Source organism: Schistocerca gregaria, chromosome 4 (assembly GCF_023897955.1).
Source record: "Schistocerca gregaria isolate iqSchGreg1 chromosome 4, iqSchGreg1.2, whole genome shotgun sequence".
NCBI classification, from domain to species: Eukaryota; Metazoa; Arthropoda; class Insecta; order Orthoptera; family Acrididae; genus Schistocerca; species Schistocerca gregaria.
In genome coordinates this window covers 391,574,930-391,863,287 of record NC_064923.1, presented here as the reverse complement: position 1 = coordinate 391,863,287, position 288,358 = coordinate 391,574,930, and the positions used below count along the sequence as shown (strand labels likewise).

Below are 288,358 nucleotides of genomic sequence, written 5' to 3'. Positions count from 1 at the left end.
AAAATACAACCTTATGCTGCCCTTTTCTTCCTACACATTAACAAGATTGCTTGTTAACTAACGTCCCATGTTTCGCTTTTCTGCCATTCATATTACTATGAATAATCTTTAACGACTATTATATCCACTACTGTATTTTCTATTTATTTTTGACGTGTCACATCGATAGAAGACGCCGTCTTTACGACAACCCTTAACGTCTACATACCGGGTGATCAATAAGTCAGTATAAATTGGAAAACTTAATAAACCACGGAATAATGCAGATATAGAAGTAAAAATTGACACACATGCTTGGAATGACATGGGGTTTTATTAGAACCAAAAAAAAAACACCCCATATTGCTAGACGCGTGACAGATCTCTTGCGTGCGTCGTTTGGTGATGATCGTGTGCTCAGCCGCCACTTTCGACCCAGACCTCAGTCCGTGCGATTATTGTCTTTGGGGTTACCTGAAGTCGCAAGTGTATCGTGATCGACCGACATCTCTAGGGATGCTAAAAAACAACATCCGACGCCAATGCCTCACCATAACTCCGGACATGCTTTACAGTGTTGTTCACAACACTATTCCTCGACTACAGCTATTGGTGAGGAATGATGGTAGACATATTGAGCATTTCCCGTAAAGAACATCATCTTTGCTTTGTCTTACTTTGTTATGCTAATTATTGCTATTCTGATCAGATGAAGCGCCATCTGTCGGACACTTTTTGAACGTTTGTATTTTTTTGGTTCTAATAAACCCCCATGTCATTCCAAGAATGTGTGTCAATTTGTATCTCTCTATCTGCATGATTCCGTGATTTATTCAGATTTCAAATTTATACTGACTTTTTTTTTCAGAATGTCGCATCGATGGAGGATGCCGTTTCCACGGCAACCTTCAACGTGTATATAAATTATCTTTGCTTATAGCTTCTCTCTATTGCTACTGCAACCTTTGATGGCTATTCCATATATCTTTGCCAACAGCACGATTTTACGGAACGGATAACATAGGGCAGCCTAGACTAGTTTATTTTAAGCTAATTATTAACTACAGTTTATATTTTCCGACGAATAGCTATTCAGCGTCGTGGGTCGGCGCAGCTTGCTCCATGGAAGTCCACCTGCCGTTCTGGTTATATGTGGTTTGTAATTGTATTTCAGTGTATATACGTTACTGTAAGGATCGCTCTATCTGTACGTATGTTATTTCAGAGTCTGCAGATGATCCTTCAGAATTGAAACGGTCACTCAGATTAAAAGAAATTTGCGATCAAGACTGTTTTTAATTTATCACAAAACTTCATTGGATTGTTCTTTCTCAGTCACCCTACAGCCAGAATATGTAGCTTCCGACTTCCATCTGTTTGACCCAATGAACTATGCACTCCGCGGGAAGCAGTACGTGGGTGATGGGGAGGCCACTGATGCAGCAAGGCGTTGGCTCCGACGTCGAGCAGCTGAGTGGTACCACGTGGCCATGCAGGCCCTGCCAGTAAGGTGCCATAAGGACACGACATTGAAAAGTAGGGTTTTGTAGCCAAAAGAGTGGAATAATGTGATGTACAGGAATTCCGGATAAAACCAACTTGCCTTGAGAAAAAAAAGGTGCATTACTTATTGGACGCCAATCTCACAATGCTGTGAATGATGATGCTGCGGAGGTACGCGACAAATTACTGAAACATGTGCGGATGAAAATCCTACGCCAAGCTGGCAAATTTTCTTTAATCATTACCAGGTTCACTGACAAGCCATCTCCAGATGTCAAATACAGAAAATTGCATATAGAAAGTGAACAATACCAAACACACTCAATATCTGAATTTCCATTATGCAATAGATACCAAGCTAAAATATTGTTCAGTGTGCGACAGTCATTACACATAGTCATATTCTTAGAGTAGGAAGAAGATGCTGTGATATGCTAATGATTAGCTTCTCAGAGCATTCGCACAAGGTTGGCGCCGGTGGCGGCACCTACAACGTGCTGACATGAGGAAAGTTTCCAACCGATTTCTTAGACACAAACAGCAGCTGACCGGCGTTGCCTGGTGAAACGTTGTTGTGATGCCTAGTGTAAGGAGGAGAAATGCGTACCATCACGTTTCGAACTTTGATAAAGGTCGGATTGTAGCGTATCACGATTGCGGTTTATGGTATCGCGACATTGCTGCTCGCGTTGGTCGAGAACCAATGATTGTTAGCAGAATATAGAATCGGTGGGTTCAGGAGGGTAATACGGACAACCGTGCTGGATCCCAACGTCCCCGTATCACTTGCAGCCGAGATGACAGGCATCTTGTCCGCACGGTTGTAACGCATCGTGCAGCCACGTCGCGATCCCTGAGTCAACGGATGGGGACGTTTGCAAGACAACAACCATCTGCACGAACAGTTCGGCGGCGTTTGCAGCAGCATGGACTATCAGCTCGGAGACCGTGGCTGCGCTTACCCTTGACGCTGCATCACAGACAGGAGCAGCTGCTATGGTGTACCCAACGACGAATCTGGGTGCACGAATGGCAAAACGTCGTTTTTTTCGGATGAATCTAGGTTCTGTCGCATCCGTGAACGCACATTGGATGCGTGTATTCGTCATCGCCATACTGGCGTATCACCTGGCGTGATGGTATGGGATGGCATTGGTTACACGTCTCGGTAACCTCTTGTTCGCATTGACGGCACTTTGAACAGTGGACGTTACATTTCACATGTGTTACGACCCGTGGCTCTGCCCCTCATTGGATCCCTGCGAAACCCTACATTTCAGCAGGATAAAGCACGACCGCATGTTGCAGGTCCTGTACGGGCCTTTCTCGATACAGAAAATGTTCGACTGTTGCCCTGGCCAGCACATTCTCCAGATCTCTCACCAACTGAAAACGTCTAATCAATGGTGGCTGAGCAACTGGCTCGTCACAATAGGCCAGTCACTACTCTTGATGAACTGTGGTATCGTGTTGAAGCTGCATGGGCAGCTGTACCTGTACACGCCATGCAAGCTCTGTTTGACTCAATGCACAGGCGTATCAAGGCCGTTATTACGACCACAGGTGGTTATTATGAGTACTGATTTCTCAGGATCTATGCACCGAAATTCCGTGAAAATGTAATCACATGTCAGTTCTAGTGTAATATATCTGTCCAATGAATACCCGTTTATCATCTGCCTTTCTTCTTGGTGTTGCAATTGTAATGTCCAGTAGTGTAGATCTGCCTAAACCGGTGATTAATAAAGGAAATTTGCGTTTATGACGATGGAATTTTATCTGCACGTTTTTCAAATGAACAGTGCCAAAGGGTGAATTACTGATCTGCCACCAGATGGCAGTCGAGGAGTCGAGTTGGTGTCGGTGGAGAGGTGTCAGTGGGCGCCACGGCAGGCGGGCAACGGGAGCGGCGATGCGCGAAGCGTCTGTCCTGGCGCGGCACCCCGGGGTTGTCGTTCGTCCTCGACCTTGCGGCGCGGCGGCCGGCATGCGCGATGAGCAGGGGTAGCGCGAGGAATGCCCGCGGCCGCGACCCGGCCGGCCACGCACGACCGCCGTCCTTGGCTCGGCCGCCGCGGCCGTCGCCTGGCACGCGCGCTACCAGGAAGTCCGCGCCTGGGGGCAAGGCCCCGCCTACGTCGCGCGCGCTCCGCCACCGGCCTGCGGGATGCCACGCACTTCCGGAAGACGCGCGCCGCGCCGCTAGCGCCGCCGCGGCCGCCGCCGCCGCCGCCGCGCAGAAATGCAAGCCACACACACACGTACTCGGCTGGCTCTTCTGCTGAACGCGTAATCCGATCTTGGCGGGGTGCAGGCTCAAGAATCGCGTCTGAATCCTAATCTCTTGTGGCGGTTCTGCTTTCGAGCCGCCTGTACGGATTCTCGTCACCTGCCACTGGTGGTCCGCGATGCCGACACCGGCGCCAGGAAGCAGAGCTGCCGAAGTGGAAAGGTCAGCTCCAGTCGGAGCGAGAACTGAATGTTTTACAGTTACATGGTGAATTGCTGTGTGTGGAAACTTGGACATTTTGAAGGATGAAATTTCCTGGCAGATAAAAGCCGTTAATCAGGCTGGGACCTAGCACGTTTGCCTTCTGGGGACAACTGCTGAGCTAACTAAGCAATACTCAAGACCCGCCCACACAGATCAATTTCCACTTATACCTCTTCTTCTACCTGCCAAACCCCAGACTATATTTTAAAACAAAATTTAACGAGATTTTACATCACGACCCAGGTTTTATTACTGTCTACAGGTATGTGTCTAAGGAGTCCGCCCCCGGTAGCTGAGTGATGCCGGCACGGTAACTCAGCGCCTTCGGTCAGAGGGTTAGCTGCCCTCGGTAATAAAAAAACGGAGTTAAAGGAACAACGACGAACTGAAATGGGTGTCAAGCGACGTCCGCCCCGAGCAGATACAACGAACGAAAACAAACAAGATGAGATTTTTAAAAAAGTGGTCAGCGCTACAGACTGTCAATCCTAAGGGCCGGGCTCGAATCCTGGCTCGGTCGGAGATTTTCTCTGCTCAGGGACTGGGTGATGTGTTGTCCTAATCATCATCATTTCATCCTCATCGGCGCGCAAGTCGCCGAAGTGGCGTCAAATCGAAAGACTTGCAAAAGGCGAGCGGTCTACCCGACGGGAGGCCCTCGTCACACGACATTTTTTTTTTGTCTAAGGAGGGAGATTTTATCGGTGGCTCTGTCATTTTCCCCGACAATGTCCACTGTGTGGTGCTCCAAGAAGAGCTTTCAATTCATTACGCGGCATTATTTGCTATCCTTTGGGCAGTGGAGCAGGTGAGACGACGTCATGACGAGAAATTCCTCATCTAGAATGAAATTTTCACTCTACAGCGGAGTGTGAGCTAATATGAAACTTCCTAGCAGATTAAAATTGTGTCCCGGAGCGAGACTCGAACTCGGGACCTTTGCATTTCGCGAGCAAGTGCTCAGCATCTGAGCTACCCAAGTACGACTCACGCCCCGTCCTCACAGTTTCAATTCCGCCAGTACCTCGTCTCCTACCTTCCAAACTTCACAGAAGCTCTCCTGCGAACCCTCGAAAGGCAAACGTCCCGAGTTCGAGTCTCGGTCCGGCACACAGTTTTAATCTGCCAGTAAGTTTCAATTGCTCATCTGTTTCGATTCTCAAAGAGCCCTTCTCACTATTGGTCAGATGTACTCATTGGATCGGATGGTGCAGTAAGTGCAAGATGCTATCCTTTTCTTGCAAAGACAAGGCAAGGAAATGATTTTCTGCACGTAGCTATGTGGGGTGACCGATGTGGCTGCCACAGAAACTTGCTCCCTTCCATCTCCTGTCCGCTGCTGAGTCCCACTCCACGTTTTCACCTCATTTGTGTCCAAGAAGACCGTGTGTTGGTGGGAGGCTCAGTGACTGGATGTGAGAAATAATAAAGTACGTTCCGTAAAATCTTCAGTGCGACCATGGCTTTTCTCCTTTCGACCGCTAAAGAGATACCCCTTTCTCGGCTTACAGTGGGACATTCCCCGTTGACACATGGCTTTCTCTTACGTCGCAAGAAGCCCCCAGTGCGTCACAAATGTGGAACACAGCTGTCTATACGGCGCATTTAAAATGAATGTGTTTCATGTGACAACCTGAGATTGATCTGGGCTTCTCACAGGAGGTGGTCTCTATTCTGATAATGAGGCGAGTGTGGTTCACGTTTTAAGAGTTTGTGAGATGACTGGAATTCTTCCCAAAATACTGTATGTGAAATTTTAATTCGTTACAGAGTGGGTCGGTCACTCACAATGCCCAAGCAAATCATCCACCCACTGTCCGCCCCCAGTAGCTGAGTGATGCCGGCACGGTAGCTCAGCGTGTTCGGTCAGAGGGGTAGCTGCCCTCTGTGATAAAAAAAAAAACTGAGTTAATCGATTAACAACGAACTTAAAAGGGTGTCTTATGACCTCCATCCCGAGCAGATGCGACGAACAAAAGCGAACAAAATGAGCTTTAAAAAAAAAAGTGGTCATCGCGACAGAATGTCAATCCTAAGTGCCTGGGTTCGATTCCCGACTGGGTAGGAGATTTTCTCCGCTCAGAGACTGGGTGTTGTGTTGTCCTAATCATCATCATTTTATCCCCCTCGACGCGCTAGTCGCCGAAGTGGCGTCAAATCGAAAAAACGTGCACCCGGCGAACGATCTACCCGATGGGAGGCCCTAGTCACACGATATTTACATTTATCCAGCCACTCTCATCAGACTCCTTTTAACCTTATCTGTACTGCTATATTATCCTTGATTTTATTTAGGTATGCTGCTCCATTTATTTGGGATTTTATTAAGGGCTTTTCTGATGCTCACCTTATCGGGATTTCCTTTCCGTTCTTGTGGGAAAATGCAACTTTATTTTTAATACATTTTCACCACGCACTTCTATATATCGTTCATGCAAGGGCGCTGATGATCTTACTGTTGAGCGCCCTACCCATAAATCATCATCACTAGTTCCAAATGTGACAGAAGTTGTTTTGCATTCCATACGGAACTCACACACCAGGAAGAAAATAGATTTCGGAGAAATAGCTTACAATGGGAAGACCTCAGACACGGCCAACCCTTCTGCTCATACCCGTCAGGTTGCTTGTGTACAACACAAAATGAAAGACTCTGAGGTATTCTGGCTCAATAACGACCCGTTTTTGAGAAAACCACCCCTAAAGTTTACGGCGTGCAGTAGACTCAAAATTTAAGAAATCGACAGACAATTAGAAGTTGAGCATTTTTTGTGATTTGCAAACGCATATTCTCCAAGACATAGAGGGAGAAACTTCTACTACTCAAGTTCATGTAGCCGTAAGGTAACCGCTGTGCAACGACAGCACAACTACACAACGACCCAGGAATCTGGCTGGGGAACAGCGAATCTGTTTTCGAGCCCCGAGCGCATTGTGCAGGTCTTTTTGTTTCATTTGTATTTTTTCATATTATAACAATTTTTTTAACTGCAATCACATATACAAAAATTTTGATATAGTTATAGTTTAATAATTTTTTACCGACAAGTCCAGTCCACCACTTTAATACGACTTCCACGAAACTGTGATAAAGTCAGTTTTTGTGACGTGAGGCTGTAGCCCGTGTGGGGCGTCAAGTTATTTCGGTACCAACTGTGTGGAAACCGTGTGCCAGAGAAAACCAGCACAAATCACAAAAAAATTGTCTCCTCTAAATGGTTAACTTATTCACATCACATGGACACGAACCATAAGAGCCACGTTTCGAAAACAGATGTGGAGCTGTCTGTTGTGCTGGAAGATCAGAACGAGGCACAAAGAACAATATTTGTATAAGGTGTGCTCAAAATTATAGACATTTTTTTAAATTTCTCTTACTGTATTAGACTCGCAAAATTTTACGTTGGTGTGTTGTTAAGTATATCTGAAAAGTATTTGTCCGGTGTTAGCGATATTGATCAGCTAGACAACAGCATCACAGAGGAATTATCCGAATGGGAAGGAAATCGGTAGATGTGAGAAATAAAATGTCGTGTGACTAGGGCCTTCCGTCAGGTAGACCGTTCGTCCGGTGCCAGTCTTTCGATTTGACGCCACTTCAGCGACTTGTGCGTCGATACGTATGAAAAATTAATGATTAGGAGAACACAACACCCAGTTCCTGAGCGGAGAAAATCTCCGACCCAGCCGGGAATCGAAAACGGCCCCTTAGGATTTACATTCTGTCGCTGTGACTACTTTTTTTTTAAATCTCATTTTGTTCGTTTTCGTTTGTTGCATCTGCTCGTGGCGGACGTCGCAAGACACCCGTTTTAGTTTGTCGTTGATCCATTACCCTCTAACCGAACACGCTGAGATATCGTGCCGGCAGCCACTCAGCTACCGGGGGTGGACGGTAGATGTGATGTACACGTACAGACACACGTATGATTACCGTTGAAAGGTCTCTGTTGGATTCCTTTCATGTTAATTTTTTAAAACTGTTGTCATTTACGGCATACATTCCACTTCTAAATTTACTGTGATGTTTCTGACTATCTGGGAGGAGACTGAGTAGTGGAACGTGTTACTTTTACACATAATCAAGAACAATCGGTCACACTACTACACTTTAAAACACAGTTTATATGTAATTCATGTCACACAGTCTCATACGGAACCTACATCCGCTTTCTTTTATATACTATATATGATAAGATACTGTCATCGCCCTTCCCTTCTGTGTGAGAGGATGAATGAGCAATTGTATTTCTAGTTGCATGCTTGATGGTAGCAGACAAGCCTGTCTGCTAGAGAACGGTAGGACCAACGTCGGAACAGGTAGCTACGCTTTCTAAAAGCAGAGAGGTTTCTATTCTTAGTATGGTCCTGTCCGTCCCTTGTTGTGTTAGTATAGGAAGCTGCCCCTCTGGTCACTTCCGTTTGTATCTGTTAAGCACCCTCGGTAGGGCCCAGGCCAGTCTGTCCATGGCGAGCGTCTGAAGTGGTAAGATCTCCGGCTAAGCGCATCTCTGCTAAGTCCGTAGGACAATGGATTACTTAAGTTCAGCCTAACTGAAAATTTAATCACCTTTATTTCAGGTTTAGCTCTAAAATATCTAATGTTTTCTTAAATTGCAACGCAGTGTAATTCGAGTGTGAAGTTCAGAATATCTTCCAGTAGTTGCTTTGTCACTACTTTGTGAGTAAAGTGGAACCACGTGTTGATGATACGTAACTCTAACTAAGATCATCAATCTTAATTGCGAATGTGCGGGAGATTATAACGTCTCCTCTTGACAATTTTTTCAATATAGCAACTTAACCCATGTGGGGCGTACTTTGTGAGACCAGTACCACGTGCTTATACAATTGTTTGACCCATCAGGTTAATAGAAAGACGATAGTAACCAGTTCAACGTTTTTCTTTTGTAAATTGTGTTTCGATGTAGTTTATTTTAATTACCAAAATTATTGTGGAGTTACACTCTTTGTGTAAACCAAGTTGACCACGTGAAGCATGTGGTGTAATCTTCAAAGCAGCCCTCAGGTATTCTTTTCGGGAAGATTTTACCGAGAGTTAGTATGAATTTAGTATATCAGTGTGCGGTAATTTCATGACGGACAGGATTGCGCTACGAACGTAACTTCTTTGGGTGAAAATCGAATCGGTTGGTTGTGGTTAATTTCCTCGTGCATATGTTTCAACGTTCTTCGTGTGTTATTTTATGAATGCAGTGTTGTACGCAGTCTCCCAATCTTGGCTCCATATTTGATACGTTCCGTAAGATTAGAAACTCACATTTTCACAATCCTAAATAAGGCACCAGTTTAGTTATGAATCAAGTTTAATATGCTGAACTTTTAACGGAACAATGATCAATGTTAAAATAAATGTCCAAATATAAACTGATTTATTTCTTTTTATTTAAATTCTCTTTATATATATATATATATATATATATATATATATATATATATATATATATATATATATATATATATATATATATATCACCGGTTGTCGTAAGATGACTATTAAAAGATTATGATTAATGTTCACAAAAAACTTAATGATTCATTCAAGAAAAAGAGCTTCACAAATTGAGCAAGTCAGTAACGCGTTGGTCCACCTCTGACACTAACGAACAGTCATTCAGCTGAACATTGATTGATACAGTCTTTGGATGTCCTCCTCAGAGATATCGTGCCAAATTCTGTCCAATTGGTACCTTAGATCGTCAAAATCCCGAGCTGATTGGAGGGCCCTGCCCATAATACTCGAAATGTTCTTAATTGGGGACAGGTCCGGTGACATCTTTGGCCAGGGTAGGGTATGACATGCACGAAGACTAACAGTAGAAACTCTCGCTGTGTGCGGGCGGGCATTACCTTGCCGAAATGTAAGCCCAGGATGGCTTGCTATGAAGATGAACAAAACGGGGAGATGAATATCGTCGACGTACCGCTGTGCTGAAAGAGTGCCACGGATGACAACCAAAGAAGTCCTGTTATGAAAATAAATGACACCCCTCACCATGACTCCTGATTGTCAGGCTATACGGCGGGCGACAGTCAGATTGGTAGCCCACCGTTGTCTGAGGCGTCTCCAGTCACGCCTTCGGACTAGAATCATTTTGGCTAGAGTAGAATTGCCTTCAGTCCCTCTTCCAACTGAGCCCCGATGTCTAACGAAGACTTATCTGGAGACACCCCGGACAGTGGTGGGTTACCACTGTCACTCTTGCCCGCCATACGGCCCTATAACTAGGAGTGATGGGCTTGGTGTAACACCGAAAATGCAGGATGCATGGCACGTGCTACCGATATATAAATGTTTTTGCGGAATTGTACGTAAATATTTGTAATTTAAATGCTTCCTTTTAATAAGTAAGCACATTGTTTCACTGTATGTGTAAACTTAGGTAGAAGTCTGTTGACATTTCATCGTATTTATCTGTGTCTTCCTATGAAAAAGGCGAAGGAATTGTTATTTGCATCGACTAGCAACGATAATACTAGTGCTTGTGCGTTGTAAAATCTTTGGGTAAGTGGTTGTTGCGCAGAGCGCACGGAGAGAGGGAGACGAGTTCTAGCACTTGTAGTGTGCGTAAGTGTGGTGTTAACGCTCTCGCAATAGAGAGAACCATTTCGGCGCCATCATGTACGCGCGCCGGCCCGATGTCTTGTAGCCGGAGTAAGGTCAGTGGACGGGCGGAAGTGGCTGTATGAAGTACGATTGCCCGTTCCTGTAATGAGCCGTGCTCCACAAGATGCTACCGTTTTCAACAACAGTAGAAGTTCCAGCAACACAGATTCGTCGTCGAATTTGAGTTCGTTGTATGCACGGCACTGAAGTAAGACTATTCATTGATAGAAAGTAGTAACGGCCAACACAGCAGCACAACTGAATGCGATTTGATTGATTAATTTTTTTAAAAATAATAGTCAGTTGAACTCGGGACGATTGTGTCCTCATTGTCCTCAGACATTTTTACCAAGCAGGGTCCTTGTTCCTTTTCTCTCTCTCTCTTTTTGTTAATCGAGTGTCATAAGAAAAGAATAGCTACAGTCAGTTTATTATGAATAATTTCACTTTTAAGAATTTTAGCCTCAGTCTACTTTCAATTAACTGTTGTACAACAGAGGTTTCAGTATATGAGCAAAGTAGAGCAATTTCATTTTTCAAGTTTGAGAATCAATCGCTGGAAAAAATCCAAATCTAAAGAAAAGTAAAAATTAACAGTGCCAAGTTTTATTTATTTTACATGTAGCTTGGAGCACATGGCTGTTTGGTTAGGTATGTATTCTATTATTTATTTCTGGTCAAGTCAGTAAAAAAAAAAAAAAAAGGCTCAGTTGTTCAGACAATAATTTGAAATCCAATTTGCAAAATAAATAACTGCAAAGTAAAAAGTGCTTGCATTTTTTCTAAATTTCTCTGATGACATTACTTTGAGGTCAGTGAAAGTCATTTTTCACGTAACGAAGTTCAATACTAGCATACAGTTTAATTGCATACTTTCAAATCATTACTCGATTTTTTTTAATTTAATGACAAACGTAACGTAAGAGTAACTTCTCAGTTTTCTTACTCACTTAAAATTAGTGTTATAAAAAAAGTGACAACCTTCAGTTGCCACGCCAGTGTTAAACAGCACATGTTTTTCTTTCCCATCATATTGTACAGGATTTTGGATGTAAATTGCCCTAGTGGGCTGGCGACCGTTAATTATTTCCTTTTCGTTCATTGGTGTAACTTTGGGATTCATGGTCAATGGTACCCGTTTCTGTCCAGTGTTGTTTTGTGAGTGAATGCAGAAAATAACTTTCATTTTTCCAAATTATAACCCTGGTTGGTTTAATTACTTTTTAATTTTAGTAGACTTTTTATCAGAAGGATCTGTCGTACACTTTCTTCCTATTACTCGGTGTTATTTCTTCGCGAAAGTTAGCCTTATCTGATTAGTAAAAATCCATTAGGTATACACCCGATCCACGGTCATATTTTATATCGCAAGCAGGATAGGCCGATTAGTAAGAGGGAGGAAAAATGAGGTGCCATTTCTTTTCATAGCACGGTCTCTTTTATTGTCAACCGCGGCCCCCTTACAGCGCAGCGGTACGTCGATGATATTATACTCCCCGTTTTGTTGCCTTCATAGTAAGCCAACCTCGGGTTACATTTTAGCAAGATAATGCCCGCCCACACACAGCAGGAATTTCTACTCCTTGTCTTTGTGCTTGCCCAACCCTACCTTTTCCAGCAAAGCCGACGAATCTCTCCGTACTTGACAGCATTGTGGGACGATCTAACTCGTCAATTGGACAATATTTGGCGCACTATCCCTCGGGAAGACACCCAATAAGTCTTTCAATCAATGCTAATCCGAATAACGCCTGCATCAGGGTCAGAGGTGTGCCATCGCGTTATTGACTTGCTCTGTTTGTGAAGCTCTTTCCCTTGAATAAAGCATCCAATTTTTCTTCAAATGGTTCAAATGGCTCTGAGCACTATGGCACTTCTGAGGTCATCAGTCCCTTAGAACTTAGAACTACTTGTACCTAAATAACTTAAGGACATCACACACATCCATGCTCGAGGCAAGATTCGAACCCGGGACCGTAGCGGTCGCGCAGTTCCAGAGTGAAGCGCCTAGAACCGCTCGGCCACACCGGCCGGCCCGATTTTTCTGAAATTTTTATCACTTGTTTCTCTATTGATGTTCAACTCATCTACCTATTTCCGTCACACTTGGATAATTCCATTATCATGCGGCTTTTTCCTTGTGTTTAGAATTTGTATTAAATTGTGCACCAAAGTTTGTATATATAATTTATTACCGATGCGCATGACAAGTCGTCTAGTCGTCAGCAGCTCTAGTCATGCGAAGACGGTTAAGTTCATGAGTTACAAATTGGAGTCCCCCCACAGTATTTTTCTGTCTATATGTGAAAGCTGATCTCACGAATGATGTAAGAGTTTTGGTTTGTTTTTCGCTCGTGGGTAGACTGATTCACGAGAAGATCTCTACATATGATTTATAATTAGAATAGTGATGAGTGTATAATATATGTATTGTTATCTGTTCCTTTTTAATAGGAGTTTGGAGTGGTATCTTCTGGTAATGATGGTAACTATGGACTAGACAGCTCTAGTCAGCTTGAGAGGAGGCAACATTTGGCGGGAGAAGCAGTGAAGTTAACAGCCACCGCAATTTCAGAGAGCAGCGAAGCGTGACGAGAATCTGTACGACTGCACATACTATAAATTAAATTTCCTCCCTCTCACTTCGAGTTTTTCTGTCTGTATGTGAAGGTTATCCCAGGAACAACCTTAGAGAGTTCGGAACAGCTTTCACTGATTGATAGGCCGATTCACGAGGCAGGTTTGTGTGTACAGTTCATTACCGTTATGTCAGACAAGTCTGGCTGTAGTCAGGGGCGGGGCGCTAGTTCACAAATAAAAGAGAGTACACAAGTGGACGTTTTTTTGTTTACAGTATTACCATAAGATAGTCCAACGACGATTCTTTCCTGCCTATAAACAGTATCGTCACCAAGCAATCTGATAATTGTTGACCCTATCTGTCAAATCGTTTATGTGCAACGCGACCAAAAGAGGTCCTATTACGTCTCCTTGAGGCACACAGGTGCTTCTTTCATTTACGTGTAACATACTGGGTTTTATTAGTTGAAAGCTAACCTCAAATCTGTGAAGATACTTTGTATGGTCGTATCTTGACTGGTAGTCAACATTGTAGCATAGTACCCATCACCTTGCATTCAATGTAAACAGAATTAAATTTGTTTACATTCTGCAACATGCACATGCAACAGAGCTTGATATCGCTATGACAATCTCCAGACTGCGTGTCCCCATCAAATTCGCTGGTGACACAAATTGCATGCTATTACAGCTCTCAGTTACCAATACAAGCATTAGTGCATGAATTCCATGCAACAGATTCTTGGAGACTGAAGTACCCACGTAAGTTAGCGTATTCATTTGTATCAACTGCGGGCTGGCACTATGGCCTAGACATTTATGTCACGAATCTAGATCCGCTAGGACTCACTTACGTAATGTATTTTGCATTGTTAAAAGCTCCTATTGTATCGACGTACGGACCGATTCTCCACCTTTTTGGAGATGTTTGAGGTTTGTGTTACGACAGTGGATCGCTTTGGAAAGTGAGGAAGCTACAAGCTCTGGGAAAATTCAGGTTTTTTTCTTAGTTGTTTTGGAGATAATTTTTCAATTTTTGTGGAGCCTTGGTCTTATGTTTCGGTCTAGTGTTGCAAGCCGACAGTGTGTCCACATGAAACTGCAGTATATACGGTATATAATGTACTATACAGCTTTATTCAACTTAGTATGTCAATTCTCTAATTCTGTGCAGTGTGGGTGACCTGTCGATCAAAAGCTGCTAGTAGTATCATACAGTAAGTTTTCAGGATATGTACACAGACACCTTAAGGAACGCAAATTTTATTTTTCCAAGCGTGTTTCTCGGCACTTAAGCTGCTTCTTAATGAATATAAATTCATTTATTCAGCTGTAAGCAGACTAGTATCAAAATTAACTAGACAATAATTTTCTTTTCTTTCTTTAGCGGGCCCACTAACACATACATTAAAATTTTCAACGAAAGAATTTAAAGATTGCGTATATTTACAGACGAGGAGAGAAGAAATATTTAAATATTCTAATTTTCATACATTACTAAAACAAACGCAAAAACAAAACAACTAACAAGCTGAGTATGTTTTTACGGAAATAACGTTGTAGAAAGACACCAAGTGCGAACCAGCAGCGTTGTAATCAGCTTACGTCATCTGTACGTAAAAGGAAAGTGGATATTTTATATGAGCATGGCAGTTACTGCTGTAAAATGTCCTTTGCTTGTCGGCTAGCCTTTCTAAAACGACTACAGCAAAGCGTGACAGCTACTGCGGACCACGAGATCTTGTTGGAGAACCTTGTTGCATACATCGACAGTGTTACTACCGGAAAAATTCCTGAAGATACGTAACTCAGATAATTCACTGTCATTGATTTCGGGACAGTTGTAGGTTTAATGTCTAAATATTTCGTCAGATGACATGACGTTTTCCACTGGAGGCCATGGGCGACGCTTTTCCCTGTCCTTGCTAGTTACCGGTATATATCTCCATAATCTACCTAAGATACAGAAATTTCTTGTGCTGTGTACAATTATTATTATTATTATTGTTTTCATTGTTGTTGTTCTTTTATTGTTAGTAATCGTAATTGCTGTTTGTTTCATTATTCGACGTTATATTATTCTTTTTTGTTAACTGAGAAAGAATATTGAATATACTTGATGAAAGGAGAAAATATAAAAATGCAGTAAATGAAGCAGGCAAAAAGAAATACAAACGTCTCAAAAATGAGATCGACAGGAAGTGTAAAATGGCTAAGCAGGGATGGCTAGAGGACAAATGTAAGGATGTAGAGGCTTATCTCACTAGGCGTACGATAGATACTGCCTACAGAAAAATTAAAGAGACCTTTGGAGAGAAAAAAACCACTTGTATGAATATCAAGAGCTCAGATGGCAACCCAGTTCTTAGCAAAGTAGGGAAGGCAGAAAGGTGGAAGGAGTATATAGAGGGACTACACAAGGGCGATGTACTTGAGGGCACTATTATGGAAATGGAAGAGGATGTAGCTGAAGATGAAATGGGAGATATGATACTGCGTAAAGAGTTTGACAGAGCACTGAAATACCTCAGTCGTAACAAGGCATCGGGAGTAGACAACATTCCATTAGAACTACTGACGGCGATGAGAGAGCCAGTCCTGACAAAACTCTATCTTCTGGTGAGCAAAATGTATGAGACAGGCAAAATACCCTCAGACTTCAAGAAGAATATAATAATTCCAATCCCAAAGAAAGCAGGTGCTGACAGATGTGAAAATTACCGAACTATCAGTTTAATAAGTCACAGCTGCAAAATACTAACGCGAATTCTTTATAGACGAAAGGAAAAACTGGTAGAAGCCGACTTCGGGGAAGATCAGTTTGGATTCCGTAGAAACAGTGGAACACGTGAGGAAATACTGACCTTACGACTTATCTTAGAAGAAAGATTAAGGAAAGGCAATTCTACGTTTCTAGCATTTGTAGACTTAGAGAAAGCTTTTGACAATGTTGATTGGAATACTCTCTTTCAAATTCTAAAGGTGGCAGGGGTAAAATACAGGGAGCGAAAGGCTATTTACAATTTGTACAGAAACCAGATGGCAGTTATAAGAGTCGAGGGCCATGAAAGGGAAGCAGTGGTTGGGAAGGGAGTGTGACAGGGTTGTAGCCTCTCCCCGATGTTATTCCATCTGTATATTGAGCAAGCAGTAAAGGAAACAAAAATTCGGAATAGGTAATAAAATTCATGGAGAAGAAATAAAAACTTTGAGGTTCGCTGATGACATTGTAATTCTGTCAAAGACAGCAAAGGACTTGGAAGAGCAGCTGAACAGAATGGATAGTGTCTTGAAAGGAGGATATAATATGAACATCAACAAAAGGAAAACGAGGATAATGGAATGTAGCCGATTTAAGTCGCGTGATGCTGAGGGAATTAGATTAGGAAATGAGACACTTAAAGTAGTAAAGGAGTTTTGCTATTTGGGGAGCAAAATAACTGATGAAGGTCGAAATAGAGAGGATATAAAATGTAGACTGGTAATGGCAAGGAAAGCGTTTCTGAAGAAGAGAAATTTGTTAACATCGAGTATATATTTAAATGTCAGGACGTCGTTTCTGAAAGTATATGTATCGAGTGTAGTCATGTATGGAAGTGAACGATGAACGACAAATAGTTTGGTCAAGAAGAGAATAGAATCTTTCGAAATGTGGTGCTACAGAAGAATGCTGAAGATTAGATGGGTAGATCACATAACTAAAGAGAAGGTATTGAATAGAATTGGGGAGAAGAGAAGTTTGTGGCACAACTTGACAAGAAGAAGGGATCGGTTGGTAGGACATGTTCTGAGGCATCACGGGATCAGCAATTTGGTATTGGAGGGCAGCGTGGAGGGTAAAAATCGTAGAGGGAGACCAAGAGATGAATACACTAAGCAGATTCAGAAGGATGTAGTTTGCAGTAGGTACGGGAAGATGAAGAAGCTTGCACAAGATTGAGTAGCATGGAGAGCTGCATCAAACCAGTCTCGGGTCTGAAGACCACAACAACAACAGCATTAACTCAGAGGATGTATTTAATTAAAATAAAACAAAGTTAGCAAATAAAATATGATGAGTCAACATATCGCCTATGTACCAATCAAAGCCGTCACTGACGATTACGACTGATTACAAATGTTGTTATACGATTGTTCTAAACAGACGTACAAGTGAATGAAGGAAGACTGTAGTCGAGATCGTTAGAGGCGCGTTACAGATTAGTATGGTGAAAGAATGGGGAAAAATAGAGAGCTTGTCCTTGTCTGTGGACTCATACTGACATTTGCCTGACGTAAATTAGGAAAACCACGGAAAACTTAAATCACGATCGCGGGGTTGTACCGGAATTCGCGCACCATTGTTCCCGAATACAAGTCCACTGCGATACCTCGGTCTTCAGTCGCCGATCGAGAGCACCGAACACTGTGGAGGGGTGGTAAAAAGTAATGCGGAGCAGCCCATGTAAAAATGAGATCACGCAACAACTTGCTTTTGCGATAACTTTCTGTTTACATAAGTCAGTCTGGATGTTGCTAACAAAACACTTAAGTACTCCTTCCTACAACATTACGCAAGTGTATGTCACTCGTACCAAATAGCACTAACGAGGGATAATGATTGCACACAAAGAAGGGCAGCACGAATTGTCACAGCTTTTTTGACCTACTGGAGAGCGCTATAGAGATGCTGAGACACCTGAACAGGCAGACGCTTCAAGAAAGTTTCCAGTTAGCCTGAAAAAGCCTACTTACAATCGAAACTATAAATACATTAGTCTCTGGCTGCTAGGATGGTTTTTCAATTTTTTTTATTCCATTATCTTCAGATGCGTCTCATGAATACACATCTAATCGATGTTGGATATAATTTCCTCGGGTCTGAGCTTGCTGTCGACACCGATCAACAACACATGCAACAGACTTGTGTCTGCTACACCAAAAGGAAATGCCACCTCATCACACGTCTCCGTTCGCGCCTCCCATCACAATGGAACATTTAAGCATCGAAAATTACATGCCGTTTCGTAGAGAGGACGTTTATATCTTCATATAGTTAGCTGGTTTAGTGCAGGGGTCGCATGACTGGAAGAGGTGGAAATAAAACTTAATATCTTGTGCACCAACTACTCCTCCTATAAAAAACATGTGAGTGTTTGACAGTCGACAGTAATTATCACTTCTGCATCTCTTAGAGTTTTAACATAGTGCTTGGCCAGTGCAACCAAACGAAAGTCGTCACAGTGAAACAAACATCCTAGAAACGTAAATAGTAATTTTCGTCATCTGAGCGTCGCATAACCATAGGGAAGTTGTAGGGTGTATGGGATCTCAAAACGTACGTCAGATGAAGAATACAAAACCTTCATTCAATCCAGTCAAGTGAAAAATTGACAGTGAGTAGTATACAGCAATGTTCTGAAAACTGTTGCAAACTAAAAGGAAATAACTCTCAATTTTGGTACTCGCATTTAACTGAAAAGACTGCAGGAAGTAAAATAAGTAAGAATTGCACATCTGGACAGCTTGTAGCAGCAAGATAAAGTAGAAAAATCTATACACATACTAAAAACTGATGTACGTGTGTGTGCGCGCGCGCGCGCGCGCGCGCGCGCGTGTGTGTGTGTGTGTGTGTGTGTGTGTGTATTCCATATCTCCTGCTAGTACATTCGAAGGATTTCAACCATCTTCCTACAGATATCCTTTATTTCCAGGCAACCATAGCTGTGGGGTTAGGAACCACTTACCCATCATGGTTAAGGATATGTGACGTCATAAACAATGAGATGCGTGAAAAACTGCCGCATCGTGCGTGACGTTAAATGTATTACTTCCACGATACTAATTGCAACTGCGTTCCCAATAAATTACGCAGACAGCATCCACATATGCCGCCAAATGGTCTTATAAATGTATATCATGCTACCACACATAGTACAGGATATATGGCACCATAAACGCTGAGATGCATGAAAAACTGCGGATAAATTCTAGTGTCCGATACAACCTACCGGCTTTGATCAATGACGTCAAAAGTAAGGCAGATATGCCGCAATGGACAATATATGAATGGAACGGATCATACTCGTAAACAAACGATTGTAGTATGAAGTAAAATAATACATTTAACGCGACTATTATTTACGCGCGAATTTCAGTTAAACGAATTGAAGATGACAGAAATAAATAAGAACACGGGAGCAATTACGAGTGCGTATATTATATTATATTTTCCACACGTACTGCAAAAACGACCTAAATAATGTACCGTGTAATAGCTGGAATCGGTAACTAGAAGCAACCTATGTAGGCAGTCATTTCCAGTTACCGATTGCAATATTACTGTTTGTTGTGCAAAAATCTTACATCAGAAACGTGCTTAAAATGATCTTGTTAGCGAACTACAGAATACGACTGTTGTTGTTGTTGTGGTCTTCAGTCCTCAGACTGGTTTGATGCAGCTCTCCAAACTACTCTATCCTGTGCAAGCTTCTTCATCTCCCACTACGTACTGCAGCCTACATCCTTCTGAATCTGTTTATTATATTCATCTCTTAGTTTCCCTCTACGATTTTACCCTCCACGCTGCCTTCCAATACTAAATTGGTGATCCCTTGATGCCTCAGAACATGTCCTACCAACCGATCCCTTCTTCTTGTCAAGTTATGCCACAAACTCCTATTCTCCCCAATCCTATTCATTATTTCCTCATTAGATACGCGATCTACCCATCTAATCATCAGCATTCTTCTGTAGCACCACATTTCAGAGGCTTCTATTCTCTTCTTGTCCAAACTATTTATTGTCAATGTTTCACTTCCATACGTGGCTACACTCCATACAAATACTTTCAGAAACAACTTTGCCGGCCGCGGTGGTCTAGCGGTTCTAGGCACGCAGTCCGGAACCGCGAGACTGCTACGGTCGCAGGTTCGAATCCTGCCTCGGGCATGGATGTGTGTGATGTCCTTAGGTTAGTTAGGTTTAAGTAGTTCTAAGTTCTAGGGGACTGATGACCACAGATGTTAAGTCCCATAGTGCTCACAGCCATTTGAACCATTTGAGAAACAACTTCCTGACATTTAAAGCTATACTCGATGTTAACAAATTCCTCTTCTTCAGAAACGCTTTCCTTGCCATTGACAGTCTACATTTTATATCCTCTCTACTTCGACCATCATCAGTTATTTTGCTCCCCAAATAGCAAAACTCCTTTACTTCTTTAAGTGTTTCATTTCCTAATCTAATTCCCTCAGCATCACCCGACTTAATTCGACTACATTCCATTATTCTCGTTTTGCTTTTGTTGATGTTCATCTTATATCCTCCCTTGAAGACACTGTCCATTCCGTTCAACTGCTCTTCCAAGTCCTCTGACAGAATTACAATGTCATCGGCGAACCTTAAAGTTTTTATTTCTTCTCCGTGGATTTTAATACCTACTCCGAATTTTTCTTTTGTTTCCTTTTCTGCTTGCTCAATATACAGATGGAATAACGTCGGGGAGAGGCTACAGCCCTGTCTCACTCCCTTCCCAACCACTGCTTCCCTTTCATGGCCCTCGACTCTTATAACTGCCATCTGGTTTCTGTACAAATTGTAAATAGCCTTTCGCTCCCTATATTTTACCCCTGCCACCTTTAGAATTTGTAAGACATTATGCAGTCAACATTGTCAAAAGCTGTCTCTAAGTCTACAAATGCTAGAAATGTAGGTTTGCCTTTTCTTAATCTAGCTTCTAAGATAAGTCGTAGGGTCAGTATTACCTCACGTGTTCCCATATTTCTACGGAATCCAAACTGATCTTCCCCGAGGTCGGCTTCTACCAGTCTTTCCATTCGTCTGTACAGAATTCGCGTTAGTATTTTGCAGTTGTGACTTATTAAACTGACAGTTCGGTCATTTTCACATCTGTCAACGCCTGCTTTCTTTGGGATTGGAATTATTGTATTCTTCTTGAAGTCTGAGGGTATTTCGCCTGTCTCATACATTTTGCTCACCAGGTGGTAGAAATTTGCCAGGACAGGCTCCCCCAAGGCTGTCAGTAGTTCTAATGGAATATTGTCTAGTCCCGGGGCCATGTTTCGACTTAGTTCTTTCAGTGCTCTATCAAATTCTTCACGCAGTATCATATCTCCCATTTCACCTTCATCTACGTCCTCTTCCATTTCCATAATCTGGTCCTCAAGAACATCGCCCTTGTATAGTCCCTCTATATACTCCTTCCACCTTTCTGCTTTACCTTCTTTGCTTAGGACTGGGTTTCCATCTGAGCCCTTGATATTCATACAAGTGGTTCTCTTTCCTCCAAAGGTCTCTTTCATTTCCCTGTAGGCAGTATCTATTTTATCCCTAGTGAGGTAAGCCTCTACATCCTTACATTTGTCCTCTAGCCATGCCTGCTTAGCCATTTTGCACTTCCTGTCGATCTCATTTTTGAGACGTTTGTATTCCTTTTTACCTGCTTCATTTACTGCATTTTTATATTTTCTCCTTTCATCAATTAAATTCAGTATTTCTTCTGTCACCCAAGGATTTCTACTATCCCTTGTCTTTTTACTTACTTGATCCTCTTCTGCATTCACCACTTCATCCCTCAAATCTATCCATTCTTCTTCTACTGTATTTCTTTCCCCCATTATTGTCAATTGCTCCTTTATGCTCTTCCTGAAATTCTCTACAACCTCTGGTTCCTTCAGTTTATCCATGTCCCATCTCCTCAAATTCCCACCTTTTTGCAGTTTCTTCAGTTTTAATCTGCAGTTCATAACCAATAGATTGTGGTCAGAGTCCACATCTGCCCTTGGAAATATCTTACAATTTAAAACCTCGTTCCTAAATCTCTGTCTTACCATTATATAATCTATCTGATATCTTCTAGTATCTCCAGGGTTCTTCCATGTATACAACCTTCTTTCATGATTCTTGAACCAAGTATTAGCTATGATTAAGTTATGCTCTGAGCAAAATTTTACCAGGCGGCTTCCTCTTTCATTTCTTATCCCCAATCCATATTCACCTACTATGTTTCCTTCTCTCCCTTTTCCTACTCTCGAATTCCAATCACCCATGACTATTAAATTTTCGCCTCCCTTCACTACCTGAATAATTTCTTTTATCTCATCATACATTTCTTCAATTTCTTCGTCATCTGCAGAGCTAGTTGGCATATAAACTTGTTCTACTGTTGTAGGTATGGGCTTCGTGTCTATCGTGGCCACAATAATGCGTTCACTATGTTGTTTGTAGTAGCTTACCCGAACTCCAATTTTTTTATTCATTATTAAACCTACTCCTGCATTACCCCTATATGATTTTGTATTTATGATCCTGTATTCGCCTGACCAAAAATCTTGTTCCTCCTGCCACCGAACTTCACTAATTCCCACTATATCTAACTTTAACCTATCCATTTCCCTTTTTAAATTTTCTAACCTACCTGCCCGATTAAGGGATCTGACATTCCACGCTCCGAGCCGTAGAACGCCAGTTTTCTTTCTCAGAATACGACTAGACTTCCAAAAAATGATAATGTGTACACACATTACTGCACACGCAAAGAAATAAAACGCAAAAAGGACCAGACCTTGCAACCGATGACTATACTACACAAATGTCACACCAGCTACAGTAGCTCCAAATAACACTCAGTAAAATCGATACACCAGGAGTGGTGGAGGCTGACAAGAACGAAAGGACATAACAAGAAATAATAATGTTAGAAGGTTAAACTGTAACGAAAAAAGAAAAATCCAGAATTACTCATGAAAAAAAAAATAAGAAACACAAACTACCAGGCACTAATGAGGTACCACTGAAATCATTTTTTCCCTACCACCCGCCCTCAATCAGACGCAAAATTTTAAAATAATAATAAAAAATGTAACCACGAGTCAATCACATAAGCCCTCCGGCAAAGACATAGCAATACCCCTCGGCCCACCATTGTAACCAGAAAATATTTAAATGACAGTAGGAGAAAACGATAGCCGTCTGTAGAGCTATAAAGAGACGTTGCCATAGAGACGTTTACAAAATCACGTTGTAGACACGCGAAGCCTCTGCACCAGTGTACAGTAACAGACCGGGATCACTTTCCTTAATTTGGTTACTGATCTTATAACTTTGAACATTAAGCATATTTCTTTGTACGACTGTGTCATAATTACATAGTGTTTTCATGAATACGTAGAAATGAAATTTTTTCGATACTTTATTACAAACACAGTTCATTTTTTGTTTTCGTTTCTAATAGAAAATTGGCGAAATGAATATCTGTGCAGTGCCGGGTTTGTCAGCTAGTATTTAATGTAGATAATTGAGCATTCGAGATACATAAGAAAATGTGTTAAATGTGAGCTGCTCAGAAGTCGGATTAAGCTACTGCATCTTCAAGTACAACGAGAGGGTGCCCGTCAGCACCAAACTAGAACCAGGAAGCAAATGCAATCTTAATAACTAAGTTCTCTCCACAGCCCCCACAATTCCAAGGCTCCATTTGGAGGGTAAACATCCCACCAATCTGAAAAACGAGTATGTTCCCTCTTCTACGTAAAAACAGGGGAAAGCAACGTCCCACTCAGACCTTACAAAAAGCATCATTAGAATTCAACAGGTTGATATTGGTTTTGAACAGTCTAGCTACGGTGGTCAGTATCATCTGCACCGCATCCGAAGGAGGAGGGCGTTACTTGGGATCGGACCGTCAGTCATTTTGTAGGGGAGCAACGAACTTTCCCGCACCAGGGAAGCGCCGGTAGGCGGCTCCTCTGTGATGTCCGGACTGAGGTAAGTCTCACCCTCTGGCCCCCGCAGGGAGGAGCTGTGGCGACCGGCGGCACAGTGCGGGTGGCAAGCGGATTAGCGCCAGGAAGTCCCACAGTAAGCGTTTTGGGAAGCAGGGCCATTTCCGCGAAAACTGGCTGCCACGCAGCAGGCGCTCGTCCCCAGCTATTGAGACACCGTGGAAAGCCTTCTGCCAACCTAGCGGGACTGTCCAGCTCTGCGAACCCACTCCCTTCTGACGAAAAACCCAGCACTTGCCATTCCTAGAAAAAAAATAAATAAAAACACTAAGCTCACAAATTAATTATCACGTAATTGTAACAGAGCTGAAACAAAATCACAAAACTATATGTGTACAGCAATGCTATTATACACCTACTTACAAGTGAGGAATCTAAGGTCGCGCGGGATTAGCCGAGCGGTCGGGGCCGTTGCCGTCATGGACTGTGCGGCTGAACCCGGCGGAGGTTCGAGTCCTCCCTCGGGCATGGGTGTGTGTGTCTGTCCTTAGGATAATTTAGGTTGAGTAGTATGTAAGCTTAGGGACTGATGACCTTAGCAGTTAATTCCCATAAGATTTCACACACATTTGATTTTTTTTTTTTTTTTTTTTTTTTTGAGGAATCTAAGAATATATTATAAACACCCTTTACTTGAACTAAAGAAACAAGCAGCTAAAATTGGTCTTCACATCTCCTTTGAAAAAACTGAGATATTGACAAACATCAAGCACTCATGTAAATACCTCAAAATTCAAGAACAGAAGATTGAAATAGTAAAAGAATTCAAATATCTCGGAGAATGGATTAGGTGCTGGGGAAAGCAAAGCAATGGAATCCAGAAAAAATAAACTTGAATTGGCCTTCCAACTAACAAAAAATACATACAACAAAAAATCCCTTTTATGGCGGTTCAAAATTACAGATTACCAGACAGTGATTAAGCCATAAGCACCGTATGCAGCAGAAACACTTAACATGAATTTCAAAGGCCAAATAGGGAAACTTGAGCTAAAGGAAAGGAAAATTTTAAGAAAAATCATTGGGCCAAAATTTCAAGACAATAAGATTATATACATCAAAAATGAAACTCTCCACAAGAAAATTGAAAAACTTTCAGATTCTATGCTAAAAAGGTGAATAAATTTTTGTGGTCATCGTCTCAGAATTAATTCCAACAGATTAACTAAACAAATCTTTGACTTCTTCCGTAACCTAAAAACGAAGCCCAACTGGTTTAAAGAAACTGAGAAAGACCTAGTGGAATTAAAGATTTCAGAAAATTCACTTATTGATCGAACTGATAAATTAATTACTAAAGATGAAAACGTAAGGTTCCAAGACAAATCCAAACAAAAGTCCAAACCCTTCATGTCGGAAGAAAAGATCAGAAGAAGATCAGAAAGAATTAAAAAAATACTGGGCCCTAAGAAAAGAACAACGCACAAAGAAATGATTGATCCAGCGTACCCCAAAGAGGGTGAAACGAAAGAAGAAGAAAAAAAACACCCTTCACTTCACTCTCTTAGGGACCACGAAGACTCTATTAAACCACAGGATGTGGCAAATAAAAGAGGCCCAGACGATTGGATACCACTGGAATGAATGTATGCATATAACTGAACTCTGTGGCGCGCATATCACGTGTACGCCCGCCACATGATCCACACCGGTTTAGAGCATAATGCGGGAAGTGTCAAAGTGATTGGAGCAGTGGCAAGGGGACGATGGTACTTACAGTGGAGCAGTGGGAGCTCGTTACGGAAAGTTACGTGACAATGAAGACGCGTAAACGGTGCGGTAAGTAGTTTGCTGAGAAGATTAATGGTGTCTAAGTGCCAGAGAAGAGTGCCATGCAACGCTTAGTCTGAAAATGGCGTGAGGTGGGGTTTTTTTTTTTTAACAAGTCAAAAAACACCCCGAAAAGTGCTTACAGAGCAGAAAATGTGGCTGCAGCTCACCAGAACTTGCTTCAGAGTCCTAACGAGTCAATCCGACGACTGTCGCAAGAGACCGACATATCGCCCTGCAGACGAATACTGCACCTGGCTATGCACGTACATCCCTACCGAATGTCCGTTGTTCATGCACTAAAACCAGCAAATGCTCCTCAACGCCTCCAGTTTCGTGAGTAGCTGTTCACCGAGATAACAGTAGATGGCTTGGACATGGATCTGTTCTTTATGTCTGATGAAGCCTGGTTTCACCTGAATGGTTATGTCAACTCACAGAGTATCAGGTTGTGGGCAGCGGAGAATCCGCATAACTTCAGCGAAACACCATTGCACGATCAGAAGGTTGGGTTTGGTGTGCAGTGTCTGCACGCCGCATTATTGGTCCCATCTTCTTTCATCAAACTTTGATTCGGCGCGTTACATTGCCAACATTTAGGAAATATTTTTGGCACATTAACGGGGGAGGAAAAAACCTACAGTTACATCTAATGGCATGGAGCAACAGCCCATACAACCAGCCGAAACTTGGAGCACACTTACTTCACGCCCGACAGAGTTGCTAGCAGAGGTCAGTCAGTCTTGGCCCTGGCTGGCCACACAGGTCAATGATCTATCAGTGTCCGATTACTTTGTATGGGGAGTCCTAAGGTGTATCGCAACAACCCTCATGGTCTCCAAGAACTGCAGCAGAACATTTCGGACGAGACAGCACCAATTCCAGCAGTCCAGCTTCGATCCGCCTTCAGCAGTTTGCGATCATGGCCCAGAAGTACCAAGAGACGAATGGTGGTCACTTTCAACATCTGCTATAATCACGTTAGTACTGTGTTTTCTTCCCTCTGCTGAGCTTTTTTGTGCCCTGGAAGTCTTGTTCTCCGGGCCACTTTTATTTGCCTGACAATGCGCACAGAGTCACTTAAATATTCATTCTTGCCGTGCTCCATACGCGAACGGAAGAAACCTTAATATCTGCTACAGCGAGAAGTACCGTGCGCTTCACAATAATTTGCAGGGTATAGATAAAGTTTCAGTTGAGAATATATGGCCGGAAACGCGTTGTGAGAGATGAGTTGCATACAGTCATACGCATACTCGCCGTCAGCTGGAAGGAACTGAAAGTTTGTTAGTCTTCGGCGGTCGACACTCCCAGTGTGGTTCGGTTAAGAGATCTCCATATCTCTGCACTCTGCACTCTGAAAGTAATGATAATAGAGTGAGACTTCTTAGCTGTGCAAGTGCAGACAACCTAGGGATTAGGAGCACATGACGTACTTTCCTCAGAAGGACATTCATATGGCAAAGCAGATGCTAGAACAAAAAATCAAATTGAATATGTTCCGGTATACCAAAGGCACAAAAGTTAGTGTAACAACCTCGACACTGAAGGCCAGTGGGAAATGAGAAAAGCAATTGTGGAACCAGCAGCAGTAGAAGCGTGTGGAAAAAGAAAAAGAATGAAGAAAAATGCACGATTCTCTGAAGAACGTGAGTAAAAAGTCTTTCTTTGAAAAGAAGAGCAGCAAAGGAAAAACACCTACAGAAAGATTCTTACAGAAGCAAAGAAGCATATGAAAATGCTAACAAGGAAATCAAACTTCTCAGAAGGAAGAAGACAGAGCATATCTAAAGTCTAGTTAAGGGCATAAAATTGCAGAGAAGGTAAGAAATTTTCACAGATCAGTTAGGTTATTCGTAAAAGGATATAAACCACGGATATATGGTATTAAACATAACAGTGGCAATACAGTTTTGAAAAGAAAAAAAAGGTATGAAATTTCGAATGAAAATTTGAAGAGCTTTAAAACGTTGAACATGGAAGTACAGAAATGGATGAACAACATACATATCAAAACGTAGAGCTCTTAGTCACACCTCTGACACTAAAAGTGTCACAGTATTCAGAAACAAGAAAACTCCAGGGAGCGCTGGAATAATAGCTGAACTATTTAAGAAGGGAGGAGATACAATTGCGAAACAAGTACAAAAAATCGTGAGCAACATTTGAAATGAAGAAAGAATGCAATCTTGAGTGGGAAGAAGCGGTCATAGTACCAATTCATAAAAATGGCGATAATCAAGACCGCAGAAATTATAGAGGCAGCTCTTTAATTAGTAAAGCCTACAAAGTGTTCTCGAAGACTCTCCAGGAAAACCTGGAACGATGTTTAAAAGAGATAATAAATGAGAACAAGCGTGATTTATGGAGAACTGAACCACCACGGATTATATATTCGTACTGAAATAAGCCATATCAAAATATTGGGAGCATAACAAAACAGTGGCAATATTGTTAGTTTATTTTATGCTGTAGCTCAAACAGAGAAAAGTTGTGAAAGAAAATACAGAGGTTTGGAATACGAAAGTAGATAAACTGGAAGGCTCAAAAGGGACGGTTGAAGTGGATGGAGCATATTCCACGGCTTTTGACATAAAAACAGGAGCCAGGCAAGAACATGGAATTCACCACTTTTGTTCCATGTAGTAATACAGGAAGGACTGGTGGAACAAGAAAAGTAAATGATGGAATTATCGTAGGAATAAAAATGAATATACTGACTGTTCATAAGGTAGCATTAATTGCTGGTAACCTAGATGACCTGAAAATACGGGCAAGAAAGCTGTTTCAAAAATCAATGGGAGTTGGATTAGAGGTAAATGAAAAGAAAACAAAATTCACGAGAGTAGAAAGTTATTACAAGACAAAAAGGCCGGAAACCATACAGATTGATGACCACGTGTCGGGGGCTGGAGTAAATAACAGAATTCATCTGAAACAAGAAATAGAAGAGAGGATAAAAGCGGCATCCAGTGCATCATACTCACTCAACAAACTACTGTCATCTAAAATATTATCAAGAAGGACCAAAGCAAGAATATAAAAAACTATAATCAGACCATTATTAATATATGGGCAGAAATATGGAGAGTAGACAACTATACAGAGAGAAAGATAAAGGTTTCCGAAAATAAAATCTTGCGGAAGATACTTAGACCAATTTGTGAGGAAGGAAAATGACGAAGATGAAAAAAAGAGGGAGCTCAGGGAGGTATGTAATGAATCAGACACTGTGACGGAAGCCAAGACAAGGAGGTTGAGATGAGCCGGGCATGTCTGTAGAAGACAGGAGGGATCAAGGTTGAGAGAAATGTCGGAGGGGAAACCCGAAGGGCAAAGATCTTCAGGCAGATCTACAATAAGATGTGGAGACCAGATGGTCAAGAATCCTCAGATACCTGGAGCGAGGGAAGAAGATGCCAAGAACAGAAAGCTGTGGAGGAAGCTGCTTGACGAGGCCAAAAACCAACTGCGGTTTGTGGGGCCAAAAGAGTGAGGGTAAGAGTAAGTTTATTATACGACGGTCTGTCTGTCCGTACGTTAACACCCGTTTTTCTCAGGAACGGGTAGATGTATCAAGCTGAAATTTGTCACATAGTAAGGTCTATGGTCCCTTGCAGTGTAAAAAATTGAAGCTTCTGCATCAATGCAATCAGAAGATATAGACTTTTTGTCATGTATTTTCATATCTTGCCAATATCTATATAGATAACAGGTAAAATCGTCGAAATTCTCCATTCTCAGGATGGATGAACTATCTATATAGATAATTACGTTTGTACAGAACAATTGGTACGCGAGCCCTAATAACACTTTGAGGTGTGACACGCTTTTGTATATGCCACAACTGTTGCCGCGACCTCTGTGCGTTTATGAGGCGGCACTATGCTAGTAGTATGTCTGTCGTGGGAGGACTTCCTTTTCTTCACTTTCTGCTTCTGTTTATCGATGTGGGATCCGAGAAGAGGTGTACAGCAGTCCCACCCGGCGTCCACATCCGGTCATACAGTTGCCCGTGTCCCGCCACGCAGAGGGGGGCCTTTACTCATTTCTCTGTCTCTGTTTTGTTTCTTTCTTTGTTTTATTTTTACCACCTTTGTAAATTTTGATGTAACATGAGCTGCGAAAGTAAATATAAAAATCGTTGTATTAATTCTAAGAAAAAGCAAAATGACAGATAGGGAAGAAATCGAGATGTGAGACCCGCCACCTACATGTCTGAGTGTGGACATCTTGCTTGTTAGTAGTAAGGGTGATATTACAGTACATTAAATTAATTATTGTGTCTACACACATAAGAGTATTTACAAGTTTATAGTGCCCCTTGTCGTTGGCGATTTGTGACAACACGCCGCCACCTTTAAAGGGGGGGGGAGGGGCGGGGGGTAGGACATCAAACGGGCTGACTTGTAGCAGGAGAGGCACCACAGGACATTTTATTTTCTACTGTCTATACTTTTGCAAATTAATTCATAAAACCTTGTCAGCATGACCAGGAAGGATTCGGGATTCATACTCAAAGCAGTGGAAGTACAAAAACATAACAATATAATTTTTTTTACATGTGAAATTTCATCATTTTTCCGCTTACTACTGGCTGCATTTGTTGCTATAGGTACATTTTTCTTCACAAGTTAGAGAGATTTTTTGATGAATTTTGCACAGCATACGAACCATACTTACATGTGTATGAAACTCTGGAATTATCCAAATCTATTAAAAACTGTGGTAAAATTGATATAATTAACTACAAAATTTGATTTTTTCCTAAACATAAAGTTTAAAACGTAACAGCTCATTGATTTTTTCATAAATTAAATAGATTCTAGAGTTTCAGACACCTGTAAGTATGGTTTGTATGCTGTGCAAAATTCATCGAACAGTCTCTCTTACTTATGAAGAAAAGTGTACCTATAGCAACAAATGCAGCCAGTAGTAAGCGGAAAAATGATGAAATTTCACATGTAAAAAAAAAATTTTGTTATGTTTTCGAACTTCCGCTGCTACGAGTGTGAATCCTAAATCCTTCCAGGTCATGCTGGCAAAGTTTTATGAATTTACTTGTAAAAGTATAGACAGTGGGAATTAAAATGTCCTGTGGTGCCTCTCCTGCTCTAAGTCGGCCCGTTTGACGTCCTACCCCCCTTAAGAGTAATTACGCTAAATACCTCTGATTATTCTATTTAGTTACTATTTAAAGGTTTATAGTGCCCATTTATCAATTTTCGGCAATTTTCCGGAAATTTACTAGCTACTTTAGCCTAATATGTGCACTTCTTAAGCGACCATGATCGCATATAAATGATACAACTAAAAGTACTTTTGTATTACTTACCAGGTATTGTGTTACCGTCTGTATTGTCTTCCGTATCGTCATCCACACTATGGAGTCCGTTATCTTGCTGCGTGTAGATCTGCCTTCTGTATGGCCGTGTGCGAAAGTACTCCTCCTGATTTGCATTTGAATTTAGGTCTGTTAGTGGGTTTAATTGTGTCCATTCAGATTCGTTTCTACGGGCGTCTTGGCGTCTTGTACTTCGGGTTTCGTTTACGTGTCATGCCCCTAGGTTGTGTCCCTTATGTGACGCGGCACAAGTGCATGGGATAAGGCCCGAGTCCAGTTAAGAAAAGCTCTATACGGCTGCTAGGATCGGCATGTTTCATTCTTAACCGTTACGATAAGTCAGGAAAGAATGTGTGGTCCCTTCAGTCCTTGTTACATGTGCCCCACTCTTCCTGCCAGGTTCCCATTAGCCAGAGTTTAAGCTGGCATTGGTAGTTTCAAGGCACACCGGTTATTTGGCTAGCTCGGTCTAGTCTACCCATCTTCAACCAGTAAAGTGCAGCCCAATATCTGAAGGTAACATCAATCGGAACATCAATCGAATAGATTTCGGGGCACCAAAGATAATGAGTCCACCGACGTGGTTCCGAAAGCTCCCGATAGTCTAAGGAGGACACTTCTCTGCCCTTGACTAACGCTCGCAAGCGACAGAACGGCATGTACTTGCTGCAAAACTGAGTACCGATTCTAAGAGTGCACAGTGGTGTGTTTTCTTACTACAGACTACGGTTATCTGTATCGTTCTGAGTTTAGCCTCGCCAATTTGTGTAGTATTTTTTGTGGCATCTATAGTTATCCCAATGCATTATTTACAAATGTGTATCCTATCACCCCATACGTTCATTAGAATATTGTATAAAAATCTCACGTAAATGTCTCTAGAACTTTTCGAGATTTTTGGTAACAACGACTTATCTTTATGTAGTAGTATAGGATATTGGTCTGTATGATTTGGGACCACTGCATTTGAGGTTTTGCAAATTATAGGCACCCGACCTAGCCTTAAGGGGCTAGGAGTGGTCTGTGGTGCTAGTCTTTCCAAATGGACAACATCTGACACCAGCGCTTTTTTTTTTCCTTTCGTTACCGTACTTCTTCTTCAGCAAATGGACAGGTGACCGCATTTGTATCGTATGATACATATGGTCTGTTGTGGTGTAGCTGTCTGTGTTAATGACGTCCTTGGGGAGGATTTTTTTCAATTGTCCTCCATATGGTCATTTCGCTGTCATCCTGTCCTAACGTACCTAGTATTAGTGGGGTATAACTTACATATGTTGTTGGGGCGATCTCTGTATAAAGGTCTTAAAATCAAGCGATCTGAGCTGTCACATATATATAGTGGGGCATTAATTTTATCTGTGCGTATTTTGTATCGTCCCCCCTCCCCCCCCCCCCCCAACCTTCTGTTGTGTGTGTTGCTATGAATTAATTGTTCCCAGTTATACTCTCTAGTTTGTAGTAACGTATGTTTGAAAATGTGTTTGGCTCGTCTAAATGCAGCAAGTCGTGTTTGTTTTTGCTCTATAAATTCCTGCTTGCTGACGGAGTTAACGTTTGTTCTTCTTGTCTCGGTTCAGTCTCGCTTATCCGTCTGTCCGGGATGAAGTCCTCTGTTTTGTGTTTGAAGCCTTTACTATGGGTTGTTGCTGTGCTTGTTCTATTATCCGCGTGAATCTGTGACTCTTGTAATATATGATTTCTCTAATATTATGTAGGTCGTGATCTTGTACTGTTGTAGCTTGCCTCAGTCTACTGGTTTCTGGGATTAAAGGGACCAGACTGCTACGGTCATCGGTCCTCAGTCTACTCTCCAGAATATGTAACGTTTTGTTGTCCTCTCCAACGTGCGGTTAGTATTTTGTGTTAATTCGAAAGTTATTGTGTTGTGATAGCTTACCGACATGTTGTCATGTTCTGTCCAGTTAGTGACATGTGTGAGTTATTTATTGTTTGCTAGAGTGTTCCTACGTTGGTGCCTGATCCGTCACATTCTGCATATGTATGTATTTGTCCTTCCATGCTTAATATATGTAGTTGCTCTTCGTGTAGCCGGCGGCCGTGCGGTTCTAGGCGCTTCAGTCTGGTTCAAATGGTTCAAATGGCTCTGAGCACTATGGGACTCGACTGCTGTGGTCATCAGTCCCCTAGAACTTAGAACTAATTAAACCTAACTAACCTAAGGACATCACACACATCCATGCCCGAGGCAGGATTCGAACCTGCGACCGCAGCAGTCGCACGGTTCCTGACTGCGCGCCTAGAACCGCGAGACCACCGCGGCCGGCATCTGCTTCAGTCTGGAACCGCGTGACCGCTACGGTCGCAAGTTCGAATCCTGCCTCGGGCATGGATGTGTGTGATGTCCTTAGGTTAGTTAGGTTTAAGTAGTTCTAAGTTCTAGGGGACTGATGACCACAGATGTTAAGTCCCATAGTGCTCAGAGCCATCTGAAGCTTTTCGTGTATCGTGTCGTTTATTTTGCGTCCTGTGTTGCCCGTTCTGTCTGAGGTGGATCTCGAGTTAATTTCGGCATGTATGATTAGGTTCTTATTCCAAGAGTAGTTTGGTAAGTCCTTAATCGTATTAGTGTAAGGCTCAATTGTATGGCTGTATTGTGCGTACGGTGAGGCAGTTGTCAAAGTTTCCCTTCAATAGCTGATTTCTATTGTTACTAATTGCCTGTTGCACAGCTATTTTAACATCGTTCAGTATGGTGACGAGAACTGCAAGCGCCACTTTGCAGTCCTGCCTATCAGCTAATTGCGATAGCCGTCTAAGTGTAAGTTAGTCAGTTTCCCGAATCTAGCATATGGCTCCTTCAGGCATAAGATATCAGTTTGGAGGACCAGATTGTCAGAATGCAGCAGGTACACTTATTTGCCACGTCCAGAGTGGTTCCCGAACAGCCTTGGCGTATTCTGCCGTTGAATAATAAAGCTACAGTGGAAGAGAGACCGAATGTAGCAGGGAAGGGTTTGCGCTCCATGTTACGCATCCTAACTTTTTCTTTTTTAAGGGATGTTACGAGTGACGACATTTTGTCACAAGGTAAAGGGACACGTTTTCAAACACGGTCAAATCTACACTCCTGGAAATGCAAAAAAGAACACATTGACACCGGTGTGTCAGACCCACCATACTTGCTCCGGACACTGCGAGAGGGCTGTACAAGCAATGATCACACGCATGGCACAGCGGACACACCAGGAACCGCGGTGTTGGCCGTCGAATGGCGCTAGCTGCGCAGCATTTGTGCACCGCTGCCGTCAGTGTCCGCCAGTTTGCCGTGGCATACGGAGCTCCATCGCAGTCTTTAACACTGGTAGCATGCCGCGACAACGTGGACGTGAACCGTATGTGCAGTTGACGGACTTTGAGCGAGGGCGTATAGTGGGCATGCGGGAGGCCGGGTGGACGTACCGCCGAATTGCTCAACACGTGGGGCGTGAGGTCTCCACAGTACATCGATGTTGTCGCCAGTGGTCGGCGGAAGGTGCACGTGCCCGTCGACCTGGGACCGGACCGCAGCGACGCACAGATGCACGCCAAGACCGTAGGATCCTACGCAGTGCCGTAGGGGGCCGCACCGCCACTTCCCAACAAATTAGGGACACTGTTGCTCCTGGGGTATCGGCGAGGACCATTCGCAACCGTCTCCATGAAGCTGGGCTACGGTCCCGCACACCGTTAGGCCGTCTTCCGCTCACGCCCCAACATCGTGCAGCCCGCCTCCAGTGGTGTCGCGACAGGCGTGAATGGAGGGACGAATGGAGACGTGTCGTCTTCAGCGATGAGAGTCGCTTCTGCCTTGGTGCCAATGATGGTCGTATGCGTGTTTGGCGCCGTGCAGGTGAGCGCCACAATCAGGACTGCATACAACCGAGGCACACAGGGCCAACACCCGGCATCATGGTGTGGGGAGCGATCTCCTACACTGGCCGTACACCTCTGGTGATCGTCGAGGGGACACTGAATAGTGCACGGTACATCCAAACCGTCATCGAACCCATCGTTCTACCATTCCTAGACCGGCAAGGGAACTTGCTGTTCCAACAGGACAATGCACGTCCGCATGTATCCCGTGCCACCCAACGTGCTCTAGAAGGTGTAAGTCAACTACCCTGGCCAGCAAGATCTCCGGATCTGTCCCCCATTGAGCATGTTTGGGACTGGATGAAGCGTCGTCTCACGCGGTCTGCACGTCCAGCACGAACGCTAATCCAACTGAGGCGCCAGGTGGAAATGGCATGGCAAGCCGTTCCACAGGACTACATCCAGCATCTCTACGATCGTCTCCATGGGAGAATAGCAGCCTGCATTGCTGCGAAAGGTGGTTATACACTGTACTAGTGCCGACATTGTGCATGCTCTGTTGCCTGTGTCTATGTGCCTGTGGTTCTGTCAGTGTGATCATGTGATGTATCTGACCCCAGGAATGTGTCAATAAAGTTTCCCCTTCCTGGGACAATGAATTCACGGTGTTCTTATTTCAATTTCCAGGAGTGTATTTAGAAACAGAGCCTGTTCTCTCTCTTAATCGTACCCCACCCAGGCCTGATCGTTTCAAACTTATATAAAACAAGGAAGATCGGGAGTTTACAGCAGAAGAAGCACCTCGTCTGCGCCACCATTTTCATTGGCGCAGGACCGCGCGGGGTAGCCACGCGGTCTCTTGCGCCTGGACACGGTTCGCGCTGCTCCCCCGTCGGAGTTTCGAGTCCTCCCTCGGGCATGGGTGTGTGTGCTGTCCTCAGCGTAAGCCAGTTTAAGTTAGGTCAAGTAGTGTGTAAGCCTAGGGACCGATGACCTCAGCAGTTTGGTCCCATAGGAGCTTAGCACAAGTTTACAAAATTTACTGGCGTCAGACAGGAGCGACAATTCTCGGTATCTGTGAGTCACCATCGATAGAACCGTGTCTTTCAAATTACATTGTCATAACAGTGCACAGAAATCGTCACACGTAACATCCCTCTAGAAAAGGAAAAAGTTAGGATGCGTAACATGGAGCGCAAATGCTTCCATGCTACATTCGGTCGGTCGCATGGTTAAATAAGATCAGTGGCTTGCTTGGGCACCAGCGGAGGTGTTCGTTTAAAGTACCATCCAAACATGGAACCGATTGTCCACGCTTCCGCAGGAGGATCCGCTGAAATTCCGTCGTGGAAGCAAGTTGAGGGGCAGATAGGGGTGTCTGAAAGCGGCAACGGCCGCTAGAATATCGTGTTCATCTTGTAGTTCATCAGGCGTGAGGTCCTAGATGAGTAACTGGTTTTGGGCCTCAAATGCTTTGGCCAGAGTTTCTACCACACGGAGGGCATCATAAGTTAAGCCATCAACAGTGCGGATGGGATGGTTGGTCTCTATTGCGGAGCACCCCAGTCCTCGGACAAAAGCCCATTCGGATTTATGTTGGAGGAGGAAGGCGGACATCTTGTCCTCCCATTGTTCCGTGTTCTAATCGACGAGCCGGTGGCAGAATTCACGATGGAGACGCTTCATGCGATGCTTATCCCGAGGATCACGAAACTGCTTCCACCGACGGAGGTAGAGGTTCTTCTGGATTTTGAGTTTTTCGCAAGAGGGGAGACAAGTCATCGAGTGGGGTTAAAGCCCTTGGGACAATGGAAGTAGAGGCCTTCATCGCCTTTTGGATTTTTGTGGTGAGGTAATCAACAGTACTAACCAGAGTGGCAGGCGTTGTTAGGTCGAGATGTTGCCGAGTGGTTTTATTAGGGATCCTGGAAAATTTGTCCCAGTCCATGATGATGGCTGAGACTCTTCGTACAAGTGCGTACAAGTGCCGCTCCTGCCGTGGCGTCGTCCTAGTCAGTGTTCTATTGGCTGACGTCGTTTCTCAGCCTTCTCTGCTGTATCATTCTCTCAGCCCTACATATGATGTTACAATACGTTTACAGTTCTGCTATGTTATACGCCGACATCGACGCACGAGGAATTTATCTCGTTCTACACCCAAGCTAAACAATAATACGCTCTTAGTAATACTGAAATGCATTCTACTGAAAAGTGAAAAAATAACTTCTGCATACAGTGGAAGATACTGGTGATTGGTTTTCCAATTCAGGCGTCTATAAACTGACCTGTAATAATTGCCAATGCTGTTGGCAATGGACCAAGAGCACCTACTAGGAAAGAGGGGAGTGAATTTACATAATCCTATAGTTTCCGAACACTTACTTGCCATCCATACCCTGAAAAATTTTGAAGATACAGTTATTTTGCACATAGAGGTGAATGGGAGCAAGTTGGATCTTCGGGAACAATTAGAGATCTTTTAACATCTAGAGCTCAGGGGCCGAAATTTACTGTCTGAGCAGCTGCATCTTTCTTCCAGACAATTTTTTGAAGGCTTCAAACCCGTCCTTTGCACAAAAAAATAAATAAATAAATAAATAAATAAAAATAAAAATAAATCTTCATGCGGTTGGCGGTAGCCTTTCCGAGTGCTGAATCTTCATAATTATAATATACACTCCTGGAAATTGAAATAAGAAAATCGTGAATTCATTGTCCCAGGAAGGGGAAACTTTATTGACACATTCCTGGGGTCAGATACATCACATGATCACACTGACAGAACCACAGGCACATACACACAGGCAACAGAGCATACACAATGTCGGCACTAGTACAGTGTATATCCACCTTTCGCAGAAATGCAGGCTGCTATTCTCCCATGGAGACGATCGTAGAGATGCTGGATGTAGTCCTGTGGAACGGCTTGCCATGCCATTTCCACCTGGCGCCTCAGTTGGATTAGCGTTCGTGCTGGACGTGCAGACCGCGTGAGACGACGCTTCAACCAGTCCCAAACATGCTCAATGGGGGACAGATCAGGAGATCTTGCTGGCCAGGGTAGTTGACTTACACCTTCTAGAGCACGTTGGGTGGCACGGGATACGTGCGGACGTGCATTGTCCTGTTGGAACAGCAAGTTCCCTTGCCGGTCTAGGAATGGTAGAACGATGGGTTCGATGACGGTTTGGATGTACCGTGCACTATTCAGTGTCCCCTCGACGATTACCAGAGGTGTACGGCCAGTGTAGGAGATCGCTCCCCACACCATGATGCCGGGTGTTGGCCCTTTGTGCCTCGGTCGTATGCAGTCCTGATTGTGGCGCTCACCTGCACGGCGCCAAACACGCATACGACCATCATTGGCACCAAGGCAGAAGCGACTCTCATCGCTGAAGACGACACGTCTCCATTCGTCCCTCCATTACCGCCTGTCGCGACACCACTGGAGGCGGGCTGCACGATGTTGGGGCGTGAGCGGAAGACGGCCTAACGGTGTGCGGGACCGTAGCCCAGCTTCATGGAGACGGTTGCGAATGGTCCTCGCCGATACCCCAGGAGCAACAGTGTCCCTAATTTGTTGGGAAGTGGCGGTGCGGCCCCCTACGGCACTGCGTAGGATCCTACGGTCTTGGCGTGCATCCGTGCGTCGCTGCGGTCCGGTCCCAGGTCGACGGGCACGTGCATCTTCCGCCGACCACTGGCGACAACATCGATGTACTGTGGAGACCTCACGCCCCACGTGTTGAGCAATTCGGCGGTACGTCCACCCGGCCTCCCGCATGCCCACTATACGCCCTCGCTCAAAGTCCGTCAGCTGCACATACGGTTCACGTCCACGCGGCATGCTACCAGTGTTAAAGACTGCGATGGAGCTCCGTATGCCACGGCAAACTGGCTGACAGTGACGGCGGCGGTGCACAAATGCTGCGCAGCTAGCGCCATTCGACGGCCAACACCGCGGTTCCTGGTGTGTCCGCTGTGCCGTGCGTGTGATCATTGCTTGTACAGCCCTCTCGCAGTGTCCGGAGCAAGTATGGTGGGTCTGACACACCGGTGTCAATGTGTTCTTTTTTCCATTTACAGGAGTGTATATTATTTGTGCATACTTGTTCGTTTCTCCCGTTTTATATTTTGTGAAGCCATTTATTTTACCCACTCTCGTTACAATATGTTTTTCACTATACTAATCTCGTTCAGTGTCGTGGACGTTCATCACAGCGTCTTTAAGCATTAACTTCATTACTGTTCATACGATAATGTACTTCTGGTCTTGTATGGGTTTTAAAGAAAGTTAGCAAGTCTTGCGTTACAATGGCGTCCTTTAACATTCTTTATTTCTCACTGGTGCATTCTTAGTTCTGCGCAACCTCCCAGAACTTCCACTTATTGGCCGTTTATGCCGCAAGCGTACTTTGATCTCGTCGCTCGCGCCTCCCAGCGTGTTTTCCTGGTGTTCACGTTCTCCGTTCCCTTCCTGTCGGCGTTCATAACGTGAAATGCCATTTTATTTGATTGGTTTTATTTCTGGATTGATTAATTCTTGCTGACATGCGCTAATAATAGAGGCCAGCACAGTTAATAATGTGTACAATGATGTGCATTGACAACGTATTTTCATTGGATTCACGTTACATCACTTCGTTTTTTCCAATGTGAAATTTTTGTAAGTAGTAGTTTTATTCTTTTGTTTACGTTTTATGATACATGTGATGTTTCTGCCACTTAGTGGGGCTCTAGTCTCTGTATGCGGAGTACTTTTGGATACATATGTACCCGGAATTGTAGTTATTGCTGTTACATTGGCTTCGGGTTATATGTACTTCTGAAGAAGACAGGTTTACATCCGTTGAAACCATGGTCAAAGGTTAAATAAAACCGCCTTCAGTTGCAACTGGTTGGCCGAATCCGAAGACTTCGAACCTATGCTGTACGAAAAGTAAAACGTGTGCATTCGGCTTGCATTGGATGTCTTATACGAGACGTGGCTAAGGCAGGAATTGATAATGTAAACAGCAGCGTGTGCTGATGAACAAAAATAAATAAAAATTGTATTCTTACTTCAAACGTCCCTTAATGAAATGTCATTCTACCAAAACATTGCATCCCGGTGGAGGTTCGAGTCCTCCCTCAGGCATGGGTGTGTGTTTTGTCCTTAGGATAATTTAGGTTAAGTAGTGTGTAAGATCAGGGACTGATGACCTTAGCAGTTAAGTCCCATAAGATTTCACACACAACACAAAACATTGCATACTTCTGGTACCATGAAGCGTACTGATCAAACTTAAAAAAGTTCATGAAAGTTCTGTACAAATCATCAGTAGCTAAAAGCCAAAGGATGATCGCCAACCGGGTTGCAACTGGTCTGCAGTCTCTCATATTTGTATTGAATTAGGAATTTTCGGACCCATTGTTTGTATGATATATTCGAAATAGTGTTTCGACATTCTGGTAAAACCCTGGAACAGGTATGTATCCAGCATCAGTTCACTAGATAAATTTTCAGAAGCATTCCACTTAAGAACACATTCATAAAGCCCACTTTGAGCGCCCGTAAGCAAGTGCCCCCCCCCCCCCCCCATTAAGTCCGATTTCTCTTGTTCTTTCTAACTTGACTCCTTGTGTGACGTATAGACAGTACAGACACACTCACTTCCACTGTCTGGTGTTCGTCAGTTTGTGGTAATACGCTGAGGAGCCAAAGAAATTGGTACACTTGTGTAATATCGTGTAGAGCCCCCGAGAGCACGCATATCTGCCGGAACACGACGTGGCATGGACTAGACTAAAGTCTGTAGTAGTGCTGGAGGGAATTGAACCATGAATCCTGCAGGGTTGTCCATAAGTCCGTAAGAGTACGAGGGGCTGGAGATCTCTTCTGAACAGCACGTTGCAAGGCATCTAAGACATGCTCAATAATGTTTATGTCTGGGGAGTTTGGTGGCCATCGAAAGGGTTTAAACTCAGTAGATTGCTTCTGGAGCCACTCTGTAGAAATTCTGGACGCGTGGGGTGTCCCATTGTCCTGCTGGAATTGCTCAAGTTCGTTGGATTGCACAGTGGACATGAATACATGCAGGTGATCAGACAGGACGCTTACGTGTCTGCTATCAGAGTCGTATCTATACGTAGCAGGAGTCCCATATCACTCCAACTGCACACGCCACAAACCATTACAGAGCCTCCACCAGCTTCAACAGTACCCTGCTGACATGCAGGATCCATGGATTCATGAGGTTGTCTCCATACCCGTACACTGGAATGAGACTCGTCCGACCAGGCTACATATTTCCAATCAACATCAGTCCAATGTAGGTGCTGACGGGCCCAGGCGAAGCGTAAAGCTTTGCTTCGTGCAGTCATCAAGGGTACACGAGTGGGCCTCGGCTCCGAAAGCCCATATCAATGATGTTTCGTTGGATGGTTCACACGCTGACACTAGGCCCAGCATTGAAATCTGCAGCAATTTGCAGAACGATTGCGCTTCTGTCGTGTTGAACGATTCTCTTCAGTCATCGTTGGTCTCGTTCCTGCAGGATCTTTTTCCGGCCGCAGCGATGTCGGAGATCTGATGTTTTACCGGATTCCTGATATTCACGGTGTACTCGTGAAATGCTCGTACGGGAAAATCCCCACTTCATCGCTATCTCGGAAATGCTGTGTCACATCGCTCGTGCACCGACAATAACACCACGTTCAAACTTACTTAAATCTTGATAACCTGCCATTTTAGCACCAATAACTAATAACTGCGCCAGACACTTGTTTTCTTATATACGCTTGCAGACGGCAGCGCCGAATTCTACCTGTTTACAAATCTCTGTATACTGCCTATACCAGTTTCTTTGGCACTTCAGTGTAGTGTGGTCCATTGTATAAACTTCTGGCCTGGAAACGCGTTGCCGCAATGGTCCGTAATGTTGTCGTACATGTGGCTGCAGCCTGTGTGGCCGCAATGTTGCTGAACAGCACTGTCAGGATATACAGGGCGGTCCATTGATCGTGACCGGGCCAAATATCTCAGAAATAAGCGTCAAACGCAAAAATTACAAAGAACGAAACTTGTCTAGCTTGAAGGAAGAAAGCAGATTTCGCTATGGTTGGCCCGATAGATGGCGCTGCCATAGGTCAAACGGATATCAACTGCTTTTTTTAAAAATAGGAACCCCCATTTTTATTACATATTCGTGTAGTACGCAAAGAAATATGAATCTTTTAGTTGGACCACTTTTTTCGCTTTGTGATGGATGGCGCTGTAATAGTCACAAACATGTAAGTACGTGGTATCACGTAACATTCCGCCAGTGCGGATGGCATTTGCTTCGTGATACATTACCCGTGTTAAAACAGACCGTTTACCAATTGCGGAAAAGGCCGATATCGTGTCGATGTATGGCTATTGTGATCAAAATGCCCAACGGGCGAGGCCTATGTATCCTGGACGACATCATCCAAGTGTCCCGACCGTTCGCCGGATAGTTACGTTATTTAAGGAAGCAGGAAGTGTTCAGCCACATATGAAACGTCAGCCACGACCTGCAACAAATGGTGATGCCCAAGTAGGTGTTTTAGCTGCTGTCGCGGCTAATCTGCACATCAGTAGCAGACAAATTGCGCGAGAATCGGGAATCTCAAAAACGGCGGTGTTGAGAATGCTACAGCAACATTGATTGCACCTGTACCGTATTTCTATGCACCAGGAATTGCATGGCGACGACTTTGAACGTCGTGTACAGTTCTGCCACTGGGCACAAGAGAAATTACGGGACATGTCAGATTTTTTGTACGCGTTCTATTTAGCAACGAATCGTCATTCACCAACAGTGGTAACGTAAACCGGCATAATATGCACTATTGGGCAACGGAAAATGCACGATGACTGCGACAAGTGGAACATCAGCGACCTTGCCGTGTTAATGTATGGTGCGGCATTATGGGAGGAAGGATAATTGGTCCCCCAGTTTATCGATGGCAATCTAAATGGTGCAATGTATGCTGACTTCCTACGTAATGTTCTACCGATGTTACTACAAGATGTTTCACTGCATGACAGAATGGCGATGTACTTCCAGCATGATGGATGTCCTGCACATACCTCGCATGCGGTTGAAGCGGTATAGAATAGCATATTTCATGACAGGTGGGTTGGTCGTCGAAGCATCATACCATGGCCCACACGTTCAACGGATCTGACGTCCCGGGATTTCTTTCTGCGGGGAAAGGATATTTGCTATCGTGATCCACCGACAACGCCTGACAACATGCGTCAATGCATGTGCGCACATTACGGAAGGCGAATTACTCTCTGTTGAGAGGAATGTCGTTACACGTATTGCCAAATGCATTGAGATTGACGGACATCAATTTGAGCATTTCTAGCATTAATGTGGTATTTACAGATAATCACGCTGTAACAGCATGCGTTCTCAGAAATAAGTTCACAACAGTAAATGTATCACATTGGAACAACCGAATTAACGTGCCTACGTTCTGTATTTTAATTTAAAGAAACCTACCTGTTACCAACTGTTCGTCTAAAATTGTGAGCCATCTGTTTGTGACTATTACAGCGCCAACTATCACAAAACGAAAAAAGTGGTGTAACTAAAATATTCATATTTCTTTACGTACTACACGAATATGTAATAAAAAATGGGGGTTCCTGTTTTTAAAAAACGCAGTTGATATCCGTTTGATCTATGGCAGCACCATGTAGCGGGCCAACCATAGCGAAGTCTGGTTTCCGCCTTCAAGCTAGACAAGTTTCGTTCTTTAGTTTTTTTCGTTTGACCCTTATTTCGTGAGATATTTGGTCCAGTCACGATCAGTGGACCACCATGTATTGCCAGCAATGTGCAGTTTTATGGCCCTTGTAAAAGTACCTTAAAGTGTAAGATTCACTGCGTCACACCATTACAGATAGTAGCACACCATCCACTGCTCCTTGTTGTGCATGGCGTCTGCGATGCGCAGTGGGGCGGTGTGTGGGCGCTGGCGAGCGTCGGCGTTCCCGTAAGGAATGCGCCAGCCGTGGCTGTCCGCCACGCGCGCCTCCGGCAGGGCCGTCGCAGACTGTCACCACGGACGTGTCCTCAGGACGGCGCTGCACTCATCTCCTCGCATGTCACACATAATCACGCTGGACAATAAAAAAAAAAGAGTTACCTCCAAGAGACCATACGACGGTCTCTGACCTTGATGATAACTTAAGTCGGGCGCGTGGAGCATGTCCACAAGTTTCTTTAGGTGTGCGATATCCCAATGAAGCCACTCATCGATGATTAGATCCTAAGACGTACCAAACTGTATGGGTGTCGGCCGCTAGGAAAACTATCCCAAACATCACAGTCTTCAATAACACACCTCACAAACTGTGGGTGACACGCCTCATTTGGCTTTTCCGTATGGTTCCAGACATTTTCTGTGGAATTAATCTCGGGTGACTGAGGCTCACAATCGAGGTGCGATTAGTTCCCTGAGTGTTCGTCAAACCAGCAAAGTTTGCGTGCAACCTAGTACATACAGCTGTTGTCATCTTGGGAGACGAGATTGTTGACACAGCACTCGTCATGAAAATTTAGAAGAAGTGGCAACATTTGGTCAACGAGGATATTGAAATAAATATCATAGTTCATGGTTATGGTAATCTTAATGAGGATGAGCTAAACTGTGATTTTCCGATGACAGCAATTTCCGTTAATGACACTTTTAGAGAACTGGTATTTTTAATTGTCATTTGTCACAGATCTAAATCACACTTTACGAATTCACAAGTCGTATCCCTCCGCACTCCACCAAAGTGTAAATGTTTCTGCTGTTAGCATCACCATATCTGTTTCACTGTGATTAGCAACTAACAGACACCGGCAAGTATGTCTGCTGTCTGGGATACCCGGGCCAAGCGAACTGTAACAACGCAGTTAATCAGTGAGCCATGGTAGGAAAACTATCCCAAACATCACAGTCCTCAATAACACGCCTCACAAACTGTGGGTGAAACGCCTCATTTGGCTCTCGGTGCACTCGATACTTTGCGTCATTTGAGTGGCAAAATCGTGACTCGTGGGACAACAATACACGGCTCCGGTCAGCCAGTGTTCAGATCCTGTTTTGTTTTGCCCATTGAGGACTTTTAGCTCCATTTTCTGCTGCGAGTAGCGGGCTTTTGCGAGGTACTGATTTCAGATACCCATTGCACGCAGTTGCCTCCACAACGTTCGCTGGGAAACTCGTTGACCTGAACCTGGGTTAACTGACAGCCCCTGTTCCTGTAGGGTTTTAAATCGATTGACACAAGACGTCACCCTCGACTGTGGTCTCTATCTATTAGGATCGTTCTTCGATCACTTCTTGTCCTATTACACGGCTGTGAATGGCTCACTATTCCTTGTACATACGTTGGACATTGAGTGTTAAAATACCAACTTGCCTATGCTCACCATGATGCAGCCAATGGGACGTCGAAACACGATATCTCCTTTCTGCTATTCTGAACGCTTCACTTCCGGTCATGTTCATCTATCCTCTCAGCTTCTGTGGCGTCGCGCTAAGTCAACCTCTCGGTTACTCTTTTCCAAAGAAAACAGTACATTTTGGACGCTTTTCTCCGAATCTTAAATCTTTTTGAATCATACAAAAGACGAACATTACTGTACGTTTTTGCAGTCCAGCCGCATCAAAAACTTCTGATGCTGACGGAAGGCTGTCAGCTCGATCAACCTACTCGAACTTCCCAAGATCCCCGTTGGAATTTGAAGACTCGAAGCGAAAAGATGCGAAAATGACGCCTCCGAAATATCGATGCGTGATTGACACTAGTGGGAACACTGTGAAAGACTAAAGTCCTACTGCATGTACTGGTCCAGGTCATAAAGTCAGTAGGCTCTAAGGATACGCGTCGTATGTGCCCGCCTGTTTCGAGACGGTCCGCATAACGGGGGTAGCGCCGCCGACGGGTGGGTAACGGCAGTTAGAACACCGCAAGGCCGCCGCGGGCAACTTTAGATGGCGGTCACGGCAGGGCAGGCGCGAAAGTGCTGGACAGGTTCGCGGATTCCTGCGCCCCTGGAATCAATGGCACGCCGGGCCAACGCGGAAACCAGTACCACCACTACCACCAGCTCGGCACTTCGGGCGCGCTCTTCCAATGGCCTGCCATGCAACGACGTTATTTACGTAACAGTCCTCGGAGTCTTCATACAACACAGTAGCGTGAAATTATGCTTTATTATTGTTGTTCTCTGTGCAGTGAAGAATGGTTTGATGCAGCTCTTTCCGCTAGTCTGTCCTATCCAAACAGCTTCAGCGCTTCATTACTACTACAACCTACATGCATTTGAGTCTGCTTGCTGTAGTCAAGTCTCGGTCCCCCCCCCCCTCTATAGTTTTCACCCCCACCTACTCATTCGCTTCTTTCCGCCAAAAAATTGACGATTTCTTGATTTCTCAGGATTTGTTTCATCGATTGACTTTTTTTAAGCCAAATTGTGTCATTTTTTTCTCCAGTTCGGTTCAGTACCTGCTCATTAATTGTCAAATCTGCTCTTCTAGCCGGCCGCTGTGACCGAGCGGTTCTAGGCGCTTGAGTCCTGCCTCGGGCATGGATGTGTGTGATGTCCTTAGGTTAGTTAGGTTTAAGTAGTTTTAAGTTCTAGGGGACTGATGACCACAGATGTTAAGTCCCATAGTGCTCAGAACCATTTGAACCATTTTGAACCTTCTCTAGTTGTTCGATTTGCTTATGGTCAACATTTTACTGCTGTATGAGGACACTCTGCAGACAAATACTTACAGAAAAGATTCATAGCACTTAAATTTATATTCGATTTTAAGAAATTTCTCTTTTTCAAAAATGCTTTCCTGAGTATTTCCAGAGTGCGTTTTATATCCTCCCTATTTATTTTGTTGCCCAAACAGTTAAGCTCCTCTACTACTGTCAGTGTCTCATTCAATAATCTAATTCCATTAGCATCACTGTTTTACCGCTCGGTAAACAGTTACTCGAAATGTGCGTCTTTTAGGATTCAGCCTAACAACCAGAGATTCTTTTCTCAGAAACACAAGAAGCAAAAGTAGACTCTTGAGCATTTGAATTACGAAGGCTATTTGAAAGTAAGGTCCAAACGGGTGCGAACTCGTAGAAACACTAAGTTAATGGCAAGTTGTAGTAATCCCTTTCGTCGAGATGGGGATGACGCGTCGTGGCATTCGCTCCGTAAAATAGAGAAAGCGCTGCAGAGTCATCCTGGTGGTGCCCGCAACTCAGGGGAATTGGGTGGAACAAGACGCCCGCATCTCGTTCTATGGCGCGCTAGTAGTTGACGTTAAGTTACCTCAGGCACTGAGGAGGAGGGTGGGGTGGGAGAAACACTCTCGTGCCCATGGAATGTTCCTCAAACAATTTTCGCATATTTCTGGAGCGACAGGGACATGCAGTACACACCAAAAAATATTACAAAACATTCTCAGTTTCTTTGTATACTTTTGGTTCAGTTATGTGAATTCGTAGATTCTAAAAGTTTTATCTTAAGTTCGAGAGAAAAATCTGCTTGTGTTTCTGTAGGGGATGAAACAACGCTTACACCTTCCTACCGACAGCAGTTGCTTGCTCACTACAGACTAAGTGATGGCCTAGAATTATGTTGAAGTTCTTTGTAGAAGGAGAAAAAGTTATTTCTGTGCCGTTTAGGGTTAAGCCTGGAACAGATTCTATGAACTGACAGGTCCTAAATCTTTTGTGAGCGACCATTTTTCACTTCTTTTAAATATTTTACAAGAAAATAACAAGATTAAAGTCAGGAAAAAATGTCCCTTCTCTTTCTTACTACATTCCATTCTTGGGATCAGATGTTGGAAAGTACATAGCAGAATCCTTATGATACTGAGGCAGAAATGCCAACATCGTATGCAGGTCTTTCTGTTTTGCAACTGATAGACAGGGGTGGTTTTTCAGATCAAATACGACATGGCATACATCAGCACTGATCTTTCCTCTGTTGAATGCATTGACATTTTTCCGTTCGTCTGTTCCAGAGCAAGAATTTTTAATAGCTATTGAGATGCATGAGTACGAAACACTGCAATCATACTGCCTTTGGAGATCATACACGGCTGCATTAATAACAGGGTTTCAGCAGCACCTTCAAAATCAAAGAAGTCAGTTGTATACATTGGAATTACATGAAATGGGCTCATATCTTTAGCGGACTCTAGAATTTTGCGTAAATCTTGTCAAACAAAGGTCTTGCCTACCTTTCTATTTTTCTGTATAATTGCAAAATTTCTGCAGCAGATCAGAATCTTGTGTCCACTCGCAAAGACTTTTGTGTTATTCTCTTGGAACCATATTAAGCTTACCAGAAACACCATCAAAACTAAATGAAAGAGACCTAGAGGGTGGCACTTGGAACTCCAGGGAGGAGCATTGCTTGCCAAAAAGGCCGTGCTCAATCTAGTAACGAATGTTTGAAACATTTTCTTCGTGGGTTGGCACTTGGAACGCTTATAGGGACATGTAAAAGAGTATCTAGAATAAAACATCGCTGTCATTGCGTTTTTTGAAAAAAATGGCACCTAGGAAGTTTGACATTTCCATTCTTTAGATAGTGATAAAAATAAGGGACACAACACAGATCTTTGTGGGACTTTTCAAACTACATCCCTCCATTGTGAGCTTTTTATTCCGATCATTTAACACTTTTGGTAGGATTTAAGGTATAAGTGATGTAGTGCAGGACAAAAAACATTTGATACATTCGCTTTGGTACTGTAGTGGGTCCTGGCAAGCCTAGATTTACTTCTGGAGGAGGTCAAGCAGATACTACAACACACACAAAATATTAAATCATTTGACTGATCCTTAAACAAACTGAAATACTTAACTTGGAAGCAATTCGCATTCACTAAAAACTAAAGAACACTCCTCCCGAACAAGCCATGAAGGCCCAACGGTAACGACCGGCCGCCGTGTCATCCTCAGTCCACAGGCGTCACTGGGTGCGGATATAGAGGAGCATGTGGTCAACACATCGCTCTCACGGCCGTGTGTCAGTTTACAAGACTAGAGCCCCTACTTCTCAATCAAGCAGCTTCTCAGTTTGCCTCATAAGGGCTGAGTGCACCCCGCTTGCCAACGGCGCTCGGCAGACTGGATGGTCACCCATCCAAGTGCTAGCCAAGCCCGGCAGCACTTAATTTCGGTGATCTGACGGATGCCGGTGTTGCCACTGCGACAAAGCCGTTGGCCAATCCATGTTCACAGGAGTGTCAAAATATATTTGTTAATGTCACTGAACACCATAACTTATGGCTTGATACAAACAGAATGACAGTCATATCTCAATGTGCAATTGACCATAAATTTCGATACACAGTTGTGGCTTCGAATACAACTTGAGCTGCTGGATTTGAAGCGGAAACGATATTGCGTTAGGGGATGATTAGAGAGTCGTCGGCATAACCATGCCCTCAAGATGTTTCGTATTCCGCTGCTGCCGGAACAATACTTTTGTTAGAGCGCAGCGCAGCTCAGCTCCACTCTGGAAACATCGTTAACGACGGCAGAGTCGTCTTGCTTCAGATCCAGCAGCTCAAGTTGTATTAGAAGCAAGAACTGTGCATCGAAAATTATACGCAATCATACATTGAGATATGGCTCTCTTTCTGTATTGTATCAAGTGATAAAAGTCACAGTGTTCAGCGACAGTAACAAATACACTACTGGCCATTCAAATTACTACACCACGAAGATGACTTGATACAGACGCGAAATTTAACCGACAGGAAGCAGGTGCTGTGATATGCAAATGATTAGCTTTTCAGACATTCATACAAGGTTGGCGCCGGTGGCGACACCTACAACGTGCTGACATGAGGAAAGTTTCCAACCGATTTCACATACACAAACAGCAGTTGACCAGTGTTGCCTGGTGGAACGTTGTTGTGATGCTTCGTGTAAGGAGGTGAAATGCGTGCCATCACGTTCCCGTCTTTGATAAAGGTCGGATTGTAGCCTATCGCGATTGCGGTTTATCGTATCGCGACATTGCTGCTCGCGTTGGTCGAGATCCAATGACTGTTAGCAGAATATGGAATCGCTGGGTTCAGGAGGGTAATACGGAACGCCGTACTAGATCCCAACGGCCTCATATCACTAGCAGTCGAGATGACAGGCACCTTATCCGCATGGCTGTAACGGATCTTGCAGACACGTCTCGATTACTGAGTCAACAACCATCTGCACGAACAGTTCGACGACGTTTACAGCAGCATGGACTATCAACTCGGAGACCATGACTGCAGTTACCCTTGACGCTGCATCACAGACAGGAGCGCCTGCGATGGTGTACTCAACGACGAACCTGGGTGCACGAATGGCAAAATGTTATTTTTTTCGGATGAATCCATGTTCTGTTTACAGCATCACGATGGTCGCATCCGTATTTGGCGACATCGCGGTAAACGCACATTGGAAGGGTGTATTAGTCATATCCATCCTGGCGTATCCCCCTCCGTGATGGTATGGGGTGCCATTGGTTACAAGTCTCGGTCACCTCTTATTCGCATTGACGGCACTTTGAACAGTGGACGTCACATTTCAGATGTATTACGACCCGTGGCTCTACCCTTTATTCGATCTCTGCGAAATCCTACATTTCAGCAGGATAATGCACGACCGCATGTTGCAGGTCCTGTACGGACCTTTCTGGACACAGAAAATGTTCGACTGCTGCCCTGGCCAGCACATTCTCCAGATCTCTTACCAATTTAAATCGTCTGGTCAATGGTGGTCGACCAACAGGCTCGTCACAATACGCCAGTCACTACTCTTGATGAACTGTGGTATCGTGTTGAAGCTGCATGTGGAGCTGTACCTGTACACGCCATCCAAGCTCTGTTTGACTCAATGCCCAGGCGTATCAAGGCCGTTATTACGGCCAGAGGTGGCTGTTCTGGGTACTGATTTCTCAGGATCTATGCATCCAAATTGCGTGAAAATGTAATCACATGTCTGTTCTAGTGTAATATATTTGTCCAATGAATACCCGTTTATCATCTGCATTTTTTCTTGGTGTAGCAATTTTAATAGCCAGTAGAGTACATCCTGGCACTCCTGTGGACAGGAATTTTTGTTTCCAAATTGAGTATTCTATCTCGTTAAAGTTTTATAAAGTGATAATGTATTTATTGTGTGTTTTAGTATCCGCTCGACCTTCTCTAGAAGCAAATCTAGTCTTGCTAGGACCCACTACAGTATCGACGCGGAATGTCTCAAGTGATTTTTTCGTCCGCCATTACGTGTGGAACCATTGTACAACACACGAAGAAAGATTTTGTCATAAGAATGTAGCAAGTAGAATGTCAGTGTAGACAGTGTCGAAAGCTTTGCCGAAGTACAAAAAACACACAATAGTCTGTTGTTGTCTGCCCATTGCTTGTTTCAAGTCCTCAAGCACCTATGCGAGGGGAGCTCGCTAAGTAACGCAACAATTTTTTTCTCGGCCAATTTCTCTTGAAAAAGTGCGCAGTTTATTGTGGGTCATCGCGGAGTATTCCCGCTTGGCCCCTATAGTTTAATGAATCTCCGATAGATTACGCCCCTCGTACATAGCCTTCAAAATGGAGTCTGTAACGCAGATGCGTTCCAAGCACAGAGCTGTCATTGATTTCCTTTTGGTGGAAAACGAGAGTATCGTAGATATTCATAGGCGCTTGCGAATGTGTACGGAGACCTGGCAGAGAAGGAGAGAACAGTGAGTCGCTGGGCGAGGCGTCTGTCATCAATCGCAACAAACCCGCCCGGTCTCCCAAGTGCCGGCAGCTCGCACACGGTTGTGACTCCTGCAGTGTTGGAACGTGCGGACACTCTCATTCGAAGTGATAGACGGGTCACAATCAAACACTTCGCTGCTCAACTGGATGTCTATGTTGGTAGCGCTGGCACACTGGTCCACCAGTGCTCAAATGTGTGTGACCACTGGATTTCCTGCCGCCTAACAAAAGATCATAAAAAGCAACGAAGGATCATTTGTGTGGAACTGCTTTCGCATTACGAGGCTGACTGTGAGAGTACTTTGTCGAACATCGTCACTAGCGTTGAAAAGTGGGTTTATCACTTGCAACCTGAAACAAAACGGCAATCCATGGAGTGGTGCCACACCATCTTTCGTACGAAGAAAAAGTTCAAAGCCGCATCCTCGCCGGTAAAGTCATTACGAAGGTTTACTGGGACTCTGAAGGTGTCACCCTGTTTGATTTCCTCCCTCATGGTGCAGCGATCATCGGAAGTGTATTTTACTACCCTCAAGAAACTAAAGAAAGGGCTTCAGAGTGTTCGACGTCACATAATTGCAAACAAAGTTCTCCTTCTCTATGACAAGGTAGAGCCTCACCCAAGTCTGCGCATCCGAGAAGAGTTCACAAAACTTCATTGGACTGTTCTTCCCACTTCCAACTGTTCCACCCAATGAAGGATGCACTCTGCTGGAAGCAATATGTGGCTCATGGGGAGGTTATTGCGAGACGTTGGCTGCCACGTTGACCTGTAGAGTTGTTCCAAGTGGGCATACAGGCCCTCACAGTAAGGTGGCGCAAAGCCATCGCATTGATCGGAGATTGTGTTGAGAAACAGGGTTTTGTAGCCAACAGACTGGGGAACAATACATTGGTTGGAATCCGGAACAAAATCAACTTGCTTTCAGAAAGAAACGTCCCTCGTACCTTTAGTATGGAGAACCCTCCACCAGGCACTGCACAGTGATTTGCGGAATACCAGTGTATCGTGTCGGAGTGACAAACTGTGAACTGCTGCCCTCCCCTGGACGCTGCGAAACGGGGTATAAATAAGTCAGTGGCGAGGGCCGAGTACCGTTGCGTGGGAGTGAGCCGCCAAGCGGGGGCGGCGTTGGCGGCGGCGGCGGCGGCCGGGGTGAACGGCCCCTGGCCCCTGGTGGCGCTGCCGGTGGCCGCAAGGCCGGCCCGCGGCCTTCATGGGGCTGGTGCCAGGATCGGCTTCCCCGCTGGCTCGCCTGTGGGAACGCCAGTTCCCGCGTGCGTGCCGCGACTGCCGCCGCCACCGACACAACGGCCGGATTCAATTCTGGACGCGACACCACACCGCTTGCTGTCTCGCCTTGCTCCTTCCTTTGCCTTTCCTCTCCTCTCCTTTCTGATCACGCTGTCCACTTTCCAGGTAGCAAAACCTCTGCGGGGCTGCGCTCTCTACGAAGGTGCAGATGGTCGTGGTCGTCAGGCATTAAGGAAGCTGAATCCCAAAGCAGCACTGGGCAACGAGTAGAGCTGGCCCATCTTGGACGGTACTGCACCCTCTGACCTTCTGTTTTGTATTAAGCGTAAAGTTTATCAGCCGAAAAAGGTTGCTACTGGAGCACGTAAATGATGATATACACCTGTTTAAAAGACTCTGAAAAGTGAAGTACCAGCTGCCCGGAAGTGTCAAGTACTTGGGAAGTGTGATAGAGGAAAATGGAAGAACCGGGGAAGAGATCAATGACCGTGGCAACAGGTAGAAGCGTTCCTGCGAAATGTTACTAGCCTGTTTTGGAGCAAACACGTCCCACTTGGTCATTATGACTCGTTCAGCCCAGCTCATTGTCATCGTCTCTTTGTGTCTCTCTAACGGTCCTGCCTCCAGTATCACAGCCACAGTCTCCTGCGTTATGTCCTACTACTACAGTCTCCTCTCTCTGTCACTGTCTCTTTTGCTCTCTCTTACTGCTACTATCTCTTTCACTCTTTCACACTGCTGCTCTCTCTTCCTCGCTATATTCTTCATAGATTCTATTTTTCATTGTCACTTCCGTTTTCTCTTTGACTTCACTTCTCTCCCACTGGCACTGTCTCCCCCACTCTTTTCCTAGCACGGCTCAGTCACTGTTATCTATGTTCTATTACCACTGTGTCCCTCTCTTACACTCACACTGCCACTGTCTCTTTCGTTCTTCCTATATCTCAAACACTATTCACAATCTTCCAGTATTTATTACTTTTCTGTATCTTTCCCACAGCCACTCCAATTTCCTGTCTCAGCAAAAAAAAAGAGCGAATATGCTCGCATCTCAAATTTTTTGTGAAAATTTGTAAAGGTGCTGAGGAAGCTAAACAGAGCCAACTGGTGCAGCCAGAGTCATTTAAACAGGAGCAAATTCGCCTTTCCCGTAAAATTTCCAAGGTTGTTGTAGATAGGGATATAAGGATTATATCGTAAGAATTTCAGCCATTTTCTGTGCGTAGTCGTCTAGGAATCCTCGGTTCAGTTTTGGTACCCTAAAATCATATTATTGGGGTGTTCCTCGCTAATGGACGAAGATTTTTGAAACTAGGAAGATGGCATTTCTAGATAAATGGCTAGAGTATACTGTTAACATTTTGGCAATTTTCTTCTGTTAGGTATTTAGTTATCCGTTGCTGACGCCAAAAAAATATGAAAAACACTTTTCTTTGTTTTTCTCGGGAGCCACCCTTGAACTAATGATACTTCCACAAGCCCCTTATGGCGCACTGCAGGTAACGTCTAAAGCAAAAAGCACCAAACGATCTGCTACGTTTGCCTAAGCTGGTGGAACGATGTAGTATTCGAGTTTCGAGCAGTACTGTAGGACAGTTACAGTAAGGTGATCCTTCTATTGGGGGTACAAATGGTCCCTAGAGTAAGGGCTATCCAAAACACTTCACCCCACCTTTCTATGACCAACAGAACCCGAGCCCCGGAAAAGTTCCTATTTAATGCGCGGCATTTCGGAACATAATTGATAACGAATGCTGTCGCATTCAGTAATGTTAAGCAAATCTCATTGGAGCAGTGGTGTGGTTCGCTCAAATAATTCTCAATACCTTCAGATACAAAAGAGACGTAATTAATAATTTCTTGATAGAAATAGTCTCAGAACTTGTAATACAATAGTTTTTTTACATATCCCATTTTCTTCGCCATAGTTTAAGTGATGTTTCTCACTGGTTTAACGTGTCTCGCGGTGTATTTCCTTTTTTAGGAAGAAAAATCCATGGTCGTGTTTGTTGAACATTTTCAATAACTTCTTTTGAAGAACGGTTCAATATACAGGTTGAAGGAAATTCCTCATATTTGGACTTCTCAACACGATTCCTCACATACTGGGAATAAAAAAATGTTTGTCATAAAATTTCGTCCTGCGCATTTTTCGGGCAGTAAATAGACGTTAAAGACTGGTAATCTGGCAACACTGTAATCACATAAACGATAACTATCTCTGTCAGCAGATACACCAGCGCTGTGCAGTTGGAGCAGTGGATAACGTTTTAGGTTAGCATGTAGGAGGTCGAAAGTTTGAGTCCGGGTCGAGACTTGTTTTTTTTTTTTTTTTTTTTTTTTTTTGTCAGAAGTAGTCTCCGTGGTACTGCATCTGGCGTCTTAATCTTCATACGAAGAGCACAGTAAGTCTTCTACAAAACATTGGTGGTAACGCACTACGAACACAGAAATGGAAATGCAATTGTATTCATTGGCCAGCTTTTAAAGAAAGCTTTCGCACGTCGTGCACGTGAATTCTTTCGCACCACTCCGCCTATTAGATGCCAAACTTGTTTTATGTGCGCCCTGCCCTAGTGGTCCCGTCGATTAATACCAGGTATTATTCTTCCCACGTTCAGATCCATTACATTTCGTTAGATCGTTAAGTCCAGCAGGGCTAGCAAACTGCTTTGCAAATAATTTCGATGGAACCACTGGGGAGAGTACACAGAAAACATGTTTGCAGTCTAGCAGATGGAGTGGAGTGAAAGAATTCGAGGCCACGGCGTGCAAAAGGCTTCTTTAAAAGCTGACAAATGAAAACGATTCTACTTCCATTTCTGTGTTCGTAGTACGTAATTGGAAGTGTTTTGTAGAAGACCCACTGTACTCTCTGTATGACGATTAAGTAGCCAGATACCACACCACACAGACTACTTTTAGCAAATAAAAACAAACAAGCCTCACCACAGAATCGAACCCTCGACTTCCTGCATGCTTACCGAAAACGCTACCCGCTGTACCAACTCGACATCAGTACTCTGCTTACTGTTAGGGGGTAGTTTCCGTTTATGTGATTACAGTGGTGCCAGGTTGCCAATCTTTAACGTCTGTTTACTGCCAGAGACACGGGAATGCTCGCCAAGCACACGTTCCACACTCGTGACGCTTTCCGCAAGCTGTACTCGATGACATCAGCCTTCTGGGGGCAGCGGCGAGACCAGGCCAAGTTATGAGGAAGTTTCTGTTCTGTTCCTTCGAAATAAGTCATAAAAATGAATCTTATTGTTTAACACGTACGTAGGCCTCGCTATTACTCGACCGAAACACCTCGACGCTGACCTGTGGCTCTATTAACCGCCACAGTCTCAGAATAGCGGAAGTGTGACCTTCCAGTCGTTTGCACGGCTATTACAACGACTCCCCTCCAATCCGCCATAGGCCGACCACCCATCTTGAAATTGACAACTCGACGCCATTTATTCGGCTATTTATTCTCACCAGTGCAGCGCCTGCCTCCTCTCAAACGTGCAGCTGAGCAGCATAGAGATAGAGCTTAGTGGCGCAGTGGTTAGCACACTGGGCCTTCACTCGGCAGGACAGCGTTTCAAATCCTCACCCAGCCATTCATATTTAGGTTTTACTATTTCCGTACATGCAGATGCGACTGCCGTATTCCCTGTTTTGAAGAGGACCTGGGATTTCCTTCCACGAGCTTGTGCTCCGGTTCTATTGACCCTGTCGTCGGGAGGAGTTTAACTGAATCGTCCTTGCTTTGTTCAGTATTAACGGTGCATATACGGGTGATACGGACTGCGCGCAAACCCGAAATTTTTCCTATCCTGAAGTGCTCATCTGCGCGAGTGGTCACTTTTAGCAAAAGGTCAACTACACGTGGTAGTCAATTTTTGTATGAAGTCAGCTGCGCGCTGAGGAAAACACAAGTTGGCACTACAGAATTTTACTACTTCCCATTTTCAGAGGCTAGGGACTCTCTATGACCGCTCAGCTAGACCAGTTATAGGCACTGTACAAAATGCGTCATAAAATAGTCATGTCCATAATCGGTTAATCGCCAAGGTATTTAAAAGGACACGGAAACTGTTAGCATTTCTTATCATAATAATAAGAAACGCTTTTAAAAATTCTAAGGTGTCATAGTTCTGAACTTTAAAATCAAGCTCTGTAAATGCTTCACATGTGTTTCACGTTTATTTCTAGATCACTAAGGCCTATCTGTATCAGTCGTTTTAATGTAAGTGGGTGAATGAGTTTGAAGAATAGCGTCAAGAAAGTTATATATATATATATATATATATATATATATATATATATATATATATATATGGGGGGGGTGGGAGGGTGGATGTATCGGTGGGTGTGAATGTGCACTCTGAAAATTAAGCCCGAAACCCTGTGAAATGCCTCATAAGCAATGGTTGTTCTTTCACAACGTAAAGTATGCGAAGCCCTAATCTCTAATTTTTTCGGTAATAAAGGCAAAATAGACCATCTCACTCGAACAACATTTTTTTAATGATAGTAACATCTTGGCTTGAAATATCGAGTTCATTGGCTCCAACTTCTTTACGAGTTAATTGTGAAGGTCTCTCACATAATTCAGTAATAGATTTCCTTTATACACTATTGGAAGTTATTTGTCTGTTTAAGTTGTCAATGACTTCATGATTACGACCGACTTCATAACCGAGCAAAATGTGGGTTGAAGAATCAATTAAGTAAATACGTGACATACACGTCTTTTCTGTGCACCGCCACGCTACTCCGCGTTGTGTTTCTCTATCTTTCCGAAATTTATTTCTTCCAAAAACGATCAATTTATTACCTGCCTCACTCGTCAAATTTTCCACAAGAACGCTACGCTTAAGTTCTATCTTGCTAGTCACATACGAGGAGTAGGAACTGGCACACACACACAATAATTTATTATATGTTTTCACTAATTATTTTGTTTATTCACTTTTGCCTCTATTTATAAAGCGAAACAAAGTTATTTTCTTTGGAAAAACATAAATATATAATGCAATCTCTTATTCGCAATAGAGCTTTGGAGGGTATTTGGTGATTCCATTTTATTTCCTACTCAACATTTTAGTCGAAATCATTTACAGTTGTTCTCCTTACGCCTTCAAATTACGTGTTAAATGTCTGAATTGGAGCTCACGACAGGGCAGTCTTTAGCACGTGTCCAGTTATTACGGACAAAATTTCTGTTTGACGTGATGAATGGCAGCTTCCTCTAAATGTAGAAAACTGTAAGTAAATGCAGATGAGTAGGAAAAACAATCCCGTAATGTTCGGATACAGGTACAGTATTAGTTTTGTGCCTCTTCATACAGTCACCTCCATTAAATACCTAGGCGTAACGTTGAAAAGCGATGTGAAGTGGAGTTAGCGCGTAAGGTCTGTAGGAGGGAAGGCGAATGGTCGACTTCGGTTTATTCGGAAATTTATATGAAAGTTTAGCTCATCTATAAAGGAGGTCGTACATAGGACACTAGTGTCATCCATTCTTAAGTACTGCTCGAGTTTTGGGATCCCTGCCTGGTCGGATTTAAGGAAGACATCGATGAAATTCAGAGGCGTGCTGTGTGATTTATTACCAGTAATTTCAATCAATATGGTAATATTATGGAGATGCTTCGGGAACTCAAATGGCAATCCTTGGACGGAAGACGAGGTTCTTTTCGCGAAACGCTATTGAGATAATTTACAGAACTGGCATTTGAAGCTGACTGCAGAGCGAGTCTACTTTGGCCAACGTAGGACCAGAAGGTATGATAAGAAAAATTAGGTCTCGTACGAAGGCACACAGACAGTCATTTTTCCCTCACTCTGTTTTCTAGTGGGAGAGGAAAGGAAATGACTAGTAGCGGTATAAGACAACCTCCGCCATGCACCATCCGGTGTCTTGCGGAGTATGTATATAGATGAAGATGTACATGTACGAGATTTTATAGGGCTCATTTTTCCCGTTTTATGAATGAGTTTACTATGAAAAGAAGTCATAGTTCTGATCTTTAAAATCAAGTTCTGTAAATGCTTCACATGTGTTTCACGTTTATTCCTAGATCGCTAAGGCCTATCTGTATCAGTCGTTTTAACGTAAGTGGGTGCATGAGTTTGAAGGATAGCGTCAAAAAAGTTATATTATATATATGGGTGGGTGGGTGGGTGGATGTATCGGTGGGTGTGAATGTGCACTCTGAAAATTAAGCCCGAAACCCTGTGAAATGCCTCATAAGCAATGGTTGTTCTTTCACAACGTACAGTATTCGAAGCCCTAATCTCTAATTTTTTCGGTAATAAAGGCAAAATAGACCATCTCACTCGAACAACATTTTTTTAATGATAGTAACATCTTGGCTTGAAATATCGAGTTCATTGGCTCCAACTTCTTTACGAGTTAATTGTGAAGGTCTCTCACATAATTCAGTAATAGATTTCCTTTATACACTATTGGAAGTTATTTGTCTGTTTAAGTTGTCAATGACTTCATGATTACGACCGACTTCATAACCGAGCAAAAAGTGGGTTGAAGAATCAATTAAGTAAATACGTGACATACACGTCTTTTCTGTGCACCGCCACGCTACTCCGCGTTGTGTTTCTCTATCTTTCCGAAATTTATTTCTTCCAAAAACGATCAATTTATTACCTGCCTCACTCGTCAAATTTTCCACAAGAACGCTACGCTTAAGTTCTATCTTGCTAGTCACATACGAGGAGTAGGAACTGGCACACACACACAATAATTTATTATATGTTTTCACTAATTATTTTGTTTATTCACTTTTGCCTCTATTTATAAAGCGAAACAAAGTTATTTTCTTTGGAAAAACATAAATATATAATGCAATCTCTTATTCGCAATAGAGCTTTGGAGGGTATTTGGTGATTCCATTTTATTTCCTACTCAACATTTTAGTCGAAATCATTTACAGTTGTTCTCCTTACGCCTTCAAATTAAGTGTTAAATGTCTGAATTGGAGCTCACGACAGGGCAGTCTTTAGCACGTGTCCAGTTATTACGGACAAAATTTCTGTTTGACGTGATGAATGGCAGCTTCCTCTAAATGTAGAAAACCGTAAGTAAATGCAGATGAGTAGGAAAAACAATCCCGTAATGTTCGGATACAGGTACAGTATTAGTTTTGTGCCTCTTCATACAGTCACCTCCATTAAATACCTAGGCGTAACGTTGAAAAGCGATGTGAAGTGGAGTTAGCGCGGAAGGTCGGTAGGAGGGAAGGCGAATGGTCGACTTCGGTTTATTCGGAAATTTCTATGAAAGTTTAGCTCATCTATAAAGGAGGTCGTACATAGGACGAAACGCTATTGAGATAATTTACAGAACTGGCATTTGAAGCTGACTGCAGAGCGAGTCTACTTTGGCCAACGTAGGACCAGAAGATATGATAAGAAAAATTAGGTCTCGTACGAAGGCACACAGACAGTCATTTTTCCCTCACTCTGTTTTCTAGTGGGAGAGGAAAGGAAATGACTAGTAGCGGTATAAGACAACCTCCGCCATGCACCATCCGGTGTCTTGCGGAGTATGTATATAGATGAAGATGTACATGTACGAGATTTTATAGGGCTCATTTTTCCCGTTTTATGAATGAGTTTACTATGAAAAGAAGGAAAGCGTCTGCGAGGTGCCTGGGCTAGCAGTGTATTTAACACTAAATTCTTCTAGAATCTGCATATGGAAATGATGGTCTAAGCCCCCCCTTTTCTAACTCCAACTTTTGTTGTTGCACATGGATTAAGAATAAACGCGAACTGACTGTAATCGAACCTGCAAGTGGAGTAGAAAAGAGTTTTGCACCTACAATAATTTAATTGGATAGAAATTAATTAGATAAAGGAAAGTTTCATTAACATAGTGAGAAATGAAAGGGTTGTTCTACCGATTAACAGAATGAAAATTCTGTCCAAAACAACAATTTGATTTATTATGACTAATCTCAAAATAATAAATATAAACATGAAACATTTACAATACGTCAAATTGGATACTCAAATAAATGCTGTGAAAGTGATGTCCGTAAACTAGCTTGTGACGTTTATGACCAAGTGGTATGTGGAGCCAGTTCCTTGCAACTCAAATCTTAAGAGAAACACCCAGCCAACCCAACATTAATTGCTGCTACAGTAGTGAGAACTCAGACAATGAACATCCAAGACAGAACCACGTAAGAAAAGACGGGAACAGGCGCGCTCTGCTGAGCTCTGACTATCACAGAGCAAAATTCCCTAACCTGCTGGTGCTGCGGACATACATTACCAAGCTGTCTTCTTAACTGTAGGGACACGATCTGGCGTATCGGAAGCGATGGTTGGTTGCTTCGACGTCCCGTCGTGGTGATGATAATGTCGCGAGTATAGCCCGAAACAAATTATCCTGCTCTGGTTGTTCCAGACTGAAGACTTCCTAGCAATACAAATGCGCCTCTGAGGGAGACGAAGTCACACAGTAACTCCGATACAGTTAACTTTAGCCAAAACTGCTCAAGACAGACAACATAGGCCGCTTGTACGCAGAACGCTCAATTGCCAACTGTAGTCGGAAAGTTACGTTGAAGTCGAAATTTCAGCACCTTCGTCAAACAGTTACAATTAAATGAAAGTATATTAGACAGCCAATGGAAGGCAGGCTGTCCAGAGCAGCGAGAGCTCAGTCTTGTAACCTACTCCGACCGAAAGGCGAGAGCCGACTCCCCTCAAGAGCACCCGTACAAGCCAAACATAGAACATTCCCACCCCCACGACAGTGGCCGTGGTTAAACGTTCCAATCAGCAACTCGAAAACTAGCGGAAAATTCCACTCTATTGCCGAAGCACTACTATTCCACCAATGGAGATACTTGGCGCCAATTTCTGCGCCGATTTTCCTACGTCACGGAGATATCCCCTGAGCAAGCCAATCACAGTTACGATTTTGCAGAAAACGCGGGAATTTGCCAGCCAAGACTTCCAGGGAACACAAGTGACTCCCACGCCTCGCTAGTAGCCCGCCAGAAAGTGTTTTCACTAAGTTTCTGTGAAGTAATGGAATCTCTAGCCCAGCCACTCCGTCAGACCCCTGTGGGTATGTTGCTCCCGCTCTTATGACAATCTCGGCGTCTGGAAAGTATCCACTCGACTCCCTCACACCCGTTAGCTTAACCCTTTCAAGTTCAGCAGAACCCGCCTGTCACCGGACCACCCGGGTGACGAGAGACGCTGCGTGGGAAGTCCATGTGTGAAGGAATAACGACTTTTCACAGCATGCAATTAGAGAGGAAAATCGAATTACTCAGAGTAAGACAGAAATATGAGAGGGGGCTCATGCTACCTCTCATGCCTAACACAGTTCCTCATTAAAGTTTACTTACTTCAAGAGAACCTTCACGATCCATTTCCGACGGCGAGATCGTACCTCATTTTTTTACTCTTAGTTCATAAGATGCTGTGCAGGAGTTTTGGTTCCAACACAAGACACTGTAATCAGTAATTGAAAGTCAGCTGCTCTCCAATGTGTTGTTTTCATTGTTTTTGTAGTAGTGGTATTGGTATTAGTGATAGTGGCGATGGTGGTGGTGGTGGTGGTGGTGGTGGTGGTGGTGGTGGTGGTGGTGGTGGTCGCCATCAGTCCGACGACTTGTTTGATACAGCTCTCCACTCTAGTCTGTTCTGTGCAAGCCTCTTCATCTCTGAATAACTACTGCAACCCGCAACCACTTCCAAGTCTCCTTCTACATTTTTAACTACCCTGTCCCCAATCCAACCACTTTCCCACGTTACCAAATCATCGACTCATTGATGGTGCAGGAAGCGTCTTGTCAACTGACACCTTTTTTAGTTATTTCGAGCAATAAATTTATTTTCAATTAAGTACTTTCTAATTAATAAGCCGATATATCCGCCTAATCTTCAGCATTCAAAAGCTTTTATTCTCTTCTTGTGTGAACTGTTTATCTTTCACGTTTCACCTTTATACAAGGGGGCACTTCAGTCAAACACATACAAAAAAACTTAATATTGGATGTTAACAAATTTTTCTTTTTCATAAATCGTTTTGTTGGTAATGCCAGTCTCAACTTAGGTAATCGTCAGTTATTTCGCGGCACAAATCGCAAAAGTCATGTATTACTTTTACTGTTCAATTTCTTAATTTTTATTTCTTATCACTAAACTTTAATTCAGCTTCCGAATTTCTACTTGCTTTCCTTTACTGTTTGCTCATTGAAAAGATTGAATAGTATGGGTGACAACCACGTCTCACTCCATTCTAATTTCCTGCTAGGCTTTTATATAATTCCACTCCTCTTGATTTCTGTACAAGTTGTCATTCCTATTCAGGCTGGCTAAATTCTGGCTATGAATATTCTACTGCCGCCGGCTTTCGAACCGACTAAACCTTTGCCAACGTTCACTGCAATAGCGAATCGACTACAGTGACAGTTCGATAACGTCATAGGTATGTTAACTAACATTAATAATCTAGACCAGAATGAAAAATGCTCCTATCATAGCACAAACAAGGAGAACTGTCTCGGGCAGAGTTAGGAATGTAAAAGAAGGAGACTAGCTTTTCGACTTATCTGGCATTTTAATACGCTTTTAAATCAAAACATGTTGACATAGTCACATTTTTTTCTTGTTAATATTAATACCCGTGTCACGTAATACAGTGAATAGTGCATCGTATCACCTAAACTAACATGATATGTGATGTCATCCCCCTCCGCCAGGAACAGACACACCCACACAAATTTTATCCTCCCGTAAAACCTTTTTTAGCTTTTACATGTATACTCTTCAGCCATATGATATTAAAAATTGTTTGCTATGACTAGCGAATCTTCTGTATTTTGGGCACAGCCTGTAAATTGCCGACACCTTGCAACTAAAAGAGCTCACTGCGCTTGAAAAGCACGGTTAGCCCGTAAAAAAGTACAAATATGTCAAGGCGTTTTGACTTAAATACTCTGACGCTACCAGATAAGTCGAAAGGATAGTTCCCTTCTTTTAGAGCCGTATCTCTGCCCAGGACATATTAACTTTTTATATGCTACGATAGGAGCATTTCTGACCCTGGTTCCCAACTTTTACCCTACCGTAATTTTGACGTAGGCCGCCATAGCTTGGCAACCGGTGTAGATTTTTGTTGATTCGGGCATCGAGAGATCCGGTATATGACATTTCTTATATTCTTTCGGACCATGTTGCTTACATCGTCATAACACATAAATCTTTCACAGTATAACAGAACTACCATTAAACATATACATGGTGCACGAAAAAGAAATAGCTTACAAAAAACGTGTGGTTTGCATGTAAAATCCGAATGGTGCTAGATTTTTGACAAAGTTTCAATTTTATCATAAGAATACACTTTTTATTTATCTGAATTACTTTAAACCGTTTCCGGGCGTTCAATCCACTTAAGAATGATTTTTATGTGCTACATTTACCTTGGCTTTAAACCATTGTATCTCGACAACGGATAAAAATTATAGAAGAAAGAAATTTCATTTTGACTTGATCCATTTATCTGACTTCGTGCAAAGTTGAACTGATTCTTACAAGTTTAAAGTACAGAAGTGGCGCGTTTCAAAAACCTCCCCGAAAAACACGTTTTTTGCGCGTATTTGCACGTAAAATACGAACGAAGCACATACAAGTGGTACTATCAGCTGTAAATTAATTTCAGCCCAATTAAAGTCTTTCGTAAAAGAGGTTGATCGACTCACACAATTTGCTTGAACGCTCCTCCGGTTCGTCGTTCCAACCTTGCTTAATATACTATAGGAAATAGTTACAGTAAGACAGACGATCGACTATATAAATGGCTGCTGGTCCGCGCTAAACCAAAAACTTTTTACTCCATGTTTCTAGTTAAAATAGGAACATAGCACTAAGACCCCTCCCCTCCCCCCTTCCCTAAACCGCTTTTCTGCGGGCAGCATTCTCAAACATATTTGGTACAGCGCTTACGCGCAGTAAGGCTCTTGCTGCGACTATCAAGCAGAAAAAATCATTTTCCGAGCTATACTTCGTCTCTGCTGGTCATGATGTAAATGCGACGTTAAACTTCCGTTTTCCGCAACATTCCCGTTGCTTTTCCAGCCGCCCAGCTGTCTGGCGTGTCAGGCACCTGGAGCTGGAGGCTGGTGACTCCATCGAGCATAAATCATGTACGCCGGCGCTCTCTGACAGTTATCAGGAAATGCCTATATTCATCGCGGCCGTATATCGTCTGAATAAGGCAGGGAGGAGCGCGCCAGAATGTTAATGTGGCTCGCGTCGGCAGCGGGACCGGCCGCCTAATAAGGACGAGTCGCAGGACTCAGCGGCTGGCCATCCGCCCCGTCAGCTGAGCGTCCGTACTCGCTCTACAGGCGACCTCCCTCGCGAGTACGGCGCGCGCAACAAATACAGGTCTCAAGGAATTGAACAGTCTGGCGGAGTAAGGCGGTGTCCCTCAGTCCGGTGGAAACAGAACTAGGTGCATACTACAGGGTGGCGCACGAAATGTGTTACGAATTGTTTCTTTCACAATTTACGACACACATTAGATATCCCGCTAGGATCTCTACAGCAGTACCAGCAAAGCTTAGAAAAAAAAATTAGTTACGAAATGACGTGTAATTCACGATACTGCCGCCAGGAGACTAGTAAGCAGCAATGGCTGACAGTGGAAGACTGAAGACACAGCAACGATCGGCAATTGTGTTACTTTTTCATGAAACGAAAAGTCTTGTTGTGACTCAGAGGCGTTTTCGACAACAGTTTAACACACGATGGGTCCCTTTTAAGATGACCATCCACAGGCTGTACGATAAATTTGTACAGGAAGGAACAGTATTGGAAGCAAAGCGACCTCGGCCTAAGCCTGCTTGTTCGCCGGAGAATACTGAAGCGGTACGAGTTGCTGTAGAGAGTATTCCCGGGAAATCGTGTAGAAAGGGAGCAGTGCAACTGGGAATATCCAGACGCTTCGTTCAACGCATTCTTAAAAGTGACCACATCTACCCATACAAGATGACCTGCGCACAGGAGCTCACTGAAGCACACAAGCAGCAGAGACTACTGTTTGCTTAGTGGGCGGAGGATATGGAAGAAACTCTCAACAACGTTTTGTTTTCAGACGCGGCGCATTTTCATTTAGACGGTGTGGTTAACAAACAAAATGTACGCTTTTGGGCCACTGAAAACCCACAAGTGCTTCATGAATGACAACCTTATGCTCCGAGAATTACAGCGCGGGCAGCAATTTCCAGTCACGGACTTATTGGACCCTTTTTCTTTGAAGAAACTGCTAACAGTGGGCGTTATTTGAGCATTCTTCGCAACAGCTTCATTCCACAGCTTCTTGCTACTGCCTTGCCCTTCAACACGCAGAGGTTCATGCAAGGTGGAGCAAGGTCACACACTACAAACACTGTGTTGGAGTTTTTACACGAGCATTTCGAGATACGGATTATTTCACTCAGGTTTCCAGGTCCATTCAATGACGGACAAAATTGCCCCCCACCCCCAATAGTCAAAGGAAGTGAAATTACGGAAGACATGTGCCGTAGGCTAATCACTAACTTCAGTGTTAATTTGAAGGAAGTTAGAAAACAAAATGGTGAATATATTGAGCATGTGCTGCGTTAGAACAAATCTCCATGCACGGCTCATCATTGTAGTATATGTTCCTTTCAGATTGCATTGACAATAAACTTTATATTGAAAAACAAAATGGTAACACATTTCGTACGCCACCCTGTATGTGAGCTGGATCCATCTGGCGTCAGTTCATTGAACTACTAGCTGTGTGCCCGGCGTTGCCCGCATATTTTTCCAGTCTTCTATTAGTCCATCGCCTTCTTCTCACTCTCTCTTTCCATCTCTCCTCCTGCCTCTCTGTCTGCCCATGTCCTCCTCCCCCTTATCTCTTACAATCTGCTCCTTCTCGCTCTGTTCATCCACTCCTCTCTTTGTCAATCTCCTCCTCCTCTCTCTATTTCCTCCTCCCTCTCTGATTGTTCATCTCCTCCTCTGCCTCTCTCTGCCTGTCTCTTACTCCCCATGTCTGTGTCCATCTCCTCCTCTCCCTCTCTCCGTCCATTTCTCTCTCTCCTATCTTTGTCCATTTCCTCTTCCTTCCATCTACGTCCATCTCCCTTCCCCCCTCGCTGTCTGTCCACCTCCCTGTGATCTCTTCTTTCTCCACATTATCACGCCCAACCCAATAGGAGCTGATTTTTCTTACGCCCTACAGAATTTCTTTCCAGATTGTACCTAATATGTATACCAAATTCTAAATCGTTCGAGGGGGTTAAGAACGTGCTTTTTACTCATGTCTTCGCCCGCAGACGCACACGTCAAATGTATTTCACATATATGTAACATATTTTAAGCGTTTTTGTATTGATTTTTCACGTCTATGTCTAGCGAATTTCTCACCGCAGATTCATTTTCACGCAGCTCAATTTCTATGGCGTCGTATCTTGTGAACTCTGTGCTGTACAATGATGCAATTTTCCAGGTACATCCGGTGGTACAGGTGCCTCCTGTCTGCGAAATGTGTTGTGATTAGAGTTAGTAGTAAAGAAGTAACAAATTAATACGTCACGCATGATGCATCAGTTTCTCACATATCCCACTCTTTATAACGTCATATCCCCCGAGCTATAAATAGAAAATAATATTTTTTTGTAGGCACATTCAGCTGCCGGCTGCTGTGACCAAGCGGTTCTAGGCGCTACAGTCTGGAACCGCGCGACCGCTACGGTTACAGGTTCGAATCCTGCCTCGGGCCTGGATGTGTGTGATGTCCTTAGGTTAGTTAGGTTTAAGTAGTTCTAAGTTGTAGGGGACTGATAACCAAAAAAGTTAAGTCCCGTAGTGCTCAGAGAAAACATTCAGCGGCAGACAGGGACACTGTCTGCTAAATGTGTTACGAATGTAGTTAGTAGAAACGAAGCGAAAAATTTAAATGTCTTGTATAATACGCTGGTTTTTAACGCACCTAAGTGCTTATGACGGCATATCTCCTGAACTAAGCATCCCACAAGGATGTAATATTACTGGTAAATTCATTGGTAGACGTGAATGCTGCAAGCAAAATGTTTCAGGAATACAATTTGTTGTAAATAAGTAATAAATTAAAACGTCATGCTTTATGCGGCAGTTTTACTGCACGAAGAGCAAAAACGTAATTTTGTGCGGGTCGTCAGAGAGAAAAAGATTCTTCAGGGTTTGAAATCATGTGTAAGATTTTCCGCAAGGCTCCAACAGCTTCCATTTACAAATACTGGATGACTAAGGTATGGGTTTTCTGGAGTCATGGGCTACACTGCTTTTTCACCACCACCCCCAACATTTTGATGGGCGGGTGATTCTTATACCCACAGTGATTCTTTCCAGACAGTAATTGATATGTGTACCAAGACTGGTTCAAATCGATTCAGTGGTGTAGGAGGAGATGTGGAACATAAATATGTACATCCATTTTTATGGAAAATTTGGAAATTTTTGATGAGATCCTATGGGACCAAACTGCTGATGTCATCGGTCCCTAAGCTTACACACTATTTAATCTAACTTAAACTAACTCACGCTAAGGACAACACACACACCCACTCCCAAGGGTGGACTCGAACCTCCGACAGGAGGAGCCGTGCGACCCTGGCAAGACGCCATAGACCGCGCGGCTCATTTTTATGATTTGTGTGGATTAGAGTGTGAGATAGCTCCATGTCAGTACTAATACGAATAAGGTAACAGGTTTTACAAAGTAGTTTCAAACTTCTGAGCAGGACAAGGCAGTACCCCGTATCTCTGTGATAACTGTGTTCTGACTGGCTAACTGATGACCTAATCGCCCAATGGGTGCCCAGCTTTAGACCTTGGATTTATGATCAACATGGCTGACTCAGAAAGAGATGGTTTTGAGACAGATTAGTTATAAATAATGAAAATACTGAAAATACCAATTTGCCCTTTGTGATTCAGATTATGGCATCATTCAGAAGTTAAAGCGACATACACAATACATTTACACCCTTCAAGAATGGGCAAAGCAGATCCGAAATTCAACGAAAGGCCTTCTCTATAATGGAAGTACAGAAAAAGGATTTTGTTAGTTTGCTTCAGTTTTTAAAACAGCAAACAAAAAGAAACAATCATGGACTTGCGAAAGACATCTGCTCTAAGACTAATTTTGGGGGGGGGGGGGGGGGGAGGGCATATACTCCGTCTACAGTTCATGTGTGATGACTTAGGCCACTATACTACCATTAAGTCTGCAGAAGGGAAAAGGTAAGCCGCAATAAATAAATGACACTTTTCTGAAATCTAACTATCCCAGCGGTAAGTCCATCAAAGCTGCTTAACTGTCTGATATAATGCCGATGATGAATTCTATACCTCCTGTTCACCATGACTTTTATCAAAATTCGAACTCTTGAAATGGAAATGAAACAGAAGAAAATAAAGAACATGTTATTTAGCCTATTTAATGAAAACTATGTTTGTTATCTTTTTCTATCGTATTTGAACATATAACGTGCAAATTTTACTTACGGTCAGCCTCGGAAACTGCAAGGTCAGCTCGGGGATTGCCAAGTGAAGGGGACCGAGTTCGATTCCCAGCTAGGATAGAGATTTTCTCCGCTCGGAAACTGCTTGTTGTGTTGCCTTTAGATTTGTATCGTCATCGTTGACATTCCGCTATTGAGGTGGCTGAAAGTCGAAAGCCAATAAACTGTACAAAAAGGAAATCTTTCTAGTCTCTTGGCAGACCGGGGTGGCCGACCGGTTCTAGGCCCTACAGTCTGGAACCGCGCGACCGCTACGGTCGCAGGTTCGAATCCTGCCTCGGTCATGGGTGTGTGTGATGTCCTAAGGTTAGATAGGTTTAAGTAGTTCTAAGTTCTAGGGCACTGATGACCTCAGATGTTAAGTCCCATAGTGCTCAGCACCATTTGAACCATTTTGAACCTATTCTCTTACCGACTATGTGCAAACTGTTACGCCTACGGAAAAAAATGAATGGGACTTTTTCGTAGGAAATTTAATGTAGTTAAATTCTGTACGAGGATATGTTTTCGCTAGAGTCCATAGTTTCCGAATTATTCAAGAAAAACGTACGAAACTGACATTCAATCTGGTTTTTCTTGATTAACTCGAAAACTGTGACCTCCAGCGGAAACGTATCCCAGAACAAAATTTAACTACATTAAATTTCCTAAAATAAGGTCCTGTTCACTTTTTTTGTAGGACTAATAGTCTGGCCCTGGCGAGCGAGATTATATGAAAAATCTCGGGCGTGGTTTTTGAAGACGTTGTAGGTTGCACAAAAGCCATAGGTAGCAGCAGCTGAATCACCCTGTATACGTCATCTGTCAGCAAAAGTTTTTACAGTAATAATCGACGTAGTCTGGCTCACATTTGCAGGAACTTACTACAGTACCTGTGTAACCGAATACACATAACATTTCTGATTGTTATTCCTTTGATTAAGTTACAGGTAATCTGTTAAAATGCTAAATATAATAAGGAACTTTTTGTGGGATACCACCATATTCCGCTAAGCCCTTCAATTATAGGTTTGCAAATACCCTCTGGAACACACTATGCCTTCCGTACCCATTTATACTTCCTAAAGAACAAGACCCCGTAAAAAAATTAAAGAAAATAAAAAAATTGTGGACGTAAGTCCTGACAAGGTACACAAATTTGTGAAACATATTTTTTACGGTAAATGATAACAGCCCAGCAGTTGCAGAATAAACCCTTGACCACGGTTTCGGTATACCTAAATATACCTTCATCAGAAGCAAACATTCACCTGAACAGGAAGACACCTTCATTAGCAAAAAAATTAGCAACATAACTGAGATAGAGGAAAAAACACTTATAGCTTTAGGTAACAATGAACATTTCCAAAGTAATACAAGCATAAAAACTTTCAGTCACTTACTAAAATCGCATCCTGCAGTGGAAATTCATAAAACAATCTTGCCAATGGCGTCGTCAGCAGTTAAAATTAAAATATCACCTCCATCTGTACAGCATAATTATAAAGAGATGGTCGATGCGAACACGGCATACTATCAGTACTTAGCCTGTGAACTAACGTGAAGAGGGTGTGGAAGCACTGAGGCAGACAGTTTCAGAGACAGGGCACCTGTGGTATGCGCGAGACACTAGCGCACATTAACACACCGGGATGCATACTCATGCGCATCAAAATTTTAAAGGTTGTGCTAATTTAAACCCTCTGTCTTAATAAATAAAACATATCAGAACCATTTAAAGCACCCGTATACAGGAGAAAATATGAACACCAGTTTGCCTGTGTCCTAGTGTCAAGCAGGTGAAGCTTGCGCTAAGAAACATGTTTGTTACATATTCACTGCTGTAGCATCTAAGTAGTATACTACAACAAATAACTGACGTAACAGGAAAGTCCTTTCAATAGACAGGCGAAATCGGCTTTTATAAAGGGAGACTGTCGCTTCAAGCAGCGCTTAGTAGCAACGAACTAGATGATTACGTGAATCTGAGTACTGGGATGATGTATACACTTTTTTCCGCTCCATCCAGATTTGGCCCACTGACTATACCTATTACAGTCCACTGTTCAATGATCACTCACATCATTCATTAATCGTCAGTTATAATAACTTTTCTTATGTCTTGACCACAGTTTTATTTTTTTAATAAGCTTACGCGTTTCGACTTTCCGTCATTTTCAAAGGCTACAACATGCAATAAATGTAATTTGTCTCTTATCAGTGGTGAAATTATCATATTTTCATATCTTCCGATGTCAGTTTTGTGTTGCATTTTGTAGGCTTTGAAAGTGGCGAAAAATCGATACGCATAACCTTGTTGAAAAAAGAAAAGTGTGATCAAGGCATAAGAAAAGTTATTAGAAGTGTATCCAACTGGCCGCTCCGTTTCAAAGCATTTTCATGCAAATTGCATTCATCTTCACATTGCGAAATACGCTTGATACACACAGTATGATCAAAAGTATATGGACACCTATTAACGAGTTTGTCCACCTTTCACCTTTATGATGGCTGAGCTCTACTGAGTACACTTTTAATCAGGTGTCTCAATGTCTGTGGAGGAATTGCAGCCCTTCCTTCCTCGAGACCCGCGACCAGAGAAGACAGTGATGTCGGACGCTGGGGTCTGGAGCGAAGACGACATTCTAATGCACCCCAAAGGTGTTCCATTTGTGACGGTCCGCTAACGGTGCGATCGTACCAATTTTTTTTTCGTCCATTTCAGGCATGTTACTGTTCGCAAACCACAGCTCTATACATCTGTTTTATGGCAGGGTGCCTTGGTAAGCTGATGCAAGTAATCACCATCTCCCAACAGTCGAACAGTTCCTGTTCTGAAAGCAGCATACAGTGCCGTAAAATGTGTTCATATCCTTTCACATTTAATATTTATTAAGCGTAATAAGGGGACCATACCATACCATAAAACCATCACCTCCGTACTTCCCGACAGGCATTAAACATGGTGCAAAGTAACGTTCATCAGGCATTTGCCAAACCCAAGATTTAAATGGTTCATATGGCTCTGAACACTATGGGACTTAACTTCTGAGGTCACCAGTCCCCTAGAACTTAGAACTACTTAAACCTAACTAACCTAAGGACAGCACACACATCAATGCCCGAGGCAGGATTCGAACCTGCGACCGTAGCGGTAGCGCGGTTCCAGGTTGTAGCGCCTAGAACCGCTCGACCACCTCGGCCGGCAAACCCAAGAGCTGCCATCTTCACTATGAGGACGAAAATCAGATTTCGTTTGAATGCACGTTGTAACGGTCATGGGCGTCAGTTACCTTTTAGACTGGGCGTGTTAAGTTGATGGTAGTCAAGAATGCTTTCAAGGTGACAAAGACGGCATTATTTGAACAAAGTCATATGAGAGCGCTACGAGAAGTTTGAGGATACTTCTGCTATAATGCACAACGACATGGCAGAAATCTAGCTACTGTACATGATTATTGGCAGCGGTGATCACGAAGAAGAGCGCTGTCCGGACGGGCATGTGGCACTACGTAGAAGGAAGACCATTGTGTTCGGTCTATGGTTCTGACTTTTCGCACTGCGTCTAAAGCAGCAATGTGAGTTGAGGTCGGCGCCACAGCGACATAACGAACTTTGCATATCGGAGCCGGCCGTGGTGGCCGAGCGGTTCTAGGAGCTTTTGTCTGGAACCGCGATACCGCTATGGTCGCAGGTTCGTGTCCTGCCTCGGGCATGGATGTGTGTGATGTCGTTAGGTTGGTTAGGTTTAAGTAGTTCTAACTTCTAGGGGACTGATGACCTCAGACATTAAGTCTCATAGTGCTCAGAGGCATTTGAACCATTCTTTTTGAAAATCGGTTACTTCAAGGATAGGTCCGAGCCAGATGCCTTGTAGTGCATTCCACTGACACCAAACTATAGCCATTTGCGACTTCAGTGATGTCAAGCGAGAGCTCATTGGAGGACACGGTGGCAGACTGTTGTGTTTTCTGATGAAAGATGGTCCTGCCTCGGGGACAGCAATGGCCGTGTATAGGTTAGAAAGAGGCCAGTGGAGGACCTGCAACCAACTTGTCTGCATGCTAGACAACCTGGATCTATACCTGGAGTTATGGTCTCGGTTGCGTTTTAGTATGACAGTAGGAGCACTCCCTTGATTATCTCACGCACCCTGAGTGCAAAACTATACGTCAATCTGGTGATTCGCCTGTTGTGCTGACATACATGAATAACATTCCAGGAGGTGTTTCCAACAGGAAAATGCTCGCCCACGTACCGCTATTGTAATCTAATATGCTCTACAGAGAGTCGACATGTTTCCTTGACATACTCGATTACCAGACTTGTTTCCAATCGATCACATACTGTAATCATCGGACGACAGCTACAGATCATCCACAAACAGTATTAACCGTCCATGTATTGACGGACCAAGTGCAACAGCCATGGAACTCCATCCCACAAACTGACCTCCGACACCAGTACAATATAATACATGCACGTTGGTACGCTTGCATTCAACATTCTGGCGGCTACATCGGTTATTAATGTACCAGCACTTCACATTTGAAATGGCTTATCTCGCGCTTGCATCAACCTGTGATCTTGCAATGCTAATCACTTACTTACGTTACCTAGACAAATGTATTCCCGAAACTCTATTATCCATATTAATTATTTTTTGGTGTCGTGATTTTTTCCATCAATGCGTATATTGTTCATAGTAATGGTCCTACAACACTCGCTTGTGGCACGCCCGAAGTTACTTTTAGGTATAAAGACTTCTCTCCGTTCAAAATGAGCTGCTGTATTTATTTGCAAGAAGCTCTTCAGCCAGTCACAGTTGACCCGATATTCTGTGCACTTGTATTTTGTTCGTTAGGCGGCAGTGTGGGACTGTATCGAACGCCTCCCGGAAATCAAAGAACAAGGATCTACCTGAGCGCCTGTATCTACTGCTTTCTGGGTCTCGTGGATGAACAGAGCGGGCTGGGTTTCAGACGATCATTGTTTTTGGAACCCACGTTGATTCGTACTTAGGACATCTTCGGTTTAGAGGAATGTCACAATACCCGAGCATAAAACATGTTCTACAGGAGGACGACTTTAGAGATATACACTTGGGTCACAAAAGTCACGGCCGCGCGGAGTGGCCCCATGTCACGAATCGGGCGGCCACTCCCGCCGGAGGTTCGAGTCCTCCCTCGGGCATGGGTGTGTGTGTTGTCTCTAGCGTAAGTTATTTAAGTAGTGTGTAAGTCTAGTGAGCGATGACCTCAGAAGTTTGGTCCATAGGTATTCCCGCACATTTTAACATTTGGAACAAAAGTTACGGGGTGTCTCATAATATCATGTCGCCGTCCTTTTGCCGGGCGTAGTGCAGCAACTCGATCTGCAGCAAGTCGCCGGAGGTCCCCTGCAGAAATACTGAGCCATGCTGCCTCTATAGCTGTACATAATTGCGAAAGTGTTGCCGGTGCACGATTTCGAGCAGGAGTTGACCTCTCGATTATGTCCCATAAATGAGATTCATGTCGGGCGATCTGGGTGGCCAAATCATTTGATCGAACTGTCCAGAATTTTCGACGTGGCGCCCTGTCATCCACAAAAATGCCATCGTTGTTTGGGAACGTGAAGTCCATGAATGACTGCAGGTGGTCTCCAAGTAGCCGACCAGAACCATTTCCAGTCAACGATCCGTTCAGTTGGACCAGAGGAGCCAGTCCATTCCGTGTAAATAGAGCCCACTGCACTGTTGACAACTTAGGTTCAAAATGGCTCTGAGCACTATGGGACTTAACATCTTAGATCATCAGTCCCCTAGAAGTTAGAACTACTTAAACCTAACTAACCCAAGGACATCACACACATCCATGCCCGAGGCAGGATTCACACCTGCGACCGTAGCAGTCCCGCGGTTCCGTACTGTAGCACCTAGAGCCGCACGGTCACCGCGGCCGGCTGACAACTTGGGTCCATGGCTTCGTGGGGCCTCCACCACCCTCGAACCCTACCATCAGCTGTTACCAGCTGAAATTTGGACTCAGCTGTCCTGGCCACCGTTTTTCAGTTGTTCATGATTCCACCGATATGGTCACGAGACGAAGAGAGGTACTGCAGGCGATGTCGTGCTATTAGCAAAGGCACTCGCGTCGGTTGTCTGTTGCCATACCTCATTAACGCCAAATTTCACCATACTATCCAAATGGGTAAGATTGTCTTACGTCCCACATTGATTTCTGCGGTTGTTTCGCGCACTTTTGCTGGTCTGCTAGCACCGAGAACCGTATGCAAACGCCGCTGCTGTCGGTCGTTAAATGAATGCCGTCGGCCACTGTGCTGTCCACGGTTAGAGGTAATGCTTGAAAACTGGTATTCCCAGCACACTCTTGACACTGTGGATCTTGGAATACTAAAATCAGTGATGAGCAGCTGCAACTATCATTCCGCTTTCAAAGTCTGTTAATTCTCGTCGTGAGGCCACAATCACGTCGGAAACATTTTTCACACGAATCACCGAAGTACAAATGACAGCACAGCCAATGCACTGCCCCTTTATACCTCGTGTACGCGATACAACCGCCAGATGTATATGTGCAGATCGCTGTCGCGTGATTTTTGTCACCGCAGTGTAGAGACAGTTATAACAACTTCCCTCTAGTTCGGTTCAGGCCGTCTTCTTTAGTTTGGATGGAGACGAGAATGCAGGGTATCGCCCCGCTACAAGAGCGGCAGCGGCAGTGGCCGGAGTCTGCAGCGGGGGCCAGCAGCAGCCGCGTGTGGCGGCCGGTGGTCGTGGTCCGGCTAACGGCGAGATTTTGGCCGGCCTGCGCTCGAGGCGAGTGACCTTGCGGCCGGGCCCATTCGTATTCGGCGCGCGACGCCCAATGCCGGCCCATCCTCTCCGCGGTTTCGGTAAACAGCCGCGCCGGGCCCGCGGCAGGCGAGCATTCCGGGGCCCGCGCCGTCTCCGGCCAGCGAAGCACGCCGTGCCTCTCTGGGGCCCTGTCCTTCCTTCTCCCTCAACGCCGTCCATTTATCCGGTCTCATATCGTCTCTCCCCCCCCCCCCCCCTTTCTGAAATAAAACCAATCCGTTTGTTAAGATTATTCTCATTTATTGTTCCGTCTCACAAGGGCAGGCCGCGACGTTTGGAACGCGGATTTACTGCAAACGTCGTACACTCGTAGTACTCCATGAGGACAACAAAATGTGTAAGCAGTAGCGCCTACTTCGCATGCGTTATTGAGAAGATCGCAAGATAATTTCGGCCGTCAAATATATACATGTGCGTGGCCATTTTTACTATGAAGCGGCAGCAGTCGAGTGGATGCCGGCACGGTAACTCAGCGTGTTCCGTCAGAGGGTTAGCTGCCCTCTGTAATAAAAAACTGAGTTAATGGATCAACGACGAACTGAAACGAGTGTCTTGGGACGTCCGCCCCGAGAAGATAAACAAACAAAAACGGACAAAAAGAGATCAACTAAAAAAAATGTGATTAGCGTTCAAGCCCCGTAATCGTTGGATCTCTCGATCGAGTCCCGTTTGTCAGTTTTTTTTAATTTTCAACACAGTCATTTTCTTTACTATTTATATTACAACTGATATAATGGAAAAAATACGTGTAATCGGATGAACTTTTATTAAATTTACAATGTTATTTGGCAGTCTACGCATTTTTATTATCACAAATAATATAATATTCATAACTGTGGAGTAGTAAACGACCAAACGCATAAAGTAATACTCAAAACGTATGCTTGTCCGTGATTTGAGAAATCCCTAGCCGGCCGGAGTGGCCGAGCGGTTCTAGGCGTTACAGTCTGGAGTCGCGTGACCGCTACGGTCGCAAGCTCGAATGCTGCCTCGGGCATGGATGTGTGTGATGTCCTTAGGTTAGTTAACTTTAAGTAGTTCTAAGTTCTAGGGGACTGATGACCTCAGAATTTAAGTCCTATAGTGTTCAGAGCCATTTGAACCATTTTTTTTTTCTTTTGAGAAATCCCTCATACCTGGAAGGAGCCCGTAGCGAGTTGTTACCTCCAAGTTTATGAGCGGCACAGACGGCTTACGAAAGATGTACAATTAATCGTCGCTTTCGACGTTACGAGTACAAGTTGCAGGATGGTATTTTTCGTAAAAACGTGGAAAACATAAAGTTAAACGGCACCAGCTGCATTGAATAAATGCTATGTTTCCTGATACGTGGGGAAACAAACCTCGTTAACATTTTCAAAAACCTCTCTTTCAGACGATAATTTGTAAGCAAACCATGCATAACGGAGCATTTCCTTAAATATCGGCGCTGCTAATTGGTCATGCAGTATCGACTGTATTTGCATTAAATACGAACAGTTTCGAAGACACGGACAAACATACATTTTCAGTATCACTTTATGCGTTTGGTCGTTTACTAGTCGATAGTAAATTATATTATTTGTGATAATAAAAATTTGTAGACTGCCAAATAACATTGCAAATTTAATAAATGTTCATCCAATTACACGTATTTTTCCCATTATATCAACTGTAATATAAATAGTAAAGAAAATGACTGTGTTGAAAATTTAAAAAAAAAACCTGACGAACGGGACTCGATCCGGCGATCCAATGGTTACGGGGCTTGAGCGCTAATCAGTCGGCTGCCGCCGGTACATGATATCTTGCGATTTTCTCAATAATGCTTGAGCATTACGCGCTACTGATTAAACATTTTGTTGTCCTAATGGAGTACTACGAGTGTACGGAGATTGCAGTAAATCCGCGTTCCAAACGTCGTGGCCTCCCCTTGTCAGTTGCACATTTTTAATTAGATGTTTCGATCACTGTGGCTCATCTTCGGTGCTAAGTAGTTGCTTCAGCAACCCGTTTTGTCGGCTCAGAACCACATGACAGAATTCAGTGTTATGTGGTTCTCACTAGATTAGACGGACTGCTGAAGCAACTACTAAGATCTGAAGATCATTTGCATTCTGGGTCTCTTGAACGAACAGAACGATCTGTACTCTATTTTGTGGTTCCAAGTAGACAAGACAGGTTGTTGATACAATTGCATATATATCTAAAGGTGATACCGAGTGATCAAAGCATGTAATATAATTAAAAACGTGCAACTAAAAATGAACAATAAATGAGAATTATCTTAATTATCTGAACTGTTGCCGAATCTTTCAAAACTAATATGTCGACTACAGTATGCAAACACTCTGAAAACGTGTCTATTGAGAGTTTGTTATTTGCATTTCTGGAATTTGTACTTTCTTTAGATGACTCAAACGCCAAGCGATGATTTTGAATCGCTTATCATTCGCGCGCAGTCTTTGGTCAGAATAGCTGTGTCGATGGAAAATGTGTGTGTTTTTGTTATTGCTGCTTGGCAGCGAGGAGCGTGCGAGTTCTATCGTCAGAAGGGTAGCGAAACAGAGGCCGAGCAGAGGACTCGTGACAATGTAGACGTAAAGTTAAGTGCATCTGTGTTTAAGTAAAATTATTTGTGTTTGAATATTGTGTAACGAAAGAGAAAGATTTGATTAGTGATTTAGAATTATATGAGATGTAATGAGATTAGAAAAATGTATGAAGAGGAATGAAGGCAGTAATTTTATTTAGTGGCACTGCAGTCGCGCGTAGTTTAGAACCATTGTTGAATGAACATCCATATCAGGGAACTTTAGATTTTTCATTAAAGAGTCAGTAATTTTCACTGTGAGGTATTTTTCATGTTTATTGATGATTCGTCTAACGTTTGCGAGAGACTTTGGTACCAATGTTACCCTTTGTCAATGTTAATCAGTGTTGTAATATGAATTGCATACAAGTAATAATATAAGGTGTACAACTTTGCTTCTGCAGTTTGCCGATAGGTGGCGACAACGGTAAATAGCGGCCGAAAGAAACAGATATCAGACGTCAGGAAGATAGCTTGGACCTCGGTCCGCATAACCTCATTCAAACATTGGTCGATTTGTGTCTGCATCATAAAGTTGCTCCTGATTGAAAACGTCAGTTTAAGAGCTTGATTCTCGTCATTTGCGAGAAATGTTACTGTTTTGTTTCAATATGAAGAAATCAGCAGCCGCGCGGTATTAGCCGAGCGATCTAAGGCGCTGCAGTCATGGACTGCGGCTGGTCCCGGCGGAGGTTCGAATCCTCCCTCGGGCATGGGTGTGTGTGTTTGTCCTTAGGATACTTTACGTTAAGTAGTGTGTAAGTTTAGGGACTGATGACCTTAGCAGTTATGTCCCATAAGATTTCACACACATTTGTTTGTTTGAACACAGCAGCTGAGTCCTATCGAATGCTCTCAAGTACGTAAGGTAAGAACGCTGTTAGTGAAACAACGTGTCGTGAGTGGTTTCAACGCTTCAAGAACGGTGATTTTAACGTCGTATACCAGCATAGTGGTGGAAGAGAGAATGTTTTCGGAGATGCAGAATTGGAGACATTGCTGAGTGAAGACCTGCGTCAATCTCCAGAAGAATTGGCACGATTAGTGGGAGTGACACAGCAAGCCATTTAAAAACGCCTCAAGGCTATGGGCATGATTCAGGAAAAATGAACTTGGATCCCGTGTGAGCTGAAACCAAGAGACGCTGAACGGCGTTTGTGTATTTGTGAACAGTTGGCTAAATGGCTCTGAGCACTATGGGACTTAACATCTGAGGTCATCAGTCCCCTAGAACTTAGAACTACTTAATCCTAACGAACCTAAGGACATCACACACATCCATGCCCGAGGCAGGCTTCGAACCTGCGACCGTAGCGGTCGCGCGGTTCCAGACTGTAGCGCCTGGAACCGCTCGGCCACCTCGGCCGGCTGTGAACAGTTGCTTCAGAGGCAAAAACGGAAGGGATTTCTGTGACCGAGGACGAAAAAAGGGTTGATTACGATAGACCTAAACGCAAAAAATCATGGGGGATATCTCGGCCATGCTTACAAGTCGACGGCCAAACCGAATATTCACGGTTCCAAAATCATGCCCTGCATTTAGTGAGACCAGCTTGGCGTCGTGTACTATGAGGTGTTAAAACCAAGTGAAACAATCACAGGTGCTCGTTATTGAACGCAATTACAGCGTTTTAGCAGATCATTAAAAGACAAACGTCCGCAATACAGCCACATGGACAATAAAGTGATTTTGCAGCATGACAACACTCGACCCCACGTTGCAAAAGAGGTCAAAACGTTCTTGGAAACGTTAAAATGGGAAGTCCTGCCCCACCCGCCGTATTCTCCAGACATTGCTCCCTCTGACTATCACCTGTTTAGATCAAAGGCGCATGGCCTGGCTGACCAACACTTCCGATCTCATGAAGAAGTCACAAATTAAATCGATTCGTGGATCGCTTCAAAAGATAAACAATTTTGTCGACGCGAGATTCGTACACTGCCAGAAAGATGGGAGAAAGTAGTAGCCAGCGATGGAAAATACTTTGAATGATACATGTGTAACCAATTTGTTTCATTAATGCCTCAAATGTTGGGGGGAAAACGGCGGAAGCAAAGTTGTACACCTTGTATATCAGATAATTTAAAAGCAGTTTGTTAAAGAAATATTTCACCTAAGAGCATCGTCCACATCCTCGATTCAAGCCGATTTTATTTCAAGAGGGTCTCACTGAGCGATATGTATAAAGTATTTTACTTGTTGTCGGGAGCATTTGCAGCTGGCGCGCAGGGAGCAGCAAGCACCGCATTTCCTAGCAATTACGTTACGAGGTAGGATATTTTCATTTCAGGATCAGTTTGATAACGGAAATTGTTGTAGTGTATCTACATATATAGCCTATTAATGTGTGTGTTTCATTATTTTATTTTATTTTATTTATATTTTATTTTTATTTTTATTTGATTTTGGGTTCCACTGCAAAGATATGCGAAGGCACGGATCGTTCTTATATTTTACTGACATAAAAATGTTGCGTGGAATCCCGAATAATTATTGAAATTACTTAGACGAATCTGTGCTCAAAAACAGTTAATCATTATAGGCTATGTACACATACAAAAAAGCATTTCACCATTTTCAATAAGTAAGGACCTACGTGTGATATAATTACGTCTTAGTGCACGCCAAGTCTGTGTCCTATTGCACGTAACATAAATCGTCTGAATAAATCGTTAAGTACTTTGCAAATGTCAGTTTCCTACAGATCATGGATGCAAGCTGAAATTCTTTTTAAAATGATGGAACAAGCAAACGGCATATGTGGTGCAGGTTACAGTTAAAATTAACAACAGCAACACTTTATACGTATATTGGAGCTCACTGCTCAAATAATAAAATATTTACACACCTTATCATATAGATTGCGCACAATGGAGCCCTATCCGAGCAAGAACAAGCAAGAGAGTCCAGGAGACGAGGTACTGGCAGAAGTAAATCTGTGAGTACCGGCCGTGAGTCGTGCTTCGGTAGCTCTGATGGTAGAGCACTTGCCCGCGAAAGGCAAAGGTCCCGAGTTCGAGTCTCGGTCGGGCACACAGTTTTAATCTGCCAGGAAGTTTCAAGCAAGAGAGTGTCTGGCGCTTTTTATTTCACGCCGATACCAAAAATAACAAAGATAATAATACTTGTGTTACAGATAATAGTTTTTCTTTGTAATCGCATTATTCTTTGACTTTCTTTACATATAACAAATATAATTGCTCAGTATCGTGGAAAAATATTTAAGAATTTATGGTTTGCCTAATCTGGGCCATGGGACGTCATATTATCAACGCACAGGGACCATTATTAGGCAAATCATTACTGCACAGGGACCACTTTCTTTAATTACAGAGATTGATGGTAATGTCAGGATTTAATCAGTTTGCACATTTTTTAGAAAGATTATAAAGCAGGTCCAAATTCATGGTCTATTCTCGCAGGCAGATATATTTCGTTTCTTTCGCAGTTGGAAATGCACAAAATCGCCCAAAGCTAAACAACTACAGAGTTACAACCAACCAACCAAACCAGAACGCGTTCAAAATCAGTTCAAACCAAAAAATTTTAAAGGAAACTTTCATCTCTAAATTATCAGTCACCTGTGTTCCACATGTAGGGTGTCCATAAATTCCAACATTCATTTACAAAGTATTACAAAATTTTAAAACATAAAAACTCATGTGGGATCTATGGAATTTCAAAGAGATTTCTGAGAAGTTGTTCCAACATAATAAGCAATGTCCTTAGTGATACAAGTAATGCTTCACTGGCACAGGGATTTTTTCCAGGAAGGTTAAAATATGCAATTGTTAAACTACTTCATAACAAAGGTGACAAGACAGACTCAAACAATTATTATCCAATGTAGGCTGATTCTTACAAAGAAGAAGATAGCAACCAACCACAATTAAAAATGTTATTTATTAAAGTAAATAGCACCGTAACAGGTTTCGAACTGACAAATTGATCATCAGATGCTCTTTAGATAATCATCAGTTTTCGATTTTTATTCTCCCACTGTAGCGAAATATTCTTAGTGTGTTGGTGCCATCGAAAATTCCGCGAAATTTTGTTGCGAAGTTGCAGGATCGTGTTTCTGAAATACTGCAAAGTATATACAGCTCCTATAAGATTTACATCTTTACACAAAGACTGTCAGCTTCACATGTGGCAAATACTTTTTGGCGAGTGTGTGTGTGTGTGTGTGTGTGTGTGTGTGTGTGTGTGTGTGTGTGTGTGTGTGTGTGGTGATATGCCAACCATATAAGCGCTGCATATACTTTGCAATATTTCAAAAATACAATCCTGCAACTTCGCAACAAAATTTCGCGGAATTTTCGATAGCACCAACACACCAAGAATATTTCGATACAGTGGGAGAATAAAAATAGAAAACTGACCATTATGTAAAGTGCATCTTGCGAATCTTGTGAACAGCTCTCGGATGATGAACTTGTCAGTTCGAAATGGTTACGGCGCTATTTACTTTAATAAATAGCATTATTAATAGTGGTTGGTTGCTGTCTTCTTCTTTGTAAGAATCAACCTACATTAACTGTACACAGCCATGGCCTCACCATGTCAATTTTAGGCACAATAGAATTATTATCCAGCTTCCTCACTGACATCTCTTTCCAAAATATTCGAAAAAGTAGTGTGGACAAGAGTAACCGCACACTTTAAGTGGAAGCAATTTACTTAGTATATCACAATTTGGATTTCAGGAGGGTTGCTAAGAATGCTATTTATGCATCCACTCGCCAAATAATAAACGCCTCAAATAATAATATATCGCAAGTTGGTATTTTTCGTGATCTTTGCAAGGCGTTTGGTTAGGTATATCACGTTACTCACTTAGGAAAACTAAAGTTTTATCGAACGCATAATTTTACACATATCTGTTTTGATCATACTTAACAACCTTAATAAAAAAAGGGCCCTGCTGAATAATTCACACACTGTCGAAAAAGTAGAGAACTGAGGTGACTGGGGAAAGGTCACAAAGACTGCCCCACAGGGTTCAATTTTTGGTCCATTCGTATTCCTCGTATATGTGAATGACTTTCCATTTAACATTCAACAGCCAAAACTGGTACAATACTGATGTTATAATAAATCTCGTTAGAGAGAAAGCAATAGAAGAGTTGATAAATAATATTTTCAAAAGAATTATTAAGTGGTTCTCTGATAATAGACGCCTCCTAAATTTTGAAAAAAACGCACTACATTCAATGCTGTACAACAAATAATCATACCAACAACTGATGGGGTGCATGGACAGGAGTCAGTAAATGGGGCAGACTGCTCCAATTTTTGGGTGTGCACATTGATGAAAACTTGAACTGGAGAAAAAGAATTACTGAGCTCCTCAAACAATTAAGCTGGTCGTAGGTTGTGTTCCAAAAATGAAAAGTATAGAGACAGAAGTGATGACACTTCAGCAGTACCTGATCATGGTTTTGCAGGACAATGCTCAAGCACGTACAGTGCAAGCTGTTACTGATTTGTTTGACTGATGGGGTTGCTAAGTGCTATACCACCTGCTGCACTGTCCTGACTTAAGCCCTCGTAAGTTCAACTCGACTTCTAACCTGAAGAGAACACTTTACAGCATTCGCCTCAGAACTGCTACAAATTCGTCGGGCAATAGACCGCGCCGCTCGAACTGTCAACATAATTGGCGCTGCCAAGAGTATCCTACGACTTCCACATCGCTGGCAACGGCTTATACACAATGCAGGTGACTAGTTTGACGGTCAGTGAAACTTTGAAAGACGTATCTACTTTGTACGAACTGTAAATAAATAGTTGCCACTACAAAAGTTCCAACCCTCGTACATACACAAAACCAAGCACAAAGTTAGACCTGGTGCTATGCTCTTTAAGACTGAGGGCCAACCTTTCTCTTTTACGGAAACGCAGATTATACTCATATATGTTAATTGTAATTAGACAAAAATGAAAATAAAATGAATTTAAGGAGACAGATGGATAAACAAGAGATGAAGTAAAGAGATCACAGCTTGCTTTCGTCACAAGGACCGCCTGGTCCTGGTTTAGTTATGGTTGTTCCTTCGCAATTGCATTCACAATCACATCACCAACAGTCGACTTCGGCAGCTTTCGAGGGATTTAAGTATCATCGATGTATTTGTTTCTCAGGGGACATCTAATGACTAGTCCACGTTGTAATTCATAGGGTTCTCCCACTCGATCCAGTCTGCTGATACTCCTTGTCTAACGATAATACAGTACTCCCCGCCTCCTTTCATACCGACTGTTGCCCCCCTCGTGACATCTATAAGTCAGTTCCGTATTAGATGAGGATGTCCGCATACTTTTGATCAGGCATTGTAGAAATCAGCAATTTCAGCTGGACTCTTTATCTACTTACAGGTGTACCGTCCATTTCAACGGTGGGTCGTTAAGTTATTGCCCAGAGTTCCATAACTGGATTGAAGCCGGTGGTTCTGAATTTACATAACAAATGCCAGTTTCACACAAGGAGTGCGCTAATTAACTTTTATGACTTGGGCTTGCTGCCTTATGTCAGAGGAAAACTGTTTCGCCTACGAAGCTAGGCGGACGTTAAGTATTCTTAAAATACACCATATTGCTTTAGCCGGACCTGTGACAGCACATAAATTGTACATGCAGTACAAGCTCGTTGTAAGTCCTTTTTATGTGCTCTTTATATTTCATCGTCTCGTAGTAATTAATTGTTGTTCTTAGTTCATAAGCACGATCCTATTTTGCACGTCGTTAAATAAAGTGTTTCCTTCACTATTTGGAAAATTCAGAACAAGCTTGTCGATACGAATATTACAGTGCTATTATTATTACTAGTATATAACTAATTTCTTTAAAGGAACATTTGGGAAAGGGAAATTTGGGTTTAATATTGCGTCGATGATGAGGTTATTACAGATAGACTAGTTTCTTTGTTTGTGGCTTGTGCTGTAAACACAAAATTCTACAGATCGTATGTACAAGCTGTTCAGCAGTCACAAAGTACTAAAACTAGGGTAAAAAAAATGGGGTACGCGCTCAGGTAGTACAAGTAATACTGCCAGTGTATGGAGCACACCACCGAAAATTGGTGTAAGAAGTATTGTGCAATTCATGCGAACGATTTTCTGACCGGAGTCCATGAAAATAATATTCTTGGACGTAGGGAAAGAACTGTTTGCACGACTCACGCAGTAACGGAAGTAACAGTCGTACTCGCTTCGGCTTCTTTCACTACGTGTTGCCTAGTCCAGCATTGCCCCTCCCCACACCTACCCTATTCCTCCCTTCTCCTCTCCCCGCCCCTCATCCTACAAACCAACGTCATCTCTAAAAAGAGATACATTCGTTTCTAAACATAATTTTTCTTGCTGCTCTGAGTGTGGCTGATTACCAGTATCTTCAGCTGTTTGACCCTCTCTGTATTGATTTCTTCATAAATCTTCTTTATTTCTGAAATAAATTTCTGAAGTATTTCTGAGTTTATAATGTATTATTAAGTTGAAACATAAATTCGTAAAGGTATTTTGGTTGTGCTAACGGTTTTTGTCCTTTGAAACGAATAATAGACGAAAATTAATGAACAGCATATTATCTACGTCTCAGTCCCAAGTCTAGTGAAAATCACTGATTCGATGCCTCAAAAAATTGGCTGTTTGGGAATTGAAGAAGCTGTCAAGTTCTGCCTAAAATGAATCCACTTCATGGCAGGCGTTCCCTCATGGATAATGGACTAAAAAAAAGGAAATTTATAAGGAAGAAAGATCAGGAAATTTTATATTATGTGAAATCACTCGCTAAGCAAGTTCATTGAGAGTTGCTTTCGTCATGTTAATAGCGTATGCGTTATCGTATTTATAACACTCCTGATCAACTGTCTATTTTCTGGTGTCATAATAAGCGTCGCTAGGGTTACTGTTATTACAAAAAAGTTAAGTGGTCAAGTCAGTCAATACTAATTAGTCCTTGATGACCTGGATTATGATTACCAAACCTATATACTTCAAAAGCGAGCACAATTTTAGCTTAGGCATGACGATTTACAAGGTGTACAACTTTGGTTCCGCCGTTTGCCGATAGGCGGCGACAACTGTAAGTAGCGGTTGAAAGAAAGATCGCAGACGTCAGGCAGTTAGCTTCGACCTCGATCAACATAACCTCATTCAAACATTAGTCGATTTGTGTCTGCATCATAAAGTTGTTCTTGATTGAAAATGTCAGTTTACGGGCCTAATTCTCGTCACCTGCGGGGGCCTTTACTGTTTTGTTTCAATATGAAGAAAACAGCGACTGAGTCTCATTGAATGCTCTCAAGTACGTATGGTAAGGACGCTATTAGTGAAATAACGTGTCGTGAGTGGTTGCAATGCTTCAAGAACGGTGATTTTAATGTCGTAGACGGCATAGTGGTGGAAGACAGAATGTTTTCGAAGACGCAGAATTGGAGACATTGCTGAGTGAAGACTCGCGTCAAACTCAAGAAGAATTGGCACGATTAGTGGGAGTGACACCGCAGGCCATTTCAAAACGTCTCAAGGCTATGAGCATGATTCAGAAAGAAGGAACTTGGGTCCCGTGTGAGCCGAAACCAAGAGACGTTGAACGGCGTTTGTGAACAGTTGCTTCAGAGGCAAAATCGGAAGGGATTTCTGTATCGCGTTGTGACCGAGGACGAAAAAAGGGTTGATTACGATAGACCTAAACGCAAAAAATCATGGGGATATCTCGGCTATGCTTACACGTCGACGGTCAAACCGAATATTCACGGTTCCAAAATCATGCCCTGCATTTGGTGGGACCAGCTTGGCGTCGTGTACTATGAGGTATTAAAACCAAGTGAAACAATCACAGGTGCTCGTTATTGAACGCAATTACAGAGTTTTAGCAGAGCATTAAAAGACAAACGTCCGCAATACAGCCACATGGACAATAAAGTGATTTTGCAGCATGACAACACTCGACCCCACGTTGCAAAAGAGGTCAAAACGTTCTTGGAAACGTTAAAATGGGAAGTCCTGCCCCACCCGCCGTATTCTCCAGACATTGCTCCCTCTGACTATCACCTGTTTAGATCAAAGGCGCATGGCCTGGCTGACCAACACTTCCGATCTCATGAAGAAGTCACAAATTAAATCGATTCGTGGATCGCTTCAAAAGATAAACAATTTTGTCGACGCGAGATTCGTACACTGCCAGAAAGATGGGAGAAAGAAGTGGCCAGCGATGGAAAATACTTTGAATGATATATGTGTAACCAATTTGTTTCATTAAAGCCTCAAATGTTGGGGAGAAAACGGCGGAAGCAAAGTTGTACACGTTTTATAAAACGACGAACTTCAACAAAATTCACTTCGACCAAAAAAGCACACATACACACACACAAATGAGGATATTGTGGCCATACTGCACTGTTCAGCCACGTTAATGTGACCACCTTTAAAAAGCCTGAATAACCACCCTTTGCAGCGCGATACGTGCAGGAAGGGAGTCAATGAGGTTGTGGGAGGTACGGAGAGCGATTTAAGCCATGCCCATTCAGTACCGTAGCCAGCTGCACTAGGTTCCTCAGTTGAGGATCCATGGCCTGAAAAACCCGATCGAGGTGGCCCCACAGATTATCTTCTGCATTTAAATCCGGGGAGTGTGGTGGCCAGGGGAGTATGGTAAACTCATCCTTGTGCTCTTCGAACCAAGCATGTACACTGGGCCTGCTTGTGTGGCCGTGCGGTTCTAGGCGCTTCAATCTGGAACCGCGTGACCGCTACGGTCGCACGTTCGAATCCAGCCTCGGGCATGGACGTGTGTGATGTCCTTAGGTTAGTTAGGTTTAAGTTGTTCTAAGTTCTAGGGGACTGATGACCACGGATGTTAAGTCCCACAGTGCTCAGAGCCATTTGAACCATTTTTTGATGTACACTGGGAGCTGTGTGACACGGTGCATTGTCCTGCTGGTAGATGCCAGCGAGTGGGGGGAAAGCGAACTGCATGGAGGTGTAAGCACGGTCCCCAAGAAGAGACGCATACATGTGTTGGTCCACTGTGTCTTCCAGAACGACAAGATGACCCTGTATCCCTCTGACGATTGTTGCAAAGTGTTTGCTGTCAGATGTTTCACACACGCCAACGGCCATCTGTCCGATGAAGCGTAAAACGTGACCCATCTAAAAAGAACACCTGTCGCCATTCAGTGAACGTCCACTTGAGGTACTAGCGAGCAGTTTCCAGTCTTCGTCGCCGATGAACAGCAGTCAGTATAGGTGCAAGAACCAGGCGCCTGCTGTAGAGGCCCATAGGCAGCAAAGTTCGCTGAATGGTCTTGGGCAGACACTGTTGATAGCCCTTGCTTCATCTTGGCAGTCAGCTGCTCAACAGTTACACATCTCCGCAGTCGTCGTCCACCCCTTCACCTGTGATCCGTGGCGGATCACAGCTGCATCGGCGCCGATTTTGTATAGCGTCATTTTGCCATGTACGACATACTTTAAGCACGGCGGCATGCGAATATTTTACAAATGCTTCCACCCTTGGTCCGAAAGCAAATGATGATGCCCTTTTGGACGTCTGATAAATCGCTCCGTTTCTGCATTACAACAGCGACTGCACTCTCCTCCGCGTCACCCTAACACACTTTATATTCCGTCCACTGACAGTGCTGCTACCTGCCGTCCGTGAGTGGTCATTGCACGTTGACGCAGAACATGGGCGGTTCTCACATTACTGCGACTGGACCTTGTGTAACTGATTAATCTCCCTGACTAAAACAAGATGTAAAATACAAGTTTGATCAGTTTAATATCCAAAAATCTTCCCCGTGTGTGGGAGCGATCCTAGCCGAGCCAGACGCGTTGGCTTGACACCAACAAGCACTTTACAGTTCTGCGCTAGCGCACACCCTGCTCAAAAAAATGGTTCAAATGGCTCTGAGCACTGTGGGACTTAACTTCTGAGGTCATCAGTCCCCTAGAACTTAGAACTACTTAAACCTAACTAACCTAAGGACATCACACACATCCATGCCCGAGGCAGGATTCGAACCTGCGACCGTAGCAGTCGCGCGGTTCCGGACTGAGCGCCTAGAACCGCATGGCCACCGCGGCCGGCACACCCTGCCCAGCCAGCATTAACAGTACAAGGAGTTCATAATGTAAGCAGCGACTACTGGTTTCGCTGGCATGCTGCTGCTGTGGAATATTTTGCCTGCCGACGTTAAAAGGCGTACATGAATAACTAAATCAAACTAATTAATAAAAGATGTAAACAAAACAACAAATAAATGCTGTCATGAGCATGATATGCTCAAATGTTACATCCACTTTTGTTGCTGCTTCCTCTCTCTCTCTTTCCTTTTTTTTAAAAAAATTACAAGGTGCCTGACTTAATAGTAATAAATATCAGCGTATAAGATTAATTTCTGAGAATCATTTTGTACAACAGAGGATCGGCAAAATAATGTGAACACCTGTACTTACTTGGGAATCGTTTAGTAATAAGGGTTTGGAACCCCATTTACCCTTAATAAAGCTGCGATTCTTCTTGGAATACCGGCATATTATAATAGTATATTCTCCAGTGGAATTTCAAGATTTTAAACATGGCTGAAACAGCAACTCTTGAAATTCTTCACGGTAAATGATAACAGGCAAACAGTTTTTGTGCTTATAATACTCTGGTAATTTTACAGTTACTTAAGCTATAGTGTTTTTCTGTCTCAGTTTCGATGCATGGTTTTTGCTAATGAAGGTGTCTTCCTGTTCAGGTGTATTTTACTTCTGATGAAGGTATATTTAGATACACCAAAATGTGGTCAAGAATTTTTATAAATCTTTATCCTGCAACTGTTTGGCTGTTACCATTTACTCCAGTGGAATGTTATGCCACTCTTCGATCCGAACCTCTTCTACGTGTTCTAGTGACGAGGGAGACGGAAATCTGCTCCGGAGTCTGGGCTACAATACCTCCCACAAGGATTCGGCAATGCTAAGACCCGGGGACTTTACTGGCCAAGGAAGACGCTGCAGTTCAGTTCCACGCTTTTCATACCACGAGTGTACTGTCCTGGGTGTGTGAAGGTGTACATTACCGCCCTGAAATATAGCATCATTGTCGGGGAACAACATTTGAGTCAAGGGGTGCACCTGATCACCTAAAAGTGCACATAATCGTTGGCTATAATACGACCTTTGAGATTAACGATGGGACCAGCAGAACACTATGATATGGCTGCCCACACCATCACACTTCCACCTCCATGCTTAACCGTTGGAATCAAGCAATCAGGATTGTAGGTTTCTTTTGGCGCTCTCCAGACGCAAACCAGACACTGTGTTGGAAATAAGGAAAACGTTGACTCGTCGCACCATATGACGTGTTCCGATGATCAGCCGTCCAGGATTTATGCTCCTGACACCATGTTTTACGCTTTTTTGCCTCGGTTGTCGTCACTGATGGTTTCGGTATCGCAGATCGTTGATGAATATTCGCTTTATGGACTTCTCGGCGGATAGTATCGAAACATACAGGTCTCGAAAATGGCTACTGAGCTCTGCAGCCACTGTCATTTAATTTCGATTTTCGCCTGCTATTACGTTTACACGATAATGTCTTTCCGTGTTTTGTGTAGGCTGTCATGACTGTTGAAACAGTTGCTCTTCAAATATTCAATAAGATGGTTGTCTTGCCTACTGATGCTCCAACCAATCGGGCCCCCACAATCTGCCCTCTTTGGAACTCTGTTAGGTCTTTCATTGCGCGTCTATCTGGCCTCTGAATGCAAATATGAAGTGTGCACTACTCGTAAACAACTTGCACTGATGCCTAGCCCGTACTGAACACGCACAGTCCAGCGTGACACGTGCCTTACGTGCGTTGTTGACTGTCAAACACAATCATCCAATTACTACCACGGTTCACATTATTTTGCCTATGCCCTGTACGTTCATCATCCGCTTATCAACAAAGATTTTAGTACTCAAGGATTCCTCGATCACTCCTTCACGTTATTTGGCATCACTGGCTCACATTTCGTCTTTGATACACTCCTGGAAATTGAAATAAGAACACCGTGAATTCATTGTCCCAGGAAGGGGGAACTTTATTGACACATTCCTGGGGTCAGATACATCACATGATCACACTGACAGAACCACAGGCACATAGACACAGGCAACAGAGCATGCAAAATGACGGCACTAGTACAGTGCATATCCACCTTTCGCAGCAATGCAGGCTGCTATTCTCCCATGGAGACGATCGTAGAGATGCTGGATGTAGTCCTGTGGAACGGCTTGCCATGCCATTTCCACCTGGCGCCTCAGTTGGACCAGCGTTCGTGCTGGACGTGCAGACCGCGCGAGACGACGCTTCATCCAGTCCCAAACATGCTCAATGGGGGACAGATCCGGAGATCTTGCTGGCCAGGGTAGTTGACTTACACCTTCTACAGCACGTTGGGTGGCACGGGACACATGCGGACGTGCATTGTCCTGTTGGAACAGCAAGTTCCCTTGCCGGTCTAGGAATGGTAGAACGATGGGTTCGATGACGGTTTGGATGTACTGTGCACTATTAAGTGTCCCCTCGACGGTCACCAGAGGTGTACGGCCAGTGTAGGAGATCGCTCCCTACACCATGATGCCGGGTGTTGGCCCTGTGTGCCTCGGTCGTATGCAGTCCTGATTGTGGCGCTCACCTGCACGGCGCCAAACACGCATACGACCGTCATTGGCACCAAGGCAGAAGCGACTCTCATCGCTGAAGACGATACGTCTCCATTCGTCCCTCCATTCACGCCTGTCGCGACACCACTGGAGGCGGGCTGCACGATGTTGGGGCGTGAGCGGAAGACGGCCTAACGGTGTGCGGGACCGTAGCCCAGCTTCATGGAGACTGTTGCGAATGGTCCTCGCCGATACCCCAGGAGCAACAGTGTCCCTAATTTGCTGGGAAGTGGCGGTGCGGTCCCCTACGGCACTGCGTAGGATGCTACGGTCTTGGCGTGCATCCGTGCGTCGCTGCGATCCGGTCCCAGGTCGACGGGCACGTGCACCTTCCGCCGACCACTGGCGACAACATCGATGTACTGTGGAGACCTCACGCCCCACGTGTTGAGCAATTCGGCGGTACGTCCACCCGGCCTCCCGCATGCCCACTATACTCCTTCGCTCAAAGTCCGTCAACTGCACATACGGTTCACGTCCACGCTGTCGCGGCATGCTACCAGTGTTAAAGACTGCGATGGAGCTCCGTATGCCACGGCAAACTGGCTGACACTGACGGCGGCGGTGCACAAATGCTGCGCAGCTAGCGCCATTCGACGGCCAACACCGCGGTTCCTGGTGTGTCCGCTGTGCCGTGCGTGTGATCATTGCTTGTACAGCCCTCTCGCAGTGTCCGGAGCAAGTATGGTGGGTCTAACACACCGGTGTCAATGTGTTCTTCTTTCCATTTCCAGGAGTGTATATTGATGTATGTTGCCCACATACGAACCTACAACAAGCAAGCAACAGCGCAAAAATGATTACACATTTATTTGCGTCGTTGGCCTTTCAGAGTATGAAAGACCCATATCTCTAGTCTATTAACTGTGTCTGTGGAGTGAAAATCTCCTCGTATGAGTGACCAATGGAAGTTCGTCATGCATCGACAGTAGCGCTATCTGTCATTGATCATCGCTGATTTAAGTATTCAGGAAGTTATTATCAAATCTCTGTGATCTCCCTGAACTTGGAACTGACTCATACCAAAGTGACCCTCTTTTTAAATAGCAAAACACTTTTCTAGTAATACATTCTCTACGCGCGCCGCTCAGAAGTTTTAAAACTCCTATTTTTTAAAATTGAGATAAATAATACTTTGAGAGCGAATTTTTTTCAGATTGTACTCAATATTCTGTCAACTTTAGCTTGAAAATAGCAGTAGCTCTGCTAAATATGCTCACTACAACTCGCAGCTGCAACTAGAACATCATATGGTAGTCGGTAAATTATGTACTAGCTCATCGTTATTGAACAAAATTAAAACTTTATAAACTTACGCTTCAAACTATCGGTTTTAAAGCATTCTAGTCCAATATAACGTGCTTCCTAAATCTACTCTTCGGTCAACGCTGCTACTTTTTCATCCATAACAGACCCTTTAATGTGTGTTTTCACACATTCATCAATTTTAACAACTGTCGCTCAACTCAAACAAACCTTTCCCTTTTCTTTGATGGCGGAATACGAAATATCCCGTCCTTGTCCGTCGGCTAAGACTGCTATAACATTATTGGTTCGAGTTTACGAATTAAAACAAAAAGCAGACACGCATGAGGACCAATCGCTTAGCTTACGTAATTTGGAAAGTAATAATTTCTTGTTCTAAAAAATGGCTACTTCCAATCACTTAACATCTCCCACGAAAGTACACACATCAAATAAGTTTTGCATCACCTCGGTTCCGAGAGTTCCGGAACCTGTACAGAAAATTGGAATAGAGATCAACATAAACATCTTTTCCGCCCTTTTTATTGCTCTTGAAAACTACACATTGCATGTTGCACCCCCATACCGCGAGACCTTCAGAGGTGGTGGTCCAGATTGCTGTACACGCCGGTATCTCTAATACCCAGTAGCACGTTCTCTTGCTTTGATACATGCCTGTATTCGTCGTGGCATACTATCCACAAGTTCATCAAGGCACTGTTGGTCCAGATTGTCCCAATCGTCAACGGCGATACGGCGAAGATCACTCAGAGTGGTTGGTGGGTCACGTTGTCCATTAACAGCCCTTTTCAATCTATCCGATGCATGTTCGATAGCGTTTGTGTCTGGTGAACATGCTGGCCACTCTAGTCGAGCGATGTCGTTGTCCTGAAGGAAGTCATTCACCAGATGTGCACGATGGGGGCGCGAATTGTCGTCCATGAAGACGAATGGCTCGCCAATATGCTGCCGATATGGTTGCACTATCGGTCGAAGGATAGCATTGACGTATCTTACAGCCGTTATGCGCCTTCCATCACCGCCAGCGGCATACGTCGCCCCCACATAATGCCACCGCAAAACAGTAGGCAACCTCTACCTTGCTGCACTCGCTGGACAGTGTGTCTAAGGCGTTCAGCCTGACTGGGTTGCCTCCAAACACGATTTCTGCTTGAAGGCATATGTGTCACTCATCGGTGAAGAGAACGTGATGCTAATCCTGAGCGGTCCATGCGACGTGTTGTTGGGCCCAACTGTACCGCGCTTCATGGTGTCGTGGTTGCAAAGATGGACTTCGCTATGGACGTCGGGAGTGAAGATGCGCATCATACAGCCTACTGCGCACAGCTTGAGTCGTAACACCATGTCCTTTGGCTGCACGAAAAGCATTATTCAACGTGATGGCGTTGCTGTCAATGTTCCTCCGAGCTATAATCCGTAGGTAGTGGTCATCCACTGCAGTAGTAACAATTGGGCGGCCTCTGAGGCATGTCATCGACAGTTCCTTCTCTCTGTCTCTCCTCCATGTCGGAACAACATCGTTTTGGTTCACTCCGAGACACCTGGACACTGCCCATGTTGAGAGCCCTTCCTGGCACAAAGTAACAATGCGGAAGCGATTGAACCGCGGTATTGACCGTCTAGGCATGGTTGAACTACAGACAACACGAACCGTGTACCTCTTTCCTGGTGGAATGACTGGTACTGATAGCCTGTCCGACCCCCTCCGTCTAATAGGCACTGCTCATGCATGGTTGTTTACATCTTTGGCCGGGTTTAGTGACATGTCTGAACGGTCAAAGGGACCGTGTCTGTGATACAATAGCCACAGTCAACGTCTATCTTCAGTAGTTCTGGGAATCAGAACGGGTTCCGTTTCTACCAATTTCTCGTCTCTCAAGTGAGAATATATATACAGGGTGAACATTAATAAAACCGACAAACTGCAGGGACGGATTCGTGAGTGAAAATTGTGGAAAGAAGGTCCTATGAACATGCGTCCGGAAGTGGACGGTGAGCGTGCAACGACAACAAGCGTCCCAGAACACAGCACAGAGCCGCATCCACATCACAACACATGTTCGAAGTGGCCTCCGCAGGTGACAGAGATAGTAACGGTTGTCATGCAGGATACACATAATCGTACTTTGGCTTACATCATGTTGGCGGTCCACTTGCCTGAAACTTGTGGTAGGGTTCGTCTCAATATCCTGTAGAACCCGTTCCTCCAAACCTGGTGTATGCACAGTCCGCGCTGCACATTCGTATCTCTGAAAGAACCCATGATCAAAGAAACGTCCAAAAAGAGCTTGAACTGTTGTGTGTAGTGGTTGGTGCTTGTGAGGGTACTTGTCTTGGTATAGCTGCGCTGCTTCTCGATCCTTTCCATCTGCTTAGCCTTATACAAACAGAATCTCGGCTTCTTCCCGACGTGAACACCAGACCATACTGCTGCTTACAGTACGCTGCGTCAATCACACAGTCTGCACACACAGGGAACACACGCCATGTGGTCAGAGGAACTGTCATTCGTCAGCGCCACCTACCGTGGCAGCAGTGCATTTCCGGACACATGTTCACATGACCTATTTCCGTCGATTTCCAGTCAGGAATCCGTTCCTGCAATTTGTCGGTTTTATTAATGTTCCATCTGCTCCTAAGGGACATCAGGCGCATTTTCTCTGCTGTTTCCGCTGATATCTGCAGTTTCGTTTTTTCTGTGTGTAGCTGGAGTCATTCCAAATAAATACTGCTCATCATTTCTTTCATGTGACTCCCAGTGTCGACAAAAGGATCCATTTGTTTCCTATTACAAACAAAATGAGTTTTGAAGCGTAATTTTACGTCCCCATTCGATAGACCGGGCCCAAATGAGTCTAGTACGATATTATTGCTATCGATCTAAAAGCAATCACTCCGTCTTCAGGCCACGAGTAGCCTACCGGAACCATCCGACCGCCGTGTCATCCTCGGTGGAGGATGCGGATAGGAGGGGGGTGGGGTCAGCACACCGCTCTCCCGGTCGTTATGATGGTATTCTTGACCTAAGCCGCTACTATTCGGTCGAGTAGCTCCTCAATTGGTATCACGAGGCTGAGTGCACCCCGAAAAATGGCAACAGCGCATGGCGGCCTGGATGGTCATCCATCCAAGTGCCGACCACATCCGACAGCGCTTAACTTCGGTGATCTCATGGGAACTGGTGATCTGCATTAAGAGACACAGTAAATAGCCATTACTCCAGCAACGACGGCACTGTGCTTGCCCGCGCTGACTGCTACCGCCATGCAGTACCATTGCTGCTCAGTCAATGGTTATTCCTCGTGTTTTACTGTCCCCGTTAATACGTATCGGTAACACGAATATCGCATTAGACTAATGTGGGACTGCTCTATCGAACCGACAAGTAAAATTCCACTTTAAAAATCATTTTGTTTTTTAACGGGAAACAAACCGACGCTTTCCGTCCACACTGGTCGTCGCATGAAACACATGATGAGCAGCGTTTGTCTGGGCTCACTCCAGCTAAACACTGAGAAAACTAAACTGCAAATTTCTGCCGAAACACCAAAAAATACGCCTGACGACTCTTAAGAGAGACATTCTGTAAATCAGTCCCTGTTTCGAGTAGGTAGAACTAAATATCAACAAGCGGGGGCTCGCTAGCATACGCGGTTTAGCGACCCTGAAAGGCGATGTTATCAGCGATGTGTATGTACGGCCGAACAACTTGTCTGGCGTAGTGGCCATAAATTATACACACAAATCTTCCAGTAAATCAGTCTATTATCGAAAACCGTATCAAAACTACTACTGTAGTTCCTGAGATTAGCCTTCACACACCGACAGAAAAACTCGCCGACGGACTTTACAATATGTCTAGCGACAAACATAGGAGCATTCTATTCAGAAGGAAAGGACAGAGTTATCCAGCACAGCTGTCGTACACAACGAGAGGGAAACTCTTAGCCCCAAAAAGCAGGATAGTTATTGAGCAATTGCAGTGTAATACCTGTATGCTGCCGCACAGCCCTATGGTCCTCACTGGCCCGATTTAGAACGCATGGTGAATACATCGAAGACTATTTACTAGCAAACCGGATGCCTGCTGGATGGAATGAACTGGAAGCGCGAGCAAGCGCCAGCATTACGCGCTGTTATCTGTGGCAAAAGTCGAAATTATGGCCGGAAACGAGGTAATAAAAAGGACTTTCCGCTGTCCAGAGTGTTTACTGAGTTGCTCTGGATCACTATATCCTTTTCTTCCAGCGGATAAAGAGGACACACCTTTCCCGGTCAAGCGAAACAACTGCGATTTTACGAGTCAAGAAACTCTAAGAGACGCAGTTAACAATCGAGTATATGTCGAGCCATTTGACATCCACTGCTGGATAAAGTTCTGCTCTAAACTTTTACCTGTATTACTGTTCTCTGCTAAGCGCTTCCATATTGCCTGAGTGTTTTTCTGTTGTCATTCATCTGTTTTTACCCCTCTCCGCCATCCATTTACTCCATTACATTTTTTGGTACTTTCATTTCCTTTTCATTATAACCAAAATTACAACTTCAATCTGTTCAATTTGGTTGTTTTCCTCTAACTCCTAGTAACTTCCAATATGCATTTCTCCATTATTCGCTGAAAAACTCTCAATCTTTTAATGCGAAAACCGTTCAAAGGCTTACTTCCAGAATTCAAACCTTCAAAACTGTTAGTACACACCGACTGCAGACTTTCAAGACGTTTGGAAAGGTTTGTTTGGAACGTCATACTCAGTTCATCAAAGGAACTCAAGTCCACTTTTATTCGACTATTTGCAGTATTTCTTTTGCTGTCCATTCTGTCTTCAACTGCCCTAAATACGAAAACTCATCAATCACATTGTTCTGACTTCATTGTTAATTTGTTCAAATTTTCTTTTCATATTATAATAAAATGGAGCAGTTTTTAAGAGTCTGCTCAAGCCTTTATGAGGTCTCCCTTCGTCACAAGACAAATGCAAGAACTGGAAATGCCTTTCCCAAATACATTGCTCGCCGTTAAAACTGCAGCACTGGGAAGGATAGCAAATAACTAAATTTTACGGATTATGTGCATGCAGCACAGGAAAGGGAACACAAGTTTGCCTTTGTAGGTGGTCTGAGAGTATATGGATTGCAAAATTGTATTTATTTAACCTGATACAATTAGGGCCATAGGCCCTCTCTTACATCGAACCAGATTTAAAATATTCTGTGCTTTTCTTATGCCACGGTTACCGAAAAATAACAATTTTAGTATGACATAGCATTAAAATGGTTTGAGTGCGTATAGTGACAATGCGGGTAAATAAGACTGACTGTGAAACAATGACGTTAATACTGACAGTACTTGTGCTACTGCTGTTCCGCCACTTATAGTGATAATAATAATGACAATAATAACAATAGTGATAATGGCAGTCATAAAAAGAATTTATACATGCACAAAATAAATGTTTTTCGATATGGGAAAAGAAATTTAAAAAGACTGTATCGGCTAAGAATAGTGGTAAAGGAGGAAGATCAGGTTGGGAAGAAGGATGTACAAGTGTAACAAGAACAAGTGTGTACAGGAACGATGGTTATCTTAATTGTTGCTTTAATAAATATTATATTAACAGTCTTCTGAAGCTGGAGATGTTATTCAGTTTGTTAATATAATGTGGGAGGTTATTCTAGAGTCGCATTCCTGCTGCTGAGGACTTCGAGAAAGTGGCTGAATGACAGAGTGCGACACAAATAACTTTGCTCTGACGGGAGTGAGTGTTTCTGCCATGTTGTACAGACAAGGAGGCTAAGATCGAAGAGAGATATGGGAGATAGTGTACGTTAATAGAACAGTAGAGAAGCTAGAGGGTATGGAATCTCTGCGCTTGTCTGTTTGCAGCCTGGATAGCTGTGGATAAGAAGGTGGAATATGATCCGAAGAGTCAAACATCACAGATATAACGAACACAGGTATTCATAACCAGTTCCAGGTGTAAGTAGGCTGTTTAGGTTTTCATGTTGGTAACGCCACGTAGCGCTCTGTATGAAAGTCACTGACTGTGCTGTGTGCAGTCTGTGGTTGGTTTGCATTGTTGGAATATTTGGTAAAGAGAGAAATGTGTGAGTACGTTCAGTTCTACTCAGCTGTTTGAAAATCAAATAATGTAAGGGGTTTATCAGCACAGGAATTTACTAATTTTTCTAAGGGGATGTTTCACAGGTTCCACGAGCTTTCCTGAGAAAGGCCTTTCAGGATAACATCACTGTAATCAATAGTTGGAAGTATAAGTGTTTATACAAGTTTCTTTTTCACGTCAAGAGGGAAGAGCTTTTTTATATTTTTGTAAGGCATGGAGAGAATCTGATGCTTTCTTTCACATCGCAGTTACGTCCTCTGTTCAATTTATTCTTTTCTCCATTAGTACTCTTTAACTCTTGGCCGAAGGAAATAAGTTGATAGATGGTAGGAATTCCCGATATTTCGGTCTGATGAGGCTAGAATGACCAACCAGTACCTCTTGAGTTTTGGATGGGTTGAGCTTTAACACTATATCCTGCGCCCATTCTGATCGTGCACAGAGGTCGCCATTTAGATTTTCTATATCTGTCCTCAGCTTTATTGGTTTTCCATTAGCTACAGCTGCAGGTCATCAGCGTACATGTGGTATCCGCAGTAGGACAAAACTGATGACACATCATTGATATATAATGAAAAGAGTATAGAACCTAATACCGAATCCTGGGGGACATCTGATATTCCCTGCCTCCATTGTGACTTTATGGTGCCGGACGTGACACGTTGCACTCGGCGAGAAACTTAGGTTGCTAAGTTTAGCGCCTATGGTAAAAACAATGAATGTAATCCAGCTGGGCATCGAGTTGAACTGAGCTTCGATGATAGATGTGTCAGCCCACGCTGCTTCATTTCTATGCCACAGTTCATCAACTGTTGTGGCCGGAGAACAGAGACGTGTCAGTCTCGCGGAAACACGTGACCAGACGTTTTCATCCGCTAAGAGATTCAGAGAAAGCGCTGGCCAGGACGGCAGTCGAACACATTGTTTATCGAGGTAGGTCAGGACAGCAAAGGCAACATACGGTATTCCGTTATTTTGATGTAATATTTCGTCACGGAGGCTTCGAAGACAGGGCACACCTACCGACCTTTACACGTCATAAATTTAACACCTGCTATCCAAATCACCGGCTATGCGAGACAAAGGTGACTGTGTATTGTAGCCGGCGACATCCCGTACGGTAACGATGACGGTGACGAATGAAATCTGGTAACGTTCGCTCTCTAAGGAGCCTCCTCGCTCCAATAAGTTCAACGTGATGTACGCAGAACCACAATTTGTCCTTAAAAAACGACGTAACACAATTCCTGTGTCCAGTGTCGTTGTTGGATGTATCACTCTTAGCACATCTCTCTGCTACCGCGTCAAGGGAAAACGCAGCAATGATCGACCGTTGACAGTTGTGGTGGTAAAGACATTGTCGCACTGTCCAGCTAGAACTTGTCTTCATGCAAACAAGCTCATTTTCTGACTCAAAGTATATAACGTGGCTGTACGATCCTGTCCTGCCGAGCGAAAAATATCTCTCTTCTCTCGGGCGCTAGTCACGTGGAGCCGCGGGGATCCTGCATGAAGTTGAGTACGGCCGCCCTGAACCCATGAATTGCACATTAACACGACAGCCGTGGGATGCCGACCGTCGCGACAGCAGTACCCTGGAACAGTTAACCGCAGCCTTGATAAGCGAACAGACGGCGATCTTGCCGTATCGAATTCCGATACGTGGTGGTAGACGTTTATGCTTTACACACGAGGCTTAATATGATAGTCTCTTAGCAATCAATTTCTGAAGACAGAATTACTGTGAACTACATTGTGTGGCTGCTCAGATGCTCATCAAAGGGTGCAATACACTTAATGCCAATTTGTTGTATGTCGTCTTTAATGGCAGTTTTAATGGCCAGAAGTTTATACACTATTTGATCAAAAGTATCCGGACACCCCCAAAAACATACGTTTTTCATATTAGGTTCATTGTGCTGCCACCTACGGCCAGGTACCTTATATCAGCGACCACAGTAGGCACTATACATCGTGAGAGGGCAGAATGGGGCGCTCCGTGGAACTTGCGGACTTCGAACGTAGTCAGGTGATTGGGTGTCACTTGTCTCACACGTCTGTACACGAGATTTACAGACTCCTAAACATCCCTACCTCCACTGTTTCCGATGTGATAGTGAGGTGGAAACGTGAAGGGACACGTATAGCAGAAAAGCGTACAGGCCGACCTCATCTGTTGACTGACAGAGACCGCCGACTGTTGAAGAGGGTCTATCCAGACCATCACACAGGAATACCAAACTGCATCAGGATCCACTGCAAGTACTATGGCAGTTAGGCGGGAGGCGAGAAAACTTGGATTTCATGGTCGAAAGGCTGCTTGTAAGCCACGTATCACGCCGGTAAATGCCAATCGACGCCTTGCTTGGTGTAAGGAACATAAACATTGGACGATTGAACACTGGAAAAACTTTGTGTTGAGTGACGAATCACGGTACACAATGTGATGATCCGATGGCAGGAATGCCCGGTGAACGTCATCTGGCAGCATGTGTAGTGCCAACAGTAAAATTCGGTGGCGTTGGCGTTATGATGTGGTCGTGTTTTTCATGGAGGGGGCTTGCATCCCACTGTCACAGCACAGGCCTACATTGATGTTTTAAGCACCCTCTTACTTCCCACTGTTGAAGAGCAATTCGGGGATGGCGATTGCATCTTTCAACACGGTCGAGCACGTGTTCATAATGCACGGACTGTGGCGGAATGGTTACACGACAATAGCATCCCTGTAATGGACTGGCTTGCACAGAGTCCTGACCTGATTCCTATAGAACTCCTCTTGGATGTTTTGGAACGCCGACTTCGTACCAGGCCTCACCTCCGACATCGATACCTCTCATCAGTGCAGCACCCCCGTGAAGAATGGGCTGCCATTCCCCAAGAAAGCTTCCAGCGCCTGATTGAACATATGCCTGCGAGAGTGGAAGCTGTCATCAAGGTTAAGGGTGGACCAACACCGTATTGAATTGTAACATTACCGACGGAGGGCGCCACAAACTTGTAGTCATTTTCAGCCAGCTGTCCGGATACTTTTGATCACATAGTGTATATTATATATTTGCCTAAGTTTTATTCTTTGTGTTGTTTCAAGTACTTTATACTGTGCAAATATTTTTATACACACTGCCGTAATAAAATCGCAACACCAAGAAGAAGTTGATTCACATATACGAAAGTTGGTAGGCGTGTTTCTACATATGAAAGCTGATATCTATACAGATTTCGCGCCAGTCGCATAAGGGAGGCGCGAGAAGCGCCACTATGAGAATGCAGATCAGGTTTGCTTTAAATGCATCCTGTAACAGTCATGAGAGTTAGTAACCTTTGAGACTGGACGTGGTGAATTGATGTTAGTCAAGAATGCATTGAAGGCGACAAACACGCCATTATCAACACCTCACTGAGTTTGAACCTAGTCGAGTCATAGGGATACGAGAAACTGGATGTTCCTTCTACGATATTGCAGAAAGACTTGGCAGGAATCTGCGATATTGTAGAAAGACTTGACAGGGATGTCACCGTATGTGATTACCGGCAGCGGTAGTCATGAGAATGTTCGGTCGCAAGAAGACTGGGCTCCAGACGGCCACGTGGTGCTACAAATAGGGAAGACCATCCTGTTCAGCATACGGCTCTGGTGCATCGTACTGCATCTGCAGCAGCGAACTGAGCAGCAGTTGGCACCTCAGTGACGAAACGAACTGTTACAAATCGGTTACTTCAAGGATTGCTCCGAGTCCGACGCCCTGTAGCGTGCATTCCACTGTCCCAAAACCAACGCCATTTGTGACTTCAGTGAGAGCTCAGTGAAGGGCAGGATGGAGGCTGTTGCGTTTTCTGATGAAAGTTGGTTCTTCCACGGTGCCAGAGACAGCCGTGTGTTGGTTAGAAGGTGGCCAATTGAGGGCCTGCAACTAACATGTCTGCGTGCTGGACCCACTGGATCTGCACCTGGAGTTATGGTCTGGGATGTGATTTCGTATGACAGCAGGAGCAGTTTCGTGGTTATCCCACGCACACAGACTGCAAAATCGTACGTCATTCTGTGTTTCGATATGTTGTGCTGCCATTCATGAACAGCATTCCAGAGGGTGTTTTCCAACAGAATAACGCTCGCCCACGTATCGCTGTTGTAACCCAACGTGCTCTAACAAGTGTGCTGTATCAACATGTTGCTTTGGCCTGTTAGATCACCAGATGTTCTTCCAATCGAACACGTATGAGACATCATCGGACGACAACTTCAATGTCATCCACCGTCCCTGTATTGACCGACCAAGTGCAACAGGCATGTAACTCCAGCCTACAAACTGACGTCTGGCGCCTGTACAACACAATACATGCACATACCCATACTTGCATTCAACATTCTGGCAGCTACACCAGTTATTAACATACCAACATTTCACATCTGCAACGGCTTATCTCGCGCGTACATTAACCTACGATCTTGCAGTGTTAATCACATAGATATGTTACCTAGAGAAAGTATCCTCGAAATTTCATTACTCTAAATAAATTACTTTTTGGCGTTGCGATTATTTTTCCACCATTGTTTTTATACATGAATACTTTCGTATTGTTATACAAGTTGGTTAAATGTAAATGTCGTGTGATTAGGGCCTCCAGTCGGGCAGACCGTTCGCCGGGTGCAATTCACTTCGACGACTTGCGCGTCGACGAGGATAAAATAATGATGATTAGGACAACACAACACCCAGGCCCAGAGCGGAAAAAATCTCCGACCCAGCCGGGAATCGAAGCCCGGCCCAAAGAATCGACATTCTGCCGCGCTGACCACCTTTTTTTTCGTGGCGGACGAGCGAAGACTTTCGTTCAGGTTGTTCGTTGCCCGTTTACTCAGTTCTTTATTGCAGAGGGTAGCTAAACCCCCTGACCGAACACGCTGAGCCACCTTGCCGGCATCACTCAGCTACTGAGTGCGGACTAGATGTTGGTTAATATGATGTAAATCGAATCGGCCTATTGAGACGAAATTATCAAAGTAAATAAAGTCAGTTGGGGTGATGAAGCCTGTCTGACTGCCACTGTATTTCTCCTCTTCAGCTGAACGTCCTGCTTATTATCTTGTACAGACTGTATCCAGGACTTGGCCTCTTATTAATTTATATCATTTCCTACTACTTATGCCTGCCTTGACTCGCTCCATACATCGGATCCCGTCAGATCACCGAAGTTAAGTATCGTCGGACTGAGTGACTGTCCGCGTGTGCCGAGTGTTGCTGCCACTGGAGTGCACTTAATCCTCATGAGGCAAACTGAGGAGCTACTTGATTGTGAAGTAGTGAGCCCGGTCGGGAGAGCGGTGTGCCGACCCCACAACCCCCCATATCCGCATCCGAGGACACCTTGGGATGACACGGCGGTCGGTCGGTACCCTTGGGCGGTCCGAGGCCTATTCGGGCGGAGCTTAGTGTACTACTTCTCGTTCTCTCTGTTGTAGCGATCCTTTGCGAAACTAACCGAACTCTTCCCTCTAAAATCTATAGGCAATCACGAGTTCTTTTGACCGCAGCCTATATTATCACCTTTACAAACAGTTTGTGGATAATAGTGCTCTCTCTCTGTTACCTCAAGGAATATCACATAGACTACTTATATTTCAGATGGTCACTGTAAAATTCCACTAGAAATCTTACCTGCTTCACGTATTTAATCCTTTTGAACCACCAAAAAAAGGTAGTAAGTACACTTCTCTACGAATAAGATCCTCGGAAGGTGATAACAGGTCCACAGTTTCACGAAAATTTTCGAGCTTTTCAAGCTGAATGCATTTTACCTGAAGTTACTGGTGCAGACGGCATGATATAGACGAAAGGTGTCGTGTACGCTGCAGCTCAGAACTGGAGTCATCAGAAACTATGTTAGTATATTATCTGGTAGCTTTAAGCTTCGAAATGCGTCGTGGAATAAATACGAAAATTACTGGCAACTGGAGCGGATTTTTATTCGATAAATTCTATAAAGGAAAGATCTCTTTTCCTCCACAGCTTGTCAGCCTTGAACGTTATTAGAATTCTTGAAATTATTCTTGCTGTCGATGATAACATACATTTATAAATTTCACCACTAAATGAAATTATTACAAATCAACTGTACCGCAATAAATCACAATTATTCTGAAACTGGCTACTCTGTCTTCAGCACGTCAGAATCCTGAGAGGCGCCTACTGCGTATGCAATGTGCACAACAAAACTGCGAGTCTCGTTCTCAATGAAGTCGCCCCTTTTCAATAAACACATACACGTCACACGAGTTTCAGTCCTCGCGCTGTATAAATGCTCTACAGGCTATGTAATTTAATTGAAGACTTAATCATATTTACATGATTTCAGGTTGCTGAGAACCGTTATCAATAGGTAAATCTACTAGAAAGTTACCGATAATAAATAGTGTTGTCAGATATTAGAGAAATAACATAATTAATGTCCGTCCAAAACACGAAATGATTTGTTAAGAAATTGATTGAGGAGGTGAACCGTGCTATCACCAAGTCTTACGTCAGTTCATCAGTACTGTTGTGTCAAATCTGTTAGAGATCCCCAGCATACACAAATAAGGTTACTCCCTCCAAAGTTTTAGATACATGTGGCGCATCACAAATCTTGTTTAAGACGATAATTGACAGTGTTGAACATATTTTAGCGTATTGCATAAGTAAGTTTCAGGGGTAATTTCTTCATGAACTGTCCAGGACAGAGGCAGTACACAAAAATGGAGATGCTCTCTTTCAAACTATAGATCGTAAATAAAATAGGAAGAAACTTCCACATGGGAAAAATGTATTAAAAACAAAGATTGCAAGACATACCAAGCGGGAAAGCGCCGGCAGACAGGCACATGAACAAAACACACAAACACACACACACAGAATTACTAGCTTTCGCAACCGATGGTTGCTTCTTCAGGAAGGAGAGGGAAAGACGAAAGGATGTGGGTTTTAAGGGAGAGGGTAAGGAGTCATTCCAATCCCGGGAGCGGAAAGACTTCCCTTAGGGGAAAAAAAGGACAGGTGTACACTCGCACACACAGATGTCTGCTTGTGTCTGTGTATGTGCGGATGGATATGTGTGTGTGTGTGTGTGTGTGTGTGTGTGTGTGTGTGCGAGTGTACACCTGTCCTTTTTTTCCCCTAAGGGAAGTCTTTCCGCTCCCGGGATTGGAATGACTCCTTACCCTCTCCCTTAAAACCCACATCCTTTCGTCTTTCCCTCTCCTTCCTGAAGAAGCAACCATCGGTTGCGAAAGCTAGTAATTCTGTGTGTGTATTTGTGTGTTTTGTTCATGTGCCTGTCTGCCGGCGCTTTCCCGCTTGGTAAGTCTTGGAATCTTTGTTTTTAATACAAACTATAGATCGTTATCTACAGTTCTAAGTTTTTCTAAAATATTGAAAAGTATGATGTAAGGTAGTTTAACTATTTATTCTGGACTTTTTGGAATAATTGCTATAGCACAATGTGCCTTTAGAACATTTTTTTCAGTTGTTGATTTAAGGACTTGGTTCTAGTCCATTCGCCAAGTATGGGCTAACCAACGCTTTTGATTGTTTATAGTATGTAGCCTACAGCTTCTAAACAAGCATGAGTCAGGTAGTATCAGACAGCACTCTAAAATATGTAAAGTCTTAACTGAAGACCTCTTAGCGTGTTGCATGCATTGGTAGAGCAGAGTGTAAACCAGGTCAAGTTAGATGTTCCACAGAGATCTGTGTTGGGATATTTTTGGCTGCTGATAATCTGTCCTCATTTGTAATGTCCCGTGCTGCATTATATGTTGAGGACAGAATAGTAATGTTATCAATAGCTTTCTTGATTATATTGCTCAGTATAGTGAGAGGATTTTCACATAATGAACACAAAACATAATAAATGATTTTCAGTTTAAAATATAAACTTCCTTCTAGCAGTTTTAATTGTATTGATTTGTTGATGATATTACAACCCTCTAATGTTTCTACCTCAGATCCAGAAAAACTTCCTTGATCATTTACCATCCATTTATTGCTCCCATACCTCCTTGCCTCTATTTCATTTCAGTTACAATTATCAATCTTCCCCACTTTGCACAGGTAGCACTAAATATCTATGGCCAGATGACTTGTCTGGTATAGTGGTAATAAATTATACACAAAACCCTTCCTCATAACCAGTCTACCTCTTGGTGAGAACCATACCAAAATCTTTGCAGTATAAGGGGCAATCAAACAAAAATCTGAAAGTTGGGAAAAATTAAATAAACTGTTTATTCTTTCAAAGTCATCACCATAACAGTTCATATATTTCACCTAATGAGATCAGGGCCGTACCAAGGCCATGGTAAACAGCCTCCTGCCAAGGGTGGACGGGGGCACACAAGGCTCACAAAAACTGACAAAAAATTACAGTTTAAGAATTAACAAAGAAATACACACAATTTCTTCCATAATTCATGTTCCTATCTTCTTCCGTAGGTGCAACCACAACGGAGGGGTATCTGTGGAGAGGCCAGACAAACATGTGGTTCCTGAAGAGGGGCAGCAGCCTTTTCAGTAGTTGCGGGGGCAACAGTCTGGATGATTGACTGATCTGGCCCTGTAACACTAACCAAAACAGCCTTACTGTTGTGGTACTGCAAACAGATGAAAGCAAGGGGAAACTACAGCCATAATTTTTCCCAAGGGCATGCAGCTTTACAATATGATTAAACGATGATGGCGTCCTCTTAGGTAAAATATTCCAGAGGTAAAATAGTCCCCCATTCGGATCTCTGGGTAGGGACTACTCAGGAGGATGTCATTATCAGGAGAAAGAAAACTGGCATCCTACGGATTGGAGCATGGAATGTCAGATCCCTTAATTGGGCAGGTAGGTTAGAACATTTAAAAAGGGAAATAGATAGGTTAAAGTTAGATATAGTGGGAATTAGTGAAGTTCAGTGGCAAGGGGAACAAGACTTTTGGTCAGGTGAATACAGGGTTATAAATACAAAGTCAAATCGGGGTAATGCAGGAGTAGGTTTAATAATGTGAACGCATTATTGTGGCCAAGATAGACATGAAGCCCATGCCTACTACAGCAGTACAACTTTATATGCCAACTAGCTCTGCAGATGATGAAAAAATTGATGAAATATGTGATGAGATAAAAGAAATTATTCAGGTAGTGAAGGGAGACGAAAATTTAATAGTAATGGGTGGCTGGAATTCGACAGTAGGAAAAGGAAGCGAAGGAAACATAGTAGCTGAATATGGATTGGGGCTAAGAAATGAAAGAGGAAGCTGCCTGGTAGAATTTTGCACAGAGCATAACTTAATCATAGCTAATACTTCGTTCAAGAATCATGAAAGAAGGTTGTATACATGGAAGAACCCTGGACATACTAGAAGGTTTCAGATAGATTATATAATGGTAAAACAGAGATTTAGGAACCAGGTTTTAAATTGTAAGACATTTCCAGGGACAGATGTGGACTCTGACCACAATCTATTGGTTATGAACTGTAGATTAAAACTGAAGAAACTGCAAAAAGGTGGGAATTTAAGGTGACGGGGCCTGCATAAACTGAAAGAACCAGAGGTTGTACAGAGTTTCAGGGAGAGCATAAGCGAACAATTGACAGGACTGGGGGAAAGAAATACAGTAGAAGAAGAATGGATAGCTTTGAGGAATGAAATAGTGCAGGCAGCAGAGGATCAAGTAGGTAAAAAGACGAGGCTAGTAGAAATCCTTGGGTAACATAAGAGGTACTGAGTTTAATTGATGAAAGGACAAAATACAAAAATGCAGTAAGTGAAGCAGGCAAAAAGGAATACAAACGTCTCAGAAATGAGATTGACAGGAAGTGAAAAATGGCTAAGCAAGGATGGCTAGAGGACAAATGTAAGGATCTAGAGGCCTATCCCACTAGGGGTAAGATAGATACTGCCTACAGGAAAATTAAAGAGACCTTTGGAGAAAAGAGAACCACTTGCATGAACATCAAGAACTCAGATGGAAACCCATTTCTAAGCAAAGAAGGGAAAGCAGAAAGGTGGAAGAAGTATATAGAGGGTCTATATAGGAGCGAGTTCTTGAGGACAATGTTATAGAAATGGAACAGGATGTAGATGAAGGTGAAATGGGAAATGTGATACTGTGTGAAGAGTTTGACAGAGCATAGAAAGACCTAAGTCGAAACAAGGCCCCGGGAGTAGACAACATTCCATTAGAACTACTGACAGCCTTGGGAGAGCCAATCCTGACAAAACTCTGCCATCTGATGAGCAAGATGTATGAGACAGGCAAAATTCCCTCAGACTTCAAGAAGAATATAATAATTCCAATCCCAAAGAAAACAGGTGTTGACAGATGTGAAAATAACTGAACTGTTAGTTTAATGAGCCACAGCTGCAAAATACTAATGCGAATTCTTTACAGATGAATGGAAAAACTGGTAGGAGCAGACCTCAGGGAAGATCAGTTTGGATTCCGTAGAAATATTAGAACGCGTGAGGCAATACTGACCTTACGACCCACCTTAGAAGAAAAATTAAGGAAAGGCGAGCCTACATCTCTAGCATTTGTAGACTTAGAGAAAGCTTTTGACAATGTTGACTGGAATACTCTCTTTCAAATTCTGAAGGTGGCAAGAATAAAGTACAGGGAGCAAAAGGCTATTTACAATTGGTACACAAAGCAGATGGCAGTTACAAGAGTCGAGGACATTGTAATTCTGTCAGAGACAGCAAAGGAATAGAAAGAGCCCTTGAACAGAATGGATAGTGTCTTGAAAGGAGGATATAAGATGAACATCAACAAAAGCAAAATGAGGATAATGGAATGTAGTCGAATTAAGTCAGGTGATGCTGAGGGAATTAGATTAGGAAATGAGACATTTAAAGTAGTAAAGGAGTTTTGCTATTTGGGGAGTAAAATAACTGATGATGGTTGAAGTAGAGAGGATATAAAATGTAGACTGGCAATGGCAAGGAAAGCATATCTGAGGAGGAGAAATTTGTTAACACTGAGTTTTTATTTAAGTGTCATGGAGTCGTTTCTGAAAGTATTTGTATGGAGTGTAGCCATTATATGGAAGTGAAACATGGATGATAAATAGTTTGGACAAGAAGATAGTAGAAGCTTTTGAAATGTGGTGCTACAGAAGAATGCTGAAGATTAGACCAGTAGATCACATAACTAATGAGGAGTTATTGAATAGAATTGGGGAGAAGAGGAGTTTGTGGCACAACTTGACTAGAAGAAGGGATTGGTTGGTAGGACATGTTCTGAGGCATCAAGGGATCACCAATTTAGTATTGGAGGGCAGCGTGGAGGGTAAAAATTGTAGAGGGAGACCAAGAGATGAATACACTAAGCAGATTCAGAAGGACGTAGGCTGCAGTAGGTACTGGGAGGTGAAGAAGATTGCACAGGATAGAGTAGCATGGAGAGCTGCATCAAACCAGCCTCAGGACTGAAGACCACAACAACAACAACATCTTCTGCCTGTGAGATGAAGCCATTTCCTTGGTCTGAGACTAAATGCATGCTGTTGTTCCAGTGTCAACTCATTTAAGGAGTATCATGAATAAATGACTGCTACCAAACAGCTGTAACATGGATTATATGTTTTCTTCACTCTATGATAGGAAATGGTAAGTGAAATCTGTTTTTATTATAAATCATACTAAAATGCAATAGTACCACAAATAATAAAAAATAGACTTTTTTTACTTTCAGTTCTTTTAGAAAGATTGCACAATCTCTAATTTATTTAGTACTATGATACATCTCATCCATTGTGTGAATTATTTCTCATTACAGGGTGTTTCACAGTTCATATTACACACTTCTAGATGTTTTAGAGGGGACTTAGTAGATCAAGTTTTACGTAGGAACTCAATCTGGAAATGTCATCCAATGGAAGTTTATAGCATCATCACAGAATCTCCCTGCATATACATACTTGAGGGCACAGAGGTTGGTGACCAGGTGCTGAAACAAATGTGTATGGTATTTGAGCAAGGGATTCTGACTTTTGCCTATTTCTGGCAATTGAATATTAGAGTAAAACTGTTTAAGCTAGAATCCTTCTAAGTATCTGACAGTATAGTAAGTGAAATGGGAAACAAATCTCACAAATAATGTACCATTTCATCCCTCTTTAATTTGCCTTAAATGGGAGCTTTTTGTTTTATTTTAAAAAATATACAGCAGATTTTGATGCCAAACACAGCAGAAATGTTGATAAAGCTGAGCTTCTTAACAAAATAGGGGCTTTCAAATTCCAGTAGAGAGATCTAATGAAGAGTACCCTCTCATTTGGATATTTTGAAGGTTTCTTTTCAATTTTTTTTTCAAATTGTGGGTTATGAGATTCTTAAGTAAATAACAAAATAACTTTAAGAATAATTATGACAACTATAGTGACTGCAGCATCTGTTTAACATGGCTTCAGCAAATTAAAGATGATAAAAAGCTACTTAATGTCAAGTATAGGTGAAGCAGCCTGTCAAATTCTGCCATCTTTTTGATACAGTACAAGACACAACCCCTAAATTTGATTTCAATGATGTACTCAATGAGTTTTCTTCACTCTATGATAGGAAATGGTAAGTGAAATCTGTTTTTATTATAAATCATACTAAAATGCAATAGTACCACAAATAATAAAAAATAGACTTTTTTACTTTCAGTTCTTTTAGAAAGATTGCACAATCTCTAATTTATTTAGTACTATGATACATCTCATCCATTGTGTGAATTATTTCTCATTACAGAGTGTTTCACAGTTCATATTACACACTTCTAGATGTTTTAGAGGGGACTTAGTAGATCAAGTTTTACGTAGGAACTCAATCTGGAAATGTCATCCAATGGAAGTTTATAGCATCATCACAGAATCACCCTGCATATACATACTTTTACAGGTGACAGCGCCTATAATTTTGATGCTCTGTAGCATTACTGGATGATGTTTCTGAACTTGGGTTCCTATGTAAAACTTGATCTACTAAGTCCCCTCTGAAACCTCTGTAAGTGTGTAACATGAATTGTGAAACACCTGTATGCAGCTCATTTAAATTTTATTTTTCAATACTGTTTAATTTTTGTTGAATTTGCCTTCAGATTTCCTAAGAAACTGCAGAAAGGTGGGTTTGTGGGGAGAGGAGGTAAGGTGCAGCTTTGACAGTTCTGTCATGGATGCAGGATCACGTCTGTATGGCTCTGCCTATGAGACAACAGAGTTAGTGCCTTCATGGAAAAAAGTCTGTAGTTGCCAGCAGAACCATGACTGTACCCAGGTGTGCACCTCTGCTTCCAAAGTAAATCAATAAATGCAAATGTCTTTCTTCAGGGCTCCAAAAATATAGAAATCACATGGGGAGAGATGGGGGCTGTACAGAGGATGTGTAAGGGCACCACAGCAAAATTACTGCAGTGTACCCCCACCTACATGTTACCAAGGTTGTTTCAACTGCTGTTTTTTACCCTGCCATTTATTTCTCTTTCTAATGCATCCAGGTGTTTGTTTTCAACAGCCATAAACAAAACTAATTCATCAAAGCAAACCTCACTGTTAATTTGTTACTATTTTTGCCTAAGAGTTAGGACCATTTCATTGAGAACAATATCCTAGATAGCATTCCAGCTGAGTATCATTGAATATTTTGGATGTTGCAGCATTACAGTGTCATGGTGTGTAGAAGAATTTCTTCACCTGCATAAGTTTCTTCAATGTAATATAAGTCTATATATTGGGGTTTGCAGATTCAATTCTGAGATCAACTGGTGGAATCGTACTCAGCAGTTGATAAGATCAAAATACATTTTCATCACATTGGCTCTAGGTCCTGTAATAATGTTGTGCATCCACTTTACACAAATTGCCTTACATGTATGTGTTGGTTTCTGATAATCACCATGATGATTATATGGAACTGGTTTATTGATAAATAGGACTTTGAAAATGTTGAGGTTCCAAATGTGCTAAAGCCCACAGCTAATAGTCAAAATAGATATAAATGGTAAATAGATATAAATGGTTTAAACACTGATGCTTCAAACAATAAAAGCTCCAAAATAGACAAATTGGAAATCATTCTATCAGAATGTGAAAATATTAGAGTTGTTTGTTTAAATGAGAACTAGTTTATTGAGGACACAATTAAAATTCTAAACAAAATAGGGAATTTCAGATTAGCAAGTAGCTTTTGCAGAAGAAACAAGTCACTTGGAGGCTCATGTATGCTTCTATATAGTGATATAAATCATGAGACCGGAAACTGTTTTAATTATTTAAATGAAGAATGTATGTTTGAGGGCTGTTGTGTAGAAATAGTGGACTCTCTAGCAGATGTTATAATAATCTCAATATACAGAATCCCAGGCACATCAACAACAGAACTATTCTTATTTAAGTTTCAAATTATGCTATAGGACCTTTGTAGAGAAAAAAAAGAAAAAAATTGTAATAGCTGCTGATTTTAATATTGATATCACATGTGACAGTAGCTATGCTTCAAGATTCGCTGACTTAGTAAAGAAATATGGTTTCAAATTGAATTTCATTGAATCTGGAGTCAATGGGCAATCAGCAACATGTATTGACAATGTTCTAACTATTAAATGAAACAACAAGTTTACTGTTACCAGTCACTGTTATTTATCTCCACAATGTGTTTCAAAGGTTTAAACCTCCATCATCAGGTGGATTTACATTTGTTAATATGACATTTGTGTGTGTGTTGTATTACAATTTTTTAAAGGAACTTGTGGAACTGTCTAGTGGAGAAACAATACACTATTTCATAACTAAGTTTTGGTTTTCTTTTGACAAAAAATATAAATGTATACCTAACGGTAAACATAAAATAAGCAAAATAAAGTACCTCCAGTAGTCACAGGCTCCTTTCCCAGTCATAACACATCACATGTATACTATCATATTTTGTAAACAAAAGAACCTGTGACCACTGGAGGTACTTTATTTTAGTTATTTTATGTTTACTGTTAGATACACATTTAATGTTTTTTGTCAAAAGAAACCCAAAACCATGTTCTGAAATAGTGTATTGTTTCTCCACTAGACAGTGCCACAAGTTACTCCAAAAAATTGTAACACAACACACACACAAATGTCATATTAACAAATGTAAATTCACCTGATGATGGAGGTTTAAACCTTTGAAACGCATTGTGGAGATAAATAAACAGTGACTGGCAACAGTAAACTCGTTGTTTCATTTAATGTCAATAACAGTCATGGTAAAGCCTAACCAAAAAATGTTCGCATTTAATGTTCTGACTAATTATGCATATGAAGATGGGTATAAATATTGTCTAGATCATGGTGTTTCAGATCATTGTGCATTTTTCATTGAGCTGCCACAGACAAACAGGAACATTTCATGCTTAAGAACCCTTATGAGCAGGAACTTAAGCAAAGAGAACTTGCTAACATTTAGTGAGAAACTAAAAGAGAAAACATGGTCTTTTGATCATTGTAACTCAAGTGATAAAAGCTTTGAGAAATTCGTAAATAGTTTTCTTGCTGTCTTTAATGAAACATTTCCACCTAGACTCTGCAGCAATAAAATAACAACTATAAAAATTTACACTGTGAGTAAAAAGCAACTGCACAGAGAAGTTAAATATAATAAAGATATTGATTTTATTAAATATGTTAGACTCTATAAAACCACATTTAAAAGAGTTATCATGACAGCAAAACAACTGGCAAATAACAGGCTAGTTTTAAATCATAAAAATAAGATAAAGGCTGCTGTGTGGTCAGTCATTAAATCTGAGTTAGGTGTTAAAGCCACTAACCAAGAAATTTCAAAAATTCATATTGAAGGAAATACTATTGTAAGTCCAACTCAAATCCTAGAGTACTTTAATGAATTCTTGATAAATGTAGCAAAGTCTGATGTAGATGTAAAGGATTATTATGACAAAAATTCTTAAAATTTTTTGTGGAGGATGTAGAAAATGCTATTCTAACATTAAGAAACAAAAAATCTGCCGGTTGGGATGGAATACCCACCAAAGTTATTAATGTGGTACACAATAGAATTGCAAACCCACTAGCTCAAATAATAAATCAATGTTTTGAAGAAGGCTGTTTCCCAAAGGTACTGAAATATGCTGAAATCAAACCACTCTTGAAGAAGGGATCAAGAGAGATCATGAGAAATTATCATCTTATCTGATTCTTCCAGTCCTATCTAAAATATCTGAAAAACTTGTTGTTGCACAAATTGAAAACTTCATTGCAAAATATTCTGTTATTCTAAACAGTCAATTTGGTTTTCAGCAGGGTAAAAACGCCATAGATGCAGTAAACAGTTTCATTGAGAAATTAAGTACATCATTAGACAAGAGAAATAAGGCGGCAGGAATTTTTTGCACCCTCACAAAGGCATTTGATTCTGTAAACCATGCATTGCTTGTTTACAAACTTGAAAAGTATGGCACTGATAAGTAGGATTTAAGTCATTGTAGGGCACTGCTGTTAATTTATTTAAATAAATGAATAAATTAGCAGCAGTGCCCTACAATTACTTAAATCCTACTTATCAAACAGAAAGTAAATAAATTACAATGAAATGAACACCCTTAGCTGCTTACAGGCATTGACATATGTCAACGGGGACAGATGAAAATGTGGCCCCCGACTGGGACTCGAACCTGAGATCTCCTACTTACATGGTAGATGCTCTATCCATCTGAGCCACTGAGGACACAGAGGATAGAGTGACTGCAGGGATTTATCTCTGGCACGCCTCCCGCGAAACCCACATTCTCAGCGTATTGTCCCGCACTACATTCGTAGTGCACCCGCCCATTATACTCATTACTTGCAGTGTGTTGCCGATTCCCTTAAGAGTTCGGGCACTGTTTGTGCATTCGCACAGAAGAAGAAGATGGTCAAGTGGCCAGTGAGCCTTAACTATATCTATACTAAGATGGTATCTGTCGTTTCGGACATGTCCGAAAGAACAGATACCTTCTTAATATATATATAGTTAAGGCTCACTGTCTGAGAACAAAACACGTAGCAGGCCACGAGATACCACAGGTTGCCAGGGCTCCATGAGGCCAAGTCACAGCATGACATAGACATGGATGGCTGGTAGCATTCCCAGGCAGTTGAGCAGGGTTCATCTGCCAGACACTGAGCATATGGTGCCCTAAGTACCATGCCGGTAGAAAAACCTGATGCAGACTATTTGTGGAAGCAAATAGGCCTACGTTAGCTGTGCCTCCTAGGGTTGATGGGGTTGCCACCTTTCGGTAAGCTGAGCACTCAAGTAGCAGCAGTGGTGCCCTGAGCTGTCCTTGACAATATTCCATGGCTGTTGTTGTCATGTGGAACACATGCTGTTTTTGTTCTCATTTTCTTTCCTCCTAAGAGCCCTTGAATTGGCTATCCACAGTGCTTCACTGCTATGTTGATGACGTATATGCTGCCACAGTCAAGGGTTTCATCTTCAATTACTAATTAAAACATCCTCAGTCTTTGGTCTGAAGCTTGCCACCACTTATATTTTGAATAAAGATCATCAGCAATGGTGGCCAAAGACTTCTTCCATAAGAAGTCACCCCAATGACCTTGTCAAAAAGGGCAGAGGAGCAGATAGAATCTTAAGGTATACTCTTCCCCTTGGGATGAGAAACTCCCCCTAAAGGCAGAAGAATCAGCAATGATCAATGGTATGAGGATGCAGAAGGAAATGGAAACCACTCTATTAAAGACACATAGTGTCTATCCACAGAACACATGGCCATAATTGAAAAAGTGTTATGATGATCTCTCCATTGGCAAAAGATTCTTAACTAGGCCCTCATTTGGATTTGTGGGACAGGATTGCCAAGGGGAAGGAGACTATGAGAAAAATATTGAATAACCAACGAAAAGATACTGTTTTGAGTAGGGCATGGAATGTCAGAAGTTTGAAAATGGTAGGGAAGCTAGAAAATCTAAAAAGGAAAATGCTAAGGCTCAACCTAGGTATAGTGTGGGTCAATGAAGTGGAATGGTAGGAAGACAAGGATTTCTGGTCAGAGGTGTATAGCATGATATCAATAGATGCAGAAAATGCTATAACAGGACTAGGATTCATTATGAATAGGAAGGTAGGGCAGAGAGTGAGTTAGTGAACATTTCAGTGACAGGGCTGTTCTCAATCAGCATCGACAGCAGATCAACAGTGATAGCAATATTTCAGGTATACATGTCAACATCGCAAGCAAAGGATGAAGAGAGAGAGAAAGTATACAAAGATACTGATTGGGTAAGTCAGTATGTCAAGGGAGATGAAAATCTAATATTCATAGAGGATTGGAATGCAGTTGTAGGTGAGGGAATAGAAGAAAAGGTTATGGAGAATATGGGTTTGATAGTAGAGAAGAGAAAAACAGCTGAGAGATGTGGGACGATTTCAATTAGATTGCATCATGATCAGGCAGAGATTCTGAAATCAGACATTGAATTCTAAGGCATATTGAGGAGCAGATACAGACTCAGATCACAATTTAGTAATGACAAAGAAGAGGCTGAATTTTAACAGTCTAGTTAGTAAGAATAAGTGTGCAAAGAAGTGGGATAAAGAAGAACTAAGGAATGAAGAGATGCACTTGAAGTTCTCTGAGGCTATAGATACTGTGATAATGTATAGTTCAGTAGGCAGTACAGTTGAGAAGCAATGGACAACTCTAAAGAGGGCATCACAGTTGGAAAGAAAACTGTATCTCCAAGGAAGGCAGTTGCAAAGATACAATGGATAACAGATGAAATACTTCGGCTGATCGATGAAAGAAGGAAGTCAAAAAATGCTCAGGGATATTCAGGAATACAGAAATACAAGTCACTTAGGAATAAAATAAATAGGAAGCTAAGGCAAAATGGCTACCTGAAAAATGTGAAGAAATCAAAAAAGAAATGAATGTCAGAAGGACAGATTCAGCATACAGCAAAGTCAAAACAACCTCCAGTGAAATTAAAAGCAAGGGAGGCGACATTAAAAGTTCAGTGGTAAATCCACTGTAAAATGCAGAGGAGAGAGTGGATAGGTGGAAAGAGTGCATTGAAGGCTTCTGTGAGAGGGCAGATTTGTCTGATGACATGATAGAAGAAGAAACATAATTTGACATGGAAGAGACAGTGGATCCAGCATTAGAATCAGAATATAAAAGAGCTTTCAAATACTTAAGACCAAATAAGACAAAAGGGATAGATAACATTCCAACAAAATTTCTAAAATCATTGGAGGAACTGGCAGCAAAACAACTATTGACATTAGCATGTACAATGTATGAGACTGGTGATATATCATCTGACTTTCGGAAAAACATCATGAATACAATTCTGAAAATAGCAAGAGTTGACGAGTGCAAGAATTATTGCACAATCAGTTTAACAGCTCATGCATACAAGTTGGTGACAGAAATAACATACAGAAAAATGGAAAAGAAAATTGAGGATCTGTTATATAACAATCAGTTTGGCTTTAGAAAAGGTAAAGGCACCAGAGAGGCAGTTCTGATGTTGCAGTTGATAATGAAAGCTAAATTGAAGAAAAATCAAGACTCATTTATAGGATTTGTCGACCTGAAGCAGTGTAAAATGGTGTAAGATTTTCAGATGTCTGAGAAAAATATGGGTGAACTATAGGGAAAGTTGGACAAAGTACAATATGTACAAGAACGAAGAGGGAACAATAAGATGGAAGACCAAGAACAAAGTGCTCAGATTAAAAAGGGCGTAAGACATGGATGTAGTCTTTCAACTCTACTGTTCAATCTATGCATCAAAGAAGCAATGAGGGAAATAAAAGAAATGTTCAGGAATGGGACTAAAATTTGGGTAGAAAGGATATCAATGATAAGATTTGCTGATCACATTGCTATCCTCAGTCAAAAAGAGAAGAAGAATTTCCAGATGTGTTAAGTGGACTGAACAGTCTAATGAGCACAAAAAATAAATCAAGAGGAAATCAAAGAGAGACCAAAGTAATGAGAAGCAGCAGAACTGAGAACAGCGAGAAACATAACATTACAATTGGGGATCACAAAGTAGATGAAGTTAAGGAATTCTGCTACTTTGACAGCAAAATAACCTTTGATGGGATGAGCAAGAAGGACATAAAAAAACAAATTTGTACTGGTGATAAAGGCATTCCCAGCCACGAGATGTGTGCTAGTATCAAACATAGATCTTAAGTTGAGGCAGAAGTTTCTGAGAATGTGCATTTTGAACACACCATTGGATGGTAGTGAGACATGAACAGTGGGAAAACCAGAACAGTAAAGAATTGAAGTGTTTGAGATGTGGTGTTACAAGAGAATGTTGAAAATTAGGTAGACTGATAAGGTAAGAAATGAGGAGGTTCTTCGCGGAATCGTTGAGGAAAGGAACATATGGAAAACACTGGCAAGAGGAAGGACAGGATGACAGGACATTTCTTAAGGCATCAGGGGATAACTTCCATGGTATTAGAGGGAGCTGTAGAGGATAAAAACTGTAGAGGAAAACAGAGATTGGAATACATGTAACAAATAATTGAGGACGTAGGGTGCAATTGCTACTCTGAAATGAACCAGTCAGAAGGCTCTTTGAGGGGGGACAGGGGGGGGGGGGGGGATTGCCCAGACGCAGCATCTCTTCCCCCCATATACAGTGTGGCAGCTATTTTGCAATGACATTTAGAGCTACCTACTAGGGAAGCCTCTGGTATAACTAATTATCTAGATGATGTCCTCATTATGGGCAGAAACGCCATGGATTTGGACGGCCTTTCAGTGTCTTGCCCACTTCCACAGCCAAATGGTCAATGTGACAGACCCTAATGTGGGGGCCCAGGTTCAGTTCCTGGTACTGCCAGGGATTTTCTCTTGGTGTGAGGACTGGGCTGGGGTACACTTAGCCTTGTGATGCCAACTGAGAAGCTACCTGACTGAGAGGTAGTACCTACAGGGTGATAACATCAGTAATGGCCGGAAGTGTGGTGTACTGATCCCATGTCTATCCATACCGCACCTGATGATGATTGATTGGGACTGACACAGATATCAGTCAACTGTCACATGGTCTCCAGGGCTTGATCGTGGTTTTTTTTTTTTTTCATTTTTCTTTCATTTTACAGAAAGTGAACTTGAAAAACTGCAGCTTGTTTGTGCTCCAGATGGAATACTTAAGCCATGTTTTCTGGAATCTGCCCAACCCCACAACATGTGGAAGCTATACAAATACAGCCGGCACCAAAGGAAGCCAAACGGTTCAAATTAGTTTTAGAACAGCTCAGCTACTACCATGAGATCATACCACACACAGCTGCTAGCACTGAACCTCTACACAGCCTACTTCATAACAAATATTGAATGGAACTGGTCCCCCAGTTGTAACAAGGCATTTCATTACTTAAAGTGAGCACTCCACACAATGTACTTGATGGCTTATGATCTTACCAAATCACTCATTGTAGCTGCAGATGCATCAGATACATCAGATTATGGTCTTGGAGCAGTTTTCTCTCATAAAGTTAATGTCCAGTTACTTTTGTATCAAAGACTCTGATGCCATTTCATTGCAGTAATAACCAAATTAAAAAGGAAGTTTTGGTCACTATGTCTGCACTCAAAAAGTTTCACAACTATGTGCATGGTCAATATTCTGTTGTTCTAACAGAAGACAAACTCTTCTGCCATTGCTCACACAAATATACCTACCAAGAAATTATTTATTTATACACTTTTTTATTTACTATTATCCACTTTCTTGATTACAATAATGGACTAATACGTACAGAATTACATGTGCATGAATTTTCATAATGAACTACATATTTTCTTATTGTTTTTTTCCGTTCTGAACATGACTCAAGTTTACATTGTCAATAATACTTTTGTTTCTTATCTTTATTTTTTTCTACTTCTCTTACACTAAAATTTAGATGGCTACCTATAATTTTCCTATAGCATCTCTGTCTACCCTCAGTTGGGTCTTCCTTTACTGTGACAAAAAAAGCCATAGGTTTCCATTATTTCAAAATACTACAAAAAAAGAAAGGCACCAAGAGCATTGGGAATTGTTCCTTTTGGAATACTCTTATGACATCTATGACAGCTTGACAATGCAGCACGTGAATGCTGGTTTACTTTCCTATCTCCCAGTGGCCAAGACCCAAAATTCAATACTGCACCAGAGGTCAGCCTTCACACAGACACAAAGTCTGATGCTGTTGTTGCACATTTTCCCATAGATGACAAAACAATTTAAGACTGTTGCCCAAGGATGCTATCCTCAGTGAAGTCATGAAATATGCGAAGCATGAGTGGCTGATGGACCTAAAACTCATGCAATATCCACAAGTACAGGAGCACTGGCACCATTGCTACAAACTATCAATGCATAATGGAGTTCTGTTTCTCCATTGAAGGTTTATAGTGCCAGGTGTTAGTGTGGTTCCATCAAGGTCATTGGGAGGCTGTTATCACAAAAAGATTGGCTTGCAAACATGTTTTTTGGAAAGGCATTGACAAAGAATTGAACGAATGTTACATCTTGCCAGCCAAGTCAGCAAGCAAGCAGGCATGAGGATATTTCCCATTGCCTTCAGCAACATTCCTTTGGTCAATAATTCATTTTGATTTTGCTGGTCCTTTTCTATGTTCATCTTAGTAAATACAGGTGGATGGTGTGATCAAATTCCATTATGTCACACAGATGCGATCAACAATGACAGCCAAGACCATACATGCAGTACAGCAAATTTTTTTTCTGTTGTAGGATTGCTTGAAACTATTGTGACTGACAATAGACCTCAATTTACATCTGCCAAATTTTGCCAGTTTTGTGAGGAGAATGGTATCCAATTAGTCCATGCAGCACCGTTCTACCTGGCATCAAATGGACAGGTGGAATGTTTTGTCAGAACGTTTAAAATCCAAATGGAAAAATAACAACAGCATCATAGTGCTGGCGATGCCCTCAAATTATTCCTTGCCTCCTATCATTCTACACCACAAGATGGGGAAAGCCCAATGGAGAATCTACATGGTCAACCACAGCAACCTCAGTTATACATTGCAAAACCATTACTTCATACTCCTCCATCCCAAGGGCCTCAGAGACATTGCTATAAGCTAAAGGATGGTGTGTGAGCAATGGTGTTCTCCTGTGGTAGATCGCATTGGGTTCTGGTATGTGTAACTCACCCCCTCAGAACAGACATGGTCGAGATCCAGCTGCCGGATCAGCCTCTGTGTCAAAAGTATTTAAATCAAGTGTGCCTCGCAGGATACAGGGTTCCTCAACAGAAGACTTTTCTACTATTCCTGTTCCAGAACTTATGCACTGAGACCTAAGTGAACTTATTCAACAGCTCCCATTTCCATAGACATCAGCAACAACAGCTCTGAATTGTCTCTTTCTCTGCACTACAGCAACAATGATACCAGCCTCCAGGACATCAAGATGTCATCTACATCTACATCCATACTCCGCAAGCCACCTGACAGTGTGTGGTGGAGGGTACCCTGAGTACCTCTATCGGTTCTCCCTTCTATTCCAGTCTCGTATTGTTCATGGAAAGAAGGATTGTCGGTATGCTTCTGTGTGGGCTCTAATCTCTCTGATTTTATCCTCATGGTCTCTTCGTGAGATATACGTAAGAGGGAGCAATATACTGCTTGACTCTTCGGTGAAGATATGTTCTCAAAACTTTAACAAAAGCCTGTACTGAGCTGCTGAGCATCTCTCCTGCAGAGTCTTCCACTGGAGTTTATCTATCATCTCCGTAATGCTTTCGCGATTACTAAATGATCCTGTAATGAAGTGCGCTGCTCTCCGTTGGATCTTCTCTATCTCTTCTATCAACCCTATCTGGTACGGATCCCACACTGCTGAGCAGTATTCAAGCAGTGGGCGAACAAGCGTACTGTAACCTACTTCCTTTGTTTTTGGATTGCATTTCCTTAGGATTCTTCCAATGAATCTCAGTCTGGCATCTGCTTTACCGACGATCAACTTTATATGAGCATTCCATTTTAAATCACTCCTAATGCCAACTCCCAGATAATTTATGGAATTAACTGCTTCAAGTTGCTGATGTGCTATTTCGTAGCTAAATGATAAGGGATCTATCTTTCTATGTATTCGCAGCACATTGCACTTGTCTACATTGAGATTCAATTGCCATTCGCTGCACCATGCTTCAATTCACTGCAGATCCTATTGTATTTCAGTACAATTTTCCATTATTACAACCTCTCGATACAGCACAGCATCATCTGCAAAAAGCCTCAGTGAACTTCCGATGTCATCCACAATGTCATTTATGTATATTGTGAATAGTAACGGTCCTATGACACTCCCCTGCGGCACACCTGAAATCACTCTCCCTTCGGAAGACTTCTCTCCATTGAGAATGACATGCTGCGTTCTGTTATCTAGGAACTCTTCAATCCAATCACACAATTGCTCTGATAGTCCATATGCTCTTACTTTGTTCATTAAACGACTGTGGGGAACTGTATCGAATGCCTTGCGGAAGTCAAGAAACACAGCATCTACCTGTGAACCCGTGTCTATGGCCCTCTGAGTCTCGTGGACGAATAGCGTGAGCTGGGTTTCACACGACCATCTTTTTTGAAACCCTGCTGATTCCTAGAGAGTAGATTTCTAGTCTCCAGAAAAGTCCTTATACTCGAACATAATACGTGTTCCAAAATTCTACAACTGATCGACGTTAGAGATATAGGTCTATAGTTCTGCACATCTGTTCGACGCCCCTTCTTGAAAACGTGGGTGACCTGTGCCCTTTTCCAATCCTTTGGAACGCTACACTCTTCTAGAGACGTACTGTACACCGCTGCAAGAAGAGGGGCAAGTTCCTTCGCATATTCTGTGTAAAATCGAACTGGTATCCCATCAGGTCCAGCGGCCTTTCCTCTTTTGAGCGATTTTAATTGTTTCTCTATCCCTCTGCCATCTATTTTGATATCTACCATTTTGTCATCTGTACGACAATCTAGAGAAGGAACTACAGTGCAGTCTTCCTCTGAGAAACAGCTTTGGAAAAACACATTTAGTATTTTGGCCTTTAGTCTGTCATCCTCTGTTTCAGTACCATTTTGGTCACAGAGTGTCTGGACATTTTGTTTTGAGCCACCTACCGCTTTGACATAAGACCAAAATTTCTTAGGATTTTCTGCCAAGCCAGTAAATAGAACTTTACTTTTGAATTCATTGAACTCCTCTCACATAGCCCTCCTCACACTACATTTCGCTTCAAGTAATTTTTGTTTGTCTACAAGGCTTTGGCTATGTTTATGTTTGCTGTGAAGTTCCCTTTGCTTCTGCAGCAGTTTTCTAACTTGGTTATTGTACCATGGTGGCTCTTTTCCATCTCTTACGATCTTGCTTGGCACGTACTCATCTAATGCATATTGTACGATGGTTTTGAACTTTGTCCACTGATCCTCAACACTATCTGTACTTGAGACAAAACTTTTGTGTTGAGCCATCAGGTACTCTGTAATCTGCTTTTTGTCACTTTTGCTAAACAGAAAAATCTTCCTACCTTTTTTAATATTTCTATTTACGGCTGAAATCATCGATGCAGTAACCGCTTTATGATTGCTGATTCCCTGTTCTGCGTTAACTGTTACAAATAATTCGGGTCTGTTTGTCACCTGAAGGTCTAATATGTTATCACCACGAGTCAGTTATCTGTTTAACTGCTCAAGGTAGTTTTCAGATAAAGCACTTCAAAATATTTCACTGGATTCTTTGTCCCTCCCACCCGTTATGAACATTTGAGCCTCCAAGTCTATATCCGGCAAATTAAAATCTCCACTCAGAACTATAACGTGGTGGGGAAATCTACTCTAAATATTTTCCAAATTATCCTTCAGGTGCTCAGCCACAACAGCTGCTGAGCCAGAGGGCCTATAGAGACATCCAATTACCATGTCTGAGGCTGCTTTAACCGTGACCTTCACCCAAATCATTTCACATTTTGGATCTCCGTCAATTTCCTTCGATACTATTGCACTTCTTATCACTATAAACACGCCTTCCCCTTCACTGTCCAGCCTGTCCAGTCTGCGGTATACATTCCAATCTGAGTTTAGGATTTCATTACTGTTTACGTCTGGTTTCAGCCAACTTTCTGTCCCTAGTACTATATGGGCAATGTGACCGTTTATTAATGAGAGCAGTTCTGGGACCTTTCTATAGGAGCAGTTTATTATTAGCACATTAATATTGTTATTTCCTGTTGCAGTTTGCCTACTCCTACCCTGCCACATCTCAGGAAGCATCTTGTCGGGTCTAGGGAGGGTATTCTCTAACCTAGAAAACCCCCATGTGCACTCCACACATACTCCGCCACACTTGTAGCCGCTTCCGACATGTAGTGCACGCCTGACCTATTCAGGGGGACCCTACATTTCTCCACCCGATAGTGGAGGTCGAGAAATTTGCACCCCAGATCTCCGCAGAATCGTCTGAGCCTCTGGTTTAAGCCTTCCACTCGGCTCCAAACCAGAAGACCGCAATCGGTTCTGGGAACGATACTACAAATAGTTAGCTCTTATTCCACCCTGCGAGTGAGGCTTTCCGCTTTCACCAATTCCGCCAACCACCTGTACGAACTGAGGATGACCTCTGAACCCAGATGGCAGGAGTCATTGGTGCCGACATGAGCAACAATTTGCACCCAGTGCTCTCTATCGCCGCTGGCAGGGCCTCCTCCACATCTCAGATGTGACCCCCTGGCAAGCAGACAGAGTGAACGCTGGCGTTCTTCTCCGACCTTTCCGCTATTTCCCTAAGGGGCTCCATCACCCGCTTAATGTTGGAGTTCCCAATAACTAATAAACCCCTCCCCCCATGTGCCTGCTCGGACCTTGCTGAAGGCGCAGCCACATGTCCACTCACAGGCAGAGCGGGCGATGCCACACAGCCAGCCTCCACATTTACCCTCCGCCTTGTGTGCCGCGAACGCCGCTGAACCCGCCACTCCCCTTGGGGAGAGGGTGGTCCAACTGCACCCGGTACCTGCGAAGAGGTCTCGACAGCAGGGACAGTGGGTGAAGCATGTAACACCTTGGGGGTACCATGTCAGCTGTAAATAGGTCTCCCTAAGGCCAGTCTTTGTAAACAGCATGCCCCCATGAAGTTTTGCAATGATATGTTCTACCTTCGTAATAGAATAAGTGCCAATTGTAGATTGAGCATTCACTCTTGTCTTAAAATCACCAAAAAATTCTCAAAGATCATTAGGTTTTCTTGACTAAAACAATAGGAGCAGCCCACTGACTACTTGAGACTAGTGTCAGGATTCCTTTGGAGAACTACACAAAGTTTTTCCCTCAACATTAAAGGTACATTTTGCACTTTGATGAGCTTGGGAGTTTCCAAAGGCTTCAAAGTAACATATGCTTTGAAGTTAGTGACACAGATAATCTGATGAGAGAATAGTGAGGTGTGCTTCAATAACAATTCCTGAACATAGGTACTAGATGCCAAAGGTTGGATGTTGTTTATAGAATCAGATACTTCCTGGCATATTTGCCTTAAAAAATCCAGTCCTAAGATGTTTATGGCACCCTGCATGGTGACAACCAATATGCAAGCCTAAATTTATGAAGGTTGTGTTGGAGCCAGTGTCAGTTTGGAATGTTACAGAGACATTGTTGAGTGCTATCTCAATAGTCTGTTTGAAATAGGCAATACTGCTTGGCATGGAGGACATCATGGTCTGCCAAACATTCATCAGCATCTGAACCTGAATCCATACTGTCAAGATAAATTATATTTACATTCATATTGAGCACAGATTGACAAATTTCTGCCGTATGGCCAGATTTACCACAGTATTTAAACTTTGCATGTCAAAACTAACAGTGCTGTCTTCGGTGTGTGATGATGCAGTTACTACATGATAGTAATTTCTGATTGCAGCAGCCCATTGCAACTTCTTGTGGAGTAGGAGACTTGTTCAGCTGGACCAAACAACTGTGTGGCTGAGCCAGGCCTGCACTTTGCATGGTCGGCAGGTGGAGAAAACTTGCTACAGGTCCTGCTGAGAATTATACTGACTAATTGAATGCTCAATGAGTGGGAGGCATATTGATTGCTAGGGGTCATTTTATTTCAGAAGTTCATTTCTGAGCCCTTCATAAGGCAAATGAAATGAAATCATGTCTATGACTAATGATTTCAGGAAACCATTGTTTACACTTGGATTTTGTGCACTGAAACTGACAGTCCTGGTAAATTACCCCCAATTGCACAACTCATTACTGGGAAACTCATCCATTCTCTTTATGAGAACTAAAACATTTGAATCACACAGCTGCCACATGTATTTGGGAATCAAAGAACTCCATCAGGTTCTTTTTAAGCCATTCATAGGACAAGTCATGTTGTTCCACTTTCAGATTCAATTGCTGAAGGAGGTAATAGACACCAGCCCCAAGCTAATAAAAAGAATTCTGCTGCATATCACCTGAGGTTCCATATATTAAGAAGTACTGTTCCAGGCAGGCAGAGTAACTAGCCATGGTTCCACTTTTCATGTAAAATGCTGAGAAAGGTGGCTGTGACACACTGAAGCCCTTCACCATGGTATCAATGACAGACAGTCAATTGGACACCTCAGGCAATATGGTGACAGCAGCCATCTATTCGAACACCAGTTCTTGCACCTGCTGCATGTTTTGCAAGAGCAATAACACTTGAATGGTCATGCCTGTATTGACAGTGGACATACTGAAATAAGAACCTTACATAAGAACACCAATAACGTGAAAAGAGCACATAGAAACACTGTCTACCTGGGGTATAGTACAAGAGTTCAGTGCAAATCTAGAAAAACTTTGTTGCCAATAACTGCAGTGTCCCCCACAGAGCTCAGTATGCAAGACCTTACTTCCAGGTAGATGGAGAACAAAGCATTTATTAATAACCACATAAAATCACAATTATCAGTTTTAATATTGCTGGATCTTACCCACTCATCACTTATATGGTGTCTAAAGGATACTGCATTCTCAAAATGCTATACAATTCAGACAAATAACATTAATAGTTTTATTTCTATAAAGGAGATTTGACAATACTTAACTTTGGAGTTACATTGGTGTTGCAAGTGACATGCAAACAGTAATATGATCTTCAGTGTAGACAAAGCCCAAGTAAGCACTTCATACAGATCACTACAATCTGATGGCACTGAGCACTAATGTCTGCATACTGAGCCGATCTGAGCAGGAGGGGCACTTACGTTCACTTCTTGCAGGTGTTGCTTCTATCATGGTGTAGTCCTTGCAAGTGGGCTATTGGCTGACGTTTCCTCACTGCCTTCTTTGCTCTAGTGATCTTCATCTTCATTCCAGTGCTTATGGTTATGCCATAACAAACATGTCTACAAAAATAACCAGTGTTTGGAAATGTAATATAAACTGGATAGATAAAAAAATCTTTTCACAAAGCAGCAGCAGGAGAATGATGTGGAAATGCACAAGCTTTCACGACTGGTAGCTCCTTTTTCTGGATAGAGGGTTGAAGAGAATGGAAGAAGGATGAAGGGAAATACTGGCAAGGTTTAAGAAATGGGGAGAGCTATGGAAAAGTTGCCCAAAAACCTGGGTCATAGGAGACTTACTGGAATCAATCATTCATTCTCATTCCATGTGGTATCTATTTAATCATATTATACTTTCAATTAAAAGTTCTATCACACAAGATGGAAAAAATTGAAACACCAAAAAATAATTAATGCGGAGTAATGAAATTTCTGGGATACTTTCTGTAGATAATGTATTTAAATGATTAACATTGCTAGGCTAGATCACATGTTAAAGTAAGCATGAAATAAGCCATTGCAAACGTGAAATGCTGGTATATTAACATCTGGTACAGTCGCTAGAATATTTAATGTAAGCATGCAAATTTGCATATATTGTTTTGTGCAGGTGCCAGATATCACATTGTGGGATGGAGTTCCATGTCTGCTGCACTTGGTTGGTCAATACAGGACCAGTTAAGGCTGTTTGCAGATGATGCTGGAGCTGTTATCCAATGATGTCCCATATCTGCTGAGTTGGGGACAGATCTGGTGATTAAGCAGGCCAAGGCAACACGTCAAAAGTCTGTAGAGCATGTTGTATTACAACAGCACTACAGAGTGAGCATTATCCTTTTGGTAAACATCTCCTGGAAAGCTGTTCATGAATGGCAGCACAACAGGTCAAATCCCCAGACATCCATCTTCTCATAGGCCTGTTACAATACCTTGTTCAACGCAGTAAGTTGTTGATAAAGGCATCTTTATCACCTTATAGACATTCTTGACAAACATCAGTTCACCATGACTAATCTCAAAGGTAACTAAGGCTCATGACAACTACAGCATATATTTAAACCAAACCTGATTAGCATACTCACAGCGGCGCTACTAGCACCACTTTTATTCGACTAGTGTAAAATTTGAACAGATGTCATCTTTCAGATGTAGAAACATACCTACCAACTTCTGTTTTTGTCACACAACTCCTTCTTGGTGTTGCAATTTTCTTCTGTCGATGTACAAGAAACAGTAACTACCTATTTTGCTGTTTAAGATAACCATCTGTTCAAGCACTTAAGTAGTCTAACCAAGGAAAGTAATTATTTGTTGTGGCAGACAAGTTCACTGACTCTAACGGGCAAAAGTCTGTGTTGAGAAAGGACATAGACTTAAGGTTGGCTGTTCAAGAACAAAACACAGTAACAGGCTGTGAGATACTGCAGTCAAGGGTGCTAGGGCTTCATGTTACCAAGTTGCAGTGTAGTGTGGAAGTGAATGCCTGAGGGCTCTTGGAAGGCTTCACTGGTGGCATTTACAGGCAGGTGAGCCAAACAATGACCATGCGACACCCTAAATACAATGCCAGCGGACAGATCTCTCATGGATTACTTGTGACCACATGATACTGTAGAATCAAATAGTCCCATATTAGCTGTGCCTGTTGATGAGTCGAACACGCTGAGTCACAGTGGTAGTATCCTGAGTTGCCCTTGACAACACATCATGGTGGTTGTTGGTGTGCATAACTAGCAATGTTTTGGCTCTCATTTCCTTGATCCCTAAGACCTCATGCATCTATAATGTCCACAGTGTTATTCTATGTTGATGGGCTGTATTCCCAAACATAGCAGTAAGTGGACAGACAGCATGTTTACCTTGTTCCACTTGGTTTCTGTCTGGCACTTTTGAATTTGCACCATAGCCATTGATTGAAATAGTTTTTTGCATTCTTTGCCATCCTTCTGTCAGCAGTGTTTTGTATGCTGCTATAGGGTGATGCTATCAACATCCAGAAAGGTCTCAAGGCATGAAGTGCTGCTGAGAAGTGTCTCAGTAGCTTGCTGGCAGTGACTGCTGTAACAGCTTTGTCTTGGGTTGTGGGGTGGTGATGTTGAGTTTGGCATTTGCGGTAGACATGTAGTTTGTTTGGTTCCTGAAGACTTGATTGCAGTTTGGTGGCTTGGAGTTTTGTAAAAGGTTTACTTGTGTGTACTGCTTATCTGCCATTGCTTGATTGGTTAGTTGCCAGGCCACATTTAATGCTATAAGCCAATTCAATCTGTTGTTGAGTGGTGCAGTTGTTGTGAGTGTTCACTGGCTTTTTTGCAGCTCATCACACCATTGCTGGTGGAGATGTTAGTTGTGTGTGTTATATTATTGAGTTACAGCTCAATCGCTGTTTGCATCCATTTTCAAGAAGATAATCATGAGAGGGCACACTGCCATTAAGAATAATTGGCTTTGCCTTGTTGTGAGTTACATTATGATCTGATTGGAATGACGAAGTTAGATGGTAATTAGTTGATATGCTTGCAGACCAAGGGTGGATTAATGCTTTGCTCACATAGTTGATCTATGGAACCAAGTGTTATGGCATTGTGAACACTTACTTGGTGCTTTCTATGCGCTTGATTTGACGATTCAACAATTGGTTACTTAAGCAAGTCTGACAGAACATAATTACTTGAGCTTGGTTTGGTTATGATCCAGTGGCCCTTGTAGGGTGGAAGGTTAGCTGGTAGTCTGAATTAACATGTCAAATGGTCTAACAAATCCGGGAGGGGAATCATGTTTTGAAAAGAGTTGGGTCCATTTGTGATTGAATGGCATCTGCCTTGTTTGTTTGACTTCAAAATCTAGTGTTGTACAGCTGTTCTGTTTTCTGTGGTGGTTATTTTGTGTGGTTATCTTACCTTTGGTTAAATTAGTAGCAGTGAACCACCTTAGTTAGATGTTAAATCTAAGTTGTTGGTCAGCTGTAATTATTATTCTGGTTACATTCAACATGAGGGTGTTTGAAACCTGCAACACAGACATGTTCTGATTAGCTGACATCACACAACAGGTGAAGGAAACTTGTTAACAGCTGCCAATGGTGCCTGGGGAATCTTAAAAGTTATTTTATTATTACAAGTCAAGTTATTCTTTTATAATTTGTTTGATAAAGCTATTATTGCAGCTTTAATTTGGCTAACTTGTTTTATCAAACTTGATTATGTTGGAACCATCGCATTTGAAATTTTTGGAGACCACTCTTTAAATGTTCTCATAAATGTAGTGGTTGTTGTTTTAGGTGGGTTGGGTTGTTTGGGGAATGAGACCAGACAGCGAGGTCATCAGTCTCAACGGATTAGGGAAGGATGGGGAAGGAAGTCGGTGGTGCCCTTTCAGAGGAACCATCCCGGCATTCGCCTGGAGTGATTTAGAGAAATCGCGGAAAACCTAAAGCAGGGCGGCCGGACACGGGATTCAACCGTCGTCCTCCCGAATGCGAGTCCAGTGTCTAACCACTGCGTCACCTCGCTCAGTTTTGTTTCAGGTGGGTTGTACTGTCTTGTTAGATACATGTGCTAAATGTTTTGCCTCAGGCAAGGTTTCTGTTAACTATATTGAGCTTTTAAAATTGCCATTTGTGATTTTTCTTATTGTCACGATGCGCATCAGGGTCTTGTTTTAAGCTATCTCCAAGACTTTGGTAGTGATTTATGGTGATAGTTTCAGACTTCCAGGACAGTAAGTTGGAGATACTGCTGTGCCCAATCTGCTGCAACCAGTCTGGTGATGGTGTCTTCCCACATCCAGAGCAACAGGGGGCACTCATCGATCAGTCACCCTACAGAGCTTCAGTTATTTCTGTCCAAGACTTAATTTAATAAATCAGAAACAAATTAACATCATCAGCATTAATATCCAGCCTTCCAATCCCATCACATGATTGTATCCTGATTCACCTTCAGCTGACAAAAGGCACAAAATTAAATATGTAATTTCAAAACATCTGGAGCACAGGTTCCCTGCACATCAGTGGTGACTGTCAGTTGCAGCATTTTCAGTGTGTTTGTGTGTGTATGTGTGTGTGTGTGTGTGACAGAGAGCTATCTTTATCCCAGGTAGTCAACTTTTTCGAAATCAAGGGTTCCTAAACTTTTCTTCTAACAGAACACTTTGAGCATCTGGTACTTTGATGGAATGCCTTGTTTGTTTTAAAAGTTATTAAAATATTTAAAAATGAGAAAAACTTGTTTTATTCAATAATTACTTCAATTTTAAATCATAACACAGAAAAGTAATGAAATAAAAAATAATAAGTCTCATTAAAAAAATGTACCACTTTATTAATAGTTTTCTTGTGAGGTTCTTAAGCACTTTCCAGTATCAGTGTTCCATGGAACACAGTTTGGGAAATCCTGTTGTAAGCTACACTCATCTTTGTAGTACGTAATTAAATTCAAACAAATTAGGCATACTGACTTAGGGAAGCATGCTGACTGTCTTGCAAACAAAATTATTTTATTCAGTATTATGAAAAGGGAAGCTGCTACTCACCATATAGTAGCAGGTAATCTACGATTGAGCGTCTCCGCTTTACAGGGAGTAGCAACTTTCCTTTTCATAATATTGTTACATTCCATCCTGGACTTTCCATTGTTTGAAATTATATTACTCTATTTTTCGGCAACTGATCGCACAGAGATATAAATTAGTGTTATAGGGCTACAACTATGTTCACATCCCCTATCACACTGCCTGTAACTAATTTCAATGCTTTTCAGCTGTCCTGTTTAGGATAAATGGTAAATTATGCTCAATTTGTTCTAAATGTATAATCTGTTGAGTGAGTCTATATATGCAAAGTCTTCAGTGGCATTCTCTTGAAAGTCTTGTAGAAGTGTCATCATCTCAACCTACAAGGTAACATGAAGAACTCCAATAATTTACTGTAAGCTGGTGTCACTTTGGCCCTTTGCAAGTAACTTTGGCCCATTGGTTGAAAAAAGTTTTAAATTATTTTTTCCCACTCAAATTACATCAATAGCATGGAGTAAAAAAGGCATTATGCATTTATAGTGTGTGAATAATGATCAAGAAGGTTGTGAGTTCCATGAATTACTATTGTGTTGTCAGAGCTGGACTCAGTGTTGATTGTAAATATTTTAACAGCTTTGCACCCTAATAACTTCTGCCTAGAGGGTTCACATCAATTAAATTAACAATATGATGAGTGTAATTTTGCATTCTGTTATCAAATAATAATGTAATAGAGGTTCATTTGTGTTAAGTTCAGGTTAGGTAATACACTTAACTACTGTAAAATGGTGCACATTTATGCATAATATGGTGTTACTTTAGCCTGGGGTGTGGTGCTAGAATCTGATGGTGACCCTGAAAGTTTTTCTGACGTGCAAGACAATGACCAGCAACACAAAATGTTGAAAGTTAAAATAGCAGTTGGGCAATATGCTACAGTTTATACAAGACAGAAGAATATTCTGGAATGGGAATGAGATGAGTGATGAGGGCACTAAAGTGCAATGTATGGGAAAGACAAAGTCTTATTGCAGATGTTGGGAGGATCTGATAATACTTATCAGTCCTGCATGACTAACAAAATGTGGCTTTCGTAATTTGTGTAGTAAGGCTCATCTGCATACTGAACAATATTATTAGCATATGATGCATTCTGTTTGCAAATACTTATCATGTTGTAACTTGTAACTTGAAAATTAATTAGTCAACTGATGAAATATAGTGCACTTGTACATTTACTATATCATTTTCTAAATAAAGTTCAGTATTCCTTGTTCTGAACTTCGAAATAATATTTTATTTGTTTCTCATGCTCCTGAATGTCTACTCTATAGACATCTGTTGAGTTTACTTTTTCCCAACATTGTATTTAGACTTTCTCAAGAAGAAATGACTGGGTTACTCAAAGTAGCAAAGAGTGTGCGTAACGGCCAACCTTTTTTTTTTTAACAACAGCAATAGATGTGATGTCTTTTGTTTAATAACTTACTTGATGGTAAAAGTCATGGACAACACTAAAATGTATTTGGAATTTATGCTTCGAAATTATCCTTTATTTTCTCACCACAAATAAATAAATTTAAAAAAAAGGCAAAAATTTGGTCAAAGTAACCCCTGTTTACAGTACATTTTTCTTACCGTTAGGTCAAGTACTCACACTATTTTATGTGTGCAGAACTTCTGCCATACACAGAACAATTCTGAATTATTTAACAGGAAGAAAAGAATACGTATTAAACATTTTCCCCATTATTTTAAACAGTGTCCTACACAAATCCTTAATCTGTCTGTAGAATTAAGGCAGTACAACTTAGCAAAATGAGTGTATGCTATATCTGAATTATAGTTAGAATTTGTAACATAACTTGAAACAAAGCATGACTGTTCACTTAGCACTCACTGAAGCAAAGAAAAATATGAGCAGTGCAACAAGAAGCATGAAGGAAGAAGTTCATGTGAAAAATAAACTCAATTTAACACAGCAATATTATGAGAAGGAAAGTTGCTACTTACCATATAGTGGAGATGCTGAGTCACAGATAGGCACAGCAAAAACACTTTCACAATCACAGCTCTCAGCTGTTAAGGCCTTTGTCAACAACAGACAGACATGACAAAGGCCTTAATGGCCAAAAGCTACAATTGTTAGTGTCTTTTTGTTGTGTCTATCTGTGACTCAGCATCTCCGTTATATGGTGAGTAGCAGCTTTCCTTCTCATAATATTCTTACTTTCCATCTTGGATTTTCCATTGTTTAATTTTACATAATCTACTCAAGTGTAAAACCTAACAGAACCGATCCACATATGTTGTTGATGGTGGTACCTATAAATCTTAAGTTTCATGTTATGTTTGTATTTGCCCTTGTTGTTACTCTATGGTTTGATTGACTTAACATGGTACATTGTAATTACTCTTAGGTCAAAGCAAGATTTCAGAAATCAATAGTAATGGTATTTATCATTACTACAGAAGACTGTGATTTTACAAAACTTGTATGGACCCTTGATACGTGTTAGTTTCTGTTGTAATGTGTGCTTTGAATGTTGGCAGTGTATTTAAAGAGCAAGGGTAAAATGTAGTATCGTATTATTGCAAATATCAGTGATTCACAATTGTAATTAGTCAATTCATACAAATAGTTGGGTGTAACACTGTATGAGGACATGAAATGGATTGACCACATAGGCTCAAATGTAGGTAAAACCAGTGGTATACTTCAGTACAGTGATAGGATATTGGGAAAATGCAGTAAGCCTTGAATGGACATTTCTTGCAAAATACTCATGTGAGCAATTTCTAAATATTGCCCAAGTCTGTGGGACCCACATCAAACCGAACTCATAGGGGATATTGGATGTCTGCACAGTCAGGGCAGTACAAGTGATCACAAGTTTGTTTGGCCCCTGAGTCATATCATGGAAATGCTGAGAAACATGAATAGATAGGTGCTTGAATATAGATGCAAGCTACACTGGTTACAAAGTTCTAGAACCAGTTTGAAATATAAGCATATATTATAGTCTCATTGCTGCTATGTATCACTCCCATAGGGACCATGAAGACAAGATTAGAAAAATTAGAACATGCAGTCATTCTTCCCAGCCACACTATGTAAATGGATTAGGAAGAAACTGTAATAAATGGTACAATGGGATTTACCCTCTGTCAAGTAGAGATTCTGCCCAGGTGCAATGTGCGAATGGAATAGGAAGAAACTGTAATGTGTTGTACAGTGGGATTTACCATTTGCTATGCACTTCACATTGGTTTGCAAAGTATGGATGTGAATGTAGATGCATAAGGTCAATGAAGCCATTTGGATAAACATTAACTTTGTTGACTACATTCGTTATTAAGATGATACTGCCCAGTACAATTCTGGTGGGAAAGTTTACAACTGAAACTATGCTATATGTTTTAAATAGTGTTTCTGTATCATGGTTTTATCCATATTCTTACAAAAACTTAACATTGGAACCACATAAATAATTATTGACATCCTTTTGTCTGATTGGTGATACAACAGAGTTTCACATTTTTTCTAAAATTTGTAATATTTCCCCAGTGGGAATTTATAATGTGTAATAACTCCAGGCATGCTCTTGGGTAATATCACTTAACATTCACATACTACCCTGTTTTATTCTGTGCAAAAACTACTTGTGTCTATAGTTAAACAGTTTATGATTACTTTTCACTCACATGAATACTCCTCTCTTCTTCATATTGCTTCTGCAGTAGGAGCAGCAAATTTTTAGTATGATCCTGAAAATTTAACATTTTTGTTCCTGTAATCCAATGGTGCTCAGACAAGCACAGTAAATCAGCCAGTCATTCACTTCAAAATTCATTTAAGCAAAAAATAACTCCATATTACAAGTTGACACTAAAGGAACATTTGGTGTGTAATAGTGCCTCCTTTATTTTTCTCAGCCATGCATTTTCATCTGTCATTACACTTCCTGTTAAGGTGTAGGCCAAGCTTTGAGTATTCCCATCTTCCAATAGGCAACCAACTAGTGCAATTCCTACAAGCTCTCTCTCTCTCTCTCTCTCTCTCTCTCTCTCTTTCCAAAGCCAGCATGCATACCTACTCAATTAAAATCAAACAATGGAAAATTCAGGATGGAATGTGACAATATTATGAAAAGGATCATTGCTACTCATCTTAAGTGGGCTGAGTCACAGATAGGCACAACAAAAACTTAAAAAAAAATGAGCTTTGGGCCAACAAGGCCTTTGTCAAAAATAGACAAGATACACATGCACACACCCACACAAACACAGGTCCTACGAAGCCAGTCTGGCTTCAGCAGCCAGAGACTGTGGTCATGTGTGTGTGTGTGTGTGTGTGTGTGTGTGTGTGTGTGTGTGTGTGTGTGTGTGGCATGTGCTTGTGTGTGTGTGTGGGGAGGGGAGTGTTATTTTTGTGTGAGTATGTGTATGTTGCCTATTTTTGATGAAGGCCTCGTTGACCAAAATATTTTTGTTGTGCCTATCTACGACTCAGCATCTCCGGTATACTGTGAGTAGCAATGATCATTTTCATAATACTAATAGCTCCTCACTTAGCTAGCTATGCAGTTCTGTAAAGCCAAGGCTTCTCACTACCTCACTTCACTTGTTTCCATAAATGTTATTCAATAGAGGAAGTCACGTCTACCTAACTGATGAAGTTTAATTGAACTTAAAAGGAAAATTCTGTTATCTCCCCATGATATTTGATTCTGTACATCACAGAAACGTACAAGGTGATTAAAAATTTTTGGCCTTTTATTACACACATTATTGTTGAAGAACATGGCACAGTTACTAACCAAGCTTAACTAGAGTGTGCTTGAAAGGATCCACAGTTGCTGCAATTCAGGAGGAATTTAAATAGAAACTTGGATGCTGTTCTCCTCCTGGGATCTCAATCCATGGCATTACAAATGATTTCATCACAAAGGTATGAAAATTGGGGAAGGTGTTTCTTGTTATTTCTCAGATGCTGGTACATTGGTTAATGCCACAACACATGGTGGAAGGACCATGGTTCATTTTTCGACAAGATATGGTGAAACAGAACATCTAAGGTACCTCAGTTTACACCTGCCAATTCAATTGTAGCCATAGACTACAGCTTCAGTGCCAGACTGCCTCAGTCATTGGTTCTTTCAGTGAACACATTATGTAACTGCTCCAATGGGATTCAGTCAAGAACAAAAGTGGCCTGGCCAGAAGTCAACAAGTGAAGTACTACAGACAACAAAATAATCAAACCAGATGTGAGTGAGTGGAGTTAGTGTCACTGGTACTTCCACCAGTATATTTTTCATATTAGATAACATGCACATCTATAAGCACAAAAAAAGGAAAAAAAGCAAATTTCCCTTTCTGAGATGGTGGTAAGATCATATTTTTAAGTTCAGTGTAAGTAAAAATACAGTCATATATACCATCTTCGCTTCTAATCACAATTTTTTGCACTTGACTGACTGTAAATCAATCACCAAATGTCTATGAAGACACTACTAACTCCATTGAGAAAATGCAAAACCTTTAGAACCAATCTAATACGTATGAAAACTACAGTCGGCCTACTGTCAGACAATGAAAAGTGAGATGGAATGACAAAAATACAAAATAGGCATGGCTTGCATGTGGTACTGAACCTAATGAGCTTACCATTAAAATTGACATTTTGGTCTGCCACCCATCCTACTGCAAGAAGCTTCACATTTTCCAATTTTGTCAATCCCTCACCCTCACCAATCCTTCATAATTCTACACTCTAAGCTCAAACCATACTTGACAGACTCTATTCATTTCGCAAAATTATTTTGTTATGTGACCACATCTTCCTGAGTACTGTCACTACAATAGAAACTGTTGCCCTTTAACAGTCAGGATGGCATTCCCAGCACCATCTGAGGAAGCTCTCCCAGCTACTCCTGTCCTATAGTGGCATGAAATTACCTACATCCAACTCTGGTCCAACCTCACTGTCAACTCCTCATAACTCTGTAACCACACATTGCTGACATCTTTCACCTTCCACATCCTCCATGAAACACGCTGCTCCTGAACAACCATCTCAGGACACTATTGTCAACATTTCTGCCAATACTCTGACCCCTCCAGAAGTCTCCGTGTTTCTAAACGCCTCACCTTTAGCCCAAAAATTTGGTTCAACCATGCTGGACTTGTAAAGGGCGTCCTTTTCCTACTCATTCTTTCTAGTGGAAAAATTTCTTTGCACACACCACATTGCAACAGCGAATGGAAGCCACATATACAACACCCTTTAAAACAGTTCCAGCCTTCCTCTAACCATGATCCTCCTTCCTTTCCATCCAGTCATCTCCTGGTAACCTTTCAGGAATTACTCACAAGTAACTTGGCTTCTTCTTCCATTCCTAAATCTCTTCCTCTTGACTCCAGCATCATTTCTACAGAACACACAACTAACCATAACTTGAAAACCAATCCAGACCTTATCGCCCCCCTCCCACACACAAATGGAGGTGTCACCACAATGGTCATGAATCATAGTAATTACTTGGTTGAGAGTCGCTGTCAACTTTGACACCTCTGTATGCAGCCACAATCCCATCCCAGAAGTCCAGCAGGACCTCCAGAAACTAGTAATGGCCTTAGGTCAATCTCAGAAACTGATTCCATCTCCCATCTCACACCAGTAACCCCACACACTCCTACCTTTTACCTGCTCTCCGAACTCTACATACCCAATCCCACAGGTCTTCCTACCAGTCATTCCATTGTGGCTGGGTACAACACTCTCACAGAGTGAATCTCTGTCCTTGTTGGCCAACACCTGCAAACTATTGTAATTTCCCATCATTCATTCTCTTTCCACAGTTCCAGGCCTTGTTACCTCCAGACACCTTGTTGGTCACTGTGGGTAAGACATCCTTATACAGCAATAATCTTATCCAGCCATGCGACCATGGAAAACTACCTTTTCCCCATGTCCTTCTGAAACCAAACCCACAAACTCCTTCCTAAAATTCCAAACCAAACACAACCTGACACACATTTATTTAACTTCCGAAGGCCAAATCTATAAACAAATCCATGGTACTGCCTTGGGGGGCAACATCCAATCCTAACTTATTTGTGTGCCATCTGGAGGAACCCTTCCTATACAGACAACACATAAAACACCTTGTCTGCTTCACAATCATTGATGACATTTTCATGATCTGAACTCATGATAGGAACAATCTTTGTTCTTTCTTCAATGACCTCAACACCTACTCCCAAATCCACTTGACCACGTCCTTCTCAACTCAATGATCCACCCTCCTAGATGTGAACCCCCAACTCTCAAATGGTTCCAAAAATATGTCTGTTCATATTAAATGCACCAACCACCAACTTTACCTCCAATTTGACAGTTGTTATCCATTCTGTGTCAACAAGTCTCTTGCTTATAGCCTCACCACCCATCAATGCTACATCTGCAGTGGAAATCAGGAGCTGTCAAAACACACCAGTAACCTTACCAGAGCCTTTATTGACTGATAGTATCCTATACAGTTCATCCCCAGATCTCCCAATGCCACCTACTCCTCGGACATCAGTAATCGTTACCAGCACTCCTTTGATCATTCAGTATCACCCTAGTCTTGAAAAGCTAAACATTTGCTTCCCCAGGGCTTCTACTCTCTTTCTTCATGCCCTGACATGGGGAATATCCTACCCAAATTGTATCCTGTACAAAATCCTACCCACATCATCCAAAATAGTGATCTGCTGCACATCCAACTTACAGAATATCCTTGTTCATCCCTACTCCAATCCCGCGACACATGTGCCATTTCCTTGTTTTCGACCCAGGGGCAAGACTTGTCCCATACATCCACCCACCATCTCCTACCACAGTCAAGTTACAGGCATTCACTACCCTATAAAAGGCAGGGCCATGTGTGAAAGCAGCCACACTTATATCAGCTTGCTGCAGTTACTTTGTAGCATTCTACATGGGTATGACAAGCAATCAGCTATGTACCCTCATGAATGAGCAGTGTCAAATTGCAAACTTGACCATCCAGGTGCCAAACATGCTGCACACCAAGGCTGTTGATAAAATATCAATTTATCGATATTTTTTCCAGAAAATATTCATATATACTGGCAATATTTTTCATCATTATACTGATACCGAAATAGCAGTATTGAATGACAATGTTTTTATTTTATATTATATTTTTTTCGCAATTTTCGATAAATATTTGAAGTTTTTTCTTTTGAAATTGTCGTTGAACATAATTTTACTTTCACTGTGTGGAGCCTTACTACTTTTTGAGCTTTCACCATGTCCAGTCTTCCTCTTCGACTATGTGAAACAAATATAGATAGCACAAAGAAGTAGTCCATTTGCTCTGGTGGGTGGCAGAGTGAATGGAATAACAAGATGTCCGATGTGAAGAAATAGCATACTAGTTGTGCTATTTCTTCACATTGGACATCTCTGAAAACAGTTGCTGAAACTGATATACAAAAATCTAAGTGGCAAGATTGGTCTTTGCGATGGGTGGAGACATGTAAGGGGGAAATGCTGACATAATCAGCATTTGGCACTACCAACAGGAGCTACAACATTTAACTTCACCTTGCAATTTTGACACTACAACTGCTAGGCTGCTTGCATCTGCAAAAATGAAAAAAAGTGAAAACTCGACATGAAGTGTTCGAGACAAATCCGTTATGTGACGAAACAGAATGACAGACCCATCGGACACCTTTTATTGTGCTACTTACATGCAGTTTCCATTGTTAGCAAAGTTGTTATCGACAACCGAGAACAGGCATCAGTTTCCTCTCAGTTCTTGCTCGAGGAGGATACGCAGGGTGCTAGCTTGTTTATGTACAGACTATTTAATAATAAATCAATACTTCAATATACATCTCTAAAAATGGCAGTATATTTACAATGTGCAGCAATTTTTTTTTTATACATCAAGAGCTGATAATGAATTTTTTTTTAAACACTGACATATAAGATTCCTGATATTTTTAAAAACATTAACCAGTTCCACTGCACACCACACAACAATCGACAACAGTTGCTTCCCTAAGCAAACCATTTGGATACTCCTTTCCAGCACTAATCTGGCCTAAACCTCCACTAACCTATTCCAGTCACTCCTTCCCTGTCGAGATCATGTACTGCCTTCCTGCCTTCTCCTACCACTCTCCCCCCCCCTCCCTTCCCCCACCCACCCATGAGGGCATATCCTCTCCCCCCCTTCCTTCCTTCCTTCTCCCCCCCCCTCTCTCTCTCTCTCTCTCTCTCTCTCTCTCTCTGTCTACCTCTTACATCCTCTACCCTCCTTTTGTCTTGCTGTGCAGCCACTAATTCATCTGTCGAAAGACTTGCCTCATACTATCCCACCACCTTCTCCTCCCGTTGTGCATCCACCCTTACCCACTCCCCAACTCCACCTCCATCTGCCTAGGCAATTGTCCTCAATAAAATATAATCAACAGTTAAGTCTTGCCAGGGTTGCAGGTTTGAGTGTCAGATGTCTGTGTGATTATCTGTGTTGAATGGGTGTATTTTGGCTAGAGAAAGACCAAGGGCTCAAAAGCTAGTGCAAATATTGTATACTGTAGAGACTGTTTCCATGTGCCACATGTCAGTCAGTTATAGCTGAGTGGCTGCCTTCCCTTTGATAGACTGCTACTCATCGCATACAAGAGGCACTGAGTGGCAGACAGGAACATTTGCAGTACATTTCAACACATTTGGCTACCACGTGAGTTAAATATAGCTCGCAGGAAGTTTTGTCTTTGGGCCACGTGAAGAAAATACAACTCACGGACATTTTTCCATTTAAAGCTACGTGGTACAATTGTAACTCCCAGGAGCGTGCTGTGACTTTGTGTTATAGTAGGTTATGGCCCTAGTAACAAATCATGTTCATGGCCTACAGTTTTCAAGAGCTCAAGAGTAGTTATTGACATTTGAATTCATGAGTTATATATAACTCACATGGCTCAGTCATATTGGACTTTTCTTCTTTTTATTATTTATTTATTACTTAGTTTGACATATTACTTACACAGTAGATTACAAATCACATACAGTTTTATTTACATTCTTCAACTCTAATTGCAACAACAATGAAACTGAAAAATTTGGGTCATTTCACAACACCTGTATGCACTGCGCTTTATGAAAAAACACTATAAGCAAAAGTATGAGTCACAGTTCTTACATTTCAATGCGGTTTGTTTGCATTTCTTGACAGCCTGCTCTCATCCAAATTCATTCTTCATTTTTTCGTAGCACACTGTACACCTATGTCTGGCTGCTCCCATGTTCACAAGTGCACAATCTGCAGGTAACATGGTGGCTTTGGCAAGAGATGTGTCAGGCTCATCAACATCTTCTGTATGGAGTAGTCTCAAACTCACTTCCTCTTTGAATTTTGTTATTGAGATCTTCTTGTTATTCATGTATCGGTAAATCACATGAGCATTTACCAGTGCTGAACCTTTCAACAATTCAACTGCAAGCTTCCTGTACCATTTCACACCCCGCCTTAGACAATGCGAGTACAATTTCATTTGGCCAGAAATATCTATAAAAGACTTTGACTGATTATAGTCAATTATCATTGCTGGTTTTTTCTTTGTGCCCTTCTGCTTCTTCTTCTCCATGAACAGTACTCATCATCAGAACATCCCTCTTATCTATTTCAGTCCTACTACACCAGTGGTACTTTCCTTTGCTTTGTATTCCCCCTTCTTCAGTTTTGCCTGTACAACATCTTGAGGATTCAGTTTTCTGTTTGATCTTAATCCAACTAAATGTGTTGATTGTTCAAGAAGCTGGTGTACTAGATGAACACTTGTGTAACAATTTTCTGTATATAAGATTCTGCCCCCATTTAGTAATCCGCTCATAAGGCTCATAACAACAGAAGTGGCAAGAGGAACACTAGGATTTTCAGTCATGAATTAACAGCTACTGAATGACTTTCTAAGACTTGTTTTCTTACTAATTAGTTTGTTGGGTCACATATTCTAAAATTTCATCAGCTACAAAATATTTGAAGAAATTGTATGGTGTCCTGCCTTTGAGAGTTAGTGCAACAAAAACATTTACACCAGAACTGGAATGAATAAATGTAAAGTTTTTCATATTTTTTACCTGTAACTGTTCTAGGTGTGTCATCTTCGTCTACAGAACTTTCTCCTATTACACTTACTTCAATTGAACCTGATTCAACTGCAGTATTTATGGCACTAACACGGCTAGAGGCACTTTGTTGCCTAGTTTTTACAGCTGTGAAGTCTGGCTCTTTGATTGAATATGGACATAAAACTCTTCTTCCTACCTTCACTGATGTGATTCCATCATCAGAACATGCGGTTTCGCTTCCAGTCTCCTCTGCTAAAAATTCGTCTGAGATGTCACTAAATAAAGACACAGAATCTTCATCAATTATGTCCATAACTTCATCTAAAAGCTGCTGTACATGCCTTTGTTCATCATCATAACTTCTACGAGAAATTTTCTTCTACCACAATATCACTTTGTTCCGTACCAAACAACACTGAATAAAGATTGTAGCAACAATGCAGGAAAGCAATAATGGAACTTTACACAAATAATGCTGTGGAATGAAAAACTGACAGAGTACAAACCTAAAATTATTAGCTACATAGAAAATGACACACCTGGTACCTTTACTCTGGGACCATGTGAATCATATGTAACTCAAACAAAAAAAATTTTAAAAAGTTACTAAAATGCCATATTTTCACTTTATTTGCACTTAACAAGTTTATTTGGAGCAAACTACTGCAGGATATTGAAAAAAAGTAAATGACCCCAATGGGTCGGTAACCCAACTATATCATGGCAGTCAATGTGTTATAGTCCAAACTATCATATAAGGTCCTCCTTCAGACAGACTCTCTCTCTCTCTCTCTCTCTCTCTCTCTCTCTCTCTCTCTCACACACACACACACACACACACACACACACACACCTGCTGTTGTCTCCACATGCTTTGGTTCTAAGGCCCGAATGCAATATGCATTGATTTCAGCTGCGGTGCATAAAAGGGATAAGAAATTTGAGTCGGGGAAGGTGGGGAGAAACACTATAGTGCTACCTGTGGAGCAGGATAATTGGCTGCTACATGTCCTATTAGGAGGGTGTTCTGGGAGAGCAGGGAATGAAAAAGAGGAGTGGAAACATAGAATGTGAAACGACTACACATGTATCTTGGGATGTAGCAGGTGTGGGTGTGGCTGGAGTGGCAGCAAGGAAGGGGACTGAGGTAGATGGGAACAGGGGCTATAGTCGAGATGATTAGATTAGATTAGATTTACTTTCATTCCAATTGATCCGTAGTGAGGAGGCCCTCCAGGGTGTAGAATACGCCAGGAAAACAACAATACATGACAAATATTTACAACTCAAACAAATAAGCTAATGTACCATTCCACAGGTCCCAATTGGCATGGTCGTCATTTTTTAATGAGCGCTATATGAAAGAATCATTTTACAAATACTAATGCACTGAATTTAAAATAAGAAAGTTTATTTATTTATTTATAAGGTAATAATGTGCAATACAATTACTAAATACTCATTTACAGTGAACAAATTACTGCACTGAACTGGTGCAGAAGTTAGATTGTACTTACACACACACTTATTTACAATGAACACATTACTGCACTGAAATGGCAAAAATAGATCCCCTGACAGTTCGTAGCACTGTTACCAGATTTCAACTGTGAGGCGCTAATAGTTGCAGGTGAAAACAATAGCCATTGCCACAGGCTTTGAAGCAACCACTGAAGTCAAGCACACCATGGTGGGTGACATGCTGGGTAACTGGCTGGCATCAGTATGGCAGTGGCCATTCATGTAGACAGATATACTCTGAGGTGATGAAACTCATGGGATACTTCCCAATATTGTGTCGGACCTCTTATTGCCTGGCATAGTGGAGCGACTTGACGTGACATGGACTCAACATATCATTGGAAGTCCCCTGCGGAAATATTGACCCATGCTGCATCTATAACCATCCATAATCGCATAAGTGTTGCCAGTGCAGGATTATGTGCACAAACTGACCTCTTGTTTATGTCCCATAAATGTTCGATGGAATTCATATCAGGCAATCTGTGTGGTGAAATCATTCACTCAAATTATCCAGAATGTTCTTCAAACCAATTTGCAAACAATAACTGTGGCCCAGTGACATGGCACATTGTCATCCATAAAAATTCCATTGTTGTTTGGGAACATGAAGTCCACAAATGATTGAAAATGCTCTCTAAGTACTCAACCATTTCCAGTCATTGATCGGTTTAGCTGGAGCAGAAGACCCAGTCCGTACCTTTTAAACATGGCCCACACCATTATGAAACCATCACCAGCTTGCACATTGACAACTTGGACCCGTGGGTTTGTGGACTTTGCACCACACTCAGTGCCTACCATCATAAGCCCTTACCATATGAAATTGGGTCTTATCTGACCTGGCTATGGTGTTCCAGCCATTTAGGATCCAGGAGAAGGGCTGCAGGCAATGTCTTGCTGCTGGAGAGGGCACTTGCTTTTTAGGCATCTCCCACAGTAACCCATTAACACTAAATTTTGATGTACTGACCAAAGGGATACATCTGATCTACATCCAACATTGATTTCTATGATTATTTCATGCAGTGTTGCTTGTCTGTTAGCATTGACAACTCTGTGCAAATCCTGCTGCTCTTCATGATTAAGAAAAGGCCGGTAGCCACTGTGTTGTCCACAATGAGAGGTAATGGCTGAAAGTTCTCAGAACACTCTTGACAATGTTCTGTGTTCAAAGACTGTTACTGTCCATCTTGTGGCCTGACACTTTTTTATATGAATTACCTGAGTACAAATAACAGTTTCTCCCACACACTGCCCTTTTGTACCTGGTTTACGCAATAGTACAACCATCTCTATATGTGCATATTGATATTCCATGACTTTTTTCATCTCCATGTATTATTAGTGGTCATTCCCCTGCAGAATGCTGCACATTGTTTGCAGCTAAGTGGGTGGACCACAATGTACCTTTACAGATGACGTTACCTGTGATTGGGTTTGAGGTATCTGTGACAGGACTGAAGTAGGTGATCATAGTAGGATGTGTGAGGCAAGTCATGCATCTAGGTCTATTACAGGGATATGAGCCCTGGGGGCACGTGGTTGGGAGTAGGAGAGAAGGATATCGTATAGTTTGGGTGAGTGGCAGAATACCACTGTGGAAGGGACAGGGACATTAGTGGGAGAATATTTCTCATTTCAGGCACAACGAGAGGTACTTAAAACCCTGCCAAAGAACATGATTCTGATGCTCCAGTCCTGAATGGTACCGAATCACGAGGAGGACACTCCATTGTGTTTGGTCTGTGGGTATTTGAGATATAGCAAGTGACGAGGGAGACAAAATGCAGATCTGTTTTGGGACAAGTTGGGGAGACCAAGTTCAGTTTGTGAAGGCCTCAGCAAGACTCTCGGCATATTTGGTGATAGAGTACTTGTTGCTGGAGATGTGGCGAACACAAGTGGCTAGGCTGTACGGAATGAATGGGTGGCACCCGCAGAAATGGAGAGATACTGTTGGTGGTTGGTAGGTTTGATGCGCACAGAGCTACTGATAACTTCATCCATAAGGGGGAAGGGTGAAGTTGACATTAAAGAATGCGGCTTGTTGGGCCAAGGGGGACCAGGTGAAGAGAATGGGTTAGAAGGTAATGAGGCTCTGGAGGAATATATATAGTGTGCCAATCACCCGTGATCCGAATCATGAAGATGTCATCAAGGAAACCGGACCAGGTGAGAAGTTTGGATTCCTGTGTTGTTAGGTAGGATTCTTATAGACTGCCTGTGAATAGGTTTGCATATGGTCCACATGATCAAGAAGTAAGAGGAAATTTTTTCTGGGAGAATCTGTATTTATTCTTCAACATCAACTTTGTCCCCCTCAAAGCAGTCAACCCTAGATATAATACACTTGTGCCAGTGCTTTTTCCAATCTTGGAAGCACATGTGAAACTCACTTTTTGTTATGGTGTTCAGCTTCTTCAGCAATTCTGTTTTTGTCTCATCAGTGAAGGCAAAATGACATCCTTTCATGGTTCTCTTCAGCCTTGGGAACAGAAAAAAGTCATAGGAGGCTGTGTCCAGTGAATACGGTAGCCAAGACAAAAAATAATGTACTAGTAGGATCATTATAATGATGCAATTTTCATAACTGGTTCTGCCACAATACTGGTCATTTGTTTTGGATTGCTTCATGCAAACGGCGCTTAACTTCCAGGTAGTATTCCTTACTGACCATACTACCATAAGGCACGAATTCATGATGCACTACACCATTATCAAAGAAAACAGTGAGAACATTCACATGTGATCGAACTCATCAACTTTTTATCAGTTTTGGCTCTTCAGGCAGTTTCCATTTGGACGACAGTGACTTGGTTTCGATATCATACCTGTATAGCCTTCTTTAGCAGTTCTCTTTGTTGTTGTCAACTTCATTCAGCAATACCTGAGCAATGTCTACGTGGTGTCGTTTTTGGTCAAGGTTGAACAATTTCAGAACAAACTTGCTGCTACACGTTTTGCCCAGAACATGAGCCAAAGGATAAGCTAACATCAACAGCAACCTCTCTGATGGTTATTTGGCAATTTTCAAGGACCATTCTCTTTACGTCTTGAACACTATCATCATTAACTGATGTGCTAGTGCACTGAGGGAGGACATCATTTCCAACATCTTACAGCAATATTTCGAATGTGGTGCTGCACTTCATTCCATTTCTCAGGCAAAATTTAATGTAAATTCTTTGTTCCATCCTTTTTAAAAGCAAAATTCGCCGAGCACTCGGAAGCATGTATAACCTTTTCGACTGGCACAATAAACCAAATATTCAAAACAGCTGAAATGCTAATGTTCATCAGAATCGTGTGTATCAATTACTTCAAAAATTGAAAATCAGATGTACAAAGACCACAAAATTAAAAAATTCCTGTTACTTTATGATCACACCTTGTATGCTATTTCATATTGCTGTTATACTGTCTATTGAGAATTTTGTGGAAATTGTGCATCACAGATTGATGTGTGTCTGAGAGGAAATACGGCCACAAATAGTGACAAGGAACTTAAGTCAATAAAATAAGCAACATTGGAACTGTAGACACTGTTGCTTAACCACTGTTAAGTATTGTAATGCTGTCACAATAGCATAAAAAAGTTACCATACTCTTAATGTTGCAAGTAAGGTGGAAATTAATCAAGAGCACTTATATAAAATTGTTATTAGAAAAAAATATTTATTTGATATTAAACAGACACAACTCCAAATTTTCACAGCATAAACCCTGTTTTGGTATAATATTTAGTATCTTATAAACAGTAACAATGGATATTACTAAACACATAAGTGTGAAAATTCTTATCCTGCTCCAATTATGTCCTACAGAGTTCACCCACCTCTTACAAATATATACATTGGTCAGATCTTTAATTATTGTTTATTATTATCTCAATTATTGTTACTGTGAAAGACCAATATCAAACTTAACATTACAGCAATAATATCAGTAATGGCATATGTCAGATTATCATACAATGAAAACATTAGCTTCTACACAAGGAAACCATTATACAAACAATTAACGATACAACATTTACATTTTTGTGACTCATATATCTTCTTGCGCAAAGTACATGTTACAATCAATTACATGCCAACAAATTTTTTGCATATGGAGTTCATTGTGAGGGGGTACCTGCAAACTCTCTCTCTCTCTCTCTCTCTCTCTCTCTCTCACACACACACACACACACACACACACACACACACACACACACAGTTTAATACATGTTCCATAAGCCAATAACATCAATTTTCCCCATAATACTGTAACACAAACTCCACAACAAACTTTTCAAGCTGTCAACAAATTTGTCCATTTTTCAACATGGCAGTATATTTCCCAATTATACAACATGATGAAAGCTAGTTTCACAGCCCATTACTTTGTGTCTGATATGCAGACACAATTCAAATTTAATAACACTCAAATGACCTTTCCATGCAGAACAATATTCCACGAAAATTAGAGCTGTTTTTAAGGATTTAAATCAAATGACTCAGGCTTTAGAGGTCAGTTGGGTAAGGATGAAAACAATGACAGCATTTTTGATGGAACTATGTTGGCATTTGTCTGACACAATTTATAGAATCAATGGAAAACATAAGACAGGATGACTAGAGAATGGTGTGAGTTTTGCTTCTTCTAGATCATAGTACAGAATCTCAACAAAACTGAAATTTTGCTTGTTTATGTTGGCTGTCCCAACAATTCTGAACTGCCAGCATCACAGAAAATTGCCCTGGCAAACATTGCTTGTAAAATCTGGTGGATGACATCAGAAAAATTATGACTACCAGTTACCTGAATATAGTGTAGTTCACTTTTGCCATAAATTTCAACAGGCCCTTGACAAAAGAAATTCATTAGTGAGCATGAGCTGGACTTAAAATTGAATAGGCACAAGTTTTAAGAGAAAACTTAACTTCACTCTGTACAGTCTGTTCCTGGAATTGAACACTGCATACATAAGTTGCACAGTGCTCGAAATTATCTGGGGTACATTATCTGTTAGTGGGAATAAATGGCCTGATGACTACAGATATAAAGTTGATTCTGGGATAAGGAATGTTAAACCAAACTTTTACACACACACACACACACACACACACACACACACACACACACACACACACACACAAAATAAAAATCAAATTAAAAAAAATCCTGCTTTCTAATAAAAGGTGGACGTAGAAACCTCATGTCCTACAATGGTCCGCAACAAACATATTTAATATGCATGGCAGCAGACCCACCTGTGTTTGAATAGCCCAAAAAATCATCATCAAGCTCAGCTACAGGGTGCAACAGAACTAACTCACAAATTTTTTAAATGAAAGTGACACAGCAATGGAAAATAACATTCACAAATTTAATGCACAATTTGAAAAAGTAGTGTGAGCCATTAACATCACATGCAGTGTTGTGGCACAACTGTGCACAACAAGAAGGGAGGCCTTGGAGAACACATGCACTGCCTCATCAGACAGCGTCAGTCACTTGCATGGCACGGAGTAGAGAACATTGAGATTTTCTAATTGAGACTCACTTAAAAAAATGTCAACTTTTACTGTAACACCGCGTTTATATCATAGACACTTTAAACTAGGTCAACATGCGAAAGTTCCAAACTCCATTGTGGGTCAGTAATTTGAGAAGAATGGGTTCGAGTGTTAAAACAAATTAAAACTGTGTGCCCGACCGAGACTCGAACTCGGGACCTTTGCCTTTCGCGGGCAAGTGCTCTACCAACTGAGCTACCGAAGCACGACTCACGACCGGTACTCACAGCTTTACTTCTGCCAGTATCCGCCTCCTACCTTCCAAACTTTACAGAAGCTCTTCTGCGAACCATGCAGAACTAGCACTTCTGAAAGAAAGGATATTGCGGAGACATGGCTTAGCCACAGCCTAGGGGATGTTTCCAGAATGAGATTTCCACTCTGCAGCGGAGTGTGCGCTGATATGAAACTTCCTGGCAGATTAAAACTGTGTGCCCGACCGAGACTCGAACTCGGGACCTTTGCCTTTCGCGGGCAAGTGCTCTACCAACTGAGCTACCGAAGCACGACTCACGACCGGTACTCACAGCTTTACTTCTGCCAGTATCCGCCTCCTACCTTCCAAACTTTACAGAAGCTCTTCTGCGAACCATGCAGAACTAGCACTTCTGAAAGAAAGGATATTGCGGAGACATGGCTTAGCCACAGCCTAGGGGATGTTTCCAGAATGAGATTTCCACTCTGCAGCGGAGTGTGCGCTGATATGAAACTTCCTGGCAGATTAAAACTGTGTGCCCGACCGAGACTCGAACTCGGGACCTTTGCCTTTCGCGGGCAAGTGCTCTACCAACTGAGCTACCGAAGCACGACTCACGACCGGTACTCACAGCTTTAATCTGCCAGGAAGTTTCATATCAGCGCACACTCCGCTGCAGAGTGGAAATCTCATTCCGGAAACATCCCCTAGGCTGTGGCTAAGCCATGTCTCCGCAATATCCTTTCTTTCAGAAGTGCTAGTTCTGCATGGTTCGCAGAAGAGCTTCTGTAAAGTTTGGAAGGTAGGAGGCGGATACTGGCAGAAGTAAAGCTGTGAGTACCGGTCGTGAGTCGTGCTTCGGTAGCTCAGTTGGTAGAGCACTTGCCCGCGAAAGGCAAAGGTCCCGAGTTCGAGTCTCGGTCGGGCACACAGTTTTAATCTGCCAGGAAGTTTCATATCAGCGCACACTCCGCTGCAGAGTGGAAATCTCATTCTGGAAACATCCCCTAGGCTGAGGCTAAGCCATGTCTCCGCAATATCCTTTCTTTCAGAAGTGCTAGTTCTGCATGGTTCGCAGAAGAGCTTCTGTAAAGTTTGGAAGGTAGGAGGCGGATACTGGCAGAAGTAAAGCTGTGAGTACCGGTCGTGAGTCGTGCTTCGGTAGCTCAGTTGGTAGAGCACTTGCCCGCGAAAGGCAAAGGTCCCGAGTTCGAGTCTCGGTCGGGCACACAGTTTTAATCTGCCAGGAAGTTTCATATCAGCGCACACTCCGCTGCAGAGTGGAAATCTCATTCTGTTAAAACAAAGCTGCCTGGTAGGCCTCTTTAGTGTCTGAACACCAGAGAACATCAGTTCTGTGAAACATGCCTTCATGGAATGTCCTCAACATTCAATCTGTAGACATGCAATTGCTATGGGACTCTCACACTGCACCCAAAGATGAAATTTACAAAATGGCGAGTGTGCAGGAACTCAGCAATTGTGATTGGGCAAACCGCAGAGCATGTTGTTAGACTCTCCTGGAAGCTTTTACAGCTGACACCAGTCTACTGCCAGTAAGAAGAGGATGTAACAGTGGCAATAACATCTTATCATTATGTATAACTGCTACGAAACTTCCTGCAGCTGACACTCAATGACCTACAGAATCCTACTGTGTGGTTTTAGTAAGACAGCATCACTACACATAGCCAAGACATCAACTGGCCTCCTCAGATAAATGTTTCCAGGGCGTCTGATCTTTTTACGGAGTGATGTTTCATGCCCAGCCCATTCTCCCGATCTCATCCCCCACCATTTATTTCTCAGGGGGTTCCTCATGCCACATGTCTTCTGTCCGAAGTTGTGAACACTATTTGATCTGAAACCACCCCATTTGCCACAAAATCAGAGTAATGCCACAAGACTTGACCAGGAGGGTCATGCAGAACATCTGGGAGGGACTTACAATGTGTGTAGAAGAGGACGGACATCATTTTGGTGATATTTTCAAAACCGTATGTGATGTTAATGACAAACACTACTCTTCTCAACTGCACATCACACTTGTGAATGTTGATTTGCATTGTTGTGTTACCTATATTTCAAATTCTGCTGGACTTTGTACTTACAGTGTGTGACGGTTGAAACAGTGTGCAAATGGCATTAACCAACATTGATGCTGTAACAAATAGAAGTCCATGGCAACCCTGCAGACAGACAAAACACAGAAGAAACAGGAAGTGTAGGGGAGAAAATGTAGCTAAACTCTGACCACTCCAGCAATGAGCAAACAAAAGAAAGCAAGGGCATTTTCAGCAATATGTCTGCTAGCTGGCGAGTGAAAATACAGAACCAATCCACCTGTTCAGGATACTGACAAACTCTGCCAAACTGCAAGGTCCAAGAATGACAGCTCATATCACCCATAATAAGATACGATGGTGCCTTACCAAAAACTGGCAGCAAAGTCAAGCAGGTTATAAAAAAATATGGAGAAGAATGCTGTGATGGCTATGATGAAGAGTAATAGTCGAACAAAACGAAAATGAACGGCTCCAAACGTCCAAAGGTACATAACAAGCTAAGAGAAATGGAAGACCACAAACTGTGTAAGATTCACAGAAACATCAATATAAAGTACTAAGTACTTGCCTGCAATATCAATGCAGTGTCGCACTGCAACGAAAGTGTTCAATCACAAATGGAACGGACAGCAAGATATAACCTCTCTTGCGACATAGACACAAGATGTAAGTCTGAGATGAAAATATTGGTTATGCAGGGACTAAAACATGTGGCATGCTCTTCATGCAAAACGGCTACAAAGCAGTAATACTGAAGACACACTACCACTACTTAAGAACATTTATGGGTGGTATATGGTAGAAAATTACTGTATCAGACATCTGCTTATACAACAACGGCAATATTGTGCTGGGAGGAGACATCAATTCCATGGCCGTACATGAAGATCAAATCTCAATATGCAATCTATGCATGTAGTTACCATTATGTCATGAGATTAGAAGGGTAGTGGCACCGGCTGAACCCAAATACCAAAGAATGTATCTATAACTACAACTTGCAGAATGCATGCTTGCCAATTAGAACCTGATATTTTCACAAAATATAAAACTAATCAGTGCAATGATTCTGTCAAAAGCTTGGTAGGCTGTGCAGTAAGTGCTTGCTAGGGCAGTCGAGCCACATATTTCTAATGGCAGCATGTTACAAAGCTTATACTTACAGTGAGAAATATTCCAAGTCTTGAAAGTAATGTGTTTTCTAATGACAGAAGAGGGAGGACTCGGTTTGTTGGTCATAAAGACAAAATGCATTCATTGTTGCAACACAGATCTCGTAATGAAAGACAGAAATGCAGAAATTACCACTGCTGTTCTACAGCAGAGGTGTTGATCCCTTCAAGTCGTGGCACATCAGCAACTGTGTCTAGGTAAAAGCTACACACTTACACACTGGCTACTGTGATCAGTCCTATCAATAGGAAGGTTTACATGAATGTAGCACACCACCTTGAGAAAACAGGGAAAATCAAAATAGAGATGATATTTCCAGACCATGACTGGCTACAAGTATGGAAAATATTTCAGAAAATAATTGAGCTAGTGTATGCCAAAGGCACATAGTACAAAATAGTCCCTGAACTGCCCTTACACATAAAAATTGGTGCAAATCAACCTTAATCAGGGAACTGAGAAAGCTGTGAAGTGAGGAAGCATCACATCATATGCAAAGAAAGCAGTGACATATGGGGAACGTGTAAAAGAATATTAGTTTAGATGAATAAAGCAGATGAAGGAGTCATCACAATTACTGCTCTGGCCTTGTCAAATGCTAACCCATTTCTCCAGCCAAAAAAACAGCTACAATGAGGATTTTCTATCATACTAGTGCATGCAATCATTGTAAAACACCAAAAGCACATGATTAAGTATTTTAAGGGCTTGTAGGGTGCGCACAAGAGGACAAACTGGAACAAGAACAAGAACAATAAGAGACCTGGAACAACTACTTACAAATCTTCCTGGACACCGTCTTCAAGAACATATTCCCCATTGTGTACCCCCCCCCCCCCCCCCCCCCACCCTCAAAAAAAATAATCAGTATGTCCTTTAAATCTTACATAAGTACATAATACCAGCTTAACTTTTATTTACTTAACTTTATTACTTATTTATTTACTGTTTTCCTTGTATATCTCATCATTCTAAAATAGATGTTCCTTTAGTACACCAGAAAAGTAACTTCTCCAATGGGTCATGAGTGACCTAAAGCCATACTCTTAAACCTTGTTTTATCTAATATGTTTCAAAATGTGTTTCTTCAATCCAGTAATGAATTTTACGAGGAGGTAACTAAATACACATTAAGAAAAAACTAGAATACTGAAAATTTCCAAGACGCTGAAAATTTCCAAGACACTGAAAAATGAACTTTGATAACCCACAATGGAGGTGAAAAAATAAAAATGTTTTGCTATAGTACTGTGTTTTCTTGTTACAACATAATGTATTTTAAACTGTAAATACAAGTTTATCTGGCATTGAAAAACTGTTCAGTGGCTGGAGAAAGGCAAGATCACATCAACTCCAATAGAACCATGCCTACAAAAGCCCAACAAATTTGGGTTGACAATGGCCTCACTTTTTACTCATAAATGACTTTGGTTACATTTAATAATATTAAGATATATAAATGTTTTATTTTATGTACATTTGCCTGTTACAGAGCCACAAGTTATTGCAGAGTACCCAATTCGGTGCTGCCGTGCATTAAGTGCACAGTCAGCAGCCAGAGACCAGGAGGGTATGACTAGTCATGTATGTGATTTATGTGAATAATTAATAATAATAATAATAATAACTAATATTATTATGAAATAGAAGAAGAAAGAGTTGATTTTTATTTAAAAGGAATATTTGATTATTTTTACTCAAAATGTGTCGTTGAGAGAAACCAAATAACCAACCTTCATATACATCTTCAAATAGCTATCTTTTCTTATATAAAAAAAGGAAGAAAAGGTGGGGGAAGACGTCTTCAGTAGAATAAAGTAAAATAATAATAATATCAAAGGCCACTGCATTACTGAGTAAAGATATGATTATTTTACTGACTGATTTACTTCCAACCAAATTCAAGTTACTTCAGTTCTGGAACTTAATTTCAACTCAAACTAGGTCACATAATTTTATTCAGCATGACCAATACTGAAGTTTCTCTAAAAAGTGTTGAAATGAAACAAGCAGATAATATAAAATAAACATATACTGCACATTATTTGTTCATAATGTGAGATGCTCTACTTTTCCATTAGAAGCTTTTTCTAGCAGGATGGTTACGAGTCCAACAGATGGTGCCAGAAAATAATCTGAGCTGAGCAGGTCACAGTCAATAGATCATTGATATTATACTTATTCCCTCATTGACAGAGTTAAATAAATTTGAAGACTTCGAAGCCTGCAAGATTGTCAAGTGGTGCAGTCCTTGAGAGTGTGGAAAATGGTCTGGCTTTAAGCATGGATGGCTAATAAACCATTAACTAGAAACCAGATGAGGATTAAAAGAAATTAATGAGCAACAGTAAAACTAGGTATAATCTCCTCTGAGAAAGAGATACATTCTGTGAACTTACCAGAATCGTACATGGTGGGAAAAGTCACACAGAGTAATGATCAATCCAAATTATAAACGACAAGTAAGTGCTTGCTAGGGCAGTAGAGCCACATATTTCTAATGGCAGCATGTTACAAAGCTTATACTTACAGTTAATCATTGTAGTGCATCAATAACAACGTCACTTTTTGCCACAAGTGCAATAAAACTAAAGAATACAGAAACAAGCAGTAAAATGTTGGGAAATTCTGAAGTGATTTATATTTTCCACGGTGTCCATCTTCATTGCCAAAAACTAGGAAGGTTTATTTGACAAGACTATCATGAATTTCCTTTCCAACAATTTTTAAAAATGTAGCCAGTACAGAATAACTAGACTGAATGTTATTTAAACGATAAAAAGAAATGCTTTAATAATACGAGAGAAGGAAAGTTGTTACTCACCATACAGCAGAGATGCTGAGCTGCGATAGGCACAATAAAAAGATTCACACAATCATAGCTTTCAACCATTAAGGTCTTTTGTCAGCAGCAGACATACATACGCACATGCACACACACACTCATGCAAGCGCAACTTGCACACAGATCTGCAGTCCCTGAGAGCTGAAACTACATTTGAGTGTAGTTTCAGCTCTCCGAGACTGCAGGTGTGTGTGCAAGTTGCGCTTGCGTGAGTGTGTGTGTGTGTGTGTGTGTGTGTGTGTGTGTGTGTGTGTGTGTGTGTGTGTGTGTGTGTGTGTATGTGTGTCTACTGCTGACAAAAGACCTTAATGGCTGAAAGCTATGATTGTGTGAATCTTTTTATTGTGTCTATCGCAGCTCAGCATCTCCACTATAAGGTGAGCAGCAAATTTCCTTCTCTCATATTGTTACATTCTATCCTGGATTTCCATTGTTTGAAAGAAATGCTTTACTAATTTCATGAATAGGCTACTTGAATTATCCACAATAAAAGCAGTTTAAATGGTCCAATTCTGCGTGGGTTTCTAGATGGAAGGAGTTTACATGAAAATAACAAATTCTGATGATGAAAAATGTGTAATCTATTGATTCAGGCTGGGCCAGTGATACAACAACGTTGTCCCTAACATTTGCAGTTTTGTAATGTTTATAAAAATATATCCTGAATATTTCAGAAATTATATTGTAACAATGATGACTATTATTTATCAACACAGAAGGAATATTTTCAGTGACACAGGAAATAAATAATATCATGCAAAGGTTGGAGGCTATGCAACTGAAAAGACAAATAAGATCATGAACAATGTGATGGTATCCAAAGTTTACTGCAGGCTGGACCAGAACACAAATTTAGATCCCTGCCTCTTATGGGCAGTCAGCTACCAATTATGCTATCCAAGTTCGCATCACTGACTAACTCAAAACTTCAACCCACCACAAGTGTTAATCCACACCTTCGAAGACAGAGGCTCGCATGCAGTACTGCTGAACCAGCACTTCTGAGAGGAATGATACATCAGTGAATTGAGACTTCATCGTAGCATACATTCAGGTGAACAGCTCAAAAATGTCATCGCACTAACACCTCAGGTAATGTGATTAACTTCCCACCACTACATGCCTGCCCCCATAGTGCCAGTTCAGCAGGGCAGCAAGAGATCATACATGGAAGATTGAAGCGAGCTGAAGCTTTGGAGTCAATCCATAGGGCATATTTGGATAGGGTAGGAAATGTAAAAGGCAAACTCAGATGAGTACTTGACTCTGACTTTGTCAGCAGCCTCCATACAGCCCCACCGAGAAGAGTTTACATACCTCTCATGCAACTGACTCATTATTACATCCATGAGGCAAGCCAAGCCTGACAATAACATGTTAAGAAAAAAAATCAGGAAAAATAAGGCAAGCCAAGCCTGACAATAATATGTTAAGAAAAAATCAGGGAAAATATTAATAATTTGGGCAGCAGTGAAAGCATAAAGGCGTAACCACAACACTGGAAGCTGCCAGACACGTGCCAGGCAAATGGACAGCTGTGTGTTAATGAGCTAAATATTTATAAGATATAAACACATTAAAGGGAGCCTTGTGTATTCTCTCGATGGAGCCATTGACACAGACCACAATTAAAAATAATGGGAGAGTGTGAGATGAGAGGAAAAAAGAGTGTCTTCTGGTGGGGACAGCACCGCATCACCTAAAGCCAATGAAAGGCTTAGGATGCAGTGTGTGACCATACTGAGAGAAATGTCACTACCCCTCCATGCATCCTCTGAAGAACTACTGAACAATAATGCAAAAATACAGTCAATAAAGTGGCGAGTGCCCCTCAACAGTACATCAAGCTGGGAACAGGCAGGGTCAAAGGGTAAAATTTAATAAAATTCAGGAGAATGCACTCTGCGGGCAAGTGTGACAGGACAGAAGCTGTAGCAGGCAGAATCCCCAGGCAGGCAGTGGGTGGATCCAGTCAGAAACTGCTGCAGTGTTAGCAACAGGAGCTGATTGGGTGTTTACGCAGTAGCCATGAGACTCTTTAGTTTAGTCGTTTGGTCACATTTTTTAGAACAGTTGGGTCACATTTGTTGGAACAGACAGTGGATTTTTTTTGTGATGACATCAGTTGTCAGCCTTTGCAATGAAAGGACTACAAGTAAACTAGGCAGTTACAATATTGAGGATAACCTGCATGTCCTAGTAATCAATGTTATTTAGATGTGAGACCTTCATTGATGTTCCTCTTCAGCATTAAGTAAGCTGTTATCTGAACCAATACCAAAACACAGATCAAGCCCCAATACAGCAAACATTTTGAGCTTGTGATAAATGGCCATCATTGCATTTACTTCAGTAAAGAGAAGAAACAAATAATCTCAACTTTTTAAAAATTATAGTCAAAACTGCAGCTGGAAAATATACATATCAATAAACGAAACGTACTTGTGAAAATTGGGGCATTCAAGAGTGTAGCTTTTCCTTTTGCATGTAAGATGTTACAATTTAATTTTCTAACATACACAATATTTTTCTGTTCAATATATACTAATGCTCTTTAATGAAAAATAAATGAGATCTTTTACCTTTTATCACAAGAATATGGATTTTAAGATTGAACTACACCACTACAAATATACGTAAAATAGTACTATAAGCACAATAACATTGCAAACACACAATAACAAATTAATATGAAATCTTGAGACCAAATAATGTACCCTGTAAACAGCAGTTGACCTTATTAATGGAGGTTACCACCAACTGTTAAGCTATCAGTTCACAAGAACTATAAAATACTGATATTAGTAAACACACACACACACACACACACACACACACACACACACACACCAAAGAGAATTCTAACCAGTTATTACATAATATCTAAAAAAATTGCAGTTTTTCAAAACTGCAGCTAGCAATTTATATATGAGCAAATAAATAATAATAGCATGCAACCATTACATTTGCACACCAACAGACACAAACAACTCGACTGCCTATTGTGGTAAAAAGTTAGGATCGAGATAAGCTTGTGGGACAAATGTTTGAGAATTGCTGTCTTCATCTTGGGCACACGGCGAAGGGACAGCAGTTTTCACAGTCACAAGTGTATGGCTTAATGAATGTCTCAGAGGAATCCGAGGATCCACCAAAGGAGCAGCAACACAGTCTGTACATAGGTCCGTTGGGCAGTCTGTACAGTGCCAACGTGTTCCACAGATTGGTATTTCACCACATTCTCGACACTGAAATATAAAATTGAAGCCATTTTTCAAACATGTGTAGACTGTGTTAGTAATGAGAGGAGAGAGTAGAAAGAAAGGTCATGTAATTAAAGGTTTCTTAATCATGAAGTGAAGCTGTTGAAATACAAGTGAGGACATAATCCTGAGAATTTGTGTAATGAAGCACATAGTCAATATATATTTAAAGACAATCACACTGTACAAGACAACATGATACCAATTAAAAACACAAAAATAGGCAAAAAATATAAAAATATTCCCAATTACTAAAAGATTAATGTTTACTGCAAGAACAGAAAAACAATATCGCCAGGATTCATTAACAAGGTTAATGAACCTACATAAAAAATAAATGTGGTCTAGTACAGCCTAGAATACTTGGGGGTCAGCGTTTCAGAAAAATGGGTTGAATCGCACAACTATATGTTTTCTACTACACACGGAAAAGATCCTAAACATACCCATATCGTTAATATGGGATGCATTTAAGGTATCTAAATCAAGTGGCAGTAACATTAAACAATTCCACAAACACTTTAAAAAGATTTCTTTTTATCCTTTTTTATCTTCTATACATTAATGATGATGACTGGCTTGTAGAGCACTCAAGAGCGCAGTCCTCAGTGAGTGTACAAAGTCCCAATTTTGACACAGTCCAATCTTCTATACAATAATGAAAACTACTGCAAGGACAAACATACGTAAACGTATTACATACAATAAAGAGTTTTGTGTGTAGATATTTCTAATATTTTTTAAACAGTTTACATTAGCGCTTTTCCATTGTGCATGGCTGAGTGTCTATTTTAGCTAGCAAGTTGAGTACAGCCACAACCTTACATTCTATCACGAATAAATTAAAAATCATGCGAACTAGTTCAGTGAATTGCAGAACACATTCTCTCTCTACAAATACCTACCAATACATCACAAAAAATATGACTAGTGACTTTTCCGTTTATGCCATGTGTAGATAGTCGCCCAAACATACCATCACAAAAAAGGTTTTATGTAACACTCAGTAAAACTGGAAAGTTCTCGTTACAATATGGACCATCTGAACTGCGGGGAAATTTTGCTGAGCTGCCAGCAGAGCACTAAGAGAGAAGTCTCATGTACTTCAGTGCCTTCCTAACCACCCACAGCTCTGCACAGTACACTGAGAAGTGGCTTGGTAGCGGGAGTTTAATGACAAAATATGGGAAGATAAACAAACACCCAAGATTGTCAGCTCGCTTTGATCCATCAGTAAAAATTATCACATTCTCTGAATACTCAGATAAAATGCCATTAAAAACCTGTTTTATCACTAAAGGCAGAGTGGTGAGCTTGTTGTACTTCGTAATGTCCAAGCTAAGAACGGGCCTGTCAATCATTTGAGGAGGAGATTTATTGCATCACTGTTTAAAAATGGGTATGTCTGCTACACCAAGTTGCTCAATAAATTCCTCTGCATGAACAAAAAAAGGCTTAGTAGCCTTGTGACGGGTAACCTGCATTGCAAGGTTGTTCAGCACCAACACCAACAATAGGATGGTCGGAAACGGGTTACATTTAGTATAACATCGCACCATGAGGAGTTCTCACTGCTTGGTAAGAGGTGGCTCGCCAGTCTCTGCACAAGGGCTAGGAATGGTAGGAGCTGTGGCCAGCCTAAAGCCTTCATGGTTGACCGGTCCAACATCCAGGTGATGTGTGGACGAGGGTTCTATAGAATGTGAGCAAGTTGGAAAGATCCACTCGCCAATTCTTACCACTAAGACATTTTAAATGTTTAGTGCCCTGAGACATTACATTTTCATGGAGGGTGGCAGCTATGTTAACCTGTGATCAAAGATGAGGTCCAAGAATGTAACTGAGGTCTTAAGACCCAAGACGGTTCTCTGCAGCCGGAGTTCCAGGTAGGGAAGGCATTTATGCAAACAATTAAAATATACAAATACCATGTTTTCTGCATAGAATTTAAAACCAGTGATATAAGCCCAATCCTCCAGACTCTTAAATGTCAGCTCTAGTTAATATGAAGCAGTTGTCAGACGGGAGGAATAGAAGAATATCACAAAGTCATCCACAAATGAGGAATAATGGTCTGGGTTGCTTATTGTGGAAGAGATACTGTCGATTGCTATAGTAAAAAGGGTGGCTTTCAGAACGCTACCCAGAGGAACATAATACTGTTGATGGAATGAATTGGAGCATATAGCACTGACTCGATACCGGAAATATCGTTCACCAAGGAAGGGTTCATGGATGCTAAAAATTCTCCCCACACACCCTGTTTTCTCTCTTTCATGATTTGCCATCTTTAACTCTTGCCTGCCAAAAGGTTGTGATGCTGTCTCCACTAGGTCTGTTTCTAAACCAACATAACACAGCATGTCTGGCCCTTACCACTAAATGACAATCCTCATTCCACCAATGGACGGCTTTTCTTATAGGATGAGAGAATGGAGGACTCAACAACATGGTGCAACACATGTGTGATGTGGTCCATCCAGTCCTGGGTGATGCTTGGAATGCACACAGTCATCAGATATCAGCGCAAGTCAAGTGGCCCTGGCATACTGTACATCTCCGAGTTCAATATGGAGGGTACTTCATGAGCAACTCTTATATTTGTATAATCTTCAACATGTGTAGGTCCTCACACTGCTGATAGCCTACCACAGGAGAACTTTTGCCGACTTTGTTGCGCAAACTGCCAATCCATTGATTGCCTCTTGAGTTTCGTTTACAGACAAGGCATAATTTGGGAGAGATGGAATAACACATTTCCACTACTAACACATGTGGGCCAATTGGAATATTCATGTTACGATACAGACTAGACATCAGCATGAGAGTTTAAGATTAATGTGTAGGTTGGAACTATAGGTGACAGCATGAAAGGCTATATGTTCACCCAACACATCCCACAGGTGCTGTCTTTGGAGACTTACCCCTGAAAATAAGAAGAAACTCTTGGTTTACACATGAAGGAGCTCCAGCACATTTCACCCTCAGTGTTAGAGAGGCGCTGGCTGGTATCTACCTTGACAGATGGATAGGTAGAGGAGGACCAGTTCTGTGGCCTGTACATCCCCCTGACCTTAATCCTCTGGATTATTACCTCCGGCGGCATATAAAACAAATAGTCTATGCAGCAGATCTCCTGGATGCAAAAAACTCTTTATTGACATGCCACTGAAGCCTGAAAATCCATTTGAAACCATCAGGGAGTATTTGAATGGGTAGGCCAGTCCATGATTCAATGAGTGCAAACAAGTTTAAAAGCAAAAGGAGGGCATTTCGAGCATCTATTAGAAGTTTTGTGTGTTGATTAACTTCAATCACTTTCATTAACAACTCGAGTAAAAAGGCTTTTCGGATGTACGTTTATACAAACTTTCTTCTTTGTTCCCATGTAAGAAACATGACCCCAAAGTTGTAACAGTATTTTTGAAACACTCTGTGTCTGTGTGTTTGGGGAGGGGGGAGGGGGTGTTATCATATAAGCACCCTCTCTGTCCTGTAATAAGTGTCAATAGGGACAGCAAAACTATAAGAACCAACAGTGCTCCAGCAGGAAATAGCAGCAGCAGGAAAGACAGTGTAGTGTGGACAGGCACACGGGACAGGGCAAGGATTGTGGTCAAAAGAATGGACTGCAAATTTCTTTTTTACTCCACATGGAAACTATCACAATCCCACTTGAAGGAGGTAAGATAGTGAAGGCATGTTGCTGAGAAGCAGTATCCTTTCATAAGCTCTTTGAAAGAATCCAGTACAAGCAGCCACTGCATTTGTGAAGCTTCATTCCACACATATGAACTACGACCATGTCATGTTGCAAAAACAAAGACACATGTCTAGGAGCCTCAACTTCTGGCCCATCTTTCAACTAGTCAACGGGCAGCTATATCCGCCAATGAATCATTCCCCAACTATCTTCCCAAAGAGGTAAACTGTTGAGTCCTAAGTGAATTATTCAAGAGGATGTACTTGTGCACGTAACTTGGAAAAGAGTATCCTGAGAAGACACATACAGGTAAATTTCCACAAAGTTCCATCACATTCACAAAACTTTCAAAGTGACTCTTGTAAAGAATCTTAAAAATAAATAAATAAATAAATAAAATAGGAAGAAAATGAGGAAGGGGACAGAGGCTCACACTGCTCCAGAGGAGTTGGATCAACAGCCCACAGTTATTGAATTCTTTTTTTCTTCTGTTTATGTAAGCACATGTAAGTAAACGTATGCCGTTCATAAGTGTGCACTTAATATGAGCATTGATATGTTCACTACCATGAGGCTGCAACCGGCCCAGCATACCTGCCTGGTGTGGGGTGAGATCCGGAGACCTTGCCGGCCAAGGTAGGGTTTGGCATGCATGAAGACAAGCAGTAGAAACTCTCAACATATGCAAGCAGGCATAATCTTGCTGAAATGTAAGCCCGGGATGGCTTGCCATGAATGGCAACAAAACGGGCACAAAACATTGTCGACGTTCTGCTGTGTTGTAAGGGTGGCATGGATGACAACCAAAGGGGCCTTCCTATAAAATGAAGTGTCACCTGAGACCAACACTCTGGTTATCGAGCCATTTGGCAGGCAACAGTCAGTTTGTTATCCCACAGCTGCTCGAGGTATCTCCGACACACCTTCAATGGATACACTGGGAGATCAATTCAAAGTGGTACTCATCACATAGGACAATTCTACTCCAGTCAGTGAGATTCCATGCCAAATGTGTCCGATACCAATGCAGTCTTATTGTACAGAGGTTAATGGCTGTCAGTGTAAGGGGGTGCCAAGCAAGGCCCCTTTCTGTAAGCCAACTATTAATGGTCCTTGTGGTCACTGAACCACCAGTTGCATGTCAGATTGACAATAATGATAAATCTAGGGATCTGAGTGCCTCTCTGACAATTACTCAATCCTCACATTCTGTTGTCTCTTTGGGTCAGTCGATTCTGTCCTGACACTGTGTTCAGCCATGGTTCACCTGTTCCACCATTGTTGAATAGTGACATCGCTCCTATTCAAGTGTCGAGCGATTCACCAATAACTTCTACCAGCTTCTTTGTGCCCAACTATATGTTCCCTCTCAAATGCTCACATCTGCAGATACTGTTTGGCATAGTAGCTGTCCAACAGAGTACACAGAATGAAATTTGTAAAACTTTATGCCTTGGTAGTTGGGAGCTCCAATGTTAGGCGCGTAATGGGGCCCCTTAGGGATACGGCGGCTAAGGAGGGGAAGAAATCCAGTGTGCACTCCGTGTGCATTCCGGGAGGAGTCATTCCTGATGTGGAAAGGGTCCTTCCGGATGCCATGAAGAGCACAGGGTGCAGCCAGCTGCAGGTGGTGGCACTTGTCGGCACTAATGACGTGTGTCGCTTTGGATCTGAGAAAATTCTCTCTGGATTCCAGCGGCTATCTGATTTGGTGAAGGCTGCCGGTCTTGCTTACGAGATGAAGGCAGAGCTCACCATCTGCAGCATCGTTGACAGAACCGACTGCGGACCTTTGGTGCAGAGCCGGGTGGAGGGTCTGAATCAGAGGCTCAGACGGTTTTGCGACCGTATTGGCTGCAGATTCCTTGACTTGCGCCATAGGGTGGTGGGGTTTCGGGTTCGACTGAATAGGTCAGGAGTTCACTACACTCAGCTGGTGGCTACACGGGTAGCAGAGGCCGTGTGGCGTGGACTGGGTGGTTTTTTAGGTTAGAAGGCCTCGGGAAAGTGCGGGATGGGCTGCAATGTCAAAGGGTGCTTGGCAATTACAGGACGTGCTTGGATCAAGGAACAGTCGGAATTATAGTTGTAAATTGTTGTAGTTGCGCTGGAAAAGTCCCCGAGCTTCAAGCGCTAATAGAAAGCACAGAAGCTGATATCGTTATAGGTACAGAAAGCTGGCTAAAGCCTGAAATAAGTTCTGCAGAAATTTTTATGAAGTCTCAGACGGTGTTCAGGAAAGATAGATTAGGCAGAATTGGTGGTGGAGTGTTTGTGTCTGTCAGCAGTGGTTTATCTTGTAGTGAAGTCGAAGTAGATACTCCGTACGAATTGGTGTGGGTGGAGGTTATACTTAACTGCCGAATTAAGTCAATAATTGGCTCCTTCTACCGACCCCCAGACTCCGATGATACAGTTGCGGAACAGTTCAGAGAAAGTTTGAGTCTCGTAACAAATAAATACCCCACTCATACGGTTATAGTTGGTGGGGACTTCAACCTACCCTCGGTATGTTGGCAAAAATACTTGTTCAAAACCGGTGGTAGGCAGAAAACGTCTTCCGAGATTGTCCTAAATGCTTTCTCCGAAAATTATTTCGAGCAGTTAGTCCACGAACCCACGCGAATTGTAAATGGTTGCGAAAACACACTTGACCTCTTAGCCACAAACAATCCAGAGCTGATAGAGAGCATCATGACTGATACAGGGATTAGTGATCACAAGGTCATTGTAGCTAGGCTCAATACCATTTCTTCCAAATCCATCAGAAACAAACGCAAAATAATTTTATTTAAAAAAGCGAATAAAGTGCCACTAGAAGCCTTCCTAAAAGACAATTTCCATTCCTTCCGAACTGACTATGCGAATGTAGACGAGATGTGGCTCAAATTCAAAGATATAGTAGCAACAGCAATTGAGATATTCATACCTCATAAATTGGTAAGAGATGGAACGGATCCCCCGTGGTACATAAAAAAGGTCCGAACGCTGTTGCAGAGGCAACGGAAAAAGCATGCGAAGTTCAGAAGAACGCGAAATCCCGAAGATGGGCTAAAATTTACAGACGCGCAAAATTTGGCACGTACTTCGATGCGAGATGCCTTTAATAGGTTCCACAATGAAACATTGTCTCGAAATTTGGTAGAAAATCTGAAGAAATTCTGGTTGTATGTAAAGTACACAAGCGGCAAGACGCAGTCAATACCTTCGCTGCGCAGTGCCGATGGTACTGTTATCGACGACAGTGCCGCTAAAGCGGAGTTATTGAACGCAGTTTTCCGAAATTCCTTCACCAGGGAAGACGAATGGAATATTCCAGAATTTGAAACACGAACATCTGCTAGCATGAGTTTCTTAGAAGTAGATACCTTAGGGGTTGCGAAGCAACTCAAATCGCTTGATACGGGCAAGTCTTCAGGTCCAGATTGTATACCGATTAGGTTCCTTTCAGATTATGCTGATACTATAGCTCCCTACTTAGCACTCATATACAACTGCTCGCTCACCGATAGATCTGTACCTACAGATTGGAAAATTGCGCAGGTCGCACCAGTGTTCAAGAAGGGTAGTAGGAGTAATCCATTTAACTACAGACCTATATCATTGACGTCGGTTTGCAGTAGGGTTTTGGAGCATATACTGTATTCAAACATTATGAATCACCTCGAAGGGAACGATCTATTGACACGTAATCAGCATGGTTTCTTGTGCAACGCAGCTAGCTCTTTATTTGCACGAAGTAATGGCCGCTATCGACAGGAGATCTGAAGTTGATTCCGTATTTCTAGATTTCTGGAAAGCTTTTGACACCGTTCCTCACAAGCGACTTCTAATCAAGCTGCGGAGCTATGGGGTATCATCTCAGTTGTGCGACTGGATTCGTGATTTCCTGTCAGGAAGGTCGCAGTTCGTAATAATAGACGGCAAATCATAGAGTAAAACTGAAGTGATATCAGGTGTTCCCCAGGGAAGTGTCCTGGGACCTCTACTGTTCCTGATCTATATAAATGACCTGGGTGACAATCTGAGCAGTTCTCTTAGACTGTTCGCAGATGATGCTGTAATTTACCGTCTAGTAAGGTCATCCGAAGACCAGTATCAGTTGCAAAGCGATTTAGAAAAGATTGCTGTATGGCGTGTCAGGTGGCAGCTGACGCTAAATAACGAAAATTGTGAGATGATCCACATGAGTTCCAAAAGAAATCCGTTGGAATTCCATTACTCGATAAATAGTACAATTCTCAAGGCTGTCAATTCAACTAAGTACCTGGGTGTTAAAATAACGAACAACTTCAGTTGGAAGGACCACATAGATAATATTGTCGGGAAGGCGAGCCAAAGGTTGCGTTTCATTGGCAGGACACTTAGAAGATGCAACAAGTCCACTAAAGAGACAGCTTACACTACACTCGTTCGTCCTCTGTTAGAATATTGCTGCGCGGTGTGGGATTCTTACCAGGTGGGATTGACGGAGGACATCGAAAGGGTGCAAAAAAGGGCAGCTCGTTTTGTATTATCACGTTATAGGGGAGAGAGTGTGGCAGATATGATACACGAGTTGGGATGGAAGTCATTACAGCATAGACGTTTTTCGTCGCGGCGAGACCTTTTTACGAAATTTCAGTCACCAACTTTCTCTTCCGAATGCGAAAATAGTTTGTTGAGCCCAACCTACATAGGTAGGAATGATCATCAAAATAAAATAAGAGAAATCAGAGCTCGAACAGAAAGGTTTAGGTGTTCGTTTTTCCCGCTCGCTGTTCGGGAGTGGAATAGCAGAGAGATAGTATGACTGTGGTTCGATGAACCCTCTGCCAAGCACTTAAATGTGAATTGCAGAGTAGTCATGTAGATGTAGATGTACATGTAGGTATTGACATGTACCCTGTTTACTATCCTTGCCAGCTGTGTGGTGAAACTGTGCTGCAGTGTCTCACATTAAACCTGCAGCTGCCACAGTTTACAATTTTGTATTTTCCATAGATGAATATCAATTAGAGACCAATTTGCATAACTCCTTTGTGGAGTGTATTTTCTTTCCTCCTCATAGTGAATGATTAAAGCTTACATGTTTAAAACAGTAAGGATGATTACAAATAATTTTTACTATGTCATTACCTTGTAACCTTGATGCATTACACTGACATCCTGTAATGCTTTCTCCTGTCTGACCCGTATCAGCAACTGTAAACTGCTATATTCTTCATTATTTGTCACATCCTGTTGAGGTTTCTCCATACCCTAAATTTGGGAAAAACAAAGTATTAAAACTTTTTACAGGCATTGTTTGATCACAAATTATCCATTTATGACCTTGAAATAGATGTCTGCCATTTATTTATTTCCACAGAAATGCAAGAGAGAGATGTAATTTTTACAGGCTTCACCTTTCTCAAAATCGCTGGCTTCTGCAAACACCTATTTATACCAGGCAATTTGAATATTTACTTTCATCAGTAACAGTTTCTTTTACCAATATTTTGACTCATTGACCATTTTTATAAGTCTTAAACTCCATTGTGGTGATTTATTGCATAGACAAAAGCAATACTGAGACAAAATAATCATAGCTCTTTAAATCTTTAATTTAGGATTTGAAGTTAAGTTATAATTAGATAAACTGTTTTCATACTATTTATGTTACATGATTTAGTCAATAATATATATGTCAATTGATGCTGCAAAGAAATTCAATAGAGGAGTAGAAAGTGTTGGCCACTACTAAATCAGTTAAGCTTCTCAAACTGCACTTCATTAGTAGCTACACTTTTTGTAATGGATGGCAAACTATTGACAGTGCGTGTACTTGAATAACTAACATCTATCTGGACCAATGAAAGTGACTCTGTGAATATTGTTCTTATCCCTGGTATTCGTTTATGTAAACTAAGCTGTTGGATTGAAAGAGAGATATATCACTAACAACAAATTTCATTAATGAATAAATATACTGAGAAGCACCAGACAGTGTATCCAGTTCTTTGAACAGGCTTCTACAGGATATTCTTGAATTAACAACACAAATTAATAATATTACATGCTTTTTGGACGCAGAGAATGCTAGCTAAGTACTCATTACAGTCATAATATACTACAGTTTAGTGGATATTATCATAATTTATAAGTTCTTAACATGTCTAATATACTCAGATGTTCCTTGAGAGAGAAATCAAGTTTTGGGAAAGTAAATGACACCAATGAAGTCAGTAGTCCTTTTTGTTTTCTCACACACCAGAAAACTCCAGTTGTAAAATAGAACTACTGTTGAATGGAATGAGAGCTAGATTTAGTTATGGGGATTTGGTTGTTCCCAGAAACTGATACTGTATACGGTGATACTTCTACACTACACAACATGTAAATATAGAAAAATAAGTACTGTACTTACTACCCATAAAAATTTGCTCTGATCCCATATGACACTGTATGTTGCAGGAAGAAACATGTAGCTGCTACTGTTGTATGAAATTTGCTTATCTTATCTTTTGTTTGCATCTTTTAAAACCACGTAAACACGTGAATGTTTAAAGGTCATTTCTAGTTTGAAATCTTTTCTTTCTGCATATCCCTCTCAGAAATCAGAAAAAAAGTCAAAACTTAGAAGCAATGTGCTGATATTAACATCTATTTCATTCACAACTGAAATATTTACCTTGTACACCATTCCAACTGGTAGACTGTTGCCTAAGGCAATCTCAAAATTACAAGCAATCTGCATGTTCATCTTCATTCAAAACAATAATCCTGTGCATCAAATGTCCACATTCTCTGTCTACTGCTACTCTTCATCTGCTATCATTAAACTGAGTGAATCCTATCAACTCCTTACTACACCAACACAGAAAAAGCAGTCTTCTGAATTGATGGAATTTACATTAACCATTACATCACAAAAACTTTCCTACAGTGAAGGGAAATTTATTCTATGTTCCTACCTTTCTTCTATAAATGTACCAGAACCTGTTTGCATTAGCGTTTCTCAGCACAAAATTCGGCGACTCATGGTAATCTACAAAAATTTATGTAGGGGCAAGACTACCAAGCAACAGCATGATCTGTGTGGCATACTACAAGGCTGCTTCACAGTATACTTAATCCCTCCTTAAGTTTGTTGTAAGTAATCCACTGCAGTTCTAAAGGAACAATGATGTATATAATTACAACAACAGAAGGAATAAATGACATTCATTACTCCATATTAAGGTTGTCCTTAGCACGAAAATGTGTGCACAATGCCAAAATTTACCCAGCGATGTAAAATGTCAAACAGACAGCAAATTAAAATTTAAAGACAAATCGAAAAATTTTCTCTTTGACAACTCCTTCTATTCTGGAGGAGAATTTCTGTTATTGTAATGTGTAAAAGGTGGAAAATACAAAGTACTAACTCATATCAGTAGTTTTATTTTTAGCAATTTTTACAAATAAATTTGCAATGTTAATGTTCCACATCATTACGATTTATCACGCAAATGATCCATGGAACATTTCCAGTGAAACAAGCCTTGAAGGTTACTTTATATCCTTTTTAAGGTCTAGTATCCTGTTGGAATTCTAGTTACTGGAAAGGGAACACTAACTCATTCGTGGAGAAAAGAAATAATTTTGTCATAATTATGGAACTCTCCTAATATTTGTAAGTAGTAGTTCAGAGAAACCATGAAACTCACAGATCAATGTTACGATGATAAGAATTCCAGAGTAAAAAACAATAAACAAAACTGGACTACCTGCTCATCAGCTTCGAGGTAATGGTTGCCCTTCGCAACCCCCCCCCCCCCCCCCATTTTCTTTTTCTTTCCCTTTTTTTTTTTTTTTAATATAACAATAGCTATAAGGCTATTTAAACGTTGCTTCTCCAGAATGCAAGTCTTAAAATACCCAATTTGCTCCTTTCCCTCTTTTCTCCCAAGTTTAGAATTTTTTTTACTCTAAGTTTCCTAATCTGTCCATGGGGATATTGCTCATCTCAAGGATTATATGTTAGCGAGAACAGAGGCCAATTTACAACTCAGTGGGTGAAAGGACTTCCAAATGTGCATATAAATCTGATACTAACTTACTGATAAGACAATTTTTTTATTTTATTTTTATTCACTTGTAATTTCATTTTAAACTAATATATCTGATGGAGCAAAAAAAGTTTTTTTTTTTTTTTTTTTTTTTTTTTTTTTTTTTTTTTTTTTTTTTTTTTTTTGCAACTTTCAAGTACCCAAAAATTAAGAATATTTATTTCTATTTTATGCATGCATCAGCAACATTCTCTAATGAAATTTTCACTATAAGAACAAGGTACACTCAAGTAATGCAAAGAACCTAAACTGATACTCATATTTCTTGTCTTGAAGACATTTCATTTTATATAGAATATATTTAGGTAAAAACAATAAAATCCAAGCAGTACAATAGCCCATTGCACCAAGATACTTCTCCCTGCAAAACTGTTGATATTTGTATTTTGTTTATACAGTACTTAATAATCACTAAACTTTACTGTGGCATCGTCTATATATCCTACATGTAAAAAGTCTGCCAACCTATAGGAGACTTAGTCTACCAAACCTACATCTATTACAGAACGAAAGTTTCGCCTTTAAGTTTCATTACTTATTTTTACGTACTTTATTATAGCCAGGTGAAGTGGTTGGTCTGTTGTATTTTGTTAAAGTCTGCTACTCTGTCTACAACAGATTTATCTTCAATAATCTACACAAACTTTGATTTTCTCTAGGTTGATTAAAAAACACTTTTTCTACAAATGAAACAATGGTTTTCCAAATGTTACAAAAGTATTTTATTTGTACAAAATCACAGTCATTATTTTCTTCTCCGGAAAATTCTCCCACAGAAAGCAAATTTTATTGGTTCATCTGTCAGCTCCTTGAATGCTAAGTCAGTCCAGAACTATAGCAAACACATAACAAAACATTAAAAAAAAAATTATGTACATTTTTTAATTCTTTTGATTGCAAACCACATGAAACATTAATAGGTCTAGACCACATTGTCTTTATATCTTGATACTACGTACCTAGGGAAAAGCCGCTAAAAAACGAACACAAAACATAATCACTTTTACGGAATTACAAAAAGTAAGTAAGTAATAAATATGAAAGATGTACTATTCTCATTTAAGAGATAATTTCAATAAAGTGCTGGCTATAACAACAAGATTAAAAAGAGTGATTCTAAACTTACAGGGATAAAAGAACCAAACAATTTGATTACAAATAACGAAATGAGACACCAGCAAAGAAACAAGTTACAATAAGCAGACAACATATAACGCTTTCTAAAAAAACACATTACAAATAACGAAATGAGACACCAGCAAAGAAACAAGTTACAATAAGCAGACAACATATAACGCTTTCTAAAAAAACACTTGAGTGCAAAGTTTTTACATGTTATCGTTATGAAACAGGTCAAATTTCTTTGTCATCAATATGAAGCAAACAACAGACACTCGAAATCTACTCATTAAGAGGTATAATCTTACATTAAAAGTTCAACACCATAAGACAAGTGTGTGTTATACGAGGCAATGTAACCAACAATGTTCAAATACACTGACTTTATTCTTACATTATCTGAGAATGAGAACACTCAGCAACTTCTGATAAAGATTACACGTAATTTCAAACCTTTAAAAACCATTTCTCTCACTGAAATCCTCCACAAAGTGGTGAAAGGAAAAAACTTATTTCTTTACTACATTTTCAATGTTCATATAGTCAAACTTCAGCATCACACATAACATTTTAATTTATTACTTCTTTATTAAATATTCCATTTGCACCACTCTTTGCAGACAGCAGTGACATATATCACTGAATGTACCTGCAAAATTATATCCATTATACAACAAAAAGTTCACGAGATATGATGTCAAACAATTAAATGTGTGCGAAACTAGCTTTAGCTTAATTTGGAGCCCGAATTTCCAGTTTATATTTTTGCATGTTTCATAATGATAGCACTTACAGAGTTCCAACCAATTTTAAGCACAATTTCAAACCTTTCCTAAACTTTTTCTCACTTACATGCTTAAAGGCAAATATTTAACACATTAATTCATTTGTTAAGTTATCAGACATTTGTAGCTGTTATATATGGGTTTGTTTCTTTAAAGAATAGAGTATTTACTGGTATGTTTGGGCTCACTCTTCTTTATCTCCTTGGTATATAGACAGCACTTCATTAAAGTTGTCTCTCATATGAGAATGGTGTGTCTTTCTTATTTATTACTTCCCAATTTTTGCAATCTCGTAAAACTGCTTGCGGTTCATGTTCATCAGATAGTACTATGTAAGGAGGGAAAAGGCACTAACATATGCATAAGATGCAGTCTAACCCTACTACTTAAGTTAACACTATGTCTTTATCATGTTTATATGCCATTACTTTTTGTACATTACTTTACCCTGAAATATATTACCTAAATAAATTTTCTACTTCTGCTTGATTCTCCAGATCTGAGGATGGTTGTGTGAAAAACCAAAACTAGTTTCCAAAATTAATGTTTCATACTGTTTGCAACCTCTACAAATAAAAATTTTGTCATAAAGTTATCATCATCATCATCATCATCATCATCATAAATATTATTTTAATACTGAAGATCACTTATCTCTATTTCCCAATCTCAGGTTTTACTATACATATGCAGTATAAAGGGGAAGTGCTGAATTGTTAGTAGGCACATGCAAACAGAATACAACTTTCTAGCTTCTGGAGTTGGAATGGTTCTAGTGGGGGTAGTGACGAATGGATGGGTAAAGGCATAGAGGGAGAGGAAGGTGATAGTCAGGGAGAAGAACTGTAGCTCTGAGGAAGGCAGCTGCTTTGCTGGCCAGAAACGTAGGAGGGGAGTGGTGGCAGGTATATGGGCTCCGCAAGTAAATGTACAACAGCAGGGGCTGGTGGGGAGTGGTGCATACTGAAGGCAGGATGGGGACATGAATTGGGAGGAGGTGACAGGATGGAGGAAGGGGAAACTGTTGGGTGGAGGGTGCAGGGACAGTGGGTTAGCTGAGATTGAGACTAGGATAATTACAGGAACAGAGGGGTGTGTTGTTAGGGTAACTCATCTACATAGGTCAAAGAAACTGAGGGTGGCGGAAAAGATCAAGATGGCCCAGGTGGTGAAGCATCTATTGAAACTGAGCATGTTACGCTCAGCGTCATGTTGTGCCACCAGGTGGTCAACTTTATTATTGGCAACGGTTTGGCATTGGCCATTCATACTGGTGGATAGCTGGTTGGTAATCATATTGCAGTCTTTGCAGCAGAGTTGGTATGTGGCATGGCTGCTTTCACAGATAGACTGGTCTCTGATGGAGTACAGGGGTATGATACTGGTGGAAAGGGATTGGGAATGGGAGCGACATTGGGATGGACTAGAATGATGTATAGGTTGGGTGCGCAACAGACACCCCTTTAGGAGAGGTAGGAAGGATCATGGGTACAATGTCCCGCACTTCAGGCCAGGATGAGAGATAATCAAAGCTCTGTTCCAGTGTACGGTGATACTGGGTGACAAGGAGTCACTTCTTTGTAGCTGATTCTTGGGGTTGGTGGGAATGGCACAGGAAATCTGCTTGTAGGCTAGGTTAGGAAGGGCTCTTACCTGTCTGTGTAGGTCCTCATGAGACCCTAAGCACAATGGGCACGGAAGTTCTCATCACTGAAGGCACACCATCCATGAGTGACTAGGCAGCATGGGTGGAATTTTTTGGTGTGCAAGGGATGGCGGCTGTTAAAATGCAGGTACTGTTGGTGGTTAGTGGGTCTAACATGGACAGAGGTGTGGACAGAACCATCAGAGAGGTGGAGGTCAGCATCCAGGAAGGTAGCACGTTGGATACAGGATGACCAAGTGAAGCAGATGTTGAGATTGTGAAGTAATGTGGACGGGTGTATTGGCTCCGAGTCCAGATCATGTAGATATCACCAATGACTCTCAATCAGACTATGAATTTGGATTTTGCAAGACTAGGAAGGTTTCCTCTAGCAACAGGTTGGCATAGGAAGTTGTCATGCAGGTGCCAATGGCTATGCTGTGAATTTGTTTGTATACCTCCCCTTCAAAGTCAAAGTAGTTGTGGGTCAGGATATAGTTGGTAAGGTGTTTGGAATCTGGATTATGTTGGGAGTGGTAGTGTTCAATGATAGCAAGGCCATGAGCATGAGGGATGTTCGAGTATAGCAAGGTGGCATCAACACTTACAAGAAGGGTTCCAGGCAGTAAAGGGGTGGGGATGTTGGAAACACAGTGAAGGAATTAGATAGCAGCTTTGATGCAGGAGGCTAGGTTTTAGGTAACTGGTTGGAGGTGTTGATCAACAAAAGTGGAAACTCTTTCAGTGGGAGTACAACAGCCAGCTACAATGGGGCATCCAGGATTGTTGGGTTTGTGGATTTTGGAAAGCATGTAAAAGGTAGGTGTAGGTGTGTGTTGTGTTGCAGGTTTGAGGAGGGAGACATACTCAGAGGAGAGGTTCTGGGAAGGGCCTAGGGATTTCAGTAAGGACTAGAACTCATGTTGGACTTCTGGGATGTCATCACTGGCAGAGCTTGTAGGTGTTAGCAGAGATCTTCCCTCAAGTAGCCACTATGACTCATCACAACAGCAGTGGATCATGCTAAAAGATTAGTGTTCTTAGGAAGGGCCCTGGGGAAGACCACAAACATATTTCCCAAGCCATATCCTAACACACTGTTAGTCTTCCCACCAATCCAAGAATCAGCTAAAAAGGAGCAGTCCCCTCACCATTCAATATCACCCTGGACTGGAACAGCTGAACGATATCCTTCACCCCGTATCCCTATGGCAGACAAAGGGCTGCGCAGTCTGAGGCGCCTTGTCACAGTTCGAGCGGCTTTACCCTCGTCAGAGGTTCGAGTCCTCCCTCAGGTGTGTGTGTGTGTGTGTGTGTGTGTGTGTGTGTGTGTGTGTGTGTTGTCCTTAGCATAAATTAGTTTAAGTTAGATTAAGTAGTGTGTAAGCCTAGGGACCGATGACCTCAGCAGTTTCGTCCCATAGCAACTTTTCCAGACAAAGGTGCAAGACATGCCCAATCCACCGAACCAGCACCTCTGATTCCACCCCATCTTATACCAACTCTGATGTAAATACTGCACAGATTTTAATGACAATATGGCTACAAACCAGCTGTCCACCACGAAGACTGGCCACTGCCAAACTGTTGCCAACAACCAAGTTGACCAGCCAGTGGCACAACATGCAGGTGGGCAAAACATTCTCAATTTCAATGGCTGCTTCACAACTTTGACTATCTGGATCCATCCCTCCACCATCAGCTTCACTGAACTATAAACACTGGCGGAAGTTATACTTATGACACATCCTCCACTCCTGCAATCATTCTGGCCTCAACCTCAGGTAACCCACTGTTCCTGAATCCGTCACTCGACACTTCCCCTTCCCCCATTCTGTCACCCCCTCCAAATTCATATTCCCATCCTGTTTTCAGCATGCACAGCTTCCCATCAACCCCTACAATCTTGGATTTCATGCTGAGCCCATATACCTGCTAACCCTCCCTCACACAAATGAGCAGCCTCCCTCGTGAGATGCTAGCCACTCACCCATAGGCCCTCACTCTGCCTCCCTACCCCATACTTCCCTCGCCATCTCCCCATCCAACACTACCGCAACCACAACCAGTCCTAAACAAGTAACTAAATTTAATACAGATTCCTGAATCTCCTTAGAAGTACCTAACACAAAACTTCAGGTTTCCGAAAACTCTACTAAAGGCACATGTCTACTAGGCAGTAAACTTCCATAAGTTGCTTGCTGAATCTACTTCTGCAAGTTATCTGACTTGAAAACACATTCAGCAAGTCGACTTCCACAAGTACCATCAACTTCCAGTTTCTTGTGTCTTGTTGCAAGTACTTGACAAACTTACCACTTGCTGGAAGTTTTTCTCAAACTTGCAGAAGTTGTGTGTGTTCAATACTGGTACAACAATGTGAAAAGAACAGTGGCACAAAGAAAGATGAACTGAAACAAGTGTATGGTACCACGGGAACCCATAAATGAACACTATGTGATAAAAGTATCCAGATACCACACCAAAAACATATGTTTTTCATATTAGGTGCATTGTGCTGCCACCTACAGCCAGGTACTCCATATCAGCGACATCAGTCTGCGGAACTCACAGACTTCGAACATGGTCAGGTGATTGAGTGTCACTAGTGTCATACATCTGAAGGCGAGATTTCCACACTCCTAAACATCCATAGGTCCACTGTTTATGATGTCCTAGTGAAGTGGAAAAGAGAAGGGATACGTACAGCACAAATCGTACAGGCTGACCTTGTCTGCTGACTGACAGAGACCGCTGACAGTTGAAGAGGATCATAATATGTAATAGGCATACATCTATCCTGACCCACACAGGAATTCCAAACTGCGTCATGATCCACTGCAAATACTGTGACAGTTAAGTGGGAGGTGAGAAAACTTGGATTTCATGGTTGAGCAGCTGCTCATAAGCCACACATCATGCCGGTAAATGCCAAACAACGCCTCGCTTGGTGTATGGAGCTTAAACATTGGAGAATTGAACAGTGGAAAAATGTTGTGTGGAGTGATGAATCACGGTACACAATGTGGCAATCTGATTGTGAATGCCTGGTTAACGTCCATCTGACAGCATGTGTAGTGCCAACAGTAAAATTCAGAGGCAGCGGTGTTATGGTGTGCTCATGTTTTTCATGGAGAGGACTTGCACCCCTTGTTGTTTTGCATGGCACTATCACAGCACAGGCCTACATTGATGTTTTACGCACCTTCAACTTCCCACTACTGAAGAGCAATTCAGAGATGGTAACTGCATATTTCAACATGACCAAGCACCTGTTCATAATGCACAGCCTGTGGCGGAGTGGACACACGACAATAACATGCCTGTAACGGACAGGCCTGCACACAACCCTAACCCGAACCTTATACAACACCTTTGGGATGTTTTGGAACGCCAACTTCGTGCCACGCCTCACCGACCAACATTGATACCTCTCCTCAGTGTAGGACTACTTGAAGAATGGGCTGCCATTTCCCAAAAAACCTTCCGGCACCTGATTGAACATATGCCTGCGAGAGTGGAAGCTGTCATCAAGGCTAAGGGTGGACCAACATTATATTGAATTCCAGCATTATCAACGGAGGGAGCCACAAATTTTAAGTCATTTTCAGTCAGATGTCTGGATACTTTTGATCACATAGTGTATATACTTGGTCATTGCCAGTCCAGGAAGTGCAAAAAATTTAACTGATTTCTTTCGTTCACCACAAGAGAAAGCAGAATAGCAGTAGAAATGTCTTTCAACTTCAGTTAATTTTTAATCTTAACATAAACATATCCTTGAGATTTATTTGTTATAGAATCTTACATCATATTCTCAGCGCAAAACGTAATGAAGTATCTTGAACAGAATGACCTCCACAACGCCAACCAGTGCGGATTTCGAAAACATCAATCACGTGAAACCCACCCTTTCTCACATGACACACTGAAAGCTTTGGATCAAGACATGATTTCTGAAAATCATCTGACTCAGTATCACACCTACACTTATTACCAAAAGTGCGATCATATGGGGTATCAAGTGCAATTTGTGACTGGATTGAGGACTTTTTGTTGGGGAGGACACAAAATGTTATCTTAGATCGTGAGTCATCATCAGATGTAGAAGTAACTTTGGGTGTGCCCCTGAGAATTGTGTTGGGACCATTGCTGTTTTTGCTGTATATTAATGACCTTGCAGACAATATTAATAGTAAAATCACATTTATGCAAACAATGCATTTACTTATAATGAAGTACTATCTGAAAGCAGCTGTATAAATATTCAGTCAGATCTCGAGAGATTTCAACATGGTGCAGAGATTGGCAACTTCCTGTAAATGTTCAGAAATGTAAAATTTTTCACTTCACAAAATGAAAAAAAAAAAAAAATAGTATCTTATGACTACAATATCAATGAGTCACTGTTGGAATCGGACACCTGGATGTTACACTTTTTAAGGATATGAAATGGAATGACCACAAAAGTTCAGTCGTGTGTAATACAGGTGGTAGAGATCGGTTTATTGGTAGAATACCGGGAAAGTGCAAACAATCTACACACGAGATTGCTCACAAATCACTTGTGCAATTAGTTCTAGAATATTGCTCAAGGACAGGGGATATTGAGCGTACACAAAGAAAAGAGCAGCACGAATGGTCACGGCCTTGTTTAATCTGTAGGAGAGTGTAACAGAGATACTGAAGGAACTGAACTGCAAGATTCTTGAACATAGACCTAAACTATCCCATGAAAGTCTATCAACAAAGTTTCAAGAACCATATTTAAATGATTACTCTAGGAATATACTACAACCCATAAATATAGCTTACATGGGGATCATGAGGATAACATTAGAACAATTACTGCATGCACAGAGGCATTCAAAACAATCATTCTCCCCGTGCTCCAAACGCAAATGGAACAGTAAAAAAACTCTAACAACTAGTACAATGGGACATACCCTCACACTGGTTTGCAAAGTATATATGTAGATGCACATGTTAATGCAAAAAAGAAAGTGTATCATGTTAGTAAAAATAATCTTTGCAAAAACCTAATAGCGTCTAAAAAACAATCTCTTGGTGATCTAGCTTGCAGAATTTTTGTTTCCTGTTTTTGAAAGTATTACATTTGTAATAAAAATAATAAATACTGTTGTTGAAAGTCTAAGAATAATTAAAAGTGATCTCTTGTTGATACAGCTTGCAGAACTTCTGTATTCTAGTTTTGGATATTTTATTGTACAATAGAAAAGAGATTTTTGAAAACTGTATACAACACCTACAACATTCTCATAAAGTTTTTAATTTGAGGAAACTCCTTCACTTTAATTCATTCAACAGTGTTGCTGGATAAATAAGTACACTTCTATACCCATTTTTTCTTACCAAAACAGCTCTTTTTTTCCTTAACTTATTTATTTTTGTCAAGATTTTTCTCCAATAATAATAATAATAATAATAATAATGCAATAACAATGGCAACTGCTCTGGTTTTTAGCTGTAAATATTCATTACCGATCACACGATGCATCTCTAGTCGAAATACTTCTGCAAACACTTGCAGCAATTTGCTGAAATTAATTAGTCCAAGGGACTTGCAGAAGTAAACTTGCACAAGTTTTTCTTCTAATATCAACAACTCGGCAAGTGCTTGCATAAGTTACTTGCTAGAATGGCTGTAACCAGAGTAGGCAACTCAAGGTCACATCCACTGTGTGATGTATACAGGTGCGAAGTGCTGTGATTTGTATGGTTGACAGTTTTGTTGCCATATATACTGTAGCAATGATGGGGGTTAGCTCTTCCAGCTTGTAATACACAACACTACCGCCCTGTATTATTATGTGTCCGCGTGTGGTTTCATTCTTCCACAAAAAAGTGCAATTACTTGTGTTTTGTAGTGAGCAGGAGCAAGGGCATACATATAGTGCTACACTGGTCAGTGTATATAAAGTGCAACAAAACATTCAAAAACGAATGGAATGTTGAATGGACTGAAGCAGGTTTTTTTTTTTCCTTGCCTGGCAAACAGTAAAGAAACCAGGAATAATTATTAATTATTAGGGCAGTGGAAAGTATCTGACAGCTAGAAAAACACAGAGTGATCTCTGTGAAAAAATTATTCTGGTGCAGATACCTCTGTTCTTTGTCTCCTTTGCTTTGATTTTCAATTCAGGAAATGTTACCACGAAGGAAAATTTTTAATGGAATGCAAAGACTTTGCAGCAGCAAGAGTGAAACTTTTGTGTACAACACGCTTATTGGGTTGAGGAGAACAGGTCTGCAGTACACTTACATAAACTTGGGTTTCACAAAACCATACGAAAAAAAGCAACATATTTTATTTGACTTCAACAGACTGTCAGACTTTATTGCAGTACCTATAGTTACTTCTGTATAGCTTACATTGTGTGATGGAGGGTCTGCAACAACTGCAAATAACAAAATTTTGAGAGTTAGGAAATATTCTCTGTCTTAGTAAGGCAATCAGTCACAACAAAAACCCTGGTGGTGGCATATAAGTACTTGTGAGCTGCTGTGCACAAAGGCTCTCACAAATAAATCTACTTTCATAGGTGACTTGACACAGTAATGGTGTCTTAGATGTTACCAAAATTAATTTTATAGTTTCCTTAGCAACTTTCTTGCTGTAAGTTTCTGAGAACTCCAACAGAATGTAAATTCATCACAGGCAACATTTTTCATTACACAGTGAAGCAGTTTCAAACTTTTTATGATATTTTATTTTTTATTTTGGAATTTTTTGTTTTCATGATAAAATATGTATGACGTATCTATAAATTTTTACAATGTTTTTTCAGACCAATTATTTTTGAGCTTTTGTTTATTTCTACAGGGTGAAGTAAAAAACTTTTTCTTGAAAATTTATCCCAACTTCCGTTCTTATTTTTGGTTTATTAATTTATCATTACAACTGGCAAGAATCTTCTTTTGGAAAGTACTCCATCATTTTCTCAACTAAAAATAGAGATGTCTACTTTTTTCTGAATTTTTACTAATATTTGAAATTATCACAAACTGGTAAGGCTGTAAGACGGCAAGATGATCTCGATATACCTACTTTTGTGACACCTGCTATAGTGGACACATGCCTTAAGGGTAGATTTGGAAATTATGGAGCATACCAGATATACTGTGTAGATGAAATCCCTATGGCAGCTCAGAGCTTGACAGAGTAAATGCAAATAGCATGGTGTGACTAGTACCCCAGTACGTGGATCAAGATGTTTATTTGTGATAAAATGAATGCCAGAGATACAATTTCAACATCGCTGGCAAAGCTTAAGCAACATAATTTTGAGCCTTCTTGAAAAGAACCGTTTCAGCACTTCAAGTGATTGGGGTAAAGGAACTCAGATTTAATTTTTTACTTGCCAAATTATTTCAATAACATAGACGTTGATTCATTTAAGTTGTTTATTTTTATTTTTAAATTACCGGTTTCGATCTTTGAAGAGATCTTGTTCAGATATTACATTCTGTAAAGAGGAGTAAAATGTAATGCTTCAGTTACCATCAAAATTGACACTAAAATAAAATGATGTAGTGATAATGCACAGCTTATATACGCTTGATGATGGTAGGAGCCATTGGCATGGAGCTGGTCTATCTGTGCAGTCATGGCGAACATTGCTATATACGACTCGGTTGCTGGTAGTTAAATAGCTGGAGTCCTGACCAATGTCTCTGGTGTAACATCATTGGTAGCCAATGGGCGTGCAACTTGATTACATTGTGCGAGGTGTGTGTGTGTGTGTGTCTATATATATATATATATATATATATATATATATTATTAGGAGTTTGGTTCTTCAGAAAAAATGAATAATATTTTGAGGTTGTAAAGAAGAATGTAAGGTTATACAAAGTGTCAGATTAAAGAAACAGTCACTACCCAAAGACAGAGTACATTTAAAAGTGACTTGTCCTCAGCACAGCCATCCGGTAAGTGTAAACGTAGCAAACGGTCAGTAGGGCACCAACTTGGTAACCAAGGAGATGATATACGTTCCACCACTAGTCAAGAATATTATGAATTACCACTGGCAAAAGGGACACCAGTCAGTAACCATGGACACAAAGTGGAATCGGTAAGTACCATCATCTGACACAGACGTGCAGCTAGTGCAACACACTTATGTAAAGTGTATTTCATGCAAATTAGCTGTTCGTCATGTTGTTACATTTGTCAAAACGTAACTGTTTTTTGTTTAAATGGCCGAGTCACAGCTTACAAGGAAAACACAGATGTAAAGTCTGAATTACAAGACATAAATCCACTTTTTACCAAGTGTAAGATATACCCAGGGTGTATACGCGGACAAGGAAAAAATATTGCCGCATTTCCCGCTTGAAATACACTTTTTCCCACATGAAAATACACTTTTTCGCCATTAAGTGAAAGTTTACTTTACCTCAGTACCGTAACACTTATCAATCCTTTGAAAGGTTATGGTTTTATGCATCGGCATAAAATTTTTCGTCATTTTAGAAATTGAAACTCAGGGGGGAAAAAAACACATTTTGGAAAGATGTCTGATGTGCAGCAACATGCACACTGCATATTTTCGTATTAAGAAAGTATAAATTCAAATTCCACCAATAACCGCATGTTTCTTTCCGAAGCATTGAAATCGAGTTTGTGATGTGCTTTTGTATGCCAATCATAGCTCATGTCACGTGATCTCGCCAGCAGATGACAGCGGATATTCAGAGCATAGAACTCATGACGTGGTCGGCTAATAGCAGCATCACTGTTAAGTAGCAAGAATACACAAATAGGAAAAGTTAATGGTTTAAATTAGTATACATTGTGTTGCTACAGGAAAAGAAAAGCTTTCACATATAATATTGGTCACCAAGATGAATAAGCTGCAAGAGAAGCTAAGCATTCACAGATATTGTTGATTTTTCTGCGTGTGTTACACTTTAAAATACATCACACAAAACTGCCAATACAATTTTTAACAACTACATAAATGTCTGATCTACTGGGTTCGAAAATTATTCTAAATGGTCATCCTCATAGAGCTGATTTTTAAATGAGAGTAAAACGCTCTGTGATTTAAGAAACTCATCATTCATTCGCACACATAGTTCATCTTGCGTAAAAGTAAATTTACTTTGAAAGTAACACTTTTCAAACAACCATTTGCAATATTTTCCAGTGACCTGTTAGAAAAAGATTCGTTTCAGCAGTTGTCACAGAGTGCCGGATAACAGACGTCACCACACTTGTGCAGCTACAATGATACAGGAAGCCCATATGTTCGTACATGTAAAACATTAAAAGATCTTATATTATGACATAAAAGAAACAAGACATTAGAGTGTATTCCAAGAGCATCGGAATTTCGTGAACCATACTAAAATGCATAATTCGGCTTAAAGTGCACATTTGTATGTCCAAAATTGGATGTAAATTTTCTTGGAGTACCAGTACTATATTATCTCATGTTTAGTTCTTTATTGTGGCATAATGCCATAAGTGCTAGAAGATGAAAACGTGCACTTGAAATGCAGTGGACAGTTGAAACTAGCCAATAGTGTTGAATTAAATACTTCATTTCAAATAAATTGACTGCCTCAGCAGAAAAGATTAATAAAGGCCAAATTTCTTTACCAAACCAAGACAAATAACTTCGTTGTTCTGAAGGCGATTAATGACTGACTGTCAGAAAGGTGGAAATAAAATAAAACCTAAAACTAGTAACATATTTTAGCCTTCCGTAATTACGTGAATGATAGCTGCCAGCCACAGAAATCCACTTTGCTTTCATTTGATGTGAGAGCAATAGACGAAGATGTGCAGCTAGTGCAACACACTTACGTAAAGTGTATTTCATGCAAATTAGCTGTTCGTCATGTTGTTACATTTGCCCAAACTAAACGTAAACACGGGTCACGTGGAGACTACCAACCTCCCCACTACAACTCAGACTGCTCTGTCATCAGCCCCGGATCTATGATATTTCCGAACAGGGGCAATACTATATAGTGGCTGTGCCCCTCCCTCAAGAATTTGAGGTAGGATGCGCATGTCACTGTATTTCGCTCTGTGGAATTCAAACATGTTGTATTTTGTAATTGGTAAAAAAATACTGGATGAAATTATTTGTAACCAGGAGAACAAGAACTCTTCAGAAAATTGGCGCATTAGCTAATAACTTGCTGTTTTGTGTGACATAAAATTAAATATTGGATACACAAAACTAGTAAAGACAAGAGACAAGCAAGACAGTACCCATTTCTTCAATCCTTAAGTCATAGAGTTTTTTTCCCCCTCTCTAATCTTGCTACAGCTTTACATGGCATGCTTTCCTTTCTGGGAAAGGATCTATTATCTCATCAAAGTTCATCAAACGTTTTGTTACATGAAAAAATGAAATGTCATTGTCTAATACTGAAAAAGCTGTTAAGACAAGTATTACCCGAGACTAGTGTGGTTTCTCAATCTCATTACGTGTATTTTGTCACTGTCTGCCAGATAAAATGAAATAAGGCTGGCTAATATAGCAGCAATTTTAACACACACTAAATTAGCGACACTCTTTTGGCACAAATGGTCATTTTTATAACACGACAGAATCGCATAATTCATGAAGTACCAATATCAATTTGCCTATTAGGCCTACTACAAGCAAAAAAGTTTACATTAGGAAATAATTTCACATTTCATTCACACACTCTAGCTTCTGAAGCACGAGATTGAAAATTTTTATATAAATTTGGAATCGTCATATTCTTCCATTATTTGTGTGATGTCCCTGTTTCTTCTCCTTCCTGATCCTAACAAACAATCTTGTCATCACTAATTCTGTAACTATTCCTGACAGTGTCAAAACTTATTCTCCAGTTAACTTCACTAACACTGCCACAATCACCGGTTTAATTATCCTATGTTTATTCTCCGGTTAGGCGTTATTACGTGTTTGAGTTTTCCACGCTACTCTCAGAATAGAACTTTAGAGGTTGCTAGACAGAGACTGTACAACTAGCCCTTAGTGGTGTAGCAGTCTGGCCAAAAATTTTCTGTCTAAATTTCATTTTCTTGGATACACCAAACAGCTAATATGTAATCTTTCTTACCTGTTATTCCTGTTAGTAGTTTATTTCCACTCTGATAGTCGGAATCTATGGATTTAGCAAGTAATTATAACAACGCTGATCATTTGCAAAACCAGTCAACCACATGAACAGCGATTGGCATTCACCCATTTGTCTTTACTCTGCTCAGAGCGTATTCCCATGTCCCCTTTTTGTCTTCAGGAAAGTTTATTTCTAGATGCAACGGGGATTCATCTGGTGGAGACATCACACACACTATGCATACATTCAAAAATCGACTTATAATTCATTCAGAAATCAACTTAGAATGTGTTCACAAAACAAACAGGAAATCATATGAGTAACTGATAGGCCAACGTGCAATGGATGCTAGGTGCTTTGTGAAACAAGGTCTTTCTCCTAAAGAATCTGAATTTAGTGCCACCACCCCCATTAGCACAACTTAATCAAATCTTATGGCCATTGACTGTCAATGATGTTATGCCACAGACTTTGTGAGGGGTTTCTGCTATTTAACTACTGGTAGCCGAGCTGTAAGTAGCACCATTCCCCATGCCTGCACCAGCTCCATGCCAAAGTTCCTACCATCATGAAGGATATAGCAGCTGCTCCTTTTTACTACACTATTTTATTTTAGTTTCTGTTTCAATTATAACTTACGCACTGCATTTTATTCCTCTTCACAGAAAGTGTGATCTGAAGATTATCTCTTTAAAAATCGAAACTGGTCATCTAAAAATGAACAACCTAAATGCACTCATGACTTTGTGTATTGAAATAAGTTATAATATTATAAAGATCACTATTTTTTCTGGAAAAATGTTCCAAAAAATTCCTCTAGAAACTGTTGGCCACAAATTTTTACTACATTTTCTATCATAAAAATTAAATTCCTTCCTGCAGTTAAATGGATGTGTTTTAAGTAAATGAAGTGTCTAGCTATTTGAAGCATAATAACCATAAAATGAATGCATTGCTACATTTGGATAGAAATTTTAATGTATGTCGAGGAACTATGTACAAATGAAAGCATTCCAAGAACACAAATGTATAATAATTTTTACTTTCAGTTAAAAGAATTTTGATATCTCTTCCTATCATTTCATTAAAATAGTGGAACTGTATACTTGTTCATGTTACACATATCACTATTTTACACAGAAATTCATGTCTTTTTTAGAAAAGTCAGTAATAGAAGTCACAAAAAACAGAAAGCAGGTTGTGAGTAAATATACTCACCAAATCAGATTTACTGCTACTGCTGTTGTCTTCGCTGCTATGCGTAACAGAAGGAGAAGCTGTGGTCGGTTCAGCGGGACTTGGTATCACACTACAACTGTCTTCATTTGTATCTGTCATGTAGACAGGTGGGTTCCACAAAGGGAAAAATGTTGTTGGCCTCAATGACATATGATTATGCCTCTGATGTTTGTGAGATGGCTGCAGAAAATAATGTAATGTCATTTGCAACATTATAAGAAAACCAATTACCTACTCAAGACATATATTTGCTAAATTTTCATTTGTCATAACATATTCATAACACCACAAGTTCAGCATTTATGAACAGATTCCACTTTTAATTACACTTCAGTGAATTTAATGCAACTAATAAACTGAGGTGACAAAAGTCATTAGGTAGTGATACACACATATGCAGATGGCAGCAGTATCGCTTATACAAGGTATAGAAGGGTAGTGCACTGGCAGAGCTTTCATTTGTACGCAGGTTATTATGAACTCATGATGGGAAATAACAGACGTTGAACATGGAATGGTAGGGACATCCCATTTCGAAAATCGTTAGGGAATTTAGTATTCCGAGATCCACAATGTCAAGAGTGTGCTGAGAATACCAAATTTCATGCATTATCTCTCACCATGTGCAGTGTACTGGCCAACAGCTGTCACTTAACAAGTGAAAGTGTAGAGTTGTCAGTGCTAACGCACAAGCAATGCTGTGTGAAACAGCCACAGAAATCAATGTGGGGTGTACAATGAATGTATCCATTAGGACAATGCAGTGGAATTTGGCAGTAATGGGCTATGGCAGCAGATGACCGATGGGAGCACCTTTACTAGCAGTACAACATCACTTGCAGCGCCTCCCTTGGGCTCGTGACTGTATTGGTTGGAGCCTAGATGGCTGGAAAATCATGTACTGGTCAGAAAGGTCCTAATTTCAGGTGTTAAGAGCTGATGGTAGGATTTGAGTGTGGCACAGCCACCATAAAGACATGGACCCAAGTTGTCAGAAGGTACTGTGCAACCTGGTGGTGGCTCCATAAAGGTGCGGGTTGTGTTAACATGGAATGGATTGGGTCCTCTGTTCCAACTGAACAGATCACTGACTGGAAATGGTTATGTTCAGCTACTTGGAAACCACTTGCAGCCATTCATGGACTTCATGTTGCCAAACAATGACGCAATTTTTATGGATGACAATGTGCCGTGTCACCGGGAGAAAATTATTGTTCACGACTGGTTTGAAGAACATAGCTGCTATCTTAATATTAGCTGTGCTTAAAGGTAAAAGAGGAATGAAAGTTTAAATTGAAATTTTCCCTGTTCTTTGATCTTAAATGTTGTATTTTTTTTAAAAAAAAGAAAACTGTGATAAAATTGTTTTATCAATTCTCTTGAAAAGCTAACTGGGGGTTCACCTATAGAAAGAATTGTGGTTTAAATATATGTGTGTAATAAAAGCGTGACTGGCACTACGTCTCAAATTTTGCCGATTTTCCCTGGATATTTTATGGTTGTTACTGTTTCCACTTATTTACAGTCTTTTTGTAATTAAATGACAATTGGTCTTTCTTAACTACAGTGTGTTTCAAAATTGACATTCATTGGATGTCATTATATATGCCTGTAAACCCCAGTGCCACCACTGCGTTGCTACATCACAACAGTATTTATTACATTCAACTTACAATTATAAATAATAAGCAATTTACCTGTGCACAAAGGGAAGAGTATCAAATGACCAACAGTGACTGAAGAATGTGTTGAATGAGTGAGAATCTTTCATGGATAGCACCAAGAAATTAGTTTGAAAGGCTAGGCGTTACTAGCAATTCCAGTGATGTCTGTGTGGAGACATAGGGATACACTTACAACTATGTTCTTATCCTTTGCTGTTGTTACAAGCTCCAAAACCTAAGACTACAGTTTACGTGCCAACTTTGTGAACAAAATGTTGTTGCATGATGAAGATTTTCTGCATTGTGTCATCATCATTGATGAACTGACATTTGACCAAAGATGGAAACTGAACACTCATGAAGTGCATATCTGGGGGTCAGCAAATCCAACAACATAGTACAGTTGCATAAAGACTCCCCTAAATTGAATGATTTTTGTGTCATATCCTGGCAGAAAGCTTATGGGACTTTCTTTTTCAGTGAAGCAACCGTAACTGGTGTTTCTTACCTCGATGCCCTAGAACTATGTCTCTTTCCTTCATTGGATGAAGGTGAACCACAAATCTTTACTTGACAGCAAGATGGTGCATCACCTCACTGGTATAACTCAGTACACAATTTGTTAAATAACACTGTACACAATCACTGGACTGGCTACAAGGAACCGGATGTCGAGCTAGTTCTGCATGATCTCCATGTTCACACATGATCTGATGCCATGTGATTCTTACATTTGGAGGTTCATGTGTATGTGCCTCCACTACCAGCTGATCTACCTACTTTAGACAGAACACTGTTGCAACAATTTACTCCAGACACACTGCTCACAGTTTGGAACAAACTCACTCGCTGCTCACATTGAACAACTGACATATTATTTATAGTTGCAAGTTGAATGTAATAAATACCACAAAGCCTTATAACCCCTATATTCTTTCAGTGACAACTGTCACTCCCTGCAATAAAAGACCTTCTCTACATAACTGCATTACCCACAAACATCCTCATGTAGCTTCCAACATTATCCACTGTAGTGCTTGCATAAAACATGAACAGTAATGTCTGTGCAACATTCCCTAGGCATACTTGCACAGTTACTTTTACATGCAGCAGTACAGCAGCAGAATACTGAATATAGTTGTTGCAGACAGTTTTTTATCAGCATTCATTCTGTTAGCTTGATAATGGATGTTGTCCATCAACAGCCTCGACAAGCAAAATGGTAAAAACCTATAACAGTGTGTGTTCTTGCCTTCTTCAGTAGTTCATACTGTAAAGGTGTCTTCGGTATTCTCCCAGGAATAGGCAGTCCCGCACGCTGAAGCTTCAGAAAATATTTTTGCACACGGCTGCACACTTGCTTTGGGGTACGGGTGCCTGAAAAATTAAACAAACACTCATACATCAAATTCACAAGCAGAAACTAGTAAGTTACAGTCATAAACATTATCAGTTGTAATTGACTGGGTACAACCCATGTTAACCTTATTTTGGGCTATCAGATGACAAATTTCAAGGTGTCTTACTTAGCTGCAAATCAGTGAGGTATCGCTACTTGGTCAATTTACACCTATTGTGTATTGTACAATAACTTTATGTATTACTAAATATTACCCAATTCAGCTGCAATTTTTCTCCATCTATTAGTTTCATTCTCCTCAGATGGATATTTAACTAGAAGTTCTTCCAAACGATGCTGTTCCTCATGCGACCAAAGCTAGCCAACAAAGAAAAAAATTATTTTTTAAACAAAGTTTAATCAAAAACCTCATTGTGTTAATTTCATTAATGTGACAGGCTGAAAAATAGAAGCCTGATTACAGTTCTTCTCAATTTTCACTGATTGTATACACCACTTCCACCCCTGGGAAATGTCTGGACATCCAAATCATGTCTGAACAAGCTATTTCTTACATATTTCCATATCACATGCCACTAAACAGCTGTTTTTGAGCAAAGCAACCTTCTATGCGTATTTACAAGGAGCATGCCACTGAAAGTGATCCTAACATTAAACCCAAATCCTTGCTAGAACAAGATATTTGTCAGTAGAGGTCCAACAGAAGTGACCCTGGTCTCAGCATCATGTAGCTTTCAGATTAAGAATACACCAGCTAATGATGAAAATGGCTTCTACTTTACCAAAAATGCCCAGTCATGTTGGTGCATTAAACAGAATTTTGCATTTAAAGTAACAACTTTGGTGGGAACAACTCTGTTAATCTTCAACAAGAAGAGATGCCCACTGACCACTTCAATTAATAAACAACAAATAAAATAATCATTTAATAGATGCATACAACTCTGTCATCCAATTCATATGCAGACAGTGATTGAACTATTACTTCCAATGAAAACTGCTAATACCTTGTTGAAAGTCTCAGGCTTTGTTTCATCAAATATTCTCCCTCTTACACGTATTTTCTCATTTTCATCTTCTATGTCATTCTGAGATACGTCACAAAGGTTACTATCTTGAGGTTTTAGCAGTTCACTATCAGGTGCTATACCGTATTTACTCCAATCAATATTTGGAACCTGTGATATGAGAAATGAAAACACAACTTTGAATCTTACATTAAATGTCAATCTTATATTAAATGTTCTTGGTGCACTTGTTGCATTAATTCTCTCTCTCTCTCTCTCTCTCTCTCTCTCTCTCTCTCTCTCTCTCTCTCTCAAAGCTTTTGTCAACAGCCACCATTGTCTTTGTCCGAAATCACTTTAAAGTTTAATGTAGCAAATATGCATCAAAAGACTTAATTTTAATTTTTAATCTGGCTGAGAATATTGATTCATGATTTTCAACAGCACAGCACCTAAAAAATATCATGTTTTGCAAACAACTCGACTGGGATGGACACATTAGAGTAAAACAAAACAGTTAAGAAATTCCTGAATCACGCAATTCAAATGGCATGAGAAAGGTAAATCATTCACCCTATAGAAGAGCATGAGATAGACACATAATAAAGTTTGTTAATTAACAGAGCTCACCTATCAAACTTATAATCATTACATTATACAATATCTCTTTCCTGACACTGTGATCAGACTGTAGTGTCAGAAAAACAGGAACTCTGTGTGCAGTGCTGAAGAATGAGAGAGTATATCTGTCCGTCCAATACCTCCTCTAACTTTATAGGGTGAGTGCTTACATTTTCTCGAGAATTTTTTTCTTACTTAATTTGGTACTATTTTTTCACTATAAGTCATTTTTAAGTAAATCAGATAGACTACATACCTCATCAATGAACATTCTATCAGGAAGTGGTGGTATCCATCCAGCTTGAAGTTTCTCAACAAATGTTAATGGATCTTTCAAGACTGCTTCTTTTAGTAACAATATTTTATCGTAATCCTGCAATATGTAATAATATTCTATTATTATAATTGAGGTCAGGCACTAAAGTTTTCAGCAAACAAGCTTTGGATATTGCAACTGGAATTACCGGCACCAGATTGCTGGTAATTCAGTCTAACACAGCGTAAAAGCTTTGGTTGAGAAACTTAGTACAATGATAATGATCTTAATATTATGTCTCATTTTGAAAACATCACCTGAAACATTAAAAACTTAATGCTTATGGTCCCCCCCATGAACCGTGGACCTTGCCGTTGGTGGGGAGGCTTGCGTGCCTCAGTGATACAGATAGCCGTACCATAGGTGCAACCACAACGGAGGGGAATCTGTTGAGAGGCCAGACAAACGTGTGGTTCCTGATGAGGGGCAGCAGCCTTTTCAGTAGTTGCAGGGGCAACAGTCTGGATGATTGACTGATCTGGCCTTGTAACACTAACCAAAATGGCCATGTTGTTACGGTACTACGAATGGCTGAAAGCAAGGGGAAATTACAGCCGTAATTTTTCCCGGGGGCATGCAGCTCTACTGTATGATTACAGGATGATGGCGTCCTCTTGGGTAAAATATTCCGGAGGTAAAATAGTCCCCCATTCGGATCTCCGGGCGGGGACTACTCAAGAGGATGTCGTTATCAGGAGAAAGAAAGCTGGCGTTCTACAGATCGGAGCGTGGAATGTCAGATCCCTTAATCGGGCAGGTAGGTTAGAAAATTTAAAAAGGGAAATGGATAGGTTGAAGTTAGACATAGTGGGAATTAGTGAAGTTCGGTGGCAGGAGGAACAAGACTTCTGGTCAGGTGCCTACAGGGTTATAAATACAAAATCAAATAGGGGTAATGCAGGAGTAGGTTTAATAATGTGAACGCATTATTGTGGCCAAGATAGACATGAAGCCCATGGCTACTACAGCAGTACAACTTTATATGGCAACTAGCTCTGCAGATGATGAAGAAATTGATGAAATGTATGATGAGATAAAAGGAAATATTCCGGTAGTGAAGGGACACAAAAATGTAATAGTCATGGGTGACTGGGAATCAAGTGTAGGAAAAGGGAGAGAAGGAAAGGTAGTAGGTGGATATGGATTGGGGCTAAGAAATGTAAGAGGAAGCCGCCTGGTAGAATTTTGCACAGAACATAACTTAATCATAGCTAAAACTTGGTTTAAGAATCATGGAAGAAGGTTGTATACATGGAAGAACCCTGGAGATACTAAAAGGTATCAGATAGATTATATAATGGTAAGACAGAGATTTAGGAAGAAGGTTTTAAATTGTAAGACATTTCCAGGGGCTGATGTAGACTCTGACCACAATCTATTGGTTATGACCTGTAGATTAAAACTGAAGAAACTGCAAAAAGGTGGAAATTTAAGGAAATGGGACCTGGATAAACTGACTAAACCAGAGATTGTACAGAGTTCCAGGGAGAGCGTAAGGGAACAATTGACAGGAATGGGGGAAAGAAATACGGTAGAAGAAGAATGGGTAGCTCTGAGGGATGAAGTAGTGAAGGCAGCAGAGGAACAAGTAGGTAAAAAGACGAGGGCTAGTAGAAATCCTTGGGTAACAGAAGGAATATTGAATTCAATTGATGAAAGGAGAAAATATAAAAATGCAGTAAATGAAGCAGGCAAAAAGGAATACAAACGTCTCAAAAATGAGATCGACAGGAAATGCAAAATAGCTAAGCAGGGACGGCTAGAGGACAAATGTAAGGATGTAGAGGCTTATCTCACAAGGGGTGAGATAGATACTGCCTACAGGAAAATTAAAGAGACCTTTGGAGAAAATAGAACGACTTGTATGAACATCAAGAGCTCAGATGGAAACCCAGTTCTAAGCAAAGAAGGGAAAGCAGAAAGGTTGAAGGAGTATATAGAGGGTCTATAAAAGGGCGATGTACTTGAGGACAATATTATGGAAATGGAAGAGGATGTAGATGAAGATGAAATGGGAGATACGATACTGCGTGAAGAATTTGACAGAGCACTGAAAGACCTGAGTCGAAACAAGGCCCCCGGAGTAGACAGCATTCCATTAGAACTACTGACGGCCTTGGGAGAGCCAGTCCTGACAAAACTACCATCTGGTGAGCAAGATGTATGAAACAGGCGAAATACCCTCAGACTTCAAGAAGAATATAATAATTCCAGTCCCAAAGAAAGCAGGTGTTGACAGATGTGAAAATTACCGAACCATCAGTTTAATAAGCCACAGCTCCAAAATACTAACATGAATTCTTTACAGACGAATGGAGAAACTAGTAGAAGCTGACCTCGGCGAAGATCAGTTTGGATTCCGTACAAACACTGGAACACGTGAGGTAATACTGACCTTACGCCTTATCTTAGAAGAAAGATTAAGGATAGGCAAACCTACGTTTCTAGCATTTGTAGACTTAGAGAAAGCTTTTGACAATGTTGACTGGAATACTCTCTTTCAAATTCTAAAGGTGGCAGGGGTAAAATACAGGGAGCGAAAGGCTATATACAATTCGTACAGAAACCAGGTGGCAGTTATAAGAGTCGAGGGGCATGAAAGGGAGGCAGTGGTTGGGAAGGGAGTGAGGCAGGGTTGTAGCCTCTCCCCGATGTTGTTCAATCTGTATATTGAGCAAGCAGTAAAGGAAACAAAAGAAAAAATTGGGGTAGGTATTAAAATCCATGGAGAAGAAATAAAAACTTTGAAGTTCGCCGATGACATTGTAATTCTGTCAGAGACAGCAAAGGACTTGGAATAGCAGTTGAACGGAATGGACAGTGTCTTGAAAGGAGGATATAAGATGAACATCAACAAAAGCAAAACGAGGATAATAGAATGCAGTCGAATTAAATCAGGTGATGCTGAGGGAATTAGATTAGGAAATGAGACACTTAAAGTAGTAAAGGAGTTTTGCTATTTGGGGAGCAAAATAACTGATGTTGGTCGAAGTAGAGAAGATATAAAATGTAGACTGGCAATGGCAAGGAAAGCGTTTCTGAAGAGGAAAAATTTGTTAACATCGAGTATAAATTTAAGTGTCAGGAAGTCGTTTCTGAAAGTATTTGTATGGAGTGTAGCCATGTATGGAAGTGAAACATGGACGATAAATAGTTTGGACAAGAAGAGAATAGAAGCTTTTGAAATGTGGTGCTACAGAAGAATGCTGAAGATTAGATTGGTAGATCACTTAACTAATGAGGAAGTATTGAATAGGATTGGGGAGAAAAAAAGTTTGTGGCACAACTTGACCAGAAGAAGGTATCGGTTGGTAGGACATGTTCTGAGGCATCAAGGCATCACCGGTGTGGAGGGCAGTGTGGAGAGTAAAAATCGTAGAGGGAGACCAAGAGATGAATACACTAAGCAGATTCAGAAGGATGTAGGTTGCAGTAGGTACTGTGAGATGAAGAAGCTTGCACAGGGTAGAGTAGCGTGGAGAGCTGCATCAAACCAGTCTCAGGACTGAAGACCACAACAACAACAACATGCTTGTGGTAGCTAAAATTGTCTTTCTTAAATTAACACCTCAGCACAAAGAAACAACTTGTACTGTCCAATGTCATACTGACACTTGCTAATTCACCAAAGATTCTACTATTTGTTTAAGAACTGGTATCAATGTGTAGCTGTTATTATATAATACGCTTCAGAGCAACTGAATTAGATACAGCTTCTGTGCTAGAGAACGGAACTGAACGTGCTCTTGATTCAAAGTTAAAAGTTTGAAATGGATCATTTCTGCATATTGCTGTCTATAAATAAGGTAAACTGATAAGATAAGAATTAAGGAGGATCTCCACAGAAATGGTAAGGAAAGAAATGTATAAGGAAAACACTGACAAGAATAATGGACAGGAAGAGAGGACATGTATTAAGATGACATAGGGGAATAACTTCCATGGTACTAGAGGAAACTGTTGACAGTAAAAACTGCAAGGGAAGACATAACTGTATGGGACAAAAGATATTGGAATATATTCAACAAACAACTGAGCATGTTGGATGTAAGTGCTACTCTGAGATGAATAGATTGGTATGGGTGAGGAAGTTATGGCAGGCCACATCAAACCAGTCAAGAGACTGTTGACGATACCAGAGTGTGCTGTTGCAATTTCAGCTCTATCTCAGTTTCAAGCACAATCAGTTGGTGCAATAGCATATCATAAATAAAAATATAAGTGATGGGAAATATGATTTATTACATCCCACTTCACAAAATCAGAAACACCAACAGGTGAAATCACGTAACAGACCTAATTACAATACCCTATGTCGCTTGTATACAGATGGAAGAACATATCACCATCTGCTTCTTGAGATTTTGTAATGTGGGATGTAATACATCCAAGTTTTCAGCACTTATAATTTGGTTTATATAGTGCAATGGCAGAAACTGAGTGTGCTTGAAAACAACAGTGTTGAAATGGCAACTGAACACTGTAAAATATATAGAGAGAAAAGCACACATTACATCTTTCAATAAATTTCTGCAGTCTGTGGGCCATTCCTCAAGAAGTTAATGAACACCATAAATGGAATGCTGTCAGACTTCGTACTGATTCCTGCTGTGGCAGTTGAGGTCAGGTTGACCAAGATGCACATCACCGCTGAATTTGATCATGACCACATTGTGGGTGTCGCTGTGATACATTCTTCCCTATAAGACCATGTAGACAGTAGGATTTTCATTTTACACAATGTCAAGGTAGTTCTGTGATTACCTCAGTTCAGGAAAAACTGCCTCCCCCTCCACCACCACCACCACCAGTCAACTATTGTGGCTGATAAAATGTTGATGACAACAGATTGTTACAATGGAGAGACAGAATATAGTGCAGCTGATCACTTGCCAATTCAGTGCTGGACAACACCTTATGAACAGCCTTATTTAGAATCACCACTTCGCTGTTGCACACAAAAGCCTAGAGACACAGTTGTGTGTGTGTGTGTGTGTGTGTGTGTGAGAGAGAGAGAGAGAGAGAGAGAGAGAGAGAGAGAGAGAGAGAGAGAGAGAGAGAGAGAGAAATATGAACTTGGGAAACTTAATGCCATGAAAATACACACATCAAAAAAGTTTTGCACCACCTCGGTTCCAAGAATTTTGGAATCTGCACAGAAAATTGGAATAGAGAGCAACATAAGCATCATTTACACCCTTTTTATTGCTCATGAAAACCATACGCTGCATGTTGTACCATACAGTGAGATCTTCAGAGGTTGTGGCCCAGGTTGCTGTACACACCAGTACCTCTAATACCCAGTAGCACGTCCTCTTGCACTGATGCATGCCTGTATTCATCATGGCACACTATCCACAAGTTCATCAAAGCAATGTTGGTCCAGATTGTCCCACTCCTCAACGGCAATTCGGCGTGGATCCCTCAGAGTAGTTGGTGGGTCAAGTCATCCATAAACAGTCCTTTTCAATCTATCCCAGGCATGTTCGATAAGGTTCATTGTCTGGAGAACATGTTGGCCACTCTAGTTGAGCGATGTCGTTATCCTGAAGAAAGTCATTCACAAGATGTGCACGATGGGGCACCAATTTAAATCCATGAAGACGAATGCCTCACCAATATGCTGCCGATATGGATGCACCATCAGTCGGAGGATAGCATTCACATATCGTGCAGCCGTTACGGTGCTTCCATGACAATCAGCGGCGTAATCGGCTCCATATAATGCCACCCCAAAACATCAGGGAACCTCCACCTTGCTGCACTCACTGGAAAGCGTGTCTAAAGTGTTCAGCCAGACCGGGTTGCCTCCAAACACGTCTCCAACGATTGTCTGCTTGAAGGCCTATGTGACACTCATCGGTGAAGATAACATGAAGCCAATCCTGAGTGGTCCATTCAGTATGTTGTTAGGCCCATCTGTAGTGCGCTACAAGGTGTTGTGGTTGCAAAGATGGACCTCACCATGGACGTCAGGAGTGAAGTTCCGCATTGTGCAGCCTACTGTGCACAGTTTGAGTCTTAACACAACGTCCTGTGGCTGCACAAAAAGCACTATTCAACATGGTGGCATTGCTGTCAGGGTTCCTCGAGCCATAAACTGTAGGCAGTGGTCATCCACTGCAGTAGTAGGCCTTGGACGTCCTGAGCGAGGCATGTCATTGACAGTTCCTGATTCTCTATATCTCCACCATGTCTGAAACAACATCGCTTTGGTTCACTCCGAGACGTCTGGACACTTCCCTTGTTGAGACCACTTCATGGCACAAAGTAACAATGCATTCGCAATCGAACCACGGTATTGACGGTCCAGGCATGATTGAACTACAGCCTTGTAACTCCTTCCTAGTGGAATGACTTAACTAATCAGCTGTCGGACCCCCTCCATCTAATAGGAGCTGCTCATGCATGGTTGTTTACATCTTTGGGTGGGTTTAGTGACATCTCTGAACAGTCAAAGGGACTGTGTCTGTGATACAATATCTACAGTCAACATCTATCTTTAGGAGTTCTGGAAACTGGGCTGACGCAAAACTTTTTTTGATGTGTGTACCCCTGAATCATCTGTTACTAGTAACGATTTTGTCAGAAAGGACGTCTATTGTAGTGTAGAATGGAAACCATTTGGTGAGAATGGAGATACCATTATAGTGTTCAGTGTGATGTGTATTCTAAAACTGTAAATGAAAGTGTAACTCTCCTATATCTGCAAGGTAAATGGCACTTTTATTGAGAGTGATGAACGTAAGTCATACTGGAATAAGCTGACACACAAATGGGTAAATATGAAACTGGAGGGAGGGTGTTTTAACCCACAGAACAATTCTCTTCATGACTGCAACTGTCCCAATGAGAGAAAAACATTGATGGTAGTAATCATTTTAACATTGTAGACATATATACTAGTAAACTGGTAGTTAGTGGCACTGACATTTGGCAATATGAACTTGTGGCAGACTAAAAGCACAAGAAAGAAACATAACCATTGGCCAAAGTAAGTGTATAAAAATAAAAAGGTTGGACAATGGATGTGACAAGCCAGATGTCTCTCAAAATAAAATGAATAAATAAGGACGCTAAGAACAAAAATAATAATAATAATAATGGAACATGCCCAGCAGAAAGAAAGAATTAATTTTAATAGCAGAACCTAATGAGCCTAGATGTTGTATTTATTTGTATTGCACGCATCTCCTCTGACCAACCCCCTCCCCCTCTCTCTCAGTACATCTCCCCCTCTCTGTCCATCTCCATCTTCCCCTCTCTGTCAACCTTCGCCTCCTCCCATTTCCTTTGTTGATCTCCTAAACTCAATGTATCTGTCAGTGTCCTGCTTCTCCCTCTCCCTCTCCCCCCCTCCCCCCCCCCTCTCTCTCTCTCTCCCTCTTCGCATCACCTCCCCCCCCCCCCTTGCACTCACTGTCTGTCCATCTCCTTTTGCCCTTTTCTCTGTCCATCGTATCTTCTCCCCTCTATTACCATCTATTTCCTCTCCACTATCTCTATTCAGCTGTACCCATTTGCAAGTGTAGCCCCTGCAAGGCAGGCTGATACTACTTGCAGAACACTCCCGCCCCCCTCTCACTCTCTCTCTCTCTCTCTCTCTCTCTCTCTCTCTCTCTCTCTCTCTCCAGCACCCCACCCTTCTGCTCTGCAATGCCCATTTGCAGTTGACCCCCGCTGTGTTGGCTGCCCAGCAAAGCAAGTCAATAAGGCAAGCTCATAATATCCTCACCCAACACAGCTATAATCCTACATGGCAGGTGCTTTAAAAACATTTTTCTGCCTGCATCTCTGCTCCTGTGGGAACTAAGTGATTCTAAACCCCACAGTGTGGGTTACTCGTGAAGTGTTTGGTCAAAATCAATCCAGTGGTTTGGGAGGATGCTCGGCTTACAAACACACATTACTAAACACACACACACACACACACACACACACACACACACACACACACACACACACAAACACACTCTACACAAGAAATATTTAAATTTGCGATTCAGAAAAATCACAAACACTTAGAAATATTCATATTCATCACTAGTAAGTGTTAGTTTGAGACTTGATATGCCTCTGTTGGGGAGTAAGAGACTCTTACCCCTTCTATTGGTGTCGCAAAGAAAACGTAGACTGTGCTGCCTTCTGCAGCGTGTTTGTGCAATATAATTACTGTAACTGTAATGGATTCTGTGACTGCGACCAAAGAATAGCAGGTAAGTGTGTGGCAATGCTATACTGCACTCTCAAGAACATTAACGATTCTTTTTCTTAGTGCATGCATACTGGTGGCAGAGCAATACTGCACAGTTGGTGTATTATTGTCTATTACAAAGGAGGCTGCTCATACAAGCAGGCAACAGCACCTTCTTTTAGCAAACAGTGACCATTCCTAAGGGTTGCTAACAGTAAATACTAGAGCAGTGCCATCTCTTAACAACAGCAACCACCTGATGGAAGTTAGCAAGTAAAAATGCACCCTTGTGGTAATAAGCAAAAACATGAAGGACACAGGTACAACTAACTATCACCAAAGTGTAAGACAAGCAAACGACTCTGCACTCTAACACAAAGCACTTTCTGAGCCACATAACAGCATTTATTGTTTCTGTGCCAGCAGAGGAAACTGAACACTGTCAGGACAGCCCCCTGCCTTTGCGGGCAAGTGCTCTACCATCTGAGCCACCGAAGCACAACTCACGCCCGGTACTCACAGATTTACTTCTGCCAGTATCTCGTCTCCTACCTTCCGAACTTTACAGAAGCTCTCCTGCGAACCTCATTCTGGAAACCCTACAACAGTTGAGCACACTATGACATTACAGGATTTGCTAGATGACACAGAGAACAAGTCAGACAAAGAAGCTTATGAAGACAATGCTGACAAAATGCAAACATAATATCCACAAGGCAAAAGGGCTTTCAGGACCAGCATATTTATGGGATAGAAATACAGCTGATACATATTTGTCAACCTCAGAATCTGCCAACACATCTATGCAGACATCAAGTTGCTTACCGGTATCCTTTCTCAGGTGACATGTGAGCATGGCCTCGATTCTGGGAACAGTTCGCAGCTTCCACAGATGAAAATCCAATGGTGTCTATTATGGATAATCACATATTCCTCCATAGATATTGAGATGGGAACCCAAGGATTGGTCAATGGGACTGCTGCTACAGCTGACACATATGAGCAGACAAAACAAATTGTGAAATCCAAGCATAGGGATAAGAACAGGACTGTCCAAAGTCACCTTGACTTCATGGAGAACTTTAACACTTCTACTACAGAATAAGTGATACACTCATTACCAATATTAATGTGTTACCTGCTTCATGAGCAACCTTGGAGATAATTCCTACAGGAAGCTTAATTTTTCCTCCCCAAAGCAGTTTATGGTACTTACAAAACATTTCATGGATTTGGATTAAAGAGCATACTTAATGGTAAATTCATTCTGCTTAAATAGCTGTGGCCCAAACAGAGGAATGAAAGATTAGTACAAAAGCTGTAGCCTTCTTAAGTCTGCCAATAAGCCTCCTCATAATATTACAATCTTCTGCATAACTTCATTTCTTCCATTCCTTCTGTAGATCTGAAGTACTCATTTATGTTATATCTCTGCATGCTACACACACTTACTGTAATTTAGGGCACTGTACAGTTTCACAGTAAGTGGTCCTCAAGCTCCTTACTTCTAAGGAGCATAGCTGCCTTACTCACAAATCGGAAGAGAATTTTGCAAGAAGCCCTTGATAATTGAACTTTTCATTTACTTTACGTTTTCCGTCTGTTCATAAAATTATTTTGAATATAAGATGAGGGATTTTTTTATGCTCTCTCAATTATTTGCATTATCACAAACTCTTAACTCATTTACACCTTGAGTGTGTCCTGTTATGTGTTTTCAATTTATGTTCCCCAGACACCAAGTCTGGAGGTTCTAATCGGAGTTGGTAGGTTACTAAAGGTCAGTACTGCCCAAAGGAACTCCAAATCCACTGAGAGTGTTTTTAAACTGAATAAAGGGGCTCCAGTAAATTCACATGTGCACCTACATGAACAGAGGGCAGTTAGACAGACAGTTGCAGTCAAAGCAACCTTAATACAACTAGGATGTGGCAAGGGCCTCAGAGCTTGCTTGCTATTGACTGTTTCACCTCAGCGGCATGTAGTTCATCTTGAGGTTGATAATTATTTGATTTATAATACCATATTAAAATAAGTTGCCAAACAAAAATTCAAGTTATGGGTTGCACACAAATTCCACTATCACTCGCTCATCCATGGTCATCTTGTAGACATCCGCTTAAGGAGTTTGAAATTCTGGCTAATGCTTCGCTGTAAATTTATTTGCTCATGAAGTTTGTTGTAAATAATTCACTACAGTTCAAAAGGAACACTGTTGTACATAATTACGGCACCCGAAAGAAAAATGACATTCATTACTTCACATTAAGGTCGTCTTTACCACAAACATGTGTATAAAAGCAGCAACGAAAATGTTTGATCACTTATTCAGTGATATAAAATGACTAATAGCAAAGTAAAATTTGCAAACAAACGGAGAACATTTCTCCCTGAAAACTCTTTCTATTCCATACTGTAATATGTAAAAGGTGGTGAGTAAAAATTACTAACTCAAAAATTAATTTGCAATGTGAATATAAAATGACTTGTTTCATACCGTTATGATCTATTGCGCAAAATGATCTGTGGAACATGTAACTAACTAACTCACAGTAAATGGTGGGCTGTCTAAGCATGTCCATAGTTTATGGCTAGTAAGACTGACAGTGCTGACAAATTCCCACCTCAAGAAGCCTGCATTCACTAACCAGATTTCAGGTCTCACCAACTGGGCTCACTTTATTTATTTACTTATATATCCATTCTTAGACAATACACATTGTATGGATGTCATCAGTGAATGTACAAATTATGGTATGAAGTCTAAAAATTTTCTTAACAAATGCCATTTACAATGTTTAATAAGCATAGTTATTTTGATGTAGAACTAACATACATAAATACAAAGCCCTGCACACATATTACATGAATGACAAAAGATAATTTATATTGTTTAAATAAATATATAGGTGTGTTGATATGGAACTAGCAGACATAAATACATAATATGTGAATGAAAAAAAAGAATGATATTAGGTATATGGAACTAGCAGACATAAATACATAATACGTGAATGAAAAAAAGAATGATGTTAGGTATAACTTATTTTAGGCGTTCCCAACAATTCTTCAGTTTTCATTTCATCCTAAGTGTAGAAACAATGCTCTTGCAAAAACAGCTTCACAGTTTTTTTAAAAGAATACATACTGCTAATTTCTTTTATATTCTGTGGCAGCTTTATTATAGATTATCATGCCTCGATAAATGAGACTGTTCTCTGCTTTTAGCTTATTTTTTTCTATCTAAATGCAGGCAATGACTCAACCTTGTGTTAGGATCACAGATAATGTTATTAAAGCTATAATTGACGAGATTTTTTTCTGATATACGTTATAGTCTGAAAAATAAACTCGCAAGGAATAGTCAGAATGCCCAGGTTTTTAAATAATTCTTTGCAATGGGCCCATCTATTGCATTTTGTCATTATTCTTACAGCTCTCTTTTTTATTCTGAAAGCTGTTTGTAGATTCTGGGTGCTATTTCCCCAAAAAATTATTCTGTAGCTAAGGATGGCATGCACATAACCAAAGTAATCTGACCTAACACAGATGGCATTGCATACTGATGCAAGAATTCTAAGTGTGTAGCATGCTGTGGAGACCCTCTTTGAGATCATCATGGCATGTTCATTCCATTTTAGCTGGCTGTCGATGTGCAGTCCTAGGAATTTAATGTTAGTTACATCTGTTACTGAAGTGTTGTGCAGTTTTAAATTTATAGACTTGTGCTTCTTGTTTATTCTAAAGTACATGCAGTTTATTTTCTTAATTTTGAGAGTTACTCTGTTCTCTGTAAGCCATTTGTAAACATATGCTAGTGCTTCATTGGCTTTTTCCAATAGCATGTCAGGTGTCTTGCTGGTAATCAGTATATTACTGTCATCAGCAAAAAGTACTTTTTCTCCAGGCTCCACACATTGTGGAAAATCATTAATATAAATTAAGAACAATATTGGCCCCATAACACTTCCTCGTGGGACTCCTATATTAACACACTGTTGGTCAGATAAGTGATTTACCACGTATTTAGATATGCTATGCGAAATTTCTAATCTCTGCACTCTGTTTAGGTACAATTGGAGCCATTTATTTACCACTCCCCTGATTCCCAGAGACTCCAACTTGTGTAATCAACGGCATCAAAGACCTTCAATATATCAAGGAAAAATCCAGTTACATAAGCATCCTTGCCTAGAGATTCAAGAACAATTTCTGTAAACTGAATTATTACGGTTTCAGTGCTTCTGCCCAGTCCGAAGCCATACTGTTCATTGCAGAGAAGATTATATTTATTTAAGTATCTCATAAGTCTGTCTTTCATTAAAGTCTCTACTATTTTGGAAAATACTGTAAGTAAAGCAATTGGCCTGTAATTTCCTGTTTTCAACATCACCTTTTTTGTGAGGAGGTATAATTTTAGCTAGTTTAAGGTAGTCTGGGAAGCAGCCAGTCTTAAAAGACTGGTTAATGGTGTCAGTTAAAAGGGGTTTAATGCTGTCTATGCACTCTAACACAGAAACTGAGACTTCGTCCAGTCCTGTTGAGGATTTCTTTTTAATTGTTTTACGATACTGTTTACTTTTCCCTCAGTAGTGGGGAGCGAAACCATTGAATTTTTTAATGTAATTTTGCACCGGAATATCAGATCTTTTTGGAAATTTGCTCTGCAGGTCTTTTGCAACACTGGTGAAATACGAGTTTATGAAGTTAGCCAGCTCGTTTTGATCACTGTACTTCAGTAAATGTACAGTAAAATTTTGCATGGCTGATTCGGAGTAGATTCTTTTATCTGCACTGAAATGGTCACTATTCAACACCACCAAAGGGACACACATGTAACTTGCTAAATGCTACAAACATGGTGAGCAATGTCCCCCCCCCCCCCCCCACACACACACACACACACACACAAAAAAAACCAGACAGAGAGAGAGAGAGAGAGAGGCAGAAACCTCCATTTCAAACATACTGAGCAAAATAACTTTCCACACAGTAATTACTGTCTTTGGCATTAATTTCTGATATGAATTTGTTTGCTGAAAAAAAAAATGAGGGTGAGTCAAATGAAAATCTTTGCAATAACAAATCGAAATTTCGCTCCATTATCCTGTAAGTTGGTATGCATGCTACAAATGTCTAAGGGATGATTTCATCTCAAAACATACAGGTCAAGAGTGAATGTGTCACATCACTATTTCAAAGTTGCTGAAAAAAATATGAGGGTGAGTCAAACAAAAATCTTAAGTTTGCAATAACAAATCGAAATTTCGCTCTGTTATCCTGTAATGGTAAGCATGCTACAAACAGTGTGCAGAATGGCCTATAGGTGGCAGCATAGTGCAGTTGCACACATACCGTCGCCGTATCAGTATAAAGATGGCTGCCCCACTTGCAACTTGCACCACGGAAGAACAGCGTTCTGTTATTTGGTTTTTGCGTAGTGAAGGTGTGAAACCTACTGAAATTCATCAAAGGTTCAGTACGGTGATGCATGTTTGTCACAACAGCAAGTCTATGAATGGAGTAGGAAGTTCACAAATGGTGTGACTTCAGAGGAAGATGCTCCTCATCCAAGTCAGGTACAACGAGTTGTGACTCCACAGAACATTGCAGCAGTTGAAGCTATAGTGAAGGAAAACCACCGAGTAACAATGAATGACATTGCAGCATGTTAACAGATTAGTCATGGGCCAGAACACCGCGTAGTGCATGATGTGCTCCAGTTTCATAAAGTGTCTGCAAAATGGGTGCCACGGCAGCTGCCTCCTGAAATGAGAGAACAACGTGTTGATGCTTGTGAAGAACTACTTCAGCGCTCTAAATGATAAGGTGATGGCTTCCTTGCAAGAATCGTTGCTGGGGACGAAACCTCTGTTCACTTCCACCAACCGGAAATGAAGAGAGTGAGCAAGGAATGGCACCATTCCTCATCACCAAAACCAAAGAAGTTTCGAACACAACCATTAGCAGGGAAGGTTATGCTGACTCTCTTTTGGGACGAAAAAGGTGTCATTTTGGACCATTACATGCCTAGAGGGTCCACTGTCACCAGTGCATCATACACAGATCTCCTAAAAACATCATCTGCAGCCTGCAATCATATCAAAGTGACATGGATTGCTGTCAGCAGGTGTCCTTTTGCAACATGACAATGCAACAAGCACAGACCTGTATTCTGAGTGTCTTACTCATTCACCATGCTCACCAGACCCTGCCCCAAGTGATTTCCATATGTTTGGACCACTCAAAGACTCAATGGGAGGAAAGAAGTTCCGTTCTGATGAATATGTATGCCACACTGTGTACAAGTGGTTGCACGGACTTTTTTTCTAAAGGAATTTATACACTTTGTAAGCGCTGGAGAACTTGCATTGAGCGTGGGGAAGATGATGTTGAAAAGTGATACAGCATTGTACCACTTCTGCACAATAAACAATATTTTTAAAAAATTTAAGGTTTTCATATGACATATGTTGAATTTCCACATGATACCCCTCCAAAATGACAATATTTTGATTTTCTGATGATTTGTTAAAAACACTACAGACATCTTTAAATGACAGTATTTCTGAAAATGTCATAACAGAGAAAATTGAAAAATTTTAATAAAGAAACCAAAAGTGATATAGATCTGAATTTATTTTAAATAAATACTTTATTCCCAATACTATGGGATATGACTAATACATACTTCTCAGCTCTTTAGCTCTTTTTTTTTTTTTTAAGCTGCGAAAATTTTTAACTTTTTGCGAATTTCAAAATTATGTTTTGCAAATATGAATAGTTACAGGGTATTAACCATCTTGAGAAATAATAAAGTGGAAGGGCTGCTAATGTGTTCATTGTAAATAAGTATTGTAGTAGTTCTATTACATGTTTATTAACTTATAAATAAAAAACATTTTCTTTTTAATTTTAAATTCAGTGCAGATCTTAGTAAATACGTGTTGTAAAATGATCTTTTCATATAGTGTTCACTTAATATCATTCCACTTGGTACCTGTGGAATTTACATTAGCTTATTTGTTTTAGTTGTAAATATTTGTCATGTATTATTGTTTTCTGACATGTTGAACATCCTGGAGGACCACCTCACTACAGATCAAAAGGAATGAAAGTAAAGCTAATCTAGTAGTCAGCTATAACATTAATGTTAGAAATGCTTAAAGTGCCAAAATATTTGTACATAAAGATGAAACAATCTGAAATTTTTTGTTTATTTAGAAATTACTTCCTCCATAAACCTCATCCTCAATGTTCTAAAAATTTCATGGTATGTTAGTTGGTCACTTAGGCAATGTAAAGTCAGAGTGGGCAATACTTGTCTGTACAAAATGTGAGAAATTTTTTTCGGAGACCTAGTTCTACTCTCAAGGTCAAACAAACATGGACACTTAAATATTAAAATTGATTGCTGATTTTAAGTAAATGTCATGCAAAACTGGTATTCCTGAATCAAAATAATTATTTTACAACACTGTAACTAAGCGAGAAAACAATTCATAATTCTGTTTGTTTTACAACAAAAATGAGATATATAGAATACTCATACCCATTTTTTCTTTTTATTATATTATTCATAAATTATTATTGTCTTCTGTTATGATTTTACTTCTTCATGACTTCCCATGAATTAAAATTGCCTGCAATGCAACAACAACACTGCACTGCTGAAAAAGAGTTCATTTGGTTTTTTTGGTTTTTTTCCCCATCTCATTGAACTTGTATAGCCAAGCTGAATTTGCACACAGACAATGGTGATCCAACAAGAGCAGTACTTGGGAAATCAGAACTGCACACTGAACTTTTGATGATGGCTATATGAAAGCATTGGCAGAACCACGAGGTGTCAAAGTAAATAGTTACAAGGGTTGCGCAGAAAGTAATGCACTGTGTTTTTTTCTCAGCTGAATGCTACGAATGTGAAACAGTACATATGTATTATTTGAAGTATCCTGAGTGAGCACACCAAGTTTCCGTCACTTCCAACAGATAATGTAGGTGCAGGACAGTTTCGAAATGTTGTCTGTAGGTGGAGTACTTTACAAGCAATGTGCCGTCATTGAATTTCTCACTGCAGAGAAAGATACTGTGGGGAATATTCAGAAATGCTTGTGCAAAGTCTATGGAGCATCTGCTGCCGACATAAGTACTGACGGTCGCTGTGCAGAAGGTGGTTCAGTGGAGCTCCACGATTTGCAGCGGTCGGGAAGACCCTCTATGGCTGTCACACCTGACCAGCCCCCTCAGACTTCCTCCTGTTTGGGCCAATAAAGGATTCCACTCGTGGAAGACATTTTGAGGATAGTGAGGAGGTGATTCACATAGTGAAGCATTAGCTCCACCACCAGGACAAGGATTGGTATCCATGGGGCCATTGTTTCGCACTGGAAGGAGACTGTAGAGAAGGCTGGAGATTATGTGGAAAAATAAGGTGTGTAGATAAAACACCGTTCTTTTGTGTGTGTAATTCTCATTATGTTCAATAACGAATTGATGAAGAAAAAAAATGCTGTGCATTACTTTCTGAGCAACCCTCTTATATCTTGCAGCTCACAAGAGACACTTATTACACAGGCCAAAGATGGAAAAAGTTTTTTGCTGAAAATACCTTATTCTTATGTTTTCTGGGTTGGGAAATGCAAATGTGATACTTAAAAAACTTTATCAGTCACCATTTCTTCACATTTTACAGTTAAATTTAGTAAATTACACGATTGTTTAAAGCATTTAACAGCTTTTATATAGTTAAAAGAAGTAAAGGTGTAATGAATGTAGATGACATTGGTTGCACTGCTGAAAAACATTTGCTGGCAAAAAAAAGAAAAGGTCGGCTGTATTTTTGTGTTACAGATGGTGTTTTGTTTACTGTTAACCCAATCCTACTTTCCAGTTTCCTGTACATGTGCTCAGTACAATGTCTAATTGTGGTTGTAGAAAAACTGCTGACAGTTTTTGTTATATTTGTGGTGAATTTGTGATTAAAAAATATCAAAGAAACATTACAGACTTTGTGAAAAAGTTTATCTATCATACTTTGGGTCTAAACTTTGTGATCAAGATAAATCTTGGGTGGCACATAAGGTATGTTATGTGTGTGTTGAAGATCTGAGAAAATGGTCCAAAAAGGAGAAAAATGCCTTTAGATTTGCTGTTCCTATGATACGGAGGGAGCCAAGAAATCATTCCGATGATTGCTACTTTTGCAGTGTTGATATCACTGGTCATAATTCAAAAAACAAGAAGGTAATAAGCTACCCTAATCTTCCATCCACCATCTGCCCAATAGAGCATGGTGTAGATTTGCCAGTTCCTGAAGCACCAGATGATAGAAATTCTATTCCAACAGAGGTATTTTCTGATGTACAATGTCATTTAGATGTATCAGATGATGATTAATTCCACAGTAATACAGGAAGTCTAGAATCCAAATTGTTTACTCAGACCGAGCTTAACGAATTGGTTAGGGATCTGGGCTTAACAAAAGAAAAAGCTGAATTGCTTGGCTCTAGAGTAAAAGAAAAGAACTCACTGGCAGTTGGAACCATCATATACATGTATAGAAAGAGAGAACACAATTTTCCAAGTTTTTTCAACAAGAAGGTGATTTAGTGTACAGCTCAGACATTCCCAGTCTGATGAATGAGTTTGGTATTGAATACAAAAAGGAAGACTAGAGGCTGTTTATTGATTCATCCAAAACTAGTTTAAAGGCTGTGTTATTACACAATGGCAACATGTGTGGATGTATACCTGTTGTACATTCTGTACATAAGAAAGAAAGCTATGAAAACCTAGAAACAGTGTTAAATAAAATGGGCTATTCTGCTCATGGTTGGATGATATGTGGTGATCTAAAAGTAACATGCATTCTCCTTGGTCAGCAAGGTGGCTTTATCAAATTTCCATGTTTCTTGTGAGAATGGGACAATAGTGCTAGGGATCAACACTGGTGCAGAAAGAACTGGCCTGTGAGGGAGTCTTTAAAACCTGGTGAGAAGAACATTCTACGCAAAAACCTTATACAAAAAAACATACTCCTACCACCTCAACATATAAAGTTAGGCCCAATGAAACAGTTTGTAAAGGCATTGCCTAAAGATGGAGCATGTTTTAAGTATCTCTGCCCAAGTTTCCACACCTTTCAGAAGCTAAACTAAAAGAAGGCGCCTTTGTCGGACCTGACATTAGAAAATTGATGTTTGATGTTAACTTTGAATTCACAATGACCTTAAGTGAAAAAAAAAAAACCATGGGTATAATCCAAGCAAATCATTGGAAAGTTCTTAGGGCATGAAAAAGACCCAAAATATGTTTCTATTATAGCTACAATGTTAATGAAGTTTGAAACTTCAGGATGTTTAATGGGCCTGAAAGTTCACTTTCTCAACAGTCACCTAGATTACTTCCCGGAAAATGTTGGAGATGTGAGTGAGGAGCAAGGAGAGCATTTTCACCAGGACAAGACTGCTACAACACCAACTGATGGGGGCTACTGTTGGTCACTTCACCGAGAAGTTCAGCAAGCGTCACATCACAGAAAAAGCTACACAAGAAGCTTCAAAGAAAAAAAGAGAAAGAAAATACAAATCAATTACAGCTGACAAGTGAAACCTCTATTGACACATATCATCATTTTAAGTACCTTACTGTAAATACAAATCATGCTTAAGTTGTAACAAAGTGTTTCATTAATTTCCCCATTTACCGTATAGCATGGGATTTTTATACTATATAATAAAAAGCACATTGCTCGAAAACTATGGGTGATACAAAAAAAAACTAAGGTTAGATTTGGATTCAGCTCATAAAAAATCTATAAAGATCAGCTTTCAAAGTAAAAAAAGTTAAAAAAAATTGTCATTGGCCTGTGTTATCTGTGTCACACACACAAGGAATGAAACGGCTCATTACAAAGTCTTCTAATGTATACTGTGGTCTCTGCATTTCACACACAGTCACAGGCTCAATTTCATGCAGAAGCATTCTTGCAATGTATGTGCCACTCCAGGATGCAGTGACTTGATTGCATTCTTACCACAGACTTCACAGCACACCACATTTCTCTCTTTTTTAAATGGAACTCCCTTAATGCAATTTCATTTAGAATTAAGAGTTTTATGTTTGTTAATAATGTTCATATGGTGTGTAAACATCCAGTAGCATCTCCTATAGCAGCAACAGCTTCATGTTGGAGATTAAATTTTGTTGTAAGATGTTTACAAAGACCTCCTATCCCATCACGTGCACTATTTCTATGACCTCTGTTGCTGAAAATACCAACCTGCACCATCAGTTACGTACAAATGTTTAGGAAATGCATATCCTCTAGAGTTATGTCATCAATTATCATTCTGACAGCAAAGCATACATGTGCACTGTCATGAATGAGATCATCTTTGACAACGACAAAAAAATGTTATGCTCCAAGGAAGTGAGCAACACATATGAATGTTGAAATCAGTGACATGAGCCAGTGGTAACTTTGAATTTCATTCTGCAAAGCAACAGACTGGTTCTTAGCAAACTCGAAATAAAGAACTAATGTGTCAGTATTTTGGGATGTGGCTGGTTTTCCTTCTGCTATGGCCTGTCTCTGAATCCTCCAGATATGATGGTGAGCTACTCCTTTCACGACCCAATGCCTAGCCTCTGTAACAAACTTCTCTGGCTCTACTGTCTTCCTCACCAACTCTCCTCCCTCCCCCAATGCATAGGTTACATCATTCTCAGTATCCTGAAGGTGTAATGCTTCAACAGTCATCATTTGAGTACCAGGACACATTGAACACTCCTACAACCAAAATTTATCTTGAGGCTCTTGACACACACAGAAACATCAGGTTCATCTCTATGTACCTCATTGCTGTGACACTACTTATGGCAAAACAAAAAATTGGTGCAGTACATACATGTGCATACTTACTTCACTGGCTGGCATTGTACCCATTTTGGTTGTAAGGAGCGGAATGTAGGGAAACCAATTTTTAAATTCAGGTTCTCCTTTTTCAATTGGAGATATGCTTTTCTTATTCATCTCGTCATATGTCTTTTTACCTTTATAACTTTTTCTCCATTTTCACTAACAGAGATAAAATGAGCCTGGTTAGGACTTTGCCAGCTGAAATCTTTGTCATCACTTAGTTAATATTCCAGAGCAATAATAAGCATATCATCTTGGATGCCCACAGTAAGAATCTGAGCAAGCACAAGTACCTTTCTCATTCTTTATTTTACGAGCTTTTGAAATCAAATAATACAATGAAGTGGGTATGTATTTCTGTATCTGCTGCTCAGAGTAGTTAACTGGTGTCAGTGTCAGTAACTGTACCTTCTCAATATAGATAGCTGTTGAGACGGCAATATTTAGGTTTTGAAACCACACATCAGATTTTCTGCCTATATGATTATCCTCAGATTCCGCACCAAGCGAATCTATATTATACACTTCACAAAATTTGAGGATGTTGCTTGGGTAAAACTTGCGTCAATTTCTTCCATCTTTATTTTTACATACTGTTTTCTTCTTGTGCTTCTTACCTTTCTCGGATGTTTAACAGGAGATACAGTAAGGGCTACAGCAGAAATGCAAACATTCAATGCATCAACAATTCACACCCAGGAATATAAGCATCTGCACTGCCTTATTCAGTTTCACATTCGGGTAATGATGATTGTTCAAATTGGTTGTCACTGAATTTCTTCTTGTAGTGAGTGTAGCAATTCCTGCACAGTGGATGTGATGCTAATACCATTACTTGAGGACCGCAATATTTATGCTATACCTCTGACAGATTTCCAACAACACATTCTTGTGCCTTTTTTCATAAACTACACACCTAGCTCTTTCATACTGTATCCAATAAGAAGTTCAAACCGAACACAAAACTCAATGCCGATGGGTTTATGTGCAATTTCTCACTCGTTTATTATAAACAGAAGAGTGCTGGAAATAGTATTACCAACACACTTTTTTTACACTAGAAATTCGGTGATGAGAAATGTGCAGAACGTTGAAAAATTTGTAACACTTTACACAGGAAAATATTGTCCACTGTGCTTGCACTGACTACTAACACATTAACTAAACAATAGTTTGTGTAATTCTCAAAAGTTTCCAGCTAGGGGTTTTTGAGTAAATAATTCATAAAAACTCACAAAAATGCAGTTTTTTGCACTTTTAGCATTAAATATTTATATAATACAGATAGTTGGAGCAGAGAAGATACTGTTTATATATGTCTGTAGTATCTGGTAATATGACAGAAAAGACAGCATCTTTGACTTTCCAAATTAGAAAAAAATGTTTTAAGTGGAAAAAATAACTTAAATTTCATATTTTCGTCTTAAATTTATAAGTTAAAGGAAGCCCACAAGTGTGCGAGTGTCAAATAAATTTCAACACATTAAGAGGGAGCTTTAATGCAAAACAGCATAGTCTCCAGTACTTTTGGTTCATTAGTTATAATTTTTTTTTTTTGGTTCTCTACTGTTTTGAGAGTTATTTACAAAATATACAATTTCAAAGGTCCGCACCACTTACAAAAATTAAGATAAAAGGAAAATACTTTATTTCTTAACACTTATGATATAGAGGGATAATATGTATATTTTTTTCCAGAGAAACTGATGAGCACGAGTTGACATGACCTGTATGATTTGAGATGAAATCACCCAAGGTGCATCTGATGCTGCTGACACTTACAGTGAAGTCACAAAGAATATTCTAGCCTCCTACCCATCAAAGAAAACAGAAAGAATTTATACTCTTTGTTCTAAATAAACAGCAATATACCTTAAGAGTAAGAAGCTGTAATATATGAAGACTGATGCTTCATAAACACTTAAGTTCACTCACAATCATAAATTAGTCTGTAGCGGATTTCTACTCTAGATGATGGGCTGCGTTGACCTATGGTGTTGTTTTCATTCAAATCACAATTTTTAACCATTTCAAACAAGTGCAAAATTTGGCCTTTTGTTCAAAACACTGTATGTCCAGCAGCAGATTTGATTCAAATCGCGATGGGTCCATTTTTTTCCCAACTGCTACTGTGAATTATACCTAAAGTCCAATAAAATCTGTGACATCAAGACAGGAAGCACTTCCAAAGTTCACAACACTGTTTCAGTTGTACACTGTTATTGTTGTGATCATCACACTGTAATATACAATGTATGTTGTCTAGAATTGTGTGTTAGTGTGAGTTTGTAGTTTATGTGAACTATGACAGACATGGAAGAAATTGTATGTATAGCGGCCTAGTCTCCTGCATCTAGGCAGCAAAAAGAAATGAAGCAGACGGAAAGGCAAGTTGTTTCAAAAGAAAAGTTTGTTATGAAGTTGACTACTCAATGGATTTTCTTTCTTGAATATGAAAGGCTCCAGTTGCTACTTTTTAAGTATTAATTTGGTCCTTATGACATGTTTTGGGATGCTGTATCCCATTTTAATGTCACTTAAAAGCATAAGCTAAATAGCATCATCACACAAGAGCACAATAAAATCATTTAAGCTATAAGGCGTCACCATTTGATTATACATTCATGGTTAAAATTAAACTACTTATTATCAAATGTAAAAGAAATGTTCATCAGTCACAAGCGCTCTTTCGACTGCAGTCAGAATGTTTCGAAAACTGACCACCAGGACAGAATTAATTTTCATTTTAATTACGTATTACATATATTAGTTTTCAAAAGATTCTGGCTGAAACTGAAAGAGCACTTATGTGAGATGACACATTGAATGCATGATATTATCAAATGACAACAACTGTAAGGTGCTTTACAGCTTACACTTTTAACTGACTTGAGAATGAGATGAATCATTCAGAAACATGTCACATGGACCAAATAAATCATTTAAATGCAGCAACTGAAGCATTAAATTTTCCGTACAGAATCAACAAGTTTTAGTTCTGAATGGCTGCAAAAATACCATCAGTAGATTTTGTTACATTTATTAGCTATCTATTCCTTCATTATTTCCTGGATTGAAACTCCTGGTTATTTATTAACCACTCTAGATGCCACGACAAGGACCCTAAATTGTTGGAGTTTGAACCACCCTGTGGACATTCAAATGCAATACCATCCCTGTCTACTTTCTCATTAGGAATAGGAAGGAGGTATACAGACACTTCAACAAACAGCAACAGGACAGGATTTTGCCTTCATTTATAGCTGTGTCCTGCACAAAACAACAGTGCCCTTGCAAAGACTGAAAAAATTAATTTTCTGGTTACAAAGTTTCGTATCACAATAAACAATGAACAAGTTCCTGTGTCTTCCAAGTTTTTTAAAGATAAGAACAACCAGACTTAGCAGTATTGCTTCCTCAATACTTACTGGTAATGTCATTCATGAAAAACAAGGTGGAGACTGCAAAACAAAATAAAACATTCCAAAGAATTAATCTCAAATTTGAAGATTAGAGAAATTCATTATAGAAGGCAAGAAAGTGAAACGCTGTACCTTCCTTCAAATCATATATCACAAAGTCCTTAGCTACGTACAATGAGAGCATTCCTAATTCTTTAAAGATATAAGGGGGTTAGTCCGTGTTGTTGCCCTGGATGATGGTTACACGAATATTTTGTCAGGATTTGTAAGCGGTTGGTCCTTGAGGTACAACAATATGCGAACACGAGAAGTAAGTTCAAACCGTTTCATTAACAAATGCGGATTATAAAACACACATACTATGCGCACCCATCATCACTGTGTCTGACACCCTAACACCGGCTAATTACGGTCGTATCAAAAGGCTCCATGGTGAGCTAAGAAAAGAGACATATTCGTGCCCGAGGCTGCGCTACTTAATACTGCCCACTGCGGACGGTGACCAATCGCATACTCTCCGTCGAAGTGCTGCTGGACACACGTCTACTGACCAAGCGAATCATCAGCATTCCAGATAGGCCGGCTGGCAAGCATGTGTTGCGTGCAACTCGTAGACCCTTACCAAGATAACATTTTCTCTAAAACTTCTAATATGCAGTTTGGTGATCTTACAGTACATTTCTGCAGCTATTTCCATAGAATGAAATACAAAATGAATCTCATTAAAATGTAAGCTCACTTGTCAAAAGCCAAAGTGTTCATGCAGACCTTGCTGCTCATAAAACAAGAGGAAAACGCGTTTTATAAAATTATGAAAGAAAAATTGCTCAACAGTCTGTCTCTCTGTGTCAATCAACAAATGTAACATCTACACAAAATTATTTGCTGTAGGTGAAGCATATTACACACGGCAACTGCATTACCAACATTGAAAATAAAGTCTCCAAATTTCTAGTGCAGGACTGAAGACTATACTGGTTGTAGATTAAATGAAGTAACATCAGCTTTAGTAGCTGCTGGAAGCACAGAAACAAAAAATACGCTAAAAGTAAATAATGATTTTCTGATGGCTGCCCGGGACAGAACAGAAATGCCCACGTAGTGGCTTCTAAAATAATCTGCGGACTCAGTGAAAGAAATACGCCTCATATTTCCAGTGTGTGGTCACTCACACTTGCTTGCAGATCATTTTTCTATATAATTGAGAAAAGTTTTAAGAAACACGCTAAAATGTTAACTTCTCTACAATATATATTATCATATAATGGGAGATGTGTTCGAAGGGTAGGAACAGAATAGAATGTTTTAAACTTTAAAGACCTCTGCCATTATCTGACGAAGCCAGTGGGAATAAGAGACATAATACCAAAGAGGAACTGAAGGAGAAAAGAGTACTTTTAAAATCAAGACTTCATACAGCTTGGATGACACACTGATAAGTTACACAACCTTGCTAAAAGCAGATGTAGCAACCAATCACATACCTGATCCAAACATTGTGAGATTGATACACCCCATGAAATCAGGAAAAAAGAAAGACTTAGTCAACCTTCAGAAACATCACCTTTGTGACAACTGGAGTGAAGACAAAAGCCTGCAATTTTATGTCCAACTTCTTGGGAGAGATGGCTTGGCAAACAATGTAGTAGAACAAATATAGGATAAAGAATGTGACTACTTGAAGGAGGAATGTGGAAATTGAATGCTTTGAAGAGAATTAGAAAGCCTTTTTCCACAAACAAAAAATATGTAATAAAAATAACAAGTTTACTTTCAATTTCAGTTGTATACTTTTAAGAGTGTTTAAAAATTTACTGCCTAATTACAATTTTGAATGAGTATTCACAAAATAAATGGAAATCTATTTTGCAAACAGTGTGTTACCATTAAACCAAAATCATTAATTTTTACTATTTTCTTTACACTGCGCACTTGGACACGCCGTCTTGTTTCTTTGTATCATTTATTACTGCTCAAAATAAAAGTTAAAGAATAAATTATTAAACTTTTCTTTTGTAAATTTGGTTCAAAAACGAAATGTCCCTGTGGTTGGTGCTAAATGAAATAAATGCAAAGACTCCAAAAATCTGAGTAGAAATTGAGTCTTAAGATAAAGAGTGAGATTTTTCCTACTTATCGCTTTTTTAGGACCATTAACAACTTCTAATATTCAAATTATTAACTATTATAAAGCTTTACTCAGAAGTAGTTTTTGGTCTCTCCCACAAAATTTTTATTTGTGGACTTATTGTCTTTTCAAAAGTTACTCCGATTACTTATCTCCAGAAATTTACAATGATCATTACATCTGGGAAAAGACATCCAAATCTAATGCCCTAGTTAGCAGTGACAGGATGTTTGGTGAGTATGTGAGCAGAGGGTGTTGATCGCAGAATGGAACAGAAGTCATGTAAGAAAAGCACATTGGGACTATTTAGGTAAATTCCTTGTGATAGTATTTCAGTTCTGCTTAGTTACAGTTATTTTATTTGCTTTTATGTCCGGAGACAGCCACATATAAACTGCTTGGACAGAAATATAGCTTCCCCACATAACAATTTCCTTTATGACACTATATTCTTTCTACACTTATGCCCTCCTCCCAATAAATGACACACAAGCCTGCACCAAACTGACCCACCAGTGCCACATTTCTATCCTGTGCACTTGCTTCCTGCAAGTTGTCAGGCACACTTCCCTACAACCCCCCCTCCCCCCCTACCAACTTTCTTCTCTCCGCCACTCCAACACGTATAGCCCGTCACCCCGATCGAGAACCTGTGCCACAACAACGTAGTCAGAAGGGACAATGCACTCAATCTTCATCAATTTGATGAGTTGTTAGCTTCACTAATTCCCTTACTGGCCAAGCAATGATTTGAATAAAATCTTCTCAGTTGTTAATGCGCATCAATTCGTATAATATTCTTGAGCTTTCGATGGTTATCTCCGACATCGTCGTCAGGAGTAAAAACCACTGACTACTGGGGCTGTTATGGTTTTCTACTTATATAGGCACGATTGCAGCCTCTGACACCAATCAGAAATAGACAAAATGACACGTGTGCAAAAAGTGAATTGGACAGTTCATAGTAGCTCAAACCTGCTGCGGAATCGAGTAACATCAGGTGGCACCAGAGGCCAGCAACACATTTCAATTTGCTTCTCTTGCCTCCCTACAAATGTCAAGCATCCTTCTTCGCTTCCTTTCAATATCCAAAACCCGCCCCGTGGCACTACTAAGTGTGTACTCCTGGTCTCTTTTACAATTGTTGTTGTTTGTTCTGACCTCAGCCAGGTCCTTTATAGTAGATTCCCAATATGTTAACGTGAGAACCAAGACTCTCACGTTTTCAAACCGTATTTTGTACCTGTATTATAGGCAATGCTAAGTTATGGCCGACTTGTCAAGCTCCCTTTGTTTAATGTCACGTGTGCTTGGTACAATGCTCTGCAACTGTGAGAGCAGTCTAACTATACACACTGGTGCCCAAAATTAAGGCAAGAAATGGAAATTTTGCATGGTTGCAATTGTTTTGCCACAAAAGAGTATAAACAGGTAATAGTTAAATAGAAACAATGTAAAGAACAAAGAACATAACTGCTCTATGCATAACGTTGACACAAAAATGTTCTTCATTTTTTCCAACTTAACTGATTTGCACATACATTCCAACAACTGGTTAATGTGCTCAGTATGGGGGTGTGATCACTTCTGATAGCAATATATGCCCAACAATGATGAGGCATGCTGCGAATGATGTCCTCAATCTCATGTTGAGTTAATAACGCCCATCCTTCCTGCAGAGCTGCTTGCAAGTCTTGAAGAGCAGTTGGTGGATGCTGATGTGATGTAACCTGTCTCCCTAGTGCATGCCAGACATGCTCCATGGGATCCAAATTGGGAGAGTGAGCAGAACATCAACCACCCGTTCTCTATGAGGTCGAGTATCATAATCATCAATAAAAAGTCTGGGTTGTGTACCCACCTCACAACTACCGCACACGAGGTCCCAAGATCTCATTGCAATACCTGACAGTAGTTAAACCTACAGATTCACTGGTAGAATTTCATGAAGAGGAGTTCATGTGGTCCACATTACCCCTGCGCACACCATTAGGGATCCTCCTCAATATCGGTCTCTTTCCACAATGCTTGGGTCCCGAAATTGTATTCCACATTCCTTTCGGAAGTGAATGCTTGGAGAATCGCTCTCCAGACCGAACCAGGACTCTTCTGTGAAAAGAGACTGTTTGATGTCCAGGTGGTATGCTGACGACTCCATTCTAGACGTTCCCTTCTGTGGAGATACATCAGAGGTACACATACAGCATGTCTCTAACAATAAAGATCACTCTGTCAAAGTCTTCTGTCACTGTTTATCTTGATACAAAAAGGTCAAATGCAAGTTGCCGTGCAGTACTAAGGTGGTACCATCGTGACCTTATAGCCAAATAACACTCCTCTCTTTCTGATGTCGAATGTCATCGGCCTGCCTTAGCCTTCAGGATATTTTTTCAGTCTCTATAAATTGTCGCCACATCAGAGAAACAACAGAACGATTGACATTAAGTCATTGGACCACATCAATTGAGACTGTTTTGCTTCCATTCTCCTTGTGGCCCTCCACTGCAGAGACTGGCAGGCATCTGTGTGCCATATCGCCCTATCTGTGACTGTATACATAGCGATTGGGATATGGGACTACCCGGCACACACTACCCCTTTTGACAGGTGCCCTGACGTCGTCATTGGAGTGGTTGTCTGTTGAATGGTATACAACCTTCCAAGCCGAACACGACTGTATGGATATATGTTGACAGTTTGTATGATTACACCATGAATTAGACACAAGAAGGAGAAATAGCTACATGTTGCTTTAATTTTGTAGACCCTGTAGATACTGCCACATTCACAAGGGACATCATATGCACTGGGCACACAAAGAGCTACGTCATCTTTAACAGGGTGCAGCATGTCTCATATCTTGGAAGCGGATCAGAACATTAGTCTCAGGCAAAGCCTCGGCAGCACACTTCCTAACTTGCTGCTCATCATTCCACAGTATGGCAGGAAAACAGTTGGCTTGGCCCTCTTTTGCCAATTCACAATGCATCCTTTGGTGGCATCTGAAAGCATTATCAATGTCTCTCTTGCTATAACCATTCTCTATGAACATGTGTCTCAAGTGCTACCATTCAGACTGTAGGTGGTCGTCATCAGAAATAAATGTTGCTCTGTATACTAACATGTTCAGACTGCATCCTTGCATACAGGGTGGTGACAATAATCACCGTTCAAGTATCGAGCAGTGTGTTTCGGTTTCCTGTACACTGAACGACCAAGCCGGCCTTCTGCTATGCACTCAACTAAACCACTCAAGAATGGCAGCTTGTCATCCTTCTCCATATCGATAGTAAATTTAATATTGGGATGGACACTGTTCAAATTATAAACAAACTGATGCAGCATTTTCACCATGGGTCCATATCAGGAAGGTTCATCAATGTCCCTTAGGAAGCAAGACAGCAATTTTAACAGAGACAAGGGGTACACACTCAGTAGGGCATGGAGGCAGGCTCTGGATATCGAAAGGAACCAAAGCTTGATGCTTGTAGGGCGGCAGGAGCGGCAGTTTCAAACATGGCACTGCTCCACCTGCATCAGGTTGAAGCTGCTATGAGCTGCCCAACTCACCTGCCATGCATTTAACATTTCAGCCGTCTCTGGTTGGTACCAGATGTTACAATCGCGCCAACAAAATGGAAAACCAAACCAGCCCCAGCAGTTTTAACTCCTGGCAACAACGGCAGAGACATCCATGAAAATCTCGAGAATTTTACTCAAATTAATGTCGCTTGAAAATCGAGAAGATTTTATTCAGACATGCTGTCATGAAATACTCAGGGCAAGCAATGATTTATTATTACGAACATTTCAAAATGCACCTTTGTTCATTTAGTATCGTATGATGCAGACGTTGACTCAGATTATCTACAGGTTTCCTAGTCGACATCATATGATTCTTCCCAAGCATGATACACACACCCAGCAGACTGACAGTCACAGTATTGTATGAAGCTATACATCATACACAATTCAGTATCCTGCAAGAGGGCTACATCTCCCTATCTCGCTTTTTACTTGTTCTTTAGGTAACGTAAGCTTGCCTGATAACAACTTGTGCATCATGTTGGTTTCCAATTAATGTGTTATTGCTTTTTATGAATCAATACATTGTTGTTGGAACTGCCTACACCAGTCATGAACTCACTAGTAGCTACACCAATTGGAACTTTCCTGTTTATGGTTTACGCTGCTACCTTCAGTGGTCCATCCACTCGCAGCCATGTTCCTGCAATTTCCAAACAGTCTCTTCTGATACTATCTTGCTAAAAAGTTTACTGGTGATAGAGACTTTCCTACACTGTGTGAACAGTGACACAATGGACTTACAATATCTGAAGTTATGAAAAGATAGCTAGCTTACCACACACTACAGCACTGTAAAAAATTATATCTACCGTACTAACTACATCTCAAATGTAAACATGACAACAATATGTCTTTATACCTAGAAAAAGTAAACTGCATACCTACACCAAATAAATAAATAAAGACATATTTTGCAAAATTATTTGCAATATACTGTTTCCATTTTATGTAAAATGCTGGAACCATTCAAATTGTCCTGGTTGGTAAATATTCACTGAAGATAAAGGTACCATCGGGAGTGCCCTGGAGAAGTGTGATAGGCTAGAACTTCTTCTCTATATACATAAACCATCTGATGGACAGGTTGAGCAGCAACCTGCATCTGTTACTTTAAGATGCATCCTTGTATGGAACAGGAAGTAAGTAAGTTTGGGTTTAATGTCCTGTCGACATAGAGGTTATTAGAGACTGAGCACAAGCTTGGATTGTGTCTAGAATGGGGAAGGGCACTGGCCCTGCCCTTTCAAATGAATCATCCTGGCATTTGGCTGAAGCAATTTAGGGAAATCATGGAAAACCTACATCTGGATGGCAGATGTGAGTCGAAACCTTTGTCTTCCCAAATGTGGGTCCAGTGTGCTCGGTTATGCCCCAGGGTCATCTTCAAGTTACTGTAAGAGGCTACACATGGAAAAATGTAAATTAATGCAAATGAGTAGGCAAACAATACTGTATGTTTGATTACAGTAATAGTTGTGTGCTGCTTGACACAGCTACCTTGATTACATATCTAGGCATAACAGTGAAAGTGACATGAAGCGAAATGAACACTTAAGGTCCACCGAGAGGAAGGCGAATGGCTGACTGTTTTATTGGAAGAATTCTAGAACGCTGTAGGTCATCTACAGAGGAGACCACGTACAGAACACATGGGTGATCCTTTCTTGAGTGCTGCTAGAATGTTTGGGCTCCTCATCAGGTCAAATTTAAGGGAGATCGAAGCAGCTCAAGAGGCATGCTGCTAGATATGTTACTGGTAGTTTTGATCGACACATGAGTATTACAGAAACACTGAGTGAACTCAAATGGGAATTACTGGAAGGAAGAAGACATGTTTTTAAAAAATCCCATTGAAGAAGTTGAGAGAACTGGCACTTTCAACAGACTGCCGAATGATCCTACAGCCAACGAAATATACCTTGTGTAAAGACTTAGAAGGCAAAATAAATCAAGGCTTGTACAAAAGTATGCATTTCCTAGTTCTGAAGCAGTAAGAGGATGAAGACTTTTGACCGCTTGTGCTTTTGGTCTGTCAGTGTCAACTTTAACAACTCAAAAATTTGTGTTCTGCAGCAATGTGGTAGCCTTTACTGAAAGTTGTTTCATTTCACTTGCTGTTTTTCCTAGGGGATAAAGCAGTTTTCAGTCAATTCTGGGCACTACCTACAACTTGTTTTCACAATTGAAGGCTCACTAAACAAAGTGAGACCAGAAGTGTGGTTTGAAGCTTAAGTGGTGACAGTGCACGAAGGAAGAATATCTGTCCCTCTGCATGGCTGCCCTTCCCACTATTCCATAATCCACTCAGGATATTACCTGGTTATCATTACTTGCGTATAGCGAAACTGTTCTACTGAGGGGAAATCTACAGTGTGTGTAGCTGCAGACCAGCAAAGAGAATTGGCGGAAAGCACTGGCAGCTGCCTTCTATGACAAAGGTACTGGAAAGTTAGTACAATGCTATGACAAACATCTAAGTCAAAGAAGCAACTATGCAGATAAGTAGCTGGAAATTGTAGTGAACTGTTGCAAATAAAACATTTTTGATTTTCACAGTGGTTTCCATTTCATAGTTGATTGGAACTTACTTTCTGAACATCCTTTGTCTATAAATAATTGCAGCAAAACAAGCACAGAAATGAGATAGCAGTATTTAAAAATAAATTACAGACCACTTCGGCTACTGTGGTCTACACAGTTTAAGCTAAAATTTTGAAACTAGTCACTTAAATGTAGATTTTCAGAAAGCAGAGTGGAGTCATTCCTTGGTTACAGGCATAACATTTGTACAAGCTACATTGAAATATATGCATACAAAACAGATAGACATTAGTATAACACTATATACAGCAAAGGTTTGATTATGTGAGCTGTGCTAATTTGGCATTAGGCCAAGGGACAAGAAGTGTTACAGATATAACAAAATTGTCACTTTTCATGGATCAACATATGCCCTCTCTAGTAACTTGCCACATCAGAACATAATTACAGACTATTGTGCAGTACGTTTATGTTGTGATCCAATGACAAATATCATGCAGGGCTATGCATACACCACTACAGGTACAACTTAGGAAACCAGTTTCATTTATAATTTAATCAACTACTTGATGTTATTGCCAGACCTTACAATTAAATTAAGTAGCCTGTGAACTATATATTCATGGGGAGTACAGCAGTGTGCCATTAATACAAATCACATAGAAAAATTCAATTTATCATCGGATCAGCAGTTTCTCCCATATCGAAAGAACGACTGTTTCCTGTAAAGAGTGCTCTTGGCAATCAAGAAGAAATTTTGGAAGAATATCGACTGCTGGGACAACAGATAGATACTTAGTACACAGTTTACTATACAATATAGGAGAAAAGAATTGCAGCATGCTATTTTGGAATACTATTACTCAAATTTAGCAATAAAATTACTAACAGTCTAAACAGGAGCTGCTGGAAACATGGAAAGTTGGATATATACATATTACAGGCGTGAAGTTAATTCGACATTGCAAGATTCACACCTCAAAACGTACAGCCAGTAAACCAACAATGGAGGTTTCGAAATAAACAACCAAAACAATACATAAGAATGTCAAAGCTACTCCAGTTTTTCCTGAAGTACTGTACTAACTGAATGACAGCACTGTTAAAATATGGAAAAGGCTTGGTGCACTTAAACAAAAATGACGTTGTGCAACAAAAAAATTAGCAATTGTTTTACGCTGTCTGCATACTTTAGTAAGCATCCTAATATTGGCGTCCTGATTCGTAGCACTAACACATTCCTGACAAATTAACATGCACTGTTCTTGCTGAAATGCACAGTTTTACCAGGCAACATCGAAAAATCACATACCTCTCTATCGTAATAGCTTTCTGGTTCAACGGATCCAGCGGTTTCTCTGATAGGAGTGGAGAGCCAGTTTCTGAAGTTCTATTTCAGGTTCACGGTTATGAAACTTTACGTACGTCTGCGGTGCTAAGATTTATGAATCTCAATAGCACTGTCAGATTTCAAAATAGTTTGAACAACATGAAACACACTGCTGCATGATCCCTGGATCATTAATGAGAATTCATACCTTAATTAACTTCGTTCGCTGGGCTTCTAGTATTGCCAAGGACCTGAGAAGGTTCATATAATCTTGATTTCCTTTAAGAGCAACAGCATCAGACTCAAAATAGAATTCTCCTATTTCTTCATCTCCGTCTTCTGTCAGTTCACCATTAGTATTGTCGTATGTTTTGCACTGCGTCATCCTTTTATGTCAGTATTAACTCCACAAGAACCCCAAAATAAAGTGTATGTCCTAAATCACTACTATTTTTAGTAGTAAACAACGCAAAATTTCTCTATCTACCGGCTGCATCATCCATACACATCACTGTTCTTTTGTTTACACCTGACTACTACTTCACGAAACTGAAAAGTTTACACATTGGAAGCCCGTCACAAAAATGTGTCGCACTTCCAGCTTTACATTTCGATGTTAAATACACAATGTTTTCAACCCAAGGAGTTACGATGTTAAAATATTTATTTATTCGGTTTTAGAAGAAGCGGTAGTATGAACGTTGGCATTAAAAATAATACAGTAGTTTTCCACTTTGCAGGGAAGGAATTGCATATTTCTCCGTCGAGAGGCAGCACTGATCATTCTTGATAGTTGGTACTGATGTATTGTTAAATAAACATTAATGTTTACGCACATGAGTTGAACGGTTACTTCTGAAACAGTGGAAAAGGAGCGCGGAAAAAGAATTGGGAAACATATATTTGGGGATGAGAATGCAGAGTTCCTTTTATTGTAAACGAATTCCATTTATAGCAAATCTGATATGCAGTTTATGTACGAATTGATACGGGAGTATATGTATTTAATGTAGGTGTGTGGGGACGCGTGTGTTCTTACTCTCGCAATCGCTTTACCAAAAATTTCTGCTCTTTGCCAGGGATTTGACTTTTCCGATTAGCCATCGTTTACAGTTGATCGCACTCCATTTTTATTTATTGTCTTTCCAGCATTACTGCACCGTACCGTACAACTACATTTTTTATACTCTACTTCATTAGTTATGTTCAGCTGTTAAGTCCGTCATTTAGAATCATTGAAATTTTGCCAAATGACTGTCGTTTCAGCCGTGTCGGAACCTGCATTTAAGACACATATCGGTGAAAAGTTGGTTTTCGTTTTCGAGTACTGTTGTAAACGGAGAGGTACTGGTGCCAACAGAAGTCATCACTGTAACAATGTATGTACAGGCTAGATTTGCCCCATTGTTAAGACACTGCGCAGAACTTCGCTTTGGTCCTTTAGCCGCAAACATACGTAGCTGTAAATCGAAAACTGGGGAGAAAGAAGAGGATGTAGAAAACATTTCAAGGCAGCTGGAAGAAGCAGCGCTTGGGAACAGTTCAGCAACAGACCAAGATGAGAACTGGCTGACATCTCCATATCCAAAAGGGGCATTTGTTGGTCGTGAACGTCACCAGGCCCTTAAGCGTGATCCAGCAATTGACCCTCGTGAGACATCCATCATTCTGTTTCCAGGACAGGGTACACAGTATGTCGGCATGGGCCGAGAACTACTCAGGTGTGAAAATTTGTTGCAGCTCAGTATGGTATCTGTGTATTTAAATTTTAATTATAAGATATTGTTTTCTCAGGCAGCCAAGAAAACCAATCTTGCTGCCTACTTTCTAAGCATTCTTTTTAAGCTCATGTTATTAAATATAAACAGTTAATTTCTCATCATAGCTTATACCACTCACGTGAATGAATAATACACAACACTGGTGCCATACTGTACACTGTTATTCTACCAAGAACTGATAGAACACCCAGTCAATTCAGTCATGCCACTCTATTAAATACTTAACTACTTGAGTGTACATATTCATTTTATATACAGTCTGTATGTGGAGTTAATAGAACAAAGAGGGAATATTTTTATCCCATACCTACATAAGCTCTCTTCCCCTTCTCCAGCAACATATTCATTTTATATACAGTACGTATGTGGAGTTAATGGAACAAAGAGGGAATGTTTTTATCCCATACCTGTATAAACTCTCTTCCCCTTCTCCAGCACACCAAATTTCATTCACTTGTTTTAGTAGCCTTTACGTAAAAATTATGATGGAGAAAATGACATGTGCGGAAGAGAGGATTGCACTCTGAAGGTAATTACCTTTTAATGCCTTCTAGTCATCATACTAACATTCTTGTGTGCACTAAAGTGGAGAGATACAACTTTTTATATGAATGCTTTTGATATCCTTCATCAGGCCACTTAGCATAATTTCAAAGCATGTGACTAGACCTCGAAAATGACTAACAGGAATGTTGTATACGTTCTCTTTTGCAGATATACTACGCTTACAAATATTTCTCTGTGTAGATTAATATCTAATTACCCACCGTCTAGGTGGGATTTACTTGTCACGCTTCACCATTACTCGTACATATTTAATTAGAAGTTCAGAGGAGTTCCCAGCAAGTGCACCACACACCATTGAGATCGCTATATGCGGAATGCATGCAAATGTTGTTTTTTTACTAGAGGTGACTCTCCATTCAGACCAGATGATGATAGCCATAAGATACCCCAAAGTGTTAGTGGAACATCCAAAGAAATGTCCCCCAGAGATGAAGTGACCAAAATCTTAGTGGTCAGCTGTGGAAGCATTCACACAAAGTCTCAGAGTTTGAAGCAGTCCCGAAAAGCAGTGGTGTTCAAATAATGCTAAATAGGCCTACATAAAAATGGTTAAAACTCGAAGTAGACATCATATTTGGGATTAATCTAAGTGTTTATTGAAAGGATAGGCTAATGGAGAATGAAGGTGGGGTGCTTGTCACAGTAGACAAGAAACTAGGATCCAGTGAGGTAGAAATTTAAGCTACATGCATGATTGTTTTGAAGGGACTCATTATCAAGGGAGTCCATAGAGTCCGTAAACCTATGATTAGACCACATTCTATATTGAATTTGTTACTTATATGAGCAGTAGTATAATTGAGAGCATGAATTTGCAATAATTATTGTAAAAAAGGCAAACGGTCAGTAGTTGAAGATGATACAGAAGCTCTTTTGTGATGAGGCAAATTGCTTACCCTTTTGCTGCAGCTGCCCCAAAAGTGCAACACCAGTACCAGCACAAATGCAAATCACAAAACTAGTTACAAATAGAAGCGTTCTCTCTGCATAGCTACCAAAGTTTCCAAGGTAATAACTAAACATGGGGTACTAGAAACTGGAATACCTCCTGTCTGCTTTGACTGATGATATCATCACTATTCCGAAAACTTCTATTTTGAGCATATCCAACATGGCAACCAAAACATTGATGATAACACCCATAAAAATACGAATACCGTGTCAGCTATATATTGATTGAACCCCTGAAATTAGCAGTACAACTGCGGGGAAAAAGGAGGTTTTGGGCAGGGACAAACTAAAACCTGAAGAATAAAAACAACCTTTTTTAAGGCGCAACTGTGAAAGTAACAGAACACTCAAAACAGCCAAAGAATAACATTCCACAAAACCACACAAGACACAGCACAAGATCACAGTATCCAAATCTCTAGCTGTACACTAGACCAGGTTACCACTAACACCTCCCACCCCCACCCCCACCCCACCTCACCCAAACTACAAAAACCAATACCCCATTATCCAGTTTTATATAGCTCAACTATACACCAATATACCCTCACAACTACAAAAGGCGGTTTCCCAATCTCCAATTTACCTGTTACCAATCAATCGCCCCACAACTGCAAAAGCCGGTATCCCAGTCTCCAGTTCACCTATACACCTCAACCCTAGACCAGGATACCATAACCACCCCTATCACCACCACTCCCCTCCCCCACAACTACAAAATCTGGTATGCCAATTGCCAGTTCACTTATTTAGCTCAACTCTACACCATGATACCAATAAACCCCAGCCACAACTGCAGAAGCCGATATCTCAACCAACAGTTCACTTATACGGTTCAAACCCAGAGTAAAAGTGCACTTATGATGTTGGCAGCTTCTCTGTTGTGTGTTGCAGTTGGTAACTGAATGTGTGGTGAACTATGGGAAGTAAACATACGAATGTTGAGTCACTTAGGACAAGACAGCAGAACCCGTAAGAAAATATTACCTTTATTACCAATTCTATGTCATTTACTAGCCACAGCTGGACAGATAGTGTCAAGATACAACATTATCAAATACATGAATACAGCCCTACTATGATAGTAATTTAATACCGCAAGACACATTTAAGTTATAAATTACTAGCCACAGTTGGACAGACAGTGTCAAGATACAACATTATCAAAATACATGAATACAGCCCTACTATGATAGTAATTTAATACCGCAAGACACATTTAAGTTATAAATTAGATCACAATAATATCACAACAATAAAATAGATATAAGTATATAATGAAATTAAACATAATGGTTGCTGTTGGAGTCATGGAATTGAGCTGCAGCTCAAGTAAACACTGTGCTATTACTAGAGAAAAATTCTTCAATATTGTAGAAGGGTTGCTCTTTTAGCTTATACAAAATAGTAGTTTTAAACTGCTTCCATGGCAAAGACTGAATGCCATCAGGTAGAACACTAAACAATTTTAGGGCCATCCTTGGGAATCTGTTTTGTGTCTTTGCTAATCGACACCTTGGCATGTCGGTACTGTCTTTGTTGCGAGTGCTGTATTTGTGAACTTCATTTCTCTCTCTGTAGATATCATGGTTTCTCTTATGTGGAAGAGGCAGTTCAATATATACTGACTGTAAACAGTCAGAACTCCTAACCTGGTGAAAATTGGTTTACAGTGGTCTGTCTTTTTGCTTGAAGTAATGATCTTCATTGCTTTCTTTTGCAGTAAAAGCACATTCTTGCAGCCTACAGAGTGGCCCCAAAACAACAGCCCATAACTGATGTGGCTGTGGAACATTGCATAGTACACAGTTAGCAGGTACTGTTCTGGTACTATACTTTTCAGTTTCCTCAAGAGGTACAGGACCCGCAAAAGTTTGGAACATACATGTTTGGTGTGCTGTTGCCAGTTTAATTTGGTATCAGTGAGAAAGCCCAGAACTTTAACATCTGCTGTGTTACCCAGTGCTCCAGTATTGCTGAGGCTGCATATCATCCTCTGAGTTTTTTCTTAATTAATTTTCATTTTGTTCATGACAAACCAGGTCTTAGCTTCATTGAACAAGGCATTTGCTTGTTAGACTGCCTGTACAACATTCTCTCCTTTTGAGAACAAGGTGTATCATCCGCAAACTGCAAGGTGTGCCCATTGGAGCCTATGTCATTTACAAAGATAAGGAACAGCAGGGGCTCTATTACCGATCCCTGTGGCACACCATGCTGTAGCTGCTTCTCACCTGAATCAGCTCCTTGGACGGAGAAAATCTGTCGTCTGTTTCTCAGGTAGGATTCAAGAGTTTGCAGGACAGATCCCCTTATACCATATGTTTTTAGATTTCTGAGCAGGGCCTTATGTGGGATGCAGTCAAATGCCATACTAAGGTCACATAGTACTAGTGCTATAGACTCTTTTTATCTTCAAAACCCTGACTTATGTTTGTAACTAAATCAAGTACAGCTGTTGTTATTGTCTTGCCCTTCCAAAAGCCATGTTGTTCATCATAAAAGAGACTATTTCCTTCAAAGTAACTTAATAGTTGTTCTTTCATTATCGACTCCATCACCTTCGCTAGTAATGGTATTATAGATATGGGTCTGCAGCTTGATTCTTCTTGTGGACTGCCTTTTTTGTAAACAGGCACTGTGCGTGCTACTTTCAGGAAGTCTGGAAATTCCTCTGCACGGAGGCTTTTATTTATTACTACTGTTAATGGCTGAGCAATTTCACTGAGTATAGCTTTTAACATAGTACAGAACATGACATAATATCAAGGCTCCCTGAAGATTTGTAGCTTTGTACAATTTTTATTATTTCTTTTGGATACGCTCTCTTCCACATTACCATGCTGCATTTATTCTCAAATTTCACAGCAGCTGCAGGATCTATTCCAGAGTCAGGAATTTTATCTGCTGTGTTTTCCACAATTTTTATAAAATAGTCATTAAACTCATCTGGACTGCAAGAGTTAGAGCAAGACGTGCGCTTTTTCCTGTACGCGTTAACCAGATCCCATGCTGCTTCACAAGGATTGTGAGCTTCTTCAATAAATCTGGCATTGTTTTCCTTCTTTGCTTTTGCTACTTCCTTTCTGTAGATCCTTTTGGTCTGTAAATAACTAGAGTACAGTCATCCTTAATATCTATATCTTTAGCAGTTTTGACCTTGTCATGTAGTTTTTGGACAATACATTTGATTTTGGCTAGTCTAGGAGTATACCACCTCTTTACTTTGTTAGTTTTTCGTCTACATTTTGATTTAGCATTAGAATATCTCTGGGGTTTAATTGGAAAATGTTTATCATATTTCACTTTAAGGGTCTGAAACATGTGATTGAATGCAGATTTTGGTGGCAGTTCATGAATTATTTGGTGCCAATCTATAAAAGACACTGTAGTTTTGTAATCATCTAAGCTTCTCTTAGGAATAACTCTATTTCTGAATACATAATTTGAATGCCAGCTGGGAATTTGTTGTGTACTTACCGAGTTTGTCCATAACTTCATGATTACTGCATAGTGATCTCCTAGTGTAGGGTCCTCCACACTTACTTTGTAGTCCCAACTATTTAGGTTTGTCACAATTGTGTCAAGACGAATACCTCCTCTTGTTGGTAGAGAGTTTCCTACGAATAGCCCATAGCTGCTTACTAATTTCATGAAAGCTCTTTCTTTATCATTACCTTCTCGACATAAAGCAATTTTTGTCCCTAAGTGCACTAGGTGACACAGACAGCTTTCCAACTGGTTGAGGAAATTTTTAAAATTTCCATCTGGGGAACAATACACAGAAACAACAATTAAGTTGGCATCTGACAGTCCCAAAGCAGCTAATTCCAGGTCTAGATCTACACAAAATTTACTTAAGTCAGTTTTATTGACACACAGTTTACTATTTACATACACAGCCATACCACCATGGATAGTAGTTTCTCTACACCATGCAGTCACCATTTCTAAATATTCAATGTTTCTGTAGTATTCTGTTTCTAGTTGGGCTAGCCAGTGTTCATGTATACATAATACATCAGGTCTCACTTCGTCAACAAACAGTGATAATGTATCAAGTTTTGTTCTGAGGCACTACACATTTACACTCACTGTAATTAAGACAGCATTTTCTTCAATGATATCATTTCCTTTTTCACTGGAATGTCCTTGATCTTGGGAGTTTATCGCGCTGGTGCACTGGGCATCGTCCACAATAAAAATGTTTTATCACAATGTCTCAGCCATATACTGTTGTTGTACATTATTTTATCTTTTAGGTCAAAATCAACACCAATTTTGAAGCTATTATTTATTCCCTTTGTTTACAGTTTTTCAACTGTAATAAAGAGTGGATCAATTTTTTGTAATTAAATTGTGGGAGAAGTTAAATGAATGAATGTTTATTAATAATAGTGTAACATGCTTGATATATTAATAAACATTGATCTACCCATCTCCTTCCATGATTCAATTAAAAACATTAACCCAAATGGTTCAAATGGCTTAACTTCTGAGGTCATCAGTCCCCTAGAACTTAGAACTACTTAAACCTAACTAGCCTAAGGACATCACACACATCCATGCCCAAGGCAGGATTCAAACCTGCGTCGACTGTAGCACCTAGACCCGCTCGGCCACCCTGGCCGGCACATTAATCCACTTACTCAGTTGTTACACAGGCACGTAAGAGCACAGTTTACATTTCAACCATATATTCTGTTTTAAATTAATGAAGTAAATAAAATAGAAAGAAACTTCCACATGGAAAAATATATTAAAAACAAAGATTCCAAGACTTACCAAGCGGGAAAGCGCCGGTAGACAGGCACAATAAATAAAACACACACACAGAATTTCTAGCTTTCGCAACTGACGGTTGCTTCTTCAGGAAAGAGGGAAGGAGAGGGAAAGACGAAAGGATGTGGGTTTTAAGGGAGAGGGTAAGGAGTCATTCCAATCCCGGGAGCGGAAAGACTTACCTTAGGGGGGGGGAAAGGACAGGTGTACACTCGCACACATACACACACATACACACATATCCATCCGCACGTACACAGACATAAGCAGACATTTGTAAAGGCAAAGCGTTCGGGCAGAGATGTCACTCGAGGCGGAAGTACAGAGGCAAAGAAGTTGTTGAAAGACAGGTGAGGTATGAGCGGCGGCAACTTGAAATTAGCGGAGGTTGAGGTCTGGCAGATATCGAGAAGAGAGGATATACTGAAGGGCAAGTTCCACCTCGACTGACATCTCTGCCTGAACTCTTTGCCTTTACAAATGTCTGCTTGTGTCTGTGTATGTGCGGATGGATATGTGTGTGTGTGCGAGAGTACACCTGTCCTTTTTTCCCCCTAAGGTAAGTCTTTCCGCTCCCGGGATTGGAATGACTCCTTACCCTCTCCCTTAAAACCCACATCCTTTTGTCTTTCCCTCTCCTTCCCTCTTTCCTGAAGAAGCAACCGTCGGTTGCGAAAGCTAGAAATTCGGTGTGTGTGTTTTATTTATTGTGCCTGTCTACCGGCACTTTCCCGCTTGGTAAGTCTTGGAATCTTTGTTTTTAATATATATTCTGTTCTATATGACAACATTCTGCACAACATATTCCATTGTGCCATCACGTAATTTCATAACTCAACATCATGACAACTATAGCGCACTAAATGACACAATAACATTCCTCCCAAACACATCGCCACCACATGATTAAACCACTAGAGCATTCCATGTATTCATACACCATTTCCTCTACAACAATATTTCACTTCCATTCCAAAAGAGACGCATCACAGCTTGATGATGATACACAACATGTCATGGGTCAAATGGTATCCTACAACCTAGTGTACCCCTGAACACAAAACCCAGTGGCAAAGACAAAGTTGTAGATGTTGATGTCCGTATTGAACAACACATATGCCCACTCACTCTTCCTATAATATCTGGAGCATGTCACTACAGTAGCAAGAAACTAAGAAAACAATCTGCAATAATAAATGGCTTCTATAACACAGAGAAATGCAGTTGGCTTCAGGACATATACATAAGTGTAGAATAGATAATATTCTCACCCCAAGAAATCACTAATAAACAGCTGATATAACACAGTTGGCTTCAGGACAGGCCTAAAAGAGAGAATATTCTCATGACAAGAAACACCGTTATTGCTGCCTGTGTCTACAAGAGAGTTTAAATTTGTGTGGCTCCTGAGCTAGGAAAGCATTCCCCTGCAGTAAGAAGTACTATTTGGATGATAGTGCTGGTGGTGCTATGACCATTTGTTATTTAATGACTTTTCTACCAGCTCACAAGCAGTGTCTGTTGCCATCTGTACATTATCCAAAATCATTATGTACTCTGCTGATTTCCTACCTCATGATTCTCATAGGTATAATTAAAGAACTTGTTGACCATTACCCTTTGGGCTCTTAATTCACATCATGTGTGTTTGGAATCCAAAAACAGTTTCCCTAAAGAATGACATTTTGAGAGCATTATTTTTTGACTGAGGAATGTGGGACAGTAGATAAGAGAGTGGATTCACATTCAAGAGGATGGTGGTTCTAATAATGCTTCCAGATTTAGGTTTTCCTGTGGTTTCCATAAAGAAATAAAGTAAATGCTGAGGTGGTTAGTATGAAATGGACATGATCAGTTTCCTTACACATGTCTTGTCTAATCGCACTTTGTTTGTTCCTAATCACTACATCATCAGTGAGGTGTTAAATGTTGTTCTTCATATAGTAAGAAAACTTGTGGCAGAATTTACGTAATTTGGGAGCTAAGGAGACCACTCACTAAATAGCAGAAATTTTGTCATACACTAAAGAGAAAGAAAACTTGGTAATGGAATCCTTTGATGAGCCGGAGTACAAATTCACACACAAAATACACATCCTTTAACAGTGCTCTGACTACCTATAATCATGCCCGGAAATGAGGAACATGCTAGGCAAGATTCTTCCTACCCCCCCCCCCCCCCCCCCCCCGAAAGTGGCATTCCTTCACCCACACAACTTACACAACATTCTAATCCATCCTATGCCTCTCCCACACCCAACCCCTTTCCACAGGAATTAATTCCTGTGCAAGACTTGTCTGTTGCACCCACCCAGCACTTCCTACTCCTGTCCTGTCACAGGCTTATCTTATCCATCAGAATGAAAGCCATATGTGAAAGCAGCCATGTCATATACAAAATTTGCTACAATTACTGCACACCTTATTATGTTGGCAAAAAATGAACCTGTTGTCCACTAGACTGAATGGCCATACCAAACTGTGACCAAGAACAAAGTTGTCCACACAGTGTTGTAATATGCTGCAGAGCACAACATGCTCGAGTTCAATGACTGCTTCACTATCCAGACCATCTGGATCCCTACCTCCAGCACCAGCTCTTCTGAACTATGTGAATAGGATTTATTCTTGCTAAACATCCTTTGCTTCCATAATTCTGCCCTTAATTGTTGCTAACACACTGTTCCCACACTTTCTACCCAAAAATTTCCCCTTCCTCTGTTCTGTCACCCCTTTGCAACCCATGCCTCCACACAGTCTTCATTGTGTGCTGCACCTAACCAGTTCCAGCACCCATGTATCACAAGCTTAGCCCATACACCTGTCACTCCCTCCCACATTCCTAGCCAGCACGCGTACTGCCTCCCTCTGAGCCCATAGCTACCCATCCCCAACCTCCCTTCCTGTTTCCTGCGTCTTTCTTCCTCTATCCACCTCACCCAATACAGCTCCCACCCCTCCTTAATCCATGTTGTCTGTGTGTGGGGAGGGGGGGGGGGGGTTCTTCTGAAAACTAGCAAGTGTTAATCTGCTATATTTTATGATTACTTCTGAAGAGAGACTATGACACAGTTTCACTAATGTTTTTGGCTTTTGATATTTTCATCTGTCCACTTGCCCTTGCAGTCATTGTTGAGTGAGGAGTGGACACATGTTTATTCCAGTGATAGCTCCTCAGCATGAATGTGCTTTCTACACAGATATGTTCACAGAAGGGAATCTCCAGACAAATACTTTCATAAGACCCAGAGTTTTGTGTAAAACCTCCAAATAGATTAAAACTGTATACCAGAGCATGACTCGAATCTGGAATGCTTGCTTTTGTGGGCAAGTACTCTACTGACTGGACTATCCAAGAACAACTCAAAATCTGATCTGCTAGTCCTGCAAAATAAAGAAAACTCCTCATTAGTGTGGAAGGTAAGGCTGAAGGTACTGGCAGAAGTAAAGCTGTGAGGGCAAGCTGTAAGTCGTGCTTGGGTAGCTCAGTCAGTAGAACACTTGTCCAAAAAAGACAAAAAGTCCCTATTCGGCTCTCAGTGTAGCACACTGTTTTAATGTACCAGGCAGTTTCAAATCAGCACACATTCCGCTGCAGAGTGAAAGTTCATCCTGGAAGATTTTTTTGTTTCCAGGTAATTTTATGATCTGTTCTTCATAATCTAACCTTGCAACCACAGTTTGTCATTTAACACTAAAATCTTCATGTATGTAGCAGCCTGATACATACACCACAAAGTTATTAATTAATTGCACTCAGTCTTGTCCACTGTGGTTTATTTTGTAGGCTGAATGTGACCTTTATGAAAATAGAATTATGAACATTACATTGGACAGATGTTACCCAAAACACCTGCAACAATGAAAATATTATTTCCCATGTATTTTTGTACTATTTCCCATGTATTTTTGTGCCATTGTTAGGATTTCTTGCATCAGCTGTTGTCGCACTCTTCCTAGTACCCCATAAGCGTGTAGGAAAATTATATCTCTTGTTGACATTATTATGTCATCATTTTTTGTGTCTGTGTCTTTCCAGTGCTCCTATTACACATATGTAGATTTTCTTTTCACATTAGCTTCCACCTCACTCTGAATTTCCTATTATTGTTCTCACAGTTTTAGCACTTACTCTATTTTGTGTGGAATTTAATATAAAAAAGTTATGCAATTGATATGGCACTTATTTATCTAACAGCAAGACGAATAATTACAACTACTGTATAAGTTAATATGAACATATGAAGTGTAAATTATAAGTGAATGTAATAGAATATGTACAATTCTTACAGGTTCCCATCTGCACGTGATGTTTTTGAAGCAGCTAATGAAGTTCTAGGCTATGACATTTTGAAGCTCTGCCTAGAAGGACCCAAAGAAGAACTAAATCGTACAATTCATTGTCAGCCAGCTATTTTCACTTGTTCCCTTGCAGCTGTTGAGCGTCTACATGAAGAACGACCACAGGCTGTTGAAAGTTGTGTTGCAACAGCTGGTTTCAGCCTTGGAGAAATAACAGCACTCACTTTTGCAGGAGCTCTGCGCTTTGACAGGGGTAAGAAAATGTTGAGTAAACTCTCTCTCTCTCTCTCTCTCTCTCTCTCTCTCTCTCTCTCTCTCTCTCTCTCTCTCTCTCTCTCGCCTGCTGAGTTTTATATATATCCTCCACTAATTTCAGTAACTCTTCTTTCAATTATTTGGGTTTGTCATGGAGAACAGGCATGTCAGATAGTCAAGAGAGTTTGGACTTCCAACTTCCTCTCCTCCAGATGGAAATTAATATGCGGACAAGACTCAGTATCAAGGGGGGAGGGGGGGCATAAACTAATTAGATCCTTCTATGGACCAAAGATTCGCCTCCAGATGTAACCACAAACTATAGAAAAAACTAAAGTTCACCGACACATAAGTTTCCAGTCATACTCCCATTCGAGGAGTCTTAATCATCCACCAATCAATTGGGAAAATTAGTTTTGTGAGTGATGGGTGTGGCAAAACATCCCATGAAACATTACTATATGTGTTTTCAGAGAACTGCATAGAATGGATTGTTCAGAAGTCCACTCATCATGGAAATATATTGAATCCAAATCAGTCAAATGAAAATGAGACAGATGGAAAATACTGAGTAAACTATGTATTACTTCAAAAGTAATCACCATAACTGTTATTACATTCAGCCTAGTGTGTGACAGTAGTCAGTGCTTTCATGGGAAAATGTTTGCAGTTGCCTATGGAATCATGATTGTACCCAGGCATGCACCTCTTTATTCACATCAAGTTAGACTCCAAAAATATAGAATCACGTGGGGAGAGATTGGAACATTATGGAGAATGTGTAAGGGCTTCCCAGCGAAACTTTTTCAGTGTAGTAAAAACAATTTCGGCAACACATGAGCAAGCAGTCCCTATCTCTCACCATGTGATTTCCATATTTTTGAAGCCCTCAAGAAAGACTTTCATGGCTGTCAATTTGCTTTGATCAAAGAGGATTACATCTGGGTATAATCATGGTTCCTTCGGCAACTGCAAACATTTTCTTCATGAAGGCATCGACATGTTGTCTCATAGTGGGATAAATGTATGTGAAATTTATACAGTTTAGTTACTTTTTCCTGCCTGTCTCATTTTCATTTGGCTACCCCTTGTAGTAGCAATAAGTAGACCTGACGTCTGTGAGGATGCCCTCATAAAACTAGTTTCAGTGACCATGAGGCAGATGTAGCAACGATGATTACATAAGTAAAAGGGGCAACTAAAATGAGAAGGGTTTATTTTTTGAGCAAACCAGATAAAGAGGTAGTAGTGTTGTATCTCAGCAAGGAACTCAAAACATGTAGCTGTTCAGAAGAGGATGTAGAAAAAACTGTGGCTCATGTTTAAAGGAATAGTTGACCATGTGCTTCATAGATATGTACTTAGTAGAACAAATCATGATGAGATGGATCCCTTCATAGTATACTATCACTGTTAACAAACTTAACAATGAAACAGAGACTACTGCATGGGGTTATAGACAGGGAGATGCTAAATGAAATGCATTTGAGTGTCAAGAAGGCAATATATGAAGCCTTTAACAACTGCCGTAGTAGAATATTATCAGACAATCTCTCTCAAAATCCAAAGACATTCTGGTCATATATAAGTCAGTTGGTGGTACCAAATCTAGTACCCAGACACTATGGATGGGACAGGGACTGAAACTGAGTGTAGCAAAGCAAAAGCAGAAACACTGACCTTAGTTTTCAAAATATTCCTTTAAGAATGAAAATATGTGGGCATTGCCCCCAGTTTAATTCTCACACTGCTGTAAAGATGAGTGATATAGATGTTAATGTAGGTGGCGTTGAGAAACACCAGAAATTGCTAAAATTGGACAAAGCTACAGGGCCCAATGGAAACCCTTTCAGATTCTACACCAGATTTGTCTTCTAGTTAGCTCTTCTATTAACTATAATCTGCTGTAGAACTCTCTAACAAAAAACCATGCCAAATAGTTCGAAGAAAGTATAGGTCACATCCATTTACGAGTTGAAGAAAGGCAGCAGAATTGACCCATGAAACTACCATCCAATATCTTTGAGACCCATTTGTCATAGAACTTAGAACGTATTCTGAGCTCCTATATAATTCGGTATCTCGAATATAAGGATCTGTTTCACTGCAAGCAGCATGGACTTTGACAACATTGGTGTGAAATGCATCTCACACTTTTCGTACATGACATCCTGAAAGCCATTGATCAAGACAATCAGGTAGATATAGTATTTCTCAATCTCCGAAAAACGTTTTACTCAGTAACCCACCTACTCTCATCATCAAAAGTTCTACTTTATGGTTTATCAAGTAAAAATTGTGACAGGGTTGCAGATTTCTTGCTAGGGAGGACACAGGACATTATTTTGCGTGGGAAGTCATTGACATATGTCGAAGTAATTTCTGGTGTGTTACAGGGAAGTGTGTTGGAACCCTTGTTTCTCATGTTCTATGTTAGTGACCTTGCAGACAGTGTTAGTAGTAACCTCAGACTTTTGACAGATGAGTCCATTATTGGTAATGAAGTACTGCCTGAAAAAAGCTGCACGAATGTACTGTTAATATTGATAAGCTGGTGCTGATATTGGCATCTTGCTTTAAATGTTCCGAAATCTAAAATTGTGACTTTGCCAAAAAAAAAGTACTATCCTATGACTATAATATCAATGGATCACAGTTGGAATTAGTCAGCTTGTTCAAATAACACTATGTAATATTTTGTGAGGGTATGAGATAAAATGATCACCTAAGCTCAGTCATGGGTGGGAGACTTCGGTGTTTTCGTAGAATGCTAGGAAGATGCAGTCAGTCTTCAAAGGTGATTGCTTACAAATCACTCATGCAACCCATCCTAGAATATTGCTCAAGAATGTGGGACCGAAACAAAATAGGACTAACAGAGGATATTGAACATATACAGAGAATGACAGCACAAATGTTCATAGATTTGTTTGACTCATGGGAGAGAGTCACGTAGATGGTGAACAAACTGACAAACACTTGAGGTATGTGCAAACCATACCATAAAAACATACATAGAAAATTTTTAGGAACCAACTTTAAGTGATGAATCTAGGTTATATGAGGGCATGCTGAAAAGTAATGCCTCCGAATTCACTATGTGAAAACTCTCAAAGCTTTTTAAATAAAACAAACATTGTTAAAATTATACATCATTATTCTTCATGTCTACAAACTTACAGCCCTTTGCCATGAAGGGCTCCATATTTTAATGTGTGACATGGCAGTATGTAGCGTAACTATGTCCGTGTGTGACAAACAGCTTGCTGTAATTGAGTTTTGAATTCAAAGAATTCGTCTGCACATGGAGTGCCTTCTCCTTCAGCATGACAATGCCAGACTACGCACAAGTGCTGCGACATCTACAACAATCCGATGCCTAGGATGCACTGTCACCGATCATCCTCCCTACAGTGCCAACTTCATCCCAACCAATTTTCATCTGTTTCCAACACGTAAAGAACACTTTTGAGGACTTCACTTTGCTAGTGATGGAGTGGTACAAGCAGAGGTGAGGTTGTGGCTCCATCATCAAATTCAAACGTTCTATGGTGATGGTATCCACAAACTGGTCTCTTGTTGTGAGAAATGTATTTGTTGCATGAGTGACTATGTTGAGAAATTAAGTATTTAGACATGGGGGAAAAAGATATAAAATGTTAATATGCCAAGCTTAGACTAATTATAGTGCACACAGAGACATTTAGGCAATCATACTTCCCACATTCCATAAGCAAATAGAATGTGAAGAAGCCATAATAACTGGTACAATAGGAGGTACCCCATGCCATGCACATCTCAGTGGTTTTCAGAGCATGGTCGTATATGTCAAGTCTAATTCACAAACTTTGGTGGTTTGGACAGGTTGAGGCATATACAGGGATTGCAATGTTGCCAGTTCCAAGTGACAGTTGCAGCACATGCATACATGTGCTCTGTGCGTGAAGTAAGCATGTATCTTGCAAATTGTGTATCTCATTTTTTATGCAAAATTATTCATTTACCACCACCATCAGCAGTGACAACTTGCAACAAATGGAATGAAAATTCACTAAACAACCCACTACAATTGCGTTTAATGCTCCAACCAATGAAGATTCTGCCTTGTTTACTTTGAAGGACAGACTAACCAGCTTTCAACCACAGAGAGGGCTGATTGTTGATGACCAGTTGCCAGTTACAGTTTTGAGAACAAGAAGAGCTGACATGTTTGAAATGTGAGTCCGTTATTAACATCTGGTATTGTTGGTTTCCTGGTTTATTTACCATCTGTAGGTCTAATGATAAAGTATGCTGGTTACTGAATGATTTTAGATATAAAAGTAACAGGTTAAGTAAATGTATGTAAAAACAAAGATGATGTGACTTACCAAATGAAAGCGCTGGCAGGTCTATAGACACACAAATGTACACACAAAATTCAAGCTTCGCAACCAACGGTTGCTTCGTCAGGAAAGAGGGAAGGAGAGGGAAAGACGAAAGGATGTGGGTTTTAAGGGAGAGGGTAAGGAGTCATTCCAATCCCGGGAGCGGAAAGACTTACCTTAGGGGGGAAAAGGACAGGTATACCCTCGCACACACACACACACACATATCCATTCACACATATACAGACACAAGCAGACATTCAAAGGCAAAGAGTTTAGGCAGATATGTCAGTCGAGGCAGAAGTGCTGAGGCAAAGATGTTGTTGAATGACAGGTGAGGTATGAGTGACAGCAACTTGAAATTAGCGGAGATTGAGGCCTGGTGGATAACGGGAAGAGAGGATATATTGAAGGGCAAGTTCCCATTTCCGGAGTTCAGATAGGTTGGTGTTAGTGGGAAGTATCCAGATAACCTGGACGGTGTAACACTGTGCCAAGATGTGCTGGCCGTGCACCAAGGCATGTTTAGCCACAGGGTGATCCTCACTACCAACAAACACTGTCTGCCTGTGTCCATTCATGTGAATGGACAGTTTGTTGCTGGTCATTCCCACATAGAATGCATCACAGTGTAGGCAGGTCAGTTAGTAAATCACGTGGGTGCTTTCACACGTGGCTCTGCCTTTGATCGTGCACACCTTCCGGGTTACAGGACTGGAATAGTTGGTGGTGGGAGGGTGCATGGGACAGGTTTTACATCGCGGGCAGTTACAAGGGCAGAAGCCAGACGGTAGGGAAGGTGGTTTGGGGATTTCATAGGGATGAACTAAGAGGTTATGAAGGTTAGGTGGACGGCGGAAAGACACTCTTGGTGCATTGGGGGAGGATTTCAAGAAGGATGGATCTCATTTCAGGGCAGGATTTGAGGAAGTCATATCCCTGCTGGAGAGCCACATTCAGAGTCTGATCCAGTCCCGGAAAGTACCCTGTCACAAGTGGGGCACTTTTGTGGTTCTTCTGTGGGAGGTTCTGCGTTTGAGGGGATGAGGAAGTGGCTCTGGTTATTTGCTTCTGTACCAGGTCGGGAGGGTAGCTGCGGGATGCGAAAGCTGTTATCAGGTTGTTGGTGTAATGGTTCAGGGATTCCGGACTGGAGCAGATTCGTTTGCCACGAAGACCTAGGCTGTAGGGAAGGGACCGTTTGATGTGGAATGGGTGGCAGCTCTCATAATGTAGGTTATGTTGCTTGTTGGTGGGTTTGATGTGGACGGATGTGTGAAGCTGGCCATTGGACAGATGGAGGTCAACGTCAAGGAAAGTGGCATGGGATTTGGAGTAGGGCCAGGTGAATCTGATGGAACCAAAGGAGTTGAGGTTGGAGAGGAAATTCTGGAGTTGTTCTTCACTGTGAGTCCAGATCATGAAGATGTCATCAATAAATCTGTACCAAACTTTGGGTTGGCAGGCCTGGGTAACCAAGGAGGTTTCCTCTAAGCGACCCATGAATAGGTTGGCGTACAAGGGGGCCATTGTTGGTATGTCTGGCCTTCAAAAGTGAAGAAGTTGTGGGTCAGGATGAAGCTGGCTAAGGTAATGAGGAAAGAGGTTTTAGGTAGGGTGGCAGGTGATCGGCGTGAAAAGAAGTGCTCCATCGCAGCAAGGCCCTGGACGTGCGGAATATTTGTGTATAAGGAAGTGGCATCAATGGTTACAAGGATGGTTTCCGGGGGTAACAGATTGGGTAAGGATTCCAGGCGTTCGAGAAAGTGGTTGGTGTCTGTATATGTGTGCGTGGGGGGTATACCCGTCCTTTTTTCCCCTAAGGTAAGTCTTACTGCTCCCGGGATTGGAATGACTCCTTACCCTCTCCCTTAAAACGCACATCCTTTCGTCTTTCCTTCTCCTTCCCTCTTTCCTGACGAAGCAACCGTTGGTTGCGAAAGCTTGTAATTTTGTGTGTATGTTTGTGTTTGTTTGTGTGTCTATCGACCTGCCAGTGCTTTCGTTTGGTAAGTCACATCATCTTTGTTTTTAGATATATTTTTCCCACGTGGAATGTTTCTCTCTATTATACTCATAGGTTAAGTAAATGATTTTACATCTACTGCCCCTACGTAATGACAAGGATGTAGTGGTCTTAGCAGCAGATAAAGGCAATGTGACAGGGCTACTGAAATTGGAAGATTACTGGCAGAAGATTGAAACTTTATTGCAAGACCCAGCATACAAGTGGGGAAGGAAGTGATAACATCTGTGACATGTAAGACCATCAATCTACTCAGCTGATAAGGAGTAAACAGGAACACCATTGGAAGACCCCCAGGGCACCAGTGCCACCACAACCGTATGGCCTCCTGTAAATAGTCAAGGAGGGAGTTCCACTGCAGCCTGTACTGAACTCCATAAACTCGCCGATATATGGGATAGCCAGACATATGGCACAAGTGCTAAAACCTATCATAGGTCATTGCCCACACCATGTCAAGAACTCCACAGCATTTGTGAAGGTAATCAAAGGATAATGCATGGCCAAGAAGGAAATACTGGTCAACTTTGGCATCATGTCACTGGAAGATTTCTTAGCTCTACTTGAGGGACACTTCAATGAGGACACAGCCAAACTCTTTCAACATGTACTGGCCACCATTTATTTCAAATGTGTAGGGTTCTAAGAGCAAATATATGGGGTTACCATGGGTTCTCTTGGCCCTGAATATTCATAAGCTATACATGGAGCACTTAGAAGATGTAGTGCTGAATACCGCCCGCCTAAAATAGTTCTATAGGTCTGTAGATGACACAATTGTCATGTGGCCACATGGTGGAGAAAATCGGCAAGAGTTCCTACATCATATAGCTTCAAATTTACCATGGAAATAGAAGAGTGTGGAAGCCTATCTTTCTTGTACATTTTGATCAGAAGTAGTCCTGGCGGCACGTCGGAACTCTCGGTCTACAGGAAGAAGATGTACATGGACCTTTACCTTAATGCTAGGAGTTGCCACCATCCAGCACTTCACAACTCGATACTAACCACCTTAGATCTTAGTACATAGAGCCAGGTCCATCTGTGACAGGATGAGGTTACAAATGAGTTATAGCTTTCGCGGGATACTTTCTGAAAAAATGGTTACAACTAGATGCATATAATGCAGATAAGAGGGGGGATGACGAACCAGAAGAAGAAGCCAAAGGTGTGGCATTCCTGCCATATGAAAGGCTGCCGACAGCCAAGATCATGAGAATAATAGAGAAATATCAAATAAAAACTGTTTTCCATGCAACGCGGAGACCGGCTGGGACTGAAGATGTCAGATGTTTGCAGCATTGAATGCGAATGTGTGATGCATCTCACAGCCATACGGAACACACAGAAACATTCAACTGAGGCAGACTGACAAGTCCGAGGTGGCCGAGCATAGCATCAATGAGGAACACACCTTTGATTTGGAACACATGAAGAAGCTACGCAGTACCAATAGGCTAAACTGAGCTAGCAGATTTCAACTGTACACAGTGCGGGGTTCCGCAGTTGCTGCAATTTAACAGCAATAATCTATTCTGAAGGCAGTGGCATCTGCAGGGAGAGTGGACAGATTCTGGGACTTGACACCTGTGCAAGGGCCACACTGTTTTTCCTCAGCACTGCCTGTGCTGCATTCCTTCTGCATTGGGACAGCACCCTCTTCTTGAAGCGCATGATTGGTCTGCAAACCAAAGAGGTCATCCAGTGGCTATAAGGCTGTGCAGAGCACCGCATCCTGTCATGCTACCTGAAGAGGATGGGTACGAAACTCATTGTTATGACCATTCGGATGATCACTCAAGAAGATTTTATTAAATACATTGTAGGCTAGGGCCATTCATCGGAGCAGATTGACAGAATGGAATCTTCTAAGGTAAACAGAGCAACAGACTAGAGCAACTGGAAGAGCAGTGAGCCATCTCACCCGTTGGTCTGTGTACTGGTCAATGTACTGCGAGATAGCATACAAGGCTAGTTTATCTAGTGGCAGACCTAAATCTCTTTCTCCACTCTGCAGACCATCTTATGATGTGTGGCATTCAGTACTTTGTTTACCACTATCACCTCCCCTCTTTCCTGTTCCAGTCATGACTGGTGTGTGGGAAGAACAATTGGTGGGAAGCCTTCATTTGAGCTTGAATCTCTGTAATTTTGCCTTCGTGAACTTCATGTAAGTTGCAGGAAGCATTATATTGTCTGATTCTTCTAGGAACATACACTCTCAGAATTAAAAGTAAATCACATTGTAATGCACAATGCCTCTCTTGTAATGTTTGCTATTGGAGTTGGATTAGTATCTTCATCATGATTTCTACCAAGCTAAACAAACGTGTGATGAAAAACGCTGTTTGTTTTTGTATCTTCTCTATTTACTCTATCGGTCTCATCTGCTAAGTAGCCCACAAGGAGCAATACTCTAATGTCAGCAAGGACTGTGTTGTTTACAGTTTATGCATGTAAATGGTGACTTGACTTTACCCCTATGAGTAGGGAACACTGCATGGCAGATCTGTCAGTCTGATGTGGTGTAAGTTACGTTTTACAATTTTTCTTCAAATATGGTTGCCTTTTTGTTTTGATACCACAGCTGTGTGCGAATTTGTTCTTCTCGACTTCATCTCTAGGCAGAGTGATGCTGGAAGAGAGTGCCTCACTGTTTCCAGCCATTCTCAATGATAATATACTGCATTACATCAACTAATTACATCAATTGTGAAGACAGATCCAGTTGTCATTAACTCATAACTTCAAATACATCATCATTCATTGTGTCTACCCACACTGAACTCAACTTAAGATCCAACAAGGAAATTACTCCAACAGTGGAATCGACTTTTGAAACCATCAATATGGTTATGTGGGTTAAGATCCCAGGTATCACACGTTGCTGCCATTCACCCTGTTGGGCCCTCGTTTGCGAGTAATTGACAAAAAAAAGTTGGGAATTTTGTGTGATATTCAATAGCATTAAAAAAAAAAGCTGTTTTATCTAGCCGGGTTGTGTGGTATACTGGGTAGGATAATAGTGCCACATGCAGCAGACTTTGGGTTCGAATTTTGTCAAGTGACCCAGATGTGATTTTGGCAACAGTGACTGCCAAAATACAAAGGATGACTAAAACAAACAGAAAGATACATATGTTCAGTCAACTAGATAAAAAAATCAGTAGTTTCATATCTCAGTGACGAATTTGAAACTTTCAGCACGGATCAGGAGCATATAGAGGAACTCTGGCTCAAGTTTAAGAGAATAGTTGCCCATGCTTTGAATAGATATGTATCCAGTAGAACAATTCATAATGGGAGGGCACATTGGTGATATATAGTCACTCTAAAGAAACAAAGATCACTTCATAATAGATGTAAAACAGAGAAGGGGGGGGGGGGATGCTGAATGAAACCCATTTGGTTGTGAAGAGAGCAATGCATGATGCCTTCAATGACAATCGTAGCAGAATATTGTCAAATGAGATTTCACGAAATCCAAAGAAATTCTGATCGTATGTAAAGGCTGTTAGTGGCAGCAAAGTTAGTGTCCGGTCCATAGCAAATGAGATAGGAACTGAAACAGAAGGAAGCAAAGCAAAAGCTGAAATGCTTAACTCTGTTTTAAAATGTTCCGTTACAAAGGAAACCCAGGAGAATTGTCCCAATTTAATCCTTGTAGCCTACCACTGAAAAGATGAATGAAATAAGTATTAGTGTCAGTGGTATCGAGAAACAGCTGAAATCATTAAAACTGAACAAAGCTCCAGGCCCTGATGGAGTCTGGCGGATTCTATTTTGAATTTGTGGCTGAGTGAGCCGCTCTTCTGACTATACTCTGTTGTAGATACTGTGAACAAAAAACCATGCCAGTTAATAGTAAAGTCAGGCTCTTTGCAGATGATGCAGCTATCTGTAATAAAGTAGGATCTTAGGGAAACTGCATAAACATTCAGTCAGATATTGATAAGATTTCAACGTGGTACAGAGATTGGCAACTTGCTTTAAATGTTCAGAAATGTAAAATTTTGCATTTCACAAAATGGAAAAAAGCATAGTACGGTATCATATGACTATAATATCAATGAGTCACTGTTAGAATCTGCCAACACGTACAAATACGTAGGTGTAACACTTTGTAGGGATATGAAATGGAATTATCACATAGGTTCAGTCGTTGGTAAAGGAAGTGGTAGACTTCAGTATATTGGTAGTATACAGAGGTACTGAAGGAACTGAACTGGCAGACTTGAAGACAAACGTAAACTATCTCGAGAAAGTGTATTAATAAAGTTTCAAGAACTGGCTTTAAGTGATTACTCCAGGGATATGCTACAACACCCTACATATTGCTCACATAGGGACTGTGAGGATAAGATTAGAATAATCACTGCATGAACAGAGGCATTCAAACAATCATTATCCCCATGCTCCATACAGGAATGGAACAGGAAGAAATCCTAATAACTGGTACAACAGGACATTGCACCTCATGGTGGTTTGCAGAGTATAGATGCAGATAATATCAACTTCCTTATTTGCTTTCATTTTTCTTCCTATCATTCTTTTTCTACTTGAAATCTTTGTTCATGTATTTTTATTAATCATATGTATTAATTTTGATTTAATTTCTTTTGTTTTATTACCCTGCTTTTTCATGCACATTATTGTGTTCATTATATCTATTTCTCATTTTGCTTGAATTTTGTTTTACTTATAAATCCTTCTTTCATTTAGATCTTCTTCTGGTTATTTTGTCCGTAGTGCAATAGGTATTTAGGTTATGTTTTAAATGTTTGTATGATGATTACTGCACAAAGAAAAATTGCAAATCTATTAACAAAAAATACATTTTTCACACCATTGCGCAGTCAATATTAATAGACCTAGATTATTTTGTCTTTTGTTTTTTAACTGATGGAGTGGAGTTTTCAAATAACTGAGTATTATAATTATATTAAAAACAAAGATTCCAAGACTTACCAAGCGGGAAAGCGCCGGCAGACAGGCACATGAACAAAACACACAAACACACACACAGAATTACGAGCTTTCGCAACTGGCAGTTGCTTCGTCAGGAAGGAAGGAAGGAGAGGGAAAAATGAAAGGATGTGGGTTTTAAGGGAGAGGGTAAGGAGTCATTCCAATCCCGGGAGCGGAAAGACTTCCCTTAGGGGAAAAAAAAGGACAGGTGTACACTCGCGCACACACACACACACACACACACACATATTCATCCGCACATACACAGACACAAGCAGACATGTCTGCAGATATGTCTGCTTGTGTCTGTGTATGTGCGGATGGATATGTGTGTGTGTGTGTGTGTGTGTGTGCGAGTGTACACCTGTCCTTTTTTTTCCCCTAAGGGAAGTCTTTCCGCTCCCGGGATTGGAATGACTCCTTACCCTCTCCCTTAAAACCCACATCCTTTCATTTTTCCCTCTCCTTCCTTCCTTCCTGACGAAGCAACTGCCAGTTGCGAAAGCTCGTAATTCTGTGTGTGTGTTTGTGTGTTTTGTTCATGTGCCTGTCTGCCGGCGCTTTCCCGCTTGGTAAGTCTTGGAATCTTTGTTTTTAATATATTTTTCCCATGTGGAAGTTTCTTTCTGTTTTATTTACATCATCATTAATTTGAGTATTATAATTGATAAACATAATTAAATTCATATTCACTAAACTTATGATTGGGGAAGGAATGATATAAAAAGTGAAACAAATGAAAAAGTTTGTACAGTCATTAAAATGATGTGACAAAGGAATAGAAATAAAAATTACATATAAAACAATTAATTGAACAAAAATAATAAAAAATACTACACACTTTTTTAAAATGATAGTTATGGAGCACTTAACAATTTCACATAATGACAGAAAAGAAACTCATCTGAAAAATAATTATACACTATGTGATCATAACTATCCATACGCCTGGCTGAAAATGACTTACAAGTTCGTGGCATCCTCCATCGGTAATGCTGGAATTCAATATGGTGTTGATCCACCCTTAGCCTTGATGACAGTTTCCACTCTTGCAGGCATACATTCACCCAGGTGCTGAAAGGTTTCTTGGGGAAAAGGCAGCCCATTCTTCATGGAATGCTGCAATGAGGAGAGGTATTGATGTCGGTCGGTGAGGCATGGCACGAAGTTGGCATTCCAAAACATCCCAAAGGTGTTCTATAGGATTCAGGTCAGGACTCTGTGCAGGCCAGTCCATTACAGGGATGTTATTGTCATGTAACCACTCCACCACAGGCTGTGCATTATGAGCAGGTGCTCGATCATGTTAAAAGATGCAATCGCCATCCCCGAATTGCTCTTCAACAGTGGGAAGCAAGAAGGTGCGTAAAATATCAAAGTAGTCCTGTGCTGTGATAGTGCCATGCAAAACAACAAGGGGTGCAAGCCCCCTCCGCGAAAAACACAACCACACCATAACACTACCACCTCCGAATTTAACTGTTGGCACTGCACATGCTGATGTTCACTGGGCATTCGCCATACCCGCACCCTGCCATCGGATCGCCACATTGTGTATCGTGATTCGTCACTCCATGCAATGTTTTTCCACTGTTCAATCGTCCAGTGCTTACACTCCTTACACCAAGCGAGGTGTTGTTTGGCATTTACCAGCGTGATGTGTGGCTTATGAGCCGCTGCACGCCCATGAAATCCAAGTTTTCTCACCTCCCACATAACTGTCGTAGTACTTTCAGTGGATCATGATGCAGCTTGGAATTGCTTTGTGGTGGTCTGGATAGATGTCTGCCTATTACACATTACACATTATACATTACAACTCTCTTCAACTGTCTGCAATCTATGTCAACAGATGAGGTCGACCTGTACGCTTTTGTGCTGTACGTGTCCTTTCACATTTCCACTTCACTATCACATTGGACACATTGAACCAAGGGATGTTTAGCAGTGTGGAAATCTCACATACAGACGTATGACATAAGTGGCACAAATCACCTGACCACATTCGAAGTCTGTGTGTTCTGTGGAGCGCCCCATTCTTTTCTGTCACAATGTCTAATGGCTACTCAGGCAGTAGGTGGCAGCACAATGCACCTAATATGAAAAACATATGTTGTTGGGGGTGTCCGGATACTCTTGATCACCTAGTGTACATATTACAACACTTTCACATTTTAGTCTTTTGTATTGAAATCCTTTGCAAATTGTCCATTGACTTATTACTTAGATGATGCTTTTGTAGAATTCACATTACATCATTCCTTCCTTCCCTCTCCCCCCCCCCCCCCCCTCTTCCCCTCCGCCGTGAGGTTTCATGTCAAAATCAGTATGTATGCATGCATGCTCCTAGATGTATAATAGATGTCACTGCCTCCAATGATTGTTCAGCAGTCGTGTAATCTTTCTGCTTATTTATACATAACCGTATGGTACATTTGTTTATGTTGAAGGTCTGATGCCAATCTGTATATCAGGCATCAATCCTCTGCAAGTCTTACTGCATTTCACTACAATTTCCTTGCATTGCACCTTCTTTGTATACAATAGCTTCATCTGCAAACAGTCCCACAGAACTCAAGTTGTTATTCATTATGTCATTTATAGTTATTGTGAAGAATAATGGTGCTGCAGCCCTCCCGTAGAGTATGCGTGAAGATTTCTTTCCAATATGAATGACAAGCTGTCTAGTTGCAAGGAAGTCTTCAACCAAACAAGTTGGTCTGATATTCTGCATACTTGTATTTTGTTTATTTATGTAACAGTATGGGCAAAAGCCTTCTGGAAGTCAAGGAACACGGTATCAACCTGGGTGCCAGTAGGGGGTTGCCTTCTGGGTCTCATGCATGAACAGAGTGAGCTGAGTTTCACATGTGGAAATTCACACACTACATTCACTGGAAAGTAGAATGAATCCACACTTATAATTGAAGTACACTTTTCTTACACATAACTCATAAAGGGGGAACATACACTAAGTAATTTGGTCACCGACTAAGTTGTCAAAGAAGCTAGCTCTAAGAATGAACAGCTATTGACAGTGTGGCTACCGATAGTTGCCACAAGGCCTGCCCCCACATTCCATAGGACTGGGGACATGATGTGGCTCAATGGTCAAAGAGGAAGGGGTATCGTGTAATAAGTCTTCGATATCATGGTCCTGCATTTGCTGGTGAGCCAATTCCTTTAGGTCAAGTGGGGAGGAAATAGAGTGCACAGGTGACAGATAGCATCCACCATGTTGTTGGCATATCTGATGTAGCAGACGTCAGTGGTATGTGGGCAGATAAGGGTCTTGTGCTGGAAGCAGAAGGGGGAGGGAGGATGGTCAGTGGGGTATGGCTGGCATCTGCGAGCAGTAAAAACTGTGGCTTATATGTCATCATGCCCTGAAAGTGGTGTTCCATCATCCACCCACTTACACTGGACTCGCATTCGGGAGGACGACGGTTCAATCCCGTCTCCGGCCATCCTGATTTAGGTTATCCGTGATTTCCCTAAATCGTTTCAGGCAAATGCTTGGATGGTTCCTTTGAAAGGGCACGGCCGATTTCCTTCCCTATCCCGAGCTTGCGCTCCGTCTCTAATGACCTCGTTGTCGATGGGACGTTAAACACTAACAACCACCACCACCACCACCATCCACCCACCTCGACAACATCCTAATCCATCCCCATGCCACATCCTAATGGTCGGTAAAAACTGTGACCTATTGTTCCTCTGTCACTCACATAAGTAACAGACAGCCTTGCAGATTGCTAACAGTTCTCCAACAAAGGTTGACAATTTGCATTGTGGGGAAGAAAGTTTTTGGGAAGAGAAACTGCATGGTTTATAGGTGTTACCAACATGTTGTTGCAGAATATTGCTATTCGAAGCTTCGCTCATATCCATAATTATGCAAATGCGAATGTCTGCATTTGGGTGTGCAAGAGTGATGCCCCCCCCCCCCCCCCCTGCGGGTCCGGGGGTTAGAATAGGCCCGAGGTATTCCTGCCTGTCGTAAGAGGAGACTAAAAGGAGTCCCTCTCCCTCAAGGGGGTAGTTAGCGCCTGCGTCCGGAGACAGACAGTTTCACGACCTATATTTGCGTTCATTTTGGTTTTTCACTTCTTCTGGTTTCTTCCTTCCTTTGGTTGGTTCCTTTCTTTGTTCTTCTCCATCTCACTGTCTTACTTACTCTTTCTGTTGCCTTCTTCTCCTTGACTTCTCTGGTCTTCGCCTTGGCGTTTGAGACAATCTGTCCTTTCTTTCCCTCTCTCTTTTCTTTTTCATCTTCTTCCTTCCTCCCTGTGCGTGCCTGAAGGCCGACCCACGCGTTCGCACGCGTAGCCGGTGACAGGGTAACGCGTAATTCCCCGCCCTGGGTAGACAAGTAAGGCACGCACGTACCCCCTGGTAAAGGCCAGGCCCAGGGAGGAGTGATTGCCTGAGCTGACACCTTCCGACCATGCCGATTGGTCCCTCCGTCCGTTTCTCGAGAGGTGTGATCTGAGGTGTGAACAATCACTTAAGGCGGGAGTGCCCTCTGAGAGGGTCCCCACAAGGAAGGAGCGCGCCATCGGAGACGCTGGCAATCATGGGGGATTCCTCCGCAATGGATTTGTCTTCTTCTTCTTCTCTCTCGACTTCTGCCCACAAACGGAAACTTAACCAGCCACCAGTGACAAAAGTACTACCGCCTGCCCCACAGTTCCTCGTAGTTTCTCGATCTGAGGACGGAAAAGATTTTTCCTCTGTCAACCCTTTCGTTATCCAGAAGGGCGTAGATGCCATAGCCGGATCGGTCAAGTCTTGTACCAGGTTGCGTAATGGTACCTTGTTACTAGAAACTGAGAGCGCCTTTCAGGCACAAAAACTGCTTCAGGCCACACTCCTGTACACGTTCCCTGTCCAGGTGGAGGCTCACTGCACTTTGAATTCGTCTTGTGGTGTGGTATATACTAGATCACTCGACGGATTGACTGACGAGGAGATTCAGTCTTTCCTCACTGAGCAGGGCATGACGGCTGTCAATAGGGTCATGAAAAAGGTCAACAATGACCTTGTACCGACCCGGACACTTTTCTTGACCTTTGATAGTGTTCAGCTGCCGTCGCGCATCAAAGCGGGCTACGAGGTTATTTCTGTTCGCCCCTATGTCCTGACACCTACGCGCTGCTACCAGTTTCAACGTTTTAATCACACTCACCAGTCTTGTTCCAATGCGGCTACATGTGTGACTTGTGGCAGGGATGCCCATGAGGGTGACTGTCCACCTCCGTCTCCTCGTTGTGTGTACTGTCACGGTGACCATGCAGCGTCGTCCCGCGACTGTCCCATCTACAAGGAAGAACGCTGTATCCAAGAAATTCGGGTCAAAGAGAAAGTGTCCACCTCGGCTGCTCACAAGCTATTTGCTAGAAGGAAGCCCACGTTGCTCCCAGCGGGGAAATACAGTATTGTCCTCGCCTCTCCTCGGACTACCAGGGAGGTGGCGACGCAGACATGCGATCTGACCTTCAGCACTACGGTCGTCCGTTCGGCCAGTGCTAAGATTGCTCGGTCGACGTCTCCTCTTCCTCCCATCACCCCTCCGACACAAGCACCTTTATCAGCTTCTGCCAGGACGAAGACCCAGAAGTCAGATGCACGGGCCTTCAATAAGGAACCGTCTCGTGCAGACCTTCTACGTACCTCGAACTCTCAGCCATCGACCAATCCTTCCACAAAACAACCTTCCAAGAAGGCTCATAGGAAGCACAGTTCTCCTTCCCCGCCACGGCGCATTTCTTCTCCTGCGCCACCCAGCGGTTGCCGCCCCAGGCCGTCATCCGTCTCGCCTGGCCGCATCGCTGGTAGCCGAACATCTGGCCGTTCACCAGCGGAGGAAGCTCCCCCTCCCAGCCATCTTCACAAGATGGCCGATGAACCTATAGAACAAATGGACGATGACTGTCCGCCTACTGCTAGCGGCGGCAGTGCTCGCTCGAAGCCGGGCCCTCAGCGGCCTTCGAATGACCCCTTCTTGCATCTTCTTCTTCTCATGATGGCACTTATTCACTGGAATATTCGCAGCATTCGCTCCAACCGAGAGGACTTGAAATTGCTGCTCCGCTTGCACCGTCCGCTCGTCGTAGCCCTCCAGGAAACGAAGCTACGCCCATGCGATCAAATTGCCTTGGCACACTACACCTCTGTGCGTTTTGACCTACCCCCTGTGGCAGGTATTCCGGCTCATGGAGGGGTTATGTTGCTGGTCCGGGATGATATCTACTATGATCCCATCACATTGCACACTGGCCTGCAGGCAGTTGCCGTCCGCATTACTCTCCCCACTTTTACATTTTCCATTTGTACTGTTTACACTCCATCGTCATCTGCCTTTACCAGGGCAGATATGCTGCAAATTATTGCTCAGATACCTGCACCATTTTTGTTAACTGGAGACTTCAATGCTCACCATCCTCTTTGGGGCTCTCCAGCATCCTGCCCGAGGGGCTCCCTGTTAGCAGACGTTTTCAACCAGCTCAATTTTGTCTGCCTCAATACTGGCGCCCCTACTTTCCTTTCAGACACCTCTCACACCTATTCCCTTTTAGACCTCTCTGTATGTACTACCCAACTTGCACGCCGGTTTGAGTGGTATGCGCTTTCTGATACATATTCGAGCGACCACTTCCCGTGTGTTATCCATCCCATGGTGGACCGCAGCATGTAGAGACGCCTTACGTGCTCGTCGACGTGCTTTACGCACCTTTTAAACGCCACCCTACAGTGGCGAATTGTATCAATTATAAACTTACGTGCGCAGTGTCGTCGTATTTTTAAAGAAGGCAAGAGAGCCAGCTGGGTTGCTTTCACAAGCACCTTCAACAATTTTACTCCTTCTTCTGTTGTCTGGGGTAGCCTGCGCCGGCTATCTGGCACTAAGGTCCACTCACCAGTTTCTAGCTTGACGGTCGCAGAGGTTTTGAGCTCCACTCATTACCCCCCTGCCTTCCTCCCCCGAAAACAGGCAGAGGAGGCTCGGCCACCTAACTTCCACTCCTCGAATTGTGAAAGTTACAGTGCCCCATTCACCCTGCGGGAAGTCTAAAATGCACTTGCCCTGTCACAGTCCTCCGCTCCTGGGCCTGATTCTATTCATATTCAGATGCTGAAGACCCTTTCTCCTGCGGGTAAAGGTTTCCTTCTTCGTACTTACAATCGCATCTGGATTGAGGGACATGTTCCCGCATGCTGGCGCGAGTCTATTGTTGTACTGATTCCTAAGCCGGGGAAGGGCAAGCACTTGCCTTCCAGTTATCGACCCATGTCGCTTACCAGCTGTGTCTGTAAGGTGATGGAGCGTATGGTTAACTCTCGGTTGGTTTGGCTGCTCGAATCTCGACGCCTACTTACCAATTTACAATGTGGATTTCGTAGGCGCCGCTCTGCTGTTGACCATCTGGTTACCTTGTCGACCTTCATTATGAATAACTTCTTGCGGAAGCGCCCGACTGCGGCTGTGTTCTTTGATTTGGAGAAGGCTTACGACACCTGTTGGAGGGCGGGCATTCTCTGCACCATGCATACGTGGGGCTTTCGCGATCGCCTCCCTCTTTTTGTTCGTTCCTTTTTAATGGATCGACACTTCAGGGTACGTGTGGGTTCTGTCATGTCAGACACCTTTCGCCAGGAGAATGGGGTGCCACAGGGCTCCGTTTTGAGTGTCGCTCTCTTCCCCATAGCGATCAATCCAATAATGGATTTCCTCCCAGATGATGTATCAGGCTCCCTTTTCGTGGACGATTTTACCATCTATTGCAGCGCGCAGTGTACATATTTCCTGGAGCGCTGTCTTCAGCGTTCTCTTGATCGTCTTTACTCCTGGAGTGTCGCCAATGGCTTCCGTTTTTCTGCTGAGAAAATGGTCTGTATTAACTTCTGGCGCTACAAAGAGTTTCTCCCACCGTCCTTACAACTCAGTCCCGTGTCTCTCCCATTCGTGGAGACAGCAAAATTTTTAGGTCTTACATTTGACAGGAAACTTAGTTGGTCTCCACATGTGTCATATTTGGCTGCCCATTGTACCCGTTCTCTAAATGTCCTCCGTGTTCTCAGTAGCACGTCGTGGGGAGCGGATCGAACCGTCCTACTTCGCCTATATCGGTCGATCGTCCGCTCCAAGCTGGATTATGAGTGCTTTGTATACTCCTCTGCACGGCTGTCCATCTTACGCCGCCTCAACTCCATACAACATCGGGGTTTACGGCTTGCGATCGGAGCATTTTATACTAGTCCCGTCAAGAGTCTTCATGCTGAAGCCGGTGAATTGCCACTCACCTACCGGCGCGATATACTGCTTTGTTGTTACACCTGTCGGCTACTGTCAATGCCCGACCACCCATCGTATTGTTCCTTTTTTGACGACTCTCTTGACAGTCAATACGGGTTGAATGTCTTTGCTCTGCAACCTCCTGGAGTTCGCTTTCGTCGCCTCCTTCAACACTTTGATTTTTCACTCCCTGCAACCTTTAGAGTGGGCGAGAGCCACACGCCACCTTGGCTCCAGGCTCAGGTTCGCGTTCACCTTGACCTCAGCTCGCTCCCAAAGGAGGTTACCCCCGGTTCGGTATACCACTCCCGTTTTGTCGAACTTCGTTCGAGGTTCATTAATATGACCTTCATTTATACAGATGGCTCTAAGACCAATGACGGGGTCGGGTGTTCTTTTATTGTCGGGGCACAAAGTTTCAAATACCGGCTACATGGCCATTGTTCGGTCATCACAGCTGAGCTCTTTGCCCTCTAACAGGCTGTTCTACCCAACAGTTTCCACCCTCTCTGTCCTACAACCATCTCCAAATTCATTTCCCCTCACCCTCATTGGGTTATCTCTGCGCCAATGCACCCACCAGTCTTTTCCCCTCCTTTTATGCACACACCCCACCCCCTCCCATGCTGCACCTGGCAGCTCTGTCCAACTTCCTTCTAGTCCCTGCATGCTCCACCAGACAGCACTCTTTCCTTCCTCCACCCATACGTTGCTGTCCATCTGCCTTCCTTGCCCCACTTCCGACTGCTGCTTTTGTTCAATGCAACAGTTGCAGTCTGGCTAATTTGGCTGCACATAGCAGTGATTTGTGCCTAATGTGTGTCTGCCTGTGTGTATGTTTGTGTTTTTGTTTCTTTCCTGAAGAAGTCTTTGACCAAAAGGTTAGTGTGTAACATTTTCCTCATTGTGCCTGTCTGTGACATTGTGTCATCTTTACAGTGAATAGCAATCTGTGCTTTTCATAATTGTCGATATTCAACCTGGACTTTCCATTGATTGAAATCTAGAGTTTTGAACTTTTGTCACAACTATACATTGCATGATTCACCAGCCCCCTGTCAAGGGGAAGCAAACGCAAAAGGGTAGGTGTCTGTTAATTGTCAGCAGTACCAGTGTACATCAAATAATGGTACCCCTTAGGGAAATGGCAACAAGGGGGAAGGATCACTATGTGCACCATGTGTTTACATGGGGAGTCATCAGGCAACAAGTCAAACAGGGCATTCCAGCAGCCATTGATGGAACATGGTGCAACCAACAACCTTTTTGTGGTGCACAAAAAGATGAACAATGCCTTTCATCTGAGGTCCAAGATTGTACTAGGATTGTTCCAATGACTGGCAGAGAGAGATGAGGAGACCAGGCTTGTTCATGAAGTTTCAACAAACTCACAATTTGCAGCAATATGCCCAGAAATCATTGGGACCATTTGGTTCTGAGACTGTTGAAAGGTATGAAAGAGAATGCAATGCTAGACTGTGTCTTTCTGGGCTTTCACATAGGCTTGAAAACTTAGGACCCCTCTAAATGGGTCATGCGTGTGGTAGACAGTAGAGCTGCTACCCGTACAACATAGAGTGCTCACAGTTTTTATTTTTTATTTTATTTTATTTTATTTTTATTTTTATTTTTTTTTTTTAGCTGATTTGCCATCATGTTTGAATAAAGGTGTTAACTATAGAACAAAAAGAAATGCCCCCACAAATGAAATAATTAAAATACATGGAGTTGCAATCAGTTGCTTTTGCAAAAAAATCCAATAGTTTTGAAGCAGTATTGAAAAGCAATTGAGGTTTTATAATACTAGATATAAAAAGAAGGCTAAAACTCAAAATTGTCTACAGTGAGATTTTTTTAGGTAAATCTAAGTGTAAATCAAAAGGACAGGTTAATGGGAAATTGAGGTGGTGTATTTGTCACAGTAGGAAAGAAACTCAAATCAGCTGAGCTAGTTAGTTATGCGTTCCATTGATCAGAAGCACGGAAAAACCATTATGATGTGGAACATGTCAAATGCACAAGAAATGCGCACAGGAAAAAAGTTTAGTTTTTTTTTTTTTTTTTTTTTTTATTATAGCGTTATACCTAAATATTTCTATTATCTATCCCATTCCCTTAAATGGCATAAATGCATATATTATATCTCCAGATTTATTTACTCATATCCAAGAATTCATATGTGATATAGAAGGAGTTGTCAAGGAGGTATGATTTCAATTTGTTTTTGAAACTATTACTGCTGTCTGTCAGATATTTTATTTCATCTGGTAATTTATCAAAAAGCTGAGATAGAAACTGAAGCTGCTTGCAAGTTTGTCTGGGCAAGACACTGTAGTAGTGGTGGTGGGCATAAACTAGTAATTGGATCAATTTGTTGATAACCAAACTCACCCCCTCATGTAGCCAAAAACTTAGAGAAAACAGTTCGCTACTACGAATGTCCACCGGCGATACTGTCATCATTGCAGGAGACTTAAATTACTCAACAATCGATTGGGATCATTACATTTTTATAAGTGGTAGGCATGACAAGATGTCCTGCAAACCATTACTAAATGTGTCTGCTGAGAACTACCCTGAACAGATTGTTCAGAAGCCAACTGATGATGGAAATCTATTGGATCTAATGGAAACAAATAGGCCTAATACATTTGAGGATGCCCACATAGAAACTGATATCATTGCCATGACAAAATTGCTGCAACAGTGATTAATAAAATACAAAACACAGCTAAAAGAAGTAGAAGAATTTTATGGTCAGCTGAAACATGTAAAATAAGGGAAAGGCGACCCCTTATCTATAGAGGAGTGTTGAATGGCACACAGAAACCCATAATAGAAAACAGTTAACACTAGCTTTTGAGCTCTTGCTCTTTTTCTAGTTTCTCCACACACAACTACACAGACAGACATACATAAATGTATGGTATCAAGATGAAACGGGAACAACACTAATGCATTCTGTTACCATTCTACCTGTCACAGAGATTTGTGACTCTAATCATTTGCATACTCGCTGTTGGTGTTTGCATGTACGAAGTTACAAAGTTACACTGACATCTGACCTTGTTTTCTGTGTGCTGCACTTTGTTTTGTCAGGCAGAGTATCTGCCAAAAACCTTGATGTCACAAAAGTTATAGCCATACCAAAAGGCACCATCTTCAGCCCCATACCCAAATTCAGTCATGCTGGATTGCCCAAAGATCTATTGTCTTTCTCCTGATCCCTTCAGTGGAAACAATTTTTTTTTTTTTTTGCCACCAAACCTGCCAAGCAAAAGTGAACCTTGCCTTTCAGACTTCCACCACTTGAGTTACCTTCCAAGAATACCTTACCTCCAGCCTGGCCTCATCCTCATTTCTCAGGTCCATTCCCAAAACTGCAAACCTCTCAGTGGAGGGAAGAACTGCCATCCACAGCTTTAAGACATACCCTGATTTGGTCACCCTCCATGCAGACAAAACCTCTACCAGTGAGTTGATGAACCACTTTGATTACCTAACATCAGGTGTCTGCCAGCTGTGTGACTCTTCTTCCTACAAACCCTACCTCAGTAATTCCATGCCAGAAATCCAGTATAACCTCCTATCCCTTTCTGTATATGTAGGCCCATCACAGACCCTCTCTGTCAAACGCTTCTTCCTTCTCAACCCATCTACACCTCCCCCCTCCTGGACATCCACCTTCTAAATGCTTCCCAAAACCTATAAATCTTAGCAAAACCAAATGTGTACTGTAATAAGAAAAATTTTGCTTGTCAACCAACACCTCCAACCTATTGCCTGTAGCCGAGCTATCAGGTACGCATCTCTTCCTTCATCGCCCTTCCAACTACCCACACCCCATTACCATTGGATCCATACACATCACTGTTGACTCACCTTCCTATACAGCAAAATCCCCATGGCCATGACATTACCGTTGTTGAACACTAATCCCCACACATTCCATTGATCATTTCTTCGTAAACCTGACTGACTACAACAATGAGACAAATATTATGATCACCTGATTAGCAGCATGTTGGTCCACATTAGGAAAATAATACAGCGGAATTTCTACATGCCATGGATTCGACAAGTCTTTGGTAGATTTCCAGAGATATGCAGTACCAGATGTCTACACACAGGTCACACAAATCCCATAAATTATAGGCTGGCGGTTTGTGGGAGCAGAGGTGGCACCTGACGGTGTCTCAGGTGTGTTAAAAAAAAAATGACTCTGAGCACCACAGGACTTAACATCTGAGGTCATCAGTCTGCTAGAGCTTAGAACTACTTAAACCTAACTAACCTAAGGACATCACCAGACTGAAGCGCCTAGAACCACTCGACCACTCCGGCCAGCAGGTGTGTTCTGTGGGGCTCAGCTCAGGTGAATTTAGTAACGAAGACATCAATATGAGTTCACTACAACACTCTTAAAATCTCTGTAGGAACAATCTAACTGTTACAAGGAAAATCTTGTGCGAAAATGACATCTCTGATGGGGAAGACATCAGGTATAAAGGCGTTCAGATGGTTTCCAATAATGTTCCCATAGTCCACAGCTGTAATGATGCCTTTGATTACTATTGACAGTCACAAGGAAGCCCCGGTGAAAATCCCCCATCAGCCGGTGTTCATGGTGAGTGCATATTTCAACCAGCCATTCATCTGAATGATGGCATATCTGGATGTGACAGTCAGATTTTTATAGCAAGAAACATGGTTCAGCTGACCAAACATCATGCTTCCATTGGTCCCCAGCAGTCCAATCCTGATGATCTCACAACCACTGAAATTGTAATTGACAGTGTTGTTACATTGATATGAGAACCCGTGGGGTTCATCTGCTGTTGGGCATATGACAGCGGTGTGCACTGAACAATGTGTTCTGAAACTTTTTTGCCTCCACCAGCATTGTAAGCTATCTTCAGATATGCCACAGTTGCAGCCAATCCTGATTTATGGAGCAGGCAAGATTCCACCTCTGTGTTCTGTGATGAGACATTGTAGTGCTTCGAGAATTTCGGGGTGAATTCTAGAAACATTTGGCTCCCCACCGTCTTGAACACCCAATATTTTAATGACATGGGTGAGAGAGCCTTTTTACTGCGCCACACATGTCTGTGTGTGCAGAAAGGATAGCTGTCATGAGGAGGTAGGAGCGGTGTCAGGCGAGCAACCCCAACAGGTGGTAACAAGCAGTGCCCTAGAAGTTATATCAAAAAGTCGGAGAGTATTTGGATAATGTTCCATGGTGTGTGGTGCCATGAGGATTGTTAAAGAGACAGATGAAGTGTTTGTTATATGGAGACCTTTACTTCATGTCTTGGCTTTGCATGAGGCAGAACATATGTAACTGTATGAACAGGACGTAGATTCTGACATTTATCTTGGAACCAGTTGACTTGCTGGAGTTTGTACAGAGAATTGTTACTTTGGGATGAGAGTTGAAAACATATTGTTGTTGAACTGACAAAAGCTTACGAGTATATAATTTATTTCAAGAATATAGAGCTCGTTAATAATATTTCCCTTAACCTGAAACAGTCTTCAGAGATGAATTAAACAGTGAGAGCAACATAGCTGATAACCCAAAGAAGAGGATCGGCTGGAAGAGACATGTGAGTCGTGCAACCCAAAACTGCATTGTCTCTAGTCGTCCAAGAAAGCGTTAGAACATGGACATGCTACAACTTGTTGCCTGTAGTGGTTTCACTATCCTTCAACCACATTCCTCTGGTGCTCACAGCAGCAACATGTGAACAACCGACCAACTTCGTTGTTTCAAACAGAGTCTGTAGACTGATCTCCTGAACTATATCTACCTATGCTCTTAATCCTCCAACCAACCTAAAGATGAGCTGAAATATTCTGTCCCACCCTATAACCCACTATCACCCCAATGTGGAACAACTTAACCATATCCATTGCGTGGATTCTGCTGTTTATTCTGTCTGGAAATAAACGTTCTAACCACAGCCTTTCTCAAAGTGGTGTTCTACTGCCCACCCATTCTACAAAACATCTAGTCCATCCTTATGTCACACCTCCCTGTCCCTTACCATATAGGTCATATCCTTGTGGAAGACCCAGGTGTGAGACTTGTTCTATGCACCCATTGTGCACATCCTATTTCAGTTCTGTTCCAGGTGTGTCCTAGTCTATCAGAGGCAGGATCACTTGTAAAGGCAGTCATCATACACCTTCTCCGCTGTAACTTTTGTGCAGCCTTCTGCACATTTATCGCCACCAATCAATTGTCCAGCTAAATTAATAGCAACTGCCAAACTGTGGCCAACAGCAATGTTGACCATTCAGTGGCGGAACACACTGCTGAGCACAATGTACTCAACTTCAGTGAATGACAGCTTCATAATCCATTAATAGCAACTGCCCAGTTGTGGCCATCTGAATCACCACTGCTCTCCTCCCAATACTAGCTCCTCTAAATTACATAGTTGGAAATTGTCCTTACAACGTATTCTTTGATCCTGCAACTCTCCCGACTTCACACTCCACTAGCCCATGACCCACACGCACCTCCAGTCCTGTCCCTATGACCCCCACTTTCTACAATCACTTTCTCTCAGCAGTGTCCATCTTCCTCTGCTCTGTTTTCCCCTCCTCAACTTTTCCACTTCACGGTGTGTCACATGCTATTACTCCTGCCTCTATGAGTGGGTGGGTGGGTGGGTGAGTGGGCACACATGGGCCACATTCCTATCCCACCTACTTGCTGCATCTCCATCCAAACTGTCAATCACACTTCCCTTTCTTTACAGTCATGTTTGAGCAAGTGAGGTATTGCGGTTGTTAGCACACCAGAACCACATTCTGAAGAGCAACAGTTCAAATCCCTGTCTGCCCATCCAGATTTAGATTGTCTATGATTTCCCTAAATCAATCCATGCAAATTCCAGAATGGTTCCTTCAAAAAGGACATTGCTGATTTCCTTCTCCATCATCTCCGATGTTCTCACTATCGACAACCTTCCTTCCTTTAGTCACTGTGTACTAGTATGAAATATTAGCCAGTGGACTGGCTTGTTTTTACTTTGCCTTCACCTCTTTTACTCTATATATGGGAACTAAATGAAGATAGGACAAGTGCTAGAGAATGTAATCACAAAGACTACAACCAAAAAACTTGGTGAAGCATTTTTGGAGCCTTTAGGGTTTTGACACATTTGTGCAAATAAATTTACATCCTGATGGCACTTGTTTTTAATTTAATTGTCTGGCCTTCAAAAGTGAAGAAGTTGTGGGTCAGGATGAAGCTGGCTAAGGTGACGAGGAAAGGTGAGGTTACCCAAGCCTGCCAACCCAAAGTTTGGTACAGATTTATTGATGACATCTTCATGATCTGGACTCACAGTGAAGAACAACTCCAGAATTTCCTCTCCAACCTCAACTCCTTTGGTTCCATCAGATTCACCTGGTCCTACTCCAGATCCCATGCCACTTTCCTAGACGTTGACCTCCATCTGTCCAATGGCCAGCTTCACACATCCGTCCACATCAAACCCACCAACAAGCAACAGTACCTCCACTATGACAGCTGCCACCCATTCCATATCAAACGGTCCCTTCCCTACAGCCTAGGCCTTCGTGGCAAACGAATCTGCTCCAGTCCTGAATCCCTCGACCATTACACCAACAACCTTAAAACAGCTTTCGCATCCCGCAACTACCCTCCCGACCTGGTACAGAAGCAGATAACCAGAGCCACTTCCTCATCCCCTCAAACCCAGAACCTCTCACAGAAGAATCCCAAAAGTGCCCCACTTGTGACAGAATACTTCCCGGGACTGGATCAGACCTTGAATGTGGCTCTCCAGCAGGGATACGACTTCCTAAAATCCTGCCCCGAAATGAGATCCATCCTTCATGAAATCCTCCCCACTCCACCAAGAGTGTCTTTCCGCCGTCCACCTAACCTTCGTAACCTCTTGGTTCATCCCTATGAAATCCCCAAACCACCTTCCCTACCCTCTGGCTCCTACCCTTGCAACTGCCCCCGGTGTAAAACCTGTCCTATGCACACCCCCCCCCCCCCCCCTCCACCACCACCACCTACTCCAGTCCTGTAACCCGGAAGGTGTACACGATCAAAGGGAGAGCCATGTGTGAAAGCACCCACGTGATTTACCAACTGACCTGCCTGCACTGTGACACTTTCTATGTGGGAATGACCAGCAACAAACTGTCCATTCACATGAATGGACACAGGCAGACAGTGTTTGTTGGTAATGAGGATCACCCTGTGGCTAAACATGCCTTGGTGCACGGCCAGCACATCTTGGCAAAGTGTTACACCGTCCGAGTTATCTGGATACTTCCCACCAACACCAACCTATCCGAACTCCGGAGATGGGAACTCGCCCTTCAGTATATCCTCTCTTCTCGATATCCGCCAGGCCTCAACCTCCGCTAATTTCAAGTTGCCGCCGCTCATACCTCACCTGTCTTTCAACAACTTCTTTGGCTCTGTACTTCCGCCTCGACTGACATCTCTGCCCTTACTCTTTGCCTAAATATGTCTGCTTGTGTCTGTGTATGTGCGGATGGATATGTGTGCGTGTGCGTGTGTGCGTGTGTGTGTGTGTGTGTGTGTGTGTGTGTGTGTGTGCGTGCGAGTGTACACCTGTCCTTTTTTTCCCCCTAAGGGAAGTCCTTCCGCTCCCGGGGTTGGAATGACTCCTTACCCTCTCCCTTAAAACCCACATCCTTTCGTCTTTCCCTCTCCTTCCTGAAGAAGCAACCATCGGTTGCGAAAGCTAGTAATTCTGTGTGTGTGTTTGTGTGTTTTGTTCATTGTGCCTGTCTGCCGGCGCTTTCCCGCTTGGTAAGTCTTGGAATCTTTGTTTTTAATATATTTTTCCCATGTGGAAGTTTCTTTCTATTTTATTTACATTATTTTTATTCATATTTGGAGAGAACTACAGTTTCTTAAGTTTTCTCCATCAATGGAGGAAAATGGCAGATGCTGATAATAAAGAGGAAAGGAAAAATAACAATTTGCCAAAATGCAGTAAGGCTGAGTACAAAAATCTGATAGCTTTAAATATATGCTGAAGTACAAGGTGGTTACAATTAAACTTCCACTGCTTGCGAGGGCCCCCAATCGTAGGACAATGAGACATTGTGGAAAATTTTGTAAGGACATGTGGAAGAAAAATAATAAATAAACCATTGAAAGAAAGACAATTTCCATGTGAGAGGGTAACATTTGTCAACTACATACCATGTTTATGTCCCTTGTTCAGTGTGTGATTACCATCTGTATCCACAACAGCGTGGAACCACACTGTAGATTGTTCTATTGCTGCCCAAAATATCTCAGGTGGGATGCTGACTACCTCCCTCGCTATGCTCATCTTCATCCTCCAATGTGTGTTAATGTCCCATTGGTAAATCCTGTCCTTCAGATAGCCCCACATCAAAATCACACCAGTTCAAATCTGGTATTTTGTTGGCTGTGCTGTTTGTAACATTCATCCCACGATTTGGTTTTCTCCAGATGTGTTATGGAGTAACCAAGTGACATTCCGAGCAATGTGAGGTGGAGCACCATCATGCATCAAAACAGCGACTCTCTACCATAGAGCAGGTATGGAAAGTTGACAAAGCTGATCATATTAGTGTGCGCTGTTCACACTGCATGTCCTTGATCCTTGGGGCCAAGTTCCTCGATAAGAAATGGACCAATCGTGAACCGTGCCATGAAGCCACACCACACAGTGATGCATTCACCATGCAGAGGAATTTCATTAACAGTTGTGAGTGTTCACTATCGCAGTGAGTGTAAACTGTGCTTCATCATTCCACAAAATATTCTAAGGCCACGTGTTGTCAACTTAAACCATTGCAAGGGATGCAAAACCAAAGTCTACTTGAATGTCTGTATCACATAGCAAAAGTTGGTGAGGAATGTGAAGTTCATATGGATACCATTTCACAGTTGTTCGCAACAGAATGTTCAGCTGTCTTGACTCAGCTCGTGCACTACTTGAAGATCACGCATTTAATCCAGCATGGCAACATGAAGTTCTTCCACAATTTGCAGTACATTTATGTGTTGACCTCTCCCAGGAGCAATTCCCAAATCGCCAGTTAATTTGAACTTCCGAATCATGTTTTTTGAACCCAGTGAAGGAGGAGGATCTTTCCATATTCCTTTAATGTGTCGATACTCACAAAGAGTAGCAGCATTGTTGCTATTGTTCTGATAGAACAGCTTTGCAATTAAAGCCCTGCTCACCTTGTCCTGACCCATGTTGACTTTCTGCAACAGTAATGCACACTAATGCTTGCATTTAAACCCTATATCACAGTACCAGTACTGGTGCCTAGTGGCAAGTCATGACATGCTAACACCCCAAGTCCTGCAGCACACAGTTTGAACACATTCCTATAAAGTTGGTACCCATCTACACTGACTCAAGTAGCATAAGTTTAATTGTAACCACCCTGTACTTTCCAATAAATTTTTTCTTCATCTGAAATGACTGCTGACAGCATTGAAACTGGTGAAGGTGCGAGCTGAAGCTATGCAGTTAGCGTCTGATGCAGAAGACAGTGGAATGATGACAGTGCTTTACGGACCTGATTCTGAATTGAATAAAGCAATGGCAAGTGCTAAAGAATGGAGTATAGCACAAGGCATTGAGAATCCAGAATGCTGTATAGCCACTTACCTGTTTCCACACTGCAAGGTTATTGCTGGCCACTCTGAGGTAAATATAACTGTTGAATATTATTATACAGTCTAAGACAGTATTTTACATTTCTTTACATAATGGTCTTTCAGGTGTTTGAAGATTAGTCAGATATGATTGAGATTTTTTTCCCAATAAATATTTAATACTCTGCTCAATGCCAACCAGCACGGATTTTGAAAACATTGATCATGTGAAACCCAACTCACACTTATCTCACATGACATACTGAAAGCTTTGGATCAAGGCAATCAGGTAGATGAAGGTTTTCTCAATTTCCAAAAAGCATTTGACTCAGTACCACATTATCGTCAAAAGGTCGATCGTACACTTTGTGATCAAAAGTATCCAGACACTCCCAAAGACATACGTTTTACAAATTAGGTGCAGTGTGCTGCCACCTACTGCCAGGTACTTCATCAGCGACATCAGTAGTCATTAGACATCGTTAGAAAGCAGAGTGGGGTGCTCTGCGGAACTCGCGCACTTCGAAAGTGGTCAGGTGATTGGGTGTCACTTGTGTCATATGTCTGTACGCGAGATTTACACATTCCTAAACACCCCTAGGTCCACTGTTTTCGATGTGACAGTGAAGTGGAAATGTGAAGATACACATACAGTACAAAAGCGTACAGGCCGACCTCATCTGTTGACTTACAGAGACCACCGACAGTTGAAGAGGTTCGTAATGTGTAATAGGCAGATATCTATCCAGACCATCGCACAGGAATTCAAACTGCATCAGGATCCACTGCAAGTACTACGACAGTTAGGTGGGAGGTGAGAAAACCTGTATTTCATGTCGAGCGGCTGCTCATAAACCACACATGATGCCGGTAAATGCCTAATGACGCCTCGCTTGTTGTAAGGAGCATAAACATTGGAAAATTGAACTGTGGAAAAATGTTGTATGGAGTGACGAATCAATATACAAAATTTAGTGATTCGATGGCAGTGTGTGGGTATGGCAAATGCCCGTTGAACATCACCTCCCAGCTTGTGTAATTCCAACAGTAATATTCAGAGGCGATGGTGTTATGTTGTGGTCTTGCTTCAACCTTTGCTGTTTTGCATGGCACTATCACAGCACAGGCCTACATTGATGTTTTAAGCACCTTCTTGCTTCCCAATGTTGCAGAGCACTTCAGTGATAGTGATTGCGTCTTTCAACACAATCGAGCACCTGTTCATAATGCACGGCCTGTGGCAGAGTGGTTACATGACGATAACATGCCTGTAATGGACTTGCTTTCACAGAGTCCTGACCTGAATCCTATAGAACACCTTTGGGATGTTTTGGAACACTGACTTCGTGCCAGGCCTCACCGACCAACATCAATACCTCTCCTCAGTGCAACACTCCGTGAAGAATGGGCTGCCTTTTCCCCAAGAAACCTTCCAGCACCTGAGTGAACATATGAATGCATGAGTGGAAGCTGTCATCAAGGCTAAGGGTGGATCAACACCATACTGAATTCCAGCATTATCGATGGAGGGTGCCACAAACTTTTAAGTCATTTTCAGCCAGGTGTCCGGATACTTTTGATCACATAGTGTATGAGGTATCAAATTAAATTTGTGACTGGACTGAGAATTTTTAGTAGGAAGGATACAATATGTTATCTGGATGGAAAGCCATCGTCAGGTGTAGAAGTAACTTCAGGTGTACCTCAGGGAAATGTGTTGTATATTAATGACCTTGCAGACAATATCAATAGCAACATGAGGCTTCTGCAGATGAGGCATTATTTATAATGAAGTCTGTCCGAAAGAAGCTGCTTAAGTATTCAGTCAGGTCTTGATAAGATTTCATAGAGTTGCAAGCATTGCCTACTTGCTTTAAACGTTCAGAAATGTAATATAGTACATTTCACAAAACAAACAATAAAAACCTATATTGTATGACTATAATATCAATGAATCTCATATAAACATGTAAATACCTGGAGTAACTCTCTGTAAGGATACAAAATGGAATGATCGCATAGGCTCAGCCATGCATAAAGCAGGTGGTAGACTTCAGTTTATTGGTAGAATACTGGGGAAGTACAATCAGTCTACAAAGGAGAGTGCGTACAAATCACTTGTGCAACAGGTTCTAGAATATTTTTCAAGTGTGTGGGACCTGAGATTGCTTACAAGTTACTTGTACAATCGGTTATAGAATATTGCTCAAGTGTGTGGGACCCACGCCAAGTAGGAATAACAAGGGATATTGAATGTATACAGAGAAGGGCAGCACAAATTGTCACAGAGTTGATTAATTTCTGGGAGAGTGCCAAGGGATACTGATGAAACTGAACTGGAAGACCCTTGAAGATAGAGGTAAACTATTCTGAGAAAGTCTGTTAACAAAATTCCAAGAACTGCCTTTAAATTGTGATTTTATGAATACACTACAATCCCCCCTGTATTGCTCACATAAGGATCATGAGGATAAGATTAGAATAATTACTGCATGCACAGAGGCGTTCAAACAATCATTCTTCCCATACTCCATATGCAAATGGAACAGAAAGAAACCCTAATAATTGGTACAATGGGGTGTACCTGCTGCTTTGCACCTCTTGGTGGTTTCAGTGTAAAGATAGAGAGGTAGATGTAGATGTAGAGTAAGGTGTTACAGTGGTTAAAACATTGGACTTGCATTCAGAGGGACAGCAGTTCAAAGTCCTATCCAGTTATTCAGATTTAGTTTTTCCTTGGCTTTCCTGAATTACATAAGGTAAATGTCAGGGTGGTTGCCTTGAGGGCACATTGAATTTTCTTCCTTGTCCCTCCCCGAACCTAAAGACTTGATTATCAAAGAGAGTTTAAACTACAATCTTCCTTAATACTCTTCTTTATTTACATAGTAGTTTCTCTGTTAGGCACTTCTGTGTAGTGCACTTTTTGCAGCTTCATTAACATACAACACAAACTAGTCTTTGCCACAACCTTCATAATCTGCTGACCTTTTTTGAGTAGTTTTCCATTTTTCAAATTGATTTTATTATCTTCATTAATAGTAAGTTTTAAGAACTAGTATTAAGCAAAGAATTTGGGAATATACCCTGCCATTCTCTTCAGAATGGGTCAGATGTGGATGAAGATATGTGAAAAAAGGGGGGTGGGGGTTACAGTTGAGCTTGAGCATTTTAGGTAATTCCGTCCTCAAATTGTGTAGATTTTTACCAAACTTGTTAAATTTTATTTATGACTAGCTGTTACTTGTGACTGCAGTCACATGTTAGTAGTTCTGTTAGGGTGAATAAGTAAGCTAATTTGTGTGCAATAACATCATGTGTCTGCCCACTTGGGTAACCGTAGCTTGTGATGTGTGCCCTGTTCTCCCACACACAATGCATCGGCATTCAAGCTGCCTGCCAAGCAGTGCTTACAGAAGGGCATGAGGAAGAGCATGCATCTATGCAGTGTGCCATTAAAGTAGCTATACATTATCCAACAAATAGCACGTATCATGCATTAAACACATTGAAGATTATATGAGCATTGTATTCATTACTTCAAATCATATAATGTAGAACATATCAACCAATTAAAGTACTTTCAAAAATGTAATAAAGATCAAAATTCAAAGAGTAAATGGCTTCTCCAGTGAATAAATATTTTTCTCTTATTCACATAGTCTTTTGAAAAATATTAAGTATCTTGTACTGTATACTTTCTGAAGTAGCCAGCTTTCTTCCTCAGGGTTTGAGCTATCTCAATAACAGATCAAGTTACTTTTGCATTTATAATATTAGCGTGGATAAAATTTTCAATTATGATATCTCTTTTCTCAGGAAATGAAGCCCATATGGTGCCCAAGCTACCTGTGAAAACCCCATGAAAAATAATAGTGTATTGAAAGAGACAAACAGACATACAAAACCTTTAAATCACAATATCTGTTGGTTTTTTTTTTTTTTTAATCCCATTTTGATGAACTAAAGCCTACACAGTGCTTCAAACTATGCACAAGTTTCAAAAACCCCATGAAAATTTGTCTGGTAGTTTTAGCGTGGCATGTTTAGACAGAGACAGTAGACTTATAGATTTATTATTAGTATAGATTTTGAATCATTCCATGTCCATCCTGTTTAAGTTCTTTTGTGGTCATACTCACATGAGAGGTAACTGCATGCTTGTAAATAATTTCCTTCCCTGCTAATGATACATCTTGATCTTAGAGTTCCTGGATGAATCAGACATCATATTGGTTTGCTTTCCTTCAGGATCATAATGACAAAGCTATGATGAATTATCACAAATGGTAAACAGTTGCGATATAACATCCCTTCCTTCAGCGGAGAGAGAGAGAGAGAGAGAGAGAGAGAGAGAGAGAGAGAGAGAGAGAGAGAGAGCTACTACTTCATATGCAACTCTCATAGCAGGGCATCACGTTTCCAAGTGAACAGAAGTTACACATAATGGCCAGGAACTTACTGTTGTGACCATGCTTAACTGTGAAAACACTCCAGTATGTAATTAAATGTTATCTACTACTCATCACAGTCAATTACAGCAACTGTTTTGTGGTTGCCTACCATGATTGCAGAGGTAGACACTCAACTGTGCACAGTTGTCGCTCTTCAAAGTCCTAAATACTGAAGGATTAATCATGGTTAGTGCACTTGTCACTTTAATTCTTTATTTATATATGCTAAATACTGCAGTGTGAGTCATTGGCAGTCCTCCTTAGCTTCTCATTCATTTCTGAAGCTGTACATTTTAAACAAAAATAATGTCGTACTCAGACCGTACTACTACATTAAATCTATTTTGTGGCACTTTTAATACAATCAGGACCAACAATACTTAACATTATTACCATGTAAATGATGTGGATAAGGCACTGTCTTATTCAAAATTTCACTCATGTAGAATGTACTTGGTGTAGACATCAATCCATTAAGGAAGCTGTAGGTGAAAGCTGACTCTTTTGATCAATTCTCATTGCTTGACCCGCCTGTAACTGCTGTTTCTATATTATAGGGGGCAGTCAAATGAAAACAAAGCAGATGAAAAACGGTTTATTATTTTAAAAATAATTCCATAACTTTTAATTCATTTTTCCCACTGCGAGGCAAGACGGTCAATAACTACATGGAAAAATATCTGCTGTTGTGTACAGATCTGTGATTGTGCTCAGGTGTTCACCTCTTTGTCAATAGCAAATCAGCCACAAATGTCTTAATCAAGGCTTCAAAAACATCGAAATCACAAGGGTAGAGGTCAAGTCTGTATATAGGATGGCAGCGAAACTTCTGCAGTGTGCGTGAAATAACCTGGGCAACATTTGGTTTGTTTTGACCACATGTTGCTAAGGTTGTTTCGAGTATGCCGTAGAATTTTCACTGGGAATCCCTCACTCATCCTCCATACTGTGCCACTTTCTCCCTAAGTGATTTCCATATTTTTGAAACCCTGAAGAAAGATATTCATGCCTGTCAATTTGCTCCAGATGAAGAGGTGCACAGCAGGGTACAATTCTAGTTCCATAGGCAACCGAAAATATTGTGCCATTCAGGCATTGACAATCTTGTCTCACACTGTGATAAATGTATTAACTGTTATGCCGATTACTTTTGACATAATAAATAGTTCACTTTTTTTCCCCATCTGTCTTGTTTTCATTTGACTGTCCGTTACAAGAAATAGTTATTTTCAGTGGCACACTTCACTGAACACTGTGTTCCAACAGAACCAGTAGCATCTTGCTTCTAATGGGAGTTTTATTAATGATGATCCAGATTTCTGTTATGAGGCAGATAATTTTCGTTTGCTAATAGGATTGCTTTTACAAAAATCAGTCAAATAATTTTGTTTCTGTCAGATTACTGTTACTAATGAAGTTCAATATTTATTAGTTAAATTGTTCCCAGTGTCTGTGGATATCTTTTAATGTTTGTTGCCGATAGGAAGGATGCAAATAATAGGTTAACAAATCTTAGAAGTTAACATACGTGTTACTGAAATGATTGATTGATTGATTGATTTTCAGGCTCTACGGTACATTGAGACTAATATGCGGCAGTTCCGTCTGAAGGCATGTAAGCGTCTACATGTATCGGGTGCATTCCACACATCTCTGATGCGGCCCGCAGCAGAAGCGTTTCGTGCAGCTCTCCGCCGTACTATGGTTGATGACCCAGCTATAACAGTGGTTTCCAACATCAATGGAAAACGTTACTTGAATGGAGACCATGTTAAACGCCAGCTTCCAAAACAGATTTATCAAGCTGTTCATTGGGAACAGAGCCTGCACGCTCTGTATGAACGTCCAGTTGGAGACTCTTTTCCTCGAACATTTGAGTGTGGTCCGGGTGACTCGTTGCGACAGGTAAAGGAGACAAAGTGCTCTATTTTTATTGGTAAATTAATGTGTTTTGCATAGGAAATGACACATTTTGTGATTAAGAGCTTTAACTGGCACCTTATAATAAGTTTATTTTTGTAACATGTTTCAGAAGTGATAACTGCCTTCTGTCATTTCCATTTGCTTTGTGCGATTGGTATTATTGTTAAGTGAAATTACGATTCATTTGAATCATTGGTTTTGAGTAAAGATAACGTAACATGATTTAAGTGTAAACCTTTAAAATATGCAAATTGAACAAGGAAGTCAAGTTCTAGTTTGTTGTGTAATATACAAAGATTTATCATTTTCACCTCTCATCTTGTAAACTGTTTGTCTTTACTCTTCCACCCCATGAACCCATTAACTGGTTGGTTTTGTCAAATCAGTGTGCAATAGAGCAATGCATAGTAAACAACTGTGTTATAAACACAGTGCCTGAATTGATGGCTACTGAATTTTCCTTGAAATATCCAACATATTCATGTTGAAAGGCACAAAATTGATATGATTTGTTTATTTTATGTGAGGAAAATGATGTTGTTGTGGTGGTTTTCAGTCCAGAGACTGGTCTGATGCAGCTCTCCATGCTACTCTATCCTGTGCAAGCTTCTTCATCTCCCAGTACCTACTGAAACCTACATCCTTCTGAATCTGTTTAGTGTATTCATCTCTTGGTCTCCCTCTACAATTTTTACCCTCCACACTGTTCTCCAATACTAAATTGGTGACCCTGTGATGCGTCAGAATATGTCCTACCAAGCGGTCCCTTCTGCTAGTCAAGTAGTGCCACAAATTTCTCTTCTTCCCAGTTATATTCAATACCTCCTCATTAGTTATGTGATCTACCCATCTGACGGTGTCAGATGCTCCAGACATTTTTGTGCTGTTGCAAGCACATTTTCCGACCTGTGTGGCCCTTCTGAATCCATTAACTCAATGTCCCATATTCACCACAGTCTTGATAAGCCACAATCCTACTGTATTGGATTCTGACACATGCAAGTAGAAGTTCGTCCTTGTTATATACAGAAGTTGATGATATTCCCCAACCCACTTTGTGTGGCTGCACTGATATGCTAATTGTTAGCATATTGTAGCATGTAGAAGACCTTCATTTAATAACAATTGGACAATTAAGTGTGTACAGTCTTCTCAGTTTTGCAATTTTAACTGTCAACATTGTTTGGCAATGCTAGGATACCAGTGTACCAAAAATTAATCCACAACTTCTAAATGATTTTGAGACATTGCTGCAATGTTAAATCATGTTAATAAGTGAACTTTTATCAGTTAGATAAGAGGATTAAAAAAAGTACTGAAAACTGAAATCTGTTGCAGGTATTAAAAAAGGTGAATGGCAAGGCCTGGAACACAAGTTGGACAGTAACTATTTAGCATTTCACCAATAGTAAATTTTTATGATCAGCAGAAGAATATGCCAGGAACAACATTGATGAAGAAGCCTCGGTGTGTCTAAACTGTTCACAAAGTTCATTGTTAAGTTAAAATGACTGAGAGCCCTGTATTTTGCAGATAGGTGGTTGTTTACCATGTGATTTGCATCTGATGTACATTTTGTGTTTTTCATTGTCGCCGTTTTAACTGAAACACAATAAAAATATAACTTTTTGTATCTTGTGTTGTCTGGTAATGAACTTTACGTACATATAACTTTATGTGATTAAATAGAATGTGTATAATATAAATTCTGTAGAAGTAAAGGAGACAACTCATCAAATAGTAGTATCATTGAGTAGCTAGAAAGAAAAAGTTGAAGGTGGCTGGTACTGCTCTGTGTTTATTTTTTAGAATTATTTTGAGAGAAACAGTAGTGGATGCATAACAGCAGACATTGCAAGATTGTATATGTATCAGTTTTGTACACATACTCACTAGTCTCCACCATTTCTTCTAATTATTCTCATAGATATCCCATGTTTGTCGAGTGAGCAGAATATTTCGGATACTATAGAGGAAAGACTGATTCTGGATTAAAGGGATGAATGTCTGTGTGTGATGAGTTTGACGAAGCCCGATTCTTGATAAAAGGTTTGGTTTTGTTTTGCTTTGCTTTAGGGCGTAAAAAACAACTGGGGTCATACGCGCCCAAGTCAAAACCGTTTCCAGTTCACAAGTCAAAACTATAGAACACAAAGACAGAGAGGAGTTAAGAAGTGACTATACGTCAATCCCAATTGACATAAGAGAAGACAGCTAAAAACATGGATGTGGAGAAAGGGCTAAAAAAGACACCATACAGAAACGGAGGTCCAAAACTAAAAATTAAATGACTTCGCCATATTGCTTTGGCGGATAAAAGTAAAACTCAGTCGATAGACCACGCATCATTTGATAAAATGGCCGATAACTCAGACGGCAAATCCAAGTGGGAACATAAACAGTTACAAAATGGGCAGTCCATCAGGAAGTGGTGGACAGTTAAAACGTGAGCACAATGTGTACAAAATGGTGGGGTAGCGCCACTTATCAAATGACGATGGCTAAAAAGGCAGTGCCCAATATGCAGCCTAGTTAAAATGACCTCCTCCGGGTGGGAGAGCCAAGAGGAGGCCATTAAGCCCCTCCCAGAGGTGTGGACAAGCCAGAGCTTATTCCCATGAAGTGACCTCACCTCCTGACAGATGGCAACACAGAGATCACCAGAGGGAATATGAGAACTAGTGGGCTGCGGTACGAGGACTGCAGTGTTGCCAGCAGCAGCATCAGCTTTGTTTCCTGACAGACCAACATGACCAGGAACCCACATAAACATTACACTGGCTCCACCAAGACTGAGCAAATGACAGTTTTCCTGGACCCGCTACACTAAGGGATGGGTGGTGTACTGTGCACATAGACTTCGAAGGGTGCTGAGTGAGTCTGAGCAGAGGAAACAGTTGAATAGTCTGTGTCCCCAGATGTACTCCATGGCCTGATATAGGGCCAAGAGCTCGGCTGTAAATACTGAGCAGTGCACTGGAAGCTTATATCAAAAGACACAGGTGCCAGTGATGAAGGCACATCCGACCCCACCGTCAGTCCAAGAGCCATTACTGTATCAAAGGTACTATCGCAAAGTTCCATGCGAAGGTCATGAAACTGAAGGCGATGGAGCAAGGCTGGAGTAGTGCCCTTAGGAAGTGAATGAAGGGAAAGGTTAACATGGGCTGCTTCACGAATCCAAGGTGGTGAAAGGTTCACACCCACTGGGAAAGTTGCAGGAAGTTGCTACCATAGCAAGTGCTGAAAGTGGACTCCAGGAGGTAACTGAGAAGAGGGACATGTCACATACTGGTGATCAAAGGAATCATTGAAGAAAGAGGCAGAGGATGGGTGGTCTCACGTGGCAGACAAACGGCAGGACAGAACCCTGAGGCACACCATTTTCCTTGGTACAGGTGTCCAATAAGGCAGAACGAACACACACCTTGAAAATTCAGTCTTCTATAAATTCCTGAAGGAAACAGGGCAGGCGGCCACGGAAGCCCCATGTGTAAAGAGTGTGGAGGATACCTGTTCTCCATCAGGCGTCGTACGCCTTCTCCAAATCGAAAAACATGGCCACAGTATGGGATTTCTGGAGAAAACCATTCACGACATGGGTGGGCAAAGTGATGAGATGGTCAACTGCAGAACACCACACTCTAAATCCACACTGTGCATTCGATAGTAAATTGCGAGACTTGAGCCACCATACCAGTTGAGCATGAATCATACGTTAAGTCACCTTGCGAACGCAGCTGGTAAGAGATAGGGCAGTAGGTATAAATAAGGTTTTTGTCCTTACTGGGTTTAGGTATGGTTAGGACAGTGGCTTCATGCCAATGTCCAAGAAATGTGCCCTTTGCCCAGATTCAGTTGTACATGTTAAGCAGAAAGTGCTTGCCTGCAAGAGAAAGGTGCTGCAACATCAATGTGGACAGCATCTGGCCCTGGGGCAGAGGATCGGGATAAACTGAGAGCATGATCTAGTTCCCTCATAGTAAAGACGGCACTGTAGCACTCACGATTCAGAGAAGAGAAAGGTATCGCTCAAGCCTCCTCCACTCATTTCTGATGGAGGAAGGCAGGGCGATAGCGGGAAGAGCTCAAAATGTCTGTAAAATGATGGCCCAGGGTGTTGGAGATTGGAATAGGGTCCACAATGTCTCTGTCTGCTATTGTCAGGCCAGAAATTTGGGACTTGATTAAAGGGATGAATGTCTGTGTGTGAACAGTTCAAAGAAGATCATGTAAGTTGCTGTCTGACTATTTTTATTGCTATTACTACTGTGAGATTTTACTTTCCCTTTCTCAGTTAAATCTGATTGATGGGGGGTACTTTATTGCTACCATTGTGGCCAGGTAAACCAGGTATGATGGAGCTCGCCTCTCTTTCATTAAGGACAGACTGTTATATAAATAAATCATCGGTTGATGTTGCATTGTGCTCTTCTACTGCTGTTGGGAATGTTAATGTGGGGGCCAAACTGAAGCTGTACATAATTAATTTTAGGTATCCTCATTCAGAACTGTAGAACTATCAGAGATGGAGTGGAATCACATACAATCACTTCCCGGTTAAGTTTATGAAGTCTAATTAGTACTTTCACTAAGTGCTTAATGACATTTTATGAGGGCTTGTAGACTGTTAAAAGTGTTATCTTATGTCTTTCCAAGTTTATTACTAAACTACAACAATCAAAGAACTGTTGAATACAATACTCATTGAGGTCTATGGCCTGAGACTTTATTCCACTTTTTCTATATATAGCCCCTTTTCCTTACCTCATATTACACCTATAGTAATGTGAAACTAACTGTTACTTCTGGATGCAGCTGTTTAATTTCTGTGATGTCCTCATCAAAGACTTTTATGCAGAGCAGATATGTGCAAAATATCTGTAGATTTTTCAGTTTCCTCCAGTCATAAGAGAACCTTACTTTTCTTGTTTAACAAGCTTTTTATGTTTTTATAGAAAAAGCCACATGAACCATGGACCTTGCCGTTGGTGGGGAGGCTTGCGTTCCTCAGCGATACAGATGCCCCTACCGTAGGTGCAACCACAACAGAGGGGTAACTGTTGAGAGGCCAGACAAACATGTTGTTCCTGAAGAGGGGCAGCAGCCTTTTCAGTAGTTGCAGGGGCAACAGTCTGGATGATTGACTGATCTGGCCTTGCAACACTAACCAAAACGGCCTTGCTGTGCTGGTACTGTGAACGGCTGAAAGCAAGGGGAAACTACACCCGTAATTTTTCCTGAGGACATGCAGCTTTACTGTATGGTTAAATGATGATGGCGTCCTCTTGGGTAAAATAGTCCCCCATTCGGATCTCTGGCGGGACTACTCAAGAGGACGTTGTTATCAGGGGGAAAGAAAACTGGTGTTCTACGGATCGGAGCGTGAAATGTCAGATCCCTTAATCGGGCAGGTAAGTTAGAAAATTTAAAAAGGGAAATGGATAGGTTGAAAATTAGTGAAGTTCAGTGGCAAGAGGAACAAGACTTTTGGTCAGGTGAATACAGGGTTATAAATACAAAATCAAATAGGGGCAATGCAGGAGTAGGTTTAATAATGAATAAAAAAAATAGGAGTGCAGGGAAGCTACTACCAACAGCATAGTGGACGCATTATTGTGGCCAAGATAGACACGAAGCCCATGCCTACTACAGTAGTACAAGTTTATATGCCAACTAGCTCTGCAGATGATGAAGAAATTGATGAAATGTATGATAAGATAAAAGGAAATATTCAGGTAGTGAAGGGACACGAAAATGTAATAGTCATGGGTGACTGGGAATCGAGTGTAGGAAAAAGGAGAGAAGGAAACGTAGTAGGTGGATATGGATTGGGGCTAAGAAATGTAAGAGGAAGCCGCCTGGTAGAATTTTGCACAGAGCATAACTTAATCATAGCTAACACTTGGTTTAAGAATCATGAAAGAAGGTTGTATACATGGAAGAACCCTGGAGATGCTAAAAGGTAACAGATAGATTATATAATGGTAAGACAGAGATTTAGGAACCAAGTTTTAAATTGTAAGTCATTTCCAGGGGCAGATGTAGACTCTGACCACAATCTATTGGTTATGAACTGTAGATTAAAACTGAAGAAACTGCAAAAAGGTGGGAATTTAAGGAGATGGGACCTGGATAAACTGACTAAACCAGAGGTTGTACAGAGTTTCATGGAGAGCATAAGGGAACAATTGACAGGAACGGGGGAAAGAAATACAGTAGAAGAAGAATGGGTAGCTCTGAGGGATGAAGTAGTGAAGGCAGCAGAGGATCAATTAGGTAAAAAGACGAGGGCTAGTAGAAAGCCTTGGGTAACAGAAGAATTATTGAATTTAATTGATGAAAGGAGAAAATATAAAAACGCAGTAAATGAAGCAGACAAAAGGGAATATAAACGTCTCAAAAATGAGATTGACAGGAAGTGCAAAATGGCTAAGCAGGGATGGCTAGAGGGCAAATGTAAGGATCTAGAAGCTTATCTCACTAGGGGTAAGATAGATACTGCCTAAAGGAAAATTAAAGAGACCTTTGGAGAAGAGAGAGCCACTTGTATGAATATGAAGGGCTCAAATGGAAACCCAGTTCTAAGCAAAGAAGGCAAAGCAGAAAGGTGGAAGGAGTATATAGAGGGTCTATACAAGGGCGATGTACTTGAGGACAATATTATGGAAATGGGAGATATGATACTGTGTGAAGAGTTTGACAGAGCACTGAAAGACCTGAGTCGAAACAATGCCCCGGGAGTAGACTACACTCCATTGGAACTACTGACGGCCTTGGGAGAGCCAGTCCTGACAAAACTACCATCTGGTGAGCAAGATGTATGAAACAGGCGAAATACCCTCAGACTTAAAGAAGAATATAATAATTCCAATCCCAAAGAAAGCAGATGTTGACAGATGTGAAAATTACCGAACTATCAGTTTAATAAGTCACAGCTGCAAATTACTAAAGCAAATTCTTTACAGACAAATGGACAAACTAGTAGAAGCCGACCTCGGTGAAGATCAGTTTGGATTCTGCAGAAATGTTGGAACACGTGAGGCAATACTGATGCTACGACTTATCTTAGAAAATAGATTAAGGAAAGGCAAACGTACATTTCTAGCATTTGTAGACTTAGAGGACACTTTTGACAATGTTGACTGGAATACTCTCTTTCAAATTCTAAAGGTGGCAGGGGTCAAATACAGGTAGCGAAAGGCTATTTACAATTTGTACAGAAACCAGATGGCAGTCATAAGAGTCGAGGGGCATGAAAGGGAAGCAGCGATTGGGAAGGGAGTGAGACAGGGTTGTAGCGTGTCCCCGATGTTATTCAATATGTATAATGAGCAAGCAATAAAGGAAACAAAAGAAAAGTTCATAGTAGGTATTAAAGGCCATGGAGAAGAAATAAAAAGTTGAGGTTCGCCGATGACATTGTAATTCTGTCAGAGACAGCAAAGGACTTGGAAGAACAGTTGAACGGAATGGAGAGTGTCTTGAGAGGAGGATGTAAGATGAACATCAACAAAATCAAAACGAGGATAACGGAATGTAGTCGAATTAAGTTGGGTGATGCTGAGGGAATTAGATTAGGAAATGAGACACTTAAGGTAGTAAAGGAGTTTTGCTATTTGGGGAGCAAAATAACTGATGCTGGCCGAAGTAGAGAGGATATAAAATGTAGACTGGCAATGGCAAGGAAAGCGTTTCTGAAGAAGAGAAATTTGTTAACATCGAGTATAGATTTAAATGTCAGGAAGTCGTTTCTGAAAGTATTTGTATGGAGTGTAGCCATGTATGGAAGTGAAACATGGACGATAAATAGCTTGGACAAAAAGAGAATAGAAGCTTTCGAAATGTGGTGCTACAGAAGAATGCTGAAGATTAGATGGGTATATCACATAACTAATGAGGAGGTATTGAATAGAATTGGGCAGAAGAGGAGGTTGTGGCACAACTTGACGAGAAGAAGGGACCGGTTGGTAGGACATGTTCTGAGGCATCAAGGGATCACAAATTTAGCGTTGGAGGGCAGCTTGGCGGGTAAAAATCGTAGAGGGAGACCAAGAGATAAATACACTAAGCAGATTCAGAAGGATGTAGGTTGTAGTAAGTACTGGGAGATGAAGAAGCTTGCACAGGGTAGAGTAGCATGGAGAGCTGCATCAAATCAGTCTCAGGACTGAAAACAACAACAACAACAACATTACTACTGTTGATTTTTTTTCCCCCTTCCCTCCAGAGGAATTTGATTTTGATTGCACAGATATTCAGAGGCCTCCACTGTCACTGTCACTGTCACTTGTATCTCCAACGAAGAAGTTGATTGATGTAGAGTGAGGTTGGACATTCACTGATCAATAGATTGTTGTGCCACAGTTGCAGTGGATTCTAGGTGTGAGTAGCATTACCATTTGATAGTTGCTGCATGTGGAATGAGATCCAGAGGAAAAAAATAAGCCATGTAGGTCTCATAATATATTGTCATTCCTTCAGTCACTAACCAGCCATATATGTACCAGTCTGTTTCACAGACTCCTTTATGGAAACTCATTGTATGCAAGGAAATCTATCACAGAAGAGATATGAGCCCATATCTCCATGTTGTCCTAGTGAAAATGACTTGTTTGGACACAGGGATTGTCAGAACTGTTTCCTCAGCTGGGATCCATCTTGATTATCTTTGACGCACTTTGAACACTATGGAATCAAGGACGTATTACCAGTAATACTAAATGGAATCCGTAAGGAGGTGCGGTGACACCTGTTATGAAAGAATGGACAGTTCTGTGTGCTCCCAAGTGAGGCCACGACTTTTTGTAAGATTCATTCCATTCATCCTAGTTTATTATGTTAGAAAACATTTTACTTTATGTCATTATTTTCGTATTTGACACACTAGATCGCGTGTTTTGGCGAAGTGGCATCAATTGAAAACACATGCACCAGGCAACCTCTCTACTCCAACCACATGCTCATAGGAGACTGCATATAGGATGCTCCCAGTGATATACTGATTTATACCAAAACTGGGTGCTTTTTGCAGGGTGGAGAAAAATTGTGTGACAAAATTTTAACCCTGGATAGCTGATGTCAGTTGGAACCAAATTACTAATGTTGTGTAGGTCAACAATGCACCATTTTTAAACTACAGAAACTTGGCACTACGTGCTCCAATTAGCTGTGGGATTTCCCTGTTGCCATTTTTAGGTTGACAAGCAGCATTGTGCTTGTCGACACGTCTCGACATCCCTCGCCCCATCACTGCCCCAACGTGGTACGCATACGTGTCAAATAGGTCTTGCTGTTTGTCTCCACCTCACATTAGAGGGACTCACACATAAGCTTCACATCAGGGTGCGTGGCGCGCCCCCCCCCCCCCCCCCCCCCCCCCCCCCCCCACACACACACACACACAAAACACACACACACACACACACACACACACACACACACACCACCCACCTGTGATTTAGTCGGACAGTAAGCATGGTGGCACAGTATTCGTTTGAAGGACAATGAGATATGGTTTTTGTTTATGGACTAGCTGACGGTAATGTGCATGAAGCTTGATGGTTGTATGAGGAATCGTACCCAGCAAGATGCCACCCACACCTTGAAACTTTTAGAGCAATTCACGGGCGACTTGGCAAAACAGGCTCATTAGCGGGATACCATGGTGACGCTGGAAGACCTCAAACATAACAGAATGCTGCATTTGCAGAGACTGTTCTCGAGCACTTTGAGGAAGCATCTACGACAAGTACTCGAACGGTTGGACACGACATGGGGGTCTCTCATTGATTAGTCTGGGAGACTTTGAAGGATGACAGCCAGCATCATCCATTTACAGGGTGTATAAGATCTGGGAAAAACCTGGGAATTTTTTCATCCGGGAGAAAACCGGGAATTTTTTAGAATTCTGGGAATTTTTCGTTGTTTTAGTTTTCAGTTAAATTTTTGTAATTTTGACTGGTAAGAACAGTTACTCTGACAAAGGATATTACTGTATCCCGCTACTGCAGAATAATACAGCAGCATTAAATCATAAACAAGAGGAAAAAAACGAAAATAAAACTTAAATTGCAAATGAAATACGCCATATAAAATAATACAGTGCTCGTACAAGCTCCTGCCAACAGCAAAATGTGTCAAAGGCTTTCGGAAGACTATGCAATGCTTCATAACAACCAACTGCCTTCGATGAGCGTGACGTCACAATTGTTTACATTAGACTCATTTAATCAGTTACGAGTGGGCTCATGCACACGTGCAGTTGAGTTGTGTATGAGTAGTACCTACTCCCGCTGCTGGCTACAGAAATGTGGCTGTTGGCTGTGTAAGCAGTAGTAGCAGCAACCAGCCACATGATACCCAAAAAATATTACTGACGCGCCCAAGCTGCCCGGATCTAGCGGGGAGTGAGGGCAAACCGTGGTATCTTCTGAACCGGGCGGCAATTTCGGGGGGGGGGGGGGGGGGGGGGGGGGGGGGCAAATTCATATTCTTGAGACAAAAAAACCTTGTTTCACAAAGCACCTAGCATCCAGCGCACGTCAGTCTATCAATTATTCATATGATTTTGAAATGCACCCATGCTGATTTTTGAAAACATTCTAAGTTGATTTTTGAATGCGTGCAGAGTGTACGTGATGTCTCAGCCAGGGTAATCCTCGTCACATCTAGAAATAAACTTTCCTGCATACAAAACGGGACGAGGCTATACGAGCTGAGTGGAATAAAGCCAAACCGGTGAATGCCAACTGGTGCTTGTTTATGTGGTTGATCTGGTTTGCGAATGTTCAGCGTTGTTATAATTACTATGCAAATCCATAGATTCAGACTACCAAAGTGGAAATAAGCGACTAACAGGTGAGAAAGATTATGTATTATCTTCTTGGTGTATCCAAGAAAGCGAAATTTTGACAGAAAGTTGTTGGTCAGATCACTACATGAGACAGGGCCAGTTGTAGTCTCCGGCTAGCAGCCGCTTAAGTTCCATTCAGGGAGCAGCGCAGAAAACACATTGCACGAACAAGTAATAATGCCTAATCGGAGAATAATCAAATGGATCTGAGCACTCTCTCTATTGAGGCAAGTTTGAAGCCACCTACAAAAATTGGTATTTGGTTTCTTGGTCAGAAATAAAAAATACTTTATCACTGTTTTTGGAAATTCAATCCATACGGAGCTGAAATAGGGCTAGAATTAATCACTGACTCATGACCCTACTGAAACCATTAAGGACAGAAACTTGTAGTTTGGAGGGGGTGTGGACCTTGTACGGTAGGGATCATTTAAGAGGAGATGGTTTGAAACTCCACTCCTAGGGGGGTGAAATACGGGATGATAAGATTTTTGAAAATATGTCACTATTACAACAATTTTGAGGATTTAACTACAAAAATTGGTATTTGGTTTCTCAGTCAAAAGTAAAAAAAAATTCCTATGGAAATATTGCTATAAGAGCACTAAATACATGATTAACAAAAACCTTGGCCTCCAGCTACCAGAATTACTTTTTTAGTCAGAAGTACATTCAAAAAAGATCATGTTTCTAAGACCTTAATTAGCATATAAAGTTTAGAAGCGGTTGCAGTTTGTGA

General features: G+C 41.4%; 3 protein-coding genes and 5 non-coding genes across 10 annotated transcripts; 3 read left to right on the top strand and 5 right to left on the bottom strand.

Annotated features, from left to right (window-relative positions):
* Positions 1-144,149: 144,149 nt before the first annotated feature.
* Positions 144,150-144,554, bottom strand: LOC126267738 (uncharacterized). The gene has a single exon (XM_049973041.1). The coding sequence runs from the start codon at positions 144,552-144,554 to the stop codon at positions 144,150-144,152; it is 405 nt and encodes a 134-aa protein (XP_049828998.1).
* A 7,700-nt stretch (positions 144,555-152,254) lies between these two features.
* Trnas-cga (transfer RNA serine (anticodon CGA)) lies at positions 152,255-152,329 on the bottom strand. Its single transcript has one exon. It is a non-coding gene; the product is annotated as a tRNA-Ser (tRNA).
* Positions 152,330-152,554: 225 nt separating this feature from the next.
* Trnas-cga (transfer RNA serine (anticodon CGA)) lies at positions 152,555-152,629 on the bottom strand. The gene has a single exon. It is a non-coding gene; the product is annotated as a tRNA-Ser (tRNA).
* A 225-nt stretch (positions 152,630-152,854) lies between these two features.
* On the bottom strand, positions 152,855-152,929 carry Trnas-cga (transfer RNA serine (anticodon CGA)). The gene has a single exon. It is a non-coding gene; the product is annotated as a tRNA-Ser (tRNA).
* Positions 152,930-153,173: 244 nt separating this feature from the next.
* Trnas-cga (transfer RNA serine (anticodon CGA)) lies at positions 153,174-153,248 on the top strand. The gene has a single exon. It is a non-coding gene; the product is annotated as a tRNA-Ser (tRNA).
* Positions 153,249-153,473: 225 nt separating this feature from the next.
* Positions 153,474-153,548, top strand: Trnas-cga (transfer RNA serine (anticodon CGA)). The gene has a single exon. It is a non-coding gene; the product is annotated as a tRNA-Ser (tRNA).
* A 2,864-nt stretch (positions 153,549-156,412) lies between these two features.
* LOC126365751 (ZZ-type zinc finger-containing protein 3) lies at positions 156,413-228,138 on the bottom strand. 3 transcript variants are annotated; one of them, XM_050008229.1, is made up of 8 exons: positions 227,629-228,138; positions 194,235-194,351; positions 193,358-193,528; positions 192,605-192,707; positions 192,243-192,367; positions 189,306-189,506; positions 170,488-170,610; positions 156,413-161,651 (listed from the first exon to the last, which is right to left on the bottom strand). In XM_050008229.1, exons 1-8 carry the CDS (start codon positions 227,803-227,805, stop codon positions 161,403-161,405), a joined length of 1,266 nt encoding a protein of 421 aa, XP_049864186.1. In that variant the 5' UTR covers positions 227,806-228,138; the 3' UTR covers positions 156,413-161,402. The 3 variants fall into 3 exon arrangements, with proteins under 3 accessions (XP_049864186.1, XP_049864187.1, XP_049864188.1); XM_050008230.1 differs by lacking the exons at positions 156,413-161,651; positions 170,488-170,610 and adding an exon at positions 173,784-174,273 and having other exon boundaries at positions 227,629-228,051; XM_050008231.1 differs by lacking the exons at positions 156,413-161,651; positions 170,488-170,610 and adding an exon at positions 174,284-175,209 and having other exon boundaries at positions 227,629-228,051.
* A 7-nt stretch (positions 228,139-228,145) lies between these two features.
* LOC126365753 (probable malonyl-CoA-acyl carrier protein transacylase, mitochondrial) lies at positions 228,146-278,397 on the top strand. Its single transcript, XM_050008232.1, has 5 exons — positions 228,146-229,141; positions 239,794-240,056; positions 270,222-270,439; positions 276,408-276,746; positions 278,103-278,397. The coding sequence occupies exons 1-5, from the start codon at positions 228,798-228,800 to the stop codon at positions 278,157-278,159; spliced, it is 1,221 nt and encodes a 406-aa protein (XP_049864189.1). The 5' UTR covers positions 228,146-228,797; the 3' UTR covers positions 278,160-278,397.
* Positions 278,398-288,358: the final 9,961 nt, after the last annotated feature.

Bases quoted from the DNA above. Each gene is read 5' to 3' on its own strand.
- LOC126365751 (XM_050008229.1), bottom strand. From the start codon at position 227,805: ATGACGCAGTGCAAAACATACGACAATACTAATGGTGAACTGACAGAA. The intron at 193,529-194,234 runs GTATGTAGTCTA...CTCATATCACAG, and splicing joins ATAGAATGTTCATTGATGAG to GTTCCAAATATTGATTGGAG. The intron at 192,708-193,357 runs GTATTAGCAGTT...TTTGTTGGCTAG, and splicing joins AGCCTGAGACTTTCAACAAG to CTTTGGTCGCATGAGGAACA.
- LOC126267738 (XM_049973041.1), bottom strand. From the start codon at position 144,554: ATGGAGAAGAAGAAGCAGAAGGGCACAAAGAAAAAACCAGCAATGATA.
- LOC126365753 (XM_050008232.1), top strand. From the start codon at position 228,798: ATGTATGTACAGGCTAGATTTGCCCCATTGTTAAGACACTGCGCAGAA. The intron at 229,142-239,793 runs GTGTGAAAATTT...CAATTCTTACAG, and splicing joins ATGGGCCGAGAACTACTCAG to GTTCCCATCTGCACGTGATG. The intron at 270,440-276,407 runs GTAAATATAACT...ATTGATTTTCAG, and splicing joins TTATTGCTGGCCACTCTGAG to GCTCTACGGTACATTGAGAC.